Source organism: Haliotis rubra, unplaced genomic scaffold (assembly GCF_003918875.1).
Source record: "Haliotis rubra isolate DU_JTF1 unplaced genomic scaffold, ASM391887v1 Scf751, whole genome shotgun sequence".
Taxonomy (NCBI): Eukaryota; Metazoa; Mollusca; class Gastropoda; order Lepetellida; family Haliotidae; genus Haliotis; species Haliotis rubra.
In genome coordinates, this window is record NW_025767470.1 from 75,904 (window position 1) to 319,696 (window position 243,793).

General features: G+C 42.0%; 6 protein-coding genes across 17 annotated transcripts; 4 read left to right on the forward strand and 2 right to left on the reverse strand.

Moving 5' to 3' along the window:
• The first annotated feature begins 22,840 nt into the window (after positions 1 to 22,840).
• Positions 22,841 to 118,114, forward strand: LOC124260155 (unconventional myosin-VI-like). Its single transcript, XM_046694405.1, is given in 33 exon segments — positions 22,841 to 22,984; positions 37,276 to 37,433; positions 42,475 to 42,544; positions 42,849 to 42,922; positions 51,464 to 51,593; positions 52,690 to 52,854; positions 54,355 to 54,452; positions 55,619 to 55,783; positions 58,615 to 58,695; positions 60,034 to 60,217; positions 60,323 to 60,467; positions 62,681 to 62,838; positions 63,152 to 63,243; positions 63,763 to 63,835; positions 70,236 to 70,363; positions 70,505 to 70,600; positions 72,914 to 73,105; positions 73,215 to 73,308; positions 75,664 to 75,794; positions 75,927 to 76,134; positions 77,322 to 77,371; positions 77,374 to 77,414; positions 81,008 to 81,158; positions 83,435 to 83,575; positions 96,769 to 96,845; positions 97,380 to 97,458; positions 98,117 to 98,166; positions 104,787 to 104,894; positions 105,028 to 105,131; positions 105,708 to 105,839; positions 106,858 to 106,878; positions 113,330 to 113,545; positions 114,656 to 118,114. Coding segments are annotated over 32 exon segments (3,762 nt in total). The 5' UTR covers positions 22,841 to 22,984; positions 37,276 to 37,316; the 3' UTR covers positions 114,847 to 118,114.
• A 2,969-nt stretch (positions 118,115 to 121,083) lies between these two features.
• On the reverse strand, positions 121,084 to 167,463 carry LOC124260157 (transmembrane protein 39A-B-like). 3 transcript variants are annotated; one of them, XM_046694409.1, is made up of 9 exons: positions 167,293 to 167,463; positions 165,931 to 166,141; positions 165,417 to 165,500; positions 157,439 to 157,593; positions 141,830 to 142,112; positions 141,239 to 141,268; positions 134,561 to 134,745; positions 132,114 to 132,234; positions 121,084 to 121,398 (listed from the first exon to the last, which is right to left on the reverse strand). In XM_046694409.1, exons 1-9 carry the CDS (start codon positions 167,379 to 167,381, stop codon positions 121,171 to 121,173), a joined length of 1,386 nt encoding a protein of 461 aa, XP_046550365.1. In that variant the 5' UTR covers positions 167,382 to 167,463; the 3' UTR covers positions 121,084 to 121,170. The 3 variants fall into 3 exon arrangements, with proteins under 3 accessions (XP_046550365.1, XP_046550364.1, XP_046550366.1); XM_046694408.1 differs by having other exon boundaries at positions 165,931 to 166,144; XM_046694410.1 differs by lacking the exon at positions 141,239 to 141,268 and having other exon boundaries at positions 165,931 to 166,144.
• Positions 167,464 to 172,571: 5,108 nt separating this feature from the next.
• On the forward strand, positions 172,572 to 198,368 carry LOC124260162 (T-box transcription factor TBX18-like). Of its 2 annotated transcripts, none has more exons than XM_046694420.1 (8): positions 172,572 to 172,615; positions 185,381 to 185,483; positions 185,678 to 185,794; positions 186,350 to 186,506; positions 186,718 to 186,858; positions 191,490 to 191,554; positions 191,771 to 191,859; positions 197,924 to 198,368. In XM_046694420.1, exons 2-8 carry the CDS (start codon positions 185,461 to 185,463, stop codon positions 198,289 to 198,291), a joined length of 960 nt encoding a protein of 319 aa, XP_046550376.1. In that variant the 5' UTR covers positions 172,572 to 172,615; positions 185,381 to 185,460; the 3' UTR covers positions 198,292 to 198,368. The 2 variants fall into 2 exon arrangements, with proteins under 2 accessions (XP_046550376.1, XP_046550375.1); XM_046694419.1 differs by lacking the exon at positions 172,572 to 172,615 and adding an exon at positions 173,300 to 173,450.
• Positions 198,369 to 204,014: 5,646 nt separating this feature from the next.
• LOC124260152 (procathepsin L-like) lies at positions 204,015 to 225,819 on the reverse strand. Of its 5 annotated transcripts, none has more exons than XM_046694403.1 (12): positions 225,713 to 225,819; positions 225,425 to 225,457; positions 220,172 to 220,368; positions 219,328 to 219,470; positions 217,131 to 217,283; positions 216,719 to 216,751; positions 216,215 to 216,403; positions 214,957 to 215,059; positions 214,639 to 214,701; positions 207,878 to 207,983; positions 207,462 to 207,577; positions 204,015 to 204,224 (listed from the first exon to the last, which is right to left on the reverse strand). In XM_046694403.1, exons 3-11 carry the CDS (start codon positions 220,332 to 220,334, stop codon positions 207,478 to 207,480), a joined length of 1,053 nt encoding a protein of 350 aa, XP_046550359.1. In that variant the 5' UTR covers positions 220,335 to 220,368; positions 225,425 to 225,457; positions 225,713 to 225,819; the 3' UTR covers positions 204,015 to 204,224; positions 207,462 to 207,477. The 5 variants fall into 5 exon arrangements, with proteins under 5 accessions (XP_046550359.1, XP_046550357.1, XP_046550355.1 ...); XM_046694401.1 differs by having other exon boundaries at positions 214,639 to 214,695; positions 214,951 to 215,059; XM_046694399.1 differs by lacking the exon at positions 214,639 to 214,701 and having other exon boundaries at positions 214,894 to 215,059.
• On the forward strand, positions 221,256 to 224,107 carry LOC124260154. Its single transcript, XM_046694404.1, has 2 exons — positions 221,256 to 223,034; positions 223,076 to 224,107. Exons 1-2 carry the CDS (start codon positions 221,256 to 221,258, stop codon positions 224,105 to 224,107), a joined length of 2,811 nt encoding a protein of 936 aa, XP_046550360.1.
• Positions 225,183 to 242,061, forward strand: LOC124260151 (retinol dehydrogenase 14-like). 5 transcript variants are annotated; one of them, XR_006894009.1, is made up of 8 exons: positions 231,618 to 231,774; positions 232,313 to 232,398; positions 238,201 to 238,414; positions 239,151 to 239,185; positions 239,315 to 239,792; positions 240,449 to 240,575; positions 240,865 to 241,047; positions 241,530 to 242,061. XR_006894009.1 is itself a non-coding variant. In XM_046694398.1 (8 exons), the coding sequence occupies exons 1-8, from the start codon at positions 231,699 to 231,701 to the stop codon at positions 240,962 to 240,964; spliced, it is 990 nt and encodes a 329-aa protein (XP_046550354.1). In that variant the 5' UTR covers positions 231,618 to 231,698; the 3' UTR covers positions 240,965 to 242,061. The 5 variants fall into 5 exon arrangements, 3 of the variants coding, with proteins under 3 accessions (XP_046550353.1, XP_046550354.1, XP_046550352.1); XM_046694398.1 differs by having other exon boundaries at positions 239,315 to 239,515; positions 239,642 to 239,792; positions 240,865 to 242,061; XM_046694397.1 differs by lacking the exon at positions 231,618 to 231,774 and adding an exon at positions 225,183 to 225,282 and having other exon boundaries at positions 240,865 to 242,061.
• Positions 242,062 to 243,793: the final 1,732 nt, after the last annotated feature.

The following is a 243,793-nucleotide window of genomic DNA, read 5'->3' on the forward strand; positions in this document are numbered from 1 at the left end:
TCGTGCAAGCCATCTATTGATCTACCCCGCGACCCGCACTGCGCCATAGTGTGCGGGCAGACGGGCTGTGGGAAGACCGTTTTCGTGCTGAATATGCTGGAGGGGTACTACAAGGATATGTTTGATAACATCGTTATCATGTGCCCTACTTTGCACATGAATAGAACGTACACGGAAAGACCTTGGGTGATGGCGGACACGGACGTACACAGAGTCGACCCGGGAACACGTCTGCAGGACTGGTTGAAGGCTTACCATATGAAATTTAAAGGGGAGTCGATGCTGTTCATACTGAACGACTGCAGCGCTAATCGTGAGATAACAAAAAAAGAGAGACTTGCTATCGTACCTGGCCTTCTCCGGCCGGCACACAAAGCACAGCATCTGGGTGCTGACGCAGAAGTTCAACTCGGTGTTGAAAGACCTCAGAGAGCAGATGCGATGGGTGGCCTTATTCCACTGCAAGGACAGGGATTCATTTGAGGAGTGTTTGAGAGAGAACGATCCGATGAACAGACTAGAACGAGAACGTGTGAAGAAACAGCTCGCTGAAACTAAGCATGCTAAGCTTGTGCTCGAGACCGACCAACCCGTGGCCTATAGGGTGTTTTAGCTTAGCAATGCTTAGCTCTTAGCACTTAGCAATTAATTGTTACAGTTCTATAGGGAAGACAAGTCTTCCGGATGGTTGTTTTTTGTAGTGCTCATCGTGTGCACCTTAACCTTCATCTCGCTATGTTTCACCTACATCGGGTATTATATTATTAAAACTAAACTTGCTTGTTACATTATAAGATGGAGTGTGATGAACTGCTCGAACAACTGTTGGTGCCGCAGGATGATAAGAGTGACGACAAGCGAGAGAGACTGGTAGCGCTGGCTGTTGGTGGTAAAGCCAAACAATACTTTGGGGACTACACTCCCGATAAGGAGTACGCGAGACTGTACGCGAGATACGAGGCTAGACTCGGGGCCGAGATGACAAAGACTATAGGATCGGCTATGACCCAGATATACACTGGTATTGCGTCGTACTTTCTTCCCATTCCCCCGGAACGTCGACTTTACCTGTGGGAGGACCTCGAGAAAGACCCTTTTATTGAACACACCTTGAGCTCTGTCAGTTGCGTGCTGACCACAAATACGGTATGTTTTTAGCCCCGGTGATGGCGGCGATTATCACAGCAAAGCATTGCCAATTTAAGGAGGGAAAAAAATAATAGTAATGGTATACAAGATGGATGCTGTCCAAGAAATGAGCCCAATTCCACAGGAGGGGAACCCTCCCCAGGAGAATCCTACAGTCACCAGGAAGAAGAACCCTAAGAGAGTCGCCGCCGGTAGAAAAGGCGGTTTAACCAAGCATCACAAGAGTAACTACACGTGGAGCCCTCCACTCCTGTGGATTGCAGGCGCAACTGCTGCTGCTCTCTCATTATTCATGTTATATAATAAACAACCCAACACTCCACCCCCGGCACCACAACCACAATTAGAGGTCAACCCACATATCATGTTATAAATATATATTTTTATATCATATGCATAATGTCTTAGGGGAAAACGTTCGTCAACAATGCATACCACGCCACTGTGGTCGCCAGTCTAGCTGTAGTGTACGCTCGGTTGACCAAAATGGTGCTCAAACAACCGACTATCAAGCTAGATTTCAACCTGCAGGATATGGGAATGCTCATAATGAACCTGGGTATGGCGATGGCCATCAAGGACATCCTCGTAAAACAAGGGATCATACCCGAAAATATTTTGAAGTAAATGTAACTATATAAAGGATGGCTACGATCGCTGTGATGGTCGGCGGGGCGTTAGTAAACGCCCTGGCATTTTCCGGGAGTAATTTCCTCTTCTCGAAACTACGGGAGTCGAACGCAGCCGAGATAGAGACGGAACGAAAACAACATGATATAGCCATGGAGAAACTGCAAGCCGCGCAAGCCGAGTACGCGAAGAAACGTATACAGAGGATCGATTACATTAATGAACAACTCTAGCGTGAGAACCATGCCGTTAAAACATTCGAGACCGTTGAAGACGCAGCGAGCGAATTATACCTGCTAACCGGTAAACAGCTAGAACCACTCAATGAGCCCACATTTGCTCAGTACTACACACCATCCCAGGGGCAAAAGGACCGGGAATTGATCTTCGTCGTGCTGGGTCTAGCAGCGACTGCGTTGGTTGTAAAGCAATAAGACTAAGTACTCATATGAGTATACCAAAGACGAGACCCGCCCCGTACCGATGCGAATACATACTTATGGGGAAGACTGAGCCCTGCGGTAGGAGATGTAGGACTGAGGGGTACTGCTGTTTTCATATGAGAAGTATCAAAAACGGCTTCCCGAAACAACACGTGTTCTGTGTGTGGTATCGGGGTGAAAGGCCACTACTGCCTATGCAAAGCTCACGGAGCAAACGTACTCAGGCACCATCTTATCTACGAGAATAAAAAGGACTACATAACAGAACGTAGGCGGCTCCTCAGGATAGAGGTGTAAGTCCAATTAAATATTGGTGCACACCTAGGCATAATAATGAATAGTTTCGTGGAAAGTCGTTATCGATGGCAGATGGATGTGGGTAAAAGTATAGATATCAGTGTCCTCAAACCTATGATTGTTGGTGAACTCTATAAGGCACTGGAAGACCTGGAGGGCTTCGCAGTTTTAATCATGGTGAAAGTACCAAAAGGGCACACTTGGAATTACTTTGATGGTGGGAAAAAAGATGTGTATCAACACGGGGATATAGAGGAGTTTGTCAACAACTTGTTGCAAATAATACAAGAAACCCTACTACGTGCATGTTCTGGATGGGTAATCGATAAGGTCTATCTAGATATATATTAAAGCTGCCTCCTTTATTTTTTATCAAGGTTGGAAGAGTTACCTCCCTTCCGGCGGCCCAATTAGAGATTGATATACTTAGGTGCGTACACAATGTCTACTTCTCGAGAGCTCAGACAGATTGCGAGAGAACGAGGCGTAGTGGGTAACTCCCGAATGAGGAAACCAGAGTTGTTGAGATTACTCGACATACAACCCCCTCCCACGGTAAAACAACTCAAACTCCGAGCGAAAGAGCGGGGGTTGACGGGTTATTCTTATATGAGGAAAGTCGACCTAATCGAACGGCTGAACGACCCCGTAGTAAAGACCCACACTGTGAAACAACTCAAACAGGAAGCCCGAGAGCTGGGGTTAGTAGGTTATTCCCTTATGAGGAAGCCCGAGCTAGTCGAACTATTGCGTCAGCATGGAGCTGTTGATCTAGAGTTTGTGCGCACTGAGCGCGCTGTAGGTAACTATCTGAGAGGCTGGCGCATGCATGTGGATAAGAACACAGATATCGCCGACATCAAGCCTCTAATCGCTGACAAAGTTAATGAGGAACTAAATGATTTGGGAAGTATAAAGTTTCAAATCACAGTGAAAATGTCACTCGATAAACAGCAGAATGGGGCCATTGAGTACGTTCAGCCTTACTTCCAGGATAAACAAGAAGTCGTGACTCATACCCAGACTATAGATGAGTCAATAGATATCAGTTTTCACTAGATATGAGAATACCTAGAACGCTACACGTACATGGGTTCCGGGTGGGTCGTGGATAAAATCGAAAAGGTCTATCTAGACATAGCTAACTACGTACCGTTCAGAGGCGTGTCGTACCTAGACTTACTCCCCTACTATAAGAAAAAACAGGCCATAGTCAACATCAAGAATAGAGGAGACGACTGCATGAGGTTAGCGATCGGGTCAGCCTTGTTTCCAGCCGATGTTAATTCGAACAGGCCTTCTAGCTATCCCCAAGACGATGGGCTCAACTGGGATTGTATAGCCGAACCCACCCTCATATCCCAAATCACTAAAATAGAAAAACAGAATGATATAGCCATCAACGTCTTTGGGCACGAAGGTAACACAACGATCATGCACAGGGTCAGCCCAATAAAAGGTCGCCGCGTGATCAATATATTCATGATCAGGCGAGGTGGGAAGTACCACTACACCTGGATCAAAAACCTCAGCAGGCTGTTGCAAGACCAATCGAAATACGACGGGAAAAAACACTTTTATGAACAATGCCTACACGGCTTCACACGAGCTGATTTATTAGAATCCCACCGGGAGGATTGCCAAGGTGTGGGGCAGACGAATCGACATGCCCAAGGAAGGCGACAATGTCCTAAAAGTCACCAACCACAAGAATCAGATGCCCGTGCCTTACATCATCTACGCCGACTTCGAAGCCTTGATTAAAAACGTTGACATCGGGCCGACCCCCAACACACACAAAACGCAGGAGAACAAGGCCTGTGGGTTTGTGATGGGGAAACGAAAGCTCCCGTAGTGTACAGGGGTCCCGACGCGGCTGAAAAGTTTCTAAAGTGTTTGCAGGAGGAAGAGAAAACTATCAGGAATGCACTGTACACAGTCGCTCCCATGCGTATGACTCAAGCCGACCGGCAAGCTCATGGCTGCAGCACTCATTATCAACCTATAGCTGTCGTTGGGTATGAGGCTGACCAAAATACACAGGGTGCTCGTGTTCAACCAGAGCCCCTGGATGGAGACCTACATCAGAATGAACACAGACCTCCGAAAGCTGGCCACCAGTGACTTCGAGAAAAACCTCTACAAACTCATGAACAACTTGGTGTTCGGTAAGACTATGGACAACCTGAGGAAACGCGTGACCGTGAAGCTGGTTCGGTCGAAAGAGGAAGACAAGCTCAGGAAACTGATAGCCAGCCCGGCATTCAACCGGAGCAAGATATTCACCGACGACCTGGTGGCCCTACACATGAAGAAAAGCCACATCAAATTCAACCGGCCTGTTTACGTGGGGATGAGCATCCTCGATTTATCCAAACACCTGATGTACGACTTTTACTACAACGAGCTCAAGAAGCAGTACGGCGACAGGTGTGAAGTGCTGTACACTGACACTGATTCCCTGCTGATGGAGATTCGAACCGAGGATGTGTACGAGGACATGCAGACAGAAACGACTCGATTTGTATGACACCAGCGACTACCCCAAGGACCATGCCATGCACAGCACGGTAAATAAAAAAGTGCTCGGCAAAATGAAGGACGAGTGTGCCGGCACGCCCATAGCCGAGTACATAGGCTTAAGCCCCAAGATGTACTTCATCCTGAAGGCCGACAACGGTGAGATCCGAAAGGCAAAGGGTGTCAAGAAGTACGTGGTGAAACAACACATCAAACACGCCAGATTCAAGGAAGCCCTGTTCAAGACTCGCACTTTCAGACATCAAATAAACACACTTAGAAGTGATGGGCACAGGATATACGGACTAACGATAAACAAGACGTCCCTATCACCGATGGACACGAAGCGTTGGATAGCCATCGACAGGATCAACACATACGCGTACGGGCATGAGAAAATTGAACCATGAACATAAGTGTATATATACGATGTCGCGGAACCAAAGAAAGTTTGAGGCTATTTACTACAGCCCGCGTGGGTACTGGAAAGGAGCTAGCGCCGTACCTAAGCTGGCCAAAAAGAGCGTGAGTACCCCCCGGATGAGGCCAAAGCGTGGCTTGAAAAACAAGCCCTGTGGCAGATCTATTTACCGGCACCACGCTACGTACCTCAAAGAAGGTTCAGCATTACCGTACCCAATAATGTCCAACAGGCCGACCTCCTGTTCCTACCCCACGACAGGAGGTACAAGTATGCCCTAACCGTCGTTGACGTGGCCAGCCGCTACAAAGAAGCCGAACCCTTAACCGCGAAAGACTCGGCCCAGGTAGCCCGCGGATTCGAACGCATATACAAGCGCAGCCCTCTGACATGTCCCACCGAACTGCAAGTCGATCCCGGACGGGAGTTCACGGAAGTCATGTCACAACTGCTAGCCAAGCACTGCGTCCAGGTCAGGCGTGGCGCGGCCGGGGCTAATCGCAGTCAAGCCATAGTTGAGAGATTCAATAGGACTTTGGCTGAGCGCTTATTGGGACACCAGTATGCGAGAGAGATGGCCAACCCCGGGGAAAACGATCGACGGAATGGGTAGTGCGGCTACCTCAAGTGGTGTCGGCTATCAACCATGAAACCACTCGGCTCACCGGCAAGAAACCGGCCGACGCTATCAAACTGAAATCAGTGACGGCCGGAAGGAGAAACAGATACCCAACCGGGTCCTAGTGAGGTACCTCTACCAACTGGGAGAACATGAAGGGGACACTAGGAAACGAGCCACCGACCCAACATGGTCAGTCAAAACTTACAACATAGATCAAGTGGACATCAAAGCCGACGAGCCGAACTTGTACTACTTGAAAGATGGGCCAGGGAGAGGTTTCGTCAGAGAGGAATTATTGGTCATACCATACGACACAATGTTACCCCCCAAGCAAAATATTTAACACTTACCTTACCAAGTAATCCCAATAGTATCCTATCACCAACTGTTTCCTGTCAACACGACATAGGGCGATCACAATAGTGCCGCGTGATCAGGAAAGTGTCGGTTCGCGGTCATAGTGACCAGGAAGTTAACTGGGGGTTCAAACCTGGTATATACAATAGCGGGGAGAGATAAGAGCCTGACAAAAGCTTTATTTCGTGAATGAAGCTTTACAGAGGCTTTTGTTGGACTTGATCTCGTACCGCTACTGTATATACTACTTAAGTCATATCTGTTAATAGTAAATAAGTACTTGTTAAATGACTCTTAAATATAACACACATGAGTGTGGTAATATACTTGTATTTCACTTATAAGATTTGCTGTCAGTATAAAAGTTATTTGACAGCACTAATTAAAACTGACACTAAATTGCTTTGATTATTGAGTGTTATTGTTATCAAATTCAGTGTGTGATATTAGCTAGTACCTTAGTTTAGTATTCTGGTTTTAGGTCTATGCAAGATGTCTGAATTATGGTCCGACGCAGATGAAGATGAATTATTACCTTCTGACTTCGCCACATCCACAAGTTGGTCATTTGCCACTAATATGTCAGTGAATTCTGATTATATTCAACATGAACCAAACCCATGTTGGGTGTTGCTGGATACCCCAGCACAATCTGATAAACTATCGGATATGCCAATACTGTATGACGCAAATGATGAAGAGGATGAGTTGGTGGATATACCAGCACCAGATCATACCACTGAGGATAATCAAGCCCAGTTTGTATCAATGCAGCGTGGTGTGCCTCTTGATTTACAAAGAAAGGTGGATACTACGCCCAGACATTTACCACAACACTTTGCAATACCGGTACAGAGTGATGCACCCATAGACATACCCGAACAGAGTGATGCGCCTATAGACATACAAGTACAGTCTGATGCGCCTATAGACATACCAGAACAGAGTGATGCGCCTATAGACATACCCGAACAGAGTGATGCGCCTATAGACATACAAGTACAGTCTGATGCGCCTATAGACATACCAGGACAGAGTGATGCGCCTATAGACATACCCGAACAGAGTGATGCGCCTATAGACATACAAGTACAGACTGATGGGCCTATCGACATACCTGAACAGACAGATGCACCTATAGACGTACCAGTACAGTCTCATGCGCCCGTAGACATACCAGCACAGAGTGATACGCCCGTAGACATACCAGTACAGATTGATACGCCTATAGACATACCAGCACACACTGATACGCCTACAGTGTTATGGGCGCGGAGGAACATCATCTCTGGGGGATAGTGACAGTGACTTTGACAGTTCTGATAATGAACTATTGTCAACATTAAAGAGTAGAAAAGGACTGGTCCCTGACAACGATCCAGCATCATCGTCAGGTGAAGAATATGATCCAGATAAAACCACACTCGATTCATCAGACTCAGAGTTTTACTCCAGTTCAGAATCTTCAAATGAACCTTTGATAAAAAAGCGAAACTTGTTAAAATTGAAGACAAAGAAACCACATGATAAAGCAAGCCTAGATACTTCCAAGACCCCAACTTTGTCAGCTGCATCAAATAAAAAAGCCACAGACCCAAAACTATTCAGCTCAAATGCGTCAGATTCATGAACGAAGATTGTTACAGCTTGCTCAATCTAACGGATACATTATACAAAAGGGGCCTCGCGATGGTGACTGCTTCTTTACTGCGTCAGCACTCCATCTATCAGGAAGTATGACTGCCACTCAATTGAGAAAACAACTTGTGATCATTTAGAAGAAAGGATGAATGATTACATTGACTATTTTCCTATCAAGGAGGACAGTAATCTAGAAAAATGGCAGGATTATTTGCTGGAAGTAGAAAAGCTGCGTGAGGCTGGCTACTTCTCCAACAGAGTTGCAGACTTCCTCCCTCTGCCACTGGCAAACTGGTCTGGCTAATGTGTTCGAATATTTGGCAGTAAAGCATCTATCCCTCTCATAGACATTACGCCAACAATCCAAGGAATTGAGAATAAAAAACGAATTGTGTTGGTATATACATCGATTACAGGACTTCCCACGACAGTACTGCATTGACGTCAGCAACATCCCAGGGCACTTCATTAGCCAATTCTGACGGCTCCAATACAATTCCCGTTACATTAAATTCTGAGAACGATGTTTTTGCTACATCACAATGTACTTCCATAAACGATGCTGATATTCCAACCTCTACTTCTAACATCCCCAAACCACCAACACCAAGAAAGTCAGCAGCTTTCAACACACCTCCAAAGAAGACATTATTCAGGAAACGTCTAGCAACTCCTGAAACTTGGATTAAAAATAAAAGAAAGCATTTAAGACCCTCTGCACAAGAATATGTGAATTAGGAAGGGATAACTATGAGGGCTAGATCTGTACAAGCAGTCGACTGTTCCAAATGTCGGTACAAATGTTCTGCAAACATCTCTGAAGAAACCCGCAAAAATAGTTTTAAAACCTTTTGGACATTATCCTCATACACAAGACAGAAAGACTTCATTTGTTCAAATACAACAGAAAAGAAGACTCGCACATACCTGGATGAAGAAGAAAATGTTGTACAGAAAAAACGCCAAGTTCACCGAACGTACTCCTTTTAACTTGATGGAGAACGCCACAATGTCTGTAAAACAATTCTCAGAAACATTTTTGGATGTTGGTCAATCCTATATCAATCATGCTCTACTAAATAAGAACCAGGGAATATTTGTTGGAACTGAAAATAGGGGACACCACAAGCCACATAACAAGACTGCCACCGGTACACTAAAAATGGTTCGAGAGCACATAGAATCATTCCCAACAGTTGATGCTCACTACACCCGGCGAGATACGAACAGAAGGTTTTTGGGATCGACATTAAATATAAAAAAAATGTATGAACTGTACAAAGACAAGTGCACCACTGAGGCTACCAAAGCAGTGTCATCATTACTTTACAGGAAGGTGTTCACCGAGGAGTATAACTATTCTTTTCACTTACCAAAGAAGGACCAGTGTTCATTGTGCCAGAGGTACTACAGAGAAAAGGAGAGTGGGTCAGTTCAACAAGAACTTGAACAGGAGTACACCCAACACCAAGAGAGAATAATGAGAGCCCGTGAGGAAAAGATAAAGGACAGATCCCTTGCTCTGAAGGACAAATCCATTTTTGTGGCAACTTTTGATCTGGAAGCTGTATTGTATACACCATGCTCACTTGTCAGTGAACTTTTCTACATGAGGAAATTGAGCTGTTACAATTTTTCAGTGTACGATTTTTTAGCCACAAAAGGAGGCACATGCTTTGTATGGTCGCAAGCGGATGCCCAGAGAGGATCATGTGAAGTTGCATCATGTCTGCAAATTCAGCTGAAGGCCACCAACCGTCAAGAATGTAGTTCTGTATTCAGATACCTGTTCAGGACAGAACAGAAACCAGTATGTCGCAGCCTCCCTATTACATGCTGTGACCCCTATTGAACACATCAGTACAATTGACCACAAATTTCTAGATCCAGGCCACACACAGATGGAGTCCGATGCAATGCATTCAACCATTGAATTTGCCAAAAAGAAGACTAGCATCTAAACTAGTGTCAAAAAGAAACGATACCACGTGTTTCAAAGATCAATAAATTAAAACAAAACAATATAGACATTTCAAATTGATATCTTTCATTAGATAAATGATTTTACGGCATGTGTACAAAAAGTCATGGCAATCAAAGATTTACAATCATTAACGCAGGGCTTTAAACGAAGTGTGGTGCCAAAAACTGAAATTTCATTTTTGCACAGTGGAGGAGGCTAGTGAGGGTAGTCTCTGAAAACAGTCTTAACGCCACTTTACTACCGGGTATGTCCACCAGCAGCTGCGATACATGCCATGATACGCCTCCGAGCGGATGACGTTAGGGGTGATTCGCTGCCACTTATCCTGGAGACAATGTTCCAATTGTTGGAGGTTGGCTGGGGGCGCAGGGCGTTTTCTGATTTTCCGATTGAGGTGATCCCATATGTGCTCAATGGGATTCAAATCCGGTGAACACGCTGACCATCGCAAAACCCCTGTATGTTGGCGTTGGCAAGGACGTTCTGGGTCAATCTTGCCGTATGAGGCCTAGCGTTATCGTGCTGGAACACGATTCCTCCTGGATGCTGTTGGGCGAATGGCTGCACAACTGGTCGTAAAACCTCATCCTGGTAACGCTGTGCATTCAGGTTACCCCGACTAATGACGAGCCTCGTTTTCACATCACCGTAGATACTCCCCCACACCATTACACCTCCGCCTTCAAATGCATGGACTTGCTGGATGCAGTTCGGCCCCAAACGTTCACGAACTCTTCGGTATACTCGTTGCCGACCATCGTTCTTGTAAAGGCAAAACCAACTTTCGTCCGAAAACAAGACACGTGCCCAGTTTCGACGTTGCCACAGCCGAACACGCCTGGCCTATATCAATCGTTTGACTCTGTTTTGACGTGTCATGTAGACTCCGCGGTAGGGGCAACGTGCACGGATACCATGTGCCTGCAGTCTCCTGTAGACGGTTTGTCGACTGATCCGGTGTCCCAGTCCCGTCGCCGCCGTTAACGTCGAAGGAACGAAGAGGTTATGTAGGTGAAGTAACCGGATGTGGTTGTCTTGAATAGGCGTGGTCACCCGGGGTCTCCCGCTTCTCGGCCTGTCTGTTGTTCGGACTGTTTGACGCAACCGTCGCATTAACCTGGTAACGGGTATGCGCGCGCATCCAAATGTTCTTGCTACAGCGGCGTGTGATGCTCCCTGTCGGACCATTCCAACAGCTCTTTCTCTCTCAATCGCTGTCAAACGTGCCATTTCTTTTGTGTGCTTTTTACTGCTGTGGGCACAACGTGTCGGACAAGCGGTTTTATACAGTTCATCTGCACGTGCATTTCGTGCTACACAACTTAACGTCATTTTGAGTATTCGTGCGATTGCTTCTTCAGTGAATAAATGTTACCGGTTTTTTCGATCGAATACGTTTGGTTAGGAACGTGGGATACACAGAAATATGTTTTTTCTCCAAAAAGTATCATTAATTTAAAAATATTGAATAAAATATTTGGTATCGTTTCTTTTGGACATGAGTTTATGTGCGAAGCCAGTGGGACACTGTTATAAGAATGGTCAGAAGAAAGGACCCGTATATCGTCGTCCCAATACAGTTCACCGATGTGATGGACTTTAAGAAATATGATCATGGTGGACTGAGAAACACCAATATTGATACAGATGGTGGTCGTGTGAACTGGTTGTCAATGTGCTGGATGCGCTACATTAAAGACAACCCAGAAAGCAACTTCTTCAAGACTGAGCACAGCAAAGAGCCATTCAGAGAACGGAAAGTGTCTACAGGCAGCCGCCGGGGAAGACCTCAGAGTATCTGTGGACCTCTGACCCGAAGGAACTCGGGAAAACAAGCAATTACCTCAGCCAAGAAAAAAAGATCTCATGTCACTCTGTCGGTCGGGTATTATACCCAGAGAGCATCACAACTATTACAAAGAACTCCTGACAGATGCTGACAAAGTAGAATGCCTCCCCCTTCCTGATGCCTTGGAGCAGGATACAGACACCGATACACACTAAAGCTACGACACTGAAACAACAGTCGTTGCTTTGTGCTATTGCATGGTGTAAGTTATAATATGATTGTGGACATGGGTGAGGATAGTGTAATTATCATAGTGTCATAGTTTGGTTTTATATATTACTAAGTCACTTTCAATATCAATATCAATTCTCAATTCCAAAAATGACATTTAAATTTTGAAAAGTCTTCATTTAAATTTTGAAAAGTCTTCAAATCATTAACGAAACGAAATACTACTCATTATTATATCTAACATGTCACATATCTAACATGACATATCTATGTCATCAAATACCTAATATGATTATTCAGTGTTCTATTGAATGACATCTGTGAGATGTGATTGATTCACTTATAACACACTTAAATTTTGGGTATCAAAGGTCTTTAGCCTTCATCTATGTCATAGTCTAGTGTCATAGTTCTATTAGGTTTTATCATCCAAAACTGTGTTCCACAGGAGATATTGCTTGTGTGAGATCAGACGATATCTCGGAGGAGATATCGTTTTGAGAGTAGATTTTGCACAATGCCCTGACAATGCTATGACGTCATGACCTTGATAACGTCACATTGCTATGGCATCGCTGCACTGCGAGTCTAATGGCAGTACTGTGTTCGGAGATGTACACTTTTCATTGAAAGCTCATGAAGAGTGTTTTTTATGATAAATAGAATCTGACCCTCGTGTCTTCTGATATCAAATATATCAACACTCGTTGATCAAAGTTAAAATTTCGGCAAGCCTCGGATATTTGTTGCTTTATCAACTCGTGGTGATATATTTGATATCAAAAGACACTCGGATGAGATGCTCTATATGCCAAGCGGCTTAAATTATTACTCAGATCGTTACATTTATCCCTAATTTGACTTAATATGTAATGGGCGTGTCTGTGGTTGCGTATTTTGCGTATGTTTGTGTCTGTGTTAGTTTTTTTTCTATTCAGTAATTTGAAACTATACTGTTTATGAATTTCTGTTTACATGTAATATACTGAAATACTTACAATGTCTTATATTACTTGGTTTTATTCTTCAATAAAGAAGTACACAGTAACGATGCATTGTGGAACTATGTTGAAAGTATTGTGACGCTGTTGTCATGAATATATCTAAAAGAAAGTCTTGAAGGTGGTTTAAAAATTACTGATGTCTTCAGTGATAACAACATGTGAAGATAAAATCTCACAAGCACAATTTAAGGCTAGCTATAAGTAAAATGCATTCAATAACAGAAAGGTAGTTACTGCTGGTTATTGGCTTTGGGCACACACAGAGACTTGACAAGATTGGAGCTGGTAATTGGATTCAACCCACTGTTGTGTAAGCCTGATTTCATCAACATCATTGCAGTTGACTTCATCTTCGAACTTGCGTTTGTTGTTCGAATGTGGCTGCTGTGGTGTGAGTCGAGAAGAATGCCAAGATGCTTTGTGTTGTCCACTTCAGGTAACTTCTTCCCGTAAAGTTTGATATTGCACTTGGTGTTTCTTTGAGGATGGAAGAGCAAGACGTTGCTTTTTGAGGGAGAGAATGTGAACTGCCATTTGGCACTGTAGTTCTGACACTCTGTTACCATAGATTGTAGATGAGCTGTGATAGGGCTGATCAGTGAGATATCATCTGCCTGAGTTGGAGCGGCTAGTTGGAGATCCAGTACGAATGCTCCCTTCTTAAGATGTGATCGGTTTGTCAGAAGCTCGTTGATGTGAACCAAGTAGAGCTTGGCAGAAAGGACGCTACCTTGCCTCACCCCACGGTCGAGTTTAAACCAGGATGAGTAGGTATTGTTGGTGAGAACACAACTTTTCATTCCGTTCTTTGTAGTGATAGACTGTCTCCTGTAGGAGGAATGATGCATGAAGAGACGAGGGGCCTTTCTGGAAGCCACATTGCTGAGGATCAGGGAAGTCCGTGGAGTCTTGAAATTGTGGGATCCGTTTCACTATGACCTGTTCGAAGAGTTTTGAAATAACAGGCAACAAAGTCACTCCTCTGTATGAATCTGGGGACGTCCTTGGTTTGCCTCCGTCTTTGAAGATTGGGGTGATGATAACTTTCTTCCACTGGGATGGGATAAAACCTGTGGTGATTATTCTGTTGAATAGTTCAGAAAGATAATAATGAAGAGTTGAGCTTCAAGTATTCAAAGTAGATTCCATCAAAACGACATGCCTTGTTGTTTTCAGAGATTTACAAAGATTGCTTACCTCAAACTAGGAGGTCAGAAGGCTTTTGACGTCGATTAACTTGTTAGAGGTACAATGTTAAAGCTCAGCAACTCTGCCTTCTAGATAGTCTTTAAAGTTCTGGTCAAAGTGGTCATCCAACCCTTTGCTGAATATAGTCTTCATGTGGTCATCGAGTGCTTGGCCGATTTCCAAGGAATCTGTGGTATGGTTCCCTGATACACTTATGGTTGAAATGTGTGATTTCTTGTCTCTGTTGTTGAGGAGAGCCCAGAATGTTTTCTGGTCGATGTCATGTAGTTTATCAAGATTGTTGAAGTGCTTTGTTTCATAAGGTACTGCAGCTTCTTCCATAGCAGCTCGAAATTTGTCTTTGGATTTCTTGTAGTCACGGAAGCTAGTGTAAGTCATGCCTCCAGGTCTACCATCTAGAATCCGTTTCTGTCTGTAAGATAGCATCAGGTCGTCGAAGTCCTTCACTTGTTCCTTCCAGTATGGTCTTAGATATCGTCTGAAATGTCTCATAGGAAGACAGTCAGACGCAGCCATAGTAATTATATCAGTAAGGTGTTCAATATCCTCCCTTTCACAGTCTAGAGCTGGCAGCTGCTTTCCCCAGTGGGTGTTAGAGACTGCATATGTGTAGTCCTTGATAGAGCCGTTCTGGAAGTCTTTGTTCCAAGCTGGTCTATGTATAGGAGGATCTGCAGCTGGTTGACATGTGTAAAACATCCATGTTTATTGTACATTGTATGTAATTAATGCTCGATGTAAACGTTCTATGTGTATATGGGTCAATGGCCTTCATACAAATGAACAGCTTGACTTCACTAGGTAGGTCAATTGCAGGAAGGCATACAACTGGGTGATGGTCGGAAACGTTCAGTGGATTATCATCTTTCACTTCTTCCGAGTGGATGAGATACATAAGCTCAGTTGGCACTACGATGTGGTCGATTGGAGTCTGAGGACCTCCTGCATATGCATTGAAGGTATTCACTGGGCCTGTGCAGAAGTTCTGCATGTTGATAGAGATTAGTGAATTTGCTGACAGGAACTCCCCGAGCATGCTAGATCTTTGGTCAAGGTTAACGTTTGCTCTTGGGCCTGCAATCTTTGCATTAAAGTCGCCTAGGATGATTACTGGGCTCCTTTCAGACAAGGCAGAATATGATTCTTGGAGTTCATCAAGGCACATTTTGTAGTGAGCTATGGATCGATTCGCAGGGGGTAGGTAGATCGATAGGAGATAGAGTGGATGATGATTTGGAACAGAGAGTTCTAAGGCAGTGATTCTATCATTGACAATATCTAGAGTCTGGACATATGGCTTAAGATGTTTGTGACATAGGAAGGCTGTTCCCCCATTCCTCTGAGACATCTGGTTCCGGGGTTCTTGAGCTGGGTTGGCGACTGTGAAGTAGTTTTCATTCAGGGAATCCAAGAATGACAGATTGTGGGCACCAAGCTGGTGATCGGACAAGGCACATATCTGGATTTGGTTTTGAGAGAGAGTAGCGTTGAGGTAACATACACTTGACATTACGCCACGACAGTTCCATGACATAAGTGAAATGATTGGGAGAGGCATATCTAAGAAGGGATACCCTGCGGAGCATCGTTCATTCTCAGTCTTTCCTCTATTTGTTGCCAAAACGTTTTCCTGCTCAGCCACGGCTTGACAATAATGTTTTCTGGCCAGAAATCAACGTTTTAAACAAGTAGCCTATCTTGAGCGAGTACATTTATTTGTGCAGCAGCATAGCGTTTCTCGGGTTTGATGAAGATGTTAAGGTGCGTCACAGTTAGGGTGTTTAATCACACTACTTATGTGTCGTTTCATTGAACTTAAACGGATTTAGATGTGTGTGCCCATTGTCCATTACGCTGAGAGCTTTTTCTCTGTCCCTCCTGAATTCGGACATTTGACATGTTGATTTCTTTGCAATGTTGACGTTTAAAATACATTTTACATCATGCATTTATTGGGTAGGGCTGAATATATAAAGCTATATAGTCTGTCAGCCAAACTGTAGGGACTGCATATTTGGCAAATATGATTTTTGTTATTCGTCCAGTGTAAAAGTGTTTACATGTACCTTCATGTTTCTCCGTGACCTCAGGAACCTAGTATTAAACATTATTTCACGGTGATCGCCTATTGTCTTCTTAATAAATAATACACATTCACATAACATAATATATATGTCAGGGTAGAGATTGCGATTCTACCAGTTGAGATTGCGATCGGAGTCTCTAACAGTAGAGATTACGATTGAAAGTCTCTACTAGTAGAATCTCCGATCCTACTATTAGAGATTGCAATCAGAGTCTCTACTGGTACAAAAGGAGATACTACCAGTACAGTTTCCAATTCAAATGATAGAAACTCCGATTGATCTGCGGGCAAACAACAAAGACACTCTCCTTGCATTTTATTCAGATATAGCACTAGACTGTTTCCAGTGAAACTCAGTTTATTTCAGTTAAGGGGCCACCAGCCCATTATACAGATACATAGAATATGATGTATAAGAGTTGAGATAAAATAAGATAAAGAAACACATTGCATCAATTCAGTTGAGAAATTGTGAACGTTTCTTAAAAGCTAGACATACATATTTAGCTAGATTATTAAGAAGAGAAGCATTATAGGGTGACAACAATTGTACAAATTTATGGAGAGATGGAGAAGAGAAATAATACTTAGGGAGCAGGGCCTGAAGAGGATTATTTTAAAAATTACATTCTAAGCAGAAGTGATATTGGGTACAATACAAAAAGGGCATAATCTTTCGTTCCGTGCTAGGCCGATCTTTCGTCCTTCCTCGATTAGAGTGAACTGACAGCCCTGTCGGTCGCCATACATACACTCAAAGAAATCAGTATCGCCTTCATTTAGTGAGACACAAGTCTTTACATTAAAATGCATGTTTTTAATCAATCGAAAAACTCTACCCTTAATAATGAAGTGCTAAATATTTAGAGATAATAGTGTCCAACACAAAAATATTGTCAGTAGTTCGATTTAACAATTACAATTTCACCAGCCAGTTACTGGTCAGAGAGATGAGATCAGAGACATGTTAAGAAGGTGACATGGATCTGACGATACCTTCCATTGAAAAGTGTACACATCAGGGATTATTAATAACAAATAATGTCACATTTATGACGGACCTAAATGTTGCTAATGTCATTTATTGACGGACATAGCTGACATAAGCACTCGCAATAAAGTGTGAGATTTTCTAAAATAAACATTGAATTTTTATTTTTTTTAATTTTAGAGTTAAATTTATTTACAATAACAATCATAAATGAAAACAAAGTAACAATATATTATTTATTTTGTTTGAAATAAACATCAAGTTGGACAAACAGTGTGTACATTTTGTTTTTCTAAATATTCACTGAGATTGCAATCTCTACTAGTAGGATCAGATTTGAGCTTCTACTGGTAGAGATTGCGATTGTATAGGTTATTCTATATAATCAGAGTCTCTACTGGAAGAGACTCTGATCGCAATCTCTACTGGTAGAGACTCCGATCGCAATCTCTACGCTGACATATACATAAAAAGTTTACAGTACTAAAATAAACAACTTAAATAACATAACATATAAAAGTTATTTAGTCGTTCCTCCAAATCTCTGTACTTCTTTTTGGGGACAGTCTTTGGCCGGCACTGTACTGAAGCATCTTTGCCTCGTTCAGTCCTTGTTCATCTACCAAACTTGGGAAAAAGGTTGGGATGTTGTTTTCCCACAACCTTCTCGAGACGGCCATGCCAACCCCCGAGGTTGTTTGTGCGGAGACCGTCAGTTTTTTTTGTACAGTCGAAAAGATTCACCTTGACTTCGTTGTGTACAGGTCCGTGGCTGTGGTCTCCAGGTATTATGGAAATTATGTCATTCACTGTTGAGACTGATATGCAGTGTTTCTGAATGCATCTCCACGAGATCCATTCTCCCCATTTCTTCTTGTTCACAATAAACATATAACCATTTACATATATGTATCTTCCACCACGAGAAGTAGGAAGAAACCTATTGTGCCTTTGCCATAACTGAAGTTGTGGAATGGATGAAAACTGTCACGTCCAACATTCTTTTGCCATGTAAGATTATGTAAGAAATTGAATAACTTACTACTAATGAATTGAGTGAAGTACACTCACCCACTAAAGCCGCTGGTTCACATGTCAACCCGCTGGTACAAATATATTTCATATTTCGTTGTCTGAGTGGGCACAATTTACATTTTGCAGTGTCTTAATCCCTCAAAACAACACCGTTTTCATAACATCACACATCGAAGGATTTTTACCCCGACCCAAAGATTCTGACAACTTTGCAGATTCTGAAACCTTTCAGAATGGACTTACATTAACAAATGATCAAAAATGCAAATTCAACTTATAAAGTTGAAAAATAACGCGATGAAACACACACACACCGCGAAATCGGAGTTCAAACGATTCACTAAATGAAAAGTGGTTTCAGCAACCGTGCTGCGCTGCACTGCGCTCATGGCGCATGCGCAGTGACTAGGTTCGGGCAGCTTGGAAGCCCGGCCTCTGTCACACAGACAAAACTCAATGGCCGTTTTATTGACACCTACGTGTCTGCCTGTCTGCTAATGACAATGTGCAATACACAACTTATATCACTGACCACATGCAGTTTGACCTTAACACCTATCAGGCTATAAAAAAATAACAAAATGCATTGATTTATGGCTCGTGCACCCGAGTTCTGTCTCTGTCACATTATGTAATTACACAGACTGGCAGGTGTGATACTTGTACACATGACATGTTATTATGTCTGTTGATTGCAAAATGTTATACACACAAAATGAGCATGTATTTACAAAACCCAACATCTCTATACACACACAAAGACTGTATCGGCAAATGAACCAGCCATTGAAAGTCTTCATTACACGCTCTGACTGGGTTCGGTATCGCGGGTATCGCGGGTTCTTCGTTTCGTACGGAAGCCTATTAAGGCCACGCTACGCTATTATTCAGCATCTTGTATCATGAAAATTCAACTTGCCATCCTGAAAATTCAACATCCTTTCTTGAAAATTCAACTTAATATCTTGAAAATTCAACTTTGCTCCATTGTCATCGGGCACTAGCTACGCTATTCTATGGAAGCCTTTTAGGGCCATGCGTTCTTTTATTGAAATTTCAACTTAATATTTATCTTGAAATTTCAACTTAGCATCTTGAAATTTCAACTTAGTATCTTGAAATTTCAAGAAAAATATAAAAAAACACATGGCCCTAAAAGGCTTCCATATAAAAGGCTTCCGTACTATTATGCCACCGGAGATAATTGTGTCTTAATTATGTTTGTTGTTTTTTGGGGTTGCATGTGACCTTTAAATAAGTAGTAATATATGTTGAACATGAAATCAGTGATTAGAGATCAATAGCAGTACAACTGCATAACCAAAGTTTATTCACCGATTTTCCAATATAACAATTTCTAAGCGACGTCGGCCTCACGACGTCGATTTTGTATTTTTGTCGTATTTTTATGCGACGTCGTTCGTTTTTTACGCGCCACGCGATGGCAAATATAGTACACCATAGTTTGCCCTTTGTCATCAGTACGTATATAACACTAAAACTTGGATATCCACTGCAGCGACATGAACATAAAGCAGACGACTGTTTACTTGAGCTATCTGAGATATATGATATCTATATATATGATATCAATATACGCTGGTGTTCATTGTTCATTGTGTACGTTGTTCTCATGATAATGTAGCGAGGATCGCTATTTTAAGGTTTCATTACATGTATGGCACCTGTACGTTCTACCATCGTGGTAGCATCTCTTGTGTCCATACATGTAATCCATTGCCATGACTCTCTGACAGACATCCCTGGGGTCATCCTTACCCGAACAGGTCTTGCGATGGTTCTTTGACAAGTACGATTTCTTACAACTTGGTTCTCTGTTCCAAAATAACAATGTAATGAATGTGTGTCTTTGAAACGAAACCACTTTGTACTTACAATGTATATTAATGCAGACTTGTTCTCGTCACTATATGGCTGGAATAATGCCGATGTGACGTAAAGCCCAACTCAACTCAACTCAACTCTTACAACTTGGACACTTCTTTTGTCTTAAACCATGATGTTGATTTACAGAGATTTGTAACTCCACAGTTGGTTGAATTTCTTATTACATACAACGCATTGGAATCTCCATATGTTCTTGTGGATGCTGTCGGACTGAAGTTTCAAGCCATATAATACTTAGTTTTGAAGCTTCTCCCGCATCCAGAGGATTGTCGTAGTTTTAGATTTAATTGGGGTACTTGTGACAACTTGTGACGAATTTAAGGAAAGGCAAAACTCATCATCCATTACTGAAAAGAATTTAAGCCGTGCAGTACACCATACCGTTTAAAGCAAACAAGACAAGACAAGACATTTCCACATCGACCTGCGTGTTTACTTTAGTATAGCACGATGTTCAAAACATAACATATGGTGTAACTGTGATTAGTCAAAATAAAATAGTTGTCGGATAATTTAATCTTAACCATGTGCATAGCTATGACTTCAATTTTACCTGCAGAACTTCACAAATATCCACCAGGAACTCATATAATAAAAATTATTTATGATACAACAAATATACATACAAGTCTTTGAGAAATGATTTTTTCCGAATACCTATCACAGGACTCACTCACTCTGTAAAGGCGCAACTACCCGTACAGTCACAGCCTGGGACAGTAGCAACGGCCCTTCAGCGTACAGTTTAGTTTCACTCAAAACAAAACTTGAACCATTCACAATACATGAGGTGAGGTGAGGTGAGGTGAAATTGGGGTTAACGTCGTGCTAGAGAATATTTCGCTCATATGACGACGTGCATGCGTGTGTATGTGTATGTGCGGCTGCTTGTACTAGCTGGTTTAATAGTGCTAACCCACTGAGATACCACGCCGCAGTGAAGCATGAATAACCCACTCAGACACATTATACTGACTCCGAGCCGACCAGTCCTTGTTGTACCCATTAATGCCGAGCGCCAGGCAGGGACCAACAAGTACCATATATTGGTATGACGCAGTCGGGGATCAAACCCGCGACCTTCCGCTCTCAGGGCGGACGCTCTAACCACTACACCACGGATGCGGTCTCACAATACATTGCGTGCACTGGACATTTATATAATAAAATCATCATTATGCCTGCATAGAAAAGGCCTAATTGTATCAAATATACCATCTATATTACTGTCATTGACAGATTTAGATATTTGTTCGTAAGGCACGATCACGCGACCTGAATGGCGACAGTAAATCATCCCGCGAGTGAGTGAGTGTGAGTGAGTTTAGTTTTACGCCGCACTCAGCAATATTCCAGATTCCAGTTTTTGGCGGCGGCCTGTAAATAATCGAGTCTGGACCAGACAATCCAGTGATCAACAGCATGGCCTGGCCCCGATTTCTCGAAACAAACTTAAGTCTGAGTTTTGACTTATGTTCGAGTTTTTACTCAAATAGAGAAAATGCATTTAACAGAATGAACTGAAAATGATATTAAACTCAAACATACTTGACAATTTGAGCTTGGTGGATGGATTACTTAAGTTGTTTGGGCTTTTTTATTTTATAAATTCAGCTGTTTCAAATTGTCAAACTCAGTTTGAAATTTGAGTAAATCGGGGCCTGATCATATATACTCAAGGTACTTATAAACATAGGCGCCCGACTCTGATATATTTATAAGTATGACCTATATAGGTCAGACTTCTAAATATATCAGAGCCGGGCGCCTATGCTTATAAACTGAAACGGGGGCGATGGGATAGCCTGGTGGTTAAAGCGTGCGATCGTCACGCCGGAGACCCGGGTTCGATTCTTCACATGGGTACAATGTGTGAAGCTAATTTCTGGTATCCCCCACCGAGATATTGCTGGAAAATTGTTAAAAGTGTAGCGGCCATAAAATTTCCGAGTCCAGTGCTGGGATTCGAACCACAGACCTTCTAATCCGAAGTCGGACGCCTTGTCCACATGACCAAAGAGGTTAACCCCGTCAGCAAGCTGACAAGGTAAGGATGTCATCTGTGGGATGACTCCACGCCCTGCTACAAAAGTAACATAAAACCATACTTACTCACTCACTCACTGTATACTGAAACAGTCATATTGTATTAGTAATAAAAGCTGTACCATCATGTCATTGTCAGTCGAGTTAATCGTACTGTGAGGTATACTGGATGCGTGCGCGCACGCACCCATACACACACATTGTGTGCGTGCGTGCGCGAGCAGTCGCGTTTGTGTCCTTTGAAATTGGCGGCGTAGCAGTGACGACAGGTAATTTCCGGTTCAGATCATGCTGCCCGTGAGATGACGTCACAACTCACCTGTCGATGTAAACTTGTTCTAACTTTTCTGAAAACAAATAACCCTAGAAATCCTGTCCTATTCAATATGATAATTAAGCCAACACAAACGAAATATATTTAGCATACATAACATATAACAGCAACGTTTGAAATATATAAAGTTGTATCGTTAAGAGATGTCATTAGACTGGGACTATTTTGCCAGGTGAGGGCGGAAGGATATAGTCTCAGCTTTGACGCGAGACAGTGCCGGTTCAGGTGTTAGTACATGTTGCGATATTTCGTTGACAATCATCACTCTTACAAACTCGCTCTCGAAGGTAAGACATAGTATTTGCTTTAGTCGTGCTTCATTACTCCTATATGTTGTAGTTAGTTACACTAGATTGGCTGTGGAGGTTCTGAACGCGAGGTCCACGCCCCAATGATAAAGACCACCTGATCGCTGATTGAAAGAACTAGGAAATGCCTCTCTTCTTACTCAGTGTACATAGCTATATTTGTCCTTTTCGACATCAGGACTTTCAGAGATCGTGCTAGGTTGCTATTCTGTTTGTGTGTTCTGGCTATGTTATAGTCACTTGTACATATTGTCATTCATCAGATAGCGAGGTGACGTGATTGTCATTAGAAACAGAGATATTAATTTACCGATTGCCCATCTTTTGTTACATGGAAAAGCACAAATACCAGCGAACATAAGGTCATCACATGGGAATGTTCTGCTTTGATCAGCGGGAATACACGCTCAAAATGACCTTATTGGATACTGAACAGGATAAACAGAAAGTTCTTGACAGCCACACCCATAATTATATATTCAGTGTGTTCTGTCATGGCACCACATCAGGTGAACAAGTATTGGTGTCTTGAATCTATATGTGCATAAATTGTCTCCACCTTGTTTTGATGATTTGTTAAGCTGTCATACAAAGTTCTCATCATATATACGTATATCTTCAGTAACATCAAATTTTCCAACACGATGATCAATTACAATTGTATGAATTACAATCTCCATGATATCTCATTTGCTCATGTGTGAAAGGGAAAGGAATGTATTGCTGCTGATATGGTGGATAAGAGGAAATGGTTTAGTATGAAATGGTTCTTAAAAATGATGAAAGAACTGGTTATTCTATTATGGAAAGCAATTACAATTTTAGCCAGCAATTTCAAAATTTTCAGGCCATATGTTTAGTATATATTTAGTGCTGGAATCCTCTCTTTGTGTCTCTCATCTGACTCTTGAAGGACTTCTTTCCCTCACACTGCACAGTGGGGCTAGCTCACTGCGTCTCTGTCTGACATGCCACTGTGTAGTACAAGCAGAGTACATGGCAAGCCTCCACTTCACGAAGTAACTGTAGAAATGGGATCTATGCAGTGTTTAGAACATCGTTGTAGTGATACTACTTTTTGAAGGAAATATTCAAGTTTTTGCATGAAGCAAAACATTAATTCCAAATGAGTATCGAGTAACCATATTAAGAGTGTGGATCAGTGTGAAAACCATTTGTTGGTAGAATCCCTGTTTGCAAGCAGCATGATGAACATTACTTTGGGTGGCCATAAGGACAAAGAATACAACAGTTAAAATAAAGATTGATAGTACGCCGTAATATAGACATGTTTAAAATAAAGTATTAAATGTTACCAACAAAGGTCAAAATTACATGCCATCCAGTACGGACAATTTAGTTGGGTTTTTCTCTCTCACAGCGTGTAGTAAACATTGCTGCTGAGCTATTGGTTAAAAAACAACTATAAAAATAGATCTCATCTTGTGCTCTCTGTAAATCAGCTATTTTTGTTTTTGTAAATGTTCATCTGATGGTGTATTACATGGATTTGGTGAATACTTGAGTCCTAGCAGGTCTCGTGCTTTGAGCTTGAAGAGTAGTGTTTACGCTGCTAGTTCCATCTGCTTGATGTACATAACCATGATCACTTGATAATGCATCTAAGTTTGATGTTATGACAAAGTAATGAAACCATAATGAACAGTAATTTTCATCTTGATGTTGACTTCCCAGACCTCATTCACTGTGCGCTAAATGTGCCTGTACAGAGTGTCACATATAGGCACAGTGTACAAAGTAGTGGCATCCTCACTTACATTCAACATTGCGATGGTTATACCCATTTCTGTTGTGATTAACAAACAATATGAATGCATACTGATGTGTAGAGTCTGATGGTTGCAGCTTTATCTCTTTCAGTGATCATTTATTAATATCTTTTCTTTGTGTAACTGGGTCTAGGTGAAAGAATTGTTTTCTTATAGTGGAGGCATTTTGACCTTTTTTTCCATGCTTTAGATTGTCAGTTACCGAGATCTTGAAGCATTCATGATACATTTTGAAATAATCTCTGCTTTATTGTGAATGATTGTAAGTTACTCTTGTGGTTTGCAGGATGATATTCTGAAAGGAATGACACATTTCATTTATCGGGGTATTTGCAGAAGTATTTATATTTGCAGAGTAACGTAAAATGATCTAACTTTACTTAGCAGCTGTATCCAACATGTTGAATGCAATGTTCATCTTGTACAGTATATGCTTAGGTGACACATGGTATGTTTGCAGTATGTTTTCATCGTGTTCATGATCAGTGTGTGCAAATTTGTCTATGATTAGTGGTATTGTTTTGGACATGTTATGGGCCTTGCAAGTTCTGAACTGCTACATTTAATTTGCTCTAGGTCATGTAAAGTGCTGTCAAATAACCAACATCACCATGTCTGCTGGCGAAGTCCTGTGTTGTTTATGCTGTCTGTTTGTGCCTGGAGTTAGTTGTAAATATGCCTAACTGTCCTAGCCTGCTTGCAGTGTGTTGGCCTCATGATGGGTGATGTTGACTCCTCATTGTTTGTGTCGCACCACCATACCAGCTATTGCTACAGGGTGGTGCAGGTAGACAGAAGTGTGTTGTCTACTACATGTTGCAGGTAGACACAGGTGAGGTGAGTGGTGTCTACAACACAAAGCTGCAGGTAGATTGGGAAACTATCTGTTTTTTGCCATATTTGATCCAGGCCCTTTGTGTGCTTTCTTCGCTGATAAGATAACAAACTTTCTGAGAAAATGATTAGCTGTTAAGAGGTTTCTTTCTTTTAATCATGATATTATATGGGATGTGAGGTTACTGATAAAAATTTGATTGTGGTTGTGTAAGAATCATAGTGATTTCATGCTGTGATTGACTGTCACCAAGTGAAAATAGTAAAGAGGCAGCCTTTGCACCTGCCTTCCTAATTAGCAAGTATGTTGTGTGTTGTGAGATAGCCTGAGGGTGTCTGTCTGTGGCAATTATCTCTATCCCCACCTGTCCCTGTCAGCCAACATTACATCATTGCTTGTTTCTGTGTGGCTAACTCACACAGCATGTCTGGTCTTGTGTCTTATCTCACAACAGTATTACACTGCAATGAACGTCAGGCCTTATTCAACACATTATTATCGGGTCGATTTAACTGTTAATTTGAGTTGAATGATGTTAAAGGGTTTCAGTTTAACTTATTAAATCGGACTAATATTTGCAGCACGACTAGCTTAGTGTGATGTCACTGGAATTTGACATCATGGAATAGGGTCAAGTTCAAGTTTGGCGCAGCAGGAACACTGCATTATGTATAACCATGATAACAGATTATCTTGGAGCTAATTTTGTTTGGCAAAGCTTCACTGACGATGATCAGATATAATTTGAATGGACAACGGTACATCACTGACATACTAGACAGGGTTATTATTCCATGTTTCTGTGACCATCCTTTGAACACAAAGCCAGTCTTCATCTGCATCGATGTAGGTCACATCGTTTCTGCTCCTTTGGTGATTTCTTACGTCAAGAGGCGGTAGCAACTCAACTTTGACCTGCCTGGAGTGCAAATTTCAATCCCATAGAGATTAGAGCTGTGTCTCGTGGCCTAAGTGGCGAGACGATATATCCCGATACCAGTTTAATGAGGCGAGACGATACCTCATGAAAGTATTGGAAAGGAACCTGCGAGATGATTATCATCACGATACAATTGTGCCGATACAATACGTATCCCGATACTTTATAATTTCTAAAAAAAGAACAGATATGGCATATAAAATGACTGAAACTTATTTGTTACACAGCAGAACATGTTTACGTTCACACACACTTAAAAAGCTGTTCATCAATAAAGTTTCAGCATTTAATGCTTAAGAAAGTACAGTCAAACATATTCAGTATACTTTGATCTGATATATATATAAATTTGAAAGTGAAGTTTCCCCTGGGAAGTTGTGCTTCTACACCAATGCTTTCACAAACAACTCACTGTAATTTATATCAGAATTTAGAATCACTGAAAAAAACTCTGAAGTCTGCTTTCTAAACTTTATCTTCTCTTTGTTCTCTACTTTACAAAGCTAAGACATTGTTCATAGTTGTTAATAAAAGTTGTTAATTGTCAAACAACTAAAACATATCTGCATATTTCAATTACTTGAAGACAAGTATTCTCCAAGTCACAGAGTTTGTAAAATGTTCACACTCTTTGACTTATACACCAACTCCTTTGTTCATGTAACAAAGATAACAGACACAAACAAATTCCTTTAAAATTCAATTTGCTTTTAAAATTCAGAAGAATTTCAAAGAAACTCCTTTCCTATTCTTATTGCAATACTCCTTACAACTTTAAGTAGTATTTGAGTTGTATCGGGATATATCGCCTCTTGTGGCGATACATCGATGTATCATAGACCCTCGTGATATAAACATCCTGATATATTGCCAAAATGTGTTTTGTATCGATGCACTCGTATCACGTAGTTGACGATGTAAACATCGATACTATCGATGAATCGTTACACCACTAATAGAGATGTTTGGAACGTTATGAATTGCAGAATACATCAGAGCGATCTTCCCGTACAAAATCTTGATGTACTGGAGCAAGCCCTCCATCAAGAATGGAACACATTACCAATTTAACTTCTGAAATATTCAGTGAGGAGGAAGTTTGGGAATTTCATTTTGTTAAGGTTGCACCAGATATTGACACTGTGCTAAGTTATAGATGCTTATGTAATTTCTGGAGGATTGTATGTAAGAATCTTGAAAATAACTGCAATTGATAGTGTCATATGACCATAGTTGTCAGCACTACAGAGTGAGTCTTTTTTATTAATGGTTGCTTCTATGAATAAGCTACAGTCTTTCATACTTTTGCATTTAGAATTGCCATTTAAATATTCCTTGAGGGTCAATTTACCTGGGTAGTCGGTTTAGTTGAGGTTTGGATAAGGTCCTTTGCGATTGTTAATGGTAACATATTTATGCTAATAAAAATACAGGTGTGTTGCCTTATTTGTTTTCATGTGTATATATAACAATAGCTGTGCCATCATAAGCTTATAAACTTTATAACGAAAGGTCAATTTTTTAACATAAGTACAATATTTTCCCGATTTGTCAGCTGACTTTAAATCTTACATAATAAAACCTGGTTATCTCATGGGCTTTAGGATTATGTATTAATCAACACGATCAGTTTAAGTTGGAATACAAGGTGTTTTTATTCAATGTATTTCTTGGACCATGTGTGGTCAGCGAGTCAGAACAAACCTAGGAGTACTCGGTAACCTCTGCTGAAGGGAGTATTTCTGTACAACATTACTGGTGGAAGCCACTGTGGCTGAGTGGTTAGATGGCTTACTTTGTCTCCTGACGATTAGACATATGACTATGTACTTTACTGAGAAAGTGTAATCCATATGTATGATGTAATATATTGATGTACTGTGTGGACAGCAAAGACACTGAATTAATAATTACATATGCCAGAGGGAGTATCCCACAAAACGATTGCTCATAGGAACATTAATTGCATTGTGAGTGCTCTTTTGGGGGAATGTTCAGTGAAGTAAAAGGGTTTCTCAGTTTTAGACCCCTGGATCAAAGCAGTCTTACTCTTGGTGCTATGGGTATTGTACCTCCAATTCTTCAGTAACGTAAATTCGAATGTACAAGAAGGGTCCACTGACACGCATTACAACTGCATGAAAGAAAGTTAATTGTTATGTTGCAAATGTGTTACTGATTCTGTTGTGCAATATTGCATACTGCATACTGCATATGCTTTTCTGTTTTCAGCATTAAATTACTTGTTTCATATTTGCTGACAACATATTTTTGGTGAGGATATGGTGAGCAATGGGCATGTTAAAATCTCAACACACAAGGTCCACGAAACGGAAACTACTTAACCTTGTCAATTGCCTGCTGAATTCCTGTTATGGTTATTGTTCAACATTATTGTTCCTTCATCTGTGGAAGTATTGGAGTGGAATCTGAAGTACATATATCGCATCAGTATGTATGATTTTAGCTGTAGCATATTCAAAAAATCTAACCCCTTTTAGCTGTATTATCTTGCATTTGGACAGGCATTTCTGCATGTATCTCTGTGTTTTCTGTAAGGATGTGTTTAGAATGTCAGCAATCTTCGTAAACTGAAGGGAGTGTGAAACTGAAACTACATATTTATAGATCAACCCTGCAGTTGTATTAACAAATGTGCTCATAGTAATTACAAAATGAGCTTATATTATATCTCACCATGACGGAATGTTTTCTGTACCCTATGTTGTACTTGTAGGGCGTTCATCCATGGAAACAATGATAGTTCAAAACACAAACCTACACTTTTACACTGTCCATAGGGCTTCAGCAAACTCTTTTTTCTTTTATTGTCAAGCAAAATGTTTTTAAATTTGGTGAAAGGTATCAACAATGCACCAGTTTAGATAGATGTATATAAACATGCTAGCATTATTTACAAAATAATGGTCTGAATTTGCTAAATTGCTAGGTTCAATTAACATGTTTAATGCAGACTGTGTGAGGAGTTCATATTACTTGCTTTATGATTACTATATTGGCTATCAGCATGATAAATATGGTACGTCCTGGTGTCTGGTGCTAGTATATAAAATATAGGGCTGTGTAGTGGCAATAACAAGTGCATAGCAAGATATTTTGATAAAAACTGTCTGTATTACAATTCATATTGTTATTTACTCTTTCAAAAAGTAGGGGAACTTCATTATTTATTTACAATTTACGAAAAAAATTGGGGATATATTGGAGGCAATCAATGTTGATATGATAATAATGAATGTTTTGAGAGTGCATTACCACTTGCACTTCCTTATAACAATAGGTTTTTTTTACAGTATTTGCTTTTGAAAGATGATTGGCGTATGACGTGAAATTTGCATGTGTACGATTTCATTTTCAAGCTAAAAAATGGCTAGAATCAAATAGTAACAACTGTATGATGCAAGATGATTGTCAAAATTAATGGTCTTCAGTGATTTATCGACCTTCTTGAAACTGTCGAAATCAAGAATGACACCCCATGCACGTATATGGGGCCACTACGTTGTGCACGTGCATACCATGGGTTGTGTTCAGGGGTGGTGATAAAGAGAAATGGTGGTGCTTTCATAAGATGTCTGTCTTTGAAAAGTTTGTTAACGATTATTCTTCTTATCCTAATCGAAAGTTCAGGTTCCCCTACTTTTTTAAGAGTATGTATTGGGAGCTAATGTGATTGACTATGCTGACCTTGATTGTACTTTCAGATCTTATTTTCTTCTAAGTTAGGTAGATATTCCTGAACATTGAAGTTGGTGTTATTTGTATACTTCCCCATTTCCCCTGTTTTGTTAATCAATTTTATACGGATATACAATTTTCTGCATGAGTTTCTGTCATGTAGTCCTTCTTGTTTATCCATGCAACATGAAGGCACAGAGGAGATACATTTCTCATGAAGCATGTTAAGTATTCAGCAAGTTAACGATGGTGTATAGTGGTTGTTAGAAATCATTCACAGGGTTGTTTTGCACTTTTGCCAATTAGACTTCTTGTGCCTGAATACAATGGCTACAGCTGACTCAGGTATTGGGATTCACTTTTAGTGGATTTAGTTCTTAAGATTGAAAGTATATCATCTCTGAAGGAATTGGGTAAAATATGTTATTTTTTGTTATGAAGATCAGCATTACCCTTCAAACATGACCAGTTGTTAGGAAACAAATAGATTATTGACATACTGTGTTATTGACTGGAATGTATTACATTTGTATAGTTGAAAGACTGCTGGGTGAGATCCAAAGGTTTCCCAAAGATTTCAGGCTTAATAGTCAGTTCTCTTATCCCCAAGGCTCCCTCGTCTATGACTACATCGATAATTCAGTTTCTTCCATCCAGTGACTGTTCTGACTTCTATGCTATAATGATCATGAGAATAACCTCATTTACTAATTCAGAGTACGGGTTGAAAGATGATAATTTGGCTTCTAACTTGAGTGGAAGTGGTGTCAGCTTTTTCTTGGGTGTAAACATGGCTTGTTTAATTTCATCCTTTAAGTCCTGAATGACACATATCCCTCCCTCAGTATGCTCACATTACTGGTTGTCTGATGGTAACAGAGAAGCAGCAACTGACTACCCAAACATTACTGGTTGTCTGATGGTAACAGAGAAGCAACAACTGACTACCCAAACATTACTGGTTGTCTGATGGTAACAGAGAAGCAACAACTGACTACCCAAACATTACTGGTTGTCTGATGGTAACAGAGAAGCAACAACTGACTACCCAAACATTACTGGTTGTCTGATGGTAACAGAGAAGCAACAACTTACTACCCAAACATTACTGGTTGTCTGATGGTAACAGAGAAGCAACAACTTACTACCCAAACATTACTGGTTGTCTGATGGTAACAGATAAGCAACAACTTACTACCCAAACATTACTGGTTGTCTGATGGTAACAGAGAAGCAACAACTGACTACCCAAACATTACTGGTTGTCTGATGGTAACAGAGAAGCAACAACTGACTACCCAAACATTACTGGTTGTCTGATGGTAACAGAGAAGCAACAACTTACTACCCAAACATTACTGGTTGTCTGATGGTAACAGAGAAGCAACAACTTACTACCCAAACATTACTGGTTGTCTGATGGTAACAGATAAGCAACAACTGACTACCCAAACATTACTGGTTGTCTGATGGTAACAGAAGCAACAACTGACTACCCAAACATTACTGGTTGTATGATGGTAACAGAGAAGCAACAACTTACTACCCAAACTTTACTGGTTGTCTGATGGTAACAGAAGCAACAACTGACTACCCAAAGATTACTGGTTGTCTGATGGTAACAGAGAAGCAACAACTTACTACCCAAACATTACTGGTTGTCTGATGGTAACAGAGAAGAAACAACTTACTACCCAAACATTACTGGTTGTCTGATGGTAACAGAGAAGCAACAACTGACTACCCAAACATTACTGGTTGTCTGATGGTAACAGAGAAGCAACAACTGACTACCCAAACATTACTGGTTGTCTGATGGTAACAGAGAAGCAACAACTTACTACCCAAACATTACTGGTTGTCTGATGGTAACAGAGAAGCAACAACTGACTACCCAAACATTACTGGTTGTCTGATGGTAACAGAGAAGCAACAACTGACTACCCAAACATTACTGGTTGTCTGATGGTAACAGAGAAGCAACAACTGACTACCCAAACATTACTGGTTGTCTGATGGTAACAGAGAAGCAACAACTTACTACCCAAACATTACTGGTTGTCTGATGGTAACAGAGAAGCAACAACTTACTACCCAAACATTACTGGTTGTCTGATGGTAACAGAGAAGAAGCAACAACTTACTACCCAAACATTACTGGTTGTCTGATGGTAACAGAGAAGCAACAACTGACTACCCAAACATTACTGGTTGTCTGATGGTAACAGAAGCAACAACTGACTACCCAAACATTACTGGTTGTCTGATGGTAACAGAGAAGCAACAACTTACTACCCAAACATTACTGGTTGTCTGATGGTAACAGAGAAGCAACAACTTACTACCCAAACATTACTGGTTGTCTGATGGTAACAGAGAAGCAACAACTTACTACCCAAACATTACTGGTTGTCTGATGGTAACAGAGAAGCAACAACTGACTACCCAAACATTACTGGTTGTCTGATGGTAACAGAGAAGCAACAACTTACTACCCAAACATTACTGGTTGTCTGATGGTAACAGAGAAGCAACAACTGACTACCCAAACATTACTGGTTGTCTGATGGTAACAGAGAAGCAACAACTTACTACCCAAACATTACTGGTTGTCTGATGGTAACAGAGAAGCAACAACTTACTACCCAAACATTACTGGTTGTCTGATGGTAACAGAAGCAACAACTTACTACCCAAACATTACTGGTTGTCTGATGGTAACAGAAGCAACAACTGACTACCCAAACATTACTGGTTGTCTGATGGTAACAGAAGCAACAACTGACTACCCAAACATTACTGGTTGTCTGATGGTAACAGAGAAGCAACAACTACTACCCAAACATTACTGGTTGTCTGATGGTAACAGAAGCAAACAACTGACTACCCAAACAACAACTGACTACCCAAACATTACTGGTTGTCTGATGGTAACAGAAGCAACAACTGACTACCCAAACATTACTGGTTGTCTGATGGTAACAGAAGATTAGTCTGATGGTAACAGAGAAAACAACTTACTACCCAAACATTACTGGTTGTCTGATGGTAACAGAGAAGCAACAACTGACTACCCAAACGTTACTGGTTGTCTGATGGTAACAGAGAAGCAACAACTTACTACCCAAACATTACTGGTTGTATGATGGTAACAGAAGCAACAACTTACTACCCAAACATTACTGGTTGTATGATGGTAACAGAGAAGCAACAACTTACTACCCAAACATTACTGGTTGTCTGATGGTAACAGAGAAGCAACAACTTACTACCCAAACATTACTGGTTGTCTGATGGTAACAGAGAAGCAACAACTTACTACCCAAACATTACTGGTTGTCTGATGGTAACAGAAGCAACAACTGACTACCCAAACATTACTGGTTGTCTGATGGTAAGAGAAGCAACAACTGACTACCCAAACATTTCTGGTTGTCTGATGGTAACAGAGAAGCAACAACTGACTACCCAAACATTACTGGTTGTCTGATGGTAAGAGAAGCAACAACTGACTACCCAAACATTACTGGTTGTCTGATGGTAACAGAGAAGCATCAACTTACTACCCAAACATTACTGGTTGTCTGATGGTAACAGAGAAGCAACAACTGACTACCCAAACATTACTGGTTGTCTGATGGTAACAGAGAAGCAACAACTTACTACCCAAACATTACTGGTTGTCTGATGGTAACAGAGAAGCAACAACTGACTACCCAAACATTACTGGTTGTCTGATGGTAACAGAAGCAACAACTGACTACCCAAACATTACTGGTTGTCTGATGGTAACAGAAGCAACAACTGACTACCCAAACATTACTGGTTGTATGATGGTAACAGAAGCAACAACTAACTACCCAAACATTACTGGTTGTCTGATGGTAAGAGAAGCAACAACTGACTACCCAAACCTTCGGCCATTTACACCTGATGTGTATTGCCACTGGTTCCGCCCGGATACCAAGTTACTGACAGGTATTACAGGCAACAGATGATAACCTTGCCAAAGTGGTCTGTATTTCTTTTGCTGGGTTTGATAAACATGGTAAAGGAAATGTGGTTTGGGCACAGTGAATAGGCAGCACTTTACCTGACTTGTTTTAATGTAAATCCAAGTGCATGAACTTTTGAAAATTGATTAATCTGGTTAACAATGGGGCGTTTTATCTCATAGGTTTATGTGAACAGTGAGCACAGGGTCTATACCTAAACCTAGATTTATCATATATGTTTCATCATCTGGAGCTTAAACTGTTTCCTTCAGCAGTTGAACATGTGTGTGCTAATTGTTTCAGACATGGTTTTGGAAGAATGTACTTTCATCTTGAGACAGACCAGGGATTCATTTAGGAGATAAACATCATGTGTTGGCCAATTTTCGGGTGTTATTGAGTATTTGAAGCACAGGAATTAATTTGGAACCGACGGCGTCAGCCGGAGGTTTCAAATGAAATATTCCCGTGCTACCTGACTGCTTGTCCCATGGTCTATCTGACTGGTTGCTGATGAGCTTTAGTCCGTTTTTATACTGTCTTGTTGTTATGGTAATATACTAGTCTTTAATATATACTGTGATCAGATGTTTAACTTTCCCCCATAGATTTTGATAGTGTGAATGTATTTCTTGTCAATAATGTTTTATAGTCATAATATACCTGTTAGTCATCACTGTTTCCCTGAGTTAGATCTAACACCAATTCCTTTTACTTGTCAGTAATGGCAGGTTGTATTAATGTTGACACAAAGAAGTTTTAGGGTTTTTTTTATTCAAGCGCTGACAACAAAGATATTTTGGTTTTGTTGGAGGCTAGTCTTCTGTACAGAAGAGAAAAGTGACTAATGACATGTGAGCATTTACAACAATATGACTCTGTATTAAAGATTCGGGAAGTGCGGACAGATCCTTTAGATCAGAATATTGACCTACTTGCCGGCAGCACATTGTGATCAGCTATGACTGTATTGCCATGTTGTCAATACCTAATCCATACTTCTATTGTACACGTATATTGCCAGTGAGTGGAGCATTCAGCTGCTCTTTGGAAAACCATGAAACTATTTCAGTCTGAATATTAGACTGCTGAGTCAAACAGTTGTATAGCTGTGGTTCAAATGTTGAGGTGCAACAGTTAACAGTTTGTAGTTGATATTCAACATGTTCAACTGTAATTATTTGATATTATATGAGCTTCAGTTTGATACCAAGTCGACAGGACTGTGGGACTTACTTCTATGGGACATGATCAGACTGAAGTGAAAATGTAATCATCTAACTTACTGCCACATTGTTTCTATTCTCAATGAATGACTTTGAGAAAGGTCAAGGTTAGTATGTGCATTAACCTGTTGATGTTACAAGCAGATTAATATGATTGCAACCAGGCAAATTATCTGACGGTTTCACATATGTGGCCAGGTGAGAACAAACTTTAGTGAACATGAGACAACCTTTGACATTACAATCTGAATACAGCATTGACAAACTCTGTGAACAGTTTCTACTCCAGGCTACATTTGAGAAATCTTTTTCCAGAAGTTCTCAATTCAGATTTAGGAAACAGAACAAAAGAAAATTCTGGAATGTGTTATTCATGGCAGACATTGTATAGCGGTACTTCCCCTGGACTATGTAAAGTGTCTTCCATTTCAGATGTTTATCCAACAGAAGCGAAGATTAGACATTGATTTGGATTTCACCCTTGCCATGAACTTTTAAAACATCCCAGATGTTGCCTAGATATATTACAGTTGTTGAAGGCACAATGTGTGAAGCCCATTTGTTGTGTCCCCTGCCATGATATTGCTGGAATATTGCTAAAATCAGGGTAAAATTATACTTACTCACTCACTAATATTGTTGACACTTGAACTTTTGAGATCTTGTAATGATAGCACTATAGTTATTCAGATAGAAAGGTTACCCTGACATAACCTGTAATAAGGAAGTAGCAAACATGAGAATCAGATACAAATGAGATTGGTGAAGTTCTGAGGTGAAATTCCCCGTCCATCCCACATGTGAAAGCCAGTGAAAAGTCGGGCAGTTTTTTACTTAATAGTTCATGAAAACAAATAGTCTGTCCACCAGACTTTGGAGACTAAGTAAACATAATAAAGGAATCCTAATCAAGGCTAGAATGATCCAGTATGTCTAGAAATTGTTTTCACCTACTGGTAAGTGAGGTGTCTGGATAAAGTGTGTTTACAAACAGTGTTCTATTATACATGAGAAGTGCAGGAATGGTGTTACTTCTTGTGTGTAAATATTTGTGATGGGTCTCAGGTCCACTCGTACATAGACATTCATCATGCTCATGAGGCTGAGAACTATTGCAGTGCAACGCTGTCTCAACTTGTGTCAACACCTCTCTTCGCCATCTTGTTAACATTCCATGCTAATTGAAAGATGTGATCTCAGTGCCTGAAGTAGATTTCCTGGTCAGCAACATGCAAAGTTTAGATAGAAAGATTCTACTTTCATTAATCTTTTCAGAATAGATATTGAAATTATTGAATTTAAGAAAATCATATATTTAAGAATGTTTCTTGAATGACATTCAAATTATTACAGCTGGCATGTAAACCAATGAAATATAAATGTTTGACAATCATCCGTGACCATGTTGACATAGTTTTGACAGTAATGACACTTGTGTTTTGACACTTTCCACAAGTTAAGTATGCATGCTGTATGATATACATGATTCAAGTGTCTGATTCAGTCTCATTTTGTTATCAATGGGTTAGTCAAATATACACAAAGAAGTCACCCTTTTCGCTCAGTAGTAATGATGGTAATGTATTCTATTTGCATGACCATGAATGAATGAGGGATGAAAGGATGGGGGGTTGGCAAGATGGGGAAATGCATATGCTGGTTCTGAATCAAGTTTTTACTTTGCTTTTTAGTTTATGAGGCACCAGGTGTGTGGTATGAAAACACCAATGTGTTGAGACATGAGTGTGATGAGGGAGCTGAGTACTTGCCTTTGTGTATTTCCAGTGGGAGGAGCTCTAACAGACTGACTGACGTAAAGAGGCATAATGGACGGGGGTAAGAAGGTGTGGGTCCCCCACCCTACAGAGGGCTTCAAGCTGGGACGAATCACAGACATTGGATCTGACTCCATCTCCATCGAGCCATTTGATGCTCCAGGAACTGTAAGTTTGTATTCACACAGGTCGTCACATAAATTGTTTGTCTATTTTTTCTCATGTATTGTATCCCACATGACCATACTCAAGAATTGGAAATTTCGCAAGCACACGTCGTGTGTAAAGTGAAATTATAATTTCAATAGTAAATATATAGTAGGTCATATTTAAAGCTAGTGAAGTCTTGCTATGTGAGATCTCGTGAGGTCAATTACCCATAAATCCTTCTTCATAAGGGCCGAAATTAGAAAGAACATAGACTAAGGGAAAAACGTTTAATCAGATCATAATGATGATCTACAAGTGGACATGGAAGGTTGAAGGTAACGCGAGTCCAAAGTTTAAACGAAAACTGTAGATAGGGTCAGTGACGACCTTAAAAGTCATCCAGTGGAGCACACTCCTCTTCCTGGCAAGCTCCGCTCTGGTCCACACACATGGCACTCAACTGCTAGCAAAAAACATAGCATTACCAACTGTGACTTGATTGAATCAGTTAGGTCAATTCATAACTGTGATGTGTTTTAAAAGCCATTAAGACTGACATAGATTCAATAAAGTTCCTGGAATGAAACTAAATCTTAGCAATGCAATAATTGTGAGAAATGTAAAATAATCTTATCAATACAGAATGGGAGACAAGGTAGGGAATATCACTTCTACTACAGTCCGTTTGAGTCAGAAACGGACCGATGAATTGCAAATTTTATCATTGTACAAAATTGCCACAGGAATATAAATAGTACACATGTTTATCATTTACAAATACCCAACAGCTTTCTTATATTTGAAAATTTTCTGGACTCCACCAAAAAAGTTGTTTAAGAAACTATCATCATTGAAAACGCAAAAGTTGTTATCTGTCGCGGCGGGGTGAAACCGCAGAAACGGAACAGCCAGTGATGGCGGGGACATCTCAAAATCTATTCCGGGAGACCTGTCAGTTCCTCGTCTGTCGTAGTGTCATAGTCACGACTTAAAGGGATGACAAGTGGTGCCACAGTTGCCTGTTGTAAGCCATCCCGAGACCAGTAACCTTGTTCAATGACGTTAGCTACCTTGTTGACACAGTTTTGCCAAGTTTCAGTCGTGATTGTGTTAAGGGATTCCTTAACCAAAACCTCTACATCACGTAATCTAAATAATTTCAATGGGGTTAAGGTCACAGTGATAGGGTGGAAGTCGCAGAATATCGTGACCCTTACTTTTTATGTAACTGTCAACTTTGTAGAAAGGTTCATATTTGTGGGTTTTTATGATCTCATATAGCTGAGGCTTCGTTGCCTTTGAAGGCCGTGCGATCTGAAATTTGTCGAGCCATGATATCATATCACCTTTTCGACTGTTCGATGTCGGGGCTTTACTGTCGAGGTCCTGCACGCTGTGGTATGGGGCATTGTCCATTACGATAAAAGACTTCTCTGGTAGAGCTGGTACCAACTTGTTTTTAACCCAATCGAGGAAAACCGCACCATTCATCTCGGAATGGTAGTCTCTGTTATCTGTGGACTTTGCCCTGAATACCAAGTCGCAGCCTGGGAGAAAGCCTTTGCTGGAGCAACCAGCATGGAGAATGATTAGTGTCTCTCCTTTCCCTAGAGGCAGCTTTCTACATGACCCCTTATCACCCCCATCGGGTACCCACTGACTGCTGGCAGTGTGCGAGGCATTGACCCAGGTCTCGTCCAAGTACACTGGCTCGAACCCTTCCTCGCGCTTCTTCTTTATAACCCTAAGAAAATTATTTCTCAAGCGAACGATATCAGGGCGTTCACAGAGTTCTGACCTATTCTCCCCGAAAGTTTCTTATAACGATACCCGAAAGAGTGTAAGAGTCGCCAGAGTGTGTACTTTGATACTCTGAGGTTGTGTTCTTGCATCACTCTCACAATGTTTGTGTTCCAGAACATTTGTCAGTACCCTTGCTGATACTCCCAAAGCTTTTGCTGCCCGCTTATGGAATTTATTAATGGCATAAAATGGTTTGCCCTTTTCGGCTTCAGCATCGAAAAAATCGTACACTTTAATCATCAACTGTTTCACGTCAGCATTCAACTTCATTTTTCATCAGGCATGTGTATCCCGTGCACGACGAGATAGTGGCTGTTCCGTTTCTGCGTTTTCACCCCGCCACGACAGATAACAACTTTTGCGTTTTCAATGATGAGTTTCTTAAACAACTTTTCTGGTGGAGTCCGGAAAATTTTCAAATATAAGAAAGCTGTTGGGTATTAGTAAATGATAAACATGTGTACTATTTATATTCCTGTGGCAATTTTGTACAATGATAAAATTTGCAATTCATCGGTCCGTTTCTGACTCAAACAGACTATGTTTATTAATGAAATTATAATGTCACTTTACACACTATGTGTGCTTGTTCTGTACACTCTAAGGCTACACAGAGTGCTGGGTCCTTCTCATAGGCCCTGAAACTCAAGGAATGAGGCTTTGTTCCTGTCTTAGTCACCTAGGTGGGTTTAATCAGAGTAAATTCTACTTCAGTGCCCCTGTCTTCAAACAGCTACTAGCGGAGGTTAGCATCAAAAGCATTTCCAACTTCTCAGACAAGTTTTTGTCCGACAAATAAGTATTTCAATTTATTCAAACGTTGCAGCAACAAATCTACATCCCAGGCCATGGAATATGTGGGTTGAAGAGGATTCTGATTAAAAATCCCTGACATTAATTTCCTGACCATTGGGTACTGACCCACATTATAGCCTTTGATGGTGGGGTGAAAAGCAGACAAAGCTGATCTTGCTGTCTTTATGGTCCTGTACTGATTATTCTCATGGTACAAGTGAGTGAGAAAGTCTAAGATAGACTCCACAGAGGATGAAAATGGATCAAAACCCCATTGATTGCACCAGCCAGTCCACCTAGTCCAGGAAGCATTGTAAGTGTCTTGTGTGGAAAGCATTGGCAGGCGAGCAACTGTGAAGTCGCCTCTGAAATTCTTCTGGTTTCAATGCTACGCCGGAAACCTTCCATGTCGCTAATACCAGAGTGTTATTTTCTATAAGTGGATGAGGCAAGTTTTGCCGGGAGTTTAACATATCCCTCATCTGTGGGAGGGGGATTGGTTGTGTGACCGCCATCTCCAAGAGTAATGGATACCAGCACTGACCTTGCCACACTTGGGCCCAGTATCTGGTTGCACTGAGCAGAGATGATTGGGAGTCGTTGAAGTGGCAGATAGACTGCTGTTAACAACAAGACTGCTGTTAAGAAGAGATGGTTCTGGAGGCAGAAAATCCATATCTGCCTTGTGACCTGGAGCAGTCTTAACGAATTTGCAAAGGTAGTCCCCTTTGCAGATCAAGTCCCTTAGAAGGTGTAGTCCTTCCAACTTGAAGTGTTTGTAAGAAATGTGAGCATTCAGGGCCTTGAGATTTATGATGGGCCTCTGCCCTGCATCCTTCTTGGGAACCATGAACATAGGACTGAGTCCATGGAAACAGACTGGGGAACAACCTCTATCACGTGTTTGCAAAGCATTGATTGGATCTCCTGGCTCAAAGCTATCTGTCTTTCGTTTTGGTTGATACACATGATTCTGAACAGGTTTTGACAACAGAGGAATCGCGAAACCTGAAACTGTCTGAAGTATCCATGGATCTGAAGTGATCTTCTGCCAGTTTTAAAAAGTGTTCCAGATGACCCCCTATAAGGGATTCCTTGAGGAACAAAAGATCCAGGTTTAGCTTTCCAATAGCTGGGATAACCTGTAGCATTGAGGAAGGAGAGTACAAAGTATTGTGAAAACAGGCGTTGTTGACATTTGACCCACCTGGTATGAGACTTTCTTGACATCCTTTAGCCAGAATGTTTAACCTCCTGTTGTAATTCATGAAGACATTGGCTTGACTATTTAACAGTTAATTGCTCAAGCAAATTGGTGAAAAATATTACTGACGACTGCTGCATGTTAGAATATAGTGTCAGTCAAACTGTGGGTGAAGTAGTCTCAACTGATATTCACCAGGTTGAGCCTGAGGTGCCAAAAAAACCATGACTGCAGGAAGATAGGTAGTTTTCTCTACCAACTCCAGCAGTTCAAACATATCCAAATCGACCGGGGATTCACCTCTATGGATCTTATCAAGATTATGCCACAAGTGACACAGGGGCCCCATGGAATTGAGAATCCGCCTCTGAATAAACTGATGGGATTGATCAAATTTCTTCTCAAAAGACTTTCCCTTTGCCCCAGAGAGGTCATCTAGATAGGGATCAAGAGAAGGTGTCTGCAGACTGTCCTCTGAAGGGACAGGGAGGTCTTCCTCTAGATTGGAATCCTGGCAGAAGACAGTGAAATTTCTCTGTGTCTGTCGGGAGAGATGATGTGGGAGACACCATTCTGATTGGTCTTGAGCATCGGCTAATGAGAATGGTACATAATCATCAAAAGTCTCATCATCTACTGGTTTAGACAGAACACCCCATTATTCGTAGAGGGTTCAATGTAAGCTTCGCCTGAGCATTCATCGCTTGAAGGGGAAGATTCTGAATCTGACTCAGTGTCAGAGGCGGAAGCCACATGTGCATATATTCGAGCACATTTGTGCTGTTTTGAGTGGCTATCCGCCCCCGAGTCAAGTTTTGTGCTTGACCCCGATGATTGGGTTTGATGGTGCTTGTCCAAAACATCCTCGTGGTTCTTCGACAAATGACCAGCTGCTTTGATACCCCATCTGATGGGAGAACTGTGAATCATATTCGTCTAGGCAAAAGAAAACGGTCAAAAACTTACGGAATAGCCGGCTCACGTGTCTATCGAATAGAGGCCATGATGAATAAGGATTTATGGGTGACTAATTTGCTTCGCTAGATCTCGTATAGCGAGACTTCGCTAACTTTAGATATGGCCTACTTCCGGATATCATGATGAAGATACCAATATCACATCTACTATGTTTATGACATGAAATGTACATTATTTACAGGATGTAATTACAAGCTTATACAATGTTGTAGGTTAATGAGGAAAGGTTGATGTAGCTCAGTGTTTAAGATGTTTTAGTCAGTGTTTCTCTCTCCACAGACAATCAATGCAATATACGACCGTACATTTCCTGCTGAGGAGTATGACAACAAAGACTGTGAGGATAACTGTAAGTAACCCAGTAAGAATGACAATGTTACTTTTTTAGCTCACCTGGCCCATAAGATCAATGTTAGCTGATGGTAAGTTGTCCCTTTGTCCATCACTGTCTATTTTATGTTATTATTCCTAAACTGACATTTTGACCAAGTTCTACCTGCTTGTTCCTGTCAAGACTTCATCTGTAAATGTTTGACAAAATGGTGTACATGAAGCATCTGTTTCCAAGACACAACTATAAGACAGGACGTGAGTATTTTACACAAGCGTGTAATTCTCAAGAATGTGGTGCTAGCTGACACTCTCTGTTACAGGTGCATTGATGTACTTGAATGAAGCCACTCTCCTAAATAACATCAGGATACGATACATGAAGAATCAGATCTATGTAAGTATGTCTGTAAATGACGATTGCCATCTGTAAAGCTGGTGATTTCCCTCATCATGCTCAGTGCGTGTCAGTATGTATGGAGCAGGGAGCAGTACTCACTGAGAAGAAAAGTTGTTTTAGCTCAACCAACTTAAAAGTTAGCACAGCAGAAGCCACATTGGGTGCTTATGCAGACACCAGTCATTTCAGGCATCTTGTATGTGACCAAAAAATTAAAAGTAGTAAATATGTTATAAATATTTCATTCTTTAGCGGCGGGGGACATTGCCATATCAGTGGCAAACACTTGTATATATATAAATATCCTTTGGACAATCATAAAGTTTTCATTCTGGCACAATTTTTCAAATACAGTGAAGCCCCATTAGTCCGGACTCCGATAATCCGGAAGTCTCGCCTCCCGGACGATTTCAGCTTGTTACCAATCTATGCCTATATAATTTGCCTCGATAATCCGGAAATTCGGTTTCCGGAACCGGACGGTAAGTAGCTGTCACCAATCAGTAAAATAAACAGTAAATTGCTTCACCGTCCGGACGCTGTTAAGTCGTGTTCACGAACTGTAACAACACTTCCCGGCGATGTTTACTTAACTGGCCTCAAACAATATACACTCGGTGTCATGGAGTTGACAAGATGAACTCTTGTTAACTTTTGAGACATGCCAGTTAACGGTTGTTGTTTTAATTACACATAAAAGCTCCCGACTGAAGCTGTACATTTACAGTTTGATTGACACCTGTCAGCAAACATGGCGAGTCAACCTGCTAAAAGAAAACGAAATGAGACTACCGCATTCGAAAAGAGAGAGATTGCAAGATACAAGGAAGAACATCCAAAAGCAAGTTTAGATTTCCTAAGTAAACACTTTGGTGAATTATTTGGACATTCAGTGGGGAAATCTACAATCGGTGACATCCTGAAGTCCAAGGAAAATGGCTTACCATTCCAGAAGATTCTGCGGCCCTGTCTCGAAAGCAAGAAACGCCAAACATAAGAAAATGGAGGAGGCGCTCTTTTTATGGATGAATGACATGACCAGTAAGAATGCAGCTGTTAATGACGAGATGTTGATTCTGAAAGCGAAAGACTTCGGTGACAAGTTATCAATTAAGGATTTCGCGTATTCTCGTGGATGGCTGGCCAGGTTCAAATCTCGACACTAGATTTCGAAGCAAGTGCTCCAGGGTGAAGCAGCCAGTGCCGACAAGACTGCAGTCATCGCGGGGAGGGAGGAACTGAAGAAAGTTTTAAAGTGTTTCGGACGTGATTTTAACCCAGAAGTCTATGTGAGATATCGACACAATACAAAGGCGTGGATGACAAGTGAGCTGTTTTGTGATTGGTTGTTGTACTTTGACTGACAGACAGATGCGGTCACGTGGACCTAAAGTGATTTTGCTTCTCTCGACAACGCTGCAAGTCACAAGTGTGCTTGTCTAACTTTGCGAAATGTGACCTTGCATTTTTTGCCACCAAACACAACGTCACATATTCAACCGATGGATGCAGGGATAATTCGGACATTTAAAGCATACTACAAGAGATCGCTTGTGAGACATTACATCACCTGTGCCGAGGAGGGGCGTGACCAGAAACTGACTGTGAGACATTGCATTGTCTCCTTAATGAGTATCCTTCATCGGATGTTGTGAGCGCCGAAGAATATGTCGCCGAAGAAGACAGTGAGTCAACATGCGAGCCGCTCACGGACAGCGCAATCATTGACATTGTCCAACCAACTGACGATTGTGAAGAAGAGGAGGAAAGTGATCCAGCCCCCGTTCCACCAAGTTCTACAGAGGCAGAGAAATACTTGGAAAGTCTGGTGACATATTTTGAGACAATCGGGGATGAGATGTCACTCGGCAAAATTATTGATGTCAAGAATTCCATGAAAAAGGTTAAAAGAACACAGACAACCATGAAAGACTTTTTTCCTCTGATTTATTGTTGTGCCAGCTATCCATCGTTTTATAAGCTTTACATTAAATGCTTATTTGTTTTATCCAGAGTCGTGTCGTTTTTGTAATAGAAAGGGAAGCAACTCTTGCTTGAACTTGGGTCTTGATTCAGTAGTCCGGACAATTCGATATCCGGACAAATTTGCTGAGAAACGCAACTGTCCGGATTAACGAGGCTTCACTGTACATGAAAAAAACCCATAAAATAATGTTGTGTTTTCTTTACTCACCCTATTTGAGTCATTTTGATTATGACCAGTACTAGACAGTGTTAAATAAAAGTGTGTCATCGGGTCAACAATTGCTTGTGTTATCAAAATCACCAGTGTTTAATAGTTCAGCACCAACAATCGCCTCAAATAATACACCTATACTCCTCACTGTCATTATGTTTTATGGTACTTGAAATCTGAATGCTTGGTGATCCCTGAGAAGACCACAGACTGGTTAATTGTACATGATTACAACACAACCACATTTCATGGTCTCTATGATTAATTATTACCCATGGATATCTGCTTTACCAGTCATCAAGTGTTTTTGTCCCTTCCTGCAGTCATGGTTTTTTTGGCACCTCAGGCTCAACCTGGTGAATATCAGTTGAGACTACTTCACCCACAGTTTGACTGACACTATATTCTAACATGCAGCAGTCGTCAGTAATATTTTTCACCAATTTGCTTGAGCAATTAACTGTTAAATAATCTTACTCTGACCATCCATGCTTGCTGGATGAAGCAAAGGAATTGTTTTGATCGGTTGACAGAATTTGGTAAACAAGTGGTTTATGTGGTTTCAAAATTATGCACATTTACTTTTTATTAAAGCATGAACATAATAATTAATGTGCATATTACACACACACACACAAGAGTAAAACTTTCAATTATTTGTGCATGTGCAACTTATCACAAGCTCTGAATTTGTTTCAATTTTTCTTCAACATTCACGCACTGTAAGCGTCATTCAAATGCACTCTGAGAAACATAAAAGATATTTTATACCAAAGCTATATGCATAAACAAAACCCTTTTTTCCATGCCATTACATATATTCTCAAAATCACAGATAGTTTAAATGTTAAATAAAATCAGATCTGTGCGAGTCTCTCAAAATGTAGAATGATTTGCACAAAAACATACACGCAACTTGTGATTGAAACCAGTTCGGCAAACACCGTGTGCAACAGTTTTTGATGTACGGAGCAATTGTTTACATTCCATATATAGCAAGTGTTCTCTATTTGGAAGCTGTTCACTTCAATGTTTCAAATATCGATTTCAGGCAAGTCGTAGGGGATAATAAGTCTTTATTTTTCCTTATCCTGACTCATGATCTTTTGCTTATCTCCCTTTCCTCTTCGAATGGTAGTTGAACACTTGAATCCGTTGAGGTTCCCGAAGCGGACGTATGAATACACTCACCCACGAGTTACCTCCCTTTGCCCTTTCCCGGGCAAACCAGTCATGTGACGTGCCTTACTTGTCATTCTCTCCCTTTTCGCCCAAGAGATCGTCTAAATCTCAGTCGACGCCATCTCAGACTAAGAATAAGACGTCATCCTCTTCTACTGCGCAGAAGAAGTCTACGGTTACCAGATCGGAGGGCAAAGCTAGACGTTTTTGATGAAACCCCCAATACTTCTACCTGAAGTATCTATGAGATCAGCGACGCAGTCGACCTCTACTACTACAACATCATCCCCTACTACAGTCACAGCAGGACAGCTGTTCGACGAACTACCTCTTACTTCTCGGATTGAAGTTGAGGCACATAACCCATCAGCGTTCGCGAACGCTTCTCCTACACCGCAGCAGCGTCAACCTATGCAGAGATGATGGCCATGATGGAACGTAGATTCCAAGAGGAATCAAAGGCTAGGAAAAGCCTTTCATCTACCGACACCGTGCGCAAACCCACAGGCCTGCGCGAATCTACTCCTATTAGATCTACACCTCAAGTCTACGTTCCCGAAAGTACACCTTTGCGAAGGTCTCCACAGTCGGACGACTCTGTCATCTTGGAGGATAGAAGAGATGACGCACATACTCTTCAATCTACGTTCGCAAACCCTCAGCGTTCGCGAAAATCGAAGGATCCTGCTCCTACACCTAGCCGCTCTAGGTCGAGACCTTTATCTAGCACAGACGTTCGTGAAGCTACTCACCTCAAGCCAGACGTTCGCGAAGAGATAGCTCACCTCACAGAGGTTCGCGAAGAGATATATCCACAGATAGACTTTCGCGGACAGAACACTCTCAAGATAGACGTTCGCATAGGGAGGAATCCTCAGATACATGTTCGCGAAGAGAGGATGAGGGTTCAAGAAGGGAAACAGGTTCGCAGATGGATGAATCGTCGAGACATAGCTCTCTCTCATAATCAGGTGACTTCGGCCTGCGGATATTGTCGTTCACTCACTCACTCTCCAACAGAGACGTACTGCATATACGCTGATGACTTCGACTCCAATATGATATCACCTATGAAGCCGATATCTCAAGTACTGGAGAACCTCAAACGACCTTTGGAAAGGGCTTAAGGTTAACATCACCTTCAAGTATCCTTGTATGGACGTACAGATGATCGTATTAACACTCGTCACTCAGCATGGGGATTAGGATTATATCCTATCAACTAGATTCAACATCGGTATTCCTTCAAGATCCATACAGACATACGTCTCGATAGCCTCCTTCGTCATGCTGGGAATAAGTGATTTATATCACTAAACAAGAATTTACACTTGGAGCAACCCTTAGTCGAGAGGTTTATATGAGCGGCGTAGATGTACGCTCGCTTTTTACTCAACCAACTAATTGCATCAGATTTTATGGAGGCCAACTTGCTACCACACTGGTGACGTCATGCTTGAAGCTGATTGGTCTACATCAGACAACGCCTCCCACTGACAGATCAGCATGTTTTTTCATTGTAAACAAATCCGTGGTACGAGGGAATACTTCATCGGCAGCCTTGGAAACAGTATACAACTGTTATCATCATGGGAATCTAATAGATGTCTAGCCTTGACAGCAGGATAAACGTTGTTTAATTTGGAAGTTGTCGCTGATAAAAGTCGGTATGAGTACCTGTCCCCTGCGATGCTACACGGGAGCCAGCCTTGCTATAAATAGACAACACTTCAATGTCAACACAGATCGCCTGGGTATATAAGGGGAAGAATGATGTATCATCACTGCAATCAGAGGTTAGCACTTCCAATGGAACGTCCTATTGTTTGGAATATCGTCAGCTCTATGATTATTCATACGAATAACCAATCCTATCGGCACCTATCTGCTACATCGACGTCTACGCAGTGCCGGTTATCTGGACAACGGCATACAGGTTCTTCAAAGTGCCAATCAACTCAGAGAGCAGCTGAACTTCACAATTAAGTTGCTCTCGCAACAAGGATGGCTAGTGAACCTGATGTAAATTGGAGTTAGAATCAAACAAGATCTTCAATTGCTGGGAATAAGAATTATCACAACACAGAATCGAATTGTGCTCCCAGAAGATCATTGGGTCAAGATACAAGCCATGATTCAACAAGCAGTCATCTCTCCATTAACACTACGACCATGGCAATGTCTACTCGGTCTACTAACCTCGGCGCAGGACTTGACTCGCACAGGAAGGTTACAACTAAGACCGCTGCAACGGTTCCTGATAATACATTTAGACAGCATCAACCTTATCTTGCTGCCGGGAAACCTCAAGAGGTACCTACTGTGGTGGACACACAGGTCGAACGTTTGCGAAAGAACCTATTTACAAGAGCTGGCCTTCGACACACATCTCTACGCAGACGCCTCGATGCAAGGATGGGGTGTGCATCTCAACGATCAAGTGGCATCGTGAAAGTGGTCCAAAATGCAACTGCAGCTTCACATCAATCTGCTAGAGATGAAAGCAGTGATCAATGCCTTACAACTATGGTCGAGCTTGCTGATGATCCACACGGACAACTCCACAGTGGCGTTCTCCATAAACCGGCAAGGATCCACAAGGTCTCCAAGCCTATTGCAGCTCACATTCCAGTTGTTCCAGATCACACAGGAAGCAAACATCTGGATAAAGGCGTGTCACATACCCGGAGCCAAGAACGTACTGGCAGACGCTCTCACAAGACCACTACACCCGTCACCTACGGAATGGATGCTCCATCCAGAAGCGTTTCGGAACATAAGGGAGATAGGATCCCCTTGCATAGACCTGTTTGCCACGAGGTTCAACAAACAACTACAGACGTTTGTCTCGCCAGTTCCAGTTCCTCAAGCCTGGGCAACAGATGCACTGAGCATGTCGTGGGAAGGATTAAACAGCTACGCTTTTCCACCCCCGATACTACTGCCAAAAGTACTGTTCAAGATCAAACAGACTCAGACGCTACAAGCCGAACCTACTAATACATCCGTACACCAAGCAAGTCCACGGAAACCCGAAAGTGTTCCAGTTACACGTGTGGACCGTATCAAACATGCTTGAAGTGAAGAGGATACTCCGCCAGGGCAGCCAAAGCAGTAACGCTAGTGTTACGCAGATCGACTCGTAACCTATATGACGACAAATGGCTGAAGTTTGAGACTTATGCAAGGCGGAAAGGCTTCACTGCAATGATAGCCACTCATCTTCAAGTGGCGGAATATCTGTGTCATCTTAGACAGACCAGACATCTGACATTATCTACATACCTCGCTGCTATCAATACAGTGATTACCATGAAAACAGGCATCAAGTTGACGAAAGTACCAGAATTAATTGCTCTGCTGAGATCTTTTAAGCTGGAGGACCAGCAAAAGAAATTCAGAGCTCCAGCCTGGGATTTAAATGTAATTCTACGTCATCTTACCAGTGATGTCTACGAACCACTAGACCAGATTACACTCGAGCTGCTAACACAGAAGAGGCTGTTCCTGCTTGCGTCAGCCACGGCAGCTCGAATATCAGAGATACATGCGCTGGACTTTGGTCGAACCAGATTCGACAGAGGGCAACATAATGCAGTTCATCTAGGAATTAGATGGGACTTTATTGCCAAGAACCAGCTACCTGGTCAACCAGATAGACAGTTCCACATACCAGCGCTGTCTACAATCCTCAGTCCACAGGATATAGAGGACTTATCCTTGTGTCCGTCATTGCCTTGAAGATATCCCTTCAAAAGACTGAGACGAAGAGACAAAAATTCAAGCGCCTGTTCATCCCATTATCAACATTGACTTCAGCAGAAGTCTCAAGAACGACCATATCGTTCTGGATGAGAGCCGTTATCTTGAGAGCCTATAAAGCAGCAGGACTAGAACCTCCTAGAGCTTCCAACCCACACAAAGTCAGAGCACTGGCGTCAACACTGGCTCTGCACGGAAATTGCTCTATACCAACAATTATGGAGGGCTGCTTTTGGAAGTCAGACACAGTGTTTGCCAACCACTACCTCCGAGACATAGCCACTGAAGACGTCTCAGGCATTCACCAATTTGGGCCTCTCGTTGTAGCACAGCAACTAACGGTTCCTCAAAGGCGTTGAGTTGGAAAATCTCACCCTTTATCACGTTGACTTGTTGATAACTTTTACTAAGGAAAAGTACTAGTTTGAAAGTCCATGTGCACAGTCTAGGACAGGCTAGCATGAGTGATTGAAGATCCTGTAAGAGTAAAGATCTTACCTGTACGTGAAGGGGTCGCAACTCATTTATGATAAAGATCTTATCATAATCTATGGGTTGTTATAAGATATCTAGTAATAGGAAGATACTAGTTTATCTATAGCCACATGAATCAACATGATTCAACTTTTCTGAGATTGAAGTAAGACAAGAAAGTGGTCCCCCCGGGTAACGGTAATTGGAAGAATGGGATCACGGAAATGCCGTTTCGCAGTTCCCATGGGGGGATACAGGACGTATCTAAGGACAGCTGTTGAATTGAGTGGCTTGACCCACCACCTATCCGTCGGATTCTATAAGCAAAAGATCATGAGTCAGGATAAGGAAAAATATGTAAAATTGATATTTTATACTTATCCTGACTCATGACGAAGAAGCCCTCCCAACCTCCCCGTTGAAGACACTTGAGATTTCACAGCAGATGCATGGGCAGAAAATCAGGAGATAGTGACAAGTAAGGCACGTTCTATGACTGGTATGCATGGGAAAGGGCAAAGGGAGGTAACTCGTGGGTGAGTGTATTTATACGTCTGCTTCGGGAACTTCAAGGGATTCAAGTGTTCCACTACCATTCGAAGAGGAAAGGGAGATAAGCAAAAGATCATGAGTCAGGATAAGTATAAAATATCAATTTTTACTTAAAAAATTACATTATTACATCAATAGGAAGCTAAAGTGAGTGCATATGCCCGAATATATATGATATAAGCCAAGATTTTATCGAAAATGTGTGAAATTGTGCCTTAAAGATATTGAGTTTTCTTTGAAACCTGACACTCCTCATTTCAAATGTAATTTTTTGCCCTTCCATTAAGAATTTGGTAAAGTGATATCACCACAGGATGAAGGCATGTATTTTGTATGCTGTATTTTTATGGTACTTTGATGCTTTCTTACAGACCTACACAGCCAACATTTTAATTGCCATCAATCCATACTATGAGATTCCCGATCTGTACTCATCACAGACCATCAAGTCCTACACTGGGAAGTCCCTTGGAGTGCTGCCTCCTCATGTGTATGCTATTGGTGAGTCATGGTGTCATTTCTACAGCTGTCACACTGTCTCAGGACCCTAATGTTGACTTCTGCAGTAGGCTACATTTGTACTATATTGACCTGTTATACTGATGTGAGCTGAGGTGAAATTGGGTTTAACGTCGTGCTGGAGAATATTTCGCTCACATAATGACGTGCATGCGTGGGTATGTGCGGCTGCTTGTACTAGCCCAGACGGGTATCTGGCTTTATAGTGCTAGCCCACTGAGATACCATGCCGCATTGAAGCATGAATAACCCACTCAGACACATTATACTGACTCCGAGCCGAGCAGTCCTTGTTGTACCCATTAATGCCGAGCGCCAGGCAGGAACCAACAAGTACCATATTTTAACATCTATTGGTATGACGTGGTCGGGGATCGAACCCGCGACCTTCCACTCTCCGGACGGACGCTCTAACCGCTACACCACGGAGGCGGTCCTGTTATACTGATAAACACAATGGATGCATTTAGTAGCCCCCTGCAATGGGACTGAAATAAAAATGTCACAAAGTCTTAGGAACCCCCGCTCATTGTTTTGTTATGATTACTACACAAACATTATTAAATTTGAGGTTATTCATCCATGGTCTTCTTCCAAATAGCTCTGGTAAATTACTGCGACATGTGAAAAAGGTTTTGGGGACTGCAAGAAAATGGGGCTACATTTAAGTGATAGAAGCTTTGGAGAATCCTTTGTTGTAGCAAGTACTTACAAACACTGTCATGGATGAGAATTTTGTCATGTTTCCCAGCTGCAACAAAGGAATTGTAAATTTTCTTACCTTCGGCCTTGTAAGATGTGTTAAGTTGACAAATTCAGAATACTGAATACACCAGCTACATTGAAAAGACCAATTATACATGTCTAATGCTAACAAGAAATGAGAAATGGATGTGCCATAATGTTCATGTGGATTATTGTTCCTGCATAAATCTATCTGATACTTTCAACAGTTGCACCTCCAAATTCCACAGTGTAATATGTTCGTGATTTGCAGTATACTCAAATATGCAGACTGTGATATATTTGTTGAAAAGTTGAAGTAACTGTTTGTTGTTTTGTTGTTGTGTGCTTCCAGCTGACAAGGCCTACCGTGACATGAAGGTTTTGAAGCTAAGTCAGTCGGTAATCGTGAGTGGAGAGTCTGGTGCAGGGAAGACTGAGTCCACCAAATATATCCTGAAATACCTTACAGAGTGCTGGGGAACCAAGGCTGGACCCATTGAACAGAGAATCCTCGAGTGTAAGCAATTGGTAGCATGGCACTGGTGGTAGTCCATGACACTGGTGGTAGTCCACGTGGAGGAGCGACATGCTGGAGTTGCTGCACTGAGGGGATGCATGTTCACAGAGTCCTGTCTGTCTGTCTGTATCTGCCTGTATCTGCCTGCAACATCACCTGTCCACTAACTTGGGCCAGATATACTGCGAGGATATATCCTGTGTGTCAGCATTATATAGCATGTTTCCCACTTCGATGGTTTGAACATATGCTATAGATCTTACACGGGAAGGATACATGTTCTAAGGATCTGGTCAATGTTTCATCTTTCTACTTTTACTAACACCATTATTTAATGGGAACATCCTGTTGATACATGCATGTATTAACTGTTACAAAAAACATGCTAGTCTATCAAGTATTTTGCCCTCTCTCAAATAGTGCCTTTGATACAATAATTTATTTGATACTATGACAAATGTACTAATGTTTATAAGTGTTCTAGTCATGACTAAATCATGGTAGTGGAACTTCAAGTTGAGTATATGATTTCATTAATCTTTACTCCCTTTATGATATTGTAAAGTTAAATGTTCTAAGAATTGTATGTTGCTGATTTCATATGGATATAGTATGACAGACATTGTTAAGCTGTGTATGTAGAGTGTCAAGTTATTACAGTGAGTGTTCATCTCCATACCAGATAACATACTAACTTCTTCCTGAAGCATCTATCTTTCTTCTAACCTTCTTCTGTATAAAGGCATGTACTCATTTAATCACACTTACATTCTTTGTGGCGCTTATCTAGGCCAAATCTATTTATCAATTGGTTGTCATGATGGAGTGTGGCTTTCTAATGTGGCTGCCATGGGTAAGAAACAGATTTATAGTCGCTTGGAGGGGGTTTCAAACAGTTGTGACAGCTTAATTCTGGGTAGTAGTTTTCTTATATTGTTATCCTGGTTTTTTTTAGAAAAATATGTTAACTCAGCATGAGTACTGCCCTTTAAATCTATATTCTCTGAAAAGCAACTTCTGTTTTCTGGATTGGTTGAAAGTCTACTAGGATAGCTGATGTCATGTCATAGCGTATGTCATGATCCATTGTCCGTCTTTATCATTTACATATTCAACACTGCCTCTAAACCTACTAGGCTTATTTCAACTATGGTGTCTCTCAAAATTGAAAACTGATGAAAACTAATCCAAATGTAAACAGGAATGCCTTTGCAGCCATATTGAAAAAGTAATTTTTGCATTTTACTCTGGCATGAATAGTTTTGAAATTAATATCATCAATTAGTAGATTGCTATCGTCTAACCTCATACGTTACATAAAAGCCTTCAATCTAGATAATGTTGAATGATTTTAGCATGAAAATGTGTATCATCTTGAAATGTGAAAAATATAAACAAATGTATGAGTGGTTATAACACATTGCATCAGATGATTTAGGTATACTGCCAACAAGAGTTTGTCAAAACAGATGTGCTTTAATGTCTGTCCTCTCTCCACAGCCAACCCACTCCTGGAAGCGTTTGGTAATGCCAAGACAGTCAGAAACAACAACAGTAGTAGATTTGGCAAATTTGTGGAAATCCATTTTGATGCAAAGGTAGGGATTCTTCATGAATTTTTCCATGCGTTACATGTATATGAATTTGTGAAAGTGTATTTTCTGTGTCCATGATGACCAATATGTCTTCTGTAACCATGACAACCAGTACGTCTTATGTGTCCACGATGACCAGTACGTCTTCTGTGTCCACGATGACGTGTACGTCTTCTGTCTCCACGATGACACGATGACCTGTATGTCTTCTGTGTCCACGATGACCTGTATGTCTTCTGTGTCCACAATGACCTGTAGGCGTCATCTGTGTCCACGATGACCTGTACGTCTTCTGTGTCCATGATGACCTGTACGTCTTCTGTGTCCATGATGACCTGTACGTCTTGTGTGTCCATGATGACCTGTACGTCTTGTGTGTCCATGATGACCTGTACGTCTTGTGTGTCCATGATGACCTGTACGTCTTCTGTGTCCATGATGACCTGTACGTCTTCTGTGTCCATGATGACCTGTACGTCTTCTGTGTCCATGATGACCTGTACGTCTTCTGTGTCCATGATGACCTGACCTGTGTCCATGATGACCTGTACGTCTTCTGTGTCCATGATGACCTGTACGTCTTGTGTGTCCATGATGACCTGTACGTCTTGTGTGTCCATGATGACCTGTACGTCTTCTGTGTCCATGATGACCAGTACGTCTTCTGTGTCCATGATGACCTGTACGTCTTCTGTGTCCATGATGACCTGTACGTCTTCTGTGTCCATGATGACCTGTACGTCTTGTGTGTCCATGATGACCTTTACGTCTTCTGTGTCCATGATGACCAGTACGTCTTCTGTGTCCATGATGACCTTTACGTCTTCTGTGTCCATGATGACCTGTATGTCTTCTGTATCCACGATGATCAGTATGTTTTCTGTGTCTACGATGACATTTAGTTATGAATAGTTGACTGTGAAGAGGACTTCGGTTGAAACGTTAAATGGTTTTATTGTGATGTAACCCAAATACATGATTTAAGGAGGTGATGTAGTAGAGGTAGTCTTCTAAGAATCATTATCTATGACAGCTTTTTATATCATCCCAGTTTGAAAAACTGGGAGGGGGGGAGTATTCTTTTGGTTTTTTCCATATACTATGGTCTAGTGAAGATAATAAAGGGGTGTTGATACAGTGGTGATGATGTGTATTGCTTGTTGTTTCAGTCAGCCGTGTGTGGTGGATACATCTCACATTACCTGCTTGAAAAATCCCGCATCTGCACCCAGAGCAAGGAGGAGAGGAACTACCACATCTTCTACCGCCTGTGTGCTGGTGCTCCTGACAAGATGAAGGAAGAGCTTCAGTTGGCCCCACCAGATCAGTTTCAGGTATTGTATGGTCCCATGGTGTTATGCACCTTTCAGAAGTCTGTGAAATGTAGAACCCACTGTTTTGTGTTGTATTTATCAGGCCTACCAAAGAAAACTTTCCCACTTTGCAGAAAAATGCAGAAAAGCCAACATTAATCGTGGAAATAGCAACATAAACACATTACCTCAGTACTGAAACAGTAAAAAACGGCAACTTTAAATCGCTAACACTGCATCATAAAATGAGGATCCCCAACTTCGATTTTGCGCATACGCACATGGAAGAGGAAGTCTCGACCGCATGTTGACATTTTCCAGCTTGGACAAAAGTTACATTCCTTTTTAAGTATTTCTGTTGTGTTATTTGGCATTTATCATCATGATACTTGTGTGCACACTTGTTTAGTTTAATTTCCATTCGTATGAAACGATTGACAGCAATTATTTCAACATATTTAAAACTTTTTCTACACGATGTGATTCACGGCTGCTCGGAAATTGGGAAAGAAGCCTGGATCATAATGCGCATGCTCATTAGAGGTCAAAGTTTGCTGATATAAAAATGTTGCAGTTTCATAGTTTTTTGTTGACGTTTTTACTGTTTCAGTAGCGAGGTAATGTGTTTATGTTGCTATTTCCACGATTAATGTGGGCTTTTCTGCATTTTTCGCACAGTGGGAAAGTTTTCTTTGGTAGGCCTGTTTATGCTATCAGGAAAGGCATTATAAAAGTATTCCACTATAAAAGTATACATCATCAGTTATTGATATCATCCTGAAACATTTAAGTGATGCCAGAAATCTTAGGGCTGCTTATTTGGAGCTAATGAATTGCTATCTGGTGACAGTTGAACAGTTATGAAACTAAGGAGGGGCATGATTGCATGTTTCCATTGATGTACTCAGTTGTCAGCAGGGATATTGGCCATTAGCTGACTCACATGTGTACTTTGTTCTTGTAAAATATTGGTTGAAAGGTATTAGATTTTAATATTAAGTAATAATTACACTGAAATTGACTGTAGTCAACAGGCTGACCTGGATTGCTCATGGTCACATTTTGAAACATGGTGCAAGCCTGCTTAATTTGTTTCTTTATCAGTGTTATTTCTGTCAATTTTGAAGGAAATATAGCATTATTGTGTCAGATGAAATAAACTATAACTAGCTTTTTGTATGCAAGGTCGCTGTCATGTTCATTCACACAATGAATGGGTTTTTAAAGTTTACATTTTTAACCCCACTTACAGTTTAAGATATTTCTGTAGCTTGTGGCTCTCCTTGAACTTCAGTCAATAGCAAGTGACACGCTCTATAGGGATATTTAAAAATCTTGAGTGACTTGCTATATATAACACCAAATTGTATTTAATAAATTGAATCTGATACTAAATTGAATAGATATAGATTTTAAACTGATCATTGTAAATAGCAAAAATATGAACAAAAGAATAACTATTGTTATTTCTTGCACCTGTCCATATTTTCAACTATGTACCCTTTGAGGTTCTTGAGAGGCATATAGAAGTTGGTATTCAAGTATAAGACAAAATATTATGGATGTCAACTTCTTCTTTAATGTATACACAACATTTCTGGGCTATTCCTTGGGCAAGGGCAAGGGCAAGGAATAGCCTTGAAACGTGTATATACAATAAAGAAGAAGTTAGCATCCATAATATTTTGTCTTATACATGTGTACCCTTTCTGAAGAACAAATAATTTCTTTCAACATGCCTTATGCTACCCTCTTTAAGAAATAGATTCAACCAAGGATATGTTCCTTCCTTCTTTTATTGCTGAACTGTTTAAAGGATCATTATATTATGTTTATGTGGTTACCATAATTAGGCTTCCTTACTTTGTACAGATCTAATGTATTATGATATATGATATGTCATTTGAGACGAGCACCACCACCACCCAAGGTGCAGTTATTGCCTTCATCCCTGTGCATGCTGTTTCCATGGTTTTGTACACTAGCCGTCTGCTTGCCTTGCCTCACAGTTATAATGTGGAAGTAATTGCATGAATTGTACATGTTTTAGAATCCCTACTGGTGTATTCAATTACTTGAACCACTACAGCTACTGGAGTTGGTGCACACATTTATCCATTTATGGCTTGAAAGTTCTCCCTTTATAAATACATTTGGTGATATAATCATGTTACTGCTGAAAGTATATGTTGTTCTCATAATGAAGAGAGTAAAGTTGGGCAGAAACTAGTCAGTGACTATGAAACTACTGCATGAATTATTGGCTAGCCTGAAAATATACTGCTTCAACTTCTCTAGAATACAGCACAACAACTTCTTGTGAGGACAGTCTCTGTGAGACAAGCAGCCAGTTTTATGAGAATCCATTTATTTAAGGAAAATACTTGTGGAAATGACAGATCACTGAGAGGAGTTTATGTGCACTCAACGACCCCAGCAACAGACTGTCGTCAAAAGGCATTGTTTCACCAGAGTATTTTTTAACAGTATTTCATGAATTAAATCAATGTACTAAAACATATTTGTAAAATTTGTGGTGCTGAATTCTAAAGGTAGGCTGAAGTGTTGGTAATTTCTCCTGGGTTGCTAGAGATTCTTTGCCCAATATCCAGTAAACATTCTGTATAATTCCTCCATCCAAATGTCAGTGTGTTTAGGTTTTGGTTATTGAGATAACGACCAGTTCCCGCAGCAAGTTGTGCTTGCATCCTCCTCCACCTGTTGGCAGGTTCCTCCCAAACTGGGCAGGTATATATGTGTGTGCTCCTGCAGTGTAGTGTCCAGGTAGTTGAAGCAGCACACATAGTTGAGCATGTAGATATTGCTGCAGTGTTGTTCTCTTCACCGTGTAGTATTTGAAGAAAGGCTGCTCCCAGTACTTTGCTTCCCGTCAGTCTGACAAGGCCATGAATGCAAATCGGAAAAGTCAACAGGTAAGAGGTCCAGACATCATGGTTTATCTTGAAATACATGTGTCTGTATAAAAATAATATTACTCTCACATCTTCGAAATATTTTGTCCAACTCTGTGGCAGACTCTGGATGTTTCCTGTCTGTCCCAAGTGAACTCTGTGTCATAGTTAAGTATTAGTGTTGTTAGCCTGTATGTCTGTCTCAGTTGTTGTCTGTTGTATGTAAAATGAGCAAGGTAATGACAGTGGGAAGGTGCTGACTTTGGTAATACAGTATTCAGCTTAGCTTTGGTTGAGGAATATGTTACAAAAGCAAATTAGTTTGAGGTGTTTTTTTCTGTGCTGGTATATGATATTAAAAGCCTACAGCTTTGGTATTGCTTCTGGAACCACATTGCAAAATGTGATGTGTCAGCTGATTTGATTGTGTGATGTGAGCCCTGTTTGGCCACACAGTTATATACATGTTGCTAGTTTTCATATGTTTCATCATGTTTTTGTCATTTGTTCAGAGAAACAGGCCTTCATTGATGGATTGTCATTTTGTTGAAATGGTTTCCAGTTTTATTCATGTTTATTAACAAACATGTTAAGCATATAAACGTGCAGTGTGAATAATAAGCACATTATGAGCTCCAAGGTTTTGTATTGTGTCTGGATGTCAAATTACTTTCTAAAGTAGTCCTACAACAGAAAACGTCACAAGACTGTCTACAGATAACTCACATTGACCAGTAGTTTGTTTTAGAAAGGTCACAAGCTTCTTCATACTTTTACAAAAAGTATTGGGCACTGTCATGTTCATGTATATTCCTTTAGCTTAAAGGTCTTGATTTACACAGTTGCATCGCTCAGTCATGCCAGGAACAGCTGTTTTATTTTTTTCATTCTAATCTTGGTTTCAAACTGATAATGATTCTGGATTTGTCAGCACGATACTGTGTTTGGAGGTTTCAGGAAACTGGTAAATGTGTAAATGTCATCACTCCAGGCTTTTCTCACACATCACACTGTCATGCCATAAAATAACTGAAGTAGTAAGCAGTGTAAAATCAAACAACCCTACTCAATCAAGATCAGCATAACCAGTATCACATTGTTTTGTATGTAAAAGCTTGCATTCTGTTTTTGCATTCTTATCCAGGAAATTTATAAATCACACATAAATGATAAAACTATTTGCAGACTGTACATGGTTTGCTCTTTTAGCCTTTGAAAGGTTTTAACATTCTGAGTTTGATCCATTGTGAACATTCCTAAATTGTTCAACCCACAACTTAAAAACAGACTTGACAAACAAACTACAATGGAGGTTGAGTGTATATTTGATGACTCATGCTCTGATTGTTGCGTGTATAGTACCTGAAACTTGGCAGTCTCCATGACCCTATCCTGGATGATGTCCGTGACTTCACTGTGTGCTCGGAGGCCATGACGAAGATGGGGATCACAGACGCTGACAAGAACAACATCTTCCGTCTAGTGGCTGCAGTGCTCCACCTAGGCAATATTACCTTTGAAGACAACCAAGAGGATACCAAGGGTATGGCCATTCATATCACATCAGCATACATGCTTTAGGAGCTACCTAATTGTACTAAGTTTACAAGTGGTGAAGGTTTATGTGAGATAAAATAATTGTTCACAGGTGGATGTGTGGTTGAAAAGCCAACAGAAAAATCTCTCTTGATTGCTGCCCATCTGCTTGAGGTGGACAAGGAAGAGCTGAAAGATGCACTGACCAGTCGAGTGATGCAAGCCACTCGTGGGGGCACCAAGGGGACGGCCATCAAGTAAGTTGTGGCTGGTGTTCAGTAAGGAATACATATCTTTAAAGATGGATGAATTTCTACACAGTGAGGGATACTGAATGTGGATATCATAGTCCCAAATGAAAAGCAAACCAACAGGAACTTTTGATATGAATTTCACAAATCTTCCTTTACTGCACAGTAAAACTGAAAATGTATTCCTCCTGACAAAATCATAAATCATCAAGCTGTTTCTGTAAGGAATTTGCATATACAGTGTACTCTGTCAATACTGGCATCAGTCGGGACCAAGTAAAAATGCCGGTTTTGACAGAGTGCCGGTTTAGCTAGGTTCGCTTATGACGCCTGCGCACACGGAAGTTCGCTGTCGTACTGTCACTTTAGCATTAACAAGATGTTTGAATAAGAAACAAGGCAGTGTCTGAATGCACATTCATGTTGTTTAAATCAAATAAAAATGTCTGAAATCTCTTATTAAATTTCAACTGATCATATATTATCGGCAGAATTAAAATTATAAACTATTTTTCGCAATGTTATTGCAAACAACGATTCTTGTTTATGCTTCGCAGCTGGTCTACAATAGCATTGTCAAAGAGCAAAGTAACGATGTTTCAAACATCGAGGAAATCATTAAATAAATTGAAATCAACAATAACATTCATAAAAGTTGTCAAACGCATATATAAAATTACTATTTCCATTCTTTTGAGCGATCATGCAATGTAAGTCAAGTCACTGACAAGTTACATCTCGGCTTTCACACGATGCTTAATGTGAAAATATATGCTGAAGCATTTTGTCATAGGCCATAACCTAGCACGATATGTCCAATACGCTCCATGATTTACGATAGGTAGCGATGTCTTTCTTAATATGTTCAGAATAGCATTATTTTTTTACACAAAACTTTCGCCTTAATCTAAAACTTTTCGCTTACGATAACGGTATCCATTTCCATAATATGATTGGCTGCTTAGGTCACGGTCTGATTTTGACCAATCACGACCCTTATAAGCAGAGTGTAGTGAAAAGCGCCGTTAGAAACCAATCTTTATCCAATAAAATCGCTTCTTACAAATGTGAAAATACTCGGCAAGAGTACAGTGATATTGTTGATGTTCAGAGCTTTAAACGATACATGCCATCAAACGATTCGCTTCTATGTAAGTGACACGCCACTCACTAATTAACAAGAAACTGATTGACACTTCCCGTTTCTGAATAATCACGGAGTAAATACCCGCGAATCAACAAAATGTAAACACTTGCTTGTTTATACAGTCAAACTGCCCACTACATGTATTAATTACTCTATGTAAGTGTTACGTACTCACTCACTGATTAACAAGATACTGATTAACACTTCCCGCTTCTGAATAATCTCGGGAGTCACAACGAATTGTGTTGTTACATCATTTGGACCTAATTGCATCAAAGGGTTACGCCGTCTTTCATGTGCCGGTTTTTACAGATTCGTTTTCATAACAACTTGTTCGTTGGGACTGAAAAACAATGCCGATATCCTGAATAGACAGATGCCGATGTTTACAGAGGTTTCTAAATGATAATAACGTGCATTTCTGCCGGGACTGAAACTTTGTGCCGATGTAGACAGAGTGCCGGTGTTAAGAGAGGCCGGTATTGACAGAGTCCACTGTATAGTGCTTTTTGAAATTCAATTTGAATCAAATGATTTGTCAGTAAATTTTGACTCAACATTAATGTCAACCCTCCTGAAGCATTGTTTGCTAATAATATCTGATAACCTTGAGCATACTTGCTCCTATTTTGGTTTGAAAATTAAATCATGCATGACCTGAAGGTATAACATCTCAGGAATTATTTCATGCAGGATTTAAAGCACCCAGAACTGTTGATGACTGGCCTATGTGTATATTGGTGAAAATGTCTTCCTGGGGCACTGGGCCTTATCATTGTTATTTTTGTTCAGGAATCTTCTCCATACATATTAGCCATTTCAAGTGTTAGAAAGGAAATATGCTACCAATCAATTATATTAGTTCCTTTAGCCTTTCCCAGAGTGAAATTCAGTTCTCCTGTCGTAGTTAGGGAGACCCTATGCCTATCTTTTGGATTACATAACCAACCAATTAACCTGATTTGCCAAATGAGATGAAATAAAAGTTGAGATAGATATTTCCGACCTTGACGTTCTACTGGTTTCTTACTGCTGTGCCAGCCTGTACATGGGTGACATTGTGTTATTTCAGGGTTCCACTGAAAATGTTTGAGGCTGCCAGTGCAAGAGATGCCCTGTCAAAGGTTGTCTATTCCAAGATGTTTGACTACATTGTGGATCAAGTAAACAAGTCCATCCCCTTTACTTCCTCTGCTAACTACATTGGAGTCCTGGATATAGCTGGCTCCGGTAGGAGGATGCTTAGTTTATCTGTTGTTCTAAGAGGGCTATGGCAGCACAAGTTCAAGTTCAATATCAATCATACTAATGTCTAGTTGTGAGAGACTTCTAAATTGGATGAGGGGCGGTGGGGTAGCCTGGTGGTTAAAGCGTCTGTTCATCACGCTGAAGGCCCGGGTTCGAATCCCCACATGGACACAATATGTGGAGCCCATTTGTGGTGTCCCCTGTCGTGATATTGCTGGAACATTGCTAAAAGCGGCGTAAAACCCAACTCACTCACTCAAAATGATAAACCTTATGACACTATACTTGTTTGCAGAGTACTTCCAGGTGAACAGTTTTGAGCAGTTCTGCATCAACTATTGTAATGAGAAGCTGCAGCAGTTCTTCAATGAGAGGATCCTGAAGGAGGTACACATCTAGTACACATGCCATATACAGCTTACATCATGTCCAAATCAATTGGAATTCTTCAACGATCATTATTTTGTTGTCACGTTTCGCTATTTTTAACACAAATCATCAGTTGGCCTGTCGATTTCATAGAGATATTTGAAAATTATTCATTTGAATTAGTTTAGAATAAGTTTCAAATGTCTGATGGAAATCTGTTCTTTTTCTATTCGTAAATGTTTATCATTGTTAAACAATGTATACAATGGAAAAATGGCTACTCATACTTTCATCAAACTGTTTGGTTTCATAAATACTTCGTACATTTAGATCACAAATAGATTGACAAAGGATTGGTTTGAGATTTTTTGCTTAGTTTCCATTACACCTGAAGAGTCACCGAGCAGTCACAGATCAGGAGTTTTGACCAGCATAAATATCAGGACTAGACTATATGTCATAGTATGATAGTTATCAGGATGTAAGTTTCTAATGGGCTTATGTTTCAAGTGTTATTTAGTTTTATGTCTCTTTCAGGAACAAATTCTGTATGAGAAAGAGGGTCTCAATGTGAAGAAGATCAACTGGACGGACAACCAGGACTGCATTGGTAGGTGGTTTTATTCAGGATTTATTTGTTTCTCCAGAATTGATGTCCTGGCTGATGGAAAAATTACATAGAGACACATGCTTAAGATATGTCAGTATATATAAAATAGATCAATATGTCATTCCAAATGTCAAGAGCTTCTTGACATTTGCTGAATGTGTAATATCAGGAGATATCAGACAAATGTTGTGTTACAGTCTTCTATTTAACTGATATAGAGATTACTAAACGAGTGTCTGTCAGATACCATTTATCTTACGAGTTGTTTCAAAACGTATTATACGTGCGAAAGCGAGTTAAATACGTTTTTAAACAACGAGTTGTATGATAAATGGTATCTGACAGACACGAGTACAGTAATCTGTTTCTTATACACCATAAAATCGCACCATTTTTATGTTCAAATAGATTCAAACATATTTTCTCATCATAGCTGCGCAATAATACACAACACAACGTTTATGAATGAGTGACGTCACTTGGCTTCCTGATCACTACTCATCCCCATGGTGACCCTCCATAAAAAAGTTTCTGCCACCACTTCGCATCATCAAGGCAATAGTGATAATGAAAACTAGATAACATTAATTAAACACTCTAAAACGATGATGTTACCGTGCAAATGTGGATGTGTGCTGCCATTTGCACTCATGAAGCCTTGCAAAATGTTCCATGTTGATACATTGTTTCAACGATTGTGTTTTGGTTCTGATTGTCATGAGTGAATTTGATAACATTGGAATCACATAGTAGCTCGGAGTTGGAAGTGGGTCTTCGTCATACTGTATCAGTGAAAAATGTCATCTTCATCAATGCATCAAAGAAACAACGAGGCAAATCGATCTCACAATGGACAGGCACTGACGTTATCGTGTCAGGTATCTTTGCAAGACGATACATGACACTTGTCGCATCTCTCCAGTAAAAGTACCAATGTTGTACATTTTGAATATTCGAAGGGAATCTTTATTTCTAACAGCGATTTTCACAGATAATTGTTTACACAGGTATCACTGATTGTTCGAGCCATTTTGAATTCATGACTGGAAATCTAAAGTGTTAATAAAAGGAATTAGAAAATATATAGATTTGTGTCATATTTATTCTAATTGTGTTTCATTGTATACATACGTGTTTATGTTGCCATCGTGAAAATAACAGGTAGGTGTAAAGGTGTTTTATTGGCATGAGTAACAGGTTTCTGTTCGATTGAAGCACGAGTAACTTATCAATGAATTTTAATCTGGAAAGTAGTCTGTCATAACCTGACCCTAGGTCATCACCATGGAGTAGCCAATCACAGGATTAGAAATCAATCTCACACATATGTGTGATACCAGTTTTCTTACATGGGTTTCTCACCCAAGGGTGTGTAAGAATAACATATCTGAAAGGGCTATTGTTGTCTCTACAATTTAGTAGGCAGTAGCTTTTTGAGCTGGTAACTTCTATTGAATAGTTCATCTTTCATTGGCATTATTTTGGAGCAGCCTCTTGAAAGCCTGTAGGACTGTGATTTCCGAAATACTTTGGCTGTTCAAAGTAATGCTGAATTCTGAGTCAGTTTCTGAACTTTTCAGATAAGTTTTAATGCTAGTGATTTTTCCTTATCCTGACTCATGCTCTTTTGCTTGTCTCCTTGTTCTTGCGAATGATAGTGGAACACTTGAATCCCCTTTTGAAGCTCCCTTAAACAAAGCTGACGTAAAATCACTCACCCCACGAATAGCCTCCCTTTGGCGCCCTTATTGGTCACCTGACCAGCCAAGCTTGTCACTCTCTCCTTCTTCGCCCTAGAGGAGGGTTGTGAGAGCGCCTGGATCCCCTATAACGCTCTATATCCTTTAAATTTTAGGCCTTTACCACCTTATCGTTTTTCACTGTCATCGTAGCGAAGTATTCAACACAATTGGTTATTTTACGGCACTTCATTGAGACTGATGACTACAGTCTAAAAGTAACAGCGTTAAGCAAGTATGGAACTTCAGCTGATCATCTGTATCAGTGACGACTGCATTATCTTCAGTGAAGAAGGAAACAATCACAACAGCCAGGGAGACAGTCTACCTACATTGGTATTACGCGGCAGAATCCTTCGCGCGTTTTCCACTCAGCCTGCTATACACGTGTTCACTCCGGGAGGTTATGGACAAGGCCTAGGGTTGATGAAGAAATCAACAACTGCACAAGATTTTACAAGGATCTCTTTGATGCAACAGCGGTGACGTCACATCTTGGGAATCTGAGATGAATCAAATGCTGCAATTTGATTGGTCCATGAGAGACAACGCCCTGCGCAGAAGTCATGAATAGCTCACATACCAGGAAGTCGTCTACGGTTGTAAACAACTTTTCAACGTGGGAGAAAGGCTCCATTTACAGTCTAGTTAGAAGGGTACAGCATGATTCGACTGTCTACACGGGTCATAAGGACCCTATCCTTATGCCCTGTCAGCAGATTGAAGATTGTTTATCCGACAATTTGCAGCAACATACGGCAGCCAGTCTACTATACATAGACTTTACAGCGATGGCAGTTCCAGTACATCTAGAGACGACGAATTATGCATCATCACTGGACTTTGTTGGGATTCTGGGGACAAGTCTTCTTGACATATTATCGGAAGATAGAAGAAATAAACTTCAAGTCATGATTCCAGAACCGGACATTGCTCCGCTTCCATTAGGGACATGGCAAGGGTTCCACTGTCTACTGTCCCAGATTTCTGGGAAGATGTTCATCTCACCACAGAATCGCATGGTCGTCTCAGAGGATCGTTGGGTCTAGATACAAACCATGGTATCTCAAGCACTACTCTCTCCGTTACCACTACGAAGTTGGCAGAGCACAAGACATGACACACAGAGGAAGACTACAACTGCGCTTACTACAAGTGAACGCTCATCTAGACAGTCTGGACTCCTTCTGACTACCGGACGGACTGACACCATATCTTCTATGGTGGACTCGGGAAGTCGAATGTTTGTGGAGGAACCTACTTATCAGAGCCGGTGTGCAACACTCATCTCTACGTAGATGCATCACTTCAAGGATGGGGAGCCCACCTCGACAACAAAGTGGCAGCAGGGAAATTGTCGAGTCAGGAGCAGAGTCTGCACATCAACATGCTCGAGATGAAAGCAGTAATAAACACCTTACTACACAGGTCCAGCATACTAAGGAACGCACAACTGATACTCCATACGGACAACTCCACAGTGGCTTTCTACATCAACAAACATGGATCAACAAGGTCAAGGAATCTTCTAGACCTCAGCTTTCATCTGTTCAACATAATAGACAACCTGAACATCGACATAAAAGCATGCTACATTCCCGAAGCCAAGAATGTGATAGCAGACGCCCTATCTCGTCCAACACAACCATCCCCAACGGAATGGATGTTACATCCAGAGGCCTTCAAATGCATCATACAGATGATTGGATCTCCGCTGATAGACCTGTTTGCTACAAAGTTCAACAAACAACTACCAACATTCGTCTCTCCGGTTCCGGATCCACAAGCATGGGCAACAGATGCTCTAAGCATCTCCTGGGAAGGTTTAAACGCTTACGTTTTTCCACCTCCAGCTCTAATACCGTAGGTGTTGCAGAAAATCAAGCAGACGAAGAAGCTGCAACTGATGTTGGTCGCGCCCTACTGGCCAGCGAGTGTGGTTTCCCATCCTCATACAAGAACTCGGAAGTCCAACCCTGCAGCTCCCAGAGTGGCTGAACCTACTAATTCATCCGCACACCAAGCAAGCACACGGGAATCCAACAGTATTCCAGCTACACGCATGGAACATAGCAAGACTTGCTTGAATAAAAGAGGATATTCCGCCAGAGCAGCGAAAGCAGTCACACTAGCTCTACGTACATCAACCCGCAACTTGTACGACGACAAGTGGCAGAGTTTTGAGAAATATGCATTGAGGAAGGGCTTCACGGCGATAAAAGCAACACATCCTCAAGTGGCGGAATAGCTTTGTCATCTAAGACAAACGAGGCGGTTAAAAGGTTCAACACTCTCTACATATCTAGTGGCCCTCAGCACGGTTATCACCATGAAGACGGGTATTAAGCTGACCAAAGTACCAGAGATACTGGCTCTACTACGCTCTCCTTTTAGTTGGAAGACCAACAAAAGAAATTTAAAGCGCCTGCTTGTGATCTCAACGTAGTCTTGCAGCATCTCACCAGTGACGCTTACAAACCACTAGAAAGGACATCCTATGAGTTTTTTAACACACAAAACTCTGTTCCTGATCGCCTTGGCAACAGCAGCTCGGATGTCGGAAATACATGCTCTGGACTTTGAACGAACATGATTTGATGCACATCGCAACATCGTACATCTGGGATTGAGATGGGACTTCATAGCAATGAACAACTGCCCGGTCAACCAGACAGACAGTTCCACATCCCAGCACTCTCGACAGTCCTTGGGCCACAGGACACTCAGGACCTATCCTTATGCCCAGTCAGAGCATTGAAAGTCTACCTACAAAGGTCTAAGACGAGGAGACGAAAATTCAAACGCCTTTTGATCCCTCTATCTTCAGAGACGCCTACAGAGGTCTCACGTACGACGATATCGATATGGAAGAGAGACATCATCCTAAGAGTCTACAAAGCAACAGGACTCATGAAGTCAGAGTCATGAAGTCAGAGCGCTGGCATCGACACTCGCTCTGCATGCGAACTGCTCCATCTCGACAATAATGAAGGGCTGCTTTGGAAGTCGGAGACGGTGTTTGCCAACCACTACCTCAGAGACATTGCTACGGAGGACGTCTCCGGCATTCACCAGTCTGGGCCTCTTGTAGCACAACAACTGACTGTTCCTCAAAGGCGCTGAGATGAATCTCATCCTTTTATCATGTGACTTGTAAAAGCCAATGCTCTGAAGAGCTAGAGCTTTAGAGTCCATGCGCACGTCTAGGACAGACCAGCATGAGTGATAGACCCTGTACTTGTAAAGGAGTTACTCGTACATGAAGAAGGGTCACTTCTCCACTTGATGCGAGCATCAAGACATGGAGTTGCATAAATCCACACATAATGTCAGGAGAAGAGTTCCAGAGAAATCTGACAAGTTGTGGTCCCCCCAGACTCATCTGTAAGACTTGCTATTTCCATCTTCGCTCCATCAGCAACATCCGTCAATATCTTACAGCTGAAGCCACCCATGCCTTAGTCCGGGCCCTTGTGATTTCAAGGCTCGACTACTGCAACAGCTTGTTGTTTGGGATCAGTCAGAGGCTATTGGATAAGTTACAGAAGGTGCAGAACACGGCCGCACGTATTATCAGTCGCATTCCCAAACATGGCCACATCACACCTGTTCTTAAACAGTTGCACTGGCTCCCCATCAAGGCAAGAAGCGACTACAAAATCCTCTGCTTGACCTACATGGCCCGTCACGGACTTGCTCCCCCATATCTCTCTGACCTGCTTACTCCTTACTCAAACAAGAGCTGCCTTCATCCAATCAGGAGTTTCTGTTCGTGCCAAACTTCAAGCTTAAAACTTTTGGAAACCGGACTTTTTCATATGCAGCCCCAACCTTGTAGAATTCAGTCCCATACAATCTGAAAGTTTCTGATAGTATTGCCACATTCAAGTCAGGACTCAAAACATACCTGTTTTCAATGTATTATTAGGAACTCTATTTTGGACGTGTACATATTGCTGTATAAATGTGGGAGACTCTTTTAATCTGTCATTGTTGCGCCTTGAGCATATCTGCTGACGTGGAAAAGGCGCATGAAGAAATCTGCATTTTATTATTTATTATTATTTATCAGAGGAAGCTGGAAGAAAAAAGGATCAGCACAAGTGCCATCATAAGTTCCCACGGGGGGTATGCAGGACGTAAATCTACAACCGATGAATCCAGAAGTGGCCTGACCCACCACCGGTTCCATCGGATTCTACAAGCAAAAGAGCATTAATCAGGATAAGGAAAAATTGATATTTTATACTTATCCTGACTCATGAGGTTAGCCCTCCCAACCTCCCCTCTGGACACTCTGGATTTCCCGGTAATCTGGGTGTCGGGCTCATATACGGAGAGATTGACAAGCTTGGCTGGTCAAGTGACCAATAAGGGTGCAAAAGGGCAAAGGGAGGCTCCTCGTGGGGTGAGTGATTTTACGTCCGCTTTTTGGAAGGGAGCTTCAAAAGGGGATTCAAGTGTTCCATTCTCATTCGCAAGAAGAAGGAGAGAAGCAAAAGAGCATGAGTCAGGATAAGTATAAAATATCAATTTTAATAAAAAAAATAATTTTTTTCACCATTTAAGAACATGACTTTAGGAAAGACAGATGTCTTTAATTAATATGATGTGAGTGTGAATGAGTCAGTGGATCAATTCTTTGTTGATTTCTTTTTCAGATTTGATTGAAGGTAAAAGCACTGGTATCTTTGACCTTCTGGATGAGGAAAGCAAATTGCCTACACCAAAACCCGACCACTTCACTCATGAGGTGCATGGTCGCAACAAGAATCACTTCCGGCTAAGTGTAAGTCTAGAAATTTATGCAATTCTATTTTGTTGCATTGTATGGGAAATATTTTAAAAAGACATCTTGTAAAGCACAACAGAGATATCTCAAGAGGTGTATATTTTCCAGGTGTTGAAACCTTTTTTGTGTAAACTACAGGTTCCTCGAAAGTCGAAGCTTAAGTCTCATCGAGAAGTGAAAGATGACCAAGGTTTCCTGATCAAACACTTTGCTGGTGCTGTCTGCTACCACACGGTATGTCATTTACTGTAAATGTATCCCACTTCATTGTTGGCCCTGCCAGATGACGCACTTCATTAGATGTGGTGCAAAGATAGCTGGTGAGCTGCTAAATCTGTACATCAAAGTAGGGATAGGGTTGACCTTATTGTATTGTCTCAAATGGAATCATGAATGGACAACCAGGCGGTAAAAATAAACATCAATGCATGGTAATGGCAAACTGTCACCAATGAAATATGAATGGTTCCTCATAAAGGTCAGTGAACAGCATACACATATACAAGGAACAAAGAAAACACCCTAAGAAATCAAAGACTCATGCCTAGAAGTAAACACCAGTTCACACAACTGAACTTCAATTGATCAACATCAAGAAATAAAGTCTGATGTCCCCTGCAATTAGACGACATATACTGTATCACCTGTTTAAGTGTGTTCACGTGTCATGTGAGCTTAATTAACAGATACTCATATCCTCACTAGAATACCATACATACAGTTCACTTTCATTATACCTCTGAGTAACACTGCGTTGGTGGTGTGGCTTGTCTGTGTTTATTTCGGGCTCATTTCAAATTTGTGTCCATGATGCTCAAACTATGAAGAAGCAAAGTTGACTGGATGCCATATATTGCTCCCTGTATATACTTCTCTAAGTCTGCTTAGGATCATCTCTTCCATAGGGAATATGTCAAATCGTATGGATATGCTACCAGATTTATATTCCATTGTGATCTGGTGTTATGTGGTATTTCAAAATCCTTCCAAAGTGATGTTATATTTAACTTGATAATTTTATTAGCTAAATTTCATATCTATAAATGTAAACTTACAAATCGAATACCGCAATTATCTGTATTTAAAAAAGAATTGAAGTATTTCTGCAAGATCAGACATTATAGCAAAGCAAGGTTTCTGGAATACCATAACAAATGGAAACAATATGAAAATCTCTTTCAGGGGTAAACATTGACAATGTGAATTAATTTACTTCTGTATTATTATAGTATGGATGTGTGAGCGAATGTTGTATCTATGTGTGAAAAAACATAAAACTCATATGTGCTTTTATACATCTCTATTTACATTGTACACATATTCTATTTGGGGAATATTGTTTATCTTACCTTCATGTGAAATACTTTAATTTCATTGGTCAATGACGCTTTAACAAGTTTCCGTGTCACCCCTCCCAGGAGTGTGACAACTGGAAAAAATATTACCCGCTGCCACGGTAACCTCCAAACTCTCCGCCGAGAAGCTGTGTCGTTAACAATCATATGACATCATACTATGACGCATGCAGTGTCCGGAGTTCTAAAACCGTTTGATTAGCTGTTTTTGATTTCACTATGTACCATTTTATTTAACCGACTTTCACTGCTTTATTTAAACTATTTTATACATTGAATCTTTTGCACACTCAACTTAAAAATAATTAACCATTTTTATAGCAGTGTTAACCTTGTCAGAATATGTTTCACTGATTTAAAAAATCCAGTCGAGGGGCAGACGCCATTTTGTTAATATGTCATATAGTTGGTAGCGATCTTTAAAATAAAATAAAATGATAGTTCGTACATTTAACATGGCGGTAAGATAAAGACATTGTATGCTCCTCCCTTGGGTAATACGGTCTGATGTACGCCTCTTTGTACCAGTGTCATCCCTCGTCTACCGGCTCGGGTGACACTGCTACAAAGAGGTGTACATCAGACCGTATTACCCTCGAGAGAAGCATACTACTTATAATGGATCTGTTGAAATGGCCAAAGACATCATTGTGGGACAATATGTTTAATGAAAACAAACCTGTTGTCATGTGACATACAATGCCTGCAGGAAAACATGGGACAAATAATCAGTCAGGTTACCTGACAAAATAAAAGTGTCGGACCCAAATGGAAACAAAAGAAAATCATATTAAAAATCATTTCAAATTCATTGTGATAAAAACAAATCTCAGTAGTGCATCACTGAGCCACATGATGTGATCCCAGGTTGGCACCATCCCTGCATGCTTCAAGTAGGTGTATAGGTGCTTGCCACTCTCCAACATTGTCAAGTTGCTGTGTTGTTGGTAGAAGATTAGGGTCTTGTTTGTGAATATCTGCAGCTATACTTACTTGATGGTCACAAACATTCACTATATTAAGCATGCAGCTCAGTGAATGTACCTGTTGGGCAACAGTGTCTTGTGTATGAGTTTTGGGTTTTGAATGAAACCAAGCCAGTTACAACTGGCTGGCTCATTAGATCACTACAGTATGATATACATGTTTTTGAATTTGTCCAACTCTTAAATGAGGTGTGTTTTTTATGCAGGTTCAGTTTATTGAGAAGAACAATGATGCTCTGCATGCATCCTTGCAGTTTCTAGTCCAAGAAAGTAAGAATGCCTTGCTTAGAAAGTTGTTTGAGGGCATGGAGGTTACCTCTGGGAAACTTGCCTTCATAAGTGTCGGAAACAAGTTCCGAAAACAACTGACTGTTTTGATGGACAAGCTTCGAAGCACAGTAAGTGTGATGAGACTCCTACTTGTGTTGGTAATAACCTTCAGATACACATATATAAACTGACTTAATATGAAACTAAACTAACCCTGATATGTGTACTTTTTTAAAGGGGACCAACTTCATCCGGTGTATCAAGCCTAACAGCAAGATGGTGGACCACATGTTTGAAGGGGGTATGATTCTCAGCCAGCTCCAGTGTGCAGGTATGCTCTTCAGTTATTATTGGCTGTAGAACAAATCATTTCATGCAGGAAACGGAAGTTTCATGTGTGGCCACAAATGTTGTCTGTTGTACAACCTATTGTTCAATCAGTTCATCAATTCCTTGTACACTCTTTTGTACAATATCAGGCCTGGTGCATTCTGTTGTTCTCAGACCCTTTTCACTGTGTCTTTTCAATCTGTTGTTCAGTCATTTGTACCAATCAGGTCTTTATTCAGTTTATTCTGTTCTTCCATCTGTTGCACAGTCTGTCATGCATTCTGCTGTAAGACTGGTGTTTTCTATGTTTTTCAGTCTGTTATGTTATCTGTTCATTTAGTTCAATCAGTTGTATCTCTATGAGTTGTGTCTAATTTAGTTCAATTCCCCACATGGTATAATGTGTGAAACCCATTTCTGGTGTCCTGTCACAATTGCTGGAATGTTACTAAAAGCAGTGTAAAACTAAACTCTGTTTAATGTTAGGTCTGTTTTACAGTTGGTCTGTTCAACCTGTTGGTCAGTGTGACGTACTGTATGTTGTTCAGTGTGTTGTACTGTATGCTGGTCAGTGTGTTGTACTGTATGTTGGTCAGTGTGTTGTACTGTATGTTGGTCAGTGTGTTGTACTGTATGCTGGTCAGTGTGTTGTACTGTATGTTGGTCAGTGTGTTGTACTGTATGTTGGTCAGTGTGTTGTACAGTATGTTGGTCAGTGTGTTGTACTGTATGTTGGTCAGTATGTTGTACTGTATGCTGGTCAGTGTGTTGTACTGTATGTTGGTCAGTGTGTTGTACTGTATGCTGGTCAGTGTGTTGTATAGTATGTTGGTCAGTGTGTTGTACTGTATGTGGTCAGTGTGTTGTACTGTATGTTGGTCAGTGTGCTGTACTGTATGTTGTTCAGTGTGTTGTACAGTATGTTGGTCAGTGTGTTGTACTGTATGTTGGTCAGTGTGACGTACTGTCTGTTGGTCAGTGTGCTGTACTGTATGTTGGTCAGTGTGTTGTACTGTATGTTGGTCAGTGTGTTGTACTGTATGTTGGTCAGTGTGCTGTACTGTATGTTGGTCAGTGTGCTGTACTGTATGTTGGTCAGTGTGTTGTACTGTATGTTGGTCAGTGTGCTGTACTGTATGTTGGTCAGTGTGTTGTACTGTATGTTGGTCAGTGTGTTGTACAGTATGCTGGTCAGTGTGTTGTACAGTGTTGGTCAGTGTGTTGTATAGTGTGCTGGTCAGTGTGCTGTACAGTATGTTGGTCAGTGTGCTGTACTGTATGTTGGTCAGTGTGTTGTACAGTATGCTGGTCAGTGTGTTGTACAGTATGTTGGTCAGTGTGCTGTACTGTATCTGTGTTGTACTGTATGTTGGTCAGTGTGCTGTACAGTATGTTGTTCAGTGTGTTGTACAGTATGCTGGTCAGTGTGTTGTACAGTATGCTGGTCAGTGTGTTGTACAGTGTTGGTCAGTGTGTTGTATAGTATGCTGGTCAGTGTGTTGTACTGTATGTTGGTCAGTGTGCTGTACAGTATGTTGGTCAGTGTGCTGTACAGTATGTTGGTCAGTGTGTTGTACAGTATGCTGGTCAGTGTGTTGTACTGTATGTTGGTCAGTGTGTTGTACAGTATGCTGGTCAGTGTGTTGTACAGTATGTTGGTCAGTGTGTTGTACTGTATGTTGGTCAGTGTGTTGTACAGTATGCTGGTCAGTGTGTTGTACAGTATGTTGGTCAGTGTGCTGTACTGTATGTGTGTTGTACTGTATGTTGGTCAGTGTGCTGTACAGTATGTTGGTCAGTTTGCTGTACTGTATGTGTGTTGTACTGTATGCTGGTCAGTGTGTTGTACAGTATGTTGGTCAGTTTGCTGTACTGTATGTGTGTTGTACTGTATGTTGGTCAGTGTGCTGTACAGTATGTTGTTCAGTGTGTTGTACAGTATGCTGGTCAGTGTGTTGTATAGTATGTTGGTCAGTGTGTTGTACTGTATGTTGGTCAGTGTGTTGTACTGTATGCTGGTCAGTGTGTTGTACTGTATGCTGGTCAGTGTGTTGTATAGTATGTTGGTCAGTGTGTTGTACAGTATGTTGGTCAGTGTGTTGTACTGTATGTTGGTCAGTGTGTTGTACTGTATGCTGGTCAGTGTGTTGTACTGTATGCTGGTCAGTGTGTTGTATAGTATGTTGGTCAGTGTGTTGTACTGTATGCCGGTCAGTGTGTTGTACTGTGTGTTGTACTGTATGCTGGTATGTGTGTTGTACAGTATGTTGGTCAGTCTATTGTACAGTGTGTTGGTCAGTATGTTGCACAAATCACCCTCTTGTTCAGTGTGTTGGTCAACTTGATGTGTCCACAGGTATGATCTCGGTGCTGGACCTCATGCAGCAAGGCTACCCATCCCGCACCCAGTTCTCTGAGCTGTACAACATGTACAAGAAGTACCTGCCTCCAGAGCTATCCCGACTTGATCCACGACTCTTCTGCAAGGTAAGAAGATGTCTTATTTAATATCTGTTGTTGAGTCCATCATGCAGAATTATGATCACTTGAGCAAACTGAACATCTCTGGCTAAAGTGGCTAATATTGTAATAAATGGAAGTATTGTTTATCATCCACAGTCACTCTTCAGAGCTCTTGGTCTGGATGAAAATGATTTCAAGTTTGGTTTGACCAAGGTCTTCTTCCGACCAGGGAAATTTGCAGAGTTTGATCAGATTCTGAAAAGTGATCCAGAAAATTTAGCTGAGTTGGTGAAGAAGGTGAAGAGGTGGTTGCTGTGTTCACGCTGGAGAAAGGCACAGTGGTGTGCTCTATCAGTCATTAAATGTGAGTCTGTCTGTGTGATGTGTTCACGCTGGAGAAAGGCACAGTGGTGTGCTCTATCAGTCATTAAATGTGAGTCTGTCTGTGTGATGTGTTCATGCTGGAGAAAGGCACAGTGGTGTGCTCTATCAGTCATTAAATGTGAGTCTGTCTGTGTGATGTGTTCATGCTGGAGAAAGGCACAGTGGTGTGCTCTATCAGTCATTAAATGTGAGTCTGTCTGTGTGATGTGTTCATGCTGGAGAAAGGCACAGTGGTGTGCTCTATCAGTCATTAAATGTGAGTCTGTCTGTGTGATGTGTTCATGCTGGAGAAAGGCACAGTGGTGTGCTCTATCAGTCATTATATGTGAGTCTGACTGTGTGATGTGTTCATGCTGGAGAAAGGCACAGTGGTGAGCTCTATCAGTCATTAAATGTGAGTCTGTGTGATGTGTTCACGCTGGAGAAAGGCACATTGGTGTGCTCTATCAGTCAGTAAATGTGAGTCTGACTGTGTGATGTGTTCATGCTGGAGAAAGGCACAGTGGTGTGCTCTATCAGTCATTAAATGTGAGTCTGACTGTGTGATGTGTTCATGCTGGAGAAAGGCACAGTGGTGTGCTCTATCAGTCATTAAATGTGAGTCTGACTGTGTGATGTGTTCACGCTGGAGAAAGGCACATTGGTGTGCTCTATCAGTCATTAAATGTGAGTCTGTGTGATGTGTTCACGCTGGAGAAAGGCACAGTGGTGTGCTCTATCAGTCATTAAATGTGAGTCTGTCTGTGTGATGTGTTCACGCTGGAGAAAGGCACAGTGGTGTGCTCTATCAGTCATTAAATGTGAGTCTGACTGTGTGCTGTGTTCAGTCAATAGAATGCTGTTAATGGTTTATTTATATGTATATATGACCTATGACCTTCATATGTAATAAAGATTTATTGAATAATGGTATGGACTGGGTATTTAGGAAGTCATTTTGGGACACACATTTTACGTCAGTAGTTAGGAAGTATGTCAAACTACCTTATATGGGTCCTTTCCATGCATAATGTTTGTCGTAGATATGGGAGAAGTTGGATGCATGATGTATGAATCCCATTCATAATGTCACCTTGGTGATGAGAGGTAAGAATGAAGAACATTGACCACTGCTTCTTTTTACATTTCTTTCATCATTTTATATATAAATATACATATTTGTTTCAGTGAAAAACAAGATAAATTATCGTCGTGACATGCTGGTGAGAGTGCAGAAACCATATTTCGGATGTGGGCATGTAGTCGCGAGTTCAAACCCAAGTAAAGAGTGCTGTTACCCATGCTGACTTTGATGTTGACCTCCACTCATCCTCATCCCGTACCATTCCTCGTCCTCTTCATCATTCATCATCGGCTCGTCATCGTCATCGTCAATCAAATCATCATTCATCGTCGGCTCGTCACATCATCATCGTCATCCATTATTTCATCGTCATCGTCATCATTCATCGTCTCATCGTCATCGTCATCATCATCGTCCTCATTACATCGTCAATCGTCCATCATTCATCGTCATCATTCATCAATTCATCGTCCATCATCGGCATCGATGCATCGCCAATGTCATCGTCATTATTTCATCGTCATCATCGTCATCATTCATCGTCATCGTCATCATTATCGTCATCGTCAGTCGACAAAATCATCGTCACTCGTCCATCATTCAGCGTCGATAAAATCATTTCATCGTCATAATTGAATTATTTAAATCGACATAATGGTCATCGATGCAAAATAGATGTAATAAATCATCATTTCATCGTCATCGTCCGGCTCATCATTATCGCTCATCCATCATCGCTCAATTAATAATTACATCGTCGATAGGTCATTGTTTAATAAATCGATCGTCATTGTCATTAAATAATAATAAATAAATTAAATGCATCGTCATAATAAGTCATCATTTTAAATAGATCATCGTCGAATAAAGTCATGTTACATCGTCGATCGTCGACAATTGAAATAGACCCGGCTCGTTAACATCGATACATCATTATTAAATAAGGTCATTGTTTAAATAGATATAAATCGGACGCGTACCATCGATAATAATAGGTAATAAAATTATCGTGCATCGGAGATCGTCATCGATGGCTCGGAATCATTAAATAGATGTCGTCGATAAATTAAAATAATTGTTAAAATAGATAATAAGTCAGTCATCATTTAGAAATGGATAATAATGGAGTTATCATTTAAATAGTCATCATCGTCAGATGCAAATAGTCTCGTCGATAGTCATAAATTAAATAGATGTCATCGAGTCATCATTTTAAATAGATCGGAATAAATTAAATAATTTTAAATAATTAATAAATAAGGTGCATTTGTTAAATAGATAATAAATAAGTCATCATTTAAATAGATGTAATAGATGGCATCATTTTAAATGAATTAAAATAGTCGAATAATTAAAATACGTTTTGAAATAGTCACGACAATTAAAATAGGTAAAATAGTGTAAATGAATTAAAATAGACAATAGTTAATAATAGATTAATTTTCTAAATGAATTAATGTGATTAAATAGTTAAATAGATTAAAATAGTGCAAATAGTTAAATAAGATGGAACAAGATTAAATACGCAGGGTGGAGGTGAATAGATTAAAGCGGTGGAGGAGTACGGAGTCATTTTAAATGCGGTGGAGGTAGGTAGGATGTTTAATGGAGTGGAAGGTGGAGGGGGGGAGGAAAGGATGTAATGGTCGACAAGATGGAAAGGATAGTCAGGATGGATGGATAATTTTAAAATGAATTAAAATAGACAAGACAAGATTAAAAATGGTACAAAATGAATTAATAATAGTAAAAAATGGTACAGAAATAGTGTAAATAGATTAAATGTTTGAAATAGTGTAAATAAGATTAAAATAATTAATAGGTCCAAGAACGTTTGAAATAGTTAAAAATGGTCGAATAGTTAAAAAATGGGCTGATGGTCGTAAATAGGTCATCATTTGACAAATAATAAGATTAAATAGACAAATAAGTAAATAGATTAAATGTTTAGAAATAGTGTAAATGGTCATCATTTTACAAATAGATCATAAGGTCAAAAAATAGGTACAAATGAATTAAAATAGTTAAAATAATTTTAAAATAGATTAAAATTTTGTTTAAATAGTTAAATAAATTTTGAAATAGTGTAAATGAATTAAAAATAGACTGAAATGAATTAAATAGTGCATTTAAAATAGTGTAAATAGATTAAAAATGGTTTAAAATAGTGTAAAATGGGTACGAAATAGATTAAATAGATTAAAATTTTGACAAATAGGTGTAAATAGATTAAAATAGACATTAACTCATCCCTCCTTCACTCATCCCCTCATCCCTCCTTCACTCATCCCTCATCAACTCATCCCTCCTTCACTCATCCCCTCATCAACTCATCCCCTCATCCCTCCTTCACTCATCCCTCATCAACTCATCACCTCCTTCACTTATCCCTCATCCACTCCTTCACTCATCCCTCATCAGCTCATCCCTCCTTCACTCATACCCACATCAACTCATCCCCTCCTTCACTCATCCCCTCCTTCACTCATCCCCTCATCCCCTCCTTCACTCATCAACTCATCCCCTCATCAACTCATCCCCTCCTTCATTCATCCCCTCATCCCCTCCTTCACTCACTAGATTTTGATTTGTATTCAATATTATTTCGAAGCATCATTTAATGTCGTGTCATAGCCTGCGAAAAGAGATACCTATTTAAGTATTTACTGTCATAGGTTAATAATGCTTGGTTCATGCCATCCCACAGATTGGGAAAGATTTTTAATCATTTTGAGTGAATTCCTATTCCTCCTAAGTACCCAGTGACTGTATGATTTTATTACTAGTGGTGGTAATCTTGGATGTAAATAGTATTGACGGTGGGTAACACATATTTTCACATTGATTTTTCCATCACAAGGGATAAATATTTTAATGTCGAAATAATTAAGGATCTTTTTTTATAATGTTCATTATCATTGAATAATTGATTTTTTAAAGGAAATAGATATATTACATAAATTTTGAATAATATGTTTCGTAAGTAGATAAATGGCATTTTAAACATGGTAGTATAAATTAGTAACTGCGATTGTTAGTGGCTGTATCCTCAAGGGGGGTTAAAGTATTGTAAAATTATTGTCCTCCTGAAAGAATATGTAAATCCCAAAACTTTCAAAGTTAAATTTAAACTTACCAGATTTTTAAACATAGTATTTTTGTTATTTTTAACTCCGCCTAAACTTTTCCTACAATTGCCAGCGGCTGAAGGGATGGTGTAAATCCAACTAGGGTCCATGCAGGAAGCAAAAGCACTGTAAGTCCCCATGCTCCCTAGTATGGTGATCTACCTTCAGTTGTTGGTGACCTATAGCCTGTTTTTATATTGTATTGTCTTCATAAATGAAATACTTTTAGATTTCCATGCTAGTTTTAGACACCATCTGTGACACTTTAGATAGTTTACAGTCCTTCAATGACTAATTATTTAACAACTTATATTCATTGTGTATGCAAAAACCTTTCTTGTCACTATATGGCTTAAATATTGCCGAAGTGACGTTAAATTTTAACTCACTCACTCACTCAGTATGGGCAAGTGCCAGTACCTGATGTTGGGTTACCATATCTGTGCCCAGTCAATGCCCAGTATTCTCTCACTTCTTTGCTCTGTACCAAGATATGATGGAATAAATAAACTTTGATCACTAATTGGGGATCACTATTTGAAGGAAGTTTTGCATATTGCATTAAACCTCTTAAAATAATGAAATTTAAGTGTGGATTGCAAGAATTATGAACAGCCTGTTCCTCTGACTTCCCTGATAACCACATTCACCTCCACATGTAGGATGGCCATCTTAGTGAAGCTGAAGTCCTCCTCTGAGCAACTGACAATGATGGCCCAGATTGTCTCCCAGTTCAAGAAAGAGAAAGAGCAGGCTTCAAAACAAGTGAAGGACATTGAGAACTCGCTGAGTGGTTTCATTAAGAAGATCAGGGTGAGTGTGTACAGTGTACCTACACTGCTGACAGCCAGCCCTTCATGTAGACAGACTGGTACACATCTTTTCATGGTCTACGTAGTTGGGCTAGTCAGGAATAAATGACATTGCCTGATTTACCTGTACTCAAAAGGACCACTGTCATCTGATTGAATTGAGTGGTTGCAAAATCTTCAACAAGATCTGAAGTTTCTTTGATGAGAATGAAAGTTTGATTGGGGTTTGCAGCCAGCAAACTACATCTGCAATAAACGTCACACATCAGTCAATTCCATGGTTTGTTTAGCTGCCAGGTTTTCCATTATGTAATGGTAAAGGTATGGTACTTTATGTAAACATTATGTAATGGTAAAGGTATGGTACTTTATGTATACATTATGTAATGGTAAAGGTATGGTACTTTATGTATACATTATGTAATGGTAAAGGTATGGTACTTTATGTATACATTATGTAATGGTAAAGGTATGATACTTTATGTATACATTATGTAATGGTAAAGGTATGGTACTTTATGTGTACATAATGTAATGGTAAAGGTATGGTACTTTATGTGTACATTATGTAATGGTAAAGGTATGGTACTTTATGTATACATTATGTAATGGTAAAGGTATGGTACTTTATGTGTACATTATGTAATGGTAAAGGTATGGTACTTTATGTGTACATTATGTAATGGTAAAGGTATGGTACTTTATGTGTACATTATGTAATGGTAAAGGTATGGTACTTTATGTATACATTATGTAATGGTAAAGGTATGGTACTTTATGTAAACGTTATGTAATGGTAAAGGTATGGTACTTTATGTGTACATTATGTAATGGTAAAGGTATGGTACTTTATGTGTACATTATGTAATGGTAAAGGTATGGTACTTTATGTATACATTATGTAAAGGTATGGTACTTTATGTATACATTATGTAATGGTAAAGGTATGGTACTTTATACATTATGTAATGGTAAAGGTATGGTACTTTATGTATACATTATGTAATGGTAAAGGTATGGTACTTTATGTATACATTATGTAATGGTAAAGATATGGTACTTTATGTATACATTATGTAATGGTAAAGGTATGGTACGTTATGTATACATTTTGTAATGGTAAAGGTATGGTACTTTATGTAAACATTATGTAATGGTAAAGGTATGGTACTTTATTTATGTGTATGGTACTTTATGTTTATGTAATGGTAAAGGTATGGTTCTTATATACATTATGTAATGGTAAAGGTATGGTATGGTACATTATGTAATGGTTATGGTACATTATGTAATGGTAAAGGTATGGTACTTTATGTATACATTATGTAATGGTAAAGGTATGGTACTTTATGTATACATTATGTAATGGTAAAGGTATGGTACTTTATGTATACATTATGTAATGGTAAAGGTATGGTACTTTATGTATACATTATGTAAAGGTATAGTACTTTATACATTATGTAAAGGTATGGTACTTTATGTGTTCATAATGTAATGGTAAAGGTATGGTACTTTATGTATACATTATGTAATGGTAAAGGTATGGTACTTTATGTGTACATTATGTAATGGTAAAGGTATGGTACTTTATGTATACATTATGTAATGAGATAACATTATTTTGGGGAAATTGATGTGAATATCCATGTTGGTCATTATTCTTACCACAAACTTGCATGGGAGTTAGAAACTGAGACATAACTAGATATTTGACTCAACGATTGTTGAAATAGAGCTGTTGTCCATTGTCCATAGGGACCTGTGGTACATGTCATAGAGCTGTTGTCCATAGGGACCTGTGGTACATGTCATAGAGCTGTTGTCCATAGGGAACTGTGGTACATGTCATAGAGCTGTTGTCCATAGGGACCTGTGGTACATGTCATAGAGCTGTTGTCCATTGTCCATAGGGACCTGTGGTACATGTCATAGAGCTGTTGTCCATAGGGACCTGTGGTACATGTCATAGAGCTGTTGTCCATTGTCCATAGGGACCTGTGGTACATGTCATAGAGCTGTTGTCCATTGTCCATAGGGACCTGTGGTACATGTCATAGAGCTGTTGTCCATAGGGACCTGTGGTACATGTCATAGAGCTGTTGTCCATTGTCCAAAGTGACCCATGGTACGAATGTCTAGACCTATTGTCCATAGTGACCAATTTAACGTGCGATTATATGGCTGAAACATAGTGTGATCTGATATGATCTCACTCGTAATCTGAATGGAGTTAATGAACATCATAGTCTGAACAACTTTCTTTCAACATTACAGAGCACTGACATGACACGTGAGCAACTCAACACTGATTACAGTCGGTTCATTGCCTCCATGGACCAGATGCTCCTTGAACTGAAAAAAAAGTTGGAGCAGCAGAAGATTGCAGAGGAACAGGAGAGACTGCGCAAAATACAGGTCAGTCAGGGCAATTTAAACCCTTTATCAAACACAGTCTTCACTTCATTGTCAGGCACAGATGTTATTATTTGCTTTATTTAACGCTGCACGCACAACTAAAGTATTTCAGTGACGGAGTAGTACACTTATTAAGAAATGAGGGGGAACAAAAAACAGAAAATTTTTCCTTATCCTGACTCATGCTCTTATTGCTTGTCTTCTTCTTCTTGCGAACATAGTGGGACACTTGTATCTCCCTAATTGAAGCTCCCTTCAATGTAAAATCACTAATTAGTACTCACCAAGAGTTGCCTCCCTCTAGCCAAATGCACGGGAACGGAGGCGCCACCTCTGCCCACATGCTTCACTCTCTCCTTCTTCGCCCAGTGAGCAGGATGTGAGAGCGCCTGTGTCTCCCTACACTTTATATCCTTTGATTATTCTTAGTTAATTACCTCTTATAGTCATCTATAGAGGTTTAGCTAGTATCCTTTCAACATTATGTATTGATATTTATTCATGTTTCTACTGTTTATTCACGGGACGCCGTGATTGTTCAGTAGATTACGTTGATGAAAATCTGTACTGTTTGCAGGTTAAGTTTTTCTGCTGCTGATCCGCATTTAATATGCCCTAGCTGTACTGCGCCATGTTCATTTTCTTCACGTTGCAGTTGCTGTACTAATTTATCCAATTCTGCCTTTCATAAATATTTACTTTGCGTTTGAGACCCGCAGCAGATAGGTCAGGTAAGCAGAGTCTAGCCATGATTGATACACCTGAACCCTCGCCAGTCTACTGCTGTTGGTCGACCCCACTCCCGTCTGGTGTTTCGCTAGAGCGGTGGAGAGGCGTGGGACGTAGTCCGCCGTCTCCAAGAAGCGTCCTGCATCCCCAGACATCCCATCGTCGCAGCCGAAGACTAGAGGGCTTCTACTTCATCTCAACGCAGACTCCGCACCCCCAGGGCAGCGTCGACCTCTGAGGGGAAATCAACGAAGTCTACTAGGACTTTCTCAGCCGAGATTGTTCCCGTCGCAGATTTGGGCCTGTATGATGATCAGCCGATCATCATACCTGATGTACATCAAAAGAATGACCGATGTCGGCAACAGTGATGTCAGCGCAGATCAACATGCAGCCTGATGTACCAACGCTGATGACCGATGATCTTCCTGAGGGTCCCGTTGCTACCAACGCAGATAGGGCAGCAACTACTTCATCGCAGACCGTCCAGACAACCTGATGCGTCAGATTATGAAGATTATGTAAGACCGCTACAGTTCGTCTGGTCTGGAGAGGCAATTAGCCTCGAGCCTTCGCGAAGGCTCCAACGTAGACGTCACATCAGAGGGACCTCCTGTCAGCGAAGCGACTGCTACGAAGCCATCGTCGAGGAAGCCATCTTTGCGAAGGTCGTCACAGCCCACCTCCACGAAGGACCCAGATGTTCAGCATTCGTGAAGGCCTTCGCGAAGGCCTTCACGAAGGACAACTAGATCACCACCTACCTTGGACGCCAATGATCAACGCTCACGAAGAGGTTCGCAAAGGAAGATCCTTTCATCCCTGGACTCGGACTTGGACTCCTAGCCTTTGGCGAAGGTCAAGTCGTCACTTCCCAGGACCGGACTCAGATGAAGCTTTGCGAAGGTCTTTGCAAAGGGCACCAGTTACAGACTCCAAGTCATCTTCGTCTAGAAGGTCATCGAGGGATTCACCGAGAGCTTCGCGAAGCTATCAACGTTCACCACATAGATCTCCGCGAAGGTCACCTTACAGACGCAGCTCGTCACGCCGTTCTCCATGTCGATCTCCTCGCCAGTCTCCACGTAGATCTTTTCGTCGTTCACCACGTAGATCTACTCACAGATACGGATTCAGCGTTCGCGAAGGCATTCGCGAAGAAGAAAGAAGTTCGCGAAAGCGTTTGCGAAGGACCAGTCGCCATCCCCCAGATGCGGAATCAACGTTCGCGAAGGTATTTGCGAAGGAGAATTCTTCCATCCCCGGATACAGAATCAGACGAAAAGCGTTCGCGAAGGACCAGTCACCACTCCCCAAGTACGGACTCAGATGAGCCTTCGCGAAGCCCTTCGCGAAGGACGTCAGTTACAGTTTACAAGACATCTTCGTCCTATAGATCGTCGAGGGATTCACTAGGACCTTCGCGAAGCTACAGGTCACCCTACAAGCACAGTTCGTCGGGCTATTCAGCACAGGTATCCAGCGAAGCAGAGACATCGTAGTACTTCGTCTATCAACTGTACGCCACATGCCGTCTACAAGCCTGCGCGAAGGCATTCGCACAGGCCATCTACAACGCAGAAACACCACAGTATTTATATTATCAACAGAACGCTATATGTCATCACCGAGCCTGCGCGAAGGCATTCACAGAGACATCCACAAGGCAGAGACGTCGCAGTACTAAAATTTTTAACAGAACGTTACTTATAGTCTATAAGTTAAATGTACAACAAGTGCAGCATTAATTCTACAATTACGACGCTGCATTGATGTATGCAGTCTACAAGCTGACAACATAAAAGTTTTATTGAGCCTATATATATGGACGACGGCATTATCTTCAAGACTGAAGTTACATTCACAGCAGCCAGGAAAATAACCTACCCAGCATTGATATTACACGGCGAAATTTTCGCGCGTTTACCATTAACCCTCGATACACGTGGTCACTCGTGTAACTTCGGAAAGTTACGGAGAAGACCGACGATTGATCAAATATCAACGACGGCACTAGATAATACAAGGTTCTTTTTCCTGCTACACCTGTGACATCACAGCGCGGCTACACAACAGAATCAAAATGAGGGACAACGCCCTGCGCAGAGGTCGGTCATAGCTCACAGTTCAAGACATGGGTTGCAAGTGACAACAACATGTCAGTGAGCGAGCAACGCCTCCATTACAGTTCAGTTAGACTGGACCTTCATGATTTGGCTGCCTTCATGGCTCCCCTGTCATTTAAGGACGAGGGCACGGCAGTCAGGCGATTTTTACATAAAGTTTCAACGATGGCAGTCACAGAGTCGGCCATCGCTTCATTTCCTTACAGACACGGGAAGGGTGTCAAGTTCGTAGGATATAGATACAAGTTCTTGTATCTCAAGCACTACTCTCTCCGTTTTACTACGAAGTGGTGGAATCTGTTGGGGTTTCGCACTTCAGCACAAGACATGAAATGCAAAGAGAATTATAATTACGCCCACTACTGGTCTTCATGAATGTACAACCGGACGATCCGGACAGATTATAACCCATATCTATATATGGTGAACTCCGTGCGAGGAGGGTTGCAGACGCACCTAATTAGCGGAGTCACAGTACAAGACGCATCTCTATGGGGACGCATCTCTCCTAGAGTGGGACCATATCGTGACAACAATATGTCAGCTGTGATATGGACCATAGCAGACACGATCTGCACTTCCACAGGCTGGAAATGAAAGCAGCAATAAACGCCATACTTCACCGGATCAGCTTTTTATAATGCTCATCTAACGGTACACACAGTCACCTCCACAGGGACTGTCTACATTCACAGAAACTAACCTGTATAGGTTTCAGATTCTTTGAATATATTCCTCCTTGGGGTACTTATAAGCATTTAAATGTCCATTTAAAATCCCTCGACAGTTGTAACAATATTTGAATAAAATATTTACAAAACAAAACTACGTTTTGTCTTGTGAGACCACCCTTACAGGGCCCTCTGGCCCCTACAGCCAAGAGCAGGTAACTCTAGACCGTAACCTCGCACCTCACTTTCCATGCTGAGCGACATCAGACAGAATGTGGGGAGGTGGTAGGTACCCAAGGAGGAATATATTCAAAGAATCTGAAACCTATACAGGTTAGTTCGATTCTTTTTATATATTCCTCCTTGGGGTACTTATAAGCATAAGACAGACTCCTAAAGGCCAGACTAAGGGCGGCATTCTGTCTGCAGAAAACACCCCGACAAAAGTGGAATTTCCCAAGCTAATTATAGCAGAAAAAGCACACTTACCGGTCGCGTGTCCACCATAGCCAATCAGGCGGGGGCATGAACCAGGGTCAGGGTCGAACATATGTAAATTGCCCATGAAGAAACCTGGCTAAAGCAAACTAGCGAGACACACCCTCCCTCCTTCCCGTAATCTACTCGAGGCGAAGATAAGGGTCCCATAATAAGCCGCCAGAAGCGAAATGCCTTAATATGTATATATATTTAGCAAAGCTTCCAAGGCCAGTAAAGTCTAGAGCAGAATGCAAAAGACATGGGAATAAAACCATCACCACATAAAACCCGTCACCAAGGGAATATGTAAACAAGATTTTTAAAACCCAACACCAGTGTTAAAAAGTTGGCATAGAATGGTTCACATACTTTCTCGAAAGCTCAATCGGCTAGAGAGGTGGAACCATGCCCACTGGAGAGACTGACTGACCCGAACCGAGCAGCTCACTGGAGAGTCTGTCAAGTTGGTAATAGCGGATGAGCGTACTTTCGGACGGCTCCAAATAGCTTGTGAGCAGATCTCCTCAATGGGCAGGGCTGCAGCGTAAGCTTTTCGATGTAGCAACTGCCCTAACCGAATGAGCTTTCAACCCAACAGGCGGGATCGCCCTGTTTGAGTATAGCTCATATGTATGGCAGAGACAAGCCACCGAGAAATGGTTTGCTTGGTGGCGGGAAGACCAGCCTGAACCCGCCATAACAACAAAACAATTGGTTACCCTTACGGGTACCCTTGTTCGTTTGATATAAGCCTTAAGTGTCTTCACGGACATCTAAGGCGTGAGCGCGTCGTAGAGAGGTACCCGGACAGGGAAGGCTGAGTGAAAGCTGGGAGCTCAATAGAAGCGCCGTCACATGGAAGGGACTATCCTTCTTAGGGCCGGTAAGTATCAGGCAGCCGTATGCTAACTCTGTCTTTGTGAAAAACAGTAAGCGGGATCGGCCGACATTGCATGAATATCGCCAACCCGCCTGCCTGAAGTCACCGCCACAAGAAGCGCCGTCTTCCCGTCAACAGTTGGAGTGAAAGAGCCGACAGATTGTGAAACAGTGGACGGACAGCCAATCAAGAGCGATTGACAAGTCCCACGGGGACTAATCCGCCCGGACAACGGGCCGGATTCTGTCCACGCCTGCTAAAAAGCTGTACCAGAGGGTGCTGCCCCAAGAGAGCACCGTCAACAGGTATATGAAGCGCAGAAATAGCTGTAGAATATCCTCGAACCGTTGAAGCAGCTAGACCGGCGTCCAGCGAGACTGGAGGAATTCTAAAACACAGACTAAATCTGTAGAAAGGGATCAAGAATCCCCTGTTGACACACCAGCGAATAACAGGCCCATCTATCCTCATATTGAGCGTTTGCCGAATCCCTCCAGCGAAGCCAGAATTGTGTCTGCAACTGGTGCAGGAATTCGCTTCGCGCGAGGCGATCCCTGACAGCGGCCAGGCCACCCACTGAATCCTGGGATTGGTGGGGAAGCTCCGTTCTGGGATAGGAGGTCGGTCGAAAAGGTAATAGAACAGGAGGCTGAGCCAGAAACCTGAGAATTACGGAAACCAGCGTTGTGCCGACCAAAGGGGTGCCAGAAGCACAAGTAGCCGAGCTGGTTGTGCGGTCAGCTGTGACAGGACCCTGGAAATCAGTGGTATCGGGGAGGCATACAGTACCCTGTCCGTCAATCGAGCTGAAAGCGTCGTTGGCTAGCAGCTCCCGGATCGAATCCGGGAGCAAAACACAGGAATCTGGTTCGTCACCCCAGGCGCAAACAGATCCACCTGGAACGACCGAACAACTGGGAGATAATCCCGAATATCTCGGTCGAGCATCCACTTTCGTGTGGGGCTAGTATCGCCCGTGAGAGTGCATCTGCGGGCGTTGTCTACCCGGGGAGATAAACAGGCAAAACCGAATGTTGAACTGATCGCACCACAGTAGAAACTGCCGCGCCTCCTGAAGGGCGGCGGAGACACTGTGCCGCCTTGCTTGAGAATGTAAGACATGGCGTTTGATTGTCCATTTCTAGGCGAACCACATGGCCCTGCACCAACACCGGAAGCACTTTCGAACACCCTGCGGACTGCTCTCAGTTCTAACACATTGATGTGTAGGCTGACTTCCCGCTCCGACCAGAGGGCGGAGGCTGAGTGCTCGCCCAGGACCCCCAACCTGTGAGGGAGGCGTCCGTCTGAACTGAGAGGAAGGTGTGCCGAGGTGTCGAGGGGATCCCCTGGACAAATTCCGACTTCCGTCCACCATCGCCAAGTGAGGAATTAACCACTTTCGAGGCGTTGTGAGAATAATCACCGTAGCTCTGCGAGTGGGACCACAGCTGCGCTAGCGCTTGCTGAACTGGTCGCATCCTCAGGCAGCGCGCCAAACCCGTCCACTGTCGCGCCATGTTGCCTAGCAAGCGAAGCCATGTTAGGGCTGGCGCATTAGGCGACTGGAGAAACTGTGAAACAGTACTCTGGACTTTGGCGATGCGGTCCGGGGCAAGGGAAACAATCCCTAGCTCCGTGTTGAATCTTGCCCCCAAGAATATCAGATCCTGCGTCGGAACGAGGTCTGATTTCTTGAGGTTGATAATCCAGCCCAGTGACACCAGAGTATCCATCGCGCACAGTGTGGAGGCTCTGCTTAACTGAGGACCTAAGGCCCTGAGAAGCCAATGCGTCTAGATGCGGGTGACAACACCTGCCCTGAGACCTGGCTAACTGAGCTGGGATTAGCATAAGTTTGGTGAACACCCTTGGGCCCGTGGAGATGCGAAGGGGAGCCGCGCGAAACTGGTAGCGTCCGTCGAAGGAGAACCGGAGGTACTTCTTGAACTTCGGGGTGCATTGGAACATGGAGGTATCGTCTTTGAGATCGATTGGCGTAAGCCAATCCCTGTCTCGGCGGAGGAGATCACTGACCTGAGTGTCTCCATCCTGAAAGCGGCACCTCCAGTAACTGGTTCAACCCTCTGAGATTCAGAATGGGTCTGAACCCTCCGTCCTTTGGTCACTAGGAAGTAGGTGGAATAAAACCCCTCTCCTTGTTGACCCACAGGAACCACCTCGATGGCTGCCTTGTTCAGTAAGGACTGAACCCGGCGCGGAGGCAGCGTCCTTATTCGGCGGGAGGTCGGCACAGGCGTGTGCGAACCCGAGAAGAAGGGCGGAGGATCTCGCCTCCACTGTGGCAAATGGCCATCCCTGGCGTGGACAGGACCCAGGGATTTGAGGTGGCTGCCTCCCACTCCCGGAGGAATAGGGACAGCCGGCCGCCCGACAGGGGCGTGTGGCAGGAGGCAGTGCACCCCACAGTCGGCAAGTCTCGCTTGCGTGAGTGGGGGCAACAAGAGGCTCTGGGGAAGGAATCAGCGGGAAGCCGGGGCTGGCTTCCCCTTTCCCCGAAAAGGCTGCTGCGCTTAAGCAGGCTTGCCCTTGCCTCTCGCGCGCCTGCTCCGCTTGGACTGCAAAGGGGCAGTCCACTTAGCAACATCCTTCGCCGGGGCAGAAGGATAAGCGGACGCAAGCGGGGAAGGCCGCTGGCGAGGAGCGGAGGGCTGCTCCAACAAAGGCTTTGAGTCTTTGAAGGTAGAGACAGCCTCCGCGGCCTCCCGTACTACCTGCAATGCCCCAGGGAACAGGGAGGATCCCATGGTATAGGGCAATGACAGGAGCGCTTGTTGTGTGGCCGGCGAATACCGCGCCACAGACAACCACAGGCGGCGCAAGCCCATGACGGCACCCATCATCTGGCTGGCACAGCACCGAATGCTATCCCTAGCCAGATGCGAGTGTACGTCCGTGAGCTGGCGAGCGAGCACCGACTCCGATGAGTCGGCGCCACAAGCGCTGTGAGCCACCAGCTGTCCCTGCAGTGCAGACAGGTAGGCCGAGTGGACTGCTACTTTGAGGTGCTGGGCCGCGCACCGGTAACATTCCTCGAATGACCGGTACGCAGACTTCAGCGGCAGTGAATTAGCAGGAAAAGGGGAGGCGCCTGCCCTGCCTGGCGAGGCCAGGGGAAGGCGAGGGCGACCCCTAACGTGACTGAGGCAAAGACGCACTCGTCCACCACTGGTGGTTCGAATAGCGTCTCCTCCCCCAACTGGTACCTCCTGCCAACGTCGGGCAGATCAAATCTCGAGCGAGAACCAGTTAAGAGAGGATTTACCACCTCACCTACCAGTGATGGTAGGATGCGTAGGCGCGCCTCGGCGACCTTGGTAGGCAAAAGCCTCCCGGGGCGAAACTCCGCGGGGTCGGCCTGTGTGGGAGCGGCCACCTGGGGCAGGGCCGGCAATTTTTCCCGCACCTGCCTCAGAGACGAGCCAAAGGAGTACGGCACTCCCGCCTCCGGCTCCTCCCTCCCTCCATCGTCCTCCATGTCCACCTCGGCATAATCCTCGGCAGCCGTACTCTCATACTCCTGAGAGACCGCCGAGGATATACCAGAGGCTGAACCCGAAAGACCATAAAGGTCAAGAGGCGCCAGAAGCAACGAGTAAGCCCAGCCGGGCAGAACTTCGCCCAAGTCGCCGAGGCGCCGAGGAGGAACCTGCAGCGACAGGCCTCCCGGGCAACCCAGACTGGCTGCCAGGCCGAGGTGTCCCGAGCTGGGCAGTGCGGCGACTGCCAGTCAGGGCACCAGGCGAAGCCAGGGGCAACCCTGCATCGCCGGCGCCAGCCACCTGTGAGCGGACCCTACGCCCGAGGCGAGGTAAGCCCTTAGGTGTCGGTAGCACTATCTCCGCGGCCTAAGCGGGATCAAGCTGCCAGGGGGCTGGCGTTCCCGAGCCTAAGCTCGGGCGCGTAACCCCACAGATGCGTCAGATCCACCCCCACGACCGGCGGTGAGCTCCTTACGGAACCCATCCAGCGCCCGTATCAATGAGAGATTTCACTGGCGCCATCTGTTCCTGGAATAAAGCGGTTAGTGATTCAGCGGGCACAACTGGTGCCGACACACAACAGGGGGAAGAGACAGGAGCAAGTTGAGGTTTGGTATTAGATGCCTCCTTGGAACCTTTAGCTCTTTTGGGAGCCCGGCTCCGTATGGGAAGCGGCTCCCGTAGACCCTTTTTGTGTGTGAGCGTTTGGGACGGGGATCCTGTGCCCAGATATCACCCCGCCCGAATCAGATTGCTGTAGAACAGCAGATCCGCTCGTCGTGCTCTAATCGTTTGAGGTGTAAAAGTGGCACATGCCACACACCCCTCTTCCTCATGGTCAGTTTGGGTGAGGCAAGCGTAAAGCAGACCTCGTGTGTGTCCTTGGCGGGAATGGCCACAAGGCACGAAGTACAGGATTTAAACTGCAACAAGTAAACAACCTGTGCAGCAATCAACCCCATACACACATACATATATGAAAAAAACGCATGGGCGACACAACTAATCGCGACAGCGTAGCATACAGTTGACAATAACCATATCACGCACTGACATAACTTCGACTTTTTATATCGTAAGATAGAAAATGCAAGCAGTGGAAACGCCCTACATGTAACCACATATACGTAAAAATTACTAACCCCACCTGTAACATTGAAAAACCACACGGGAAACCAATGAACAGTGATGCTAGCGAAGGTACCTGGCGCCATCTTGGCACGCACGCACCGGCGAGCCGACGCGACAGGTACCAAGTTACAACTAAAAATTATGAATGAAAAAGTTCAGAACAAGTCTTCAAATCGCCCATGCAGGGAAAAAAGAGAACCATACATACAATTGCTGTTTCTGACCCACTCATAATTCTCGCCGGGAAAAGAAAACTTTCTTGTAATGGACCCACGTCTATGTCGGGAAACGACAGCATGGAAAGTGAGGTGCGAGGCTACGGTCTAGAGTTACCTGCTCTTGGCTGTAGGGGGCCAGAGGGCCCTGTAAGGGTGGTCTCACAAGACAAAACGTAGTTTTTGTTTTGTAAATATTTTATTGAAATATTGTTACAACTGTCGTAGGGATTTTAAATGGACATTTAAATGCTTATAAGTACCCCAAGGAGGAATATATAAAAAAGAATCTTACGTGTTTTCCATCAGCTCTAATACCTAGGGTATTGCAGAAATCAGTCAGGCAAGAGACCCACAACTATTTGGGGCACGCCTTTTGGTCAGCGAGAATAGGAATTCATATTCTCATACAAGACCCAGGACTGCTTCTACTGCAACTACCAGAGTGTACGAATCTACTAGTACATCCTCACACAAAATAAGCGCACGGAAACCCATAAGCATTCCAACTTTACGTATGGACTGTTTTTAAGCGTGTTAAACAAGAGAGGTTACTCAGCCAGAGCGGCAAAAAGCAGTCACGCTTGCTTTACGCAATGCTACACGCAACTTGTATTATGACAAGTGACACAGTTTTTGAGATACACGCTGCTAAAAAAGGGATTTACAGCTAGAAATGATACACATCCTCAAGTGGCAGACTACCTTTGTCACCTACGACAAATTAAACGTCTAAAAGGCTCGACACTATCAACATATCTCGCAGCACTAAGTTCAGTGATAACTATGAGAACGGGTGCCAAGCTAATGAAAACGCCAGAGTTACTGGCCTTGCTTTATTCATTCTGATTGGAGGATCAGAAATAGAGGTTTCGCGCTCCAGTATGGGATCTAAATATAGTGTTCCAACACCTCACATGTGAGGCATATGAACCACTGGAATCAACATCATTTGAATTTCTGACACAGAAAACATTGTTCCTGTTATCTCTAGCAACGGCAGCCAGGATGTCAGAAATTCACGCACTAGATTATGAGAGAACACGTTTCAATGACAATCAAAACATCGTGCATATGGGACTACGCTGGGATTTCATCGCCAAGAATCAACTGCCAGGTCAACCAGACAGATTATTCCATGTCCCTGCACTCTCGTCAATTCTCGGACCTCATGATACGCTTGATCTATCATTATGCCCAGTCAGAGCACTCAAAATCTATCTACAACGATCCAAAACGAGGCGACAACAACTCAAGCGGTTATTCATCCCTCTATCAACAGCGACACAGACCGAAGTCTCGTGTACCACGATATCGATATGGATCAGAACTGTCATACTTCGCGTCTACAAGGCTGCAGGACTCGACCCGCCAAGAGCATCTAATCCACATGAAATTAGAGCACTGGCTTAAACACTCTCTCTACACGGAAATTGTTCGTTGAATACCATTATGGAGGGCTGCTTTTGGAAATCCGACATGGTGTTTGCCAACCACTATCTGAGAGATATCACCACCGAGGACATCTCAGGTATTCACCATTTCGGTCCCATGGTCTTCGCACAGCAGTTGACAGTCCCTCGTAAACGATAAGTCATAGTCTCACGAGATTATTACTGTATATATCATAACAGTACTATCTAACTTATAACTCTACGGAGTTTTGTGTTATTATATATATATATATATCTTAAGTCTACATTAGTCTTAAGCCCAGTACTGATGTATATACATTGGGGGCGGTGGGGTAGCCTAATGGTTAAAGCGTTGACTCGTCACGCCGAAGACCCGGGTTCGAATCCCCACATGGGCACAATGTGTGAAGCCCATTTCTGGTGTCCCCCGCCGTGATGTTGCTGGAATATTGCTAAAAGCGGCGTAAAACCAAACTCAGTCAGTCAGTCAGTCAGTCAGTCAGTATATACATTGGGTCGCTTCTCCACTTTGGAGTCGCTTTATTCTATTATTATTACTATCATAATATCTATATATATTGTAGTAACCCATATATGGCAGCTAGTAGAAATTAGCAGCAGGAATTATATTAATTACAGTGCCATTATGAAGTTCCCGTAGGGGTTATCACATTTAAAAATCACTAATTATTAAAATCCAAAGTATTCTGTTTCCCACCTCCGTTTCCGTAGGATTCTACAAGCAATAAGAGCATGAGTCAGGATAAGGAAAAATATGTAATTTTCTGAATAAAATTGATATTTTATACTTATCCTGACTCATGAGGTAAGCCCTCCTATCCTCCCCACATAACACTTTGGATTTCCCTGAAATTTCAAGTGTTGGGCTGGTTATAAAGGAGAGAGTGAAGCATGTGGGCAGAGGTGGCGCCTCCGTTCCCGCGCATTTGGCTAGAGGGAGGCAACTCTTGGTGAGTACTAATTAGTGATTTTACATTGAAGGGAGCTTCAATTAGGGAGATACAAGTGTTCCACTATGTTCGCAAGAAGAAGAAGACAAGCAATAAGAGCATGAGTCAGGATAAGTATAAAATATCAATTTTATTCAGAAAATTAAATTTTTGAAAGAGTGGTGTTACTACAAAAAACAACAACACAAAAACACACAAAAAAACAAAAAAACCAAACAACTGAGTATTAAGGGAAATTTGAATGGGAGGCCGAATTAAAAAGGTAAAAAATATGATATAGGGAAAGAGTAATAGAGATCAGACACAGTGTCAGACACAGGGAAGTGCCAGACTAAAGTATCAGACTGGGTTTGCCCAAACTACGGTATCAGACGGGGCAGTCCCTGACTACAGTGTCAGACTAGGCAGTCCCTGACTACAGTATCAGACGGGGCAGTCCCTGACAACAGTATCAGACGGGGCAGTCCCTGACTACAGCATCAGACAAGGCAGTCCCTGACTACAGTATCAGACGGGGCAGTCACTGACTACAGTATCAGACGGGGCAGTCCCTGACTAAAGTATCAGACAAGGCAGTCCCTGACTACAGTATCAGACGGGGCAGTCCCTGACTACAGTATCAGACGGGGTAGTCCCTGACTAAAGTATCAGACAAGGCAGTCCCTGACTACAGTATCAGACGGGGCAGTCCCTGACTACAGTATCAGACGGGGTAGTCCCTGACTAAAGTATCAGACAAGGCAGTCCCTGACTACAGTATCAGACGGGGCAGTCCCTGACTACAGTATCAGACGGGGTAGTCCCTGACTAAAGTATCAGACAAGGCAGTCCCTGACTACAGTATCAGACGGGGCAGTCCCTGACTACAGCATCAGACGGGGCAGTCCCTGACTACAGTATCAGACAAGGCAGTCCCTGACCACAGTATCAGATGAGGCAGATGTAGTCCACAATATCAGATGGCCAAATCATAGTCTAATAATGGAAGTTATTACATTCTCAGATTAAAGAAGTTTGAGACAAACACTTATGTTGTACATTGATCAGTGAACATTACTATATGTAATTATAGGAGGAAATGGAGAGAGAGAAAAAGGAAAAGGAAGAAGAAGAAAGGAAGCGGAAAGAAGAAGAACTACAACGAAAACAGTAAGTACTGTTACATATGTTATTCAATAAAGGCAAGAACTCTGAGTTGCAAAAGTACAAAGGCTTGGTCTTCTGGCCTGAAGTTACCATGGAGGTCACCACTAGCTACCACCCAGAACAGACAAGTGGAAAGAGTCCAACTTATCTGTTTTTTCTTCATCAGGGAATATGGTTGTGTTATGGATACATACAATTTAGTCAACCAAAGCAAAAGAAGGCCACGAACCCACAGCCATATCCTGAGTACCAGTTTTCTCATAATCTTTTATTCCTAACATGTTCAAAACTTATTGGGAGAGAACTGGTGCAAAGACCAGTTGAACAGCCTTAGGAAGTTGAACGGATGAATTTCATATGGCAGTATCATTTGTACATTTTCATGGTGAACAGATTGTGGCATGTATATGGGTCAAAACTAATAAATTTATAGACTAAAAGCTGATATTTGCAAGTTTGGGTTGTTTTGATAGTTGCAGTGACAATGAACTCTTACTGGATGCAGTGATAAAGTTGTATTGTTATGCTCATTGCCAGGAAGGCCGAAATGGAGGCTCGCAGAAAGAAGGAGGAAGAAGAGAGGAAGAAACAAGAGGAAGAGGACAGGAAAGCTGCTGTAAGTACATATTGAAATGCATGTTTACTTGGATTCACCCAGCACATCTCGCGTGTATCACAAGTCGTCTTTTTGCAAGGTGTCAGAGCTAATATCATTTTCTTAAGGGCAACTTTGCCAAAATCATTGGTTATTGGTTGTTTATGTCATGTATAATATGCTGTATTTCTAAGTTCTTGTGTTGGTTGGTCATAATACCTGCATTAAAGATTTATTATCATTGGTTGGAAACAATTTCCCCTTTTTATTACAAATTCTATGAAATTTCTCAATTTGTCTATTGTACAGTTTTAAAGTTGATAAAGACCATTGTGATAAGATAAGACCAGCCTAAGCACAGGAGGCATTTCTGCCATAAACTTTCCAAGCGTATAGTCTCCATTTCGAGTTCTTCCTGAGCTCTGCCAGGTCTCCCATGCTGCACATCATCAGACGCGATTTTGGAAGTCTGAACGGAGGGGATATCAACAGGCGCCTTAGAAGCTGGAACCACGGTTGGGCGGGAGGGAGGGCTATATTGGTGTGATGATTGTGTTTTGTGATATGTGCTGGGAGTGACAGAGGTTTGAGTAAATACCGATGTAAATGTTGAGCAGACTACCTCTTCATTGCAGCTGCCATGATGTTCCAGTAACCTTATTATCATGCATTGTTTCAGGCCATCCTGCAAAAACAGTTGGAAGAGGAAGCTAAGGCTAATGCAGAAAGGTGAGAATTGTTGTATTCAGTATTGGTTTGGTATATATTATTAATTGAGGAGTTTGTTTCGGATGTTTGCCTATTTTCTTCCATGCTGATCATTATCTTGTTTCTAATATACTGTGTCGGGTACATAGGGAGTGTTGGTTTTAAATCAGCACGAGTCTGTTACACAGCATTTTTTTCATAAAAATGGTTAGTCGTCATATGAGCGAAATATTCTAAAGCAGGACATTAAACCCACTTTCACCTCACCTCACCTCACCTCACCTCACCTCATAACAATGTTTGATAAAATCTAAAAATTCTAAGATTAGGTAGGTACTGTTACAGAATTGAGAAATACACTCATTCAATTTGACTAAATCTTTTCATAACATGAAGTTTTATTTTTCCTTATCCTGACTCATACTATTTGCTCTCCCTCAACATGAGATACAGTAGAAACATTCTGTGTTTCCCGAGTACAGTACAAAACATCTCACCTGAACGCACCTCACCACCACACATTTGCACCATCCTCTCACGAGGCCAGCCAGTGATTGTTACTCTCTCCATTTTCGCCCAGTGGAATGGTTGGGAAAAATGTTCTGCGGTTTCTAAATCCGAACCATCCTGTCAAAATTATTTATAAAATTCATAGAGTTAAGCATTGATTATCTCTTTAGGTCCATTATGCGTCATATCTATCAAATATTTTTTTCAATCTGGCATTTATTTCAGTTTATTTTTATCATAATTACGATCCACAGTCTCTTCATGAAAAACTGTTCTGTATGTACTGTTTGAGAGGCATTCTAGAAGTTGTAAGTAATAGGAATGACAAGTCTTTATGGATCATCAACTTCTTTATCGTACAATAGCGACGTTTCGGTATACATACCTATACTGTTTTCATGCTTGAGGACTTGTCATTCCTGTTCTATATGTAAACTCAGAGTACGAGACCAAGTTCCACGCCTTTTCTGTTCATTATGTGTCAAAAAACAATGCAACATAGATAATATATGTAGTTTCTTTGCCCTTCCCTTGGGGATAATGATTTTGCAGATTACCTGTTTGTAGTGCAGAGGAAAAAGATGGACAAAAATAGGCTTGAACTTTTGAACAGTTAGCAGAACATGAGTTTGTTCAAATACATTCCTCTGACTCAGATATTAATGTTCAGTTTATTATCACATGATGAAGATAAGTTTTCCATTTACGTAGACCACGAACTACTGGCATGGTTTGTGGATGAACATAGAGATTTTTCTGGGTTACATCTTCTTTTTATTCTCGAGTACAACGTTTCAGGGCTTGTTCTGGCCCCATCATCAGGTAAACTGAACAGTAACTGTTAACTCTGGCCGTGACGTCACAATGCTTATGACGTCACAATGCTATGACGACGCAATACATGTGGTGGTCAATAGATACAGTTGACATGGCTAATAGAATACATGTTATTATGAATATATAAGATGTCATGTCATAATAACATGTATTCTATTAGCCATGTCATCTGTATCTATTGACCACCACATGTATTGCGTCGTCATAGCATTGTGACGTCATAAGCATTGTGACGTCACGGCCAGAGTTAACAGTTACTGTTCAGTTTACCTGATGATGGGGCCAGAACAAGCCCTGAAACGCTGTACTCGAGAATAAAAAGAAGATGTAACCCAGAAAAATCTCTATGTTCATCAAATATCATCTTCTAAAATGCCAATCAAGCATCTGGTTTGTGGATGGTTTACCCATATCTTCAGTCTCAAGGGATTCATCTGCTGCTGACACATACTGTATCAAAGGAGAAGACATCTAGATGCTGACTATGCCTCTGATGAAGCTGATTTTCTCAGGCTGTGAAGAATTTTTAAGCATTTTTTGCAAAGACCGCAAAGATTCACCAGATGCCTACACATTCTTTCGATCTAAGGACTCTCTGCTACATAACATGAAGGCTTTCTACAAAGTGCCACAGATTGAAGAAAATAATCACTCATGAGCGATCAAAGTCTAGGACTTACCAGGTAGGAGATAACAAGTCAATGCGAGATACTACTTCCTGAAGATCATTCTTTGGACTGACGAAATCCCATGCTTTTAACCCCCTTGATGCCGAGATTTTTTTCAGGAGCACATTTTCATACGGTTTGCAAAGTGATCGTTGTGCGAGAATTGCGCTCGCGTGGTCCTGGATCTACGTACGGCTATAAAATTACACAGAAATGTAGAATATTAGATATCCTATCCGTTGGTAAAAATATAAGTGCAACTACCTCGGCGGTTTGAGAAATAGACACTGCTAAATGTTGTCCATTTTTTTTTATGCGTTAAAAAACAGTAATTCTATCCGCTTTTTATCGCGCACCGATAAAAGCACTGTGCTACGATTTTTTTAATGTGGCATCTTTACGGAAAGTGTTAGCGAAGAAAATACAGCCTGATATCTGAGCGACATAAGTGTATATGAATTGGGTTTATGTGCTTGTGCATAACGTTAATGCATAACATTAAAAATGACTCGCAATAAATGTCAAAAATGGATTTTCTTCTATGACATCAAACGACGACAGAGACGTCATACACGTATAATGATAAGGGGGCATAACTCCGTTATGCGTAACACTAGGTCCATGTAACTCAGATCACTTGGAGAGAATTTGTTGTGGATACGGACGCTATATTTCCGTTATTTTATGTTCATGGTGAACCAAACTATTCCAATTCAACATTCCCCAATGTGAGCGGATGCAGTTTGGTAGTTTCACAATTTACAAGAAAAATGATAACATATTACATGTGAAAGCACGTAATAGCGATTTGGATGGCCTTATCAGATATATAAGTTAGTTCTTAGATTCCCATATTGTCCTGTTTGTGTAGATGTATTTTGACCAATTTTGCATCGTTATTACCAGAGTACTAGCCATATCTTTAAATGTAATGAAATTGCTGAAAATAATACACCATTTTAGTTGACGTCATTGCTTGTTTTATGCATTTTGCGACGTCGGAAAAAGACGACATTGGTATGCTGTTTAGTACATATCTCACCTAATTTCCATTAATTGTGTGAAAGGTCTCGGCTTCTATGTCAGAATTTAAGACTCTTTAGACAAAACATAAAATGACTGATTTTTCCATTTAAATAGTGTCCTGAATATATCAACAATTAGACAGTTTGACTGTGTATCTTTTTGTGAGAAACACGCAGCACCTGTTTGGCATCAATTTAACGTAAATGAAAAATAACATTTCACAACACCGAATATTTTGTTTAGGATAAGAATTTTCTTTGTTTATGATTATGTAGCTATTTCTCTTCATAAGTATGCAATGGAAGATGCAAAAGATAGCTTTTATATATATGGAACTAATGCGTACTATATATTAGAATATGGATGTAAGATTTGTCCAAATTAAGACATGACATGGTTTATATATTTTTAAACAATTTTCGTATAAATATAGTTAGAGTTTGATATCCTGTCATCACAATATTTTTAAATCGAATATGAATTGATTATATTATCGAAAGCAATGATAGTGAATCATAAAAGCGTTTCCGACAAAGCGCACCTGGCCAATCAATTGACATCATTGTTTTCTCTATAAACCGACACACAAATGTGCAAAAACAAGACAATTCCTTTAAATATGTGTGCATATACATTTCATACCATATATAAATCATTTTCATTAATATTATCAGTTTTACTTATAAGGTTGAATTAAATCGCCGTTCATTAACCTGTTCATGTGAAACTGCAATATTAGTCCAAATGCATTGAATATTGTACATCATCGGAACTAGCGCGAATTGCAGTTATGACTACGTTTGATCTTCTAACACTTGTGTAAAGGTTTAGAATATGGTGTATTGCACTAAATATGTCAATTTCCTATGTAAATATGATTCAAACAATCAAAACTTTCAAAGAATAAAACACCGTAAACCCTATACGCATCGTATGATATGATATTGAACAGGGCTAAATGTGGATACTGAAGTCAGTTTCATGAAAAAGTATCTGAACTATAACATAAAATATACACCATAATACTGACAGTGTAATCAGAAGGATTGGGCGATTGTGTTTACTCTTGTTCAACCGACCTTCACCTCAAAGAAATTGCCTAATATGTACAACAATGTTGACGTATGACATCACTACCGCTGACCAATTTCTTACAAAATGGCGGCTTTGCTGACAAGGGTACACAGGATTTTTGCGAGGACCCTTCCATTGATTCAGGGATCGTTTGTCCATAAATATGAGATGTAAGTAATCAGAATGATTCTGACTATCTGTGTATTGTTATATGTTTTATCGTTTTCACTAAAAGTAAGAGAAAAAGACAGAAATCCAGATAATTACCGTTGTCGTTCTGCGTGATTTTCCGTCAGTCACGCGTCACGCGCTGCACGGAAACTTTGACAATTTCTTATGAATTATCAAATCATTGCATTGTATCTATTTATAATTTCCTATTTCTTGCTACGATACTCTTTCCATGCATATTCCAAAGGTATTGAGCCATTGCAAGCAATGAATAGACGGATGAATGTTGGAAAATTTCAGAAAATGCTACACAGTGTAAAATAGGTTTTGTCTTTGTTTACATTTCGAACCAGCAGTCTCTTCGAGCACAGCGTTCGTTTCACACCCAATATGTTTCGATCTCATTTTATCTAGACAGTTGGCATTGGTGACAAAGACCACTTGCAGTTTGATTCTAAAATGTATGGGGAATTCATTGATGCATGTTTGAAGCTGAATATGAAATATACATTGATGTAATAGGCGTCTCAATACCCGCCTTCGCAGCGAAGCGTGATTTTGTAAACACTATCCAATATGGCGGAAAGCTCTCACGGCGTTCGTGTAAGTGCATTTTCGAAAACATCCCAACCGATTCTAGATTCATCGGCAACGTTTCAGAATTTTAATTAGCGATTTCATGTAAAACTGATATGAGTGATCATGAATATATTATTTTTTAAATTCAATACTCCCAGTAATTATCCGGTTTTCACATTTCAAAACATACAGCAAATAACGCTGTGAATCGCGATTTCGTACTGTGTCAAAAATGGCGACATTTTCGATGAAGCCTATTTTGAAAGGTCATTTTCAGCACTTGAACTTTGTCTAAAATAATAGTGGATGGTATCAAGAAACAGGAAATTTCCCGAAGAATTCGAAACTGTGAAGTGTATTTGTGTGCGTGGGATATTTTGATTTTTATTGGACTTGAAATTGAGGGTTGAAGGGGAAGGACATATATGTCCCTGTGGCATCCAGGGGGTTAAACGAGGCCCTCAGTTGGAAATGGAAAAAAGCATGTTATCGTTCACATTAGTTGTAATTCAGCAGGGCTTACTTTGCTATGAAGACAAGGAGTAATATTTTGAATTCTCAGTGGTCTACACAAAGTCTTTATTGGGTCAACCCTGGGTGGTGCCCACCATCTTTGATGGTTGCATTCATCGTGTGAATAAATGACAAGGTACAAAGGATGAACTCCATTTATAGATAGTTGATGCTTAGAACTCAAGTTAGACGTACTTTCACTGGTATTCAGAAAGCTAAGGACAGAAGATTCACACTGACCTCAGGAAAAGTCAGGGAGCAACTACCCGGCAGAGGTAGAGGCACCAAAAGTTCTCAATTTTTCCACCAGAGGTCAGGTTTTCGAATGACTGGGACATTCCGTCCCGAGCTGTTCAAGTACAACCATCAACCATGGTTGGAATACTGATGCCTTATTGGGGAAATTGGGAGATCCAAGAAGACCCATTAGTACGAAAGAATCTCAAGAGCTACAACTCCAAGTTGCGGGAGGAACCACCCTTAACGGTAGATCCTCCAAGTATAGTCTATTCAGAGATTCTTCTTCCAAAGTTAGCAATAGAGATCATTCTAACAGAATAACCAGCAGATGTAACTCCAGGCTTTCATTCTCCAGTCTCCCTAGTACCAAAGAAGCATTCAAGCAACAAATTAAGACTTACCTACAGCAGTTCAACAAGAAGTACCTTCAACAACCAGAGAAGTTTCAAGATGTTCTATCTTCCAGAGTTGAGAATATGTTGTTGTTTTTCTCCTTTTTTACAATTATTTTAGTGTTTGGAATTGTTTGAAATTATGAAAATGGAGAGAGTGACAATTACTGGCTGGCCACTTAAGCAGCCACTGTGCCTGCATGGTGGTAAGGTGTGTTCAAGTTTTTACTGTTCTTTGGGCACATAACACAGAATGTTTCAGCTGTACAGGGAGAAAAGCAAACAGAATAAGTATAGGATAATAAATTTACTCTAAGCAATACATATATTTGCATTTGTGAGGGCTAATTTTGGACTTGGTTCAAATGAGCTGAACTCATAAACTGTTCGTTAGTGATGAACTCTTGCCTTCTGATTTTGTGTTTTAATATTCAGACACTGCTTTTCTAAGACAAACATATGCTTGACTTCAAATGCTTGCTGCATTTCAAACTACTTCAAATGTCACTGTTCCAGATTTACAGTGTAATACTGCAGTAATTCTGTGATGGCATTACTATACAAATTCTTATACATAAGAATTCTTAAGATTTACCAGTTGATTGACTGTAGTTTTACCATTGGTGCCTAGACAGCAGATGCTGGATCAGGAGCACCGTGACCGGGAACTGGCTCTACGTCTGGCAATGGAGGATCAGAATGAGGTTGAGGACATACAGCTTCCCCCTCCCCTACAGAGGTAGGACTGAATGCCCGGACTGCTGGGGCCAGGTTTTACTCTTATTGTTGTTCAGTTACATAGAAGTGGTAGATATTGTGTTGTGTTTGTATGACAGTGTACCATGGTAACAGAATTTCTATGTGTGTTATAGATCAGCTGAAGCGGTTGCCAGGCGACAGGCTGCTGCCAACAAGAAATATGACTTGACGAAATGGAAATATGCTGAGCTACGAGATGCCATCAATACATCTTGTGGTAGGCTGATCCCATAACTTCCAGTATTTCATCAAGCAGTTGTCCACAAGTCGAAAATGTCGTCATATGAGCGAAATATTCTCAAGCACGACGTTAAACCCAATTCCACCACCACCACCACCAAAAGTCGAAAATTCTGGTTTCAAGAAATTCACCTTTCTTAATCATTTCATGCAAATCGTTAATCCTTATTAATTCAGAATGGCTGCAGATTGGCTATTTTTAAACTCGCATGCATGATGATAAGTTACTATGAGCCAGAGTCCAATTTTGGGAAAGGTCACTATACAGATGTGGCCTAGTAATTCTGGGTCATAGATGTGATAAGCTTAAAAAAACTATAATTCAATCATAACCGATACATCATATATAAAATTAGTGAGTTTGGAACAGCTACCACTTACCCTGTGTACCAGGTATTCCTGTTTTGGTACTGGCTTTCCAAGTTTCCATAAGCACGATCAGTGAGTGTAGTTAGTGTATACTGTTTCTCTTAAACCACAAGAGAAGATAAACCTAACACAAGTACTAGCAACCTTTCCCAACATGCTTCATCTATCTGTTGTATATTACCAGACCTGGAGCTTCTTGACTCCTGTCGGGAAGAGTTCCACCGACGTCTCAAGGTCTATCATTCATGGAAATCCAAGAACAAGAAGCGCACAGATAAGGAGGATCAGCGAGCACCAGATGGTGTTGTGCAAAATGGTATGCTATTGTCTGACATCAGCAGTCTGTATATACACTTATTTCATGTAACTTAGGGTTCCACATAAAGTGGACCAATTTTCATACAGCTTTATCACAAACATTTTCCTTCCACAAACCAGGGAATGGAAAATCAAATAAATATGATAAGGACAATAGTTCAGATGTTTCCATATGATTCAAAATAACTGGTAATATGCAGCCCATGTAATCACCACCAATGTTATCTTTGTCCCTCTGAGACTCTCATGTTTTAACTCATAACTTATGCTGATTTGTGATTATTTTGCTATATATATAACAAAAAAGACATTACTTTCACAACATACCATGAATTTGATCCTTCTACCATCTCCATTGGTCATACATACAGGAGCTGAGTAATATTCTCAGGGGGTGCTGTATGCCCATTGTTAATATCCGAGTCACTGTGATCTATTGATGACATGCAGGGAGATTACTAACAGTGTAGTAATACAGCAGTACAGTATTGTATCACTATACAAGCCTCATGAAACACTACATCAGTTCACATCTCCAGTCTTGTAATAAATACAATTCATTACTCTACCAGTTATACTGATGTAAAAACATGTGGATACAGAAGCTGTTTAAGAAATCTGTTTATATAGATTCTCTTGTATATCCTATCTTCACTATTTGCAATTGAAAATATTTCAGTGTTGTGATTCACCTACAAAATTGGATACAAATTGTATCACTCCCATATTGCTGGGATGGTATAGTGGCCTCACTGTATTGTTCCATCTGTAGGGGCTGCATGATGATACAAACACACATACTGTTGTTTTGATATGTGTTCATTGTTGTGGCAGTATGTGAGTGTTGTTTATATAGATAGTGCACATATTGTCACTGCATCAAATGAATCAGATGATTGTCCTTGCATCTTGTCTGTACATATATTAATGTTGGTGATTGTCCTTGCATCTTGTCTGTACATATATTAATGTTGGTGATTGTAATATATGTTGCCATGATGGTGTTGTTCTTTCAGCACCACCATTTTCTAAGGCTGGTGAGTTACCTGGTGTCCCTATCTCCACCCTCCGCATGTTACCTTTCCCTCCTATATATCTCTGCCAATCACTCCCTGTTTAGTATGATACATAGAGATTATTACACGAGCAAGTGTGTCATATGACATACAAAACTCGTGCGCAATTTGTGTATTGCTCGCTCTCGCTCGGGCAATACACAAATTTTGCCCGAGTTTCGTATAAGTCGTGTGGCACACTTTTGAGTGTAATAATTTCTTTATCATCCATGTTATTCCTGTACATTTGTGTCAGCAAGTGTGACTGCCCTGTTCATTGACGTCACGTTCAATTGTTTAATGACGTCACAGACAACGATATGCAGAAACAACGGTTGCTAGGCAAAAGTGATATGTGCACATGTGCACATATGATATATATCACACTGGTTATGTTTCACCATATGGATAATAAATCTCTGTATTCTTCAACCATAAAACTACCTTATCAGTCAGGAGGGGAACTAAAATGGGCACTGATGTTCACAATCATCAATATTGGCTGCAAAGAAGTTGCCAAAAAAGTGTAACTGATATAATGTCATAGATAATTACAATGATCATAGCCAAACTATATAACATGAACTCCTCGGAGGGGCAAATGCAGTAGTTTTAGTTGAAGGTACCTGCGCCAATGAGCGAGCAATTCTCTACTTTCTCTCACCCTTGGCCAGTTTGCACTTTATCATTGTACCCTGTGCTTGTGTAGGTTCCTACTAGGACCATGGCCTCTAAAGGATGGATAACTGCACCCCCTTATATTTGCCTTGCCATATATCATCTCACAATTTAGGTTTTTCTCCTCCCATTATTTTTGAAGACATATACTGAATTGTTTAAGGTGTGGCAGTGTCCACTCCTGGGTGATAATGTGATGTTGAGTGTGCCCTGCTGCTGTATCCCAGCCCTGGCACTCCATCGAGATGCTCCCCTTGGGGTGTTGACAATCGAGAATTCTCTTGGTCTGGTCTTCCACTGTTGACTATGGGGTCTCCTCGACATGACCTGGTTGTTCTGGTCTTCAGATCTTGGCACATCAGCAGCACAGGGAGCACACTTACTCAGTGTCCATCGATGATTGACTCTAACCCAGACCCAGTGGGAGCTGGGAGGTTGTGGGACAGCACCATTCTACTTTTGTGATTTGCAGGAAAGGATGGGATAGACTCACTGAATCATGCATTTCAAACAAGACTGCTTTTTGCAGGCTGGATGCCTTGCGGTCCCTCCCATGTCTGGTCAGTCCCTCCTGTCCTCTCATGATTTTGGATGGGGTATTGTTTGAGGTATGAGATGTCTCTCTCCGCTGAGAGATCAGAATTCTCTATGATCCTACTCCACCCAGTCTGGTCATTCCGTGCCTGTGCCACTACAGCAGATGTTACCACAATATTTCCCGTCCTGATCCCAAGTAGGATTCTTGAACAAATACATCTTAGTAGAATGGAGATAAACATACTGTTTTTTCAATGTAGAGGTAGGTTACCTGCCCTGTTTGTTTGGACATAACAAGTAACAAAGACAACTCTTCTTCCAATTATCAGGACACTAAGATATATATTATCTAGTGGTATAACCCAGTGGTTGAAGCATTCGCTTGCCATGCCAGGGACCCAGAGTTCATTCCTCACCTATGAAGCCCATTTTTGGTGATCCTTGCTGTTATATTGTTGGAATATTGCTAAAAGTAAAAGTGGTATAAAACCATACTCACTCACTTACTACTCACTACAGTCCATTTGAGTCAAAATCTCCTCAATGAATTGCACTCTAACTCAGAAACAAATAATCGTAAAGGACTCAAACCATCGCTAAAGCCATCAAAATATAAAAGTTGTTTAACAAACCATCATTGTTTTCAATCGATATTTCAAGATTTGTGATAAGGGTGTAGCGACAGCTCAGGTAACAGCCAGGTGAGCGAGAGGCACTTGTGATGCTAATTTCATCAGTAGGGGATGGTATCAAAAGTCATCACACTGTGATTCTGAATCGGACATTGACTCACCCCATCTCGGATTTTGCTGCCTAGCTCAATCTTCACGTTTCGGAGACAATATTTAATGCAAAAATATATGCATGAAACATTTTTGTCACCAGTCGTAACCGATAAGTTCAATAAGTTCCATAATTTACGCAATGGGGAGATTTTAACTCAAACAGACAGTACTTGAAATATTCATATGATGATATGACAATTGATAATTTGTTTTGATACACAACTCAACTGAACTTGGTGTACCAAATTACCTGGTCCACTTCAGCCTCAGTATGAATAGACCTTGGTAATTGGATCTCCAGAATAGACATGGGGCGGTAGGGTAGCCTAGTGGTTAAAGCATTTGCTCATCATGCTAAAGACATGGGTACAATGTGGGAAGCTTAAATATCTGGTGTCCCCTGTCATGATGTTGCTGAAATATTGCTGAACGTGATGTTAAACTATACTCACTCCAAAATTCAATGAGGTTTCATATAGCTGATGATTGTCTAACAGAATGGTCTGTCACATTGACAGTTACTGTCCTCTCTGGTCTTCAGGTATACAACCATGTGTTCATCACTCCAGTATATACTTCCAGTATGTTAATATGGTAGTGTCTGACCCTGCATGAGCCTTCTGCCCCAACTAACCTCAACACACCAGATACTAACACTACTAAAGCTGGCCAGCTTTAGTAAGTCTGGGTGTAAATATTACCTGGTGGGTGGTTGAACATCAGTTTGGTGTTCAACAAAAGAACAAAAATGAAGAAATGTTTGGAAACTCAGGCTGATGGTTGTGTCTATGTTCGTTCAGCTGACATTAAGAGAAATGCTGCATGGATATCAAGATAAAAGACATTGAATATACACACTTTGTGACACAGGACTACCATGACCAGCAGCTCAAGTGACACAGGCTACCATGACCAGCAGCTCAAGTGACACAGGCTACCATGACCAGCAGCTCAAGTGACACAGGCTACCATGACCAGCAGCTCAAGTGACACAGGCTACCATGACCAGCAGCTCAAGTGACACAGGCTACCATGACCAGCAGCTCAAGTGACACAGGCTACCATGACCAGCAGCTCAAGTGACACAGGCTACCATGACCAGCAGCTCAAGTGACACAGGCTACCATGACCAGCAGCTCAAGTGACACAGGCTACCATGACCAGCAGCTCAAGTGACATGGGCTACCATGACCAGCAGCTCAAGTGACACAGGCTACCATGACCAGCAGCTCAAGTGACATGGGCTACCATGACCAGCAGCTCAAGTGACACAGGCTACCATGACCAGCAGCTCAAGTGACACAGGCTACCATGACCAGCAGCTCAAGTGACATGGGCTACCATGACCAGCAGCTCAAGTGACATGGGCTACCATGACCAGCAGCTCAAGTGACACAGGCTACCATGACCAGCAGCTCAAGTGACACAGGCTACCATGACCAGCAGCTCAAGTGACACAGGCTACCATGACCAGCAGCTCAAGTGACATGGGCTACCATGACCAGCAGCTCAAGTGACACAGGCTACCATGACCAGCAGCTCAAGTGACACAGGCTACCATGACCAGCAGCTCAAGTGACATGGGCTACCATGACCAGCAGCTCAAGTGACACAGGCTACCATGACCAGCAGCTCAAGTGACACAGGCTACCATGACCAGCAGCTCAAGTGACACAGGCTACCATGACCAGCAGCTCAAGTGACACAGGCTACCATGACCAGCAGCTCAAGTGACATGGGCTACCATGACCAGCAGCTCAAGTGACACAGGCTACCATGACCAGTGCACAGGCATCAAGTGACACAGGCTACCATGACCAGCAGCTCAAGTGACACAGGCTACCATGACCAGCAGCTCAAGTGACACAGGCTACCATGACCAGCAGCTCAAGTGACACAGGCTACCATGACCAGCAGCTCAAGTGACACAGGCTACCATGACCAGCAGCTCAAGTGACACAGGCTACCATGACCAGCAGCTCAAGTGACACAGGCTACCATGACCAGCAGCTCAAGTGACACAGGCTACCATGACCAGCAGCTCAAGTGACACAGGCTACCATGACCAGCAGCTCAAGTGACACAGGCTACCATGACCAGCAGCTCAAGTGACACAGGCTACCATGACCAGCAGCTCAAGTGACACAGGCTACCATGACCAGCAGCTCAAGTGACACAGGCTACCATGACCAGCAGCTCAAGTGACACAGGCTACCATGACCAGCAGCTCAAGTGACACAGGCTACCATGACCAGCAGCTCAAGTGACATGTACTACCATGACCAGCAGCTCAAGTGACACAGGCTACCATGACCAGCAGCTCAAGTGACATGGGCTGCCAGGAGGCAGCGGAAGAAGTGACTGACTCATTGCAACACTCGTACAAGCATATCCACCAGCAAGATCAGATCGGTCTCAGACACATTATCCACACAGAATCGGGTTGCTGCCAAGTGTCTAGAGATAGAAGGCATCATGAGATGTTTTAACCCACACTGACTGAAGGATATCACTAGGACTGACATAGGAGTTGACTAGTTCCCATCATGTATCACAGATATACTTAATGTCAGACTATGTGTCTGTATGATTGAATGATTGTTAAGCCTTTGATGTACAATACACCACAACACTATTTATCATTATTATAAATTATTGCTAGATGTTGCCCTGGGCCTCTTTTCACAAAGCACTAAGGTGATTGTAAGTCACTAAGGTAACCTTAGTGCAATGTTAAAGAATGGGAGTTAAGGTTAACCTTAGCAAAGGTTGCTTCATGAAAGGAGCCCCTGGTGTTGAATTCTGTCACAGTTAATATTTAGAGAGATTTTTTGTGCTCTTGTTGCTATTCACTGCACCATGACGCTAAGTCCTCTGGCTGTGAAACACATACCCTGTCCCATGTCTTATACCGTCTTCACATGTCATCAGTGCACAACACATACACTGTGCTATGTCTTACTCCGTCTTCACATGTCATCCATACACAACACATACACTGTGCTATGTCTTATACCGTCTTCACATGTCATCTGTACACAACACATACACTGTGCTATGTCTTACTCTGTCTTCACATGTCATCCATACACAACACATACACTGTGCTATGTCTTACACCGTCTTCACATGTCATCCGTACACAACACATACACTGTGCTATGTCTTACACCGTCTTCACATGTCATCCGTACACAACACATACACTGTGCTATGTCTTACGTCTTCACATGTCATCCATACACAACACATACACTGTGTGCTATGTCTTACTCCGTCTTCACATGTCATCCGTCTTACACATACATACACTGTGCTATGTCTTACACCGTCTTCACATGTCATCCGTGACTTCACACAACACATACACTGTGCTATGTCTTACACTGTGCTATGTCTTCCATCTCATCACATGTCTTATCCATGTCATCCACAACACATACACTGTGCTATGTCTTAATCCGTCTTCACATGTCACCCGTACACATACAATCTCACATCCGTACACAACACATACACTGTGCATGTCCGCCTTCACATGTCACCCGCACTCAACACATACACTGTGCTATGTCTTACACCATCTTCACATGTCATCCATACACAACACATACACTGTGCTATGTCTTACTCCGTCTTCACATGTCACCCGTACTCAACACATACACTGTGCTATGTCTTATACCGTCTTCACATGTCATCCGTACTCAACACATACACCATCCTATGTCTTACACCGTCTTCACATGTCTTCTGTACACAACACATACACTGTGCTATGTCTTACTCCGTCTTCACATGTCATCCATACACAACACATACACTGTGCTATGTCTTATACCGTCTTCACATGTCATCCGTACGCAACACATACACTGTGCTATGTCTTATACCGTCTTCACATGTCATCCGTACGCAACACATACACTGTGCTATGTCTTATACCGTCTTCACATGTCATCCATACACAACACATACACTGTGCTATGTCTTATACCGTCTTCACATGTCATCCGTACGCAACACATACACTGTGCTATGTCTTACACCGTCAATACTGTTGGTGTGGGAAAACTACATGCATGAACTTGGAGCAGCATGATTAAAACTGTTACTTGCATGTTTAATGGTGGATGTGTTTACCTTCAAGGCATGCCATTTGGTTAGAATTTCTAGATTACATTAAACGTACCTTGGTGGGGACTGCAGGACCTGTTGTCTCCATGCAGGACCTGTTGTCTCCATGCAGGATCAAGTACACTTGAGCTCTAGTGTGTGTGTTATACTGTTGTGTTTGAATGAGTCAGTGAGAGTGTGTTGTTTACGTACTGTTCACACAGGTTCACACTGGTTGTAGTGAAATGTTTTAATCTCTTTACTTCTTGAAATATCCTGTGATGCGAGTATAACTGTGACCATTTATTACCTGCCAGCTGAGAGTACTTCTATGAAACCAGCGCACCAGGCCAGTTCCCAGGCGAAGAATGAGCAACGCTACTTCCGGATCCCCTTCTCCCGTCCGGCAGATGAGTACAGAGATGGAGGAGTGGAGAAGAAACATGGCTACTGGTTTGCCCACTTCGATGGGCAGTGGATAGCCAGACAGATGGAGTGCTACCCAGGCAAACCGCCAGTTCTCTTTGTGGCAGGTAGGTGACCTTATTACCGTAGTAGTTGTGGTGATAAGTGTAATCATAGTTCATATGCACTGTCTTAATCATTGATCCTTGTGTTTGTGGCACAGTAAGGAAAAGTCAACCAAGTGACACTTTGTAAAACTGTACTGAAGATGAACATCTGATCTGAAAAGTGGTTGTTATGGCACTTGTATTCAAGATGTCATTATTTCTGCATGTAAAGTTAAGAAATTGATGCACAGAAAATATTTTTTATGTTTGAAATGTGATATTTATATTGCAGTCTTTAAAGTACATGTAATGATCCATTCTCTTCCCACAGAGGTTACTCCTGTCATATCTTCCTACGTAACCTCTGTTCTAATACGGCCATATTTCCCGGTTCTCGTAAAATCCCCTAGCGGCAAAAGATCGCAACACGAATTATCTCCCTTCTTTCTATCCAATCAGAACACGTGTTACATCGACTTAGATTCAACTTTACTAACACAAGCAAATGTGAGGCCACAAATATCCCCCATCTACCGGGGACGTGTGTTGATGTTACACACCAGACGTTTAATGGCTAGCTTGTTCGTTTTCAACGAGGGCGATGGAGACACCACTGATCCTTCATAACATGACTGAGTTCTGTCTAGAAGAAACGTTTGCGCATCGCGCAGGGGAAGAGGTTTAGTTTTCTCGAAGTATACGGAAATTACCGAGGCCTTGCGAATGATCACTTTTGAAACAACGTCGCTGATTGCACAACTAAATCTGATTACCTCCAATCACGAGTCTTGAACGCTCACACCATGAAAGGGTCGTATTAGAACAGAGGTTACGTAGGAAGATATGACAGGAGTTACCTTTGTGGGAAGAGAATGGTAATGATCATGCCATGAGGAAATATGTGTTGTTTGCTTATCGTTATGACTTCTCAACAACTGCTTACCATAGTGAATGTTCCTCGTTTTATATTCAATCAAGTTTTTATAAGGTAATGAGGATTCAAAGTCTTTTCCCTTCATCATTTTCTACACAAATAGGACATAGTTTAAGTATGTTTGTTATATGATGGCTGGGTATGCCACTGCTTGCTGTTGAGAGCAAGATAAACTGACTGCTGTATATGGCCTGCAGGTGTGGATGACATGCAGATGTGTGAACTCAGCCTGCAGGAAACTGGACTCACCAATCGGAAGGGAGCAGAAATTTTGGAGAATGAGTTTGAAGAGGAGTGGAGCACATTTGATGGTGGAGCTATTCTTAAGAAGAATTCTCAGAGAGTCTCCTCAAAATATCTGCAGAAGAAACTAGGCATTACTAAATAGTTATTTTAATTAGTTCAGTGCATATCAGATATAGTGTATTTATAACATGGTGAATGAGCATATTTGTATAGGAGGCTAGATTTACAAACAAATAAACAATCCTTACTATCAAGAAAAATTCAGATGTGATTGATAAAGGTGCTATGTATGAATTTCTACCGAGATTAGGTGTCAGTGAAAACTTGACTCCATGAAATTAAAATCTCTTACTTCAATTGTGATGTCAAGATTAAGTACTGGTTAATAAGTTGAGTTCCTGTAATACAGTTTTAAGATTTGCCTGTTTATGTGGTATGAGGGAGCATTGGATGGTTGAGATACATTTATTGGTCAATTTTAACATTGAGCTTCTCTTTGATTTACTGTGCAGTTTTGTTAGATTATATTGAAACCTAGTGAATTTAAGGTTTTCCACCCTTTGACTGTTTTTGAAACCAGTCTTGAATAATGTGAAAAGTTTAGTATTGTTAGTAGGTGTAAGTGTTGCCTATAGTATGTTTTATTTGTATTTTGTTGTGTTCAGGTAGAAGGTAGGCTGCTGATAAGCCCTGTTGTAATGTCTTGCTTCTGGCATCAGAAGGGATTACCAGTTTAATTCCAGTGCATGTTGTGATAATAAATGATTAACTGGAATGAAGTGAACAAACAAATGTCTACATGTTGAGAACAGATCATGCAAGTATAACATCTATTCAGTACAGTACTGGTGGCCAACATATTGCCGGGTGGTGACCTCACTCTCCCCTTCTTATGGCTAACATGTTGATGGGTGGTGACCTCACTCTCCCCTTCCTGTGGCCAACATGTTGATGGGTGGTGACCTCACTCTCCCCTTCTTATGGCCAACATGTTGATGGGTGGTGACCTCACTCTCCCCTTCCTATGGCCAACGTGTTGATGGGTGGTGACCTCACTCTCCCCTTCCTGTGGCCACCGTGTTGATGGGTGGTGACCTCACTCTCCCATTCCTAACGCCAACATGTTGATGGGTGGTGACCTCACTCTCCCCTTCCTGTGGCCAACATGTTGATGGGTGGTGACCTCACTCTCCCCTTCCTATGGCCAACGTGTTGATGGGTGGTGACCTCACTCTCCCCTTCCTATGGCCAACGTGTTGATGGGTGGTGACCTCACTCTCCCCTTCCTATGGCCAACGTGTTGATGGGTGGTCACCTCACTCTCCCATTCCTATGGCCAACATGTTGATGGGTGGTGACATCACTCTCCCCTTCCTATGGCCAACGTGTTGATGGGTGGTGACCTCACTCTCCCCTTCTTATGGGCAACATGTTGATGGGTGGTGACCTCACTCTCCCCTTCCTGTGGCCAACATGTTGATGGGTGGTGACCTCACTCTCCCCTTCCTGTGGCCAACATGTTGATGGGTGGTGACCTCACTCTCCCCTTCCTGTGGCCAACATGTTGATGGGTGGTGACATCACTCTCCTCTTCCTATAGCCAACGTGTTGTCAAGGCAGGGGAGGGGTCGGCCTTTGCTTCATGTTGTCCTGAGAAGAAACATGTTGCTAGGTAAACTGTTTACAAATATTTATCTTATCAAGTTGTAGTTTGTTATGTTATATGTTTATAACTTTTTATTTATTGTATCTTGAAATGCTGGATTACATTGTTGGTTTATGTTCTACTGTCTCCTCAAATGAAAATCCATCAAGCATTTTTATGTTGTGATTCCACAGTGTTCCCTTCAAGATGTACTTGCCTGAGTAGCCTCCATGTGGTGGTTTTCATGTGATTATAGTTCCTAGTAAGAAATAATGCATGGGCAGGGTGTCAACCAACCAAGTACTTGATGATGATGGGCAGAATTACACCAATTGCTATATGTTTCACCTTATCTACACACCATCCTTCTGTTCTGAATAATGTCACATATTTATATTTCAGACCTCTTTTTATGATTACACCTACAATAAGATATATTTTTAGATATTTTTTATGGATTACAAGTGATACTGCAATCATTCCTGGCACTTGGTGTCTTTCATGTTTTACTGGAATACCACAGGTTGTGGGTTATATGCAAGCCAGAGGATAAGTGAACTGCCCTGTCCCATACATCCCTCCATACTCTGTGCTATGCAGTTGTCTGTACACAGGGAGCATGTTGACTTGTTAACAGATTAATACTTGTTTGTTGATGTACAAGAGTGAATATAAGAAATGTTACTTAGTATGTCTGAAGCGATCCATGTTTATTGTTTGTGTTGATCCAGTAAGACCCTAGTTTTGGCAGACCACTTAGGTCAGTTTCAGGTACTGGTCATCCAAGAAACGCTCACTTCGATGGTCTGTGGATGTGATCTGGTCATGTATGTGTAGACCTTTGTACAAGCACAAATGGTGTTCTATATGAACATGTAGATACAGCAACATGTATCTCCACAGTCCCTGTGTTCAGCAGTACTCATCCCCTAATTTCCTTTCAGGTCAAGTCACATGAGAGATGTTTCTGGTAGCTTACCCTTAGGCTAACTGCCTATATTTAATGCATTCTCTTCCAAAAGGTTAGGGCTTGTTACAGGATGAAGTGTTCAGAAATGCAGACCTTATCCAAATCCTCTGTTCATTCCTGTATCTGTTCGATCTTTAAAATGTGTCATAGTGTTGTATGATTTTTAGAAAAGATTATTTCAAGAGTTGCAGACCTAATGAACAGTTTATGAGTAGATGAAATGATGAATGCTTTAGGGCAGTGGTCACATTAAGCTGCAAGCTGACACGAGATATCCTCAACAGATGCTGCTGGTAATTCCGGCTTTTGGTGTGTCTTCACATCTGGTCATGACAAGCTATCAACCTCTCGTGACAGATATATATGGCATGTTGCATTTTATTGACGCAGGGAGCTCAAATGACCAAATGGTCAGGGTCACAGGTTACAATCCCACCTTTTTGTTTATGTTTAACCCCTTTCTTTCTTCATGGCTTTTGCTGACTCCTACCTACACATGCCTACTGATACCCTTGGGTTTAATGGTATATAGCCAATAGCATTTGTGGTTGGGGTAATTCCAGATTCTGGACACAAAGCTTACTAATGAAACTGTTCAAGATGAAACATGAACCTGTTTGTTGAGCCAGAACATGTGTATAACATGGTCTTGTATTACTTGGTGTTGAGCCAGCTCTGTGAATGTATGCACAAATTGGTCATGTCTTCAGCACCATCACTTATTGTCAGCCATGTCACTCAGTCTATTCTAAGCTTCTCTGTATTGTGTTGAACGAATAAAGACAATTGCCACCATGATCTTTAGTGTTTTTGTTCAAGACATGCTTGTCGTAAGAGGCGACTAACAGGATTGGATGGTCAGGCTCAGTGACTAGATGGCACATTTCATCATATCCCAATTGCATATATCCATGCTCATGCTATTATAAGTTGTTCACTGGTCTCGAGTGGGACATGGGCTGATCGCCCGAAGGGCGAGGGGAACATAAAGAAACATTGAGGGTGCATCAACCCATGGGCCCCGAGGGACCAGTGAACAACGTTATTTATCTTATCGAACACCTCAATGGTAATTTTGAACTGTTTGAAGCACGGGTATCCAATCATAGTATGGACGACAAGAAAAACAAATTTAGAGTTATCTCCCTTGCATCGATTTGCATTCACAAAACATCGGTAATTTCCGTACATCCTAGGCGATTCAATGTTATTCGAGATAAAGAATTACAACTACGTAGTGCCAAATGAGTTCGGCATTCCCAGCGGGATACATAGAAAATGTTACTTGCATGTAAGTGGGGTACATTGAAAATAATAGAAGAGCGCTCCGCCAATCAGAAAGCGACATTTATGTGTGAGGCAAGATAATGATCACTGGATTGTCTGTTCCAGACAAACAAAAAACACTCAAGAATTTTATCTTTCCACAGTGTATGACAGATACCCAACCACAGTGATCAATAGAACCACGAATGAAAATTCTGCACCAGCACAACCTTGACATCAATCATACCAAACAGAAAACCTGTAAAAAAAACAAAAAAAAAACACCTCAAGTCAGTGTCCCCAGATGAAATGAAGATACCAGTGTCAAAGACTGACTGATTGAGTTTGGTTTTACGCTGCTTTTAGCAATATTCCAGCAACATCATGGCGGGGGACACCAGAAATGGGCTTCACACTTTGTGCCCATGTCGGGATTCGAACCCGGGTCTTCGGCTTGACGAGCCAACGCTTTAACCAGTGTCAAAGACCCCACAAGACTTTCTCTTTCCTCCCCCCTTCCTCCTCCTCCCCCTAGACAAGCATCATGGGACATCATAGGTCAACTGACACGCTTAAAATCTGTTCTATCTGGTCAAATTCAGCAAGACCCCCGATACTGGCTGCAAATATTGTCCTGCTGTAGGTGAGGTGAGGTGAAATTGGGTTTTACGTTGTGCTTGAGAATATTTCAACGACATGCATGCGTGTGTATGTGTATGTGCGGCTGCTTGTACTAGCCCAGACTGAAGCTGGTTTTATAGTGCTAGCCCACTGAGATACCATGCCGCAGCGAAGCATGAATACCCCCACTCAGACACATTATACTGACTCTGAGCCGACCAGTCCTTGTTGTACCCATTAATACTGAGCGCCAGGCAGGGACCAACAAGTACCATATTTTAACGTCTTTTGGTATGACGCGGTCAGGGATCGAACCCGCGACCTTCCGCTCTCCGGGCGGACGCTCTAACCACTACACCACGGAGGCGGTCTCCTGCTGTAGGTAACATCAAGAGAGAGAATATTGTGTTTCAGGGAACATTAAAATGGCTGGTAACATCCTTTTATGCCATTATTGTTAGTAGCATACCAAATAGGTATGTATGTTGATTTTTAGCTCAAGCCTGATATATGGCCGTCCTGTACCTCCTGCAACCAACTCCAGACCACTGTATATACAGAACCTACCCATACGGATTAGTACATCCACTACAACTCCAATCATCCACCTAAAAATAAGACCGGCATCATTTCCACATTAACCAGAAGGGCCAAGAACATCTGTTCAACTAAACTACAAGATGAAATCGAACATCTCAAGAAAGTCTTCGTAGAACTTAACCACTTTCCATCCCAAATAGTCAACAGAACCATTGCTGCAACCCTGTCACAGTCGGCCGTCTCCTAACACAACAAGCTGGCATAGATACCACCTTCTCCGCGTCCTCCAGCCTTGACAACATTCTCCATGCCAATGGAAGAAAACCAGCCACCGTCAAGAACAACCCAAAATGTGTCATCTACAAAATAAACTGATTGTTGGCAGAGCTGCATAAGCGAAAGGTCCCGACCCATCAACACCCAAGTGAAAGAACATCAGACCTCTGTTACCAATTCCGACAGCAAATCAGCCATTTCCGACCACATCAAAGCAAGCCCCAATCATCAAATAGAGTGGTCTGACATCACCATTCTCGCTAACAAACAAACCTCACTAAACGCAAGCTCACCGAAGCCATCCACATCAAACGCCAATAGCCCACCATCAACCGAAAACAAGGATACTTCATTCCATCCGCTTATGATGCACTCATCCACCAAGCCAAATCTACTGTATAAACTCTGCTGTATAAACATCTCATTATTATCTGTACATCATTGGCTTCCATGCCTGTCCTTTGTCTACTCTCTGGCTTCATCAGCTTACTGCCTAGCCAATTATGTTAATTATGTTGTTTTCTTTGTTACATTGTTACATCCAGTATATATACACTTCCCCCCTTCTTCATGTTCCATTAATGCTTGACAACGGTACAAGAATCTGTATCGAAACATCGCACTCACGAATAAAAATAAATTGTTATCCATAAAGTTGGTTCTCTATTACATTTGACTGTTTAAAGCAAACAAAAGATACTTCCGGGAATCCAGGTATGAGGAGATAAGTGTCTTTGAGATCCAAACTGATTAACCAGTCTCTGATCCTGAAACCATGTTTATGGTTTCCTAAAAGATTCCATCTGGAACTTGACCAACTAGAAATGGCTTGTCTATTAACATCCATATGGTGAAGTCTATACAAGCTCCTAATACCAGTCATGCTCCCATACTCCTTGTTTCTGCTCAAACTGTTTTGAGCCATTCTTCGTATCTGTGATGAGGGAGTGGGTAGATCTATCCTTCCATCTCATTTTCTGAAACTGATCCCATGTGTTATGATCAGTAACTTTATCCAGCACACAGACAGACAATTGATAAAACAAACCACAGGCAGAAAGTACATTGTAAAAACTGCATTTTTATTACATTACTAATATGTTCCACCACAAAACTGTGATCGCTACCTGGCCACACAGTATGACTGGCTAGGTGTTGCTGTTGATGCTCTCTTCTTCCTTGTAACATTTGGCCATAATGAAACGGTCCCTCATCAGTTTAAATAATGTATAGTAGTTGCAGAACAGGATGAGAGCCAGGCAGATAATGTGACTCCACTCCATGCACTGCAGCAAGCGGAAAAACTGATATGCCACCAGTAGCCAGGCCAAGATCAGCAGCCAGTTGATCACCCGAAGTGGTTTATGAAAGAGGAACTGCCAAAATAAACAAACCACACTCAATGCAACATTGCTTGTACTACAGAAACATCCAACATAAGCAATTATGATAACATACATGCATATGGTGAAGTCTTACACAGTAAGTAGCAAAATGGCAATACAATGACAACAAGCATTGTCACTAAGGTTACATATTCCCCCGCTGCAAATTATCAAATCAAACTTATAAAGTAATGAAAGTTTAAGATGAAGGTAAATGTCAACAAAAACATGACTAATCAACCTCTCTTGATATCTGTCTCTTTAGTTGTTCAAACACACACATATTTTCAAGACTGACTTTGACTTTGACATGAATGTCATAGTGTATGAATGATGCAAAACTAGTACTAAAGAAATTGCTTATTGAAAAACATTCAAGAGAAGTCTAAAAGTCTATGAAGAAAATCCAGTGAACCGTTCTTAAAATATCTTGCTGACAATTCAGGTTAACATGCTGAAATCTTCAAAGTGTTGTCGTGACCCTATGTGTGAAGGTCACCAAAATTTAACCAAACCTGTAGAGGTTTTCAATTCTTTGAAGAGAGTCGTCCTTGGGGTACATATATGCATTTTCTGCGCTGAAAATGTCCTGTTACAGTTGTATCAATGTTTTAATAAAAATATTGTACAATAAATAAAATTTTTTATCTATTATACGGCCCCCACCCCGTGGAGTTACCTCCCGCTACGCATGCGCAGCCAACCAGGTAAGCACCTACGCCTGTATCATCATTCCTTCTGCTGAATAAATCAGTGAACAGAATTGCGGGGAGACGGGCGGCCCTACCCAAAGGACGACTCTCTTCAAAGAATTGAAAACCTCTACAGGTTTGGTAAATTCTTTTTCATAGAGATCGTCCTTGGGGTACATATATGCATAAACACAGACTCCCAAAGACCGGAGGCCAGGGAGGAGGGAATTCTGTCATAGTACACATGAATAGTGATCGTTAAGAATAATGTAACAGACACCACAACACTCACATGTCACGTGTCCCGGAGCTTCCGCGAGAGGCATTATGGGAGGGTAACCGACAGGGAGGAAAGGTACTGAGAGTTGACATCGTAGGTTAAGCATAACAAGATCGCATGAAGTGCGAAAGTAAACAACCCCACCCACCTCATGGTCTATCGTGAATCTATTAGAGAGCACCGTAGGGGGGAAAAAACCACTCACAACCGACCATAATCTCCGTAGAGAATCGAAAGGAGTTAGATCATACAACAGCGGACATATCAATAAAACACAATTGAAAGCAGCGTCAACTAAACCAGATAACCAAGACTCACTCGGTCAGGGTGGCAGGACACTGTCCACTGGAGAGAACAGAACGTCCAAAGCGCGCACGATCACGTGAATGTGTATCAAGCTGATCGTGCCTGATAAAAGTGCTAGGCCGGCTCCAAATAGCAGCAGAGCATATCTCTTCAATGGGTAGTGCCGATGCAAAAGCTTTTGACGTGGCTACTGCCCTGACCGAATGAGCCTTCAACCCCTCAGGGGGAGGCTTGCCCTTAGCCTGATAGGCAGCACAAATGACCGAAACAAGCCAGCGAGACAGGGTCTGTTTGCTCGCCGGCACCCCAGCCTTCCCGCCACCGTAACAGCAGAACAGATGGGTACCCGTACGGACCCCCTGTGTTCGTTTGATATAGACCTTGAGAGTCTTTCGGACATCCAACGGGTGAGTGCTCGTAGGAGAGGTCCCCGATGTGGAAGGCTGGGTAAGAGTAGGAAGTTCGATAGGAGCTGTCACATGGAAAGTGTGATCGACCTTCGGTCGGTAAGTATCCGGGAGGCGAATACTGACACGATCTGGATGGAACACAGTCAGCGCCGGGTCTGCCGACATAGCATGTAAGTCGCCGACCCTACGCCCAGATGTTACCGCCACCAGAAATACAGCCTTCCATGTTAACAACTGAATGGAAATAGCCGAAAGACGTGAGAACGTAGGACCGGACAGCCAATCTAGCACAATTGACAATCCCAAGGTGGGCTGGTTCGCCTGATGGCAGGTCGAACGTGATCCACGCCAGCTAAAAAGCGCTGCACGAGAGGGTGCTGCCCCAGAAGAGCACCATCGACAGGGGTGTGAAAGTGGAAATAGAGGTGGAGTAGCTACAAATGGTCGAAGCCGCCAGACCTTCTTCCAAACGAGCTTGCAAAAACTCCAATACTCAGACTAAATCCGCAGAAAAGGGATCTGCAATCCCCCTATCTGAACACCAGCGCGCATAGCGGGACCACCTATCCTCATACTGAACGTTTGTCGAATCCTGCCTCGAAGCCAGAATTGTGTCTGCAACTGCTGCAGGAATTCCGCGTGCTTCGAGGCTAGACCTGACAGAGGCCAAGCCACCCACTGAATCCTTGGATTGGGGTATGGCGCGCCGTTCTGAGTGAGAATGTCCGGTCGCAAAGGTAATAGAACAGGAGGCTGAGCCAGAAACTGAGAATTACCGGACACCAGCTCTGTGACGGCCATAGCGGTGCCAGTAGCACAAGTAGCCGAGCTGGCTGGGTGGACAGCTGGGAGAGGACCCGGGGAATGAGTGGTAACGGCGGGAACGCCCAGAGCACTTTGCCCGTCCAATCCAGCAGGAAGGCATCGGAAGCCAACGCCCTCTGGTCCGGTATTCGAGAGCAGACAACGGGTATCTGATTCGTCCCGCCAGACGCAAACAGATCCACCTGGAACAATCCGTACAATTGGGAGATAACTCCGAATATCTGCCGGTCGAGCATCCACTCGTGCGGGGCCAGGATCCGGCGAGAGAGAGCGTCTGCTCGCACGTTCTCCAGCCCCGGGAGATAAACAGGGAGTACCTGCCACTTGCACTGGTCGCACCAGAGGAGAAACTCCCAAGTCTCCCGAAGGAGCACTAGGGACACCGTGCCGCCTTGCTTCAGGATGTACATCATGGCCGTACAGTTGTCCGACTGAAGACGAACCACCTGGCCCTGAACATGCTCCCGGAAGCGCTCCAAAGCCAACCGCACAGCTCTCAGTTCCAAGACGCTGATGTGAAGGCGGGCTTCGGCTTCGGACCAGAGTCCGGACACCGACAGACTGCCCAGAACACCCCCCAAGCCCGTGAGGGACGCATCGGTTTGAACTGTAAGAGCTGGCGTCGGGATTTCCAAAGGGATCCCCTTGGAGAGATTCCCGACATTGGTCCACCACTGAAGGTGAGGAGACAACCACCCGGGGACTGTGAGACTCCGCTCCAGGTCCTCCAAGTGAGCCCACAGACTCGCCAAAGCTTGCTGTATAGGGCGCATCCTCAACCGCACCCGCCTCACCACAGAGATAGTCGCCGCCATATGGCCAAGTAGACGGAGCCAAGTCCGCGCTGGTGCCTGGGGCTGGGAACAAGGGGCCCGGTCCGGCGACAAGGAGACAAGATCCTTGTGAGTTTGGAACCGCGACCCGAGAAGTCCTGGGTAGGTACCAGGTCGGATTTCTTGAGGTTTATGATCCACCCCAGTTGAACTAGAATGTCTATCACTGTGTGAGTAGAATCTAGGCTCGCTGGCTGAGTTAGCGCGCTGAGCAACCAGTCGTCGAGGTAAGGGTAACAACGCCTTCCTTGCAAAAAGGCTGGGTGCCAACGAAGAGGACTGCTCCTTGCCCTTACCCTTGGCGGGACGGCTCCTCCGCCTGCCCCTGCCCAGCGGCCGAAGCCAGCCGGCAGACTCGGGTGTAGGCTGCACCCCGGAGGAGGAAGCCGGAATGGGAGCGCGGGGGCGAGAAGCCCACGGGTGCTCCAACAAGGCCTTAGAATCCTTGAAGGAGGTAGCTGCAGCAGCAGCCTCCCGTATGACCTGCTGAGCCCCAGGAAACAACGTCGCTCCCAGACGGAAGGGAAGGGCCAGCAAGGTCTGCTGTGTAGCTGCCGAGTAGCGAGACGTCGACAGCCACAGCTTGCGCATCCTCATGACTGCGCACATCACCGTAGACGCCGCTGACCGCAAGGAGTCGCGCGCTAGGTGGGCCTGAACTTTGGATAGTTGGTGTAAGAGAACAACATGCGGGGACACGTCCCCAGCATTCCCCTCAGCCTCTAGGGCCGACCTCTGAATCGAGGAGAGGTAGGCCTCGTGGAAAACACCCGCACCTGCTGCATGGCATTCCGATAGACCTCCTCGTAGGTCTTGTAAGCCTGCTGCAGGGGGGCGCCAGCAAGGGCAAATGGTGGCACTAAACCCCACTTGCCTGGCAGTCGGGGCTGCACCAGAGGAAGCCAAGCCTCCCCCCAGGGCGACCGAAGTAAACACACACTCTTCGACCACTGGTACAAAGAACAGGGAATCATCCCCCAGCTGGTACCTCTTGACAAGTTCGGGCAAGTCGAACCGGAGGCGTGTCCCAACCAGGAGAGGATCCACCACGTCCTGCACTAGGGACGGCAAGATACGGAGTAGCGTCTGCGAGGGTTGCCTAGGGGCAAACGCCTCGCCCGGCAGGCGGAACTCAGACGAGTCCGAGCGGCTGGTAGGTACCGCGGCCTGGGGGATAAACTCAGCAATACGTTGCTGTACCTCCCGCAGAGCCATCGAGAAACGGAAAGCGCCCTCCGGCTCCTCAACCTCCCCAACGTCCATGGACTCGGCACCCGGGCCCGAATCAGAGGCTGGAGGAACTCCACGCTTCAGCACCCGACACCACACTCGAACCCCGGTCCCGAGACGCGGGAGGAATACCAGGCAGAACTGGTTCCTCTGCTCTCATGGGGCGGGGCGGCGCAGGGACCGGAACCCCAGGAATCCTCAAAGGACCCTGCGCCAACACCGAGAGGGGGACTGGGAGCGAACCCTCTCCCTCCGGGTAAGCCGAGGCATCCGGACCCGAAGCCAGAGGCAACGGATCTACAGACGCCTCCAGGCCAAGGGATCGAGCCGGGCTCGGCGATCCCACCCCCGGACTCTCCGTCCCCTGCTCAGAGTGGGCGAGGAACTCCTGCCGGAGACCACCAACCGACTCATGAACCAGGGACTTCACTGAGTCCATGTGCTGCTGAAAAAGCTGTGTTATTACGGACATGTCAAAACCGCTATGTGAAGGAGTAGGCGCCTTATGCGACTTAGCTTTTTTGCCGGCTTTAGCCTTTTTAGCTTTAGACAGGGGGACCTCCTGGGTCAGTTCCCCTCCCGCCTCTCTCAGTTCTCTATAAAGAGAAAATCTGCGGCCCTCCTTTTCTGGGCCCGGGGGGAGAAGCCCATGCACAGCTCACAAACGTCGGGATTATGGCCGACTTTCTCTAGACAACTTAAGCACTTGTCGTGCTGGTCAGCTCTAGGAATGCTCTGTCTGCAGACAGAACATCCAGAAAACGCCTGAAAGCAAACACGCAAGCATGTAGCTAACAGCGGAGCCAGCAGCATAAATATACACGTACAAAACATTGAAAATTACGTGAATACGACCACGGGAAGAAATACTTGGTTAAAACGCAATAGGACAACCACGTGGCACGCTAAACTTCCTGCCCTGGCAAAGCAACACGTGCGTAAACCACGGGAAAGCTAGCATAAAAATTTAATACAAAGTCACAATTATGAGAAAACCGACCGCAAAAGTCTTAGCTGTTCCGTTAAAGGACAAATACAGACCATACATACAGGTGGTGGAATCTCAGACATTATCTTTATCGTAGACAAGGTATTCAGCTAGTACTCTACACGTCTTGACTGTGGAATGACAGCAGAAGGAATGATGATATGGGCCTAGGTGCTTACCTGGTTGGCTGCGCATGCGTAGCGGGGGGTAACTCCACGGGGTGGGGGCCGTATAATAGATAAAAAAGATTTTATTTATTGTACAATATTTTTATTAAAAAATTGATACAACTGTAACAGGACATTTTCAGCGCAGAAAATGCATATATGTACCCCAAGGACGATCTCTATGAAAAAGAATGACTGGGCCCTGGGCCTTTCCTAGATGAAGCTTGGTGTCAAATATGAAGAAAATCCAGTCAACGGTTCTTGAGATAGCTTAACATGCAGGTTCACATGCTGAAATCTTCAAAGTGTCGCCATGACCTTGAAAATTAAGTGAAGGTCACCAAAATAGACTGGGCCCTGCGCCTTCCCTAGACAAAGCTTGGTATTGAATATGAAGAAAATCCAGAGAACGGTTCTTGATATAGCTTAACATGCAGGTAAAATGTTAAAGTCCCCTTGTGACCTTGAAATGAAGGTCAAGGTCACCAAACCTAAGCTGGACCTTTCTTATACTGTGATGAAACCAGGTACCAAAATATGAAAAGAATCTAGTGAACGGTTCTTAAGATATTCCAATTCGGACGGACAGGGCCTAATACTATACCCCCCGCTTCGTGCTAAACGCACGGCAGGGGATAATAATAAAGAAAGTTTACCTGACTGTGTACGGAGCGGACACAAGCTTCAAAGTATTAACAGGCAATACAACTCACGGTAATGAAAGGACAGGGCTATAACTATTCCCCATGTGGCACATTAGAAGTTTGTCCTCATACTGGTGAATACACATGGAGAAAGTGGGTGGAGGCAGGGTTGGGGGAATAACCAGTTGTGTGGGTAGGGGCAGGGGTGGGAGAATAACCAGTTGTGTGGGTAGGGGCAGGGGTGGGGGTGGGGGAATAACCAGTTGTGTGGGTAGAGGCAGGTGGGGGAATAACCAGTTGTGTGGGTAGAGGCAGGGGTGGGGAATAACCAGTTGTGTGGGTAGAGGCAGGGGTGGGAGAATAACCAGTTCTGTGGGTAGAGGCGGAGGTGGGGAATAACCAGTTTGTTGCTAGAGGCAGGGGTGGGGAATAACCAGTTGTGTGAGTAGAGGCAGGGGTGGAGGAATAACCAGTTGTGTGGGTAGAGGCAGGGGTGGGGAATAACCAGTTGTGTGGGTAGAGGCAGGGGTGGGAGAATAACCAGATGAGAGGGTAGAGGCAGAGGTGGGGAATAGCCAGTTTTGAGGGTAGAGGCAGGGGGGGGGAATAACCAGTTGTGTGGGTAGGGGCAGGGGTGGGGAGTAACCAGTTGTGTGGGTAGAGGCAGGGGTGGAGGAATAACTAGTGTGGTTAGAGGCAGGGGTGGAGGAATAACCAGTTGTGTGGGTAGAGGCAGGGGTGGGGAAATAACCAGTTGTGTGGGCAGGGGAGGGGAATAACCAGTAGTGTGGGTAGAGACAGGGGTGGGGAATAACTAGTTGTGTGGGTAGGCCAGGGGTGGAGGAATAACCAGTTGTCTGTGTAGGGGCAGGGGTGGGGGAATAAGCAGTTGTGTGGGTAGGCCAGAGGTGGGGGAATAAGCAGTTGTATGGGTAGGGGCAGGGGTTTGGGGTATAACCAGTTGTGTGGGTAGGCCAGGGGTGGGAGAATAACCAGGTGTGGGTGAAGGCAGGGGTTGGGGAATAACCAGTTGTTTGGGTAGGCCAGGGTTGGTGGAATAACCAGTTGTGTGGGTAGAGGCAGGGTTGGGAAAATAACCAGTTGTGTGGGTAGAGGCAGGGGTGGGGCAATAACCAGTTATGAGGGTAGAGGCAGGGGTGGGGCAATAACCAGTTGTGTGGGTAGGCCAGGGGTGGGAGAATAACCAGTTGTGTGGGTAGAGGCAGGGGTGGGAAAATAACCAGTTGTGTGGGTAGAGGCAGGGATGGGGGAGTAACCAGTTGTGTGGGTAGGGGCAGGGGTGGAGGAATAACCAGTTGTGTGTGTAGGCCAGGGATGGGAGAATAACCAGTTGTGTGGGGAGGGGCAGGGGTGGGGGAACAACCAGTTGTGTGGGTAGGCCAGGGGTGGGAGAATAACCAGTTGTGTGGGTAGGGGCAGGCGTGGGAGAATAACCAGTTGTGTGGGTAGGCCAGGGTTGGTGGAATAACCAGTTGTGTGGGTAGGGGCAGGCGTGAGGGAATAACCAGTTGTGTGGGTGAGGGAACAGGTGGGGGAATAACACTGGTATTATACTTATTACAATTAACTTGATGTTAACAATGATCCTTTTTGACTTGACTACTACAATGAATTCATTAAACATAATGTCAACAATGATCCTGTTTGACTTGTCTACTGCAATTTATTCATTAAACATAATGTCAACAATGATCCTGTTTTACTTGACTACTACAATGAATTCATTAAACATAATGTCAACAATGATCCTGTTTGACTTGTCTACTGCAATTTATTCATTAAACATAATGTCAACAATGATCCTGTTTGACTTGACTACTACAATGAATTCATTAAACAAACTGTCAACAATGATCCTGTTTGACTTGACTACCACAATGAATTCATTCAACATAATGTCAATTATGCTCCTGTTTGACTTGACTACCACAATGAATTCATTCAACATAATGTCAACAATGATCTTGTTTCGACTTTACTACCACAATGATTTCATTAAACATAATGTCAACAATGATCCTGTTTGACTTGACTACTGCAATGAATTCATTAAACATAATGTCAACAATGATCCTGTTTGACTTGACTACTGCAATGAATTCATTAAACATAATGTCAACAATGATCCTGTTTGACTTGACTACCACAATGAATTCATTCAACATAATGTCAATTATGCTCCTGTTTGACTTGACTACCACAATGAATTCATTCAACATAATGCCAACTATGCTCCTGTTTGACTTGACTACCACAATGAATTCATTCAACATAATGTCAACAATGATCCTGTTTTACTTGGCTACTACAATGAATTCATTCAACATAATGTCAACAATGATCCTGTTTGACTTGACTACTACAATGAATGCATTCAGCATAATGTCAACAATGATCCTGTTTGACTTGAATACTGCAATGAATTCATTCAACATAATGTCAACAATGATCTTGTTTCGACTTGACTACCACAATGAATTCATTCAACATAATGTCAATTATGCTCCTGTTTGACTTGACTACCACAATGAATTCATTCAACATAATGTCAACAATGATCCTGTTTGACTTGGCTACTACAATAATGTCAACAATAATCCTGTTTGACTTGACTACCACAATGAATTCATTCAACATAATGCCAATTATGCTCCTGTTTGACTTGACTACCACAATGAATTCATTCAACATAATGTCAACAATGATCCTGTTTGACTTGGCTACTACAATGAATGCATTCAGCATAATGTCAACAATGATCCTGTTTGACTTGAATACTGCAATGAATTCATTCAACATAATGTCAACAATGATCTTGTTTCGACTTGACTACCACAATGAATTCATTCAACATAATGTCAATTATGCTCCTGTTTGACTTGACTACCACAATGAATTCATTCAGCATAATGTCAACAATGATCCTGTTTGACTTGGCTACTACAATAATGTCAACAATAATCCTGTTTGACTTGGCTACTACAATGAATTCATTCAACATTATGTCAACAATGATCCTGTTTGACTTGATTACTACAATGAATTCATTCAACATAATGTCAACAATGATCCTGTTTGACTTGACTACTACAATGAATTCATTCAACATAATGTCAACAATGATCCTGTTTGACTTAACTACTACAATGAATTCATTCAACATAATGTCAACAATGCTCCTGTTTGACTTGACTACCACAATGAATTCATTCAACATAATGTCAACAATGATCCCGTTTGACTTGACTACCACAATGAATTCATTCAACTTAATGTCAACAACGATCCTGTTTGACTTGACTACCACAATGAATTCATTCAGCATAATGTCAACAATGATCCCGTTTGACTTGACTACCAATATGAATTCATTAAACATAATGTCAACAATGATCCTGTTTGACTTGTCTACTGCAATGAATTCATTAAACATAATGTCAACAATGATCCTGTTTGACTTGACTACCAAAATGAATTCATTAAACATAATGTCAACAATGATCCTGTTTGACTTGTCTACTGCAATGAATTCATTAAACATAATGTCAACAATGATCCGGTTGACTTGACTACCACAATGAATTCATTAAACATAATGTCAATTATGCTCCTGTTTGACTTGACTACTACAATGAATTCATTCAACATAATGTCAACAATGATCCTGTTTGACTTGACTACCACAATGAATTCATTCAACATAATGTCAACAATGATCCTGTTTGACTTGACTACCACAATGAATTCATTCAACTCATTGTCAACAATGATCCTGTTTGACTTGACTACTACAATGAATTCATTCAACATAATGTCAACAATGATCCTGTTTGACTTGACTACCACAATGAATTCATTCAACAAAATGTCAACAATGATCTTGTTTCGACTTGACTACCACAATGAATTCATTCAACATAATGTCAACAATGATCCTGTTTGACTTGTCTACTGCAATGAATTCATTCAACATAATGTCAACAATGATCCTGTTTGATTTGACAACTACAATGAATTCATTCAACATAATGATCAAATGTTATGGATAACAACTCTGTTATTTTGTGAGTGCAACGTATCGATACAGATTCTTGTACTGTTGATCCCTGCTTGACAATGGCACAATACTCAAAACATCTCCCTCCCGGACCGAAAAAAAAAAAAGTTGTTATCCATAAAGTTCAATAAAACATTTATGTAATAATAATGTCATGTGCCCTGAAGCAGTCATTACAATTCTTACAGAAACAAGGTATGTAATTTAGTTCAAGCACACATACTCCAATAATTGAAAGAAAATGTCCACTTACATAAAATCTGCCATGCATGCTGTTTCCTGGTTCAGCTGTGACATTTATACCTTCAGCTTTAAACAAACCCCTGACATGTTTGACTAGAGCACCTTGCGGCCATACCTGCAGCTCCGACCACCTGAAACAATGGGATTATTAAATGACAACAGACATACAGGAGATGCACAGTGACAACAGACATACAGGAGCTACACAGTGACATCAGACATACAGGAACTACACAGTGACATCAGACATACAGGAGCTACACAGTGACATCAGACATACAGGAGCTACACAGTGACATCAGACATACAGGAACTATACAGTGACATCAGACATACAGGACCTACACAGTGACATCAGACATACAGGAGCTACACAGTGACATCAGACATACAGGAGCTACACAATGACATCAGACATGCAGGAGCTACACAGTGACATCAGACATCCAGGAGCTACACAATGACATCAGACATACAGGAGCTACACAATGACATCAGACATACAGGAGCTACACAGTGACATCAGACAAACAGGAGCTACACAGTGACATCAGACAAACAGGAGCTACACAGTGACATCAGACATGTAGGACCTACACAGTGACATCAGACATACAGGAGCTACACAATGACATCAGACATGCAGGAGCTACACAGTGACATCAGACATACAGGAGCTACACAGTGACATCAGACATGCAGGAGCTACACAGTGACTTCAGACATACAGGAGCTACACAGTGACATCAGACATACAGGAGCTACACAGTGACATCAGACATACAGGAGCTACACAGTGACATCAGACATACAGGAGCTACACAGTGACATCAGACATACAGGAGCTACACAGTGACATCAGACATACAGGAACTACACAGTGACATCAGACATACAGGAGCTACACAGTGACATCAGACATGCAGGAGCTACACAATGACACCAGACATACAGGAACTACACAGTGACATCAGACATACAGGAACTACACAGTGACATCAGACATGCTTGAGCTACACAGTGACATCAGACATACAGGAACTACACAGTGACATCAGACATCCAGGAGCTACACAGTGACATCAGACATACAGGAACTACACAGTGACTTCAGACATACAGGAGCTACACAGTGACATCAGACATACAGGAACTACACAGTGACATCAGACATACAGGAGCTACACAATGACATCAGACATGCAGGAACTACACAATGACATCAGACATGCAGGAACTACACAGTGACATCAGACATACAGGAGCTACACAATGACATCAGACATACAGGAGTGAGACTGTTACACAGAAATCAAATGATATTTATGTAGATACAACACACTGCAAATTTCATCCCCCCTTTGATTCCAAAACCTTGAACCCAAAATATACTCCACCATAGCACATCACCAACATTTTGCCAATCAGTTACCTCCCCTTTCCTAGGATATCACAACTTGTCAAACGGGGTCTTAGGGAAGTTTTATTACCATATGTTTATTAACATAAAAAAAGGTAAATCATTTCTTATCCTGATAAAATATATTGCAACGTATAGCAGCCTTATACTACAGCTGGTGGGGTAATGTACTAGGTCTTGGCTCCCTCTTCAGTAATCATGGCTAAGTGTGGTATATGATAAATGTGTTGCCCTGAGGACCTGAATATCAACTTGAAGTGAATCCCATCAACAGCCCAGCAGTCTGTCAGAATACTTATGTATAACTGCAGTTCACTTCTTGTTGTGTGCATGCTACACTGTCAGCTGCTACACTAAACACCAGTGGTTCAATTTGCTACTCCCTGACCAAGATGCAACAGTGTTCAAAGGAGTGCACCTGGCAAAGGATGCACCCATGATGTGAAAAAGAAACTGTGCTGATGCTGCAGCTTGTGACGCTTAAGGATTAGTAATGAGATGCCATCAAGCCATACACATACTTGACGAAGAAGGTCTGAGCCAGTGCCTCTGATCCTCAAGATGAAAGCTCTTAAGTATTGTCAGTATCTCTGGAGAAGTACTAATCGTATTCTATCTGATAAGCACTACATAATGTACCAATGGTAGCTCTCAAAAGGTCAGCTGGCTGTAGTAGCATGTCTGAAGGAGAAAGTGTATGTTTCAGATGCACTTGTGGATCCTGAACCTCATAGGTGAGACTAAAGGCTTCTTACGACCAGAAGATTCCAAGACTACTGTACTCAAGTACTATACCATAACAACAGGTTGTTGAGTCCAAGATTATAGAATGATTGGTTCAATCCTGAAAACATGTAACATAATGCTCAATGAGAAGAATTTTCAAGGGTGTTCAAGGGGACGTAGTTCCAGATCTACACCTTGTGGAGAACCACATTTGGGATCTGAGTTATGCAATAGGAGTGAGGGAATTAGACATGTTGTATCAAGATAAGAAATAATTAACGTATATGCACATAACATTACATAGTACTTACGCATTATACGGTACATGAGCATGTCGTCCCTCCACACGCTGCCATCGACCAAGGTGAAGGGCACATCGGTGCAGAAGGTCAAGGTAGCGAGGTGACAGGAAGTGGGCAATGAGCATGAGAAAAGCACTGAGCCAGGTGAGACATACATGTTGTCCTACCCACCATGTGTCATAGTACAGGGTGTTCTGTGGAAGAAGAGAGTTGCTAGCTGCAGTTAGACAATGACACACTAATCTAAACAACAGTCATCCTTCTCCCTACTTCCTTTGTATACACTTATAGCAGTTCTTCAGCATGTATGACAGCAGCCTGATATTTTATAGGACACCTTTCAGTCAAGTCATTCACTGTGAATGAGATAAACTTCAAGTCACTGCTTACATAATATGTGTGAGTAACATAGAAATATACAATGTGTAGTGCACTAGAAATGTATACTAGATCAGTAAAGTACATATAGTCCACAGTGAACCATATATACCTGTAAAACACAAAACACATTACAAACATTCATTCATGCAGACTAAGTAATGGACCATCACGACACTTATAATATGGCTCATTGGGAGTCTTTCTGCTAGCTGACAAAATCATTTGGAATACTATTCATTTGTTTGTTTAATGCCGCACTCACCAATATTCTAGCTGTATGAAGGCTATAAACAATAAAGACTTGACCAGACAATCCAGTGACTGATAAAAAATCCACTCCAGGTACGACACACAATTAACCAACAGAGCATGACCATGTGGACTCTACTGTGTCTCTCACCTCTACTACCAAGCTGCTCGCTATATATGTTTACCTGGAATCACCACAAGGTGAATCACATTCATATACGAGGAAATCTCATCAGACTGGAATATAATCCCATACATTCTGGAATATATTGTATTTTCTCACAAACAGAATATTTTTTCAGAGGAAGTAAATAAAGTATTTTACAAATTACAGACAATAGTCTTAAAGACAACATAAACTCCACCATAACCTTACATGCAGCTCCTGTTGATGAGAGTGTAGACACAAGCTTAGAAATTCACAAATAGTAAGCATAGTAACCTGCTCTTTCACTCCAATATAACAACAGATTTTACTATCAGGAAACTGATTTTGGTTAATTCTATCAATTTACTGGTCATTGATTTGGGCAAATATTTAATCAAATCGTTGAACTTATCTTATAAAAAGGGAGAACTTTCTATATCTCTTAAAAGGGGACTCATCACATGCATTCCAAAAAGCAATACTAGTAAATCAAAAATATATTTAAAACATTGGCGACCAGTTTCTTTGTTATCAATTTTCTATAAAGTTGCGTCTCTCACAATTTCCAAATGGATAAAAACAGTTCTTAATATACTGATCAATGAAGACCAGAAAGGTTTTATGTCTGGTAGGTATATTGGGGAAATTACTAGAATGATATATGACCTTATGGAATATACAGAAACTCATCAAATACCTGGTCTACTTTTACTTATAGATTTCGAAAAAGCATTTGACACTGTGGATTGGGCATTTATAGATAAAACGTTGTCATTTTTCAATTTTGGAACTTCTATTAGAAAATGGTTTAAAACTTTGTACGGAGCAATCGAATCAAATGTTTGAGTCAATGGATATGGTTCCGCTATGTTTAATATATCTAGAGGATGTCGCCAAGGCGACCCTCTCTCGCCATATATATTTATTCTATGTGATAAGAAATAATAAAAATATAAAAGGTATAAATATTGGCAATATAGAATATTTACTTCATCAGTTTGCTGATGACACAGCCTGGACCTTAGATGGTTCTGAACATTGCCTTTTTGCAGTTTTAAATGTATTGGATATCTTTGCAAGATTCTCAGGACTAAAAATTAATATCGAAAAAACAAGGCTTATATGGATAGGATAAAAAAAGCGCTCAAGAATGAAACTTTGTCCTCAAAAGAATCTAAACTGGGACCAAACGTCCTTTAACCTACTTGGTATAACATTTACGCTAGATACTGACGATATAGTCGAAGAGAATTACAAAGAAAAACTTAGAGCATGTGAAACACTAATGTATATCTGGTCCGCCCGTAACCTTACTCCGCTCGGTAGAAATGTAGTTCTAAAATCACTAATCATTCCAAAACTAAATCACCTTTGGCTCTATTCCTAATCCAAGAGATGATGTTATAAACTCATTACAACGAAAATGTTACAGATTTATTTGGAACTGTAAACCTGATAAGATAAAAAGAAAACAGATAATTAGTGATAAAAAAGATGGAGGATTTAATATGCCCAACATAAAAGGTATTATACAATCGCAAAAATTGTCCATGCTAAGACGTTTTCTTTCACACTCTGCTAAATGGTGTAATCTTTTTATTTTGAATTTCCCAAAGATAGGTTATGGTAATATATTTGAGTATAGTTGTCAACATTTGAGAGATAAAATACTTCCTTTGATAAGAAATAATTACTACAAAGATGTCGCTTTCAGTGGTGGGACTTTACATCTCAACTTGAATTAAACTCTGAAAAAGATAGTGATAATGAAATCCTTACTGAAAGTATATAGGTATAATAAAAATATTATGGTAGAATGTAAAACGGTTTACTACAAAGAATGGTACGAGCACGGGGTTCGCTGGATTAATGACTTGATTGATAATAATGGTAATTTCTTTCAATTTGAAACGTTTCTAAAACAATTTGACATAAAAACAAATTTTCTCAAATAGCATGGTCTTATTTGCTCCGTTAAACAATATCTTCGAAAGACCAATACAGATTTAAAAACAATAACACGCAAACCAAACCCTGTTCTACCCCGATATATGCGACATCTCTGTAAGAATGTAAAAGGGACGCAATACTTGTACAAAACTCTAATTTCAGGTCTAGGTTTAAAAAAACCAACATGCATCGAAATGGGAACTACACAATTTATACGACGACATTATATCTAATGACTGTCCACTTTACAATACTATTCCCTTTAGATGTACGAAAGATACTAGACTACAATGGTTCCAATACAGACTTTTACACCATATCTTGCCAACAAACATTTTTTTAGAAAAGATAGGATATAAAGACACTAGTAATAGCAGTTTTTGCTCCAAAGATATAGAAACAACTATCCACTTATTCTGGTCTTGCAGCAAGGTAAACCATATATGGAAAAAACTTGAGAACTGGCTACATGCTAAAGCACAAATAAACCTCAAAATTGAAAAGAAACATGTAATGCTTGGTTACCCAAATAAAAACAATGATCCAATAAATATCATCTTAATTTTCTTCAAGGAACTAATTTTTCGAAATAAGTTTAACAACATTATGCCATCTTTTCAAGTTTTCAAACATAAACTGTTTGAATATTATATGTTAACAAAGAGCTCGTCAATAATTAGTTGTAATATCAATGCTTTCTACACATTCTGGTCGTCATGTCATGATTTATTCTGCTAAAACTATTTGATTGTTAATCATGTATACTGGAATATCACTGTTATTTGTTTGTATAAAATGTTGTAAAATGCAACAAAATAAAAAACTATAAAAAAAATTAAAAAATTTACTGGTCAAAGTTGCCAGTGAACCAAACTTAACTGGGAATCCATAGATATTAATCAGTCATAACTAATTTAGTCCCACCAATGTGATAACACTCAGAGTGTTGTGGGCTTGTCACAGACATCCCCCACAAACAGGTCTGACATCACTGTCATCATGGGGACCTATTTATCTTTGTATCAATTGACCTTTGTTTTCTGAGGGACACAGAAAAACAGCTTAGCTTTAGCTTGTAAAACATATCAAGTTAAAGGGGCACTGATCAAGAATAATTCCCCAGGATTGGTTGTTTGTTTTGTTAGTGTATATTTCCCATGAGTACCCAGATGATATGCCAGACATCTTGACTGGTTTACAACATCAACTGTGCCACCTTTAAGAGCAATCGATTACTGATATCCTCATATTGATCAACAAGATGAAATATAGTTAGGTCTTTGTGACCCCTTCATATTTCACTTACTTTGTAAACTGGCTGAATATATCCAGTTTATTATGATAACAAGTCCAATCAAATTGAAGCTAAATTTAATCCCCAGTGCCCAAAACCATTAGATTGAAAGAAAACTATGTCAATACCTATACGTCTTTATAACGCTAGCTCATGTATACACTTTGGAACTTGATAATATATTCAGTCGACTTGGTATTCTCAGTGAGTATATTTGTACAATGGTTGTAATATCAACGCATGTTATTGTATTATTGAATCACATCTCACACACACACTCCTACAAGAAGGCTTGCAAAAACAAAAACTTAAGTGTTGCTTGTCAGGTATCAAAGAAATTCATAACGATAATTTAACTGAAGTGGAATGATTCTGTTGAATACTGCAACAAATGTATGAAATCAAAATGCACACGTCGAAATTTCAACTGATTGTTATACGAATAATGTCAGGTCATTACCTTGTTCAAGGAATGTATCCATCAACATCCACATAAAGGAACAATATCCCAAACATCTGCATTTGAAAAAAAAGCGTATTCCATGTCACACGGCTTTAACAATCTAATATCCACCTCCCTACAACTACAGACTGTGGCAGCAACTGATGGGGCCAGAACAGTGACAACCTACTGATGGGGCCAGAACAGTGACAACCCACTGATGGGGCCAGAACAGTGACAACCCACTGATGGGGCCAGAACAGTGACAGCCTACTGATGGGGCCAGAACAGTGACAACCTACTGATGGGGCCAGAACAGTGACAACCCACTGATGGGGCCAGAACAGTGACGAACTACTGATGGGGCCAGAACAGTGACAAACTACTGATGGGGCCAGAACAGTGACAACCTACTGATGGGGCCAGAACAGTGACAACCCACTGATGGGGCCAGAACAGTGACAACCCACTGATGGGGCAAGAACAGTGACAGCCTACTGATGGGGCCAGAACAGTGACAACCTACTGATGAGGCCAGAACAGTGACAACCAACTGATGGGGCCAGAACAGTGACAACCTACTGATGAGGCCAGAACAGTGACAACCTACTGATGAGGCCAGAACAGTGACAACCCACTGATGGGGCCAGAACAGTGACAACCTACTGATGAGGCCAGAGCAGTGACAACCTACTGATGGGGCAAGAACAGTGACAACCTACTGATGGGGCAAGAGCAGTGACAACCCACTGATGGGGCCAGAACAGTGACAACCCACTGATGAGGCCAGAACAGTGACAGCCTACTGATGGGGCAAGAACAGTGACAACCTACTGATGAGGCCAGAACAGTGACAACCCACTGATGGGGCCAGAACAGTGACAACCTACTGATGAGGCCAGAACAGTGACAACCTACTGATGGGGCAAGAACAGTGACAACCTACTGATGAGGCCAGAACAGTGACAACCCACTGATGGGGCAAGAACAGTGACAACCTACTGATGGGGCAAGAACAGTGACAACCTACTGATGAGGCCAGAACAGTGACAGCCTACTGATGAGGCCAGAACAGTGACAACCAACTTATGGGGCCAGAACAGTGACAACCTACTGATGGGGCAAGAACAGTGACAACCCACTTATGGGGCAAGAACAGTGACAACCTACTGATGGGGCCAGAACAGTGACAACCCACTGATGGGGCCAGAACAGTGACAACCTACTGATGGGACAAGAACAGTGACAACCTACTGACGGGGCCAGAACAGTGACAACCCACTGATGGGGCCAGAACAGTGACAACCCACTGATGGGGCAAGAACTGTGAAAACCTACTGAAGGGGAAAAACTGACAACCCATTAATAAGGTGATATTTAGTTAAGGACAGTGCAGAAGAATGCATTATTTGTAACAAATGTCCAGTTACCTGTGAGTAGACATACATCATCAAAGCAACAAAACACTGGCCAATCAGATATAAAACAAAGCCTGAAAGTTCAAATAAAACCATGACTAAATGAAATTACATACAACACAAATATACTGGTCAGACATTTCATGCAGTACGTTTGTAAAACATGAGAATGTTTCACTATGGAGCTTTGATCTCCAGGCTGCATCTGAACTAGTCTGTATGATCATACTGCACATGCATTTTGTGTGATCTGACCGTTGTAGCTAGTACATTCATTATGCACTATGTAGAATATATAAAAGAGCATTTAACTAGCATTACCAAGAGGATGTCCGTAAACTGTCAATTCATTATGAATGATGTAAATTTGAAATGAGAGTATTTTTACACACAATGATCACTGTACCTTGGTGTCATCCATCAGAGCAGTTCCAAACCAAATGTTGGCCTCACAGACCTTGGTTTTCCATACCTACTGGACACAACTGTTGCCAAACTGTTGATGGTGTGTACCATGTGACAAAAATACAAATTTATCTACTTTCGGTTTACCGAAATAAAATGACTCGCTAGTATAGACAAAACACCCTGTTTAGTTTCTACTGCTGATAAACATAGGGTACTGAGTGGAACATTTTTCTTGGAATCCACACACAGAATAATCAACTCCTGAAATAGCTAAGAACTAAAACAGTGTTTGAACTGAATCATTGAATCCAATAAGAATACGGTGACAGTGATAACAACAACAACAATGACAACAACAAGAGAAAACTGGCACTGACCAGTCTCCATGGCAACTTACCCAGCAAGTATCACAGTTGTTCTGCACATTCTAGATTGCAGGTTGAAATTAACAAAATGGTCATAAACATAATGAAAACCTTACAATGTAACCTCAACTACTTAAGATACAAACATGTATGGCAGAATGCCATGGCATAACATTTGACCATCAAGCAGCCAGTGACATGGGTATATATAGTAGACTTCTACACCCAGACTGAATGTAAAATTAGTGATTGAAATTAGTGAGCTTAGATGATGCTATGATAAGAAAACATTTTGTTTGACTGTTTTCTGACAAGAAAAATCATGATGTTCCCCAAGACAGCTATCACAATAAGTATAGTGTTAAAATCTTCTTAGCTCTTTAGAGAGTGAGCAATAGTATTGTGACCAACATTTGCAGTTTTGAATCTAACTACTGGGAAATACACACAGAAATAAACATCTGTAGTCATTCAATGATATGATCCTACATTACATCCCAATTACATGCACATTACATGCCAGTGTTAATACCATAGGGTTACTGTGTGTCAGGACAAGCTGATACGAAATCACTTCCCCACATACCTAACTATTCCAATGAAGTGAAACTTCAGATACATACCTGTGCAAAGCAGAGAGGTACAAAGGCCATATAGTACGCTGTCAGCATGGAGTTAAAAAGAACTTGCTTCACTCGATTATTGAAGTCATTTTTGAGTGCTTCCACTTCTTCCCTGACAATGTCTGGTGTAAGTGTACAGTTGTGATAGAGCACTGACTCTCTCTCCAGGGGGCGGTGTTTGGCCACGCCCTTGTCCCCATATGTGGCCACACGTGGCCATGCATGCTGTCTCTGGTAAAGTGGTTTCAGTGTAGGCCCAAAGAGTATCAGATATGTTGCCAGTCTGAAACATGACACAATAGATAGTTAAGACAACAACATGCATTAGCAACATAATCGGATGTAAACATGGGAGTACCATATTTTCTTGGACAGATTTAGCATAATGACATTCTCCCTCACATCCTTGGGAATATGAAAACAATGTGTACCATGATCTGCCTAAAGCAAGTCAACACTCGGCTGGAGGAAACTTGAGATTTATGCTTGGTCAAAAAGTCTATATTCATATAACTTTTGCAAACAAAATCATGACTAAACATGATTATTCACAACTTTTGTTACATTTTCTACTGCAGTGTTAAGCATTGTCATACAATGACAAGATTGCTATTTTTACATTGATTTCAATATTTGATATGTATCCTGTCGCACACTACTCCACTTTGTCGGGTTTTCTGAACAAAATGTGCACACAACTGTTTGCAACTTGAAACACCTCACCAGGACATGGGCTGTCTGTGACATATGCAGCATGCCCCTAAACCTCTGAATCTGGAGTGCAGTCTCAATAAGTCAACCATAAGGGCAAGGACCAATGACCAACATATCCTGAGATACAGGATAAGTATTAAACTAACTGTAAAATGTGCACAGATATATATGTATCCTTTCTCAAAAATGAAATTTTTAGAGTAAAATTAATATTTTATACTTATCCTGACTCATGCTTATTGCTTGTCTTCTTCTTCTTGTGAACATAGTGGAACACGTGTATCTCCCAATTGAAGTTCCCTTCAATAAAAAATCACTAATTAGTACTCACCACGAGTTACCTCCCTTCCACAAGCTGGCTGAACGAGGGGCCACCTCAACCCATGTGCCTCACTCTCTCCTCATATACTGAGCCCAACATTTGAATTTACGGGGAAATCCAAAGTGTTATTTGGGAGGATGGGAGGGCTGACCTCATGAGTCAGGATAAGTATAAAATATCAATTTTACTCTAAAAATTTCATATTTTTTCCTTATCCTGACTCATGCTCTTTTGCTTGTAGCATCCCAACGGAAAGGAGGTGGGAATATATATACTTTGGATTTTAATAATTAGTGATTTGAACTGTGATGATTGTAATAACCCTATGGGAACTTCATAAAGGCACTGAATTGATGAATTCCTGCTGCTAACTTATCAGCTGCCATATAAAAGGTTATTACCATGTACTTCTATTATGATAAAGTATATATAACATTAATACAATGCTTAAGACTAATAGACTTAAGCTTGTTAATATGCTAGTATAAACTCCTTAGAGTTTGTTAGCTAAAATACTTTTAAGATATAACATAGTACTAAGCTTAAGATATGATTAAACTTAAGCTAATTATATAATAGCAAACTCTTTAGAGTTTGTTAATTAATATACTTATATGATATAGATATAATGCTGAGCTTAAGATATGAATAAGCTTTAGCTACATATATATAATAGCAAAACTCTGTAGAGTTTGTTAGCTAATATATTTTTATAATATGAGTATAGTACTGTGCTTAAGCCTATAATTAACTTTAAGCTACATATATAATAGCCAAACTCTGTAGAGTTTGTTAGCTAATATATTTTTTATAATATGAGTATAGTACTGTGCTTAAGCTTATAATTAACTTAAGCTACATATATAATAGCCAAACTCTGTAGAGTTTGTTAGCTAATATATATTTATAATATTAGTATAGTACTGAGCTTAAGATATAATTAACTTAAGCTACATATATATAGCAAAACTCTGTAGGGTTTTGTTAGCTAAATATTTTTACAATATGAGTATAGTAGTGTGCTTAAGATATAATTAACTTAAGCTACATATATAATAGCAAAACTCCCCAGAGTTTGTTAGCTAATATATTTTACAATATGAGTATAGTAGTGTGCTTAAGATATAATGAACTTAAGCAACATATATAATAGCAGAACCCCAGAGTTTGTTAGCTAATATATTTTACAATATGAGTATAGTATTGTGCTTAAGATATTATTAACTTAAGCTACATATATAATAGCCAAAAACTCTGTAGAGTTTATTAGCTAATATGTTTATAGTGTAACCATAGTACTAAGCTTATAGTACTGAGCTTAAGCTATGATGAAACTTAAGCTGTATATATATAATAACAAAAACCCATTGAGGTTTGTTAGCTAATACTCTTTATAATGTAACCATACTGCTTAAGATATGATGAAAACTTAAGCTAATTGTATAATAAGCGATAAAACAACCCTTTTAGAGTTTGTTAGCTATGATATAAACCTAGTATTGAGCTTATGAAGGAAAACTTAAGCTACATATATAATAGCAAGAACTCCATCAGAGTTTGTTAGCTAATACATGTTATAATGTAACTCATAAAGCTTAAAATATGATGAAACTTAAGCCGAAATATATAATAGCAAAACCCTCTTTTAGAGTTTTGATAGCTAATATACCTATATGATATAAACATAGTACTGCTTTAAGATATGAATAAGCTTAAGTTACATATATAATAGCTAAAACTCTGTAGAGTTTGTTAGCTAATACATGTTATAATATAACCATATTGCTTAGAAATATGATTGATATTCTTTAAGCCAAATAGCAAAAACTCTTTAGAGTTTGTTAGCTAATCTACTTATATAATATAAACATAGTACTAGGCTTAAGATATGAATAAGCTTAAGCTACCTATATAATAGCAAAACTCCTTAGAGTTTGTTAGCCAATATATTTTAATAATATGAGTATAGTACTATGCTTAAGGTATAATTAGCTTAAGTTACCTATATAATAGTAAAACTCCGTAGAGTTTGTTAGCTTAATTAACTTAAGCTATGTATAAAATAGCCAAAAACTCTGTAGAGTTTGTTAGCTGATGCATTTATCATGTAACCATATTATTACTCTTAAGATATGAATAACTTAAGGTAAATATATATAATAACAAACTCTGTAGAGTTGTTAACTTATATATTGTATGATGTAATAATCATAGTACTGTGATGATAAAAGGAACTTAAGTAAATTATATATAGCATGAAGCTATTTAGTATTGTTATAAGATAAGTAAAAATCTGTTAGATTGACTTATCTTCTCCAGGAACTGTCAGCTGCCAGCAAAGAGGACCATGGGATCGAAATGGTGTATACCTGAGACGTCCTCGGTGGTGATATCTCTCAGATAATGGTTTGCAACCACCATATCGGATCTCCAGAAATAAACCTCCAATATTTCAATCACATTTGTGTGGAACAATTGTAGAAGTTAGCGCTATAATATCATGAGTATTAAGCTTCATGGAGGGTCGGAATAGGTCCATCCGCATATGCGTGAATGTAGTATGACAGTTCCGATCCAAAATGGAGATATAGTACATGAGACTTTCTCTCTGCTGTTGATGATGTGATAGGAAATAATCACATTGCATTTTTTACTCCTGTTTGGTTTGGTGGAGATAAATTTACAGTGCTCTTTGCTGGCCATCTTGATAGAATCATCGTATCAATGGGGTCCAAGTATGTCATCCAGGCGCGGTGTTCATAAACCTCACTTGTGCGAGGTGTTGGAGCACTATATTCATATCCCCAGGTTGGCTGAAATTTCCGTTTATTCTCCAAACAGAAGTTTAGTAGGTTTACTAACCATCTAGTTGTGTTAGTCGCTTGATGAAATTCAGCTGTAGTCTGAAACGCTGTGGATTTTAGATCCACTTGCATCTTCTCGGCCTCAGGTAATTCGGCCACCCGCTAAGTCCTTGACGATGTAGGTGCACAACCAGGTGTGTCTGTCCTCGTTTGAACTTTATGTAAAATCGCCTGACTGCCGCATCCCTCGCCTTAACTTGACAGGGAGGTCTCTATCTCTTGAAGAAAGGCAGTCTAATCATGAATGTTCAGGTGTTAACTGGACTGTAATGAGGCTTCTGGCTCTCGTTCACTGATATATAGTTGTCACTTGTGGCGTAAGTCTTGAACTGTATGAATAGAGATCGACCTCTGTGTAGGTCATCAACGTTGTCCCTCATGGGTCCAAATCAGAACAAGGCATTTTGATTCTGTATAATATCCCCTGCCAGATGTCACCCGGTGTAGCGGAAAAACCCACCTTTGAATAAATTCTTGTAACGCCGAATTGATATTAGCATAAACGCCGGTCTTCACCCGTAACTTCCCGGTTATCCGAAAGTGACCACGTGTTTCCGAGGGTTAATGGTAACCGCTGGCTAAGCCTCCGTGAAATATCTCGGCTCTGTAATTTTATGCTGGTAGGTTATTTTTCCAGGTTGTCGTGGAAAGTAATTTCAGGTTTTGGAATATAATTCCACTTTTATATATATGGGTATAAAACAACTCTGCAAGTTGTGAGCTCTTTGTAGGACTGTATACATGAATGTATCGGGCCATAATTGTAGAATTAACGTTGAACTTGTTGTACATATTTCTCTCTGTGAAACTTTGACGCATTAAGAGTTATACTCGCTGTAACAAGGCTGCTGTTCATTTCGATATTGAATTGTCTGCAGATATGCGAATGAATGGTCACGCATGTAGATAATCGATCGTCGTCCGGGATTGTATATTAGCAATTTATAATGGAATAGTTGGATTTCTGTGAAGATCTATGAAATGTCGCTGACTAATAATAAATACAGCGACGTTCTGTGTTGTAAATAGCCTCCGAGCAATTATCTTCGGCCAGAGGGTTTATAGATCGCATCTGGCATACAGTTGATAATCAACTTAATGCGACGCCTTGAACGGACTGACAGTAGTAGCTATATATGACGAAAGGGCTAGTATATGGGAAACCTTGGAGAGACTTCGGTGAACGCTGAGGAGACTTAGAAGTTCTCAAGTATCCCTTCTAGATCTTCTGGGTGAAGTAGACTTGGAGCCACTTAGCCTTCGACCCTTCCATCGCTAAGGTGTCGAGTCAAAGCCCGATTAGTATATATATATATATATATATAAATATATATATGAGCTTTGTTTCTGTGAACAGCCTCTGTGTTTAACAGGATGTGGATCGTGCCAAGCTTGCCTAAGTATGGCCCGCATGGATCATCTTATCATATCAGTAGTCGTGTTACTTAAGTCTGCGTGATAAGTGTCCAATTGATCGTTCTAGATCTATTTAGGCCAGCTTAACATACCGCCTCTGGTCATGGATTCAAACAGAACCAATATAATGCATTGTAGTTCTTATACTTGATATATCGATGATCCAACTTGTCTATGGGTTGATCTTCCGGAGACTTGGTGAGGGGAACGTTGATAGTTTCGCGAAGCTCTTTGTATAGTCCCTCGGAGCGTCCTTCTAGATGATGATGATCTGGATTCAGGGTGTCCTCAGCATGCCTTCGCTAAGCTTCCTCTGCGTCCGTCCGGGAACGACGATATGACCTTCGCTAAGGCTTCCGTGATGTCTGATGGTCCGAGTCCACATCTAGGGATGAAACCGCGATAAGGTGATGATCTATCCTGCCTTCGCTAAGTCCTTCGCGAAGGCTGTACATCTAGGTTCTTTCCGCCAGCGAGGCTGTACATCTAGGTCACTTTCCGCCTTGAAGGCCTTCGCAGAAAGGCTGTAACATCTAGGTCCTTCGTCAAGGTGGTCCGTGACTTCCTTCAGCGAAGGTGACATCGTCCCTGGCTGCTACGCTGACGGGGTGCCTCTGGGTGCTGTTCACGCTGGAGCCTTCGCGCCTGGCTTCGGACCCTGCTACCGCAGATATTGGTCCTCCATGATGTTCATAATTTGTCGCATCATGTCTTCTGGGATGGTCTCGCACGCAGGTGCGGTCGGTGCTTTATCTGCGGTGTTAATGGAGGGGTCCACGAGGAAAATCAGTCCGACATCAGTGTAGAGGCATCAGGCTGCATGGTGATCTCTGCTGATGTCGTCGTAGCTGTCCCCGGTCGCTTCTTGTGGCGTCGTCGGGGATGATGATCAGCTGATCATCGTAGAGTCCAGGTCATCGGCTGGGAACAATCTCGGGTTGAGAAAGTCCTAGTAGACTTCGTTGATTTTCCCTCAGAGGTCGACGCTGCCCTGGGTGTCACGGCGTCTGCGTTGAGTGTTGGTAATGATGGGACCCTCAGGACGATCATGGCATATCTGGCGTTGGTACATCAGGCTGCATGCTGATCTGTGCCGACATCGGGTCAATCTTGATGTACATCCGGTATGATGACGGCTGATCATCATACAGGCCCAAACCGATGGGAACGGTCTCGGTTGTTGAGATGTAGTAGAAAAACCCTCTAGTCTCTCTGCTGCGGCGATGGGATGTCTGGGGAAGCAGAATGCTTCTTGGAGATGGCGGACTACGCCCCACACCTCTCCACCACTCTAGCGAACACCACACGGGAGGGGAGTCGGCCAACAGCGGTAGACTGGCTAGGGTTCGATGTATCAGTCATACTACTAGACTCTGCATAATGCGACCTATCTGCTGTGCGTGCCAAAGCGCCAAAGTAAATATTAATAAAGAGGTAGAATTGGATAAATTAGTACCGCAGAACTGCAATGTGAATATAATAAACATGGTTGGTGCACATCATATTAAAGGTGGATCAGCAGCATAAAATTAATATTTTATACTTATCCTGACTCATGCTTATTGCTTGTCTTCTTCTTCTTGTGAACATAGTGGAACACGTATCTCCCAATTGAAGTTCCCTTCAATAAAAATCACTAATTAGTACTCACCACGAAGTTACCTCCTTCCACAAGCTGAACGAGGGAAGCCACCCTCAACCCATGTGCCTCACTCTCTCCTTTTGTTTCGAGCCCGACACTTTATTTTTTCGAAGAAATCCAAAGTGTTAAGTGGGGAGGACGGAGGAGCTTACCTCATGAGTCAGGATAAGTATAAAATATTAATTTTACTCTAAAAATTTCATATTTTTCCTTATCCTGACTCATGCTATTGCTTGTAGAAATCCATTGAAAAGGAGGTGGGAATATATATACTTTGGATTTTAATAATTAGTGATTTGAACTGTGATGATTGTAATAACCCTATGGGAACTTCATAAAGGCACTGAACTGATGAATTCCTGCTGCTTAACTTATCAGCTGCCATATAAAGGTTATTACAATTTACTGAATATGATAAAGTATATACAACATTAATGTAAGCTGAAGCTATTAATGTGATAGTATAAACTTCTGTGAGTTTATAGTGGATACTTTTATAAATGAACCAAAGTATTAAGCTTAAGATATGCATATATTTAAGCTATAATAGTATAGTACTGTGCTTAAGATATAATTATAACTTAAGCTGTATAATAGTAACCAACTCCTTAGAGTTTGTTAGCTAATACATTTATGAATATGACCATATGACTGAGCTTAAGGATTGATGAAACTTAAGCTGAACATATATATAATAGCAAAACTCCTAGGAGTTGTAAGCTTATATATAGTATGATATAAAAACCATAGTACTGAGCTTAAGATAATAAATTAAACTTAAGCAAAATATATAGATAGCATGTAGCTATTAGTACTGTTATCAGATAAGTATAAAATCTGTAAGATAGACTTATCTTCTCCGTGGAACTGTCAACTGTTGAGCCGAGGACCATGGGACCTAAAATGGTGGATACCTGAGACGTCCTCGGTGGTGATATCTCTCAGATAGTGGTTGGCAAACACCATATCGGATCTCCAGAAACATCCCTCCATTATGGTATTCAACGAGCAATTCCCATGTAGAGCGAGAGTTGAGGCTAGCGCTCTAATTTCGTGAGGATTAGAAGCTCTTGGAGGGTCGAGTCCTGCAGCCTTGTAGGCTGTGAGTATGACAGTTCTGATCCAGATAGAGATAGTAGTATCGCGGAGACTTCCGCTCATGTAGCTGTAGATATAGGGATAAATAATCTCTTGAATTTCCCTCTGCTCTGTTTGGATCGTTGGAGATATATTTTCAGTGCTCTTACTGGGCATAGTGATAGATCCATCGTATCATGCGGTCCAAGTATGGATGAGAGAGCTGGGACGTGGAATAATCTGTCTGGTTGACCTGGCAGTTGGTTTTTCACTATAAAATCCCAGCGAAGTCCCAGATGAGCGATGTTATGAATATCATCAAAGCGTGTTCTCTCGTAATCCAGTGCGTGAATCTCTGACATCCTGGCGGCCGTAGCTAGTGCTAACAGGAACAAGGTTTTGTGGGTCAGTGATTCAAACGATGTAGATAGCAATGGTTCATAAGCCTCACTAGTGAGGTGTTGGAGCACTATATTTAGATCCCAGGCTGGAGTGTGAAACTTCCGTTTCTGATCCTCCAATCGGAACGCCGCTTCAAAACAAAGCGAAAGTAACTCTGGTGTTTTTGTTAACTTGACGCCTGTTCTCATAGTTATGACAGAAATTATAGCTACAAGATAAGTGGACAAGGTTGAGCCTTTTAGATTCTTAGTTTGACGTAGATAACATAAGAAATCTGCCACTTGAGGATGTGTAGCATATCTGGCTGTAAATCCTTTCTTAGCAGCGTAATTGACAAAACTGTGCCATTTGTCATCGTGATAAGTTACGAAAGTTGAGTTAACGTAGTGCAAGCGTGACCGCTTTAGCTCTGGCAGAATAACCTCTCTTATTCAGACATGCCTTGATACAATCCATACGTGAAGTTGGAATGCTTCTGGTGTTTCGTGCACTTGTTTGGTGTCGCGGATGTATCAATAGATTGGCGTTGTGGGAGCTGAAGAATTGGTTTTCCGATTTCTTGAATGAGATCTGAAACCGAAGTTCTCGCTGGCCAGTAGAGGGCGACCAAAATCAGATGGAGGCTCTGCGTTTGACTGATTTTCTGTAAGACTTGTGGGATTAATGCTGGAGGCGGAAAGCGTGACGCGTTGAGTCCCCCTCCCACGATATGCTTAGTGCGTCCGCTGCCCATGCTAGTGGGTCTGGAACTGGCGATCTGTAATGTTGTCAGTTGCTTGTTGAATCGAGTGGCGAATAGGTCTATCAGAGGAGATCCTATTTCCATGATTATTTGATTGAATATCTCTATGTGGAGCATCCATTCTGTCGGCGACGGTTGGTGTGGCCGAGAGAGAGCGTCTGCTAATACATTCTTTGCTCCTGGAATGTGGCAAGCTCTGACGTGTATGTTTAGATTGTCGATTAGATCGAACAGTCTGAAACATCGAGTAAGTAGGTTCTGTGACCTTGTTGAACCTTGTTTGTTAACATAAAACGCCACTGTTGAATTATCTGTGTGAACCATCAACTGAGCGTTCTGTAGTAGGTTGCTCCAGTGACTTATGGCGTTTATGACTGCTTGCATCTCTAGCAGATTTATGTGACATTTGCTCTCTTGATTGCTCCATAGTCCTGCCGGCAAGGTGGGCTCCCCAACCTTGTAGTGACGCGTCTAAGTAGAGATGTGTTTTCGATTCCGGCTCTACTAAGGAGAGGCCTGCGCAAACATTCAATCTCTTGGTCCACCAGAGTAGATGTGGTTTGACATAATCTGGTAGACTGAATGGTAGAGGGTCCTCGAGATGAGCATTAATGAGGACTTGTAACGGACGTAATTGAAGCCTGCCTCTGACTGTCAAGTCTTGAGCTGATGTGAGTAGTCCCAATAGGCTCTGCCACTGTCGTAGTGGTAACAGAGAGAGTAGGGCTTGAGGAATAAGTTGTTGGATCTTGATCCATCGGTCCTCCGGGACTACAATACGATTCTGAGCTGTTAGAAATCGTATACCTAGAAATTGCAGATCCTGCGTTGGTTCTAGGTCCGACTTGAGTAGATTTACTAACCATCCTAATTGAGTTAGTAGCTTGATTACAAAGTTCAGCTGTAGTCTGAGACGCTGTGGATCTGGATCCACTTGTATACCGTCGTCTAGGTAAAAAGCGATGCGAAGACCTTGACGATGTAGGTATGAGACAATAGGCTTGGTCACTCTTTTGAATACCCAAGGGGCCGATGTGATTCCGAAGGGAAGAACCTTCCATTGGTAATGTTACCCGTCTAGGATAAATCTTAGATATTTCCTTGAGTTGGGATGAATCAGAATGTGTAGATATGCGTCTTGCAAATCTATGCTGGCCATGTAATCTTTGGGACGAATTAAATGCCGAAGTTGGGCGGTAAGTGTATCATGCTAAACGCTGGTGGTTTGCATAGATATTCTCTGTTGAAGATGCTCATGTTGTATATGAGACGAAACTTCTCCTTGGAATTTTTCTTCGGCACTAGAAAAACTGGGGAGTAGAAACCTGGTACGATGTTTCGTTGATCCAGAACTTCTAAGGCCTGTTTGTTTAGCAGAGTAGCTACTGTTTCTCTTAACATAGGTAGTTGTGCCGGTTGAACGTTGAACCCTGTGGGGGTGACTGTTAACGGAGGCTTGGCCTTGAGTTGTATTAGATATCCGTGCTGTAGGATGTTGGATACATATGGATCTTGTAGTATTCCCCAGTTTTCCCAGTGCAGCTGAAGGCGTCCACCCACTTGAGAAGGTTGTACTGGAACGGCTGGGGGTGGAAGACTCCAGTCGTTCCGAACCTGAATTTCATCGTCTAAATCCACGGGCATCTCTGGATGATCTGCCTCTAGCTGATCCTCCCCTAAATTTGCTGTATGGGCGACGAAAAGAATCCTTGGGATCTTTAGCTGCAGCTAATTTCTTGTCCCGTGCTTTCTGTAGCCCCGAAAACTTGCCCGAGTATCTCTGTGCTGACTGTTTAATGACGTTCGCTAAGGTATCCATGGATCTGATCATAAGTACCTCTCTCGAGTCTTTAGATACTTCTTTGGAGACCTTGTCTATGTTGCCACCAAACAGTAAGGGCGATGACCATGGAGCTGTGTATAGAGATTCTGTGAATTGCTTATCCCAAGAGCAGGAGGCTAGTAAGCCTTGCCGACGAGCCATGGTAGTAGTTTCAGTAAGTGCTGACAGGTGCTCTGTAAGAAATTGGTGGTCTCTTTTCTGCATGAGTAGAGCTGAGTAGATCATTCTATCTTCCTCCTCTGTAGAATTCTTGAACTTGGTGATGAGAGTTTCATTAATAGTTCTAGATCTATTCAATCCAAAGAACATTCTCCTGGAGATGGTATCTAATTGGGCCAATTTGCGATCGTCTACTCTGTAACTTCTGGGCTTGGCATCACTGATTAATTTAAAGTTGTCATCAATATCCTGGGCCTTGAAAAAGGGGTCCATATTGTGTCCAGCAAATTTCTTGGCATTGAAGACCGGGAAATGTGTAGATTGGACTTTCGAAGATTTGGAACAGGCTGTATCCAGATTAGCTGGTACCGCTGCAATCGGGTCAATAGGAGGTAAGGTGATATTGTCTACATCATCATCCTTCATCAGGTAAGTCTGAGTTGAATTCTCGTTCTTCAATGGGGAAGCAAGTTGTAATTCATTCACCATCCAGTATCTAATCTCAGCATCTGAGAAAATGATACCTTCTTCCTCTTCTGACGTAAGGTCACATGTCGGAGTCCTAGATTTGTAGGAAGATCTATGAGAGGACTGTGGTGAACGGACTGACGAGTGGCTAGTGTAAGGAGACCTTGGAGGAGACATCCTCGGGGAACGCTGGGGACTTCGCGAAGCTCTTCTAGATCTTCTGGGCGAGGTAGATTTGGAGCCACTTAGCCTTCGCGACCTTCGCGAATGTATCGAGTCAGTGTCCAAATCGACATATGAGCGCTTGCTTCGCGAACGACCTCTGTGTTCTACAGGGTGTGGGCTCGGCGAAGCGCTCCTTCTCCGCGATGTCCCTCGCAACTGGAGAGGCTCTAGCTCCTTCGCGGAGGCGGCCTTGGACTTCCTTTGCGAAGTGATCGCTACGGGCTGGGTTGCCCTTCGCGGAGGCGCATTTGTGGGCTCTGGGGCCCTACGCGAAGCCAAGGCGGGCTCTGGAGCCCTGTATGACTTATTATGGGTTGGGCTCTGGGGCCCGTGGCTCTGGGGCCTCTGTAAACCGTAACGGTCCTCCATCAGTCTCATGATTTGGTTGACCAGGTCGTCTGGGACGGTCTGCGCTGGCGTTGAGGGTGGCCTCTCTGTGAAAGTGACGGGACCCTCATTCATAAACTCCGGCGTCAGCGTAGGCATCTCTGGTTGCGTGTTGATCTGCTCTGTAGTGACGGTAGCAGATACTGGACGTTTCTTATGACGTACATCTGGAATGATAATCGGAATGTCATCATCATATAAACATAATTCTGAGACAGGTAGAATATCGGAGGCAAAATTATTTGTAGCTTTCGTAGATTTCCCTTTTGACGAAGCTTTGGACCTGGGGGTTCGAAGCGTACGTTGAGATGATGTGGACGTTTTCCTAGTCTTAGACTGTGAAGACGGAATGTCTTGAGATGCAGGTCGCTTCTTGGACATAGCGGACTGCGTCCCACGCTTATCCCCCGAGGGAAACTCAGGCAGGCCACCAGCCGGTGGCGGGTCGTCAGTCAACAGTTGACAGGGTATATTAGCTTCCGATCTATTAGCCATGACTGAAGATTGTTTGCGAGATTTATCTGCCTTCCGTCTCAAAACGGAACATAAATATTTATCAAAGGCAGAAATTGGTAAATTAATACATAATTTACAACGAGAAACAATAGAACATGGAGTAATGCAACTAGGGCATTTTAAATATGGATCGGTAGCGGAATAACGTAGTTTACAACCTGTGCAGATTCTCATTAACGTAAACTGCTGAACAAACACGGCGAACCGTGAATAAAACAGCAGAAACACGACTAATAATCAATGCAAGTTGAATAAGGATACTAGTTACACCTCTATAACTGAATATAAGAGGTACTAAACTAAATCTAAATAAAGGATATAGTGTGTCAGGAGACACAGGCGCTCTCACGTCCAGCTCACTGGGCGAAGAAGGAGAGAGTGAGGCACATGGGTTGAGGTGGCGCCCTCGTTCCCGCGCTTGTGGAAGGGAGGTAACTCGTGGTGAGTACTAATTAGTGTTTTTTTTATTGAAGGGAACTTCAATTGGGAGATACACGTGTTCCACTATGAAGAAGAAGACAAGCAATAAGCATGAGTCAGGATAAGGAAAAATAAGGCATATTTTGTTCAACAGTCACAACTGAGCCAGGTCTCAGGTGGGAGCAGTCAAGATCTGTTGTGTGTCACCCAAATTAATTCTGATCAAGCAACAGATCAAGGCAATGACTAGCTAGAACAGTCTCAGACTACCAGAAGCATCCATCCATCGTACGGAGACATTAAAGTGAAAAGCCAGCTGTGGTGACGTCTAAGGTGCACAGAATAATATTTTCTGAGTGATATACTTTTGAGACAGATATTACATATGACAGTTTATGTGTAGCAGACAGCACAGGAGTTGTCATGGCTGGCACAGTATATCTCAAACAAAGACCACCTGTCATCATGAAGTTGATGTCTGAGGTGGGATGACTCATGAAGTTGATGTCTGAGGTGGGATGACTCATGAGTGTGATGGTTGTGTAATGGAGGTGGGCTTTGTCTCATCGGAGTCAATAAGAGGGGATTTCTGACTACGTGGAGGAGAGAAAATGTGCTGGCCAGTAGGGCATTACCAAAACCAGTCACAGCATTCCAGGCATCTGACCGAAACAACATCCAGTAAGTTATTGACAGAATGGCAGCCTTGATAATCGTAACGTCAAGTTGTCTTTGCAGTTTAACTCATTAGAAATAGCTCCCTTGTGGACCTTGCAGAAGATGCAAGTGTCTGTCATGTATGGTGGATGCTCACAGACAGCACAAGAAGGTGTGAGTGTCTGTCATGTATGGTGGATGCTCAGACAACACAGGAAGGTGTGAGTGTCTGTCATGTATGGTGGATGCTCACAAACAACACAGGAAGGTGTGAGTGTCTGTCATGTATGGTGGATGCTCACAGACAGTACAGGAAGGTGTGAGTGTCTGTCATGTATGGTGGATGCTCAGACAACACAGGAAGGTGTGAGTGTCTGTCATGTATGGTGGATGCTCACAAACAACACAGGAAGGTGTGAGTGTCTGTCATGTATGGTGGATGCTCACAGACAGCACAGGAAGGTGTGAGTGTCTGTCATGTATGGTGGATGCTCACAAACAGCACAGGAAGGTGTGAGTGTCTGTCATGTATGGTGGATGCTCACAGACAGTACAAGAAGATGCAAGTGTCTGTCATGTATGGTGGATGCTCACAGACAGCACAGGAAGATGTGAGTGTCTGTCATGTATGGTGGATGCTCACAGACACCACAGGAAGGTGTGAGTGTCTGTCATGTATGGTGGATGCTCACAGACAGCACAGGAAGGTGTGAGTGTCTGTCATGTATGGTGGATGCTCACAGACAGCACAGGAAGGTGTGAGTGTCTGTCATGTATGGTGGATGCTCACAAACAGCACAGGAAGGTGTGAGTGTCTGTCATGTATGGTGGATGCTCACAGACAGTACAAGAAGATGCAAGTGTCTGTCATGTATGGTGGATGCTCACAGACAGCACAGGAAGATGTGAGTGTCTGTCATGTATGGTGGATGCTCACAGACACCACAGGAAGGTGTGAGTGTCTGTCATGTATGGTGGATGCTCACAGACAGCACAGGAAGGTGTGAGTGTCTGTCATGTATGGTGGATGCTCACAGACAGTACAGGAAGGTGTGAGTGTCTGTCATGTATGGTGGATGCTCACAAACAGCACAGGAAGGTGTGAGTGTCTGTCATGTATGGTGGATGCTCACAAACAGCACAGGAAGGTGTGAGTGTCTGTCATGTATGGTGGATGCTCACAGACACCACAGGAAGGTGTGAGTGTCTGTCATGTATGGTGGATGCTCACAGACACCACAGGAAGATGTGAGTGTCTGTCATGTATGGTGGATGCTCACAGACAGTACAGGAAGATGCAAGTGTCTGTCATGTATGGTGGATGCTCACAGACAGCACAGGAAGGTGTGAGTGTCTGTCATGTATGGTGGATGCTCACAGACACCACAGGAAGGTGTGAGTGTCTGTCATGTATGGTGGATGCTCACAGACAGCACAGGAAGGTGTGAGTGTCTGTCATGTATGGTGGATGCTCACAGACACCACAGGAAGGTGTGAGTGTCTGTCATGTATGGTGGATGCTCACAGACAGCACAGGAAGGTGTGAGTGTCTGTCATGTATGGTGGATGCTCACAAACAACACAGGAAGAAGCGAGTGTCTGTCATGTATGGTGGATGCTCACAGACAGCACAGGAAGGTGTGAGTGTCTGTCATGTATGGTGGATGCTCTCAGACAGCACAGGAAGGTGTGAGTGTCTGTCATGTATGGTGGATGCTCACAGACAGCACAGGAAGATGCAAGTGTCTTACTTACGGATAGCACAGGAAGAGGCAGTACAGTGGGGAGTGCTGAATGACGACATGGTAGCCTGTGTAGATCAGTAAAGTTGCCACAGTCCCTACTACCACAACCTTCACTAGCTGTACCAGCCAAAACAGAACGCCCTTGTATGTCCGACTCCCATACACCTGTAACATCAACCTTCTGTATGAAGCACACAACTGATTTCCTACAAAAGGCATCTGTTAACAGTAACTATACTGAACACATACAGAAAAAGAATGACCTAAAACTAATAAACATATAATACTCAATGAAACGCTGATCATAATCAAAACATCAGACCAACTCTGTGAGGTTTTTTTTGCAGAATTTATGTCCTAAAAATAAAAAACAGTTGATTAACAAACTATCATTAAAATATTGACACAGTTGTTACGAGCGAGGAGTGCAAAGAGAGGAACAGCCAGGTGTGTGAGAAAGGATGGAGACATCCTCACTTGTTTGGCGGGGTACGTTTCAAAAGTCATCATCAAAGGGATTGTCTGAATCCAACTCTGAACAAATACTGTCAGAGTCCACTCTGACGATGACTGTTCTAATGGTGGCATGGTCTAAACCACTGTCTTGCCAGTATTTAGATTCAATATCCTTTTCCACTTTTCCAACACATCTCTGGCATGTTTCTTGCAAGATGTTACTGATGTTTTGATGTAAATGTTTTTGTACATCACCCACTTTGAAGGTGGTGTTATTTCTTCCCACTTCGGACTTAATGATACCCCAGACCAGCTCTATGAGGTTAAGGTCACAATGGTGAGTGAGTGAGTGAGTTAATTTTTATCGTCACATCGGCAATATTTCAGCCATATTGATGAGAACACTTTATAATTATATTAAAGATCAATAAAGTTAGAAATTAAAAAACCTGTTGAAGAAGAATGGTAAAACTACTAGTGTATCACAGATATCCATTTAAAACTAGCAATTAAATCTTAAATATTGGAACTATAAATAACAATACAATATAAAAACAGGCTATAGATTGCCCATGACTGAAGGTAGATCACCATACTAGGGACCATGGTGACTTACAGTACATTTGCTTCCTGCATGGACCCTAGCTGGATTTACACCATCCCCTTGGCCGTTAGCAACGTAGACAAATCTAGCCATACATTTAAAAACACACACATTCTACGATTAAAACTAGCGGAGAGTTTCAATTTACTTTGAATGTTTGTGGACTTACGTATCCTCTCAGGAGGACAATAATTTTACAGTACTTTAACCCCCCTTGAGGATACAGCCACTAACAATCTGAATTATTAATTCAAACTTCCAATCATAAAATATTTATCTATTTACAAATCAGTTAACAAATCTAATTCTTTCAAAAATGCAATAATTAAATAAGACCTTATATGACTAAAAAGATCCTTCATACTTCGTGATTTGAAATAGATATCCCTTGAGATGGAATATATTGAACACAGTCATGCAAGACATGCTTGACCGTGATTCTTTCATCACAAGGTATACAAAACAGAGGATCCTCACCTTTCAACAGGTACTCATGAGTATATCTTGTGTGGCCAATACGACATCGTCGTATGATGACCTCTTCAGATCTGGACTGACAACCCAAGTAGGTGTAACCGATAGTTGGTTTGATTGCATGTAATTTATTGATACCTACCTGGGTGCCCCACTTCTTTTGCATCAGATAACGGATGTAAGTTCTAATGCTAGCTTTGTAATCAGAGTATGGAATAAGAAGTGGTGTCACAGATTTGTTGAGTGCTGCCTTGGAGGTAAAATCGGCTATTGTGTTCCCGGAAATGCCAACGTGGCTGGGTAACCAACAAAAGACGATGTCGTATTGGCCAGTAGTAAGATCATTATATAATTCAATCATTTCGATTAAAAGTGGATGTTTGCAAGAAATATTTTTGATAGCCTGAAGGCAAGAAAGAGAATCGGAAAAGATTATGTATTGTTTATATTTAGGGTGTTAATATTGCGTTAGCTTCTACAGTGAAAATAGAGCTGTTATCAGGCAATCTAGAAGATATTGTTTTGGAGCCAATGACATTGGCACAAGCTGCTGTGCCACCATCCTTGGATCCATCTGTAAATAAGGATTTGTATGTATGATATTTATTTCTTAATTGACTAAATTCTTGTTTATACTGTAATTCATTAGTTTCTGACTTTTTAAATGTGGTTAATGTTAGGTCAACCTAACCAATTGCCAAGGAGGAGAAGAAAGCAAACGGGAAGGAGAAATATTTTCTAGCTCAATGCCAGCAGCAGAAAGGCAAGGTTTGACTCTTAGTCCCAGAGGCGGAACAAGAGAAGACTTTTTATTGTATAGATCCCCATAAAGAGGATTAAAAACACAGTTAAATGCAGGATTTGACTCATTAGAAAATACTTTTGTTACACACTGCAAGGACAATTTTATACAGCGTTTTGTAAGAGATGGCTCATCAGCCTCGATGTAGAGACTGTCAACAGGAGAAGTTAGAAAAGACCCAAGACAAAGTCTTAGGCCTTGGTGGTGGACAGAATCAAGTAGTTGTAGGTTGCTTTTACAGGCTCCACCATAGACAATGGAGCCATAATCAAGTTTGGAACGGACCAGTGATCGATATAGATGGAGGAGGGTAGTTTGATCCCTTCCCCATTAAGAATTTGAAACGACTTTCAACAAGTCAAGTGCCTTCAGGCATTGACTTTTAAGGGATTTAATATGTGACAGAAACGTTCAGTGTGAGTCACAAAATAACACCCAAGAACTTGGCCTCCTTCACAACTTTGATGGGTGTGCCATTTAGAGATAGTTCAGGGTCTTTATGCGGTTTGTATTTACGGCAAAAATGTATACAATTAGTTTTGGATTTAGAAAAATTTAAAGCCGTTTTCAAGACACCATTCATTTATTTTGTTTAAACACAACTGCAGTTGTCGTTCAATAGTATGCATATTTTTACCTCGACAAGAAATATTAAAATCATCCACAAAAAGTGATCCATCAATTGAATCGTTTAAAACCTTTGATAAACTGTTAATCTTAATACTAAACAATGTGACAGACAAAATACTGCCTTGTGGAACACCCTGATCCTGATTGTAATGGTCAGACAGGGTTGAACCCACTCGGACTTGAAATTGTCTGTCATTTAAAAAGTTGGATATAAATTTAGCTTAACCTGTAGAGGTTTCCAATTCTTTGAAGAGAATCGTCCTTGGGGTACATATATGCATTTTCTGTGGCTGAAAATGTCATGTGAAAGTTGTATCAATGTTTTAATAAAAATATTGTACAATAAATAAAAATCTTTTTTATCTATTATACGGCCCCCACCACGTGGAGTTACCTCCCTGCTACGCATGCGCAGCCAACCAGGAGGGAATTCTGTCAAAGTACACATAAATAGCGATCGTTAGGAAGAACGTAACAGACGCCACAACACTCACCTGTCACGTGTCCCGCAGTTTCCGCAAGAGGCATGATGGGAGGGTAACCGACAGGGAGGAAAGTACTGAGACCCGACCTCACAGGTTAAGCAAAGCATTTCGCACACAGTGCGAATGTAAAAAACCCCGCCCGCATCATGAATCTATTAAAGAGCACCGTAAGGGGGAAAACCAACTCACAACCGACCATAATCTCCTGAGAGAATCGAAAGGAGTTAGATATGATAACAGCGGATATATCAATGATACACAATTGAAAGCAGCGTCAACTGTCCAGATAACCAAGACTCACTCGGTCAGGGTGACATGACACTGTCCACTGGAGAGAACAGAACGGCCAAAACGTGCACGATCACGTGAATGTGTATCGAGCTGATAGTGCCTGATGAAAGTGCTAGGCCTGCTCCAAATCACGGCAGAGCATATCTCTTCAATGGGTAGTGCCGATGCAAAAGCCTTTGACATGGCCACTGCCCTGAACGAGTGAGCCTTCAACCCCTCAGGGGGAGGCTTGCCCTTAGCCTGATAAGCAGCACAAATTACTACCAATACAAGCCAGCGTGATAGGGTCTGTTTGCTAGCCGGCATGCCAGCCTTCCCGCCACCGTAACAGCAGAACAGATGGGTACCCGTACGGATCCCTTGTGTTCCTTTGATATAGACCTTGAGGGTCTTACGGGCATCCAACGGGAGAGTGATCGTTGCAGAGGTCCCCGATGTGAAAGGCTGGGTAAGAGTAGGAAGTTCAATAGGAGCTGATTTTCGGACGGTAAGTATCCGGGGGGCGAATACTGACACGATATGGATGGAACACAGTCAGTGCCGGGTCTGCCGACATAGCATGTAAGTCGCCGACCCTTCGCCCTAATGTTACCGCCACCAGAAATACGGCCTTCCATGTTAACAGCTGAATGGAAATAGTCGATTGACATGAGAATGTAGGACCAGACAGCCAATCTAGCACAATTGACAAATCCCAAGGTGGGCTGGTTTGCCTGACAGCAGGTCGAACGTGATCCACGCCAGCTAAAAAGCGCTGCATAAGATGGTGCTGCCCCAGAAGAGCACCATCAACAGGGGTGTGGAAAGTGGAAATAGCGGTGGAGTAGCCACGAATGGTCAAAGCCGCCAAGCCTTCTTCCAAACAAGCTTGCAAAAACTCCAATACTCTGACTAAATCTCACAGAAAAGGGATCTGCAATCCCCCTATCTGAACATCAGCGCAAATATCCTAATATTGAACGTTTGTCGAATCCCGCCTCGAAGCCAGAATTGTGTCTGCAACTGCTGCAGGAATTCCGCATGCCTCGAGGCTATACCTGGTAGAGACCAAGGCACCCACTGAATCCTTGGATTGGGGTGTGGCGTGCCGTTCTGAGTGAGAATGTTCGGTCGCAAAGGTAATAGAACAGGAGGCTGAGCCAGAAACCTGAGAATTACCGGACACCAGCACTGTGACAGCCATAGCGGTGCCAGTAGCACAAGTAGTCGAGCTGGCTGGCTGGATAGCTGAGAGAGGACCCTGGGAATGAGTGGTAGAGGCAGAAACGCCCAGAGCACCTTGCCCGTCCCATCCAGCAGGAAGGCGTCGGAAGCCAACGCCCTCTGGTCCAGTATTCGAGAGCAGAACACGGGTATCTGATTTGTCCCGCCAGACGCAAACAGATCCACCTCGTACAACTGGGAGATAACTCCGAATATCTGACGGTCGGGCATCCACTTGTGCGGGGCCAGGATCGGGCGAGAGAGAGCGTCTGCTCGCACATTCTCCAGACCCGGGAGATTAACAGGAATCACCTGACAGTCGCACTGGTCGCACCAGAGGAGAAATTCCCACGTCTCCCGAAGGAGCGCTAAGGACACCGTGCCGCCTTGCTTCAGGATGTACGTCATGGCCGTACGGTTGTCCAACTGAAGACGCATGCTTCCTCCTTCACGAATGCTTCCAACTCCGCGCATGCTTCCTCCTTCGCGATTGCTTTCGCGCTTGCTTCCTCCTTCACGAATGCTTCCGCCATCGCGCAGGCTGCTGTCATCGATGGGCTGTGGTCTGCAGGCTGCTTGACCTTCACGCAGGTTCGATGTAGATGGGACCTCAGTAGCTGTTTTCTCCTGCGCGAACCTTCGCTCCATTAGGTCCATCATCTGCTGTGTAAACGACCCAGGGGTTGAAGCTCTGCGACGACTGCTGCTGCTGCTGCTGCTGCACTGCGGACAACGCATCTGCGAGTGTCGAGGGTTCTCCTAAGGACTGCTGCACTCGTGGGGAACTGCCATCTGTGATGACTGCTGCTATTGCTGTAGATGAAGACCTCGTCTTCTTCCTCACTGGCACTTCAGGGATGAGGATGGGTGGCTCATCATAAACGTCTACTTCATCTGCTGGGATGATCTCTGCTGCCCCATGTGAAGACTTCGCCGGAGTCTTAGTAGACGACTTCTTCTTCTGAGAAGACGATACCCTCGTCTTCTTCGACTGCAATGAGGTTATAGTTGATGTAGACGACCTCTTCTTGGAGCCGGAGCTGCCATCAGACACCGCAACCTGCTCCGTAGAAGCAGACGGTAAACTACTAGAATGGTGAATGTCAGTAGGCAACAACAAACGGTTATCAACGCAATAATTTGGTTTAGATATGACTTGTGAAAGTCGTCTACACCTGTCCTTGGAACGCCTAAGAATGGAATATAAATAATTATTAAATTCAAATTCAGTTAAATTCTGACAAAGTTGGAGAAGTACAATTAGGACATATTAAAAGTGGATCAGCAAATGACAATCGGTATCTGCAACGACTGCAAGATTTCATCAAAAATAAACACGATGAAAACACATGTCAACAACGTGAACAAATACAGATAATTTTGACAAAATTTCAAACCATATTGTTGGTATATCAATCCTAAAACCGTATACAGCTAATTTAGTAGCAAGGCCTAAAAGTTTAAAGGATATAACGCCGTATAGGGGACCCAGGCGCTCTCACAACCGTCCTCAAGGGCGAAGAAGGAGAGAGTGAGGGGCATGTCCGAACATGTGACTAGTTTTCCCGCCAAAAGAGTCACAAGGGAGATAACACTGGGTGAGTGATTTTACGTCCGCTATTTTTAAGGGAGCTTCAAAAGGGGATTCAAGTGTTCCACTATCATTCGCAAAAAGAAAGAGGCAAGCAATTAAGCATGAGTCAGGATAAGGAAAAATTTTGGAACTTTTGGAGCCACTTGTAATGACACTTCCACTTGTAAAATTATACATGAAACCAACAGAAATAAAAGCGTATTTGGCACTTTTAGAGCACATTGTTTTTGCCATGGAAATCAAGGGCAGATAATTCAAAGGAAGCTAACAGTGAATCTGAAACATATCGCGATAATCGTATCGCCAGATACTGTACCGGTATATACCGGTAATATTGCACAGCCCTACTCGCAAGTAGCTATTTTGTAGGCGAATAATGTTGGATCTTTCACATAGAACATGTCTATTCTCCCCACTAATCTCTTTATAACGGAACCCAAATTTGTGTAGCAATAACCATACCTGATGTTTGGATGTTACAAGGGAATTTCAGTCTCCATGTGCTTATTCAAAACACGCAAAGAAAGGAACTTATTTTGGCCATATAAAATCCTAACAGCATTCAAAAAACGTTCTCTTTCAAATGATTATAGACTTTACTACTTTCACTGGCTTGATACAGCCCCTTCAGGTGTGTTACTGTTGGCTGAAATGCCAGTACATTTCTGCTCAGTGCACGTATTTAAAATGTCTCTCAGACAACCCAACAGCACATGCTGTGCATTTAACATATTTTGATATTGAATATTTGTCCAGCCCTCTGTGATTCAACCTTGAAAGAATCACAGACTCATAAATAATAGACGTAACTTCATGCGAGTATTTCATTGTGTGTATCTCAGCACAGGTAAATGAATTAATAACTTTGTCGGAAACTTGTGCACATGCTTTCTCGTACACCTGGGTGTTCCTCTCTTTGCACTCCTCCCTCTAACAAACAGTGTTCAGTGTCAATATTTTTATGATAGTTTGTTGAACAACTTATACATTTTTAGGACATAAATTCTGCAAAAAAACTCAAAGATTTGGTTTGATGTTTTGATTATGATCAGCGTTTCATTGAGTATTATATGTTTATTAGTTTTCGAATTAGATTGCAATTCATCGGTCTGCTTTTGAGCCATACAGACTGTAGTTGCCACCTACGACAAATATGGGTTGCTGAAGCAATTCTAACCAGGATCTCCAAGGGTATTTGTTAACATTCAGTACTGATATTTGACTTAATATTTCTAAAAGGTTTACAGAGGAAGAGGTTAATGGAAAGGCTATATTTGTTCTTAAAATGAACATTTAAAAAAACAAATGATGTGACAATGTCAAGATGATCTTTAACGATGATCTTTTTAAGGTATCATGTATCTATGCTTAACAAAAACAACCAGGGGATCATGAATAGTTTAGGGATCATGACCATGTCAACTCAGCAGTACTGTACACAATGCCTACCTCTTGTACAAAGCATGCCACAAGTCTCCTGCTCATCAACAGACTGAGGAACTGTACCAGGTATGGGTCAATCAGGTAGAAGTTCTGTAACAGTAATATTGAAAATATAACAATGACACCATCATGAACAGACTGAGAAACTGTAACAAATATGGGTTAGTAAAATAGAAGTTCAGGGAGTGTACCAAATATGGCAGGTAAACTAGAAGTTCAGCAACGGTAATATAGAAAATATAATACTGGTGCCATCATCAACAGACTGAGGAAATGTACCAAATAAATTAAATAAATTAAAGATTTAACGGTTTCTTTATACTTAGAATAAAACAGCTGTGGGTGACAGCTCAGTATGACACATGAAATGGACCAGTGTCAGATAATTTACCCCTTTCAACACAACATCATCATAATTATTTCTCACTTTACTGAAATGCATGTGAAAACAGTGGACACACATGTATGAGTATGAGCTGCTCTAGTATACATGACAAGTATAGGTAAATTGTCCCCTTACCAAAGCATAGCTAGAATGTGAATGGGGCAGCCACCACACAGTCTTGTACAAGTTGATGTATTGTAGACACATCACGATTATTCCAAACACATAGAGCATTGCCTCAAAGTACAGGTTACTGTCTCCAGGGATTTCTGGAACGGATGCATGTTTGGGCAACACAACCATTGATGCCAGTGGAATCATGTTGGTCTCACGATCATCGCCATTACTGCTGAAACAAGCAGCATACTCAGTATATCATTACAGCAAATGACATTACCAATTCTACCAGCACAACTTGGCCCTCTGATTATGATGAGAACATGTCATACTGACCATTCATCATATTCATGTTTTCAAAATATATGGGTGGCATGGGGAATGAAACTTTACTTTCTCAATAACAAACAAAATGTCAACAATTATGATAGACAAACATTGTGACATGGGAAATGATGGTCCAGAAACCATTGTGAGACTGCAAAGTTACAAAAGTGGAATACCTCTCTATATATAATTGACATTACTAGGTCTAACTGAACTGATATTGGCATAGAGGACAATATAGTAACTATAGTAAACAACACTGGATTATGAGAAAAATGTTCATAATGATCAGATCTGTGAATGTATATAAACATGAAAAAGAATATTTTATATTCTTTAGTGATAATCATGAGAGAGAGCAAAACAAAACCTAGATGATGTGTATATCATGGTGTATGAGCAGGCTGGCTCTCAAATAATTTTTACTTATGATTGAAATGTTTAGTTCTCATGTAAATATATTCTAGCTGATGACTTGTATTCGTAAAGGACAAGTTATTGCACACACCTTGCTTTACACTTCAAATTGTGAAAAGCAAACCATCTTATGTTTGGAAACATTGAGAATACACCAGACAAGCACCTTGGCCAAATACATCGAGTCAAGTGTTACATGAGTAGTTCATGTGAACATAACTTGAAAAAAAACTGAAATGTATATACATTGGACCCTTGAATATCATAGAAATAGTCTGAATACCACTAATATTTAGTAATAAAACATAAATGGACGAGAACTGGTTCGTATTCAGATTGGAGATCTCATTCTCATTCTCACTGTCTCAGACTGTTTCAAGTTCCTGTATATATATTGAAGTACTTTCGAAAGAACATCTGAATCTAATTATAAATAGTAACTTGGCTATTCATTTACGTACAGTTGGGCCGTTCACTTCATTTGTCGGGGTCTATATTTGTCAGTCATGTCAACGTAAATACTTAGTATAACCATCACTGTCTGTTATCAGCATCAAGTCAAGTTAGCTATTATTGCGCGAAATGTGAGGTGTTATTCATCTCTTTTTTCCTATACTTATAAACGATAATTCTCACTTTCCAGCTGCTCCAGATCCTTTGTGAACAGACGAGGGATACGAGGAGGATGACTGAATCCTCGACAATATCCGGCGCCCCCCTGGCATATTACACACCGTCGATTATAACATAAATTATTCAATGTTTATAAGCTTGGCCGCCATTAGCCGGAAGTTCACTACAATAAATCCGCACAAACGTACTACTATTTGTTCAATTTGATTTGGTAAATGAAGCACTTTTTATTGTGCTAGATCTTTTTATATTAATCAGATCGCAACATGCAATCAAAAGTTCCTGATGTGACCATTAGTTATAAAAATAAGACAACTATTTAAGCACGTATTAGATACCTGGAGCGGTTATCTCCCTTGCTCGGCCTATTATTAAAAGGGTGTGTGATGGGGACTGACGGATAGTATATGACGTTCAAAGGGTTTATGCCAAGACTGTCGACAACAAGAAATAATCCGTCCAAAATACTTGTCGACAGTCCGGGAAAAGGGAGTTGATGTTCTACATGAGTGACTTCACTCCCAGTGTTCTCGAATTAACAAACTAATTAAAACAGAGTGTGATATATATAGTAGACAATATTTATTCGGTCAATATAACAACATGCATGTATCATATGTCACATAATATAGCATATTTGTTCATATATTTCATAAAGCTCACACAATATATTTGTGCGTGTGTTTTATATAAATAAGTAATTTCTGCAGGTGTATAAGTAATAAATATATAAAAGATGAGTCCAGTTATTTCTTCTTTCCAAAACACCTTTAATCTGAATGTTCAGCCAAGATGAAGCAGCTCTGACACATGGTCTGTGTAATGCAAGTCAGTAAGTCTGTCGGCAAGAAGGTCGGCCTTCAAGGATCGAATCCTTGCGTCGATGATTCGGTAGCGACGTCTACGGACGGGATCTCTCTGCTGTCCTTGGATCTGCTGAATTTTTACTTCAGTAGATGACTGTTCTTTTTGTAGCATTCGCACAACCTCAAATACATTGGGATGTGTCTTCATGGCATACTTGTTGATTTTGTTGTGCCAACCTTCCAAATTATTGTTAGTTCTGTGTCCATCATTTTCAAAATGATTCCAAGTTGACAGTGTCCATGGACCTTCTACCCAGTTGGTAGTAACGTAATCCATCACCTGTGTCGCCTTTTCACCTAGTGATGCTTCTGTTGACTCTGTACTTGAATCCATTGTGGTAAAGATTCTGACCTCTATGAATGTTGTCATTCAATGTGACCCGCACCATAGCATTTGCCATTTTGACACTAGTAACACAATATTCATGATCTATTATATATACCCACATGCGAAATGTTTACAAAAGCATTTCGATAATCCTTCTACTCCCAATATCACAAAATAATTTGTAAGCTCTCCGTTTCTCATGTTGTTGCATGTTAAACTCCAAAATGATAATCCTTCCACTCGCATAACGTAAAATAATAATCTGTTTTTGCAACCTTAATTCTCTTGCAAATTGTTAAAACGACATTCTCTTTAATCAACTTAATTCATTTACTCATGATACGAGCATAGCTGTAGCCGCCATAGCCACTTGCAACCACTAAGCAAACATTCTCTTTCATTAATTAACACCGTCACGGTATGTTGACCACGCGATGTCGACATTCCGGTTTTTTTGTTTTGTCGACAGTTAGGGACATCCTATTTTTCATTTGTCGACAGATCGGGCTGACACCGTTCAAAGTCAATCAAACGAGACCAAATACAATTACTGAGAAGATCGGAAATGATAATTTGTTCAGCTGAGACATATTGTATGCATTTGTTAACTTCAATCAGACGAATCAGACAAATGGAATTTATACCATGTGGGTCATCAGAATCTCAAAGGATTTTTACTCTGAAAACACAAACATAATACAACGCTATCCGACTTAACAAACGTAAGCGACAGTTACATATCTATCGTCATGTATACAGTTACATATCTATCGTCATGTATACAGTTACATATCTATCGTCATGTATACAGTTACATATCTATCGTCATGTATACAGTTGCATATCTATCGTCATGTATACAGTTACATATCTATCGTCATGTATACAGTTACATATCTATCGTCATGTATACAGTTACATATCTATCGTCATGTATACAGTTACATATCTATCGTCATGTATACAGTTGCATATCTATCGTCATGTATACAGTTACATATCTATCGTCATGTATACAGTTGCATATCTATCGTCATGTATACAGTTACATATCTATCGTCATGTATACAGTTGCATATCTATCGTCATGTATACAGTTACATATCTATCGTCATGTATACAGTTGCATATCTATCGTCATGTATACAGTTACATATCTATCGTCATGTATACAGTTACATATCTATCGTCATGTATACAGTTGCATATCTATCGTCATGTATACAGTTACATATCTATCGTCATGTATCGTCATGTACAGTTGCATATCTATCGTCATGTATACAGTTACATATCTATCGTCATGTATACAGTTACATATCTATCGTCATGTATACAGTTGCATATCTATCGTCATGTATACAGTTGCATATCTATCGTCATGTATACAGTTACATATCTATCGTCATGTATACAGTTGCATATCTATCGTATACAGTTGCATATCTATCGTCATGTATACAGTTGCATATCTATCGTCATGTATACAGTTGCATATCTATCGTCATGTATACATATATCTATCGTCATGTATACAGTTACATATCTATCGTCATGTATACAGTTATATCTATCGTCATGCATATCTATCGTCATGTATACAGTTGCATATCTATCGTCATGTATACAGTTGCATATCTATCGTCATGTATACAGTTGCATATCTATCGTCATGTATACAGTTGCATATCTATCGTCATGTATACAGTTGCATATCTATCGTCATGTATACAGTTGCATATCTATCGTCATGTATACAGTTGCATATCTCTCGTCATGTATACAGTTGCATATCTCTCGTCATGTATACAGTTGCACATCTCTCGTCATGTATACAGTTGCATATCTCTCGTCATGTATACAGTTGCATATCTATCGTCATGTATACAGTTGCATATCTATCGTCATGTATACAGTTGCATATCTATCGTCATGTATACAGTTACATATCTATCGTAACGTATACAGTTGCATATCTATCATCATATATACAGTTGCATCTCTATCGTCATGTATACAGTTGCATATCTATCGTCATGTATACAAAAATGGAAGCAAATGCCATCTTAAGTAAGATGAGAAAACAATATGGGAAATGCTGGCCCCGATCATTTCAACATCAGTGTAAAATAAGAGAATAGACCTCTAGACAAGAAGTAGGCATTCCCATTAGCACCCATTGTGCTAATTTGACCGCATCCGTGGTGTAATGGTTAGAGCGTCCGCCCGGAGAGCGGAAGGTCGTGGGTTCGAACCCCGACCGCGTCATACCAAAAGACGTTAAAATATGGTACTTGTTGGTCCCTGCCTGGCGCTCACCATTAATGGGTACAACAAGGACTGGTCTGCTCGGAGTCAGTTTAATGTGTCTGAGTGGGATATTCATGCTTCACTGCGGCATGGTATCTCAGTGGGCAAGCACTATAAAACCAGCTTCAGTCTGGGCTAGTACAAGCAGCCGCACCTACACATACACACGCATGCACGTCGTTAAACCCAATTTCACTTCCCCTCCTTGCTGATTTCTTTTGTCATGCTCATGAATCTCATGAATCTGGCTTTGTCGTCATAACTATAGTGCTTGATGCTGAATGCTATTTACAGATGTGCGGAACATTATTGTTCAACATTACACAATGTGTACTCTTTTACATTATTGTCTGTGCTCAACGTTATACTTGCGTACTCTAACAACATTATTATGTGTGGTCAATGTTATACATAGTGTACTCTCATTACATTATTCTTTATACACAACATTATACATAGTGTACTCTCTTTACATTATTGTCTATGTTCAACATTGTACATAGTGTACTCTTATTACATTATTGTCTATGTTCAACATTATACATAGTGTACCCCATTACATTATTGTCTATGTTCAACATTGTACATAGTGTACTCTAATTACATTATTGTCTATGTTCAACATTGTACATAGTGTACTCTCATTACATTATTGTCTATGTTCAACATTGTACATAGTGTACTCTCATTACATTATTGTCTATGTTCAACATTGTACATAGTGTACTCTCATTACATTATTGTCTATGTTCAACATTATACATTGAGTACTCTCATTACATTATTCTTTATACACAACATTATACATAGTGTACTCCCATTATATTATTGTCTATGTTCAACATTATACATAGTAAACTCTCATTACATTATTCTTTATACACAACATTATACATAGTGTACTCTCATTACATTATTCTTTATACACAACATTGTACATAGTGTACTCTCATTAAATTATTGTCTATGTTCAACATTACCCATAGTGTACTCTCATTATATTATTGTTTATACACTACATTATGCATAGTGTACTCTCATTATATTTTTGTTTATACACGACATTATACATAGTTTACTCTCATTACATTATTCTTTATACACAACATTATACATAGTGTACTCTCATTACATTATTATTTATACACAACATTATACATAGTGTACCCTCATTACATTATTGTTTATACACAACATTATATATAGTGTACTCTCATTACATTATTGTTTATACACAACATTATACATAGTGTACTCTCATTACATTATTGTTTATACAAAACATTATACATAGTGTACTCTCATTATATTATTGTTTATACGCAACATTTACATAGTGTACTCTCATTATATTACTGTTTATACTCAACATTGTACATAGTGTACTCTCATTACATTATTGTTTATACTCAACATTATACATTGTGTACTCTCATTATATTACTGTTTATATGCAACATTATACATAGTGTACTCGCATTACATTATTGTTTATACTCAACATTATACATAGTGTACTCTCATTATATTACTGTTTATACGCAACATTATACAAAGCAGCACTGTCTCTTCAGTATTGTTTATGCTCAAGATAATACACAAGCTCAGTATCACCACGGTTGTGAGAACTAACGATTGTGAGAACGTATACACTGTATGTGCCTCCATGTGATACACGTCTATATCTGTCAACATGCTGTTATCTGGAGTACCTATGATCAAACTAGTTAATTCAGTCAAATTGGTTGTGCTCCAGACGTCCAGACGCGCCCACCTGGTGGCGTCAGTGCACCACCATGACGTAGTACACGCTCACAACACCGTATGTACCCTCTGTTCCCCCTCATTGTAGCCGAGCAGCAGCGAGTGGTTCCAGAACTATTTTCGCGGAATTCCATCAAGTTAAATAACCGGGGAAAGTATTTATTTGTTGTATTTAACAGTTTGTCCTGTCCGATGAAAATAGGACTTCCGATGAAAATAGTTGAGACCGTGTCTGTGTCTGTTTGCTCCCACTTTCAGAGTATATGTTGAGGTGGTGTATCATAAGGCTGTGTCTGTGTCTGTGTCTGTTTGCTCCCACTTTCAGAGTATATGTTGAGGTGGTGTATCATTAGGCTGCGTCTGTGTCTGTGTCTGTTTGCTCCCACTTTCAGAGTATATGTTGAGGTGGTGTATCGTTAGTTCTGTGTCTGTGTCTGTGTCTGTTTGCTCCCACTTTCAGAGTATATGTTGAGGTGGTGTATCGTTAGGCTGTGTCTGTGTAGTGTATCACACCCCAAACTTGGGGTACAGCCAAGTGTTCAGATGGATCACAAGAACACTGAACATGATATCAACAGATTGTTACAACAAGAGCATGGGTGTGCTATCCGTCTCATGTCAGGTCATTTGATGACCTCGGCGTCTAATCGGGTTGACCAATGAAATCACGTATGTACTATCTGTGTTTCTGTTACAAATGAACGAGTCCGTGCAATGCATCCATTCACAATTTGGACAAGCTACGATGCTCAGTGCAAGAGCGCGCGCTTTCTCCGTTGAACAGTTGCTAGGAAAACCTGACAACCAGACTGATATACTTGGAAGTGGCGGAAGTCACTGCTTACAGGGTGCATGTGAAGCACAGTTTGACAAGTTCGTTAAGACGGTGTATGGTAAGACTCCTACGGTCACATTTTATGTTTGGGAGGTGTATGGTAAAGCTTCCACTTTCACAGTTTATGTTTAGGAGGTGTTTGATAAAGCTTCTACTTTCACAGTTTATGTTTAGGAGGTGTTTAATAAAGCTTCCACTTTCACAGTTTATGTTTAGGAGGTGTTTAATAAAGCTTCCACTTTCACAGTTTATGTTTAGAAGGTGTTTGATAAAGCTTCCACTTTCACAATTTATGTTTAGGAGGTGTTTGATAAAGCTTCCACTTTCACAATTTATGTTTAGGAGGTGTTTGATAAAGCTTCCACTTTCACAATTTATGTTTAGGAGGTGTTTGGTAAAGCTTCCACTTTCACAATTTATGTTTAGGAGGTGTTTGGTAAAGCTTCTACTTTCACAATTTATGTTTAGGAGGTGTTTGATAAAGCTTCCACTTTCACAGTTTATGTTTAGGAGGTGTTTGATAAAGCTTCCACTTTCACAGTTAATGTTTAGAAGGTGTTTGATAAAGCTTCCACTTTCACAGTTTATGTTTAGGAGGTGTTTGATAAAGCTTCTACTTTCACAGTTTATGTTTAGGAGGTGTTTGATAAAGCTTCCACCTTCACAGTTAATGTTTAGGAGGTGTTTGATAAAGCTTCCACTTTCACAATTTATGTTTAGGAGGTGTTTGATAAAGCTTCCACTTTCACAATTTATGTTTAGGAGGTGTTTGGTAAAGCTTCCACTTTCACAATTTATGTTTCGGAGGCGTTTGATAAAGCTTCCACTTTCACAATTTATGTTTAGGAGGTGTTTGATAAAGCTTCCACTTTCACAGTTTATGTTTAGGAGGTGTTTGATAAAGCTTCCACTTTCACAGTTTATCTTTAGGAGGTGTTTCGTAAAGCTTGTACTTTCACAGTTTATGTTTAGGAGGTGTTTGATAAAGCTTCCACTTTCACAATTTATGTTTAGGTGTTTGATAAAGCTTCCACTTTCACAATTTATGTTTAGGTGTTTGGTAAAGCTTCCACTTTCACAGTTTATGTTTAGGAGGTGTTTGATAAAGCTTCCACTTTCACAGTTTATCTTTAGGAGGTGTTTGGTAAAGCTTCTACTTTTACAGTTTATGTTTAGGAGGTGTTTGATAAAGCTTCCACTTTCACAATTTATGTTTAGGTGTTTCATAAAGCTTCCACTTTCACAGTTTATGTTTAGGAGGTGTTTCGTAAAGCTTGTACTTTCACAGTTTATGTTTAGGAGGTGTTTGATAAAGCTTCCACTTTCACAGTTTATCTTTAGGAGGTGTTTGGTAAAGCTTCCACTTTCACAGTTTATGTTTAGGAGGTTTTTGATAAAGCTTCCACTTTCACAGTTTATGTTTAGGAGGCGTTTGGTAAAGCTTCCACTTTCACAGTGTATGTTTAGGAGGTGTTTGATAAAGCTTCCACTTTCACAATTTATGTTTTGGAGGTGTTTGATAAAGCTTCCACTTTCACAATTTATGTTTAGGAGGTGTTTGATAAAGCTTCCACTTTCACAGTTTATGTTTAGGAGGTGTTTGATAAAGCTTCTACTTTCACAGTTTATGTTTAGGAGTTGTTTGGTAAAGCTTCCACTTTCACAGTTTATGTTTAGGAGGTGTTTGGTAAAGCTTCCACTTTCACAATTTATGTTTAGGAGGTGTTTGGTAAAGCTTCCACTTTCACAATTTATGTTTAGGAGGTGTTTGGTAAAGCTTCCACTTTCACAATTTATGTTTAGGAGGTGTTTGATAAAGCTTCCACTTTCACAGTTTATGTTTAGGAGGTGTTTAATAAAGCTTCCACTTTCACAATTTATGTTTAGGAGGTGTTTGGTAAAGCTTCCACTTTCACAGTTTATGTTTAGGAGGTTTTTTTATAAAGCTTCCACTTTCACAGTTTATGTTTAGGAGGTGTTTGGTAAAGCTTCCACTTTCACAGTTTATGTTTAGGAGGTGTTTGGTAAAGCTTCCACTTTCACAGTTTATGTTTAGGAGGTTTTTTTATAAAGCTTCAACTTTCACAGTTTATGTTTAGGAGGTGTTTGGTAAAGCTTCCACTTTCACAGTGTACGTTTAGGAGGCTCAATTTCAGAACATATGTTGAGGTGGTGTATCGTTAGCCTAACACTTTCAGAGTATATGTTGACGTGGTGTATCATTAGGCCCACACTTTCAGAGTATATGTTGAGGTGGTGTTTCGTTAGGCTCCCACTTTCAGAGTATATGTTGAGGTGGTGTATCGTTAGGCTAACACCTTCAGAGTATATGTTGAGGTGGTGTATCGTTAGGCCCACACTTTCAGAGTATATGTTGAGGTGGTGTATCGTTAGGCCCACACTTTCAGAGTATATGTTGAGGTGGTGTATCGTTAGGCTCCCACTTTTAGTGTATATGTTGAGGTGGTGTATCGTTAGGCTAACACTTTCAGAGTATATGTTGAGGTGGTGTATCGTTAGGCTAACACCCTCAGAGTATATGTTGAGGTGGTGTATCGTTAGGCTAACACTTTCAGAGTATATGTTGAGGTGGTGTATCATTAGGCTAACACCCTCAGAGTATATGTTGAGGTGGTGTATCGTTAGGCTCTCACTTTCAGAGTATATGTTGAGGTGGTGTATCATTAGGCTAACACCCTCAGAGTATATGTTGAGGTGGTGTATCGTTAGGCTCTCACTTTCAGAGTATATGTTGAGGTGGTGTATCGTTAGGCTCCCACTTTCAGAGTATATGTTGAGGTGGTGTATCGTTAGGCTCCCACTTTCAGAGTATATGTTGAGGTGGTGTATCGTTAGGCCCACACCCTCAGAGTATATGTTGAGGTGGTGTATCGTTAGGCCCACACTTTCAGAGTATATGTTGAGGTGGTGTATCGTATATTGAGGTATCGTTAACACCCTCAGAGTATATGTTGAGGTGGTGTATCGTTAGGCTCTCACTTTCAGAGTATATGTTGAGGTGGTGTATCGTTAGGCTAACACCCTCAGAGTATATGTTGAGGTGGTGTATCGTTAGGCTCTCACTTTCAGAGTATATGTTGAGGTGGTGTATCATTAGGCCCACACTTTCAGAGTATATGTTGAGGTGGTGTATCGTTAGGCTAACACCCTCAGAGTATATGTTGAGGTGGTGTTTCGTTAGGCTCTCACTTTCAGAGTATATGTTGAGGTGGTGTATCGTTAGGCCCACACTTTCAGAGTATATGTTGAGGTGGTGTATCGTTCGGCTCCCACTTTCAGAGTATATGTTGAGGTGGTGTATCGTTAGGCTAACACCCTCAGAGTATATGTTGAGGTGGTGTATCGTTAGGCTCTCACTTTCAGAGTATATGTTGAGGTGGTGTATCGTTAGGCTAACACCCTCAGAGTATATGTTGAGGTGGTGTATCGTTAGGCTCCCACTTTCAGAGTATATGTTGAGGTGGTGTATCGTTAGGCTAACACCCTCAGAGTATATGTTGAGGTGGTGTATCGTTAGGCTCTCACTTTCAGAGTATATGTTGAGGTGGTGTATCGTTAGGCCCACACTTTCAGAGTATATGTTGAGGTGGTGTATCGTTAGGCTAACACCCTCAGAGTATATGTTGAGGTGGTGTATCGTTAGGCTCCCACTTTCAGAGTATATGTTGAGGTGGTGTATCGTTAGGCTAACACCCTCAGAGTATATGTTGAGGTGGTGTATCGTTAGGCTAACACTTTCAGAGTATATGTTGAGGTGGTGTATCGTTAGGCTAACACTTTCAGAGTATATGTTGAGGTGGTGTATCGTTAGGCCCACACTTTCAGAGTATATGTTGAGGTGGTGTATCGTTAGGCCAACATGTTCAGAGTATATGTTGAGGTGGTGTATCGTTAGGCTAACACTTTCAGAGTATATGTTGAGGTGGTGTATCGTTAGGCTCTCACTTTCAGAGTATATGTTGAGGTGGTGTAACACACTTTCAGAGTATATGTTGAGGTGGTGTATCGTTAGGCTCCCACTTTCAGAGTATATGTTGAGGTGGTGTATCGTTAGGCTAACACTTTCAGAGTATATGTTGAGGTGGTGTATCGTTAGGCTAACACCCTCAGTATATGTTGAGGTGGTGTATCGTTAGGCTAACACTTCAGAGTATATGTTGAGGTGGTGTATCGTTAGGCTAACCTTTCAGAGTATATGTTGAGGTGGTGTATCGTTAGGCGTTCAGAGTATATGTTGAGGTGGTGTATCGTTAGGCTAACACTTTCAGAGTATATGTTGAGGTGGTGTATCGTTAGGCTCTCACTTTCAGAGTATATGTTGAGGTGGTGTATCGTTATATGTTGAGGTGGTGTATCGTTAACACTTTCAGAGTATATGTTGAGGTGGTGTATCGTTAGGCTAACACCTCAGAGTATATGTTGAGGTGGTGTATCGTTATATAACACTTTCAGAGTATATGTTGAGGTGGTGTATCGTTAGGCTCCCACTCTCAGAGTATATGTTGAGGTGGTGTATCGTTAGGCTAACACTTTCAGAGTATATGTTGAGGTGGTGTATCGTTAGGCTCTCTCACTTCTCAGAGTATATGTTGAGGTGGTGTATCGTTAGGCTAACACTTTCACAGTATATGTTCAGAGTATATGTTGTATATGTTGAGGTGGTGTATCGTTGTATCACCCTCAGAGTATATGTTGAGGTGGTGTATCGTTAGGGCCCACACTTTCAGAGTATATGTTGAGGTGGTGTATCCCCACTTTCAGAGTATATGTTGAGGTGGTGTATCGTTAGGCCCCCACTTTCAGAGTATATGTTGAGGTGGTGTATCGTTAGGCTAACACCCTCAGAGTATATGTTGAGGTGGTGTATCGTTAGGCTCTCACTTTCAGAGTATATGTTGAGGTGGTGTATCGTTAGGCTAACACCCTCAGAGTATATGTTGAGGTGGTGTATCGTTAGGCCCACACTTTCAGAGTATATGTTGAGGTGGTGTATCGTTAGGCTAACACCCTCAGAGTATATGTTGAGGTGGTGTATCGTTAGGCTAACACTTTCAGAGTATATGTTGAGGTGGTGTATCGTTAGGCTAACACCCTCAGAGTATATGTTGAGGTGGTGTATCGTTAGGCCCACACTTTCAGAGTATATGTTGAGGTGGTGTATCGTTAGGCTCCCACTTTCAGAGTATATGTTGAGGTGGTGTATCGTTAGGCTAACACCCTCAGAGTATATGTTGAGGTGGTGTATCGTTAGGCTAACACCCTCAGAGTATATGTTGAGGTGGTGTATCGTTAGGCTCTCACTTTCAGAGTATATGTTGAGGTGGTGTATCGTTAGGCTAACACCCTCAGAGTATATGTTGAGGTGGTGTATCGTTAGGCTCTCACTTTCAGAGTATATGTTGAGGTGGTGTATCGTTAGGCTAACACCCTCAGAGTATATGTTGAGGTGGTGTATCGTTAGGCCCACACTTTCAGAGTATATGTTGAGGTGGTGTATCGTTAGGCCCACACTTTCAGAGTATATGTTGAGGTGGTGTATCGTTAGGCTCCCACTTTTAGTGTATATGTTGAGGTGGTGTATCATTAGGCCCACACTTTCAGAGTATATGTTGAGGTGGTGTATCGTTAGGCCCACACTTTCAGAGTATATGTTGAGGTGGTGTATCGTTAGGCCCACACTTTCAGAGTATATGTTGAGGTGGTGTATCGTTAGGCTCCCACTTTTAGTGTAAATGTTGAGGTGGTGTATCATTAGGCCCACACTTTCAGAGTATATGTTGAGGTGGTGTATCGTTAGGCTAACACTTTCAGAGTATATGTTGAGGTGGTGTATCGTTAGGCTAACACCCTCAGAGTATATGTTGAGGTGGTGTTTCGTTAGGCTCCCACTTTCAGAGTATATGTTGAGGTGGTGTATCGTTAGGCTAACACTTTCAGAGTATATGTTGAGGTGGTGTATCATTAGGCTCCCACTTTCAGAGTATATGTTGAGGTGGTGTATCGTTAGGCTAACACTTTTAGTGTATATGTTGAGGTGGTGTATCGTTAGGCTAACACCTTCAGAGTATATGTTGAGGTGGTGTATCGTTAGGCTCCCACTTTCAGAGTATATGTTGAGGTGGTGTATCGTTAGGCTTACACCTTCAGAGTATATGTTGAGGTGGTGTATCGTTAGGCTCCCACTTTCAGAGTATATGTTGAGGTGGTGTATCGTTAGGCTAACACCCTCAGAGTATATGTTGAGGTGGTGTATCGTTAGGCTCCCACTTTCAGAGTATATGTTGAGGTGGTGTATCATTAGGCTAACACCCTCAGAGTATATGTTGAGGTGGTGTATCGTTAGGCTCCCACTTTCAGAGTATATGTTGAGGTGGTGTATCGTTAGGCTAACACCCACAGAGTATATGTTGAGGTGGTGTATCGTTAGGCTCCCACTTTCAGAGTATATGTTGAGGTGGTGTATCGTTAGGCTAACACTTTCAGAGTATATGTTGAGGTGGTGTATCGTTAGGCTAACACTTTCAGAGTATATGTTGAGATGGAAATCTTTAGACTGTCACTTTCATCACAATAGACTTGAGATACGAGACGGGACGAAGAAGGCCTGTAAACTGTATACTCTATAACCAAGCCCACGTGTCTGTTCCATCACGTCACATTTATATGCATAGAGAAAGTGATCGAAACAGGACATTAGAAAATATGTGTAATGTCGATTTTGTTTCATTGTTTTGCTGACCTGATTTGCGTCATGATATTCAAGTTGCCCACACCGACACAGATAACTGTCTAGACAGTTGATCGTTGACCGGTATAAGAGTCTTAACACTGCGTTATCGAAATACACGTCATACGTATATAGTCGGCAATAACGGTAAAGGTGGTGACAGGTTTATCTAGGGCAATCTGACGAACAAGCTCATTCCTACATGCTGCTTATACAATATATTTGTATGATGTTGTTTCCTCACCAAGACAGCTTCAGCTAAATCTGAGCTATTTGAACAACACTTTCATGATCGTGGACGTTATTAGATGATCGGGGCGGTGGGGTAGCCTAGTGGGTAAAGCGTTGGCTCGTCAAGCCGAAGACCCGGGTTCGATTCCCCACTTGGGTACAATGTGTGAAGCCCATTTCTGGTGTCCCCCGCCGTGATAATGCTGGAATATTGCTAAAAGCGGCGTAAAACCAAACTCACTCACTCACTATTAGATGATCGTTATCATGATACGGCTCCTAATGAACGTGAAGCACATAATGCGCCGCCGTGTGTGGCTAGTGGAGTGCTACAGTCACGGGATTGAGAGTCGTGTAGGCTTAATCCAGTACTGAATCGGAAATTCACTCGTTTAACATATAACCTACGCGCGGATGTGATACCAAGGTTTCCAATGGTTGATCAGTGCTCAGAATTTGGAGAGTATGATCTGGGGAGCTCTGAATGTTCGTTGTCTCCTGTCAAGGGGGTGATTTTATAGTCGGATTAACACTTGACGATCATGTTACATTGAAAGAACATGTTACTGTGACACATAGGCTGGATAGAGGGACTCACTGCATACCACAGATAGATTTATCATTGCTGACAGACAATAAAGTAATTAGCTGGGCGATAGGCATGTGTATATACAAGCAAGTAGGTTCACCTTACAGTGATGGAATAGACAGGTTAGTTGAATAAACTATCCTCTGACTCCTTTAGCAGTGATGCTGCAGTTCGAATACTCTTTAATCACACAAATCCTAATATACGTTAGGAAGGGTGTACCCATTCATTCACTCTAAGCACGTTATTTTATACGGGGTCGCTTTACACGATGACGATGATGCCTACTCTCTGACAGCTTGATATGCTGGACAGTGGGTCATAATTCAACTTGGTATCAGCAACTTGAGCGAACAGGATCTACACTTGGACTGTTTAGAACGCTTTAGTGTTGTATCTGATGTAAATGTATGAAATCAATCTTAAGATGTTGTCTTTTTACATTAGATCAAGCAGCAATTATCCGAGACTTGCCGACGATATTTGAGAGTTGATATGTATTAACGGAAAAAGTAACTGTGCATAACATAAAATTGCTTTGAATAAAAGTTATTTGAAAATAAATAAACATGCAGCAAAGCACTTTGCATGAAAATTGATGTCACATATCGCGCGTGGCACGCGCACTTTATGCACAATGAACTTACTCACTTTTTGCATGCTCTTTGACACCTGAAGTTCACACACCTGATATTGAAATTGAAGAACGGTTGATTATTCTTTGGCCTCTGAATGTTGTGGAAAACACGTTAATTTGAACATAAACTGAGCGTAAGTCATGCCACGACTGACAGAAAATTAGCATCTCCGCGCAGAGTGTATGCTGGAGACTGGAATGGCCCGATATGAAGTGGCCAGACATTTTGGTGGTCATCGAAACACGACCTCATCTCTATGGAGACGATTTCAACAAATTGGAAACACCAAAGATTTGCCTCGGACCGGCCGTGACGTCACGTCAGCAAGGCAACCACATTCGGCTGACCCATCTAAGGAATCGATTCTAGACTGCCAGTTTGACTGCTCGGACCAGTCCTGGCTTACGTCCAGTCAGTTCCAGGACTGTACGGACTGATAGAGGGAGCACAACATTCGGCCCCAACAACCTGCACCAACGTCACCGACAGGCACCGCGTGCAGACAGGAGACAAGATTGGGATGGTGTTTTGTTCACTGATGAGTCGAGATTTCATCTCGACAGCTCAGATGGCAGGGCGTGATTGTAAAGACGGCGAGGTGAACGGTATGCTGACGCGTACGTTGTTCAACATCAACAGTTTGGTGATGGTAGCGTTATGGTATGGGGAATATCACATCTCATGGTCGGAAACAGTTTGTCATTGTCAATGGCAATGTGACAGGTCTACGATACAGTGATGAGATTATTGGGCCCCATGTGCAGCCGTTCACGCAAGAACAGAGACACACGGTGCTGGATGTCTTCCCTCATTCCAAGAATCCGCACCCTCACGGCAGGAAACATTCTTTTACGTAACACGTTTCAGCAAGATAATGCCCGTCCACACGTCGCTCGTGTTGTGACAGATTTCCTGAGACAGCAGAATATTCCGGTACTCACCTGGCCAGCTGTTTCTCCGGACCTGTCTTCTATCGAGCGATGTTTACGTCAAGCCCAGAATCTTCCATTGACGTTAGCTGAATTGGGACAAGCGTTGGCTCAGACATGGAACAACATTCTCCAAGCTTTCTTCAATCGCTTAGTGTCAAGCCTGCATCAACGCCAATGGTGGGCACACACGATACTGAATTTGTTAACTGAGTTTTCATACCACATCTCTGCAAGGGCGTGTTACGATGTCTAGTGTCATATCCTGCATATTTCGATATTATCCTGTCAACAGTTAAACAGTGGTTAACCCATTTATGCATATTGTCCTTTTTGGGGGACGGGTACTTCAAAAAAGCATTTCTCTCCTGTTGTTGAAGGTAGAAAGTTGCAGTATAGACGTGAATGAAGCTGATTGTTTTGTGGTTGAACCATTCACATTACTTGTAGAGTTTAAGTTCTTTAAGCATGGTCACTTCCAGTGATAAGGCAGGTCCCCTGAAAAATTCGCCGAAGAGTGACGTAAGATGATTTTTTTTATTGGTCCCTATTTTAACTATGTACGTTCATTAGAATATGTTTAAATCTTTCGTTGTTCAAATAGAAAAATAAAATGAAAATGGTTTGCATTTTTTCCATACTCAATTTTCCGTCAAAGTACCGTCACAAAAATGGGACGTACACATTCATCAACTATGATGTTTAGTTCTTCAGAAAACATTTTATGGGATCAAGAATGCCCATGAAATGTTCAGCTTTCAATTTGTTAATACACATAGTTTCATATAAAAGCCAGTTTTATTCCATGAAAGCTTTCAAATGAAAAGAGTCAATTTTAAGATTTAAGAGGTTGATCTCCCCAACCTAAGCCTAATAAATTGCCTAATTTAAGTTTACTCATCTGCATATCGTCCCATATTTGGGACCCACTTTTGCAGTGTAAAAAAAGTATTGAAATATTTGTTTACTGATAAAAATTACACATCATTCCTTTCATTGCTTGCCAGGAGAAACCAGCTCACATAATTTGATGACAATCTAAGACCCTATGCATAAATGGGTTAAGGGAAACATCACAAATCGTGTTATTATCCCTTTGCATTCAAAAATGGCATAACATCAAATAATGCACAATTACTATATTCCAGTAATATATATGATACCAAAGACATAAGGCTGATATTTTACAAGTATGTTTATCCAATCTCATACAGAACATTTAATGCATAAACAATGTGTTGATCTGTTTATAACGTATGCTTGAACTCTTCTTATACATTTGCATGCACATCAGAAGGCACGAAAATATACGATTCCCTTTATTCCTCTGAACCCCTCTGATACTACATCAAGGGAAAATCATCATCTGTATATTCATTTGTGCCTGGTAAAAACACAGGTTTAACGAAATCTTCTAAATTGATGAATACTTGTTGAGAGAACCCAAACGGGATTCAAGTTTAGACTAGGTACACCAGCAAAGCTATATTTGTGCACTAACTATACTATAAAAAAGTGGGTGATATTCCATTTGGGGGTCATATCATTTGGGGAACCAAGTTGTAAGGATTTAGAAAATTGTTATTCCATTCACAACTACTTGCAATTGCCATGTTACAAGTTGGAACAAGACAGCACCGTGGTACAATCTTTCACAGTATCACAGTCAGCAATTAGCAGATTACAACCACGATGTCGATAGATGAATAACGTTGATGACGGACGTCGATCTGGTCAACCAAGGGCCACAACTGGTGCGCAAGTTCCTTCATTGCGCGTCGGTATGTGATGAAGGTATTGATTGCTCCAGGGTGACAACATAAGAGCACAGGGTTCGTACTGTAAGTGAGCACCCCAAACAGGAAAACACAACCACCTTACCCTGGCCAGCACTCAGGACACACTTGCCACCCATCGAACATGTCTGGGACATATTTGTACGGCACTTACGTCACCGTCAACAGTCAGCAACCACTCTCAACGAACTTGAAGTATGGATGGTATTTTGCATATTTGTTGGAAGTGAAATCAACGAAAATGTGTTTTAATAATGATGCTACATGTATAACCACTCCTGCTAAGTGTGAACACATACGCCTGAAGCTATCCTTTAAGTCAGTCGACCAAGAGGCTGATCAGAAAAGAAACATTTTCTCGGAGATAACATTTGATCCAACTTGGGTACAACCAATTGTTGCACCTTGCAAAGATTATGAGGAAGTTGTCATAAGTCGTATAGGTTTTATAGCGTATGATGTCCGTACATGCCACTATGGATACCGTGTAAGTAATGTCTTATGTCCGTACATGTCACTATGGATACCGTGTAAGTAAGTCTTATGTCCGTACATGTCACTATGGATACCGTGTAAGTAATGTCTTATGTCCGTGCATGCCACTATGGATACCGTGTAAGTAATGTCTTATGTCCCTACATGCCACTATGGATACCGTGTAAGTAATGTCTTATGTCCATACAAGTCACTATGGATACTGTGTAAGTAATGTGTCATGTCCGTACATGTCACTATGGATACCGTGTAAGTTATGTCTTATGTCCATACATGTCACTATGGATACCGTGTACGTTATGTCTGATGTTTGTGCATGTCACTATGGATGCCGGGCAAGTAGCGTCTGTCTGTTCATGTCACTATGGATACCGTGTAATTAGCGTCTGTCCCTTCATGTAACTATGGATACCGTGTAAGTAATGTCTGATGTCGGCATGTCAGTATGGATGCCGGGCAAGTAGCGTCTGTCCGTTCACTCCGATCTGGATAGCTTGTGAAGGTAACGTCTGATGATATCGACCTGGATAGCGCCTCAATTGTTACATCCTTCATGTTGTAGATGAGAGTGGGAGGCATGAGCTGCAGGTGGAATTATGTCACGGGGATCTGTGGCAGGCCTTTCACCGCCTGGGTACAGAGATGATCATCACCAAGTCGGGCAGGTACGACAAGTAGATACGTGAGAAAGTCTGGCATTGTCAATCTTTCTGTTTCAGTGTCACTTCACTATCTCGCACCACACATGCTTTAAGTAACAACTTAAGTCTATGAAGCCATCTTTTAACGACATAGTGAGCAGCTTTCTACTCTCACTCTGTGAGCATACAATTTATGAGTGGTTATGTGTGTAACGCAGGAGAATGTTTCCTGCCGTGAGGGTCCGGATTCTAGGATTGAGAGAAGAAGTCCAGTACCGTGTGTCTCTGGACTTCCAATCCCTGGATGACCACAAGTACAGATATGTCTACCACAGGTACATACAACAGTACCATTATGTCTACCACAGGTACATACAACAGTACCATTATGTCTACCACAGGTACATACAACAGTACCATTATGTCTACCACAGGTACATACAACAGTACCATTATGTCTACCACAGGTACATACAACAGTACCATTATGTCTACCACAGGTACATACGTCAGTACCATTATATCTACCACAGGTACATACATCAGTACCATTACGTCTACCACAGGTGCATAATCATGAACAGATTTGCCCACCATAGGGGCATGCCCTACTACCAGTATGTCCCCCAAACCGGCATACAGTATTCCTCGTGGGTACAAAGAATAGTACCTATAAGTATACTGAAGGTACATACACTTTTCCACATGTGTTTTTAAAATAATAGGTACAAAGACTAGTACCGATATGTGTACTACAGGTGCATACACTACTTCCCAAACCCACACCACATATATACTCTAATCATTTATACGAACTCCACTATGTCTTACCAGTACTGAAAAAGATCAGTTTAATTCTTCATGTCACGGGATGTGTTTTGTTTGTGCAGTTCCAAATGGATGGTAGCAGGCACGGGGGACCCGCCGCCAGCTAATCAACGCTACAGCCATCTGGACTGCCCACTAGGTGGCCGTCACTTAATTAGTCAGGTTATCTCGTTCGAAAAACTGAAACTGACCAACAGAGATGACCCCCAATCGGGCCAGGTGAGTCTGGCCAATGTGAAACACGCATGGAGATGTACCTGCTCCACTCAAACATCGTTTCTGTGTCTTGTCTTTATAGATCTACATTCATGCAGTAGAGTCTGTTCCGCATCAGTCTGTACATACCTGCCAAACAGTGGGAAAATATACGTATTACATGTTTCGAGAGTGTCGAATATCATGATTTTAACACCCGTATTTTCCTATTGAGATCTCCCTGGTGTCCATGCAAAGGTACATGCCCCGCATCCACGTGGACATCCTCAACTCCAACTTTGAAGTGCAAGCTCGCTATGTGACGTCGTTTCCACAGACGTCCTTTATGGCAGTAACAGCATATCAGAATCAAGAGGTACGACTAATACAGACGCTAAGCATACACGTGTTTGCTGCACGACATTATCCCTTTCCCTCTGTAGGGTATAACATTGTATGTCTTGAAGCAGACGTCATGTTCATAGGTATAGCCTACAACACAATCGTTTGGGATTTGATATAGTGCAGTTGTTATGATAGTGTTCTTCAAGACGAGGTAGATATGACCACCTATATGAGCAGTTGTTATGCTAGTGTTCTTCACCACGAGGTAGATGTGACCAACTATATGAGCAGTTTTTATGCTAGTGTTCTTCACCACGAGGTAGATGTGACCACCTATATGAGCAGTTGTTATGCTAGTGTTCTTCACCACGAGGTAGATGTGACCACCTATATGAACAGTTGTTATGCTAGTGTTCTTCACCACGAGGTAGATGTGACCACCTATATGAGCAGTTGTAATGCTAGTGTTCTTCACCACGAGGTAGATGTGACCACCTATATGAGCAGTTGTTATGCTAGTGTTCTTCACCACGAGGTAGATGTGACCACCTATATGAGCAGTTGTTATACTAGTGTTCTTCACCACGAGGTAGATGTGACCACCTATATGAGCAGTTGTTATGTATGCTAGTGTTCTTCGCCACGAGGTAGATGTGACCACCTATATGAGCAGTTGTTATGCTAGTGTTCTTCACGACGAGGAAGATGTGACCACCTATATGAGCAGTTGTTATGCTAGTGTTCTTCACGACGAGGAAGATGTGACCACCTGTATGAGCAGTTGTTATGCTAGTGTTCTTCACCACGAGGTAGATATGACCACCTATATGATCAGTTGTTATGCTAGTGTTCTTCACCACGAGGTAGATGTGACCGCCTATATGAGCAGTTGTTATGCTAGTGTTCTTCAAGACGAGGTAGATGTGACCACCTATATGATCAGTTGTTATGCTAGTGTTCTTCACCACGAGGTAGATGTGACCACCTATATGAGCAGTTGTTATGCTAGTGTTCTTCAAGACGAGGTAGATGTGACCACCTATATGAGCGGTTGTTATGCTAGTGTTCTTCACCACGAGGTAGATATGACCACCTATATGAGCAGTTGTTATGCTAGTGTTCTTCAAGACGAGGTAGATATGACCACCTACATGAGCAGTTGTTATGCTAGTGTTCTTCACCACGAGGTAGATGTGACCACCTATATGAGCAGTTGTTATGCTAGTGTTCTTCAAGACGAGGTAGATGTGACCACCTATATGAGCGGTTGTTATGCTAGTGTTCTTCACCACGAGGTAGATGTGACCACCTATATGATCAGTTGTTATGCTAGTGTTCTTCACCACGAGGTAGATGTGACCACCTATATGATCAGTTGTTATGCTAGTGTTCTTCACCACGGGGTAGATGTGACCGCCTATATGAGCAGTTGTTATGCTAGTGTTCTTCACGACGAGGTAGATGTGACCACCTATATGAGCAGTTGTTATACTAGTGTTCTTCACCACGGGGTAGATGTGACCACCTATATGAGCAGTTGTTATGTATGCTAGTGTTCTTCACCACGAGGTAGATGTGACCACCTATATGAGCAGTTGTTATGCTAGTGTTCTTCAAGACGAGGTAGATGTGACCACCTATATGAGCAGTTTTTATGCTAGTGTTCTTCACCACGAGGTGGATATGACCACCTGTATGAGCAGTTGTTATGCTATTGTTCTTCACCACGAGGAAGATGTGACCACCTATATGAGCAGTTGTTATGCTAGTGTTCTTCACCACGAGGTAGATGTGACCACCTATATGAGCAGTTATTATGCTAGTGTTCTTCATCGCGAGATGGATATGACCACCTGTATGAGCAGTTGTTATGCTAGTGTTCTTCACCACGAGGTAGATGTGACCACCTATATGAGCAGTTGTTATGCTAGTGTTCTTCACCACGAGGTAGATGTGACCACCTATATGAGCAGTTGTTATGCTAGTGTTCTTCAAGACGAGGTAGATGTGACCACCTATATGAGCAGTTGTTATGCTAGTGTTCTTCATCGCGAGATGGATATGACCACCTGTATGAGCAGTTGTTATGCTAGTGTTCTTAATCGCGAGGTAGATATGACCACCTATATGAGCAGTTGTTATGCTAGTGTTCTTCAAGACGAGGTAGATATGACCACCTATATGAGCAGTTGTTATGCTAGTGTTCTTCACCACGAGGTAGATGTGACCGCCTATATGAGCAGTTGTTATGCTAGTGTTCTTCACCACGAGGTAGATGTGACCACCTATATGAGCAGTTGTTATGCTAGTGTTCTTCACCACGAGGTAGATGTGACCACCTATATGAGCAGTTGTTATGCTAGTGTTCTTCATCGCGAGATGGATATGACCACCTGTATGAGCAGTTGTTATGCTAGTGTTCTTAATCGCAAGGTAGATATGACCACCTATATGAGCAGTTGTTATGCTAGTGTTCTTCAAGACGAGGTAGATATGACCACCTATATGAGCAGTTGTTATGCTAGTGTTCTTCACCACGAGGTAGATGTGACCACCTATATGAGCAGTTGTTATGCTAGTGTTCTTCAAGACGAGGTAGATATGACCACCTATATGAGCAGTTGTTATGCTAGTGTTCTTCACCACGAGGTAGATGTGACCGCCTATATGAGCAGTTGTTATGCTAGTGTTCTTCACCACGAGGTAGATGTGACCACCTATATGAGCAGTTGTTATGCTAGTGTTCTTCACCACGAGGTAGATATGACCACCTATATGAGCAGTTGTTATGCTAGTGTTCTTCACCACGAGGTAGATGCGACCACCTATATGAGCAGTTGTTATGCTAGTGTTCTTCACCACGAGGTAGATATGACCACCTATATGAGCAGTTGTTATGCTAGTGTTCTTCACCACGAGGTAGATGCGACCACCTATATGAGCAGTTGTTATGCTAGTGTTCATCACCACGAGGTAGATGTGACCACCTATATGAGCAGTTGTTATGCTAGTGTTCTTCACCACGAGGTAGATGTGACCACCTTTATGAGCAGTTGTTATGCTATTGTTCATCATCGCGAGGTAGATGTGACCACCTATATGAGCAGTTGTTATGCTAGTGTTCTTCACCACGAGGTAGATATGACCACCTATATGAGCAGTTGTTATACTAGTGTTCTTCACCACGAGGTAGATGTGACCACCTATATGAGCAGTTGTTATGCTAGTGTTCTTCACCACGAGGTAGATGCGACCACCTATATGAGCAGTTGTTATGCTAGTGTTCTTCACCACGAGGTAGATATGACCACCTATATGAGCAGTTGTTATGCTAGTGTTCTTCACCACGAGGTAGATGCGACCACCTATATGAGCAGTTGTTATGCTAGTGTTCATCACCACGAGGTAGATGTGACCACCTATATGAGCAGTTTTTATGCTAGTGTTCTTCACCACGAGGTAGATGTGACCACCTATATGAACAGTTTTTATGCTAGTGTTCTTCACCACGAGGTAGATGTGACCACCTATATAAGCGGTTGTAATGCTAGTGTTGCTCATCACGAGGTAGATGTGACCAGTGGCTTATCTAAGACAGAAGATATTTTGAGAACACCACAGAAGGCCCGATGGCACCATGGATGCATCCTTCATGGCCACAGTGGTTGTCTGGTGAATCTGTGGCAAACCTGTAGCGGGTGCTAACAGACCGATGACATGCTGATATCAGAGTATTGTTCAGCTCACGTTATCGGCAGACAAACATAAGTTCTTGATAACACTTCCTTCATCAGTCGATAGTGTTGATAGTTGGTGTCGTGTACTTGACATACAGGTTTCACGTGACCCCACCCCCGACCCTACCTCGTGTGGGGTGACAATGAAGATGTTACCTGTCTTAAATTCTCACGAATCTCATACAATCATCCATCTCTTAATACCACTCAAAAAGCATATCTGCTATCCACACTCTTATGGAAGATGAAAGAGCACATGTATCTCTTCATCAGTATTCTTTTTCAAATGTTGCTGGGTTTTCAGTATAAATATAACACAGCTGAAAATGTAACGTGCAGGACGATACCACGGCTCAGACGTATTTCATATTATTGCCTATACTTCATGTGCAGGATCGCAGTGTAACGATAGTTTTCAAAATAGGTCAACGAGTAGACATTGTGTTATTTTCGCCCAGAATCGACCGTATTAAGAAAATGCTGATCGAAATCAAACTTTGTGTAAATCATAATTGTTTTGGGGTACAATCTCTTGCTCTTAAATGTGGCACTTGCTTACAGTGGCACTATCACTCATTTAAAAGTACAACAGAGGTATTTCAAACGAATGTCTTTTACCATTATGTATTTATCTAAGTTTTCAAAAGTATTACGTCACATTTTCACTTCAAATATTCCATGTTACACAGCCAAATGCGTTACATGGAGCGTATGTGCTGAGATAAAAGAGATATGCACTTTTATTTAAACATCATTGCCTCAACTCGCAAGTGGCAGTGCGGTTATACAGTGACATCTTTACATGAAAATGTGACCTGTAAAGGCGGTATTCCCACGCCATGGATATCTGTGTGTATCTTTTCCACTTCCCTTCACAACTCAGACGCTGATAGCTGTGTCGTACAATCACCCTTTGTTCTTGCAGATAACCAGGCTTAAGATTGCAAGGAATCCCTTTGCCAAGGGCTTCAGGGAATCCGACAAGAGCAGGTACTTCTCCTTTATATCAGGGTGATCGAGTAAAGGCGTCTTTGTGCAACATCAGCGGATATTTTAGTTGTCTGATTATCTTATTGTGTTTAAATAGTATTTGCTCTGAAGTGTCTTCAAATGCTATACCCATTTGCATAGGGGTTCAAGATATTACAAACAGTGTTCACTGACATGTCTGTAAATGTTTACTGTTCTTATTTGTGTTTACTTGAGGACATCCCTTGAGGCCGCCATGTCATCCCTCTGTAGTTACATGATTCTCAGGAACACTTCTTCCAGGAAACGCTGTCTACCCCGTGAAGGTATATCACTTACTATCATGCCCACTCCATGAAAGAATATACATTACTCATGCCTATCCCTTGAAATCATGTGTACTTCATGAATGTATATCAGTTAAAATCTCTGTACTACCTTAGTATATATCCCATATAATCAGATGTACATCCTAAATGTATATCCCATGTCATCATGTGGACCTCCTCAATGTACATCCAATATCATCATGTGGACCTCCTCAATGTACATCCCATGTAATCACGTGGACCCCCCTCAATGTACATTCTATGTAATCATGTGGACCTCCTCAATGTATATCCTTTGTAATCATGTGGACCTCCTCAATGTACATCCAATGTCATCACGTGGACCTCCTCAATGTATATCCCATGTCGTCATGTGGACCTCCTCAATGTATATCCCTTGTAATCACGTGGACCTCCTCAATGTACATCCAATGTCATCATGTGTACCTCCTCAATGTACATCCAATGTCATCATGTGGACCTCCTCAATGTATATCCAATGTCATCATGTGGACCTCCTCAATGTATATCCCTTGTAATCACGTGGACCTCCTCAATGTACATCCAATGTCATCATGTTGACCTCCTCAATGTATATCCCATGTCATCATGCGGACCTCCTCAATGTATATCCCTTGTAATCATGTGGACCTCCTCAATGTATATCCCATGTTATCATGTGGACCTCCTCAATGTATATCCCTTGTAATCACGTGGACCTCCTCAATGCATATCCCATGTAGTCACGTGGACCTCCTCAATGTATATCCAATGTCATCATGTGGACCTCCTCAATGTATATCCCTTGTAATCACGTGGACCTCCTCAATGTACATCCCATGTAATCACGTGGACCTCCTCAGTGTATATCCCTTGCAATCAAATGGACCTCCTCAATGTACATACCAAGTAATCACGTGGACCTCCTCATGTATATCCCCTGTAATCACGTGGACCTCCTCAATGTATATCCTTTGTAATCATGTGGACCTCCTCAATGTACATCCCTTGTAATCACGTGGACCTCCTGAATGTATATCCATTGTAATCACGTGGACCTCCTCAATGTATATCACTTGTTATCATGTGGACATCCTCAACGTGGACCTCTTCAATGTAAATCCCTTGTAATCACGTGGACCTCCTCAATGTATATCCCATGTAATCACTTGGACCTCCTCAATGTACATCCCTTGTAATCATGTGTACCTCCTCAATGTACATCCCATGTAATCATGTGTACCTCCTCCATGTACATCGCATGTTATCATGTGGACCTCCTCAATGTACATCCCATGTAATCACGTGGACCCCCCTCAATGTACATTCTATGTAATCATGTGGATCTCCTCAATGTATATCCCTTGTAATCATGTTGACCTCCTCAATGTATATCCCTTGTAATCATGTGGACCTCCTCAATGTACATCCAACGTCATCATGTGGACCTCCTCAATGTATATCCCATGTCATCATGTGGACCTCCTCAATGTATATCCCTTGTAATCATGTGGACCTCCTCAACGTACATACAATGTCATCATGTGGACCTCCTCAATGTATATCCCATGTCATCATGTGGATCTCCTGAATGTATATCCCTTGTCATCATGTGGACCTCCTCAATGTATATCCCTTGTAATCACGTGGACCTCCTTAATGCATATCCCTTGTAGTCACGTGGACCTCCTCAATGTATATCCCTTGTAATCACGTGGACCTCCTCAATGCATATCCCTTGTAATCATGTGGACCTCCTCTATGTATATCCCATGTCATCATCTGGACCTCCTAAATGTATATCCCTTGTAATCACTTGGACCTCCTCAATGTACATCCCTTGTAGTCATGTGGACCTCCTCAATGTATATCCCTTGTAATCACGTGGACCTCCTCAATGTATATCCCATGTCATCATGTGGACCTCCTCAATGTATATCCCTTTGTAATCTTGTGGACCTCCTCAATGTATATCCCATGTCATCATGTGGACCTCCTCAATATATATCCCTTGTAATCATGTCGACCTCCTCAATGTACATCCAATGTCATCATGTGGACCTCCTCAATGTATACCCCTTGTAATCACGTGGACCTCCTCAATGTATATCCCTTGTAGTCACGTGGACCTCCTCAATGTATACTCCTTGTAATCAAGTGGACCTCCTCAATGTACATCCCATGTAATCACGTGGACCTCCTCAGTGTATATCCCTTGCAATCAAATGGACCTCCTCAATGTACATACCAAGTAATCACGTGGACCTCCTCATGTATATCCCTTGTAATCACGTGGACCTCCTCAATGTACATCCCTTGTAATCATGTGGACCTCCTCAATGTACATCCCATGTAATAACGTGGACCTCCTCAATGTATATCCCATGTAATAACGTGGACCTCTTCAATGTAAATCCCATGTAATCACGTGGACCTCCTCAATGTATATCCCTTGTAATCACGTGGACCTCCTCAATGTACATCCCTTGTAATCACGTGGACCTCCTCAATGTATATCCCATGTAATCACTTGGACCTCCTCAATGTATATTCCTTGTAATCAAGTGGACCTCCTCAATGTACATCCCATGTAATCACGTGGACCTCCTCAGTTTATATCCCTTGCAATCAAATGGACCTCCTCAATGTACATACCAAGTAATCACGTGGACCTCCTGAATGTATATCCCTTGTAATCACGTGGACCTCCTCAATGTACATCCCTTGTAATCATGTGGACCTCCTCAATGTACATCCCATGTAATAACGTGGACCTCCTCAATGTATATCCCATGTAATAACGTGGACCTCTTCAATGTAAATCCCATGTAATCACGTAGACCTCCTCAATGTATATCCCTTGTAATCACGTGGACCTCCTCAATGTACATCCCTTGTAATCACGTGGACCTCCTCAATGTATATCTCATGTAATCACTTGGACCTCCTCAATGTACATCCCTTGTAATCATGTGTACCTCCTCAATGTATATCCCATGTAATCATGTGGACCTCCTCAATGTACACCCCTTGTAATCATGTGGGCCTCCTCAATGTATATCACATGTCATCATGTGTACCTCCTCAATGTACATCCAATGTCATCATGTGGACCTCCTCAATGTATATCCCTTGTAATCACGTGGACCTCCTCAATGTACATCCCTTGTAATCACGTGGACCTCCTCAATGTATATCCCATGTAATCACTTGGACCTCCTCAATGTACATCCCTTGTAATCATGTGTACCTCCTCAATGTATATCCCATGTAATCATGTGTACCTCCTCAATGTACACACCTTGTAATCATGTGGACCTCCTAAATGTATATCCCATGTCATCATGTGTACCTCCTCAATGTACATCCCATGTCATCATGTGGACCTCCACAATGTATATCCCTTGTAATCACGTGGACCTCCTCAATGCATGTCCCTTGTAGTCACGTGGACCTCCTCAATGTATATCCCTTGTAATCAAGTGGACCTCCTCAGTGTACATCCCATGTAATCACGTGGACCTCCTCAATGTATATCCCTTGTAATCAAATGGACCTCCTCAATGTACATCCCATGTAATCACGTGGACCTCCTCATGTATATCCCTTGTAATCACGTGGACCTCCTCAATGTTGGCCTTGTAACCATGTGGACCTCCTCAATGTACATCCCATGTAATCACGTGGACCTCCTGAATGTATATCCCATGTAGTAACGTGGACCTCCTGAATGTATATCCCATGTAATCACGTGGACCTCCTCAATGTATATCCCATGTAATCACTTGGACCTCCTCAATGTACATCCCTTGTAATCATGTGTACCTCCTCAATGTACATCCAATGTCATCATGTGTACCTCCCAATGTACATCCCATGTAATCATGTGTACCTCCCATGTAATCACTGGACCTCCTCAATGTACATCCCTTGTAATCATGTGTACCTCCTCAATTTACATCCCATGTAATCACTTGGACCTCCTCAATGTACATCCCTTGTAATCACTTGGACCTCCTCAATGTACATCCCTTGTAATCATGTGTACCTCCTCAATTTACATCCCATGTAATCATGTGGACCTCCTCAATGTACATCCCATGTAATCATGTGGACCTCCTCAATGTGCATACCATGTAATCATGTGGACCTCCTCAATGTATATACCATGAAATCATGTGGACCTCCTCAGTGTACATCCCATGTAATCATGTGGACCTCCTCAGTGTACATCCCATGTAATCATGTGTACCTCCTCAATGTACATCCCATGTAATCACGTGGACCCCCGTCAATGTACATCCCATGTAATCATGTGGACCCCCTCAATGTACATACAATATAATCAGGTGGACCTCCTCAATGTACATCCCATGTAATCATGTGTACATCCTGAATGTACATACCATGTAATCATGTGTACGTCCTCAATGTATATACCATGTAATCATGTGTACATCCTGAATGTACATCCCATGTAATAATGAGTACATCCTCAATGTATATCCCTTGTAATCATGTGTACATCCTGAATGTACATACCATGTAATCATGTGTACATCCTCAATGTATATCCCATGTAATCATGTGTACATCCTTATGTACATCCCTTGTAATCATGTGGACCTTCTCAATGTACATACCATGTAATCATGTGGACCCCCTCAATGTACATACAATATAATCAGGTGAACCTCCTCAATGTACATACCATGTAATCATGTGGACCCCCTCAATGTACATACAATATAATCACGTGAACCTCCTCAATGTACATCCCATGTAATCACGTGGACCTCCTCAGTGTACATACCATGTAATCATGTGGACCCCCTCAATGTACATACCATGTAATCATGTGTACCTCCTCAATGTACATACAATATAATCATGTGAACCTCCTCAATGTACATCCCATGTAATCATGTGGACCCCCTCAATGTTCATACAATATTATCACGTGGACCTCCTCAATGTACATCCCATGTAATCATGTGGACCCCCTCAATGTTCATACAATATTATCACGTGGACCTCCTCAATGTACATCCCATGTAATCATGTGTACCTCATCAATGTACATCCCATGTAATCATGTGGACCTCATGAATGCATATCTCATATAATCACGTGGACAGTGTATACAATTTACGGAAAAGGGTCTATATAGCAGCAGACATATTTACAGGCAACCAGCTTTCAACATTATTTATACCTTAGAAACTTTTGTAGTTCTGACATAATCGATAACAAAAAGAAAACAAAATATACACATGGGGAAAAAGTATCGCAACACTTCACATTTTTCATACTGTCAATAAGTTACCATTAACCACGACAAAGTAACTTACCCAAACCTCAGTATGACTTACTGAGTTATTACTGCTAAATCTGACTAAACTTCGGTCACATGTCACAATACGCGGCCGAATTTAGGCGATTTTGGATTATTAGTTTGCTGTTTTCTAGCCAGTCGGCTGGTAGTTATGGCAACCACCATCACAAAGACATGCCAACATTCCGCATACCAATAATCTGTCATCTTTGAGCAGTTGTCAGTAGAGGAGGGCCCAATAGTTGCTTATCAATAACGAAATCAATTGATTTTCCAAGTTATCGAGTTGTAAGAACAGTTTCCTAAAATGTGCTTAATGACGGGTACATGTATTGTACGTGACGCTCGTACTTGACTGTAGCACTGTATCTGAAATCAATATTCATACAAACATATATAATTATGACATATATAAATGGCTATATGGGGGTTAAAAGTAACAGGTGTTACCATACATGTTCCATGTGTATTTTTAGAACTATTTCTAGATACAATTTTAGATAAAATATTAGCGAGTTCGTAACCCCAAACTTGTTTGTTACCATACGTTTGTATTACCTTTACCTGTGCTGAGGGGGTCGGCCGAAATATAAAGTGACATTTATTCCACGTGTACTTAGTGTCAAGTAGCATTGTAACAAAGGTTATAAGTGGTGATATTCAGATTGTCTCATTTTGCAAACAGGGATAGGAAAATTATGTCGGATATAATTTTTTTTCTTGCAGCAACAGATCTGCCAAAGAAAATCTTCAAACCATCTCCGACTGGTGTGGTTCACACGACCACAACGAACCGTTGGTTGCATGCAGAATCAACAGCCAATCACTGCCTTGTACATGCTGTTCCAGTCTCGATCTACGGCCTATCAGCGTGTTGTTATAATTGGTCACGTGATGACGAGTTAAAGGAGTCGGCACAATCTGTGTGTGACATGTGCTGTTCCCTCCCCTGCTGGAGGTACCCAGGTCTTCAACATCCTGGAATTTTTGAACCGTACCAACAAACATTCCCAGGCTACCAGGCCAGCATTAAACCTGACATTATTCCTGACTCAAAGATCGATATTAAACAGGAATTGAAAACTGACAGTTAGAACAGGCGCTTGAGGGGAACCCGTTACTTTCCTGGAGAGATCTGTGAACTGATTTTGTTTATAAAACCTGCCTGACATTGTGTTCTTGTACAACTTTGTGGGTCTTGTCTGGTACTGGACTGAATGAGATACGTCATTTCAGTACTTTGATTCACGAGCATAATTTCAGTTAATTCGTAAATAGATAATATTTCTTTGTCATATCACCCTAAAGAACTTCTACTCCGGGGTTTTATTTCAGGTGAACAGTTGACTATGTTTATGACGGGTGCCACCGGTGGGGCAGGATACGTTCACCTTTTCGCGAACACCTGGTATCATCACTTTTTCATAGTGATTCATAAATACATGCTCTGTCATAGTATCGCATGGTAACAATCACTGGATTGTCAGGTCCAGACTCGATTTGTTTACAAACAACAGCGTACAGCTGTTTTATTGCTGAAACAAATATATACTCATGATATAGTCACAATTGTACAATCGACGGCGCTTTTAGCAGCGACTTATTATGCATGTGGAAAGGATTTTGCCTCTTTTATTTTCGTGTCACATAATCAAATGAATGTACACGACTTGCTCATGTAGGTCCCGAAAGGAGCGACCTGCATGTACTCGTCCAGTTTATTGTTGCTATGACCTGGTTGAAGTAAGGTCTTGAAAGTTCTATTATAAGCATATCGTGAACTATCTTCTAAAGTGGAATGCCATTCCTGGTGAAACATATTAACAGACCGAGTTCTAAATTCATTAAGAAACATGTCTACACTTACAACTGACTGACATAACCATATAAAACCATAACCATGGGAAAATAGAAGATTCCTTATATGCGATACCCATGTAACTTTCCCCATGTTATCTAAATGTAAAAGCATGCTATAAGCTACTTTGGGGAGACGTTGCTCGTGCATATGAAGAAGTTTGAACCAATATTTTAAACATCTAATTTGGGAATTAATATATAATGGGTATCTACCACATTCACCATATACCATGCAATTTGGTGTAGAGGATCCAACACAAAGAAATTTTTTACATGCTAATAAGTAGACCTTCTCCAAACATTCATACCGCTGAAATCCCCATACTTTTGAGCCATAAAATAAAATTGGTTGTATCTGGGTTTCAAAGAGCTTAAAGAATATGTTAGGTGACATGGTTCCAACTTTGTGGACAATAGACATTACACTTATTAAAGCTTTCTTTGCACGCAATGATAAATCTTTGGTACATTTTTTCAAGTTCATTGTTTGTGAAAACCAGATTCCTAAATATGTATAATGATCCACTACATTGACTTACTGACCATCAAATAACCATCTTTCTTTCAGGGCTATTGGACCACCTTTCCTGAAGATCACAATTTTAGTTTTTTCTAGATTTACTGATAATTTCCAATCTTTTGTGTATGCATTTAGAATATTTAGTTGTCGTTGAAGACCGACCACAGTATCTGACACTAAAACGACATCGTCTGCAAAAAGTAACATCAAAACTTCTATTAGGTCTGGAAACATTTGGATACCATGTTTACCATTTGAAGCTATTTCAATATATAATTCATTTATGAAAAGTGAAAATAAGACAGGACTCAGAATACAGCCTTGTCTTAAACCCAAAGGACAATCAAAGAAATCTGTTTCACCCTCCCTGCTACGAACACATGACCTCACATTACAATATATTGCTTTTATAATAGCAAACATTTTCCCCCCGTAGTCCAGCTTTCCGAAGACATTTCCATAGCTTAGAGCGGTCAACCGAATCAAAAGCTTTTTTGAAATCTACAAATGCTACAAACAATTTATGCTTTCGTCGTGACAAAGTCTTTTGGATAAGTGCATGAAGAGTAAATATATGATCTGATGTTGAATAATTCTTTCTAAAGCCAGCTTGAAATTCAGGAATTTTATCACGCATGTTCGCCCATTTAGAAATTCTATTATTTAGTATTGTTGTAAACACTTTTCCAAGGATGCTCATCAAATAAATACCCATGTAGTTGTCTGGGTCATTCCGATCACCTTTTTTTATGCAGTGGAATTATTATAGAACATGACCAGCTGTTTGGGAAAATACCTTTCTCAAATAGCTTATTAAAGCATTTGCCTAGAAAAGGCATAACTAGAAACCTGGAACACTTCAACATTTCAATAATTGTATCGTCTGCTGCTGCTTTTCCCTTTTTCAGGTGATCTATTGCACCAAATATTTCGCTTTCAACAATGGGTGAATCTAGCACAAGTTCATCAACATCAGTATAGCATTCAGTAAAATCATTTTGCATGTCATCAATTTCCATGTCTAATATTGTTTCATTTGAAAAAAACTTCTTAAAATGACTAAGCCACTGTGTTTTTGATATGTTATCCTTAGCAGGGGACCGATATCCTTAGCAGGAGACCGATATTTGAGGGATCGTATTTCTTTCCAGAAAGATGAAGCGTTGTTCATAGAATTTACCAATTTGTCTTGTTTACGCCTACGCAAATCAACTTTGAATTTCCGACAACAATTCTTATATTTATTCCTACTTTCGCAATATTTCTTTCGGTCAAGACTAGCACGAGTTATTCTAAATCTTCGTAGTACCTTGCGGGCGTTCCGTCTTGCAGTTCTGCATTCAGCATTAAGTGAGGTCTTTTCATTTATGTTATATTTTAATTCTTTTCCCATACAAGATGATGAATCCAGCATTTTTTGATCAAAATCATCAATTGCCCCCTCAATGTTATTATCAAGTTTATCGAAGAGTAGGTGTGTAATAGACGTTATACTTTCATTAAGCTTATTCAGATAATTGTCAGATAATTCGTCATTCCATATTAATTTGTTTTTTAGTGACGCCCTCGGATGTTAGCTTGTTAATTGTTTGATTCATATTGGGGAATCTACAAGTCAGTTCTAGAGGTAAGTGATCAGAGTCCAGACGAGCGCCAACATTCAGCATGTCAATATAATCAAAGAAATCGGGAGAACATATAAAGTAATCATTAACGCTAGCACCTTGATTTCCACAATGGGTAAATTCTCTCAGGGTATCTCCATACACTCTCCCATTGACAATGAACAGCTGGAATGTATACAACATATCTAACAGCAACTGGCCAAATTTGTTAATAATGGTATCATGAGATTTCCGATCTCCAACAGATATGTTTTCATCTTCAGGAAACACACAACTACTATGAACAACATCGTGTTGTAAATCGGCGAGAGGATTATTCACTTCACCTGTACGAGCATTCATATCTCCACATACCACACTAATACAATCCCTAAACTTCGACTGATTATCTAACAAAAAACTCTTCAAGCTGTTCAATACTACAGTCTGAGCTCACGTGGTTAAAATACGACGAGCCAGCTGGTGGTATGTATGTACATAGCAAGTTTACACTTTTATCAGTTTTAAGTAACACATTTGATATGTTCAAGCACAGGAGGTTATGAACCTCTGATTCAATCATCTTACAAAATTTGCTTACTGATTGATGGACACATACACACACACCACCTGAGAGCCTGCCGTAGTCAGATAACTTTATTGCTGGGCTGTAATAGATGTCATAATCAACTAACCAGTCGCTGCCAAATCCGCAGTCGACAAAAGTTTCCACAAGACATATTATTTGAAATTGTTTTAAGTACGATATAAAATCATCGTCAACAATTTTGCTTCGTAGACCGTTAATGTTCCAACAGAGGAAAGCGAATGTTTCGCCGGGACAGTCAGCGTTTACTGTAGCACCGGTTTTAACCGTGTTATGTCCTTGTGGGTTAATATCCGGGCCTCGGCCAGTTCCCTAGCTAGCAGACACGTTTGCGGATGATTTTCCGAGCGATCTTCTTGGTAATGGTCGTCTGTCTCCTTACGTTTCTGTAGTGCCAGACATCGCCGAAGTTGGTGTTGTTTCTACTGTGCGAGGCTTTGTTATCAATCGTCCATCCTTGAAATACCCAAACTTGTTGGTCCCCTTAAGCGCCTGCAACTGCTGACATTGACGTGACATAAGATCACTCGAAATTCCAAGTCCTCCTTCCTTGAATGTTGGTCTCGCTTTCAAGGCACGAACTTTGTCGTCAGACATATGTAGCTTTGCAATCATTGGGCGAGGTCGTGTTGCATTTTCACGTTTAACGACAAGCCTGTGAGCCCGTATGATGTCCAACGACTGCCACGTTTTGAATTTAGCATGTTTATTGAGGACAGATAGCACAGTGTCTTTACACGCCATTGATTTTTCATCGCCTGCTGCTTCAGGGATACCGTGGATGAGAATATTGTTACGTCTGCTATATGACTCAAGTCTGTCCAGTTCATCATCCACTCTTGAAATGTGATCAAACAGAGCGTCAACCTTGCCTGAGAGTGCGTCGATGTCCTCATACATGATATCATGGTTTTGTTTCATGGTGTTTAGATAACTATGAAGTTCTGTAATAGAACATTCCATTTTTTCACACTTTGAATTTATATTGCATACATCGTTCTTTAGCTCTGAGATTTGAGTACTTAAATATGATTTAGCGTTGCGTATTTCAGATTTCATGTCCCCAATTTCTGCAAGTATTGTTGCCTGTACGTCTTCAAGAGTTGTTGGTCCCGGGTTTGTCTCTATATCGTTAGAGAACAGTAAGAGCTGTGTTATGACCCTCATGGGAAGCCCGTCGCCCCCAAGGAAACATTTTCCTCGTGCATGTGAGGCAAGGTTGGATGACAAAATCTGGGTCACAACACGAGTTGGTGACGTCACATGAAGCACAAAGGAATGTAGTAGGCTGATACGTGACAACAACCATGAAGAGATCATTTATATGGGACACTTACACCTTTGGTATCCATAGGATTGATTTATGTGAATTGTATATGTTTTGGATGTTCGTGTCAACTTTAATCTCAAATATGACTGTACTTCAAAGTGAACAGAAAAGTAAATCAATGTCTTTTCTTCACTGTATTTTGTCCGATCCACATCCTTCTAAAGGATCAGATATTTGACGTCTGTGTAGGGGAAATGTGTGACATGCACACTCTTTGGTCCACTGGATATGAAGGAAAAAATGAAGAAAAAATAGATATGCAAGTTTTATATAGGATGTATTAATATGCATAACGAGCAGCATGGCTGACATGTACCTAAATGAATTATTTTAGATTTCAGGAAGGCTACATTTGAAGATGACCAAGTCATAGATTTTGTTGGGTAGTTAGATACATGTACCTGGTACCGACATCAGGTGAAAACCCCATCTGTGGCCAGGGACTTGTTGGAAGTTCTTTAAACGTTTATCACTCATTTTAGCGATTATGTTGTATATAATCAGGTCTCAAGTATGGGAAGGAACAAGGGCAAACGTATGTACAATATCAATACCGCAAACCTTTCCTTAACTTTAAACTTTGTGATTTCCAGTGGGCCAAGACGAGCCCTTTTGAGTAAATGTATAAACTGTCTCGCGTAAGGTAAATACACCAATCTGGTAATCTTACTGCTTGTATCATGTACCGACGCCAGCGAGTAGGAGAAGAAAACCCCCAGATGTTGAGCTGGAACGCCAAGGCACGATGGGGTATAATCTCGGCTCTTCATTGTGCTTCTGATTTCGAGTAGTTATTCCGCTCATTGTGTATATGTTTGGATGTTTGTTAAATATTACGCTTTAAATGTTCTGAATCAGTGATTCCTTGTCCAAAGATTACCTGTTAACACATGATATTTCTGATATCTTTATTCATGATCAAAGTATATACCTACTAAACAGCCTGAGGAACACATGGCGTCAACATGATGTCAATAAAGACAAGCATTTCATCAATCAAAAGAGAGAAATATTCCTTGTTTTGTTCTAAGAAGGGAAAACGTGCTTCAGGACTATTGATGCTCGACTCCAGGGTGAGTGGGGGACGCGCAGAATTCTGGACCAGTCTGGAACAAACCAGTTATCCATGTCATATGTACTGAACATCAATGAAAACGCACCAGTCTAAAATTGTCCATATTTTCATCAAGATGGATTTCAGCATGACAATGATCAATGAATATAACAAACATGAAGTCGAAGGGCATGTCCAGTTGAAAAAATGCTTTAGAAACAAATTCCTGTCCACAGTATGACTCTTAATTCCAAAATGCATCAACATGCAGCCACGCCATGAAAAAAGCGCGAATTCCATTCTGAAATCATATTGACTGTGACATTAAAAGCAGGTGTATGAGAACCGATTCTCATTGCTTCACTAACGATTGTGAAACGAGGACAGAGGTTAACACCTCACGAAAGAGAACGTGTACTAGGCATGATTCATATTGCCACCAGCAGCAGGGATATTGCTCGACAACTTGGACTTGGCCACTCCACCATCGTTAGGCTTAATAGATGACATCAGTAGACAGGCAGCACCTGTGACCTTCAATGACCTTGGCAACAACGTGTTACGACGCTCCATCAGGATCGCCATATTGACCTTGTCCATATCAGTGATTGAACACTGCCGACTGCCAGTTCAAGGTTGACGTGGGGGTCATCAGCGCTGACTCCATGCGACGCCGTCTACACGCTACAGGGCTCCATGCTCGACGTCCTTACGTTGGACCAGTTCTGACTGACAGACACCGTAATGAGCGTATACAATGGGCTAGCAGGCATTTTCAGTAAAGGTTACAGTAATGGCATGGTGTGGTAGTCACTGACGAATCACGTCTTCATCTACGTAATGCTGACGGCCGATTACGTGTTTGGCGTAGACGTGGTGAACGTTATGTTGATGAGTGTGTGGTTCAGACAGACCTTTGGGTGGTGGGAGTGTCATGGTCTGGGGTGGAATAAATTACAATCACAGGACTGCCTTCATGTCTGTCAAGGGAGAGTTAATGCCCTTTATTACCGTGATCAGATTCTTCAGAATCACATCGTATCTGTCTTCAATCACCAGGACAACGCACGGGCACACACAACAAGACTTTCCATGCAGTATCTGGCCCAGCAACACATCCAGGTTATTCATTGGCCAGTACAGTCGCCAGATGTATCCCTCATGGAGCACTTGTGGGATGAAATTGGTCAAAGTATTTCGTGGCGACAACAGATTCGAAACATCCGGGAACTTGAGGCTGCACTACTGCAGAAGTTGAATGCCATCCTCAAGAACTCTTATTCGGACGCTTATTGACTCAATGAGGAGACGTTGAACAGCATGTGTCGATGCAAATGGCGGTCACACGCGATATTGACTTTTCGATTTGACCCCACGTGTGTTTGATCCTTTCTGTCTGTGGAACATTTCAATGAATGAGTGTCTTTTCTGTGTTGTTGTTTGTCAGTCGTTCATCTGTTATTATCCACTCAAAAAATATCAATTCCTTACACGTGCTTTTAATAATCTGAACTTTTATAAGTGGTGCGTTTTCAATGATGTTCAGTATATTTCCTCTTCCATTGAGCCGATCGCTGCCTACGATACAATAATTGATTACAGAAGGTGAAATATTACAATTCAAATGTGTCTACGAGTTGTTATACAGTCCTTATTCACCTCGTCAAATTCATATTTTCGTCCTCAGATCCTTTTTAGTGATGATGTTCAACAGGCAATATTGATCCTCAGCTTCGTCATGGTTAATCTTGGACATTAAAGGATACTTCTGTCAGTGTCGTCCGGTGAATCTAAAACATTAAAGGATGCTTCTGTCGGTGTCGTCCGGTGAATCTAAAACATTAAATGATGCTTCTGTCAGTGTCGTCCGGTGAATCTAAAACATTAAAGGATGCTTCTGTCGGTGTCGTCCGGTGAATCTAAAACATTAAATGATGCTTCTGTCAGTGTCGTCCGGTGAATCTAAAACATTAAAGGATGCTTCTGTCGGTGTCGTCTCGTGAATCTAGGACATTATGGGACGCTTCTGTCAGCTTCGTTATCTGGTGAACCTAGGACATTAAAGGATGCTTCTGTCAGTGTCGTTGTGTGGTGAATCTAGGACATTATAGGACGCTTCTGCCAGCTTCGTTATCTGGTGAATCTAGGACATTATAGGACGCTTCTGCCAGCTTCGTTATCTGGTGAATCTAGGACATTATAGGATGCTTCTGCCAGCTTCGTTATCTGGTGAATCTAGGACATTAAAGGATGCTTCTGTCAGTGTCGTTGTGTGGTGAATCTAGGACATTATAGGACGCTTCTGCCAGCTTCGTTATCTGGTGAATCTAGGACATTATAGGATGCTTCTGCCAGCTTCGTTATCTGGCGAATCTAGGACATTATAGGATGCTTCTGTCAGTGTCGTTGTGTGGTGAATCTAGGACATTATAGGACGCTTCTGCCAGCTTCGTTATCTGGCGAATCTAGGACATTATAGGATGCTTCTGTCAGTGTCGTTGTGTGGCGAATCTAGGACATTATAGGACGCTTCTGTCAGTGTTGATGTCTGGTGAATCTAGGTGAGGTGAGGTGAGGTGAAATTGGGTTTAACGTCGTACTTGAGAATATTTCGCTCATATGACAACGTGCATGCGTGTGTATGTGTATGTGCGGCTGCTTGTACTAGTCCAGACTGAAGCTGGTTTTATAGTGCTAGCCCACTGAGATACCATGCCGCAGTGAAGCATGAATACCCCACTCAGACACATTATACTGACTCCGAGCCGACCAGTCCTTGTTGTACCCATTAATGCCGAGCGCCAGGCAGGGACCAACAAGTACCATATTTTAACGTCTTTTGGTATGACGCGGTTGGGGATCGAACCCGCGACCTTCCGCTCTCCGGGCGGACGCTCTAGCCGCTACACCACGGAGGCGGTTGGGTGAATCTAGGATATTATAGGACGCTTCTGTCAGTGTCGTTGTCTGGTGAATCTAGGACATTATAGGATACTTCTGTCAGTGTCGTTGTGTGGCGAATCCTGACGTGTTTGCTTTAATATCGTTATGTGAGACATCAGAGACATCCTTGACAATTTAACAACAGCTGTTTAGAGACATCGGTTCTGAAGAGAACATGTCACAAGGAACACATGGACATGTCACAAGGATTACAATTTCCACATCAGCAGAATTTATCCCCATGTAACACTAAACTGAATGGTGGCTAGATCACATTGAGTGTTATACGACTTAAATACAGGATGGGTTTCAGTTGAATGTGGCTACCGGTCGGTTTGCTACTTACAATCTGTTTTGAAGGGCTACACACGGGGATAGCTGGCCTCGCTGGCTATTCCACACTGGTTGTGTTTGTTGCGGGTCATCTTCACATAGCCGCCTTCACCCCACGATAATCCCCAGCTATAAATACACAAAACGGGAACAATTACACGTAATTCTAGGATTGTGTAGGAGACTTTTTCTTGAAAAGTTCAATCTGTCTTTTACTTTACAAGCTAAATTATGCACCAGCTGACCACAGCGAAATATCCGCTGACAGTCAAACATGTGTGGATACTGGCTAAACGACTGAGCTCTTAGTAATTACATATCTCTTACTTGAAGACATTAATTCAACCTTGAGCACTATCAGTTCAAACGAGTCCTTTCAGGTCATACATATACCTGTGATGTTTTATAATTGGTCCAGAACAGATATACCTGTTTTTGACTAGCCAGTAGTCCAGTCCTTGCAGTGTGCCGTATCCGGCGGCCAGCACGGCGTGGTCCAGGTTGGTCCTGCTGCACCGCTTCTCGCTGTAGACACCTGCAACCAAGGTTAAGATTGGAAATCAGGGGCTGATAGCTATGTGCAATTCCAGATTTGTCTAACATATACATGTTCCTTTCATGGCAGATGCATATGTATACTATTGCCATGAATGATTCAAGGAATATGTCACCACCAACAGATTCCAAAAGCTTGTGAGGGACCACCTTAAGTGGACATTACCCAATTACAAAGCAGCTTTCTTTAGTCTTACAGCACTAGTTAGCGTATTTATTTTCAAATACCACCGGGTGTATGGCATCAAAGCTGCATATAGGCTTCGACAACTGGACAAACTCTACATTATAATGTGACTCTCCACAAATTCTTAGTTGGTTAATTTTGTAGTGATTCAGTGAAAGCTTTATTCTTTACATTGACTTCATATATTGAACACATATATCATCATCTTTTAAAACCTGCCTATTTTAAACATCTATATATCTATATAAGAACCGAGTCCAGCACATCCGGGAACCGAACCCACGGACCCAGCAAAATGCACTAGAATCTGTACTTTACTGAGAAAGTACAAACCAAAATATAGCATATGTTACAGTTGACCAAATAGCACTGTGTATTCTTAAACAGCTATAGTTTCTAAGTAAAAGGATACAAACTGAAGATATTACAATGTTAATGTTTAGGAATAATATGTACTCACAGTTGTTTTAATTTATCTTTCTTAACACACTTATCAACTACTGAGTAAACTCTGGTAATGATTTACGTAAAATATAGTCCTTTGTATAAATATTAAATGTCGAAGTTACTTGTGCAGTGTATGCACAAAATACCCACAGACTTGGCGAGTGGAAAACAGATGTTTCGATTTCACCTTGTATTGAAAAGGGTTTGTAGTTTTCAAGCAAAGAACCATTACCTGCAAAGAACCATTACCAGACCACAGCTGATGTTAAATTTGTATTACCTGGAGGATGGGCCAGGCAGGTAATTCGTGAGAGAGGAATTACTAATGATTCCTCACGACACGGTGTTACCTCCAATGAAACACATAGACATAAATATATAAAAATGGGGGGGGGGGCTGTATATTGAACGATAGTTGATGATTTGTGTCCACTCTAAAAACCCCAAAGATGCACGTGCAATCCGTTCACGAGATTTCCGTGCTTCACCACCTGTTGCAGTGATACTGTTCGCCCAAACACAACATTTTTCATGGCAAATGTTACTGAAGCGTTGTGGCGATTGTTTAGCTTCATAACTACCTACAAAAATTGAGTTCGAGTCCAAATTGTAAAATTAAATTTTGGTATCGCTTCTTTTGCCCGTTAGTTTATTTCATACAATGACATGGTATGCATTTTATTCAGTATTATTACCACATGAAACGTTGTATAATGCTTACATAAGCGCCAGTATCGGTTTAATTAAAAACTAAATTACTGGGCGATGACCGATGACTACTATACAGCAATTTACACAATAGCACATTCAATCTTATTTGTATATATGCATACAGAATGTTCAGAATGTTTGTGTGTAATGCATATCGTAGGATACCTTGGATACTTTGTTCACTACCGTTGTTAGCAAGGTGTGCTTAGTGTCGATGTACATACGTCTTGTGTTTGCAATATCCTAGGAGTTATTGTCCTTGGTGTATTTGGAAGGTCATGTGCGGGACTTCCATGGCAACAGACAGGGCACACAGATCCTACACCTGACTGACTTACCTCCCTTGTACATCTGGAAGGACCTGTGCGAGGCTTCATTGGCAACCGTCACAGGACACTCAGATCCTACACCTGACTGACTTACCTCCCTTGTACACTGGAAGGACCTGTGCGAGGCTTCATTGGCAACCGTCACAGGACACTCAGATCCTACACCTGACTGACTTACCACCCTTGTACAACTGACTGGACCTGTGCGAGGCTTCATTGGCAACCGTAACAGGACACTCAGATCCTACAACTGACTGACTTACCTCCCTTGTACAACTGGACGGACCTGTGCGAGGCTTCATTGGCACCCGTCACAGGACACACAGATCCTACACCTGACTGACTTACCTCCCTTGTACAACTGGAAGGACCTGTGCAAGGCTTCATTGGCAACCGTCACAGGACACTCAGATCCTACACCTGACTGACTTACCTCCCTTGTACAACTGGAAGGACCTGTGCGAGGCTTCATTGGCAACCGCCATAGGGACACTCAGATCCTACACCTGACTGACTTACCTCCCTTTGTACAACTGGAAGGACCTGTGCGGGGCTTCATTGGCAACCGTCACAGGACACACAGATCCTACACCTGACTGACTTACCTCCCTTGTACAACTGGAAGGACCTGTGCGAGGCTTCATTGGCAACCGTCACAGGACACACAGATCCTACACCTGACTGACTTACCTCCCTTGTACATCTGGAAGGACCTGTGCGAGGCTTCATTGGCAACCGTCACAGGACACTCAGATCCTACACCTGACTGACTTACCTCCCTTGTACACTGGAAGGACCTGTGCGAGGCTTCATTGGCAACCGTCACAGGACACTCAGATCCTACACCTGACTGACTTACCTCCCTTGTACAACTGACTGGACCTGTGCGAGGCTTCATTGGCAACCGTAACAGGACACTCAGATCCTACAACTGACTGACTTACCTCCCTTGTACAACTGGACGGACCTGTGCGAGGCTTCATTGGCACCCGTCACAGGACACACAGATCCTACACCTGACTGACTTACCTCCCTTGTACAACTGGAAGGACCTGTGCGAGGCTTCATTGGCAACCGTCACAGGACACTCAGATCCTACACCTGACTGACTTACCTCCCTTGTACAACTGGAAGGACCTGTGCGAGGCTTCATTGGCAACCGCCATAGGACACTCAGATCCTACACCTGACTGACTTACCTCCCTTTGTACAACTGGAAGGACCTGTGCGCGAGGCTTCATTGGCAACCGTCACAGGACACACAGATCCTACACCTGACTGACTTACCTCCCTTGTACAACTGGAAGGACCTGTGCGAGGCTTCATTGGCACCCGTCACAGGACACACAGATCCTACACCTGACTGACTTACCTCCCTTGTACATCTGGAAGGACCTGTGCGAGGCTTCATTGGCAACCGTCACAGGACACTCAGATCTTACACCTGACTGACTTACCTCCCTTGTACACTGGAAGGACCTGTGCGAGGCTTCATTGGCAACCGTAACAGGACACTCAGATCCTACAACTGACTGACTTACCTCCCTTGTACAACTGGACGGACCTGTGCGAGGCTTCATTGGCACCCGTCACAGGACACACAGATCCTACACCTGACTGACTTACCTCCCTTGTACAACTGGAAGGACCTGTGCGAGGCTTCATTGGCAACCGTCACAGGACACTCAGATCCTACACCTGACTGACTTACCTCCCTTGTACAACTGGAAGGACCTGTGCGAGGCTTCATTGGCAACCGCCATAGGACACTCAGATCCTACACCTGACTGACTTACCTCCCTTTGTACAACTGGAAGGACTCCAGCGAGGCTTTATTGGCAACCGTCACAGGACACACAGATCCTACACCTGACTGACTTACCTCCCTTTGTACAACTGGAAGGACCTGTGCGAGGCTTCATTGGCAACCGCCACAGGACACACAGATCCTACACCTGACTGACTTACCTCCCTTGTACAACTGGAAGGACCTTTATGAGGCTTCATTGGTAACCCGTCACAGGACACACAGATCCTACACCTGACTGACTTACTCCCTTTGTACATCTGGAAGGACCTGTGCGAGGCTTCATTGGCAACCGTCACAGGACACACAGATCCTACACCTGACTGACTTACCTCCCTTGTACAACTGGAAGGACCTGTGCGAGGCTTCATTGGCAACCGCCACAGGACACTCAGATCCTACACCTGACTGACTTACCTCCCTTGTACAACTGGAAGGACCTGTGCGAGGCTTCATTGGTAACCGTCACAGGACACACAGATCCTACACCTGACTGACTTACCTCCCTTGTACATCTGGAAGGACCTGTGTGAGGCTTCATTGGCAACCGGCCACAGGACACTCAGATCCTACACCTGACTGACTTACCTCCCTTGTACACTGGAAGGACCTGTGCGAGGCTTCATTGGCAACCGTCACAGGACACTCAGATCCTACACCTGACTGACTTACCTCCCTTGTACAACTGACTGGACCTGTGCGAGGCTTCATTGGCAACCGTGAACAGGACACTCAGATCCTACAACTGACTGACTTACCTCCCTTGTACAACTGGACGGACCTGTGCGAGGCTTCATTGGCAACCGTCACAGGACACACAGATCCTACACCTGACTGACTTACCTCCCTTGTACAACTGGAAGGACCTGTGCGAGGCTTCATTGGCAACCGTCACAGGACACTCAGATCCTACACCTGACTGACTTACCTCCCTTGTACAACTGGAAGGACCTGTGCGAGGCTTCATTGGCAACCGCCATAGGACACTCAGATCCTACACCTGACTGACTTACCTCCCTTGTACAACTGGAAGGACCTGTGCGAGGCTTCATTGGCAACCGTCACAGGACACACAGATCCTACACCTGACTGACTTACCTCCCTTGTACAACTGGAAGGACCTGTGCGAGGCTTCATTGGCACCCGTCACAGGACACACAGATCCTACACCTGACTGACTTACCTCCCTTGTACATCTGGAAGGACCTGTGCGAGGCTTCATTGGCAACCGTCACAGGACACTCAGATCCTACACCTGACTGACTTACCTCCCTTGTACACTGGAAGGACCTGTGCGAGGCTTCATTGGCAACAACAGGACACTCAGATCCTACAACTGACTGACTTACCTCCCTTGTACAACTGGGAAGGACCTGTGCGAGGCTTCATTGGCACCGTCACAGGACACACAGATCCTACACCTGACTGACTTACCTCCCTTGTACAACTGGAAGGACTGTGCGAGGCTTCATTGGCAACCGTCACAGGACACTCAGATCCTACACCTGACTGACTTACCTCCCTTGTACAACTGGAAGGACCTGCAGGCTTCAGGCTTCATTGGACAACAGATCCCACAGGACACACAGATCCTACAACCTGACTGACTTACTGACTGACTTCCCTTGTACAACTGGAAGGACCTGTGCGAGGCTTCATTGGCAACCGTCACAGGACACACAGATCCTACACCTGACTGACTTACCTCCCTTGTACAACTGGAAGGACCTTTGCGAGGCTTCATTGGTAACCGTCACAGGACACACAGATCCTACACCTGACTGACTTACCTCCCTTGTACATCTGGAAGGACCTGTGCGAGGCTTCATTGGCAACCGTCACAGGACACACAGATCCTACACCTGACTGACTTACCTCCCTTGTACAACTGGAAGGACCTGTGCGAGGCTTCATTGGCAACCGTCACAGGACACTCAGATCCTACACCTGACTGACTTACCTCCCTTGTACAACTGGAAGGACCTGTGCGAGGCTTCATTGGTAACCGTCACAGGACACACAGATCCTACACCTGACTGACTTACCTGCCTTGTACAACTGGAAGGACCTGTGCGAGGCTTCATTGGCAACCGTAACAGGACACTCAGATCCTACACCTGACTGACTTACCTCCCTTGTACAACTGGAAGGACCTGTGCGAGGCTTCATTGGCAACCGTCACAGGACACTCAGATCCTACACCTGACTGACTGACTTACCTCCCTTGTACAACTGGAAGGACCTGTGCGAGGCTTCATTGGCAACCGTCACAGGACACACAGATCCTACAACTGACTGACTTACCTCCCTTGTACAACTGGAAGGACCTGTGCGAGGCTTCATTGGCAACCGTCACAGGACACTCAGATCCTACACCTGACTGACTTACCTCCCTTGTACAACTGGAAGGACCTGTGCGAGGCTTCATTGGCAACCGTCACAGGACACTCAGATCCTACACCTGACTGACTTATCTCCCTTGTACATCTGGAAGGACCTGTGCGAGGCTTCATTGGCAACCGTCACAGGACACTCAGATCCTACACCTGACTGACTTACCTCCCTTGTACAAATGGAAGGACCTGTGCGAGGCGTCAATGGCAACAGACACAGGACCAACAGATCCTACACCTGACTGACTTACCTCCCTTGTACAACTGGAAGGACCTGTGCGAGGCTTCATTGGCAACCGTCACAGGACACTCAGATCCTACACCTGACTGACTTATCTCCCTTGTACATCTGGAAGGACCTGTGCGAGGCTTCATTGGCAACCGTCACAGGACACACAGATCCTACACCTGACTGACTTACCTCCCTTGTACAACTGGAAGGACCTGTGCGAGGCTTCATTGGCAACCGTCACAGGACACACAGATCCTACAACTGACTGACTTACCTCCCTTGTACAACTGGAAGGACCTGTGCGAGGCTTCATTGGCAACCGTCACAGGACACTCAGATCCTACACCTGACTGACTTACCTCCCTTGTACAACTGGAAGGACCTGTGCGAGGCTTCATTGGCAACCGTCACAGGACACTCAGATCCTACACCTGACTGACTTATCTCCCTTGTACATCTGGAAGGACCTGTGCGAGGCTTCATTGGCAACCGTCACAGGACACTCAGATCCTACACCTGACTGACTTACCTCCCTTGTACAACTGGAAGGACCTGTGCGAGGCGTCAATGGCAACAGACACAGGACCAACAGATCCTACACCTGACTGACTTACCTCCCTTGTACAACTGGAAGGACCTGTGCGAGGCTTCATTGGCAACCGTCACAGGACACTCAGATCCTACACCTGACTGACTTATCTCCCTTGTACATCTGGAAGGACCTGTGCGAGGCTTCATTGGCAACCGTCACAGGACACTCAGATCCTACACCTGACTGACTTACCTCCCTTGTACAACTGGAAGGACCTGTGCGAGGCGTCAATGGCAACAGACACAGGACCAACAGATCCTACAGCTGACTTTAGGTCCGACTCGCTGCCCTTTCCAATGTCGACGTGACCGGTGCAGTTTGCGACCACTTTGGAGCCCTCATATTTGCACATAGAATCCTGCAATGCAAATGTTCATGGTGTAACCACAGACTTACTGGAAGCCAGTCTAAGTAACCTTAGGCTCAGAATTATTCGTTACACTGCTATACTAACAAAACCTAGTAGAAGGTCGCGTCAGCTAACCTTTTGGACTGACCAATCAGAACACAGCTTACCAAATCGCGTAAGTTCACAATCGCACATACCGTTTGAACCTTTACCTAAAAAACTCGAACGATTCCGAATGCTATTTTCCGCACGATCGCTTCCGAGTGATACACTCAATGAGTAAACAGTCGCAGAAATTTTTGTTAATATTCAAGGATGTCATCTTGCGAAATTATAAGCAAATAGTAACCATGTCATTAGAAACCCATAAGCGTACTTTCTACATGTCAAATATCTGCGTTTTATGCGGATTTTCGTTTGTTGATAGATCTGTGTCAGCGACCAGGGAAGAGAAAATCCCAAAACCGCTTCGTAAGTCCTGCCGAACCCTAACAAGTAGTCGTTGTCTGATTGGTTAAATCCGTTCGGCCGTCTCGCGTTTGATTGGACGTTCATAGGTTGCTCAAAGGTTAGCTGATGCGACCTTCTACTAGGTTTTGTTAGACTCAATATAGCAGTGTAACGAATAATTCTGAGCCTAAGTTTACTTAGACTGTACTGGAAGCATAAGTGGGACCCCCTTCATTGCAGGAGAAGGGGTGTGGTGGCGTGTGGTAAGGTTTCCAAGCTTTCTGATGCACGAATATACTGAAATAATTACCCTACCCTCATGCTTTTATGTTTGGAAGGATCCTAGCCATTTTTACGACCCTTCTTGGAAAATCATCTTTCATGTTTATATATATTATGTTTTTTTAAAACAAAATGTGACTTCCAGCAAAATCAGCTTTAATTTTTCTATAAACCTCCTTTACAGAATGTCATATTTTGGGGTGTCCCTCCCCTGATGTACTCACTAATCACTAATTCCTTCTCCCCAATCCCTCTATTAATAATATATTACCACTCCCTATAATTGGGAACATCCACATCTGGTGGACTCACAACATAAGTATCAATTTTCAGAGCGCCCATTTCTCCGATATTAGTTTTCATGTAACCATCCCTACACAAAACCCAAGGGAGTCGATGGTAATCTGTCAGGCCAAATTTAGTCGAGCTTACGTGAGCCAAGTACGGGTAGGCGTTCTCCAGTTCAATGCCGTACTCTGCGATATAGTTGAAGGCGTAGTCCACCCATCCACCATTACAGCCGCTCTCGCTGAATGTCCGCGAACAGTCCACCAGCTGCTGCTCGCTGAGGGAGATGAGGCGACCCTTCTTACGGAAGTGTTGGCCTTCCAAGGAGCCAGTCTGCAGGGATATACACATAGTGTGTAAGAAGGGAATTTAAACTACAAGATTTTAAACTAGAATGTGTTATTCATATTACTAACCATTCCGTTCGGGGACATAACGCAATCAAATGATGTAGTGGTAGTGCTGTCGTAACGTGTATATAGGCATATATCAATAGTGTTGTAACGTGTATATAGGCATATATCAATAGTGTTGTAACGTGCATATAGGCATATACCAATAGTGTTGTAACGTGTATATAGGCATATATCAATAGTGTTGTAACGTATATACATTATATATGTGGTTATAATGTGACTGAAAACTCACCGTGCTGAATGCCCAACAGGAACCACACTGACCCTGAAAGAGACATCACGATCGTTATCCCCTGTGGCTACATGGCTATCGTGATACACATAATGAAATCCAGGTTATAACATGCATTAGCTAATTATTCTAACACGTATCCAGGTTCCCATGTGCAATTGAGATTGGTATGTTTTTTATAAAGAAAGACTTTGTAGCTGTGTTTAAACGAAACCTAAATGCACCTAAATGCAAAATTTAATGTAGACAAGGATTTTATAGAATGAAAGGATACGATTACAGCTTCTGGTAGCATACGGGCTTACGTTCATACCTTGTGATTCGACATAGAAAATACACGAACTACACACAAACAGGAAGAACAAAAGGTAAATAGAACCCCACCCCCACCCCCACCCACACACACACTTACCTGATCTTTGACAGGGGTGACATACCCACGAGTTCTCCAGTCAATCTGGTGCGGCAGTAGGTCGTCTGCCAGAGAGACGTGTACAGGTGCTCCGTGCGAAGTGCGCTGCATGCTGTGATCCAGATGCATGTAACTGCGAAACTCCCCATGTGTCTGATGGAGATGCACAAACATTACATAAACACAAATTGTGAGAGAACACGTAGCATAAGTATCCGCTGTACCGTGGTGGGGATCATTTGAAAGCATGTCGACATTTCTTTTCCAAATAAAGATAGTTCATGTATTGCACATTGCAGTATTGTTCGGCAAAGGAAAAATGTGCTCGCATGTAAAATAACATTTTGAAGAAAACTTACAAAGACAGATATACGTCAAATCCTCACACCCCTCTGTTCATGTTGGCATGTAATGAAATAATAATAATAATAATCGACCTTCCAGACAAATGATATTGGCTTTTGTCTTTATGTTTGGCAAACCAAGCTGGCAATTTCGTAACTGTTGGGACAATTTCCAATTGTTCAGATCGAGAGAGTGGGAGAAAAAGAATCTACCAATTGGCGTTGTGATTGTTTCCAAGTAGGGCCTGTGGCGGACAGGAAATATAGCTGCTAGCATTCAACATGCGTTAGATATTATACTTCCTTTGTAAAGTACAAATTCTAGTTCTTTGATGGGACATGGGATGAACACTCTCAGAGTGCTTGACATAGATAAACAATTCATTGCCGGCATTTACATTGATCGCACGGTACGAGGAGCGTTCAATAAGTAGTCGGCCTGACCTAGAAAATGATACAAATACCGCTGTTTTTATGTTTTATTTTTCTACATATAATCTGTCAACCTCAAGCAAATTGGTTTTGCTATGTTCCAGCCTCACGATCTCCATTTTGTTTTTACCTTGGTACCCCCGAAAAACGCAAAATCTGCAGTAAATGCCTCACAAACTTCAGGAAACAAAATATGCAAGCAACATGTTGTGTGTTTGAGATAGGCAGAAGTCCGCTAGATTCAAACTTAGATATTAAAGTGCATAAAAAAGCAATTTGAAACTACAATCGCTTGTTAAAGTGGCTTATGTTTACTGAAAGAGCTTGTTTTGGAAACACTACCCCTCTTCCCCCACCCCTTTCAGATGACGTAATCATAAGGACATATCTTATTCTAATGTTTTCACTTTCTAATACATAATGCCAAGGGTTCAAACTAAATACTGAATGGTCACACAAGTGTCATCTCTCAATATATTGTAAAGAGTGCCAGCTTGAATATCTGGACACAATGTTTTTGAAAGATTAAAATGGGGGTATCCTTAAAAACAGCCCCCGTCTAAATATAAATCAAGCAATCCAAATCTTTGACTGTTGATTATGACGGGAAGTCATCCAATACTATACTGAACATATTTTATATCATATTTTCTGAGGGCATACCATTATCCAAGAGGTACCAAATGACACCCCTATGTGTTGTGATGACTAATATGTCGTTAACCACATTACCCGCATATGTGATTTTTTTGGATATGGCTTTGCTAATGATTCCTTCAAAATAAAATGGAAGCTTTTCAAACATTAGACATCGAGAACATACACAGCAAAAATAACTTAGTTTCCGTTCTTGCGGAAACCTACTGGATATTGGGTAATGTAGGTTTCCGCTCAGTTTCAGTATCCGGAAACAGACAATGAGAGTTTCCGCATAGTTTACAAAACTGAAACTAACACTTGTAGGTTAGGCTGGCTTCTTTTTGAACGCCCCATCGTGTTAGTGTTCATGCAGATCAACCCCAGGATCTTGTTTCGACAATGCGAGACCCCACACAGCTGGTTCTGGCCAAGCACGTCGGTGTTTTGAACACAGTACCAATCATGGTAACATGTCGCCCTGAGTGAACTCTGTGACATGTTGCCCCAAGTTTTCTGTGGGATACGGATGCGGACAATCTAGATATAGAGTCAATATGGTGTTTTCGGTGTTTATATCTTGCCAAATGTTATTATTTAGACACACACCATTTGCATCAACATATGTTTTCTTGGTTCTTTGTCATTTTGGAAGACTGGTCTGTGTGTTTTCCTGTGATCGTTAGTTTCTACGTATATAGTCCGTCTCTGACTCTGGATTCTTGTCAATGTGAGGCACACTACACGTAAACACAGTCTCAATGGGAATCTGACTCATTCCATACCATGTCAGCGAACTGGTTGATGCCCAGGTAGAAGGAGATGGCGCCGTTCTTGTACAGTTTGTTGTGGTCCGCGATGTATAGCAGGTTGTCTTTGAAAGTCTCGTACCTTTGCTTCTCTGTCTCAAAGTCGCGGAATATTTTACCTGAAATAAGTCTCGACGTTACCGCCTTGGTTCAGCTTAGATTAATTATCACTGGGCGTTTTCTGGTCTGGAGGAAATATATACATATATACATAACCTTATACATAACTGAATAGAAAAAGTGTATAGGTCAGGCCAGAATCAAATAACAGGTGTATACTAACGCTTAGTCTGAATATATATAATTTTAATAGTAACAGATCATTTCATTTCAAATGAAAAGGAGCCCCAGTGAGATGAGAGATTCAGACTCTGTCACCCGATCCCTAGAGTGAGTCAGCTATCATGCAGATGAACGGACCCTGAAACTGAGGAAATCTAGACTATCTTTAGCTTTAGCATTGTACAAAGGACTGGACAGAAAGGAAAATAGCATGGTCGATGGACTGTGACATAAACTATGGGTTGCAGCTCGTGTAAAAGATTTGCTTGACAAGTTTGTGAAGGGAAATCTGCAGAGGTATTTGACCACACAGAACCAGCCTGCTGCACGCCGATAATCCACGTGGAGTCATAAACCGCAAGCAAACCCGTTCCCTTCGATCTTAAATATTAATTCATGTATTGTTAAATGTAAACAGAATAATAACTGCTACATTATGACTAACTTTCATATATCCAAGTTACTGTTATGCCGAACTGGTTATGAATGGTCACAAGTGTACTTATCGTTCACGTTTTATGGATCCATTTCTAAGTACCGTGTGTGTTCTTGAAAATCTGCCACTCTTCATAGACGGAGAAGGATGTCCTCGCTGCTGTCGACACCTGACGCCCAGGGCTACTCATGTTGAACTTCTCAACAAGCAGAAAGTGTCCCATGACACACGACAGATACATCGACACCAGTAGAAGGTACTGCATGTTGTCACTGCAGACGTTTCCTAAGGAGCTGGAACTAATGTAATATAAGATTGTCCTAAGATGCAGTGAGTTTTTCAATATACAGCACAGCGTGACGTCACTTTCTTATCTGTCACCTATTATGAAATTATACTCTGTTTGACTGGGATAAGACATCCCAATTTAATTAAGTACTTGCTCATTAGCCCTGTCCCTCTGTAGCTGATAGCAGCCAAAGTTGAGTTACATTGGCCCAAGTCGGTGTTGACGTTAGAGGACAAATATACTGGAAACTGCAAAGTTGCATCTTTTATGGGATTATTACTTACACAAGTTCAAAATCAGAAACGGCCATTTCTTGCCGACTTTATATAGTCTTTGAAAGGAAAGCAAGCCTAAATTGGTGAGGTCTCAGCCTCATTCGTGGATGAAAGAACGCTCTCATTTAATCTCGACTACCCGATTATCATGGCCAATCACAGTCCACCAGGGCACCGAGCATCATCATGGCCGACACGTGCCACCTCCAGACATTGTACCAGGCCGTGTGTAGTGCCTGCCAATCACAGTCCACCAGGGCACCCAGCATCATCATGGCCGACACGTGCCACCTCCAGACATTGTATCAGGCCGTGTGTAGTGCCGGCCAATCACAGTCCACCTGGGCACCCAGCATCATCATGGCCGACACGTGCCACCTCCAGACATTGTACCAGGCCGTGTGTAGTGCCGGCCAATCACAGTCCACCTGGGCACCCAGCATCATCATGGCCGACACGTGCCACCTCCAGACATTGTACCAGGCCGTGTGTAGTGCCGGCCAATCACAGTCCCACCTGGGCACCCAGCATCATCATGGCCGACACGTGCCACCTCCAGACATTGTATCAGGCCGTGTGTAGTGCCGGCCAATCACAGTCCACCTGGGCACCCAGCATCATCATGGCCGACACGTGCCACCTCCAGACATTGTACCAGGCCGTGTGTAGTGCCGGCCAATCACAGTCCACCTGGGCACCCAGCATCATCATGGCCGACACGTGCCACCTCCAGACATTGTACCAGGCCGTGTGTAGTGCCGGCCAATCACAGTCCACCTGGGCACCCAGCATCATCATGGCCGACACGTGCCACCTCCAGACATTGTATCAGGCCGTGTGTAGTGCCGGCCAATCACAGTCCACCTGGGCACCCAGCATCATCATGGCCGACACGTGCCACCTCCAGACATTGTACCAGGCCGTGTGTAGTGCCGGCCAATCACAGTCCACCAGGGCACCCAGCATCATCATGGCCGACACGTGCCACCTCCAGACATTGTACCAGGCCGTGTGTAGTGCCGGCCAATCACAGTCCACCAGGGCACCCAGCATCATCATGGCCGACACGTGCCACCTCCAGACAGTGTACCAGGCCGTGTGTAGTGCCTGCCAATCACAGTCCACCTGGGCACCCAGCATCATCATGGCCGACACGTGCCACCTCCAGACAGTGTACCAGGCCGTGTGTAGTGCCGGCCAATCACAGTCCACCTGGGCACCCAGCATCATCATGGCCGACACGTGCCACCTCCAGACATTGTACCAGGCCGTGTGTAGTGCCGGCCAATCACAGTCCACCAGGGCACCCAGCATCATCATGGCCGACACGTGCCACCTCCAGACATTGTACCAGGCCGTGTGTAGTGCCGGCCAATCACAGTCCACCAGGGCACCCAGCATCATCATGGCCGACACGTGCCACCTCCAGACATTGTACCAGGCCGTGTGTAGTGCCGGCCAATCACAGTCCACCTGGGCACCCAGCATCATCATGGCCGACACGTGCCACCTCCAGACATTGTACCAGGCCGTGTGTAGTGCCGGCCAATCACAGTCCACCAGGGCACCCAGCATCATCATGGCCGACACGTGCCACCTCCAGACATTGTACCAGGCCGTGTGTAGTGCCGGCCAATCACAGTCCACCAGGGCACCCAGCATCATCATGGCCGACACGTGCCACCTCCAGACATTGTACCAGGCCGTGTGTAGTGCCGGCCAATCACAGTCCACCAGGGCACCCAGCATCATCATGGCCGACACGTGCCACCTCCAGACATTGTACCAGGCCGTGTGTAGTGCCTGCCAATCACAGTCCACCAGGGCACCCAGCATCATCATGGCCGACACGTGCCACCTCCAGACATTGTACCAGGCCGTGTGTAGTGCCGGCCAATCACAGTCCACCAGGGCACCCAGCATCATCATGGCCGACACGTGCCACCTCCAGACATTGTACCAGGCCGTGTGTAGTGCCTGCCAATCACAGTCCACCAGGGCACCCAGCATCATCATGGCCGACACGTGCCACCTCCAGACATTGTACCAGGCCGTGTGTAGTGCCGGCCAATCACAGTCCACCTGGGCACCCAGCATCATCATGGCCGACACGTGCCACCTCCAGACATTGTACCAGGCCGTGTGTAGTGCCGGCCAATCACAGTCCACCTGGGCACCCAGCATCATCATGGCCGACACGTGCCACCTCCAGACATTGTACCAGGCCGTGTGTAGTGCCGGCCAATCACAGTCCACCTGGGCACCCAGCATCATCATGGCCGACACGTGCCACCTCCAGACAGTGTACCAGGCCGTGTGTAGTGCCGGCCAATCACAGTCCACCTGGGCACCCAGCATCATCATGGCCGACACGTGCCACCTCCAGACATTGTACCAGGCCGTGTGTAGTGCCGGCCAATCACAGTCCACCTGGGCACCCAGCATCATCATGGCCGACACGTGCCACCTCCAGACAGTGTACCAGGCCGTGTGTGGGTGCCGGCCAATCAGTCCACCAGGGCACCCAGCATCATCATGGCCGACACGTGCCACCTCCAGACATTGTATCAGGCCGTGTGTAGTGCCGGCCAATCACAGTCCACCAGGGCACCCAGCATCATCATGGCCGACACGTGCCACCTCCAGACATTGTACCAGGCCGTGTGTAGTGCCGGCCAATCACAGTCCACCTGGGCACCCAGCATCATCATGGCCGACACGTGCCACCTCCAGACATTGTACCAGGCCGTGTGTAGTGCCGGCCAATCACAGTCCACCTGGGCACCCAGCATCATCATGGCCGACACGTGCCACCTCCAGACATTGTACCAGGCCGTGTGTAGTGCCGGCCAATCACAGTCCACCAGGGCACCCAGCATCATCATGGCCGACACGTGCCACCTCCAGACATTGTACCAGGCCGTATCAGGTAGTGCCGGCCAATCACAGTCCACCTGGGCACCCAGCATCATCATGGCCGACACGTGCCACCTCCAGACATTGTATCAGGCCGTGTGTAGTGCCGGCCAATCACAGTCCACCTGGGCACCCAGCATCATCATGGCCGACACGTGCCACCTCCAGACATTGTATCAGGCCGTGTGTAGTGCCGGCCAATCACAGTCCACCTGGGCACCCAGCATCATCATGGCCGACACGTGCCACCTCCAGACATTGTATCAGGCCGTGTGTAGTGCCGGCCAATCACAGTCCACCTGGGCACCCAGCATCATCATGGCCGACACGTGCCACCTCCAGACAGTGTATCAGGCCGTGTGTAGTGCCGGCCAATCACAGTCCACCAGGGCACCCAGCATCATCATGGCCGACACGTGCCACCTCCAGACAGTGTACCAGGCCGTGTGTAGTGCCGGCCAATCACAGTCCACAAAACACATTGCCTCCTTCATCCTCTGCATTACAAATACAGCATACTTTGCTAGGTTACTCTCTGTTGACCAGCAATACATGTAAGGCAATTAAAAGCCATTAGCTTAACCTTCCGTGCTATGGACGCCCTAGACAGATGTTATCGGTGCATGTCAGTGAAGCAACGACACGGAATATTTAGATCGGGAGTATTTGTGTCATTCAAGCGTAGGAGACTGGCTGTCAGTTAATTATTACCATCCTCTTGATAAGATGGAAAGAACCCCTACTAGAGACTGGGTGATCTCTGTTTAACCCTGTGGGAGCAGGATCTACCTGGGTGGGATCAAAATACAGAAAGTCAGGTAACACATTACACAGGCGACAGTTATCAGGAGCTGCTGGAATTATTTTAAGTCACAGTGCACTGAGGGCTTTCTGTACGGGGACAGGAGAAAGAAGGGGGACACTACCTCGAGACAGCATTCAGGATTAACCAGAGGGCTCTAAAGCCCCGCTTCTACTCGAGGTTCAAAACGGTGATATCCAGGCATCACAATGGGAAGTTTCTGCCTGACATTTACAATCTGTAGTAGAAGGATTTCCTACATTGTTATCTTACCTATGACCTTCTTATGTGTGCTAAATACTATATCACTGTGAATTGTTATTATTGTAGCTTAGTTTCAAAATCCACTGTGCAAATGTGAAGAAGGTTAAGGAGGTAATCTATGCTGTCATAAAATTATGCATGGTTTTTGAATTAACTGCAGTGCCCTGATGCCCTGTGGATTGTATTTTGTATCATTCATGCATCTACCTTATTGTACTTATGTTGTGGTAGCCGGGGGTCTAGTATACTGAATACAATGGTTTGTCCGCAATGTGACATTGGCACTGTAGCTTTCCCAAGGTTGTCAGCAGCAACCTGCAGCAACCAATACAGGACCAGACGTGTCCTGTTACGGGTGTTCGGATATCTGATAGTGAAAGTATTAGTTTCAGATAATTATGTTGCTAACAATACTTTAAACGCATTTCCATTCGCAACCAGGAACGTAAACAATGTTCACCCATACTTGCTTGCAGCTTGTTTGTATTTACGATTTCCTTCTTATCAAGGAAGCTATAACATTCAGACAAGGAAGTATTTCGGTGAGTAAATATCAATTCGTTATAAGGTTTAGCTGGCACTGATCAAAGTTTAAACCACTAGGGTAACTTCTATTCATATAAAAGCCCCAGAAAACGTTTTACAAGAAGACGTCATGGATACCTTGATAAGCACATTGTTTCTTTGTTTCTAAAAAGACACTGTATTCACATGTGAAGCATGCCGAGGAAGTAGTGACATAAAACTGCTTACATAGGTTAGAACATGCCCAGTCCGTCCTCCTCGCTCCTATAAATACCGCTACCTACCTCGCTGTATACACCCAGTCTGTGATCCTCTCTCTTACAGATACCTACCTCGCTGTATACATCCAGTCTGTGATCCTCTCTCTTACAGATACCTACCTCGCTGTATACATCCAGTCTGTGATCCTCTCTCTTACAGATACCTACATCGCTATATACACCCAGTATGTGATCCCCTCTCTTACAGATACCTACCTCGCTGTATACACCCAGTGTGTGATCCTCTCTCTTACAGATACCTACCTCGCTGTATACACCCAGTCTGTGATCCTCTCTCTTACAGATACCTACCTCGCTGTATACACCCAGTCTGTGATCCTCTCTCTCACTGTATACACCCAGTCTGTGAGACACTCTCTTACACCCAGTCTGCCCTCGCTATCGACTCCGATATTATATCTACTTCCTTGATGGGTTCAAACAGTCATGATTTGACAACCGGATTACTATGGAATCATAATGGGGACATCGTTGCCTTATCTCACCGTCGCGTTATTGCACTTAAAAAACAAACAAAAGTAATACAATTAGGTAAAGTGCTAAAATGCAAACAATGTCACGCTGTCGCACAGCTGTCTGCACTTAGAAGCATCTATAAAGGGCTTTAAAATGCGTCACATCGCGACAGCACGACATATTTTAAGGGAACTGATGAGACTGCCAATAACACAGGCCGGGCCATCGGGTAAAACTGAAAAGGGATTGCATATAACTAAATCTACAGAGATGCGCACTAGTACACTTCCGTCGTCAACTCCGTCGTCCACCAATGTATAGCTTTCCCCAAGTTTGAAACAAAATGCATAATATTTAACAATGAAATAACTGCATAAGATAGGTACCCTCAGATGGCCTTATGCTGTGCTATGGAAGTATCGGGTACCCTTAGACGGACTTATGTTGTCTTATGGAAGCAGCGGGAACCCTAAGACCGACTTATTTCAATTCAGTTCTTTTATTCGGTATAAAGGCCAACGGCCTATGTACAACATAATACAAAATAATCATTATAATGACAGATCGGAATTTCTGAGAAATAGAGCTTCCTTAATAAATTTTTGCAACATGTAGCAAAATAGTTATCTTATTACATGTTAAAAGAATTTTAAACTTAAACATCGTGGGTGAATTACAATAATATACTCTCCCAAAAAAGAAACGCATATAGGATTTCAACTGCATTTTTATGGGTTTTTTTAAACATCTTTTAGGCTTTATGAGTCAATGAAATAAAGGGAAATTGCACACTGGGAATGCAGACTTATCCGTCTTTGGCACCAACTCGAGGAAAGTCAGTTTGAGTGTCACATGGAGACGTGTGGTGGTGCTGAAGTCAATACCTCGTGTGACCACCGTGGGCATCCAGAACTGCACGGCATCGCCTCGGCATCGAACGAATAAGTCTCAGAATCTCGTGTTGCCCAATAGCAGCCCACTCTGCCTGGAGTGCCTGTGCGAGTTGCTGAAGTGTCTGGGGCTGAGGGTTACGGCGTCGCACCCGTCTGTCCAGGGCATCCCACAGATGTTCGATCGGGTTTAAGTCCGGTGATCTTGAGGGCCAGGGGAGCACATTGATGTTGTGGTTCTGGAGGAAGTCTCTAGTGTGACGTGCTTTGTGGGGCCTGGCATTGTCCTGTTGAAACAACTCCCTCTGGCGATCAATGACTGGAAGGAGGTGTGGGCGTAGGATTTCGTCACAGTACTGTTGAGCTGTCAGGTTGCCCTGGATCATCACCAAATCACTTCTCCTACGGCAGGTGATCGCTCCCCACATCATAACACTCCCCCGGCCGAATCTGTCCACCTTGGGAACGCAAGCGTCGGCGAGACGTTCACGTCGACGTCTGTACACCCGCATTCTTCCATCGCGTTGTTCCAATAGAAATCGTGATTCATCACTGAACCAGATTCTACGCCAATTCGGTAGGTTCCAGGTCTGAACGTTGGTGCACCATTGAACTAGATGTCGACGATGTTGTTGTGGAAGCACAGGGCCAACATAAGGTCTTCTGGCACGTAAACCAACCTCTCTCAATCTGTTCCTGACGGTCCTCAATCCGGGTATTTGTCGAGCGGTACTGGTCGCCGTAGCTGTTCGATGACGCAGGTGATGTACCCGGATGTAGCGACCCTGCTCCGTAGTGGTCGCTCGAGGTCGCCCATTACGAGGGGCGTCTGCTCCCGCATTCTGCCGGCGATATCTCTGCCAGAGCTGTGAAATGGTGATTTGGTGAACATTCATTCGTCGGGCAACTGCACGTTGAGACTGGCCAGCTTCAAGCAAACCAATGGCGACACTTAGACGTGGCATTTTGCGTTCGTCAACAATATTCCAAATACAGTGAATAATCGACAGACAGCGATCAACCTTTTATACCCATCATTGAGACTATCTGATCCCCAACTTTCACGTGCATTGCATGTGAATTGTGTATTCTGTGACACTACACGCCGAAATTGAAAATCGTGCTGTTAAATACGGGTATTTTACGGATGGTGCGTTTTGTTGTGATGTTTCAAAACATAAACACCATAGGACTCATAAACAGAGCAAAACCTTTTGTACAATGAATCACGTTTTAATTCATTGCTACATGAAATTGCTATTTTCATGATGCGTTTCTTTTTTGGGAGGGTATATCTTGGTATATATTTTGATCTGAGATAGTCATACAATGGACATTTTAGAAGGAAGTGATATTTATCTTCTACACAACCTAAAGCACAAAGTGTACATATTCTATTACTGCGGGGAATGCCACCCCGTCTGCCAATATTACCATTAAAGGAAGCTCACACATTCGTAATAAACATACAAGTCTTCTGTATTCTCTTTCTGGGATAGCACACAAATGATATTCAACTGACAAAAGAGATTTATATTCTTTATAATTACATAATTTACTTGAATCACAAATGTTAGAGTACCAATTTTGTTTATTGCAGTCTTTAAGTCTTTGTACAAAAGTATTAAGAAACATGTTTTTATCACCCACTTCATGTGTGATCCACACTAAACCAAAGCCATAACTAAATAGTAAGTGTTTAACCTTTGAAGCCCAAGTTATACGATTACAAATCATCTAATGATTTACATAATAAATAGCATTGTTTTGGATATCTAAAAGTTGGCATTGCTAACAATTTTAACCAAATGTAATACATCGTTTATGATAATCAATAAACAGACCATGTCTACCGCATTCACCCAAAGCAGCATCATTTGAGACATAATACCCAACACCTAAAACATATTTACAAAACTTAATCTGAAAACGTTCAACATATTGATTTTGAGAAAATCCCCATACCTCACTGGAATAAAGTAAAATTGGTTTTATCTGTGTATCAAATATCTTAAATAAAACAGTGGGAGAAATATTCTTTAACTTATACTGTAGGTGTTTAACTGAAAATATAGCCTTATTGGCTTTCTGAACAAGAACATTAATTGCTTTTGACCAACATAATCTTTTAGAAAATGCAATTCCCAGGTAATTATAATACTTTGATATCTTAACCTGATCACTTCCAAACATCCATTTTTCTGTTCCCCTTAGCTTACCACCGTTTCTAAACACTAATATCTCTGTCTTATCTAGATTAACATTTAATCCCCATTTAATACTATACTGCTTAAGTACATCAAGTTTTCTCTGCAAACCAATAACACTGTTATCAAACACACACACGGCATCTGCATAAAATACCAACAATATATCCATAAATTCTTGACCTACAAAAATACCCCTAACATTGGATTCATACAACATATTTTCAAATTCTACCACAAACAATGAGAACAGCAAGGAGCTGAGTACACATCCCTGTTTCACACCACTCAATGTATCAAAATAATTGGATATTGACAAATTAGTTATTTTAACAACAGATTTTACATTTGCATACATATCAAACAAAACCTTAAATAGTTTACCATGAATGCCCCTTTTCAACACAGAGTACCATAATAGTTTTCTATTAATAGAATCAAATGGTTTTTTTTTTAAATCAACAAACAAGCAGTAAAACATACTTTTGTACTAAACATTGTAAAATAAAAATGTTGTCTAGAGTGCTGTAACCAGCTCTAAACCCTAATTACAACAGCTGTTAGACAGCATGTTAACCTGTTCCTCCTCGTGTCGTTCTTTCTTCAGACGACATAGATGTCGATACAAGTTTCTTAATAAACGAAATTCAGTCCAATATAAAGAGATGCCAGTTTTCCTAAACATGTCCAAGTTTGAATATTTAAGCTGTTTCAAGTGTCTACACTCCTCGTCATACCAGTAAGCACTACGAGGTTGAGAGGACAAACCTCCGTGGACTCGCATACCTACCTGTTCTGCACTACGGGTTATACAGGAAGCTAGTTTGGAGACAGCGTCGTCCACACTCCTCAGAACATCGCTTGTGAAGTCATGAATACCATAAGATGACAATTCACATGTGAAGCTACCTGAATAATCGTATATCTTTTCATCCTTCCATTTACGTTTAAGAACAGAAATTTCTTCGTTATCACTCACGTCAACTTTGTCACGCTGTATTTTCGTTCGAAAGGTCAATAGAATCGGCAGATGGTCCGATTCACATCGGGTATCAGTCTGAAAGTCATGATCTATTTCAAACAGATCAGAGGAACATAAGCAGTAATCACCAAGGCTGGTGCCACTGGCAGTATAACATGTCATATCACCGTTAGGATCAGATTCACATCGGCCATTCATCATGTGAACATTGAACGAACAAGAGAGGTCTATTAAATCTGTACCGTAAGAATTCACAATGTTATCTTTGCTTTTCCTAGGTGTTTGAAAACTGTCAGAGATGTATTCCATATCTTCGAGAATCGGAATGTGTTTATCATCATCACGTAGAATATAGTCTCTCAGGTTCCCAGTCCTCGCATTCAGATCACCCATGATGATGTACCGAGTGTCCGAAATGTCAATGTCGGATAAACACGACAATAAGGAGTGTTCCAAATAGTCCAATCCTTTCAACAATCTAGAATCACTCTTTACTTATGTTGTCTAATGGAAGCGTTGGGTACCCTTGGACGGACTTATGTTGTCTTGTGGAAAGCAGCGGGTACCCTAAGACGGACTTATGTTGTCTTATGGAAGCGGTGGGTACCAGCGTCTACATGGGGTACTGCAAGTATCTCAGTACTACTAAAGCTACCAAACCTTTCTGCTGTTGAACTCCATTCTGATTTCATATATTTTTACAAAGCGTACCCTTTGTTTTATTGATATATTTTGGCGGGCACATGACCAGAACCGTCTACAGTGTTTACTGGAGTATGAGTCAATGCTGAAGATGTAACACGTGTCATTTGACTTAACGACCATAGAACCGGTAACTCAGGAACATTGTCATTGTTAGCAGTTTATGTACTTCAAATACAGCACATGTGTATAGTGTCTCTTATATACAGGTGGTATTGTTTCCTTCCGTGCTGTTATTTACTGACAATAATGTGCACAGATGTTTCTCTCTATGAGTAAAGAGGAACAATTCAGACAGACAGACAGACAGACAGACGTTTTAATCAGTAAAGAGTCCTTCGTCCCATAATACAATCAGATGACATTGTATTTAATAACAGTGAGCAGTTTGACTTCACCGCTCTACATCCTGGAGTTAACCAATGTCTGCACATGATATAAGTATCAACCAACATTCTATATAACATCATCATTCTTGTTTTGCAAAAGATTTACAACTGAGCAATAAGCATATGGTTCTGTGTTGAACTTTGTTCTGTATTTATGCAATCTGTTCTGGTTGTCCCCACTTGCGCCTGTGCGACAGTCCGGCGTTGTCCGCTTAGGGGTCGCTCATACATGAGCACACACAGTGAGTACATGTATAACTGAGCTTACTCGTACGGTAGTGCTAGTATATATCCTTTCCTAGAGCGTGCACAAATGTACCTATTTCACAAGCAGAACTCAATAGAAATGGAATCACGGGTATATAGATAATCTGCACTGATATGTTTGCTATCTGATCATCGTTCAACTGAAATGTCCATTATTATTCCGTTTGCAAAATTTAACAAAGTGACAAACTCTGATAATCCTTCCACACTTGGAGGCGTTCCCTGAACGTAAACACCTGACGTCAGCTTTGCCGTGTGTGACTGTAGTTAGCTGAGAGTTTATATTTCGCGCGCATCTGCTGGGCACGTGATCAGCTGATCCAGTGAACCTTATCAACACCTGTCACCAGTGACTGCCTCAGTCGCTCTTTTCTTGTTATAGCAATGGGTGGAGGCGTCAGTTTTCCCGTGGTTCCCCTGTCTCGCGACCGTGTTGTACTGGTGACCGGTGGAAACACAGGTAAGAAGAGGGGCTACACTCCCATGTACCACCCATTCTTCCTTGTCTTTCAGCGTCACAAAAAGTTACTGCTCACGTGGCTTCACGTGCACGATGTAATTGTTAGCGTGCGTGACGAGGTGAAGGTTATTTATATAAAGGTTTAGAAACCTATATTTAATCTAGTATTGAAATTGGTTTCAGAGAACTTTTACTCAAGTCATCGTAAGTGCAGGACATTGACTCGTTTAATTCCAATGTTTCACCAAGTTGCGTTGTTTAGAGAAAGCAAAGACGTTTGCCCTGACAGACGCGCGTGTCTTGTGTCACGAGAGGAGGTGCTGACAGGAGTTACTTCCCTTCCATAACAAATACCATGATGGATGAGAGCAATTATGAAATGTACGAGATAATTATACCTGTGCATTGTAAGCATATGATGAAATGTCATCACCAACAGCACTCTCCCGAGATATACAGGGTTTTTTAAACTGAGGGAAAACGGGCCCTTAAGATTTCCATCCACAATACAAACTTAATTTGGTCCAATTGTGTGCAGGTCTGGGGTACGAGGCAGCTAAACACATCGCCATGATGGGAGCCTCTGTCGTCATAGCCTGCAGATCACAGACCAGGGCGACTCAGGTGAGTTACAACAGCCGCCCACTACGGAAATATCTCACTCTTAAATCAAAGGATAACTCTGAAAACGTCGAAAATGAATGCACAGTGTTTTCGTTTACTCTCCGAAATTCCGCAAATATGTTTGTGTTAAAACTCGGAGTATATTGTAACTGTAGTCTCACATTTTGGTGCGTGTGCGTGTGTGTGTGTGTGTGCGTGCGTGCGTGTGTGTACACGAGTGTGTTTACTTGTTTGTCTTTGGTGAGTCAGAAATAACCTGCCTGGGTAATACCTAACACTGAAATACTCTAAATGATGGGAAATGTACAATATTTAAGATAAGAGTTGAATGACCTATGATTATGAATATATAATGTTTTGAAACATGTAGCTATTTAATTAAGGTACTTAAACCATCTCTCACTTCTTAATATATATCACCATGGGTGTAAAGTGAAATAGATTTGGAAAGCCAAAGAAATCGTCAGAGAAAAATTATCAATCGGAAGCGCTGTAGCCGTCATGTGAATAAACGTACGTGTGTGGATTTAAATCTATCACCACGCATGGCCCTATTTCTTTTTGGAGACTGTTATATGTATGCAGCATAATTCTGTTAACTATGTACTTTGTAGGCCTACTGTAAGAATGACGATATATATTATTCACGATTAATAGATCGATGCTCATGCTCACTGGATTGTCTGGTTCAGACTCGATTATTTACAAATCAACTCCATGTAAGTGGAATGTTGCAACAAACAAACAAACAAATGACGATTTTAAACAATTACATATTGATATAACGAACTTTAGTACTCGGATTTATTTTTTATCGAAGTACTTGTTTGTTGTAATTATGCACATACATGTAGTTTTCTTGGGACGAGAGGTGACGATTTTGTCAGCCCTTACAATTACAGCCTGAAAATGTATGAAGAACTATGATATCTGCATTTCAATAGCCGCGGAATGATGTGGACGAGAAAGCATGGTGGTCGAGAGGGGACACCGTTTTGTAACCTTCAGCTACGGCCGCGAGAAAGCCATAACACGAGATGAGAAAGCGATAGCACGAGACGAGATTGTATATTCCTTTCTCGTCTTGTGATCTCGCTTTCTCGCGGCATCATATCTTCTCCACCGCTATGTCTGCAGGATGAAAAGTATACCCATGAGCATGCAAGAAGGATCACCTGAACTCAAAGTCCAAGTCAAAACATTGAATACACAACAGTCTCGTTTCCTGTTGACTGGGTCCCGTCCTATTGCGCAACTTAGTACAACAACCAGTCCAGAATTTTGAGACCAATTCATTTAACTGGATACATAATTAATAATCAGTATTATTTGATACATCAAAGTACTTGTATAATGCAACACTACGCTACCTCTAATCCTTGCAAACACATCGTGCAACGTGCTCTGTCGTACAGCGAGCTCTGACAAACGGAAACCTGGAAATCGTGGAAATCTCAAAACGAGGCTCTCCCGCTAGAAAGGTTTAGCGGTCTGGTACGTACTTGATATGACATCAATCACATTGTGAGTTACAGAACTACACTGAATAAGCGCATAACATAACAGGTGTAACCAGTGAGCCAGATGCATTATGAATCACTTTACGACCTCATCAAACAGGGTCAGTCTGTGACGTCTTAGTTAAGGTCATGCTGTCTACACCTCGCCATAAAATATAGCAAGACGATGTCATTAAAGTTTAAAATTAAAATTCATTTGTAAATACCATTTTCTTATGAAACAAGGATTTGGAATTCAGTGTAACCATAGTTGTTTGTGATGTCTATTTTCACTTTCACACGAGAAAATTCGGATCGGCTGAAAAGTAGGTCATTGTCTGAATAGGTTAATGAGACTCATGTTTCGGTTTGATTATTAATAATAGTGTTCCAAACATGGATTATTAGAATGCACTTGTAAAGCACGTGCTTCACACTATTTCTCAAAAGCTATGGATGACACATTGGGCGATACATTTCTCTGAACTGATTTAAAGAACGACAGTACTAATTATTTTCTTGACATGGCAAGACGTTGACTTCAGAATTGAGAACAGACACAATGGTTAGTTATTGGCATGCATGACGCAGGGATGTACTGTCGCAACATTGGTGTTAACTTAAACATGAACTACCACGGAAACGTGTGGCCACTGATGAAGTAAGGGATCGTCCAAGACCTGGAAGACCAATGTCCGTGATGACCGCAAGACGCAGTCTTATGACCCATGCCGAAGAACTGCGTCGTCAACGAAGATATGAACACCGCAAGTGTTGGGGGAATTAGCTGGCTTGGCTTGAGGTTCTCCTATACCAACCCACACACAACACAAGACCTGAGTAAATAAACAACGAATTTATTACACAGCCTCTGAATGATTTGTGACTGTGTGTCGTCCCTATTTACACCTGGTCCAGCTATCATAGATAAATGCATTTACTGAAAAAAACTGACGAAAAAGTTGTTATAGTGAATGTCAGTTGCATGCTTTATCTAAATCCTATTAACTCGACTGACGATAAGGTGGCTACTGCGAAGTTAAATCACTCTATCTTGACAGGATTATATATTTGATAAACGTATTGATGACAAGGGTGTTGATGGGTGAAGTTCACTGTGAATTAGATCAGCTTATCACTATCTGCCGACACAGTACAAGATACTGGTCTCGGACGTTCGTTATCACTGTGACCCTTGGCAGCTTGAAGATTGTGATCAGTTAGTCAGTTTTCAACAAGAAGACATGGCCATCAATATCCCCCGCCACAGTGTTCTGTTCCTATTTGGTTCCTGTTGTTTAACTCCACCACGACATTCATGTCCTGAAAACACATGCCACATTTTACCCGTGAAGGTCCGGGTTAGAATGAACCTTCAGTAACCCATGCTTGTCGTAAGAGGCGACTAACGGGGTCAGGCTCGCTGGCTTGATTGACACATGTCATCGGTTCCCAATTGCGCAGATTGATGCTCATGCTGTTGATCACTGGGTTATCTGGTCCAGACTCGATTATTTACAGACCGCCGCCATATAGCTGGAATGTTGCTGAGTGCGGCGTAAAACTGAACTCACTCTCTCACTCACACCACATTTGTTTTCTCTATTTATAACAGAGAAAATCTGTCTCCGTTGGGGATACCGTGCAGGAAATGCATGACAAGGGCCATAACTCTGTAACAAATTATAACACGGTTTCCGGTTTCGAAACATATACCGTAAGAAAATGTTTGTAAGACGTGTGCGTTTCCTCCATGTTTATAAAGAGTTGAAGTCCATCTCTCCATTGATAGCAACCGAAGGAGGCAGCGGCTCCGAGAAAACATGGCTTAGGGTTCATTGGTCTGATGAAAGTCGCTATCTGAGGAGTGAATGAATTTAGTTTTACGCCGCTTTTAGCAATATCGCGGGGACACAAGACATGGGCTTCACGCATTGTACCCATGTGGGAAATCGAACCCGGGTCTTCGGCGCGACGAGCGAACGCTTTAACCACTAGGCAACCCCACCACCCCCGTTATCTGAAGAGACGTCGTAACGAGGCATATCACAAGGAGATGATCCATGCAGCGGAACCCTTTGGCGGTGGCTCAGTGATGGTGTGGGGTGTAGTTTCAGTACCAGTGACAGCACTTGGGACACTGATCATGGTTATCAGCAGGAAGTACTGGATACCGTAAGCGTGCCACATTTTGATAACCATTCCCGTGCCAGCCGTGTGATACTCATGGATGACCTCATGGTTCATCGCGATAGAAACGTTACCTGTTCAAACTCCGACGCTGCAAATTCGATTGTCAGTACGAGTTATGGCTAACACCAGGTACTGATGTGGTCGCCATTGGTGGTTCATGCAACAACAACTATAACTTTGTGACAATCAGAGAGGTGGTTTAGTCATGGTGACCAGATTGCAAGGAAGTTGTTACGAAATTTAAATTTCAGTTTTGTTTTTGTTTAAAATATGTTACAGTCACAATGTATATGCGCAGCATTTGGTTTCCAAAGCATATGCAACAACATAGAGTGTGTCTTTACTTACCATACGAACAAGTGCGAGGTGCTTGTATTGTAGGCACTTTGGTGGGATATGGTGTTTAACAGGGAGTATTGGACATGTTTGCCCAGTTCTGCCAATATTAATGAAATAACAGCAGCTCATCACAGCCATGTGCAGGTCATGGCTGGTTTGCCACGGAGTTTAACATTGTGGATGAGGTGCTGGGAACTGCAGACGGACCATACATGTACCGTAATACGACACAGGTCTGCCTGACAGTCAGTAGTATATATACACTGCATTATCGTTGTAAGAGGACAGGACCCTCGGACAGCAGCTAGGCAAGTGGGCTGACGATCGCCTCTGTGATGCTGCCTGATCGTTGCTGCACTATCATGAAATTGTATATTCATGATATTTCGACGGCGAATAAAATGTTGTGAACACGTTAATGGACTTTTGTATTTGAAGAGACAGATATCCCAACCTTAAACCAGCCCGGGATACTTGATTAATGCTTATGTGCATAGATACAAGTACATTTACAAGTATACTTTACAGGTCAAAAGATACCATGGAAGTTGGTAAAAAAACTTCAAGGGCAACAAACTCGTGAAGATCCGGGTTAGAATTTGTCTTCCGTAACGCATGCTTGTCGTAAGAGGCGACTTACGGGATCGGGTGATCAGGCTCGCTGAATTGGTTAACACTTGTTATCGTATCCCAATTGTGTAGATTGATGCTCATGCCGTTGATCACCGGATTGTCTGGTCCAGATTCGAATATTTACAGACCGCCGCCATAACTGGAATATTGCTGAGTGCAGCGTAAAACAACAAACCAACCAATCAAGGGGAGCCCAATTATGGCATCTGTAGTATAACGTCATATACTCCTCAAACAATTGTTAATAAGTAGACGGCGTGTTGCAATATCCATCACCCATAACAGGTATATATTTAGATATTAACCTGATATATTTAGAATATGACCCTGACTCGCCACGCGCTGACGTCGTGATGATTCTCCTAAACAGCTTTTTATTCTCTGAAATACTTGGATTTTTTTACACAAACGGCTGGCATTTGAACAACACTATGTTTAAGTGCATGTCAGAGACCATCTTACAAGACACTGTTAATGTTCGAAAGAAACACAACAAGAAGACAAAGTCATCAATATCCCCCCGCAACGGCAAAATACTCTTTATGAATATGTCTACTAGTTATGATTATGTCAAATGTTTCGGAGTGTATACAGCAAAGTGGAAGGAGAGTATTGAAAGGTTTTTAAGATCTGCTCCAGGAAGGAGCACTACCACCAAATTCAGTTGAAGCCTAACTTGTTACCATGGAAATGCAACAAGATGACAACCTCATAGTCACAGCCTAAGTCATGTTTCCATGGAAACAGCCAAAAATATGATTCACATCTGGGTCTAACCCCCATAAGGCACATCTAGGGATCATGCTTGATATGTGTACCATGTTTGATGAAGCTAGCACGTGTAGTTTAGGAGATCTGCTCCGGACAAAATAACATCCTCATAGTCACAGCCTAAGTCACGTTTCCATGGAAACCACAAAAATAAAATTCGCATCTGGGTCTAACCCCAAAAGGCACATCTAGGGATCATGGTTGACATGTGTACCAAGTTTGGTTAAGCTATCACAAATAGTTTAGGAGATATGCTTCGGACAAAGTGTGACGGACGCACGGACGGACGGAACTCGTTTCTTTATCCCCCGCAACTTAGTTGTTGCGGGGGATAAAAAGGCCAATGCGATTCTGTTCCAATTTCTAGGCCATACAACGGATGAACGAGGAGTTCAGAGCTTCGAAAGAAGCCGGAACACTCCCAGAGGGCATCAGCCAAACCGGAAGTTTGGCAGTAGATTTTATGGAACTTGATCTGGCGTCCCTTAAGTCCACCATGGCATTCATTGAGGCCTTCAAGGCATCCGGCCGCAAGCTGCACGTACTTCTATGTAATGCTGGTGTGGCAATGTTGCCCAGAGGTAAGCTAGATCCCTATTGTTTATAACAACAGACAGACTACGTATTCAGCCCACTGCATAATAAGTGCCACAGTAACGCTGCCACCCCGGGGGATATTTTTTGGCGGTTTCTGTAGGTATTAAACGTAAAAAGAACCCCTCTGCACACAGTTTAAATACGGATAACGAATTTACGCAAAGAATGTAGACTCAACTCCATTAACAATTAACGGAGAAAATATATATTGAAATCCATGCGTATACATCATATACAGTTTATACATCTCAATACTAACCTAACAGTCTCCTTATATTATATCATTATTATCTGATTTATCTAAAATCTGCCGACAATAGTAGGGAATCAGTGACGCAGTTCAGCAAAATACTGCAGCACAAGACCCGCTCAGTTTGTCATCATGGTCAGCCATTAAAGATATGTACAGTCGTCCGCAAGTGGGCGTGGCCGAATGTTTCTTCGGTTTATGGAAACACCGTCAGAACAAATTGGATTGGATTACGAAACAAATGATCCTTGCGAATTATTGATTTACTGAAGTTAGTCGAGAAAGTCATTGTTGTAGTTTATTAGCGTGACCGATGTGTCTTGTGATCACTTAACAGGGAAACTAAATCTCAAAGCATGGATGACCAAGTGATAAAGAGCAGTGTTGGCGTGGCGCCATCTAGTGTTCCTCTTCCAGCCACTGGGTATAACAAGGTGTTTGTATGAGTAATAATGAACACGTGCTTTCAGGTTTCACAGAAGATGGCCATGAAACAATGTTCCAGGTATGTAGATTCGTGTAGCTTCAGCGCCACACTTCCGCACAAACACATTTTAGGTTCATAGTCATCATTTTAGATTTCTACTTCTCGGATAAGAATGGGGAAATTGATATACAAGCCTCTGTTATGAAGGTGAACTATTTGGGCCATTTCCTGATCATTGCTCACCTGGTGCCTACAATGAAGACCTCAGGTAGCGACTGCCGCATCATCTTCACATCCAGCCAAGCCCATATGTACAGCGAGAGGGAGTTCAGGGAGTCCAAGGTCAAGGCCGAGGATCCCGCGGTATATGGAAGGATGCTCAACTATGGTACCTCCAAACTGTTTCAGGTACCCACATATGTAATTACTGATTACGTTGTTTGGGTGTGTGTCAGATTGTCGAAAAAACATATCACATCAGTAAGATTTGAGTTGAATTTCATTGCTTACATGAAATGTTTTGCTACTACTCAGATCCACCATATGTTTTGTCTGTCGCGGAGACTGAAGGGCACGGACATTTCGGTCACTTGTCTGCATCCGGGTATTGTGCGGACTGAAGTTACACGGAGCTTCACTGACAGTACAGCACTTGCAGCTATGTTTGGAACATTTAGAATGCTTGGTCAGTAATAGCCATATTGTCGTTAATGGCTTAATGCGCATATGCAACGCGCAAGAATATGTATGAATATTATTATCATCTGAATTAACGTTAACACTGAGTTATTATAGGAACACATGTACAGTTCTCGAAATATACGTCTACTTTGCCAGACCATATTAAAGTGTATACAGATAGCCCCGGGTCTACTGTCGCTAGTGTTCCAAGTGTCTTCCTCACAGAACGTCGTTGCATCAACAACCAAAGAAGGGTCCATGTGAACAACATGAACGTGGTTGTTACGTGTGCAGGTTTTTTCTATAGTAATATTATACTTCCTACTTTGAGGTTTTTGGTTTGTGGGTGGTTGGTTCCACCAAAACAGACACAAAGGGTGACATTGACAGGGGCATGCGATCTGGGAGCCGCTCCACGAAACGATCGCAAATCTGTGATGAAGTATGAGGATTACGATCGTCTCAGCGCTCAAGTTTACATTGTTACACTATATTATGGACACAGCACCATGACTGTGGTAATTTGGAGTTTAGATTGTTAAACTTCACTGTCAGCAGCACTATGTTTGACCATTGCCCGAGTATACAAAATACCATTTAAAATGATACAATATTTGCGTTCAAATGCAAAGAATGTATAGTTCTCGTGTATTGATTCAGGATTTACAAAGACCCCGTTACAAGGGGCGACAACTCTGATAGATGCAGCAGTGAACACAGTATGGCGGGGTGTGTCGGACGTTTATCTTATGGACTGTAAGCCAAGTTCTACACACTCCTGTGCAAGGTGAGTGCATATCATCAAAGTATGAGTCTGTGCATCTCAATCCACGTGTTAGTCTTTGTTTTTCTATCCAGTCAGTTCAGTTAGTCAGTGTAAGTTGTCAATTCTTGCTTCATGTATGTGTGGTAGGTTTCATGTGATGGTTTTCCGCCATGCTTTGTTGTACGTTTGCGTTTTTAAACCGTTTGTCATGTTAACAAGTAGTTTATACTGGCATCTTTGATGTGTCCCACACGTTATTCGGAAGGACACATGCCAAATGAAAACTAAGAACCATAATCATTGTTTACAGAAACCAGGAATATCAAGAAAAAGTGTGGAAATATTCTTTAGAATGCTTGAAAAATTATCTCCCAGAAGACGTCGTTGATAGCTTGGAAGGCCGAAGTTAACGACGGCAGAATAAGCTGTAGACCATGAAGGCACTGTAGCTGATGACGTTACAACAACCAGTTAAATAACGTGGGATTATCAGGTACTCCAGGCAATGGCCGATCAAATATTTTCTGACCTATCAGGTACTCGAGACAATGACCGATCAAATATCTTCTGACCTATCAGGTACTCGAGACAATGGCCGATCAAATAATCGATATATGATCGATTATGCATTGAGTAATATGGCATACTCATAACTGATGATCAGTTACATGACCTGATCAGTTTCCAATGTTTACCTGTTTACACATCCAATAGTAGCTACCAATCATATAAACTAGAGATTTATCAGATATTGGGAAGCAAAGAGATAAATTCGCACTCATAATGTCACCAATGGACAAGCACAGTACGTGTATTTAGGCTACTGACGGTGACTGTACATTCAGGTTGTGCAGTCACATGATAACTTGACGTATAAGATGATCGATTGCTCACATCGTGCCATATGCTACTGTTTGATAACTTTACAAGGGTATGTGCAGCCTGATATTTTAACCTGTGCAAATTCCCTTTCAGCAACAGTTTTGTGCCCACCCATTGCAAGCAGACGTTTCTGTTCCAGTTGGTGAAAGCAGCACAAAACATCCCTGTGTGGACGTCACTGACGATGCACAGAAACTGTTTATATACGTGACTTTCTGTGTTAATATTGTTCGTATGCCTCTTTGTAGTTATCTTTTGTTCAGTGCACAGGTCTTCAAGTTCAGTAATGTAATTGGTTCTATGAGAAAAATGTTCATGTTTGTGCCCACGAACATCATCAATTCTCAACTCAAATGGTTTTGTTGAAACCATAACGACTGAAGCACTGCTTATCCAACACGCTTAACCTTTATATCAGAACACCAATGCCTTGACAAACATGTACATTGAAGGTGCATGTTATGATTTGTAACATTATGTATTGATGAATTTATATTCAAATGTTTTTACTATTAATGATGTTCCGTTTTAATTGACGTAGCCTATTGAGAAACCTTAATTTATATTTGTCGTTCTGTTATTGATTGAGAGACTGGTATCATTATCAATAAAGGGTTTCACAATGTGCATGTTGCTGTTTTTCACACATATTGGTGTTCATATATTTTACCACTGGCATACAACTTACAACACAACACAACCAAAAAAATCACTTCCGTAACTCAGCATCCGGCTCTTCCATGTCTGTCGTCTGCGCAGAGTCTCCCCGCTGCTGAGGAAAGCAGCAGCAGATCTCACAGATAATTACGAGTGTGACGTTGTGCCGAAATCATCATGAATGGCTTGGACAACGAAGGAGTGCTGTTGTTTTAGAATGATTGTTTCTCGGACGACCAATATGATGGCCAAACTGCTTTCAGCAAGTGGACAGATTTGGCGATGCCACTGTTATCACTGTTGTTGAGACAACTGGGGGTGTTAAAAAAACCAGCTAGATTAAATTATTGCCAACTAACCAAAAGCTAGTTTTAACAAATACTCTCTTCCCTTCAACACTCTCTTATTCAGTCATATCATAAATAGAGAATACTACACTCGGTCTCTTTACATACGAATTATACGAAACGAGTGTCTTTCCTATGGTTTCTGACCGAGCGAAAGCGAGGTCAGATATCATAGGAAGGTCACGAGTTTCGTATAATTCGTATGGAATGAGACCGAGTGTGGTATTTTATTTGTTACCCATGCAAATATTGTACTACAGTACAAAACTCTTCCGCAACCTCTTTATGAATCCGGTTTCGGTTTGAAACCAAAATATGAACAAAAAACACGCTATTTTGTCAATTTAATGCATGTAAGACGTGGGTAACAAATAAAATGCCACACTCGGTCTCATTACATACGTATTATACGAAACGAGTGTGCTTCCTATGGTATCTGACCGAGCGAAAGCGCGGTCAGATACCATAGGAAGGTCACGAGTTTGGCAACGCCAAATCTGTCCACTTGCTGAAAGCACCCACGTCTTACATGCATTAAATTGACAAAATAGCGTATTTTTGTTCATATTTCGGTTTCAATGACAGATGTACTTAAAATAATTAAGAGAAAATATTTAATCCGAACATAAACCGTCATCAAACTGTTATCATTTTTTTCTTCTGGTAACTTTCGTCTTAACGTTGGGGGGCAGACACATCAATAGAACAGCGCGCCAGTTAGCCCTGTGCGAGGATTCTTAATTTAGATCACCGACGCCGTCGTTTGTTTTCTGTCTTAAATTAATCGTAATTATCCTTAGAAAGTATTAAATTTAGCATCTTAGAAAAGATGTCAAGTTCACTCTATACCAATGTGTTTTGTAATAAAGTATAGTTTTGCCCTGAACTATTATAATTAAAGCACGAGGACGGTAGAGCGAACTTTATTTCCTAATCACAATATATCAACGTCGTCATTACACCAATAGGTACCATATCACATATCATCTACACAAACCTCGGGGATATTATGGAACGTCACCCACTCGCTTGATATTAAACATATTTTTCGAACCGAAGCGAGGGAAGTAGGTTGCCAACCACTGGTCGCCTGTGGTCAGTGTTTGGCAGTCATGTTTCCTCACTGCCATTGCTTGCAAACATGAAGTAGAATCAGATGATAGTACAGGGAGTAATCATTATTGCATTTTTTTGGATGATGTTACGGCAGTGACATTAAAACCTTGTGACAAAGTTTGACCTTTTTTACAAAATGTTTTTCCATACAAAAAAGGCCAAACCACACTAAGCATGTAGCTGTAACATCATTAATTATGATATGTCAAAAGATTTCTGTTGAAAAAACATGAAAAA

Coding starts and splice junctions, on each gene's coding strand:
- LOC124260162 (XM_046694419.1), top strand. CDS start 173,303: ATGCTCAGTGCAAGAGCGCGCGCTTTCTCCGTTGAACAGTTGCTAGGA. Junction 186,507..186,717: donor ATGACCCCCAATCGGGCCAG/GTGAGTCTGGCC, acceptor TTTCCTATTGAG/ATCTCCCTGGTGTCCATGCA. Junction 186,859..191,489: donor CAGCATATCAGAATCAAGAG/GTACGACTAATA, acceptor TTGTTCTTGCAG/ATAACCAGGCTTAAGATTGC.
- LOC124260157 (XM_046694408.1), bottom strand. CDS start 167,381: ATGCCAGGGGGGCGCCGGATATTGTCGAGGATTCAGTCATCCTCCTCG. Junction 142,113..157,438: donor TGCCTCTTCCTGTGCTATCC/GTAAGTAAGACA, acceptor GTCATGTTTCAG/ACTGGCAACATATCTGATAC. Junction 141,269..141,829: donor TACCTCTCTGCTTTGCACAG/GTATGTATCTGA, acceptor CCTGCAATCTAG/AATGTGCAGAACAACTGTGA.
- LOC124260151 (XM_046694396.1), top strand. CDS start 231,699: ATGGGTGGAGGCGTCAGTTTTCCCGTGGTTCCCCTGTCTCGCGACCGT. Junction 231,775..232,312: donor GGTGACCGGTGGAAACACAG/GTAAGAAGAGGG, acceptor AATTGTGTGCAG/GTCTGGGGTACGAGGCAGCT. Junction 239,793..240,448: donor TGGAACATTTAGAATGCTTG/GTCAGTAATAGC, acceptor GTATTGATTCAG/GATTTACAAAGACCCCGTTA.
- LOC124260152 (XM_046694400.1), bottom strand. CDS start 220,334: ATGCAGTACCTTCTACTGGTGTCGATGTATCTGTCGTGTGTCATGGGA. Junction 217,284..219,327: donor TCAACCAGTTCGCTGACATG/GTATGGAATGAG, acceptor CATCTCCATCAG/ACACATGGGGAGTTTCGCAG. Junction 216,404..216,718: donor CCTGTTGGGCATTCAGCACG/GTGAGTTTTCAG, acceptor ATATCCCTGCAG/ACTGGCTCCTTGGAAGGCCA.
- LOC124260154 (XM_046694404.1), top strand. CDS start 221,256: ATGGCCGACACGTGCCACCTCCAGACATTGTACCAGGCCGTGTGTAGT. Junction 223,035..223,075: donor TCCAGACATTGTACCAGGCC/GTGTGTAGTGCC, acceptor CTGGGCACCCAG/CATCATCATGGCCGACACGT.